General features: G+C 48.4%; 3 protein-coding genes and 1 long non-coding RNA gene across 11 annotated transcripts in view; 2 read left to right on the plus strand and 2 right to left on the minus strand.

The window, feature by feature from the left end:
- Positions 1 to 21357: 21357 nt before the first annotated feature.
- On the plus strand, positions 21358 to 124878 carry Map3k4 (mitogen-activated protein kinase kinase kinase 4). Of its 2 annotated transcripts, XM_015996740.2 has the most exons (27): positions 21358 to 21688; positions 60293 to 60483; positions 73004 to 74370; positions 83303 to 83545; positions 85929 to 86075; positions 91785 to 91942; positions 95918 to 96034; positions 97253 to 97352; positions 97440 to 97523; positions 98865 to 99131; positions 100278 to 100427; positions 102673 to 102834; positions 103336 to 103469; positions 104162 to 104240; positions 104897 to 104963; positions 108278 to 108374; positions 109094 to 109258; positions 111994 to 112094; positions 112582 to 112662; positions 113893 to 114084; positions 115031 to 115101; positions 116040 to 116156; positions 116951 to 117110; positions 119028 to 119150; positions 119550 to 119656; positions 122857 to 123036; positions 124347 to 124878. In XM_015996740.2, exons 1-27 carry the CDS (start codon positions 21522 to 21524, stop codon positions 124365 to 124367), a joined length of 4848 nt encoding a protein of 1615 aa, XP_015852226.2. In that variant the 5' UTR covers positions 21358 to 21521; the 3' UTR covers positions 124368 to 124878. The 2 variants fall into 2 exon arrangements, with proteins under 2 accessions (XP_015852226.2, XP_042118332.2); XM_042262398.2 differs by lacking the exon at positions 109094 to 109258 and having other exon boundaries at positions 21394 to 21688.
- A 4743-nt stretch (positions 124879 to 129621) lies between these two features.
- On the minus strand, positions 129622 to 236874 carry Agpat4 (1-acylglycerol-3-phosphate O-acyltransferase 4). 3 transcript variants are annotated; one of them, XM_042262399.2, is made up of 9 exons: positions 236742 to 236874; positions 200843 to 201105; positions 150758 to 150927; positions 139134 to 139295; positions 138763 to 138916; positions 136535 to 136637; positions 133753 to 133828; positions 132140 to 132338; positions 129622 to 130268 (listed from the first exon to the last, which is right to left on the minus strand). In XM_042262399.2, the coding sequence occupies exons 2-9, from the start codon at positions 201018 to 201020 to the stop codon at positions 130174 to 130176; spliced, it is 1137 nt and encodes a 378-aa protein (XP_042118333.1). In that variant the 5' UTR covers positions 201021 to 201105; positions 236742 to 236874; the 3' UTR covers positions 129622 to 130173. The 3 variants fall into 3 exon arrangements, with proteins under 3 accessions (XP_042118333.1, XP_006978083.1, XP_042118335.1); XM_006978021.4 differs by lacking the exon at positions 236742 to 236874 and adding an exon at positions 236200 to 236437; XM_042262401.2 differs by lacking the exons at positions 200843 to 201105; positions 236742 to 236874 and adding an exon at positions 236200 to 236379.
- LOC121823276 (uncharacterized) lies at positions 143894 to 147698 on the plus strand. The gene is made up of 4 exons (XR_006064688.2): positions 143894 to 143980; positions 144772 to 144808; positions 145762 to 145839; positions 147587 to 147698. It is a non-coding gene; the product is annotated as an uncharacterized LOC121823276 (long non-coding RNA).
- A 48314-nt stretch (positions 236875 to 285188) lies between the features above and the next one.
- The window catches only part of Prkn (parkin RBR E3 ubiquitin protein ligase), a 1203648-nt gene continuing 1200478 nt past the window's right edge, over positions 285189 to 288358 (minus strand). For all 5 annotated transcript variants that reach the window (XM_042262404.2, XM_042262405.2, XM_076552881.1 and 2 more), the window contains one exon: positions 285189 to 287575. In XM_042262404.2, the coding sequence (XP_042118338.1) occupies positions 287463 to 287575 (113 nt within the window). In that variant the 3' untranslated portion in view covers positions 285189 to 287462. The remainder of the gene's footprint in view (positions 287576 to 288358) is intronic.

Consider the following 288358-nt stretch of genomic DNA (forward strand, 5'->3'; position numbering starts at 1 on the left):
AAGCCAAGACAGACAAGAAGTTCCCAAGGAGACACGGTGACGAGATGTAGCATGAATCTGGGATGGGATCCCAGAATAGAAAAAAAAGAATGTTAGGAATCTGAACAAGGTATGTGCTTCAGTTACTAATGAGGCATCCATGGTGGCTGACTGAACCGAGACATTTTCAGGAGAGGAGAGGCTGACCGAGGGGTAGGGGACTCTCTCCATCAGTTTTACAACGGTTCTGTGAATCCAAACTTATGCTACATTTGCATGGGGTGTGGTTGCAATGGACCATTCTCATGGTCCAGTACGACTTCCTCCACTACGCTGCGTGCCTGTCAGCAGTCAGCAGCTCCCCTTTGCTGCTGTGTGCTCTGACTCAGACCCAGTCACTGTCTCTAGACCATTTCAAAGACAAATACTTATCGGGTAGCATCTTCTGAGTTACTCTGCACACCTAGAACTAGGTATAAGTTCACAAGAGTCAGATGAATGAGATCCCAGCCCCATAGTTGTGGTGGAAGACATTTGCCCTTGGCTAGCCTGACCTTCTATGTTCTATGTCTCCACGTAGTTTCCTAATATAGGAATCAAAAATGCAGGACACCAGCCCAAAGGCTAGCTACACAGTTGTGCAAACCTGTGTCAGAATTAGAATCGGTGGGTGATGCTGTGTTGAGGATGGAGGCAGTGTGTATGAGAGTGAAATGGACCTGTGAGCTCCGGTGACTATTGATGGATAGCAGACTCCTCACAGGAGAGTCTTGGGGGTGTTGCTCTATTTAGAAACCCTCAGTCTTGCTTTTACACAAAAACACAGTACTTGTTTTCAAAAGAATCTTTTTGAGAATTCCATATATAAATGTTATATTTACAGCATTCCCTCCAACTTCTCCTATGCACCCCACTTTCTCAAATTCGTAGTCTCTTTTTCTTTGTTATTGTTACACACATCTGTACACATCTGTAACAACCTGCTGAATCTATTTAGTGTTGCTTGTATTATATATTTTTAGGGCTGACTGTTGAGTATTGAATGAGACTGGGTGTGTTCAGGATAGTATGGTCATATACATAGGGTCCATTTGATACTGGATAATCTGTTATGGGCTCATCTCTGGAGAAGACTAATTTTCCCATTCTCATGCATCATTAATTGCCGATAGCTCTTCATCTGGGGTTGGGCTTTGTGAGATTTCCTTATTTATGTGGACATGTTGGCTGTTGTTGTCCTTGTCCAGGTCTTATCTAGTCAGCCACATTGTTGAGATTTCATGGGTGTAGCTTCCCTGACCAGCCAGTACTCTTTCTATGAAATGTAACATACATTCATGATACTGCACAGATAGTAAGCATGTAGCTTGACAAGTTTTCACAAAAATAACAAGAAACCAGACCCTGGAAACTCTCTTCATGCCCAGCATCATTCAGTACCGTCCCAAAGTAAGGCCTGCTCTGGCTTCCTCGGAAGCTGAGTTTTGCCTGCGTCATGAGGTTTAAACCATGGGATGATGAGGCAGGTGCCTTGATTGCTGAGGTCCTTTGGCTGAACATTGGCAGGAAGGAGCATCCTTGTGCATGTTGTTCTGCGAGCTCCATTCTCCTTGAGATACAGTCATGCGCAGATGATCATCCCTACCAGGATGATCATCCCTACTACAGGAATCATATGTCCCACTCCCACTCTCATGCTCATTTGGCTTGGGGTTGGGTGTGGCTCTTCTGCATACTGATGCCATCAACACTCTTGTGCATATCTGGTACACACACACACACACACACACACACACTCCATTTAAACTAAGTCAGTCAGATTAGCTTTTGTGATTTTAACTAAGAACTCTGTCTGCAACCCAAGTCATTAGCACCTGGAACACCTCCAGCTTGCAGACTGAAACAGCTGAAGTCCAAAGATGCTTTGAACAATGGAGGTGGACTCCTAGGAAGGAGTGACGACCCTCGTCAGGGTGACAGCTCTGTTCCTGGACCTAGCCTCTGAGACGGATAATTATTTTTCAAGTTGCCTCTGTGTGTGCAGTTTCCTTCTGAATTTTGCAAAGGTACTTGGCTGACAGTAATATGTTTCCACCTCAATCTGATAATGTTTGTTTTTAATGGGATGAAAAAAAATGATAAGCAGTTATGTCTCTTCCTATTGCTACTCAAGAAGTAGGACTTCCTCCTATTACAGTGAGCATCAGCAGGTAGACACTGGGCTTATTACATTTTTTTACCTGCTCTTGTGAATCTTTTTTCTTTATAATAAAAAAGTAATTATTATTTTTAATTATTGTTTGGTCATGTCATATACCCACTGTGCCTTATTCCAGGTTTTACAGAAACAATTTCTTTCAAGTATTTAATGTACTTTGGCTATGTCCATCCCTCTACACACACTTTCTCTTTCCCTCCTCTCTCTGGTCTCCCTCTCTCCTCCAGCTTCCTCCTTTTCTCTCATATCATATATAAAAATGTTTTTTTTTGTTTTTTGTTTTTCAAGACAGGGTTTCTCTGTGTAGTTTTGGTGCCTGTCCTGGATCTCGCTCTGTAGACCAGGCTGGCCTTGAACTCAGAGATCCATCTGCCTCTGCCTCCCAAGTGCTGGGATTAAAGGCGTGTGCTAAAATGGTTTTATGTATCTAAAATCTAAGACTCACAAGTGAGTGAAAATGTGGTATTTGTCTTTCTGAGTATGGCTTATTTCACTTGACATGATGATCTCTTGTACCCGTTCCACCAAAATGACAGGTTCATTTTTCTCCATGACTGAAGAAAAATGCCATGGTGCATTTATGCCACATTTTCTTTGTCCCTTCAGGTGTTGATGGGCATTGAGATAATCCCATAGTTTGGCTACATCTTCTGAGCTCTTTAAAGGTTAAGTCAGAGTGTTCCTTCCTGTAGTGCTTAATACAGTGTTTAATAATGTGATCCATTAAATATTATGATGATATAAACTTCTGAGAGTGCTTTCGAAAGAAAGTGTAATGAGGTCAGCACTTCCATTTCCTTAAGCTCAGCGTGAAAGACACCAGCGACGGGAGTTACAGTGACAAGCTGGTTCGGTTGGTTGCTGAGTGAACTTGTATTTGTGCTAAAAGAATCATCTCTATGACAAGTCAGGATGAGTTGACTTTAAGAGCTTGGTCCTTCTCCAAGGTGCAGGTATGCACATTGTTATACTCCAGTGACTTGTGTTAATGATTTTATAACAGTCCCAAAGTCACCTCTTGGGCTTTATTCATGCTTGTGACTCTGGGCGAAGTCCAGCTATAGCCAGGGGTGTGCGGGGAACTAGATCTATGTTATCATTTCCCAGCAGGCAGATTAGAGGGATGTCAATATTTGTCCTTCTGATTTTTCATGGTTTATAGTGGAAAAGCGCATAGAGTCAAGTGCTTGTGGGTTCAGATCTTGACTCCACCATTCCTTGGCTATGTGACTCTGGGCCATACAGCAATGTAGGAAATATCCCAAAACGTTAGAGGCTATAAATAAAACAGCAGCAATGGCACTTGCAGGAATTTGGAATTGGAAGACTTAGATAAAAACTGTTCATATAAAATGCTAACGTGGGCTGGGTGGCAGTGGCACACGCCTTATATCTCAGCACTCGGGAGGCAGAACCAGGCAGATCTCTGTGAGTTCGAGGCCAGCCTGGTCTACAGAGCGAGATCCAGGACAGGCACCAAAACTACACAGAGAAACCCTGTCTCAAAGAACCAAAAAAAAAAAAAAAAAAAAAAAAAAAAAAAAAAGCTACCATGGTAGTTGGTGCATATGTATCACATATATGTGAATTTTTTCCTTCTGAATTTATTTTCTTTATCATGTCTTTATTCCAGATATGACATCTGGTTTCTAGATGTGTCTTTGTTGATTTTCATGCCATGGGGTTTTACTTCTGTCCCTGTGTAGTGCAAGGCAGGCCTCCAAGTATCCGCAATAGCAAGACTTCAAGAATAATTTCCCTCTCAGCCTCTCCTTTGGGTAGGAAGACATGTATGGTACATCACTTCCCCCAGCCCTCAAGCCATCCACAGTTGTTCAGAGTTGTGCATCTGCCTCCAGGGACACAGATACAAAGTATGACTGGGGCATAGGATGCTAAAAGTGCAGTTGGGCCCACTGAGTGAACTTTGTTGGGAATGGGGATTAGTAAATGCTGGGGTGGCAGCTAAGTAGATGTCACAAGTTAGAGTCAAGGGCATTTAATTCGACTGACTGTGGGGCAGAGGCTGGAGACCTGCTTTCTAGCTCAGGTTGCTTTTCCATCTGAACTGGGTCCTATGAGGAGCCCCACTTTTCCTGACTTGTAGGAGCATGTCTCCACTCTTTGCAACCAAAGAGCATGCCTAGAAAATCATCACTACTGAGCACACAGAGAACACATACTCCTCCAGGAAAACTGACTCTCCTGTCCAAATCTCTTGGAAATGCACACTTTCCAGATCATCCTAAGGAGGATGATTAGGAACACACTTGCATGACAAATGAGATGTTATTCAAAGGTTAGGCTGCAGACTGTGATATTTATAGAGTTAGAGCTGATACTGGTGTGGCGCATAGAGAACTGGGGGACCAACAACACTCTGCCGAGTTCAGATGGATGGTCCTTTGTAAATCATTTCTCTATCTTCCTGCTTGTTTCTCCTGTGTACGTAGGAAGATAGCATTACCAGCCTGGCGTAAAAGATGTCGGATGAGTACAAGTGCAATGATTATGTGGGCAACATTTAATTTGCTATCAAAGTCAGCCACGCTCAGATGTTGGGGAGTAAAACCAAGATTACAGCACTGGTCAAAACAAGACGAACTTTTGCTTGTGCATAGGAACGCAAGCATGTCAAATTTGATGGCATGCATTTGTAAGCCTCCGGCAGGCATTGAAGCGGTCACCTGCAGATTCTCTTCCATGAACTGTATAAGCCACTGGGACAATTTAGCCATTGGAACTGAGGCTCAGTTTGTACCGAGACAGTGAGGCTGTCTTCTCTCCAGGCATTTTGTGCAGCGAATGGGAGTGCACACAGACATTGTAGAGACAGTTGCTCCCATTTGAGGATGAACCATCCCAGTGGCAGCGGGTGGCAGCCCATGTGGCTGCACACTCAGAGTTCTAATTGCTCTGCTCTATTTCTCCTAGTTTATATTATGAGATACGTTTATTTGAAATTATTTGTTTAGCACCTGCAACACACAATCTCATAATTTCCAAGTTACACGAGTAGTTTTTTTTTTCTTTTTCTTTTTCTCTTTCTTCCACTGCGAGCTCCTAGAGCTCAGAAGTTCTGTCTTTTTCTACCTGCCCCTCCTCAGCATTGAAGGCAGGGGCTAGCTCACAAAGAGAGCTTAGAGGATAGTGAATGAATTCGTAACATTGTAACGTGTTAATCTCCAAGGAGGATTTCATCTTTTAAAACTGAGTGAAACACAGTGTACAGAGTTGAAATTGGGCTTAGCAGCTGAGTCCACAGGCCAGCTCTGATGTTATTATCTATACCTTGATTAAGCAACATGCCCTCTGACCTGAGCAGTGGGAGTGATATCTCTGCATTGCAGGTGTCCTCTGAGGCTGACCGGATGGAGAGGAAGATCCTGGGATAAAGTGATACCCAGAGTCTTCAGAAGTCTTAGGAGGCAGGAGTGGCTGCAAACCAGGGCTGTGGAATCTGACCTGGGCTCTAGTTTAAGTTCTGGTCTTTATGTGGGATACACAGAAATCACACGGCACTGTGCCTGGCACAAAGGGAGTGATGGACAGCTCACTATGGCCAACTGAAGGCAATTGTTGGAATTATCATTCAAAGGGAGCAAAGAAGTTCAAGTCCACTTAGGAGGGAGAGCAAGCAATTTTTAAAGAAACTCAGGATAGAAAATTTCTGTAATTGAACACCAAATCCAGCTGTGGGTTTCGGGGTAACCAGGGCAATAGAAATAACCGCAATGTTTTACATAATTGTCAATTTCAGTCATAATTAGTCAACTTCAGCTGTGTTGTACAATATGGGAATCAGTAGCTAGTACACATTTGAAATGGAGCAGACCAGAACCAAAATGTTCTTACAAGAAGACCAGGCGTACACCTTTAATCCCAGCACTCGGGAGGCAGAGCCAGGTGGATCACTGTGAGTTTGAGGCCAGCCTGGTCTACAAAGCGAGTTCCAGAACAGACTCCAAAGCTACACAGAGGAAACCCTGTCTCCAAAAACAAAAACAAACAACAACAACAACATCCTGCTTTTAAAAGACAATATGTCATGAATAACTTTGTATATTGATTCCACATTGAACTTGTGTTATTTTTTAGTTACTTTGACTAACTAAAAGATAAAATAATTTAAAAAAGTAATTTAACCTATTTTTACCTACTTATTATGGTTCCTAGGGGAAAAATGTAATTCTAGAAAAATATTTTTTTAAATTATTATTTTATGCTGGGTGTAGTGGTACATACCTTTAATCCCAGAACTTTGGAGGCAGAGGTAGGCTGATCTCTGTGAGTTTAAGGACAGCCTCTACAGAGTGAGTTCCAGGACAGCCAACATTACAAAAGTGTTCTTTTACTATGTAAAAATTTAAATGTACTTATTTATTTATCTAGCGTGTATATGCATGTGGGTATGTATAAACGTGGGTATGTATATATGAGTGTATGTGTGTGGGTGTGAGTATGTGTATGTATGTGAATGTGGACAGTTGTGTGCCGCTGCTTACTTTTGGAGTTCAGAGGACAACTGGAAGTCAGTTCTGTCCTTCCACCTTGCTGAGGGAGGGAGGGTCTCTTAGTTCTCCTGTGCTTTATAATAAGAGCCAGCTGGTCCATGAGCTTCCAGCTGGTCCTCTTGTCTCCAGCTCCCACCCTTCTGGAAGAGTGCTGGGATTACAGATGCATGCAGCTTGTTCATGTGGGCTCGGTGAGGGGACTCAGATCGCCAGGCCCTTGAGGCAGGCACTTGCCCCCATTGCACCGGTTAACTGCTCCTAATAGTTTTTAATTGTCTGTGTGGGGGCCGGAGAGAGGGCTCAGCCTTAAGAGCAGGGGCTGCTCTTCCAGAGAACTTGGGTTCTGTTCTCAGCACCCATGTGGCGGCTCACAACCATCTGTAATTCCAGGGGCTCCAACACCTCTTTTAGCATCCTTGAACACCAGGAACACACATGGTATGCTTAGATACATTCAGGCAAAACACTCATACACATAAAATAAATAGATCTGATTTTAATGTCCTTGTAGCTCACGTTTTTAGCTTACATCAGGTGTTTATTAGATAACACTAAAAAAAGGCTTTTTTCCTCATTAAATGGATTTAGATTATTTATTTGTGTTTTTGTAGCAAATTATATATGACATAATCATAATTATACAATAATATAACAAATTATTTAGCTGGAATAAATAACAGAACCGCATTGAAGTATAATAAAATGTTAGTGTAAAGATCAGGTGTTATAGATAAATATACTATTCTATATGTTATTTACAAAAGTGGCATTGGATGAACAAGATCTTCACCAAACTACCCCGGGGATTGTGATAAGCGTCTGGGTGAGAGAGACGCAGTAAAAACAGCAGGTCCCATTGCTTGGACGTGTGCTGTAGTCATCATCATAACTGCCAACCCTGAATGCTGTCCGGTGTGCCAGGTATAATACTGATTTCCTTACACATATCCTGCCTTGGAGCATTGCTCCTGCACCGAACCAGAAACTCCAACTACCAGATGCTAAGATCTACCAACATCTGTCTTCTCTTCCCCACATCGTTGGTGGTACCCGCAACTTCTAGTGAGGGGCCAGCCAACGAGATGGGAGATCTAGGACGTGCTGATTTAGAATGTGTCTGTGTCTTCACTCTCTTGTTGCTCGGCTGTCCCATGCCTCTCTTCAGTCTCGACAGTGCCCAAGCATTTCAAAGTCTGGGCACACTGAAGATAACTTGCAGCTGCAGGCAGGCAGGACACAGCATGAGTGCTGCAGGGAGCCGCATGCAACCCTTGTCTCTCCTGGATTTCCTGTGACATGCTGGGCCAAGGTAAACTGAGCTCGAGTAACTAAAGATACAGCTTTTGCTGTGGCTAAAAATGGCCTTGAAATGCTCAAGAAATTTGTAGAAACACATTACATCTTGTCTTGGACCTGATTATATTTTTTTAAAAAGGTTTATAAAGAATAAACGTTTTGTATAAGCTATACATGTGCAAAATGGAGTAAGAAAAACTGATCCTCTTGCTCCCGGCCCTTTATTCCCATCTGAGATGGGGGGGGGGGGGGAAAGAAACTGGAATTTAGGGAAAGGTTTAATACTTAGCCACAAGTTTAAAAGACAAATGGCCATGTGTCTTGTTCTAAATGCAAGTTACTAGAGGGGCCGGGCACATCCCAATTTGATTTTAGGGTTCAAGGGCAGAGAGCAGAAGTGGGGGTGATAACTGTTGAGGGGCGATGTAATGGTTTGAATCTGAGCTGTCACCCGGGCTCATGCTTCCTGGCTGATGGCACTATTTTAGTGGGACGTTGGGATCTTCAGGAGATGGGGTCTGACTACTGGAAGTAGGTTATTGGGAGGTGGCCTTAGATAATTAGGACCCTCCCCGGTTCTAGCCTGTCTCTCTCTCTATCCTGGTCCACTGCCCTGTAAGGAGTCTACACACCACACACTCCCTCTGACACAAACTCTTCCATATCCCCCTTGATAGGATAGATTATACTACCTGAAATCCTGAACCAAATTCATCTTGAGCTATTTCTGCTACAGTGGTGTAAAAGTAAACAACAACAACAACAACAACAAAAAAAAAGATGGAGGAAGTGAGCATGGATTTAAATACATGTGTGCTATGGTACACAGGATACCAGTGCACAATGGGATTCCATCTCCACCAAGACTGGGCAGAATTAATGGTCCTAACAACTTGAAAGTAGCCTTCAATCCTAGGCTGAAGGCAATTCCTCTCAGCCCAAGGTGTCACACACTGGGATGCAGCAGGGAGGCCCCATCTCTGCAAGCCATTCATTAGGCTATGCTTGTAGAAGCCTGGAATAGTCTGAGGTTGTTCCAGTTAAGGGAAACTGAGTCCCTAAGGATGCTGATTGAATAGCAGTGTGTTAAACATGGCTCTGTTCCTGGAAATAGTGGTCAGCACAGGGCATTTAGATACCAGATTTCTAGAATTCAATCCATTCCTTCCACGTCTTACTCAACTCAAAACATGTACAAAGCCAAGCAAGGCTGCACACACTTGTAATCCTAGCACTCAGGAGACTGAGGCAGGAGGATTTCTATGAGTTTGAAGCAAGCTTGGGTTTTATATACTATAGCTTAGCAAGCTATAGTATGAAAGCCTGTCTCAAAATACTAAACTAAACTACATGTAAGAGGCAAGGGAGGCAGAGTTGCTCGTCTTTCTGTAGGATTTGGTTTGGGAAATGGAGCTCGTGGGTCCAAGTCTTGCTCTTGGCTGCTCAAACAGGCCCAGGACCACAAAGCAAATGGTTCCAGTAGAGCTAAGTCCTTCCCCAGGCACTGATGACACTTGCAGGAATAAGAGTTTTGAATGTTAAGCTTTTGGATAGCACTGGTTATCTTCTAATTCAACACGGCTGTCTTGGATTTCCAAAAGACCTCCCCAGTAGTTAATGGAGGCACAGAAATATGGTATGTTATTAGTAAACTCTGGAGACCTGGGGGACGTGGGACCCTCCACAATGACGGTTCTCTGATCTTGTTGGCGAGAATCTGAAGCTTGAAAGATAATTGCAGTTGATTCATTTAGACAAACCACAAACATCTCAGTAAAAATTACGGATGCTCAGAACCTAAACCCTGGGAGGAGTGAAGGTTCTCACCACACTGACGTGGTGGTTTCTCACAGTTGCCTATGTGAAGACACTTGGGACAATTTACAGATCCATTTCCATCAGCCCTTAAAGGATGCCACTCACACCTACCTACGTAATTGTGTCTCATTTTGATACATAAATGTGGATGTGGTTTTTAGGTGCCTCAGACTGAGATGGGCATTGATTTGTAAAAGAATACTTACGTAGGATTATAGAAAGGATGTTGATAACATCAGAGCTGGCTGGCTTGTATAGAGCCTCCTTCTGGAAAGTGAAGAAGTAGCCTCTGCTTCTGTCTGAACTCCTGGAGGGCTAAACAGGTACTGTGTATAAGGTTCGAAGCAAATGCAAATCTCGTGGTCTAAGCCCTGGGCATTATCCGTGGACTGTTGAATCCTTTCCATGTGCTACTTGTACAAGAGAATGCAAAGGCATGAGGCTGCCTTCCTACCCCCAATGGCTTCAGAAAAAAAAAACAAAAAACAAAAACAACACAACCAAGCTGAAGGGATGAATATAATACTGACCGGACCATTAAGTCATCAGCGAAGGCTGTGCACAAGGAAGTGGATTCCTGGGATGTTGAAACTGGTGTTTAGAAAAAGGACAAGCTACCTGGAGAGGCTAAGACCTTTGTCATAGAGCAGGGGACTGGATCTAGATCATCATGGGTGGAGAGTTTGGTGGCACAGAGTAGAAGACACGGACTGACTGAGGCCATCGCTGAACATGTAAGTATGTCTGCTTATCTCCAGCTAGACTGCAAACTGCCTGGTGACCTTTCCCTCCATGACCAGCACACAGCCATGCATACAGCAAATGAACAACAAACATCTGACAAATGAGGTTGTGAAATGTTCAGAAATAAAGAGGGGAGGTGCACTCACTGCAATTGGTAATATTAGTGAAAACATATTTAAATCCACTGTTAGCGTCACCTAAATATCCCCGTGCATATACTTAAGGTGAAGGAAGAGAATCCTAACGGCTCCTTATCCTATGCTCTTACCTTGACAACGGGTTTGTTTCTTGGATACTGGGAATCAAGCCAGGACCTTACATACACTAAACGCCACTCTACCCTGGGCCAAAACCCTGACCCAGACAGTGTTCTTTCTTACACCCAGCATGGTTTTTGTTTTGTTTTGTTTTGTTTTGTTTTGTTTTGTTTTGTTTTGTTTCTTTGTTTTGTTTTTCGAGACAGGGTTTCTCTTGTGTAGCTTTGCGCCTTTCCTGGAACTCACTTGGTAGCCCAGGCTGGCCTCGAACTCACAGAGATCCGCCTGGCTCTGCCTCCCGAGTGCTTGGATTAAAGGCGTGCACCACCACCGCCCGGCTCCCAGCATGGTTTTTTAAACAACAACTTTGATCCTATTTAAAAAGGCACTTCCAAAAAGGGAGAGAGGCCTGATTTGCAAGGTGCATTCTAGAGGGGTTGGCTATTGGGGGTGAGGTCACTGATTTGGAGGCCTGATGGCAATAGGGGGCTGACTCGGTGCCCAGGGGGGGATTTATCTCTGTGAACATGTGCACTGGGAAAAAAGGATGGGTGGCAGGGCTCCCTTTTGGACTCAAACTAAGGAAGGAAACAGAGTGGGGGGCACTGAATTAGAAACCAGGGACTGTCCTCACACAGATATGTCATTTCTATTTTCATAATCAACAGCAACTATTGCTTCATGTTAAGAGTCTTCGTTTCTTGTTTTCCAAGAGGAAAAGGGAGAAGAGCCAGAACCCAGGCTGAGGAATCTTCTTGGTCTCTCACACAGCTGCACTCCTGTGGCCCAGGCAGTTTGCCAGCTCATAAACACCTTGATGGCTTACTCTGATAGACTTGCAAGCCTCGCAGGCAATAGGGGACCTGGGGAAGTTTGGTCTGAAATACTGATAATACCCCACACCCCTGGGGCTCACATGACCCTGAGCACCTAGAGAGGACGTGGGGATATTTTTGTCCGGATGAATGAGTGGGGGTGAAATGGCTGAGGGAGAGAAAAAAAAAATCGCCTCTAGCCTGAGATCTTACGGCCTTCAGATGTGCAAGGGGCTGGGACTCTCTGGGCATCAGCTTCGGTGGACAGCCTCATTCTGGGGAACCCTTGTAACTTTGGAATCACCCAAATCTGCCCTCTAGTTATGACAGTTTGCCTTTTACGGAACATCTACCACTAGGGCTCTAAACAGAGTATAACTTGAGGGTGGTTGGGGATCAAAGTGCAGACAGGCTATGAGGAATCTTCGCTGTCCAACCTTCACCCTGATCTCCACCCTCTCCTCCAGAGAATCTGAGTTTCCATCCTCTGAATTTTTGCTTTCTGTTCCTCCCCCTCTCTCTCAGTTCACTTCTACCCTCTCAGTTTAGTGACACATTTTTGTCCTGCCCAAATGGCACCTGGAGCCAGCCCCCCACCCCCACCCCGAGTGGTCTTTCCTTCTCTATTTCTTTTGAACAGATGTGGTAGTCCACTGGTTGTTGTGATGTATTGTGCCCACCTTCCCGCACCAGGTACAGAATTAAACACTGTGAGCAAGGCTACAGAGAGAGAGGCTAAGTTAACATGACACTGGGCTCTGCTTTGCACATGGATGTGGAGATTTCTACAAGCACATCATGGGTAGTATCTATGTAGCAGGCTTCTAGCTGATGTTTGTAAATAATTGTTTGCTTTTGTATAGAAATGTATTGTGTATGTTTACTAAGTACGTCTGCACTAGATACACTTAGGAAATTATTATGTGTACACTAATAATTTCTAAATATAACAGAAGGAATTGATTTGTTACACAGAAGCCCCAGTTATACCCAGATTTACTGATTTCTGATGGGGTCTGATGATCTGTGTCTCCATGGAAACCTCCAAGGCTGGTGTCTAGGGCCAGACTCCCAACTTTATGAAAGTCAAAGAAGGGTTTCATCTCTCCTGCCTCTTGCTCTCCTCAAACTGGGTCTCTTCCAGCGCCAGATTTTGTGAGTTCACATGATGGGTGATTTGGTGTGTGAGTGTGGCTGGGTCATGGTATCCAGATACGTGGTCAAACACTATTCAGGATGCTTCTGGAATGTTTTTGCATGAGATTGACATTAGCACTGGTAGGTTTTGAGTAAAGCAAATTGATGTCTTCCATTGTGTATGCGTGTGTGTTGGGGGGCTGGGGGTCATCTTGGTAGTTGAAGCCCAGACTAGAACAGGAGGCAGATCTCCGCCCCCACCCCTGAGGATCAGAGCAGTCTCTGGATAGTCTGCCTTCCACCTGCGGCTGTAGCCTGGAGTCTTCCCTGGACTCTAGCCTGCCAGCCCACTTTGAAGATTTTGAATTTTTCAACCTCTCTGTCATTACTTCAACCAGTTCCATCAAGTAAATCTTTTTCTGGTCTTCTTACATGTGATTAGCTCTGTTTCTTTGGAGAGCTCTGACTTACTGTCTCCCTTAAGGACTGAATTCAGCTCCTCACGGCAAAATACCGGAGACTCTTGTGCAATGCGGTGCCCCAGGTGGACGTTCACTGGGACAGTCCGAAGAGCCCTCAACAATTCAGGTTCCTAGTCTGCAGCTTCCGAGGCTATGTCCTCTCAGGGTTTGTGTGGGGCCTGGAACCTGCACTTACAGGATACTGGGCTATTTTTTTGTTTTTACTATATGATCCTAATTCATCTAAAACTGTTAAATTGCTCTGGTTTAGAGTACTGTGAGAAAGAAAAAAAAAAAAAAAGCTCTCAAAATAAATAAAAAAACCAACCCTCTGGCCTGGAGTGTGCAGTTCAAGTGAAAACTCTATTTTGGAGTAACAGCATCATAGTGACCCACTGTTCTGAGTGCAATGTCACCCTAGAACCCTAAAACACATGTCTTTCCTGGAAACCCAGAATGTGACCATATTTAGAAGTAAGGTTGTTGCAGATGCACTTAGCTTAGATGAGGTCATTCTGGAAGAGGGTGGGCCCTTAATCCAGTCTGACTGGTGTCCCTTGATGAAGAGGAAAAGAGACACAGGGACAGATCCAGAGGGAAGGTGACCATGTCACAGCAGAGGCAGAGCTCGGAGTTATGATGTTGGAATGCCAAGGAGCTACTACCAGAACACCCAGGGGAGAGGTGTGGACTCAGGCTGTGCCTCAGAACCCTCGGGAAGGAACCCCTTCCTCATGTCTTGACTTTGTGCTCTGGCCTTTAGAACTGTGAGAGAAAGAATGTCCGTTGCCCTAAGCCACCGCATTTGTGTTACTTTGGACTGTCCTAGCAAACTTGTCCCCCTGCTGTAAGCAGGTCGATGGTTGGATACCATAAACACAGCTGTTTTCAGGCATTGGACAATTGGCAGCACACGTCTATGAACCTTAAAGCGGGCAGACAAATGGATGGGGCTGCATCCATGTGAACCACCGCCACTATCAAAACTAACTATGGAAACTCTGCCCTTACAGGGTCGGGGTCCCTATTGGGGGGAACTGTCCATAGGGGTTGGTACTAGCAATCTAGACATCAGAACGTCCAACCTCAACCTGCACGATGCTGCTTACTTCAGGCACTAAGCACATGATTAAGGATGATGGCTCCTGGGCTGACCCTGCCTCTGAAGGTTTAGATCTTTAGCAGTGATTCTCAACCCCAGCTGGACACTGGATCACCTGAGGAATGCTGACAGCCTGTGGAGGCTTGCTGCATTTCAGACCAGCTAAATGCAGATGTGGGGGGGGGGGGAGTGAGAGGCAAGCATCCATGTTTGTTCAGATCTTTGCCTGGGATCCTGAAGATTCTGAAGGAGGTATTGCTTGGTCCTTTGGTTACTTGATAAACCACTCATCAGCCTCTATTACTAATTCCTGTGCAAACTTAACGTGAATAGATTTTTGTAGTGAGGTGTGGACATCTTCTAAACTACCCCCCCACCCCCACCCCCACCCCCGCACTGTTGTGTGAGTGCATTTGCACATACAACCTCCCAGACAAGAAGTCATTCTGTGTCATGTGACATGGCTGGCCTGATGTCCTCCCCATTTCTAGGGATGTTTTTCTTAGAGGGCCATTCACAGCTCCCTGCTGCTCATGCTCCATATCCCAGGCAGCTGGTGCTATTCCTGTCTTCTGTGTGAACCCCAAGACTTGTATAAGAAAAAGCCACAGACCAAGGAAGCAGCCGAGGATAGCAGTGTCTACTGTCTCGGTTCTGGAAGCGAGACTGGGAAGCGAGGGCACCTGAGGAGGCAGCTGCCTGTGAAGGTTCTGCAGGACCCTCCTCCTTGGTCTCTTCCTTAGCTTCTAGTGTCTGCCACTGACGCTTGTGCACGCGTCACTTCCGCCTGTGTCTCATGGTCACATGTTGTCTTCCCCCCTGTGCTGTGTCTTTCTGCACCCCCAGTCTCTTCTGAGAAGAACGCCACTTTCCGAATTCAGTCCTGAGGAGTACAGTAAAGGATGTAGAACTAAGACGTATCACAAGTAGAAGCATGAGAACAAACCATATTGTGGCTCATTCAAAACAACAAAATAACCAAGACATCAACAATAAAAAAATGGTGCCAATAAGGTTGCGAGAAGGGCCCATCCTACTCCAGGATGACCTTAGCTTAACTTAGTTACGTCTCCAGAGGCCAGGTTTCCAAATGAGGTCCCATTCACAGGTACTAGGGTGGTAGCTTTATTATGACTTGAATGTTTGTGTCCCCTCTGAAATCCATGTGACGTATTAAGAGGTAAAGTCTCTAAGTGGTAAACTCTGAGGCTGGAGCCTTCACAATGATGCTAGTGACCTAATGAAGGGGCCGAGAGAGCAGCTGAGGACGTAGCTCTGCCTAGTGTGTATGAAGTCTTAGACTCTATCCCTAGCACCCCAGAAAGCTGGCATGGTGGCAGATGCCTGTCATCCTTGCATTTGGGAAGTGGAGGCAGGAGGATTGTACGTTCAAGGACATCCTCCCTATACTAGAGTCTATCTCAAAACCAAATGGGGGTGGCACTTAGGGACCTATCCAGGCCCCTTTTCTTTCTTCCTTCTCTTCTGCCATGCACAGGGTCACTGTCCCTTTCCTACTGAGACATCATGTTGGAAACAAACACCAGACCCTTTGCTGCCTCTGAACCAGCCAGAACCTTGCTCTTAGACTCCCTGGCCTCCATAGCATGTGCAGTGACTTTACACTCTTTACACATCACCCTATTTCAGAGCAGCACAGACAGACCCAGATGGACTTCAGCATCTCTCTTTGAGGGACACATCTTCAATGTCAACTTGAGCGGATCTGGAATCACTAGGAGACACATTCCTGGGCACGTCTATAAGGGTGTTTCCAGAGCAATTTAACTGGGGAGGAAGATCCACCCCGAGCGTGGGCAGCAGCACCCCTGTGGGCTGAGGACCCAGACTGCATAAAAATGGACAAAGGAGGAAGCGAGCTGAGCACCAGTGTTCGTCTTTCCTCTTCCTGACTGTTGATGCCATGTGACCGTCTGCTGCATGCCCACTGTCTCCCCTGCCATGAGGACCCCCAATAAGCCCTTCTTCCTGCGTTTTCCAGGCCTTCTGTCACAAGAAAAAGTATGTCTTTGCTGGTTTTACTCAATTGCAGGGGGTGCTTAGTTAGCTTGGTTATCCTTGGCTAACAGGGCCACCTCTTCTTCTGGCTTTTTAGAGCAAAGGCCTGTGGTCTGCCCAAGGAGAGTTCTGTACCCTTGCTTTGCAAAGCATAATGAGTCCTCCTGCTTCATCTACACCACCCACATCACCTAGGAGCATATCAGACATGCACACTCTGGTCCCACCCAAGCCTATTAAACTGGTCTCCTGCGGTTCACCAGGCTCTCCAGGCAATCCAGGTACACTTCAGGTTTTGAAAAGCAGTGGTCCCAATAACAAAGAGGCATTTTCCTTTTGGATACACATAATACACTTTGTTTAAATGGGAAAAAGTAACCACTGATCATTCCTTTCTCAAATATTCTCCAAATAGCCCTCTAATTATCAAGGTAAGTGTAAGGAGAGGAGTTTTGAAGTCTATGCATGGTGGAATAGGTTTGTAATCCCAACACTCAGGAGGAGACAAGGCAAGAGGGTTGCAAATTCAAAGCTATCCTGGGATACATAGTGAGTCCCCCACTCCAGTTAACAATCTCAAATCCTTCTTGTTTAACTGGAATGACTCCAGTGTTGAGTACACCATGTTAAGAGAAAACTTGACAGAATTATCAAGTTTATCAAGTAGTTCAAGTCTGAAGGGAAGCTGGATGGTTGTTGGTGATGGGGCTCCGAGAGTCTTCCCAGTGGGGACCACTCAAACGGTATTTGGAAGGACAAATGCTTCAAGTGGAGAAGCCAGGGGTGGATGGTCCTGACAAGGGCATGGACCTCTTCGCTGTGTAGTCTTCTGGACTCTGCACCTGGCTTCCATACGCACAGACGCTGTTGATTTCCAGGGATCTGAAGGGTAACTGAGGTACTGCAATCTGAAGCTTCTCAGTCTTCTAGACCTCTGACCTGAGCATCAAGGGGGGTGGGCAATTCAATGAGAGAAGCAGGCCAAAATCTCTTAGTGTTTGGTGGGATGCGTAGGAGACTCTTGGCTCACAAGGAGCGGGCCACTTAGAGTGTTCGGTTTTTAAAGCTGCTTTTCACCATGGCCGGATCTTGGAGATGTGGATGAAGCAGTCACTCCAGAAGTGGAGAACTGTGGGCTGGCCGTCTCGGCTCGCACTGCCCACCCTTTCAGAAGGAAAAAGGACTGCGCTTCACACTGGGGCTGACTGCCCCCGCCCCCTCTGCCTGCTGTGTTCTCACTCTGGCCACTTTCTGTCTCTTTACGTTTTATTTCCTTGAAGAAGACATACTGTTCCAATTTTTAAAACAAGATTTGTTTGTTTATTTGGTAATTTTATGTGTATGTGTGTACACCTGCATGAGTTTATGTGCACTACATACATGTAGGAGAGAGCCAGAAGAGAGCTCTGGATCATGCAGAACTGGAGTCACTCCAGCTCCCTAAGCTTTTTTTTTTTTTTTTTTAAGTATGCAACTTTTAATCTTACATTCAATGAGGATAGAAACTCGGCTTATACTTTGTGCAGAGACTAATGTCTGAAATGTGTTCTGGTGGAGAAATAACAAAAATAAACAAATCTCCTCTCAGGTAAACAACAACAAATAAACAAACAAGAAAACCACCACCACAACCCCCCCCCCCCCTCGGAAAAAAAAAACCCAAACAAAAATTGAAGAGGTTCCATCTAGTTTTTCACTGTTCAGAAGTATGAGACTTAGTGTTATAAGAGACTACTTAAAGCCAAGTAAATATATTTTACATGTACCCAGTGCTTGAGTGTTGAGTAGCAGGTAGAGATATAAATGTCCTTGTCTCAATCAAGAGGGGAAAAATCACTCTGCATATGTAAGGTTCAGCTTACCTTGACCCTACCACCCGGCATGAGCCTTCTCTCTCTCTCTCTCTCTCTCTCTCTCTGAATCTGCCTTTTTCTGTGAGCACTGAAGTGACCATGAATGAGCCTCCTCAGACCAGGAGCAGTCTGGACTGTTCCTGCCTGGGCAGAGCTGGGCAGAGCTGGGCAGAGCTGGGCAGAGCTGTAAGGAGCCACTGAGAATAGAGATGGCTATGGCTGCTGAGGTCTCTGAAAGGTCACACAGGAAGTTGGCTGGCAGAGCTCACAAATACTACCAGGAAGGGAGAAAGTTATTTTAAGTAAAATGCATCACCACACTAACAATGATGTTAAAACCTGCAGCTTTGCAGCTTGGTTCTTTGAAACAGTAAGTTAGCATATATTTTGACACAAACTTCTTTTTGGATCATTTTGAAAACTTTTGGCTAGTATAGTACTGTAAAAGGGATTCTAAGGTGCTACCATAATACCCCCTGCTCCATTTTTCTCGCGTGTGTGTGTGTGTGTGTGTGTGTGTGTGTGTGTGTGTGTGTAATACACAGAGACACAACAGTTTGAAGTTCATAAGCATGCTGACATGTCCATAGTTTGTTAACTTTATATGGAAAGCAGAAATCTTTGCACATGAATGCACTGGTTTGTGTGTGCATCATAACTGGGATTGAAATTACTGGTAAATAAAGCTGTGAGTGTTGTGTACCTTAGCCTAAGAGAAGTTTAACTTTTCTTTTTAGATTTATTTCTAGATTGGATTACTTGGAGCCAGAGTTCCAGGTGTTTGTGAGCAGTCCAATATGGGTGATGGGAACAAAATTCAGGTCTTCTCAAGAGCAGTATGCACTCTTAACCCCTGAGCCATCAACTTCCCAGCCCTGAATTTTAACTTTTGAAATAATAATAATAATAATAATAACAATAATAATAATAATAATAATAGCAACCGACACTAACATGAATTCAATCTTTGAGACATAGACTATTTCCCATAGATTTTGATGTCAATATTTTTAAGAACATGATTAAAGGCAATGCAATCAGTCATGTGCTAAACAGTAACTTTAATCTATAAGTGAAAAAGCTCAGTGATAATAGGAGTTATTAATAACATCCAACCCAGTGAATGCCAGTTATCTTTTCTGTGGGCTTTCAGGTGGATGCAGTAACCTAATGAATGCAAGAGCTGATTCACAAGAAAAATTTATGAAATTTTTACTAATTTCCTAGGATCTTCACAAAAAAGCAGAATTCAGAATGACCACACCATGATATTTTTATACATTTTTAGACAAAGAACACTAAATTTGTGAAGAAATGGCAGAAGCAGTCTCTATCTGAGAGAGCATTACGTTCTAGGGGTGTTATTAGGAAAGAGAAGGCAGTGGATGGAGGGGACTACAGTAAGATAAGGATTACTTTGGAGTTTGTCTTTCCAGGCTTACAGAATTCTCAATTACCAGTCTCCAAAGAGTAAGGACATCTCCCAGCACTGCTCTGTGAAGTAGGTCCTCCCCCAAAGAACCTTGTCTTGCTGCAGGAAGGTAGGCTCCTTCTGAAGGGATTTCAGAGTGAAATTAGCAAGGTGATGATCTGGCATGTTCTGAGGTGGCTTGTCTTCAAACGCCTTCATAACATTATTTACTAGGTTCCTACCACGGGTCAGCACTGGACTCGGGACACTTGGTGGCTGGGTGGAACACAGGACCCAGAATGGTGCCTGCTCTGAAGGAGCCCACACTCTAGAGGTAAAGAAGCACCTCTGGGAGACAGAGAGGAGGGTGCCGTGGGCTCTCTCCTGGAACCCTGGGGGCACAGGAGGTGCTACAGAGAGAGGCAATCAGAGAAACAGTGAGTCTGCACAGGATGGCAAAAAGTCCCTGCACACACACACACCGAGAATTAGGTAGCAAGTAATTTAGGTTTCTATGCACACTGCTTGGTATGATGAGTTGAATGTAAATGTGTTTGGCTCCTTCTAGAATACACAGTACCCAGCAGAAAATGAAGAAAACATAGCCTTGGCTCTCCCTCAGGATGAGTTATGTTTGACAAGTGTTTTGTGATTGGGAGGCACAAAATGTACCCGTTCCCTCATTTCCAGGCAGTCGGAGGGAAGGCTTCAAGATCAACTTTCTTCAGTCTGCATTCTAAGGAGGGCTCAGGCTCGGCAACGTGTAGGGAGAAAAGACATAGGTGATTAGAATTACAGAGAAGTGGGCAATACTCTGCTGAGCTTTCTCTACACAATGGAAACAAATGAGTCATTTAAAAATTATGTAGTTTTTTTATTACGATAGAGTCAGTTCATTTCCTTTGAATGCTTGTATTGGCTTTGCTTTCTCTCTCCCTTTATTAAGCTCCGAGCTCCATGCAGGAAAGAGCCGTTCACTTTTGCTCACCGCAGCATCCTCAGTGGCTCCGAAAGTCCTAATATGTACACCGAATACTTGTTGATGGCACGTTGTTGACTAGAGAAAGTAATGTCAACTCAGAAACTCAGCACTAGCCGGCCATAAGGTCCATAATGTCGTCTATTGTAACAACGACAAGGGAATGCGGCAACTCTTTAATTACGGAGACGTTTCTGTAACACAGCTAACTTCACGGGCTGTCCTCTCTCCTTAGCTAGCTTAGCTCTGAAATCTTACCTTAAATTTCTTTCTCGTTTGGTTAAGTTAAAAAAAAAAAAAACCTTCAGTATAGGAACTGTGCAGTCCAAGTTTTTGGAAAAGCGCTTTCTTAACCTTGGGCATCCCGGGCGAGGACGGTGTCCTTTGCGGCCGGCCTGGTGTGTCACTCTGATGATCTGAGCCTGCAGAAGGCCCGTGCTTCCATGTCAGCGCTGTGGGCGTCTGGGTGACATCATCCTTATTCCGAAAGGCAGGACCCAGCGCTGCATCGACCTTGGGCTCCAGTGTACGAAGCATCCCTGCTCGCCCAGCTAGCCCTGCCTCTCCCGGTGTCTCCTGCGCCCTTGGCCTCGGGACCTCCGGCGGCTACCCGCGGCTCCTCGGTGACACCTGACGCACCGCGGGCCGGGGCGCCCCTCCCTCCTTCCCTCCCTCTCTCCCTCCTCGCCCCGCCCCGGCAGCCTCCGCCGCCCGCCTAGGCGTGTCCCTCGCTGCCCGCCGTAGCCCGGCGCTCGGCCGGCCGCCGTTCCCCAAGATGGCCGCGGCGCGCACGGCTCCCGCGGCGGGCTAGAGGCGGAGGCGGAGTCGAGGCGTCACTCCCGCACCCCGCGGCTCCGGGTCTCCCGCGCCAGGCTGCAGCTGACGACCCGCCGCGGCCATGCGGGGCTCGGTGCACGGATGAGAGACGCCGTCGCCGAACCGGTGCCCCCTCCCGCCCTCGCCGTCACCCCTGCAGCCGCCATGGAGGAGCCGCGGCCGCCGCCACCGCCGCCGCCGCCGCCGCCGCCGCCGCCACCGCTGGCGGCGGAACCCGAGCCCGAGCCCGAGCGCTGCCCGGCGGCGAGGTGAGTGCATGGTTGCAGCGCCTGCTCGGAGGGAGCCGGGCTGCGCGCGAAGGGGGCGTGGGGTCCTCTGCTGCGTGCCTGGTGGGCGCGGAGCATCCAGACCTCCGGCGGCGGCGGCGGCGGCGGCGGGAGGGGCGCGGTTGCAGCCCGGGACCCTGCGCTTGGCTTCCGCGCGACCCCTGCCCGGGCACCGAGGCCAAGCTCCCGAGCAAACCCCGGCTCTTGCACTCCTGCTCCCGGGGGCCCTTGCTGCAGACTTCCCCCGCTTGCCTCCAGCCGCTGCCGCCGCCGCCGCCGCCGCAGCGCGGGCTGGGCTCTGTGATCTGACTGAAGGGAGGTGGTCCCTCTTTTTTCCTTCTTCCAGGAAAGGAGAGGCGTCGTGCCCCTCCGCTCTTTCGCCCCTTCGCACTCCGCCTCCCAGCCTGCTGTCCCTAGGGAGAAGCTGCGCTTAAACTGCGGACAGGGTTCCTTGCTAAGATCTTTTTACCGTCCTTTGGCGACAGCCTGGTGAGGGTTAGTGTGTGAAACTTTGCTACCGCAGGAACCTCCAGGGTGGAACTTTGGTGCCCAGAGTATCTGTTGCATTCTCTTTCATTGAAGCTCTGTTAACTACTTATAAACGCCTTTAATTTTTAATTGGGAGGCACACTCACCGTGCCCTGTTTTTTGTGTTTGAATGCTCCCTCACTGCCGGTCCTTTGCATCCCAGGAAAAGCTTTGGCTGCCCCCTAGCCCCTATAGTGAACACAGTCCCACAGCTCCTCCCGGTTACGGTCCTGCCCTATAATCCCAGGAAGAAGGCAGTTAAATAGCTTTGCTTTTTCCTGCTTGAAGAAATAGCAAATTTATAGCTTAGTGAGATCTGGACACAGGAGCCATTCACATCCTTACTTGTCACCACTGGGTTGACAGAGAGGAATTTTGTTTTTTTCCCCGAAGCTGTGAAAGCCGCTGCTTTATGTTTTTTAATTCCAAGATAGTTCTGTGACATCTTAAGGGGCAGTCTCTTTAAAAACTTAAGACAAAGTGCTATGAGAATTCTTCCAACATTTTTTAGAAGTTTTGTATCAGAAAGTTCGTAATTTTCCTAATATATTGAGTGGTTGAGCAGTTTGGACTCCTGGACACGTTATTTTTAGAAATAATAAACGCGAGCTCTTAATGCCTGAGTGTGTTGCCGCTTTACAACAGTCTTATGAGTTAATTCTGCTATCCATCTCCTTTACATAAGGGGAAACTGAGGCCAAAGGTAAATAGCATATATAAAGATTAACAGCTGGTAATAAACAAAGGTCTGGCCGCATAGTTTGTGCTTTAATTATCACGAGGAAGAGATGATTTCATATCCACAGACCCGACGTTGTAATTCTGTGTAACTGTACTCTGGGGGGTGGGGTTGGGGGGGATGGACGTGAATGTTGTTAGGTAGAGGTTGAGAAGGGCAGAGGGATTTAAAAAAAAAAAAAAACTGCTGTGAAAATGCTACTTTTCTATTGATAAAGCAGACTTGCTTTCCGGCCAGGATTCTGTCTCTTTGTTATAATAAAAATAGGTCAGGATAATGGGTCCCATCCAACTTGAAGTGAACAGCAGTGTACAGAACAAGAAGATCTTTGAAATATCTTTCTTAGCAACGTTGCAGTTAATTTTACAATAGCAAAATCTGTGAAGCAGATTCCCGGGTAAAGCTGTTGCTTTGCCTTTTTGCTGCAGTCATCGACACTACCCCCTCTTCCATAGGCAGGGGTGACCTCTGGCACGATTGGCCATCGAGCTGTGGTAAGCGGTGTTGCAGGGGAGCCCCAGTTTCTCTGTGCGGTCCACATTCTTAACTATTTCCAAGAGGCTCACTGCGTACGTTCAGAATATGCCCAGCGCCGCCTCCTAACGCAATGGAGACCACGACTATGTTCTTCGGTGTTACCAGGTTAGCTGGCTTTCTGACAGGCCAGAATAAAGCTTCTGGCATTGTTCATCGGCTGTACGTGTGTGTCATTGATCAGGAAGGCCGTATTAGCGCACAGGTCTTTTGTGGGAGTCAGGCCTGTACATGTTGGCCTCCGAAGCTGTATGGCAAGCACAGCACGGGCAGATGCCAGCGCCCAGGACGTCTGCTGTGGGTGCGCTCTGCTCCTGCTCCTGCCTCGTGAGTTATGCAATGATGGGAGAACAGAAAACAGGTTGCCAGCTGACAGTGCCTTGTCATAGTTTTAGTAGTGCTGATTGTCCACTGTGGGTACTTCTGATCCCTCTTTTTGGTAAAGAATTCTCGAAGAGGATTCCACTTGTTCTTAGAGAGTAAACTTTGGAATAAATAAATATTCCTATTTGTTTTTCAAGCATCTGGGTCAGTTTTAAGAGGATCCTGAAACTGCTTAGGAGAACTATTAGAATTAATTTGAAGCAACTTACTTTTGTGATTTTTTTAAAAAAAATTTTTATATTTGTGCATTTACAAGACAGAATACATTTGCTATTAAGTCTGATACAGTGTTCCTGGCTATTGCAACCTTTGCGTTAAAATAGTTACGTTGAATATGGCCTCATTGTTCTTATCCACTAGCTTTCTAAGTGCATGTCAGTAAATCTCTTTATACCCTTTTCTAGCCAGTGGTTTTCTTATTTTCTCCGTGTAGTGTGGCTCTCTCCTAAGTTCATTTGTGAAAGTAGGATGTACTTCTTAAACAGTATTTGAGTATCCTCACTCCTCGGCAGTCTGGTCTAGCTGTCTGTCATCTCGAATCCCCACCTCGGGCTCGTTGGTGTCTGTCTTGATTCAGGATGTCACCTGTTACTAATCTTGTGGAGCTCCGGACTGTCTCTGCATCAGGTGTGTCTCTTACCTAAACCACTTTGGGTGGCAGTAGGTGCCTTTGCAGGGGCCACTTGAGACAGCAAGGGGCAGCCAGCTGACAGCAGTGACCTAGGGCTCAAGCAGTGGCAGAAGCTGTATGCTGGCGTGGGTATGACTTGACTGTCCCTGGTTCCTCACTTCTCCAGGTCTCTTTGTTTCCCTCCTGTGTATCCTCTTGGTGCCTTGAAAATCCTGTTCTGAACTCTACTGAAAGATGGGGATACACGGGTCTTTCCTACTCAATGGATAGATGGCCTTAACTTCCTGCCAGTCAGTTCCTCATTCCTCACAGGTTATCTGTCCATAGCATTCTCCTGTCTCCATCTTCCCATTAGATCAGGTGACATGGGTTCTGCTTAAGGACTGTGTAATGTTGTTTACAAGTCGGCAGGCTGCTGGAAATAGTTTCTCAAAGGGACAATGGAAGCAATGTTAGGCCACGAGATTGGCTGACAGTTGTAGGTCTTCCTAGGCTTGTGCCACATTGGCAATGAGCAAGTCCAGGTGCTGGGCCTCAGCTTGTTGGGCATAGTGTATCAAAGTGACTCTGGCCTGTAGAGAATCAATCTATCTATCTATCTATCTATCTATCTATCTATCTATCTATCATAATCTATCTATCTATCTATCTATCTATCTGTCTATCTATCCACACACATACACACACACACATACACACACACACACACACACACACACACACACACACATACATATATATGGTCCTTGACCCCATAATTAGCGCTAACAGGCTGGGGAGGTAGGCTTGCCCATCTTGGTCACAGCCATTGCTTCCTGTCTGAGGGACAAGGGTCTTTCTCTTAGGTGTTCCTCTTTCTTGACTTGACGTGGGTAACTTTCCCCACCCCTTGTCACAGATTTCCCTTGGTTGGGTTACATAGTTTGTTTTTAATCTTTAGTCTTACTCTAATTAGATCATGGCAGCCTTTGTTTCTTTTGATTTAATTTGGGCTATAGGAAGTCCTTATCCATAATTGTTAGGAAACCCTCGGTGGTAGAGTAGATATTTTTTCTCTCTTCATAATTCCCCCGTCTCCCACAGAGAGTCCTTTGGAATAGTTTCTGACAAGGTGTGGTGAGGAAGTCAGTGCTTGGTAAGTTCCTAGCTGCTTTTGAGTATTCTGTTCATAAAGGACCATGATAGTGTGTGGTTTTTCTGGATTTAAGTCCACTTTTTAAAAGTTAATTAGAATTCTGTCACTGTTAAAAACCATGTTGTTAAAGAATGTGTAGTGACATGGGAAATGTCACAGAGGAAGTCTTTTTGGTGGGTCTTGACTACCTATTTTTAGAAAGATCTCCAAATACCTCTACCGTCTGATGTGCCCTCCTTTGAACTCAGTGTAGGGAGCGGATTACCAACAGGATTTGGAAAGGACAGTTCTGAGCTGAGGAGCTGCTCAGTTCCCAGTTGTCTCCTCCTGCCTCCCACTGGAAGCACCCGTCTCCCCTGCAGGAATAGACTCCGTACCCACCTGTGGCCTTCGGCTTATCTTCTAAGGCTGCTCACGTCAGAGCTGGGTCAGGAAATTCCCATTGGATGATTGAAGTGCATCCTATGAAGTCGAGCTGAGAGCTAACTCCCCAAAGCTGTGGCCAGCCTCAGAGAGGTTTGGTTTCAGGTGGTGATGTGAACCCCCAGAGAAGGGGAGAGATTGGAAGAGTCCTTGGCAAGTTATTCCCCTGTATGCCCAGTTGGTCTTCCCTTTGCTCTTGATTTGACCTGTAAACTAGTAAGTCCTCCCTCCCTCCTCCCTTCTGTATGCGTGTGTGCGCGTGCACCTGTGTGTGCACGTGTGGCCGCTAGGGGTCGGTGTTGAGTATCTTCTGTTGCTTTCCACTGTAGATTTTGGGACAGTTTCTCACAGAACCTGAAGTTCTCCATTTCAGCTAGATTGGCTGGCTACTGAACTCCTTGTATCTTCCTGTCCCCCCACGACCCTAGCACTGGGGGTGCAGATATCCATTGTGCCTGGCCTTTATGTGGGTGCCAGGAATCTGAACTCAACTCCTCATGGTCACATAGCAGACACTTTACTCACTGAACCATCTTCTCAGCTCCTTAATTCTCTATTCTTTTTTTTTTTTTTTTTTTTTTTTGGTTTTTCAAGACAGGGTTTCCCTGTGTAGCTTTGCGCCTTTTCCTAGAACTCACTTGGTAGTCCAGGCTGGCCTTGAACTCACAGAGATCAGCCTGCCTCTGCCTCCCGAGTGCTGGGATTAAAGGCGTGCGCCACCACCGCCCGGCTAATTCTCTATTCTTAAAGCTATAAATTTGATTAGGTGTCTTAAAATCCTAACACGTAGTCTGATCTCAATTTAAAAACCACACACAAGCCGGGCAGTGGTGGCGCACGCCTTTAATCCTAGCACTCGGGAGGCAGAGCCAGGTGGATCTCTGTGAGTTCGAGGCCAGCCTGGTCTACAAAGTGAGCTCCAGGAAGGCGCAAAGCTACACAGAGAAACCCTGTCTCAAAAAACCAAAAAGAAAAAGAAAAAAAAAAAAAAAAAACAAAACAAAACACCTCACACACACAGAGAAAAAAAAAAATCAGAAACATACTTTTTTCTAAAGCTTTTCATAATGAGCAAGTTGTGTTTATTTTAAAATATAATTATAGGACTTAAGGTGTGTGTGTGTGTGTGTGTGTGTGTGTGTGTGTGTGTATGTGTGTGTGTATGTATGTATGTATGTATGTATGTATGTATGTATAGGTGCATGTGCCCATACTTTCTCCTGCAGAGGCTAGAGGAAAATATCAGATAGCTCCCTATATTGCTTTCCATCTTACTTTTTTGTCTTTCTTTTTTTTTGAGACAGAGTCTCTTACTAAATCTGAAGCGAAGCCGTTCAACCAGGATCTGCCTGTTTTCTGCCCCATCCCCAGATGCTAGGGTTACAGGCATGTGCAGCCATACCTGACTTACATGGGAGCTAGGGAATCTGAACTCAGGTCCTCTGGGTTTCACAGCAAACACTTTTAATCTCTGAGCTATCTCTCTAGCCCCCATATTCTTTAAAAAAATGGTTATTTTTATTCATATGTGTGTGTCTAAGAGGTATGCCGCTTGTGTGCACTTTCCTGTGGGGACCAAGAGGCCGTGTTGGATCTTGCTGGTGCTGGAGTTACAGTTGGTTCTGAATCATCTGATATGTAGCCCCCAAATTCTTAACTACTGCATTTATTATTTTAATTCTCTCTATTTTTGAATTGTTACTAAAAATCAAAATTTATGAGCTTTCATATATACCATATGAAGAGAATTATTGTTACTAAATTTTAAATGAACTTAAATTTGATTTTATTAATTTTTGGTGTGTGTGAATTACCAGAGTTGATTAGAGCAAGCTGGTTTTCTTTAACCATTTAGTTCATCTTCTATTAGAGGGTACTTGAGTGGAAACAGAAGGGCGCACTGGTGTTCTGATGGTCTTTCATATTTGTAGAGGGCTTGTTGAAAGCCTTTAACTGCGTTCCCCACACGTGTGCCTTGTTAAAGAGCGTCTTCTGTTTTCAGAGGCGTGTTTGATTCGGCCTCATTTGAGAGGGACAGCCGTCAGGCAGTGGGTGTGGTCGGGGAGTTCTCAGATCTCCGGACCTCGGCCTCCCCTGGCTAACACTGTTTGCTTTTCTTTGTGTGCACACGGACAGCCAAGCGAAGGCTGCCTTTTCAACCTGCAAGCGCATTCCCTTGTCCTGTTTTGCAGACCTCAGTGAATGTGTTAATCTCCTTGATCTTACAGAAGGCACACGTCGTCGATAAAGCAGCAGCGAGTGCCATCAGGAATGTATTAGGCATTCTGTCAAAGTGTTTCATAAATGGATTTCATGTCAGCACTGTTTCAGAAGGACGAAGCCTCCTGTAGAGAAATGTGAACCCTGAGCTAGGAAGCTGCTAGGTTGCCGCTTTGGGGAGCTCTTTGCTTGTGAGCTGTTGGAAGATGCTGTACTCTTGTTGTTGACAGGGTTGTTGACAGGGTTGCTAGAGGGCAGCTAGCTTAGAGAACTTAGTAGAAATTGTTAACCTCTTTAGTCTTTTGGTGGGGGAAATTTTGAAAAAAAAAACTTTAATACAATTATTTAAAATCTGAAGTCTTTTTTTTTTTTTTTTTTTTTTTTTTTTTTTAAATGAAATTGTGTTCTTGTGTAGCTCAGGGTGGCTTCAAGCTTCCTAGGTAGCCTAGCATGAGCTTAGAAATTCCGATCTTTCTGCCTCTCTTTTGGGGTGCTGGGCCTACAGGTATGTGCCACCATGTCTGGTTTATACGGTCTAGGGACTGAACCTAAGGCTCCGTGCATGCTAGGCAAGAACTCTACTAACTGAAGTCTAAATTCTTCTTCATGATACAGAAGAATGTATTTCACAATGACTGTGTTTCCCATGTTCTCTGATGATATTCATCTCTTCCATTGCTCTCTCATACTGTCTTCTTACTGATCTCTTCCTCTTTCCATGTGATTATCCCGATAAACACGTAGATAAGTGTAACTTAACTTCATTTTTTCTCATTAAAATTTTGAAATAATTTGTTCTACACATATTTAGTTTTTACTTAAATGAAGAATTATACATTTACTAAGGCAAGTCTTAGGGATGGTAGGTCCTCTAATGTTTGTTTCATATAGCTTCCCAGCCATGAAGAGTTTAGAGTATGAGGAACTTGGAAAGACACATGCTGTGCTTCTCAGTGTAGAAAAGAGAAAAAAATAAAACATCTCCAGAGGCTGCAGTTACACCAGGTTAACTTAGGACCAGGTCCATGAAATTGCTTCTCGCTCCCTTTATCACCCTGAGCCCAAGGTGTCCTTTAGCCACCTGACTCACATAGCAGGGCTTCAGCTCAACCCACAGGAGCAGTGCCTTGGCCAATATGGCCATTATGTGTTCTAGGTAGATGAGTTAGGCAGTCATTATGTGTTCTAGGTAGATCAGTTAGGTGGCCATTGTGTGTTCTAGGTAGATCAGCTAGGTGGCCATTATGTGTTCTAGGTAGATCAGTTAGACAACCATTATGTGTTCTAGATAGATCAGTGTAGGCAGCCATTATGTGTTCTAGATAGATCAGTTAGGTGGCTATTATGTGTTCTAGGTACATCAGTTAGGTGGCCATTATGTGTTCTAGGTAGATCAGATAGGCTTTTTAGGATCAATTAAAGGGAAGATTCTTTTCAGAAAAAATGAGAGAGAGAGAGAGAGAGAGAGAGAGAGAGAGAGAGAGAGAGAGAGAGAAAAGACAAGACAAGAAAACCCCTCTCAACTCATTTTACACCACTTTTCCCCCCATGACAATGTTGGGCCCAGGATATAGACATACTAGAGCTCAAAAGATTTTGCATGAGCGGTTGATCTTTTCCAGGCTGTCTTCAGAACAAGCAGACAGTAGCTCAGGAACTACAGTAGGAATGTGACCTACAGTAATAAATTTTACAGAAGTTTGAATGTACTATATAGGAGAAATAATTTGTGAAACATTTGATCTTGTAATAATAATCTGTAGTAATTATTCTGCTGTACTAAACATTGTTCATTGTGACCTGCTAAATTTATTTTAAAACTTACAAATGGATCATGACTTTGATTTTGAAATACATGGTTGTGCTAAAACCAAAAAGGATGCTGTTGTACTTTTTACTTTGTCCCTTGAGACTGTGAGTCAGGAGAACAAGTGACAGTATTTATCCCCTAAAAGACTGTCATGGTTTGCATGTGAAATGTCTCCAACAGGCTTATATGTTTGAATACTTGATCCTGATACAGGTGGTATTGGGGAGGTTGTGGGACCCCCATAGGGCTGTGGGGTCAAGGTTTGCAAGTCCTAGGTGATTGAACTTCCATCTAGAGCTCTCTGCTTCATGGTGTGACAAGATGTAAACAAGCTGTGCCTCAAGCTTCCCCTTACCACAGATGTACTTCCCCACCTTGATGGACCGTGTTCCCTGAAGCATGAGTCAAAACCATGAGTCTCCTCCCTTGTATTGCTTGTCAGGTGTTTGCCACAGTGGCAAGAAAAGCAATAGCAAAACTTGTACTCAGAAGTAAGGCCATTGCTATAACTATGTGGTCTCTTAGGCCATTGCTATGACCGCATGCTCTGTAAGGCCATTACTATGACCATGTGACCTCTAAGGCCATTACTATGACCATGTGTTCTATAAGGCCATTGCTATGACCATGTGATCTGTAAGGTCATTACTATGGCCATGTGATCTATAAGGCGGTTACAATGACCATGTGATCTGTAAGGTCATTACTATGACCATGTGATCTATAAGGCCATTGTTATGACCATGTGATCTCTAAGGCCATTACTATGACCGTGTGGTCTGTAAAGCTGTTACTATGACCATAGTCTGTAAGGCCATTACTGTGACTTTGGGGTTTGTAGGCCATTACTGTGACTGGGTGGTCTATAAGGCCATAGGTTCGTAGGTCTTTGGAACTGGTTTGTGGGAGGAGTTGTAGGCTAGAAAGCTCTCTTACAAGCAGAGCTTCATAGGACATTCTGCTTAGAATTTGGAAGACCAGAATATCAGTGTACGTGTGGACAGTAAGAGTAGACGCCTATTCCTGGAGGATAGGAATCTGTTGGGGGCTGGGCTGGTGGCCGTTCATGTGACATTCTGGAAAGAATTTGGCTGTTTTCTGCACCGGAGACTCTAGTGTGTTCAAGATGTCAGGGACCTGGGTCTCCTAGAAGCAAACTAGAGATATACTGAAGTCAGAGAAGGTGGGTGAATTTATGTGGTAGAGATGAGTTGCGTGCAGCCTGGCCTCGAGGGTGCTGCGTGCGCTGTTGTTGCTTGCTGCTTTGGGTCAGGTTGATCATGCGTTGACAGAGCAGGAAGGTCTGAAGAGTGTGCATTTGGGAGTAAAAGAGTGTGAGTGAGTTGAAAGTTTGGACCAGACTGCTGGAGATAAAGCTGGGGTACTGTGACACAGTTTCTGTAACGGAAAAGAAAGTGCGCTCCATACGGGGACCACAGGAAAGGGTCTCCAGGGCGCTGTGCTCCAACAGGATGATCACCTGTAGAAATGTTCCTGGCTTCAGCTGTCCAGGGACTAAGAGACCACTGCAGCTGTGGTGAAAACGAATGTCAGTGTGCAGGCAGACCTTGGTGCGGGCATCCATGTAGTACTGGTTTTGTGTGTGTGGATCAGCAGATGTAAGAGTTAGGAGGTCATGGAGGCTTGCACCAAGGTCCCTGGCTGAGCTAGGCAGTGTGTAGCAGCCAGTGTGTAGCAGCCGTGGCTTCCCTCTGCGGAGCTCCTGAGTGGGCTGTCTGTGGAGCTGTGAAGGGGAGGTCTAAGCTGCACCGGCGACTCCAGTGTGTTAGAGATGTCAGGAACACGGGACTCCCGTGGGAGAAAGCTAAGGTGAGCGACCACATGTGCCACAGTCACCGAGGAAGGCGGGGTGAGGCCACACAGCCCTTTTGAGTCCGGGCTATGTCACCAGGATCCCCAGGTTATAAACATGGTGCTCCAGGCTTTCCGTTTGCCCTGCCCTGCGCCTGAGTGGTTTTGGCCAGCCTTTTGCCGCTGCCCGCCTGTTCCTCTCGTTTGAAACGGGGATTTTTACTGCGTGCCGTTTTATATTGGAAGTATGCATTTTGATTTTTTTACAGGGGTCAGAGTTACAAAATTGCCTCAACTCTCAGAAGACACTGACTGGCAGTGTAGGATGGTGAGACTTTTGAAGTATGGACTAGATTCCTTTTGCATCATCGATGGATGGCCATGTGTCTGTAGGGTCTGTGGCAGACTTTTAGGGCCTCAGTAGGAATTACCCTCTGCAGGCGCACAGCTGGTGTGTGGACAGCGGGGCTCCAGCTGGTGGCGCTGTTTGGGGAGGATGTGAAAACTTTGGGGCCCAGGGCAAACCCCACCGCAAGCCGCTGCCGCCAGGATGGACTGTAGTCCTTGAACTGGGAGCCAAAGCAAACTCCCCGGTAAGCTGCTTCCTGTCAGGTATATGGTCACCTTAACAGAAATGGGATCCAAAGAGATTTTGGGGAAAATAGGCAACATCTCACACTTCCTGTGCCATGCAGCGTTCTTCCGCAGGCCAGGCCTTATGGAACAGGTGGATCTCATGCTGTTTGTCCCTGAAGCAGGACGACCTTGAGATTGGTTTAAAATTTAGGATTCATTTCAAAGAGTAGCATTGGGTGGGAGTGTGGTTAATTCACTTTTCTCTAGAACACTGGTCTGTGTTTTAAGATTTTTTTTTCAAATAGTGTAATCCTTAAAGATGAAAATTGGAACTAATTTTTCATCAGTGTGTGTGTGTGTGTGTGTGTGTGTGTGTGTGTGTGTGTGTGAGAGAGAGAGAGAGAGAGAGAGAGAGAGAGAGAGAGAGAGAGAGAGAGAGAGAGAGAAGGATACAGCAATGTTGCCTTCCTCCTTTCTCAAGCACTACCTATTTGAGGGTCACCCTTGACATCTCTTTGTTGCCATAGACGAGGGTCCCTCTGTTTGTGTCCTTGGAGCTGGGGTTTTCTGTGACAGTGAGTTACCATCTGCACCACGTACCCGCATTCTCACGTGTTAATTGTTGCTTGCTGTAAATAAACATAAAACTCCTCGAGGGCGGGACAGGAAGTGCTGTCGCCTCCTTATCTCATTTACTAGCTGGGTGCCGACATGCTACTGAGACCTTCTGGCCGAGGGACGCACTGTCCTTGTTGCTGAGAGTGTAGGATTTGGTACTCGATGGACTTTGAATCTGACCCTTTGATTACTCACTATGATTTGGGGAAGGTTATTTAACCCCTTTCTTTATTTCTTTTGAAAAGCAAAGGCAGTAGTGACATGTACTTGATGGGTTGTTACTAACGGTTCTGTGGTAAATGCTCAGCGTTAGTGCCATGATTCTGTTTCTGTTGTGTTTCCTCGTGGCTTAGGGTGAAGGGAGCGGGAAAGCCCACTGCAGTTGCCTTTAAAAGCCTTCTATCACGTGCCCCGTGACACTAGAGATTCCCCCTCCCCTGCCTGCAGAGAGCTTTGGAGACCCAGCTTTTCCACATCCCCAGCTCTTACTTCTTGTGCATCCCCCCCCCCCTTGCCCTGCTTGGGAATTTGGAAGGGGCTCGGCAGGTCCTAAGTCACCTTGCTAAGCTCTGCTGTGACTGCTGCTGAAGGGTCTGATTGCAGTCAGGGGAACAGCCAGCCTTTTCTTTGGCCGTTCTCAGTTGTTCATTTAACTGGACGTTTTTGTGGAGCTTCGATTAATGTGCTTTTCAATTTTAAGTGTTATACGCTATATTTAAGAGTAATTTTTTTCCTTTAAATTGATGTAGTCCTTTCCCAGAAAAGCACATTAAAGTAATTAATTAAAGTAGTAAATTCCTCACTAGTTAAAGTAACCAGTTAGAAAGGCAAGCACAGGTCCACTGTAGAAAAATAGGAAAAGCATGAAGACCCAGCAGCCACCACTCCAGGCCACCTCACCGCTTATCCGTGGTGTTGTGAAAACGGTGAGTAAGCATCGTGTTTGTCACTGACGTGGGGTGTTTCTGTAGGTCTGTTCGCTGCCTGGTCTGTACAGTTTGTAACTCATCACACTATTCCCTGTAGCATAGCAAGCAGGCATGTTCCTAGTTATGTGATATAACCTCGTGGATTACATTACAGCAGGTTTATATTATCAATGGTTTGTAACTTTTATGACTTATACAAATATTAATGTACACTTTTTAGTATTCTGTATTTTAAGGATAAATTTCTAGTTCCTAAGGGAGAATTTCAAAGCTCTTGAAACATGTTGCTGCTTTTTTTTTTTTTAAATAGAAATGCACCTTTACTTTTATTCATTCTGGTGTGAAAGACTCTGCACCAGTTTAAGTACAGAATCAGTCCTCTAAGTTTTTAGGGGTAGATAGTGTATTAGTCCATTTTTATTACTGTAAATGACATACCTGGGGCAAACCAATTTTATAAAGTTAACTTGGCCCAGACTTCTGCAAGCCAAAAGTTCACAGCATCCCGGCACAAGCTCTGGGCACAGCCCAGGCTGGCTTCATCACTTCATGGCAGATAGCAGTGGCTGGGACCTGGAACGTGTGTGAGCAGGAGGTTCCATTGCCAAACAGGCAGCCAGAGTGACAGGCACGGAGAGAACTGCCTTAACCCCTGTTGAGGGCACACCTGCCGTCGACTCTGGGACTTCCCCCAGGCCTGCTGCTCCGAGGTCTCAGAATGTTATCTATCGCCACATTAGGGACAAGCTCCCACCACATGAACCCGGGGGCCCGAGCATATCCACAGCACAGTATAAGGGACTCGGGACCGGGCTTTATTCAGCGAGAGTTCAGACAACGCAGCCTTCTGTCCCTTTTTTGTTTTCAGTAATTCTTGCTCTACCTGATTTTAGTCAGTAGTCTTATGGACCCATCTGGGAGTTCCAGAAATCCCAACTAAGCCCGCTGGTATTTTCTCAGAGTTGTTCAAACATGCCTTCAGAAACCTGTACCCAAAAGCACCTGGCAGGGTCCCTGGCTGGCCTGCCCTTGTGGAAGACAAGTACTCTCAGGTGCCAGCAGGAAGCAGCAGAGGAAAACAGAGTCGGTCTGTGGCTGCAGAGACTTAGAGCCGCTCACAAATTGCTGCTGAGAGCTGAAAGTGCCAGAGCCCAGTGGGGGTCACTCGGCTGCTACAGTGTTTGCTGGCTGCTACCACACGCCAACAAGATCAAAGTCGACCAGAGAGCTCTGGACACAACGATTATAAGGATGAACTCGGTGATGAAGGAAGGATGGCGCGTGCGCGCACACACACACACACACACACACACACACACACACACACACACGGTGCACATACACACACGGTACACATACACACACGGTGCACATACACACATGGTACACATACACACACGGTGCACATACACACACGGTGCACATACACACACATACACACATGGTGCACACACACGGTACACATACACACATGGTGCACACACACGGTGCACGCGCGCACACACACACACACGGTGCACACACACACACATACATACACGGTGCCCATACACACATGGTGCACATACACACATGGTACACATACGGTACACATACACACACGGTATACACACACACACGCACACACACACATACACACACATGCACGGTACACACACACACGCACGCACAGTACACACACACACACACACACACGGTGCACATACACACATGGTGCACATACACACACATACACACATGGTGCACACACACGGTACATGCGCACACACACACACACACACACACACACACACGGTGCACACACACACATACATACACGGTGCCCATACACACATGGTGCACATACACACACGGTACACATACACATACGGTACACATACACACACGGTATACACACACACACACACACACACACACATACACACACATGCACGGTACACACACACACACACACACACGGTACACACACACACACGGTGCACATACACACATGGTGCACACACACATACACACATGGTACACATACACACACGGTACACACACACACACACACACACACACACACACACGGTGCCCATACACATACAGTGCCTGTACACACACGGTGCCCATACACACACGGTACACACACACGGTGCACATACACACATGGTGCACACACACACACATACACACATGGTACACATACACACATGGTACACACACACACACACACACACACACACGGTGCCCATACACACACGGTGCACACACACAGTGCACACACACGGTGTATATACACACACATACACACATGGTGCACACACATACACAGTGCACACACACAAATGGTGCGCGCACACACACGGTACACATACATGGTACACACATGGTGCACACACAGTGCACACACACAAACGGTGCACACACACGGTACACATACATGGTACACACACGGTGCACACACATACACACACGGTGCACATACACACACATGCAAGCAAAACACAGACATAACATTTCAAGAGCTTTAGGTTGTCTAAAGATCTAGCAATACAGTTATTAGGATAGAGTTTGTCAGGACTGCAATTCACCTTGATTAAGTGTGAATTTATATTCTCTGTTAGCTTGTTTAGTTAGTAAAATTGCAGAAGTTCAGGAAGGATGCGTGGTAGAGCAAGAAACCTCTACATAATTTAATTGGGAAAGTCAAGAGCAAATATTTTCACTAGCCAATAATATAAATTCCCTTCCTTTCCCAGAGGGTTGCCTGAGATTATGAGCTTGAATTCTGACTTCGTTTCTGGAAGACACTTCCTTAGTCCCCTCACGGTGAACTAAAGATTTATTTTCCTTAATTTTTGGCAGTTTTAGTAATGTAGGACACATCATAATCTACTTTGGTGTAGCTGTTTCGAGGTGGGAAATGTAGTGAGAGGCAAAGGCTCTGAGTTTCAGACGTGGAAGTAAAAACTTACAGAGGCAGTTAAAACATTTTAGCCGTGATTAAGAATGAGCACAGGAGTACAAAGTCTTCTGCTCCATAGATCTGTGCCCAGTGGACATGAGTCTTAGTGATTTGAGCTCAGAATCCCAATGAGTAAGTAGACAACGCAGAAAAATGAGCAAACCGTATGCCTTGTCATCTTTCTCTCAGCAGAGACATGATCCCTGTTACCCACTAATCTGTTTATGGAGATTCGCAGATGATCAGACATGAAACCCGCAGAATCTCACAGAGAACCGACATCCATCCATTCCTTATGTTAGGTCAGTGATGAGGGCCAGAACATAGGAGGAGGCGAGTTCACCCCTGGTCCCCGACTGACTGCAGGCCCCACGCCGAGAGGTTGAAGATGGGGTCTTCATCCTGTCAGTCCTATCCACAGCCATCAGAGTGAACTGCATGCCGAGGTGACTTCATTCACCTTGTGCAGGGAGGAAGTCCTCATTCATGAGTGTGTGTAGAAGGAAGGGGGACATGGCTTGATGAAACATGGGAATCACTGGGGAAGGAAGGATAAAGGTGAGTTTTCTCTCAGGATGTGGCCAGCCTTTGAGATTAGTCTTTGGAACACAAAGGCATTTCTTGCCTGTCATGTTCAGAGCTCAGATGCCGTTCAACATGCATCACAAAGGATATGACGTACATGACAGATATGTGTCCAATTCCCTGAGCTCTTTGTAATGCTGAGTATCTTCGTCTGGATCAAATAGTTGATTTTTATTTTATGTGTGTAGTTGTTTTGCCTGTATATATGCATGTGCGCCACATGTGTTCAGTGTCCAAATAGGCCAGAAGAGGGGGTTGGGTCCCCTGGAGCTGGAGTTACAGATGGTTGTGAGCCGTCATGCGGGTGCTGGGAATCAAACCTTGGTCCTTTGCAAGAGCAGTCATTGCTCTTAACCGCTGAGCTGTCTCATCTCTTCCTGAAGGATCCCCTTATCTGAGTCTAAGATTGTAGACATACATCTCTATAGCGCTTGAAACTGTACAGAAAGTCTTGGCTTCCTTTACATGATCCCGATGAAGTCACAGAGTAGAAGGTGGGGCAGGGCAGAAGAAAGTGTGATACGGTGGTTGTTAGTTGTGTGCTGTTTGGTCCAGCCTTTATCTGCCAGGAGAACTTGTGTGGCCACCGAACAGCATCCTCACTGCGCCTCCTCCTTCCTCTTTCAGGAAGCAGTTTGTGATGTGTTTAGTTGACTGGTTGGTTAGTTTGAGGCAGAGCTCTTGCTGTGTTCCTAGGGTGGCCTGGAACTCACTATCTTCCTGCCTCACCCTCCCAGGGCTGGGATTATAGGTACAGTTTTTCTTCATACGTCTTGTTCCACTTTCTGCCTGTTTCTGGTTCTTTTGCCATTATAAACTTTGTTAAATGCATCTTTTCAACTCATTCTATATGTATAATCCAGTTTTTTTTTTTTTTTTTGTTTGTTTTCGGTTTTTCGAGACAGGGTTTCTCTGTGTAGCTTTGCGCCTTTCCTGGAACTCACTTGGTAGCCCAGGCTGGCCTTGAACTCACAGAGATCCGCCTGGCTCTGCCTCCTGAGTGCTGGGATTAAAGGCGTGCGCCACCACCGCCCGGCTTCCAGTTGTTTTAATAGAGTAAAATCCTGGAAATCTAACTGCTATCTCAGAGAGCATTTGTATATGATCTGTCTTAATTACAGGATTTTTCCGTTGAGTTGTATGTAGTAGGGGCCCACTTTTAAAGATCTGTAACACGAATCTTAAAAGGTCTTATAATAAAAACCCAGAGCCAGATATTGGGGTGAAAGTTGAAAGATCCGAGAGGCAGAGTAGCCAGCCACTAGTTCTTACATCTACCAAATCTTCTACCAAAAGAGCGAGTTCCTGTTTCCTCACGCCTTATACACCTTTCTGTGTCCTGCCATGTCACTTCCTGGGGTTAAAGGTGTGTGTCACCACTGCCTGGCTCTGTTTCTCTCATGTAGCCCAGTGTGGCCTTGAACTCACAGAGATCCAGATGGACCTCTGCCTTCTGAGTGACAGGATTAAGGGTGTTTGCCACCACTGCCTGACCTCTATGTCTAATGTAGTGGCTGGCTCTGTCCTCTGGTCCCCAAGTACACAATATATCACCACAAAGATCTTTAATTTATATGTTGCCAAGTGCTCGGAATACTTGTGCTAGTTTCTGCCAGAAACCCCTGAGGTTATTCTTGCATTATTTTGAGATGTTTCAGGCTTGGGAGATGGGTCGGGGGTGAAGGCACGTAAGCACACAAGCCTGATACGCTGAGTTTGATGCCCAGAACGCGCATAATGGCAGCAGGAGAGAATTCACTATGTGTATCCCCAACACTCTCCCCCTTCTCTCTTTTCTCTTACACACACACACACACACACACACACACACACGCACGCACGCACGCACGCACGCACGCACGCACGCACGCACGCGCGCGCGCACGCACGCACGCACGCTACTCTTGCACAGGATTGGAGTTTAGTTCCTAGCACCCACCTTGGATGGCCCACAACTGCCTGTCACTCCAGCTCCTGAGAATCTGACGCCCTCTTCTGACCTCTGTGGGCACTACATTCACTCTGCATAAACCTATACCCAGACACATACACATTATTCAAAATAAAAATGAAATATAAACATGGTGAAATAAGTTGACACATCATTTGTAACACTGTTTTATGCTAGTATTTACATTTCTTCCCGTTACGTTTTGAAATTCTTTACCTGTCTTTCTCACTGAACTTGGGGTAGTGCCGGTCAGTCAGACATTCCCAGCATCCCTGTACCCCATTGCTGTCCCTACCACACGAGGTTCTCAGGGCATTTGTAAGTGAGCGAGTGACTTGTTTGTGGGTGCTGTGGCTGCCCACCGGGGATTCCTACAGTATTTCAGATTTTTATGACCTGTTTAAAATATTTACACAAATGAAGTAGAAGGGAGAGTATGAAGGGGAAGGAAGAGGGGAAAGGAGGATAATGGGGGAAAGAAGGACAGAATGACTCATGTTTCTCCCAGGGCTAGAAGCTAGATTTTATATATATACACACACATACATATATGTACACACACATACACACACATATATGTACACACATACACACATGCACACACATATATGTACACACACACATATATGTACACACACGCACACACGCACACATATTTGTATATGGCATAACAGGAGGGGTTCTGTTTGAGTTGGAGAATGGTATGGATGCACATGTAGGCAAAAAGATGGGTATATGTAAATATCATAATGTAACTACAAGCAAAAGAGAAATTATAGATACTTTGGAAAGAGTAGGTAGCTGTGGTACTTGATGAGAAAGTATCCCATTCCAGCCTCTGACCCCAGCGTGCTTCAGCTGTGCGGGTTTCTCCCACTGCAAGGCGGCCGCTGACAGGAAGACTCCGGTGTTCGTGCTGTGGCCCATCGCCATGTAACATTCTGGATGTACTTTTTGTGAGAGTGACAGAACGAAGCCTGAGTGAGGGCTTGGCTGTAGCTAGAGTTTTCCTGCCTGGCCCACAGTCAGGACAAATCTTTGTCACCCGCCAGTCCCACAGCCTCTCAGACCCAACCAAGTAAACACAGAGACTTACATTGCTTACAAACTGTATGGCCATGGCAGGCTTCTTGCTAACTGTTCTTATATCTTAAATTAACCCATTTCCACAAATCTATACCCTGCCACGTGGCTCGTGGCTTACCGGCATCTTCACATGCTGCTTGTCATGGCGGTGGCTGGCAGTGACTCCTTCTGCCTTCCTGTTCTTTCTTTTCTCCTCTCTGTTAGTCCCACCTATACTTCCTGCCTAGCCACGGGCCAATCAGTGTTTTATTTATTGACCAATCAGAGCAACACATTTGCCATACAGAACATCCCACAGCGCTTGGCCTTGGGTTTCTGTTGCCGTGATAAAACACCGTGGCCCAGGTTAACCGAGGAAGGGAAGGCTGGAGGAGAAGGTGGCGGCTGCTGGGCATGGTGGGAGGCGTGGCGGTGGGTGTGGCGGTGGGTGTGGTGGTGGGCGTGGTGGGGGGCGTGGTGGGAGAGAGATGTGGTGGGAAGTGCTCACCTGCTGTCCGAAGCCCTCACGACGTGAGTTGCTCTTGTTTTGTGCTCCATCACTTAGTCGTGTAGCAGCTGTACGCAGTTTCTCTTGGTGGAGCAGTGAAGTTCTGCTTAGTTATCATGACACGACCTCTCATGTGGCCCACCTTCCTGACTCTTGGAGCACACTGCCTTTTGCTTTCTCAACATGTCCGTGTTTTCTGAGAATGAAATATAAATGAATGAATAGAACTAGTGAAAGACTAAGGAACACTTCCCTCTTAGGCTCCTCATGCAAGACTTGTTTTTGCACAGTTGAGTTACACATCTTAGGTACTTGATTAGAGCCTTCTGCGTGTAACTGGAATGAGAGACAATGCAGAGCCTGTCATACGGTCCCTATTTCCTCTGCTCTTAGTATAATAGAATTGCCTTCCTTTAAAATACAGCTCTCCTGTTAGTGGCTTTTGAATTCATTTTTCAGCATCTGAATAGTAGGTGATTAAAATGGTTGGCTGGCAGATGTTCTTCCCGAGACCCTGACTTGCCAAACTTACTGCTGTTTTGTTTTCTCAAAAGAACAGGCGAGGCACTCTTCTGTGTTGGGGTGCTGACAACTTGTACCTGTTCTCAGGTATGTATTGGAATTCTGTACCACTGAAAGCCCTCATCCGCAGGACCTCACTACTCTAAGCTGAATGGGAGGTTACTTAGCGAACAGGAGAGCTCTAGGGGTACAGATCTTGTCTACATTATTGTGTTGTTTCACATGTTAATATCTACTCTTCTAGTGTATCCGGATCAGTGTTTGGTGAACACACACAGCTGTATAACCATTATCATGAATAGAAACCTGTGCCTCCCCTCTGTTCCCCCCCACTCTAGTCCCCCCCATCCCCACCCCTCTGGTCCCCCCCTCTGGTCCCCACCCCTCTGGTCCCCCTCTCTCCCAGCCCCCAGCCAGCACCAGTCTGCCTCTGATAGCATGTGAAGTTTACTGGGTCTGGACACTTTATATCTATCCAATCATATGTGATCTGAACTAGCTCTTTTCACTAGCATAGTGTTCTCAAGTTTCATACATGGCATAAGTGTGTGCTGTTGTCCATCCCTTTGTGTGCTGAGAAGTGCTCCACCCTTTCAGCAGTGGGGTTTGGGGTGTTTCCACGTCTTTGCAGCTGGGAGTAATGCTGCTATGGCCATCTGTGTACTAGTTTTGTCTGGCTATGTCTTGATTTTCTAGTCTGTATCCACCTAGGAGTAGCCTCGCTCACCACTTGTTCTGCATGTACATACGTGCATACGCGTGTGTGTACATACAGTGTTTGGCCTTCTCACCAGAGGTGTCGAGGTTCTGATTCTCCCCATCCTTATCCACACGTACTACCCGCCTCATAGACCGTCCCCCCGGGCGTAGACGGCTTCGCGTTGGGCTTTGGCTAGCATCTCTCTAATGGGGCCATCCTCTTTTCCTGCCTGTTGGTCCTTATGTATCTTGTGTCACTGTGTGCCTTTTGGACAGGTCTCTTATCAGATCTATGGCTTGCAAATGCTTCCTGCCACTATGGGAGCTCTGTTCCCTTCTCATAACTGCACTGAAGTTTTACATTTTGATGATTACAGTTTATTGGTTTCTTGGCCTTTGTTTCTTTCTTTGGCAAGGGGTTTTGTAGTCGTAAGATTGCATTGCTGCATCTGAGGTCCTGTAGAGACCATTTGCTGCTAAAATGTTTTAGCTCTGACTCTCCATCGGTCCCATTCAAATCCATTTTCTTTGCCTCGAGCTCCAGTTCATCCCTTGCCCTGCGGCTGGCTTTTGCTGCACTGTCTCTTGAGGACTCTTCCCTCTGAATGATGTTGACACCGCACCGAAGCTGGTTGGCCATTAGCACAGGGGTTTATTTCCGCACCCCACTTGTGTCCTTTGATAGATACATTGGCTTTCCTGGCTAACCATGTCTTCCGGTCCCTCACGACGCTTCGCAGTAGGCTGTGGAAGTGGGGAGGGAATGCTTCCTTTCTGTTGCTTCCACGATGGCATTGGTCTCCTTTCTTCACAGCTCTGCGTGAACGTGTGCAGATGTCTGTCTCCCTCGTTCTGTCCATGTTAATAGAGTCCGCTCACAATGTGTATCAGTGTATGCGTTGCCTCAGTAAAGGTCCTGTGTGCATCGGGGGAGAGAAAAAAGCGCTAGAGGTCTTGGCGATTAACCAGCCTGATATTAAGCCACAAAGAAATGGTTAGACTCAGTAAGAGTCTAAAATTATCCTAGTAAGAGGGATTTATTACTATAACAGAAAGTAAAATTTCAGATGGGTGTTAGAATTACATAATGATTTTGTGACAAGTACGCGAACTGTTCAAGGATTGTTTGTCTTTGGAAACCATCTGTATTTGAGAAATATGTCTTTCTTATGGTTGGGTATTTTAAATGATGTCAGTTTCCCCAGTTAAATTCTAACTTTCAGATATTTTAAAATCTTCCTAAAGAACTAATCTTCAAAGAATCTCTGTGCCCTCATGAATAATCTGAAACTGGGGCCAGGGCCAGATGAGGTTAATTGATAACAACAAATACGTTCAGTTTGACTAGCTGTGAATATTTTCACTTCCAAAACGGAGTGTTTTTTTTTCTTTGTATCGATTTTTTTTTAATAAAATTTCCCATATGTTTTGTTCCCTAAAGGAATCCATATGTGGTCCCTGTTATGAATGAAGTCTTTAGATTTGTTAAGTATTGCTTTTCCTACATGTGTAGTGAAATTGCTTCACTTTAACACAGAAAAAAGAAAATCCAAAGAACAGCTTTGTTGTCTTAAAAATAGGGATGTACTGCTTTTTAGTGATATACAATAAACAAATCCCAGGATCTGAGTCTAGAGTGCCTGCTTATGATACCGAGTGTCAGCCGACGTGGTCCTGAGTCCCGAGACAAGAAGCACACGTGATGAGTCTTTTGTTGTGGAATATTAGTTTAAGGTGTGTTACATTTGTTTATGCTGTGGAACCTTTGTTTAATGATGTAAAGATGTGTTGCATTCTTTTATGTTGCATTTGTTTAACTCTGTGAAGCTGTGTTACTGTGCTTGTCTAAAACACCTGATGGTCTAATAAAGAGCTGAACAGCCAATAGTGAGGCAGGAGAAAGGATAGGTGGGGCTGGCAGGCAGAGAGAATAAATAGAAGGAGAAAAAGAGAGGCAGCAAGAGGTTTGAGGAACAGGAGAACAAGGAGAGGAGGACGCTAGGGGCCAGCCACCCAGCCACCCAGCCACCCAGCCACCCAAGGAGTAAGAGTGAAAGTAAGATATACAGAAGAAAAGAAAAAAGCCCAGAGGCTAAAGGTAGATGGGATAATTTAAGTTAAGGAAAGCTGGCTAGAAATAAGCCAAGCTAAGGCTGGGCATTCAAAAGTAATAAGCCCCCGTGTGTGATTTTATTTGGGAACTGGGTGGCAGGCCCCCAAAAGAGCCAAGAGTAAAAACCGATAACAGTCTCTTTCCTCCCGGGTGCCTGTGTGAGGCCGAGGTGCAGGGAAGGCAACCCCAGGCCATGCAGGTGAAGAGTGGATTGAACTTTGGGGCGGAGGGCAAGTACCTGAGAGGGAGGAAGAGTGCAGAAAGGGCCCCAGGCCTCTGTCAGGCCCTGGCTTCTGTGATGACAGACACCCTTCTTGTTTAGGGTGGAAACTGCTCAGGCTGGGCCAGGGCCCGCCACTGAGGCGCTGTGCATGGGACGTTCCCAGAGGCACACAGGAGCCCCGGCCGCCCCGGCCGCCCCAGGCCAGTGTGGTGAGGATGGAGAGGTCTGTTGTGCTCATCTTGGAGCACACAGCGGGCTTGGAACTCTAGCCTAGCTGTGGGCCAGAATGCCTGACTTGAAAGGAGGCATGAAGGGAGTTAGAGACCATTTAAAACAGCCAGCCTTCACCCCAAATTCTAAAATACAGCGACAAAATCCAAACAACATTAACTTTGTGACCTCGGCAGCCACTAAAAAGTGAGCAGTCACAGTGAGTGTGGCAGCACATGGCTGTAACACCAGCGTTAAGGAGGCTGAGGCAGGAGGCTACCAAATAAGACCCAGTGTCCAAAACAAAACAGAAACATAAAACTAGTCATTCCAGTAAGCAGGAAGATATGACTCACAGCCAGGGGAAATCTGTACCCAGCAATGACAGTCCCAGAAATGCGAAAAATAGTGGGAGAAACCGGAAGTGCTAAGATAATCATCTCCAGATATCTAAAGAAAAGCATGGACGTTGAAGAATTTAAGAAGTACAAAAGGTTCTTGCAGAGCTGCCTGAGATGAAAGGGTTGCCGTCTGCAGTGACGGCCAGAGACGGGTGGTCAGCACAGTGGCCACCAAGTAATGACCGCTCTGTGGACTGGTGGTCATAGCCGTAGACACTGCAAATGTGCTGCAGAGACGGCGGCCAGAGGAAAGGCACGGGCACCCGGCTCAGGTGGCCTGGGCAACCGAGTTCTAGAGATGGACAGCGGGAGGAAACCGGGCCAGGGAAGGGTTTTGATCAATGGCTTCCCACAACGTAGGACCCCCAGGAAGCCCACAAGCACTACCCAGGTGCTCTGAAGTCACCGTAGGGGTGTGTTCTAAGTGTCTGTCAGTCCTGTGAATGAGGCTAGAGGCTGTCCTCCTACAGTTAGCCACAGAGCTCTGACAGAACCAGTTCCCCTTTGATCCTTCACCAGATCAGCTGTTCTTATGTTTCCTTAAAAAGCTTGGTCTTTGTTCTGTTTGGTCGTGGTCTTGGGAGGATTGTTGTAATTGTTCTTAACTTAGTGGTTACTTAGCCCAGTGCTGGCTTGCTTGGCCTACTTAGTTTGCCCTGTTTTTGGAGTGTGGGGAGGACTATCCCGTCCTAGACAGCGTCATAAAATATTGAAAATTATCTTACTGAGGGGATGTCGTAACTTGTTTGTGATTTTTCAGGGATGAAGATTGTGCGTGTGAGTGTGTGTGTGTGTGTGTGTGTGTGTGTGTGTGTGTGTGTTGTGGCCGCAGCTGTAGGGTGGGCATCCGGTTTGAGTTCATTTTGCATCACGTCTGTGTCATCGTGGTGTCCCCTTGTATTTGTCAGGATGAGACACTTTGAGAAGAAAACCTAAATATTACTTGTGTCGTGCTTCTTGGCCTTTTGGGGGCCGCAGACTGTTTGGTAGTGTGATGAGAACTGTGGACTGGAGTCAGAAACACGGCACAGGTCCTGGTGCAGTGTGCACTCGGTTTTAGGAGTTTCCAGACACCATGGATGTGCTAGGAAGTCAAGTGCTTTTCAGGCATGACCGTCATCTGGTACGTGTCGATTACATGCTGAAAAGCAGTTCAGGAACCGTCTGTGATTTTTATGTCTGGGATGCACAGGGCCTCAAGATCTGCATTGCTAGTACCTTCTATGTTGGTCTCTGGCATTCCATTGCACTTAGGGGTTCTGTTCCTACACATGGGGAGAACAAGTGAAATTAGCTTCTTGTGTTTGTATCTGGAAACCTTGAGCCTCTGTGTAAACTTTCCTCAGTCGACATAGTTTTTATTTCTAAAAGTTGTTTCCATGAGTTAAACTTTACAGCTGTATCTCCATTTCTTTTGTGTTGGGCGATTTTTACTTCTTAGGGGCCAGCTTGCCGTCTTTAAGTGTTTCTCAGTTCCTTAGGGTGTCGCTCTCTCAAGTAGACCATGGTGTTTCCTGTGTTGTCCCAGCAGGTGAACTGGTGGAGCAGCATGGACAGAAGAGGCACTTGGGCTGGCTTTGAGTGCCGCCATTCATACGTGATGATGCTCCGAACCATCGAGGTCCCACTGGAGTATAAGGGAGCCGCAAACCTCCTGTCGCATAATGACGTCATCGCTGACCTGTTGCTGTGGTGTTTGTGATGCACTTTTGTACTGCCAGCTGTTAGAAGGTGTAGTGATACAATTATGCACGGTGTATTCTATGTGAAAATGTTAGTTTCTGGTTAGTGTATTTGCTGTGCTTTTACTGAGTGCGTGTGTGTGTGTGTGTGTGTGTGTGTGTGTGTGTGTGTGTATATGTGTGTGTGTTAAAACAGTGTGCTGTTGCACCAAGGCTGTACTGTACAGTAGCTGTAGCCCCCGCCTGTGTGAGGAGATTACTGAGCTCAGGCCATGTCTGTGCCATGGCTGATTTGCATGCTCTATAACATTTGCACAGTGATTAAAAACAACTAGTGATGGACCTGCTGGGGTGTACCCCCAGTATTGGAGAAATGCGTGACTAGAGACGGGAAACCTCATAAGGGTATTAGAAAATCAAGGTAGTGTTAGACAACTGCGTATTTGTTTGCCTGTGTGCTGGAGCAAAGTGCTAGGCTGCTGAATCCTTTGGAGACAGGCTCGCAAGCTTCTCTTTCCTGTGCATGCCCTCATTTTATGTTGGGATGAAACATGGAGTGTCTGCCCCTGGGACTGACTGCCTTGAGTGCCCTCTGCCCATCTTGCTGTAGGGTTTCCTGGCCCCTTTCAGCTCCTCACAGGAGGAGCCGCGCTTTCTTCGGCCTCAGGTCCTTTGCACATGCTGTTCTTGGTCTCAGCACTCCCCAGACCCTTAGCTCCTTCTGGTCAGAGCTTTGAAGTCTCCATCGAAATATTCTTTGGCGAAGCATTCATTTTCTGCCCAGTTCTCTGGGTCTTCTCTGGCAGCATTTTGTCCTGGCAGTCTGTTCCCTATGTTCTGCCTTGGTTGCATAAGCCCCAACTACATTCTAAACCCTTGGGTGTGTAGTTCCATGCTGAGTGGGTGGATATTTGTTGTTGTTTTGGAGACAGGGTCTCACTATGTAACCTTGCCTGGCCTGGAACTCACTATATGGACCAGGCTGGCCTCAAACTAGCAGAGATCCACTTGCTTCCCCCCCCCCCCCCAAACTGCTTAAAGGCGTGTGCACGCCTCTCTACTGGCTTTGTCCTGAGGTCCAAGAAAACAAGAAGAGCAGCTCCTCTCTTTGGAACTGTATTTTCCCAACTCAGGTTCTGTCCAGTCAGAGCAGTGCTGAACTCGGTGAGTCCAGGATTGCCCCAAAGAGCCGACCCGCAAGTGGACACTGTGCACATGCCGGGGCTGTGCGACAGTCAGCGTGGACTTCGAATGGCAGGCAGGTTAAACAGAGCCCAAGTAACAGAACAGAAACGGCTCACAGAGAATGAATCACCTCTGTCTTGTCTCACAAAAACCCCAACTTCACCGGAAGCAAGGTTAACGTTCGTTCGGATTTGGGAGGGCCTGCTTTCCCGTTCCTCTCAGGGCTCGTTTTTCTTCTTAGGTCTAAACCCACAAGCTGGCATGGCCTGAGCTGCCCCACTCACTGCACCGGTCAAGGTGCTGTGCGTTTGCGTGGGCGGAATTCTGGGTGGGAGAGGTCCGTTCTAGCTGAGGGTGAGAGGTTAGCCTTAGGCCAGGCAACATCTGTTTTCCTCTCACTCACAGGATAGTCAGTGTGGGTCTCCTCTGTCTGGATTTAGTCTGGTGCCCTATCCCTGTTGATGAGGGAGTCAGTGTGAGCAGACGCTGGTCAGCGGTTAGCTCTGTGAGCTTCGGGCACTCCGCCCTTCCCTCCCATCCCTGTGGTGTTCTCTAGCCAGTGGCCCTCAAACCACAGTCTGTGGTGGAAGTGACCTTGCATGCCTGCCCCGGGGAGAACAGAAGCACCTAGTGACTTAGTGCAGGCCGCCATGGGAGAGGCCTTGGCATTTGGAGTAGTCCAGGACTCCAGTTCTGGCCGAGATACAAAATTAAGCAGCCAGGTTATGTCAGCAGCCCATCCTGGTGCCCTAGGAATTCTTCTAAAACTGTCGGGGTTCTTGGGGTTACCCAGCAGGGGGAGCTTCAGCCAGGGGCTTGCATGCCCGTCTGGAAAAGGTGCTGGTGTGAGCACATCAGATAATCACCTTGAATTGGCTGTCTGAGCAGAGGGGCTTTCCTTACAGTGGCCCTGAAGGTTCTGGTAAAGATTAAACTCAGTTATGTGTGGCATTTGGCAGACTGCCTAGCAGAGGGCCAGTACTCAATGTTTAATGACAGCAATTACACTGGCCTAATAAAAATCATTCTTTTTGTGCAACCAATTACAGAACTGATTAAAAACATAGATACAGAGTCTGTTTATTGGTTTTAACCATTGACTTAATTTTGGGTCTTCCTAGGTCTGCCTCTTCCACCGGGATGAATGATGCCAGGTTTCTCGGTCTCTGCCCTGTTAGTACCACTGTGCAGTTTTTGCTGTGGCCCTCTTTACTGTTATTTATGCCTGAAGATAATTTTTGCTACAGGAATTACATTTGTTTATAAAGGGAATTGAACTTTATTGTGATGCGAAGTTGAAAGCTGTAACAGTTAAGTAGCCCAGACACTTTGTAACAGCTCCCTAATGTTGTGGGCATCATGAAGGGCTGTGCACTGGTCTCTAAGACTGCCTCTGGAGGAGGAGTGAGAACCCCCGGGGATGGAAGAGTGGAGCTTGGCATTTAGATAGGCATTCGCCACACCCCTGTGATAGCTGTCTGGACTCTGCAGAGTGCTGGCCCGTGGACCAGAAGCTCTGATCAATGCTGTTCTCCACATTAGACACAGCACGTCACAACCCACACTTCCTAGTTCTAATTTCCAGCGGGACACACTGAAATCTGTGTCCAACATGGAAGTTGGGATTCTGATGCCTAGCTCAGCTTGGGAGTCACTTCAGAACATCTCCTTACCTACTATTAGACGTATTCGCACAACTATAATTATCAGTCCGTTTCACTTAAATGAGTTGCTTAATTTTATAACGTTTCTTTTTTGAGACAGAGCCCCACTGTATAGTCTAGACTGGCCTCCGACTCTGCGGAGTTCCTGCTAGCCTTGAACTTGGGGTGTGACTGATAGACCCAGGGGCTCTCCATTGGAGGAAATGGTTTGACCTTTTCCAGAGGGTTTCAGTTGGAAATGCTTTCGTGGTTAGGGCTGGTGCTTATGTCCACGTCCCCTCTCTGTGTGGGGTTTTGTCTGGTTTGAACTGGTGCCAGTTCAAAGGGTCTGGATGCTGCTGCAGACCCCTGGATTCCTATGTGCACCAGTTCCATTGTGTCTGGAAAACAGTTTCCTTGGAGTCAGCCACTGCCTTGGCTCTTCCAGTCTTTCCGTCTTCTCTTCCTCACAGATCCCTGACTCCTGAGGGGAGGGGAGGGTGGGATGAAGCTGTCCCATTTAGGGCCAAGTGCTCCCAAGTCTCTCAGTCTGCACATTGTCCAGTTGTGGGTCCCATGTTAATTTCCATCTACTACCAGAAGCTTCTCCGATGAGGGCTGACTGAGGTGCTGATGTGTGGGGACAGCAGGATCATTTTATTGCTGTGTCCCTTTACCATAATCACTGTAGTAGGATTTCCCCTGTGGCCCACGGCCATCTAGGTTCTGGTTCTTGGCCACTCCAGCGGTGTCCGGCAGGCGTTCCATCTCACAGAGTGGGCTTTAACGCTAACCAGAGTGGTCTCCTCCTCCCGTCACAGTGTGCCAAAGCCGTTGCACCCGTATGTCTTGCAAGCGGGTCGCTGCTGTAGGTGGCGGGGTTTGTAGCTGGGTGATATTGATGATTTGGTGATTACTTTTCTCCTCTGGTAGCATGCAGAGTAACTTCCAGCACCATGAATGTTATTAATAGGGGTGAAGCTTCTTGTTGGGCAACAGCTCCATGTTTCCCTGTCCAATGACTAAGTAAGTGGTGTTTCCAGCAAGAGGGCCTTACCATCAAGTTGTGGAGAGAAACCAATAGCCTTGGCAATAGCCTGTGTTTTGGGTGGCAGCGGCAGGGGCATTTTCCGCGGGATCCCTGTGGCCAACCACTCCACAAACTGTAACTCACTGCTGGCACCGGAGCTTTTCCTTGTGGCACACGTTCTTGAGTTGGGGCGTTGTCTCCTCCATTACGGTGATCCCATTTTAATTCCTTCCATATATGTTTCCGTTTCGGAGAATTTCTACAGTAATAGGTTTTAGTTGTGGTTTTGTTTTGTTTTTGGTGTTTCGAGACAGGCTGTCTCTGTGTAGCCCTGGCTGTCCTGGAACTCACTCTGTAGACCAGGCTGGCCTTGAACTCAGAGATAGCTTTCTTCTGCCTCACTAGTGCTGGCACTAAAGGCGTGCACCTCCATCACCACCTGGCCGTACTCTAGTGGCTTTTCAAAGGCCTCTAGTGTTAGTTATCCCTTCCCATAGTCCCTCCTTTATCCCGCCCTTCCATCCCCCTCCCCCAAAATGGTGTTTGCAAATGGACGAAAAACTCTTTAAGAAAGAAAGAAAAGAAAAAGAAATGACCACTCCCTCCGGTTTCCCCCAATAGCAGGAATCTGTTTTGCTGCTAAGTCCTACAGACTAGGCAGATGGGAGGTGGAGGGGAGAACTTCGCACAGGTGAGCTACTGTGGTTGCTAGTGAATCGGAGGCCACTTAATTTTGAAGGACATGCTGCAGAGCTTTGAGTGACGATAAACCCCATGGGCTTTTGCAGAGCCCCAGATGTTTTTGGACCCGCCCAGTTGTGCTTCACTCAGGTGTCACTGCAGTTTGCATTGTGTGTCACAGCAGAACTATTTAATCCCAAGGTCTTTGAGGCTGTGTCTTGTTTTCTTTCTCCACGTTTTTTCATTAAAAGACTACAAATCCCTGGGCCGAGTTTCAGATGTACTTTTCGGTACTAGATTCTAGTGTCCAGTGCATGGCATTTAACAGGGTTTTATGTTAGAGAGAAATGTTGATTTACGTGGCCGTCAGACGTCAGTACCGGAAAGATACCTCACGTTTGTAGGGTTTTAGGCACAAATAAGGCAAACATTTCAGGAGGATTCCTGTGGGCCTCGTGTGGCTCTCCAACCCCAAACGCCTGGTATCCATGTAAACACTGCACCAGTCAGCTGCCACATTAGCTCATCTCACGTGTGCCGCTGCAGAGGGAGGGCTGGGATGCTTGTGGTTACTTCACTGAAGTGATTGCAAGTTCTTTTGAACACAGCACTAGTATTTATTTTCCTAGCTTTTTGTGTACATGTTTTTAAAGAGAACAGTAAGCTTGCTTTTGAGATCTCTCCTCTGTTAAATATCACTTCTAAGCAAAGGCTCCTAAAATGAATTGTTTCTCATTGGCTGCCTTAATTCAATAAAAACTTCCAGCAAATTGTTTATGATATGCATATTAAATTATGCCCACTAAAACAGTTTTCTTCATAGCTTTCTTTTCCTGAGTGTAGTTCTTGAAGTTTATTGACTCTAGAAAAATTTCAGCTCTCATTCCTTTGTGGATTTTCCTGTGCCCACTTCTCTAACGTTGGACTCGAAACACAGGTGTTAGACGTCTTGATGTGGTCCTGCTGGTTGCTAAGCTCCTGCTCCTCTTCCCTCCGATCTTCTCCAGCTCAGATGGTTTCTGTTGCTGCATCTTCCGTCTGCTGTTATTTCCAGAGTATTTATGGCCCAGGGTTAGTGTCCGTCTTTACATGCTCCCTGTCACTCACTCTGATTCCCCCCTTGGCTCTTCTCTTCATGACATTTTCCATTTCATGAACTTTGATAGGATCGCAGAAATCATGGGTTTTGTTTTTGGGGTGTTAGACGTTTTTACTCCTTTAAATAGCATCGGACTCTGTTCTGACAGGTAGTTAAGTTGCTGAGTTACTCGGATGAAGTGTAAACTAGTAACATTTCCAAACAGGGTGAATACATTTGAAGAAGGGGCAGCGGTGTGGCTTCACTGTTATGGCGTGTTCCTCCAGCCTTCCTGTTAGTTATGTGCTATGAGCAGTGGCTGGCTGCCTCGTCCTTTCCTAATGCCTTTTCTGTGCCGTGTACTGATGAGGAAGGGTGTTTCATCTTCTTAAGATGTGCTGTTTATGACAGTGTTCACCTACACTTCAGCGTGGTTCTTGAATGTTTGCTATTAGAGTAATTAAGTGAATTAAGTTCTTCGATTTTTGCAGTTGTTTATTGTGACCATGTGAGGTACCAACTAAAATCAATGGATTCTGTTTTTTAATTGATGGCAGAATTGAAAATGAGATTATCAACTTCTATAGAGTTATCCTAAAAGTTTATTCTTTATTTGGCGAATGCAAGTGAATTTTTCCATGTTTAGAGAGCATACCACAAATAATTTGTTTCCTCAAGTCAAAGTATCTGCAAGAGTTCTTCACACGTGCTTGCTTAGATTCCTTCCATCTGTTTATAGCACAAGGCTCAAAGCCACGATGTATAGATCGAATGAGGACACTGTGTGTGTGTGTGTGTGTGTGTGTGTGTGTGTGTGTGTGTGTGTGTGAGTGAAATGACCTCTTCATGTCAAGACTGCCAGTAGTAGGTCAGGGCGGGGGTGGGGCTGGATCAGCACAAGTGGGATTTGATAGCATAGTCCCGTTTCAAAATCCCTCTTCGACTTTCACGTCACGTACCTGAAATCTTTCGCCTGCACAGGACTGCTGTGGAGAAAAGTGATCTGCTTTTTTCTACAGAGCCCTTCATTACATCATCGTGTTTGATTAAAGTCACAATTTCCTGAACGATCTCAAAGTGAAGACCTCACACGTTATACATTGTCTGCTTCCAGCTTCAGAAAGAGATGCTCACTGCTTCACCTCTCTTGGGGCTGTGATCTGACTGTGCTCTAGACATTCAGTCTGTCAACCCCAGAGGGCAAGCTCTGAAGAGATTTTGTTGATTATTTCACTACATTTTCCTCTTCACCCTGCCCTTCCTGCTATCTGGATTCGATACCTCATTCATTGATCAAAGTTTGTGCTTTGACTTTCTGGTGACTTTCATCCTAGTGTTTGGAATGAAGCATTGTGGAAAAGTACTGGTTGGGAGCACTGTGGTTGGGAGCACTGTGCTTGGTCACACTGGTGATGTGACAGTCATGAAATGCAGTGTCTCCTTAGTGCTCAAAGTGTGTCAGCAGGGAACTTAAGTAGGATCAACCCTGTAAGGCCCTATACCCTGCTGCGGGATTCACTTGTAGTGTGTAAAAAGTGTGCCTGAACTCACCCTCCGCAGATGGTGGATGAGCCCAAAGAAGCCTGAGGCCTGTGGTCACCATTCAGTGACATTCACGCCATCCAACACATTGACTTCATTCCTCAGAGGGACAGAGTCTGAGGATCATCTTTGTTTTATCAAGGTACAAGAGAGGTTTTTAATCGCCCATCTAAGTTCCACACAGCTTTGTAGCAGCACAACCGGCATTTGGCTGTAAGTTCATCCATAGGTCCGCAAATGCCACACTGGCAGTGATTCTAGAACCACTTAAAAATGTTTTCATTGCTTCTTCAGGAGAACATTTTCGTCCTCTCCCTCACCTTCGACGTCCACCTCCCATTTCATACACACCCAGCTTGGTGTCCTCATTTCTGGAGCACCCACCAAGCCTCGTTCGTGCTACTTGTATATTTTTAGGTGTGGAACCATCTACTGGAGTATGTTAGATGTACCAGAGTCACACCCTTCGAGAAAACTGTTTCTTCCTCTCCCAGCAGATCTCCGTTGCCAACAGCTCCTCAGCTAGGGCTAGGACTTGATGCGCACCTCCCCTCTCCATGCCGGGGTTTTGTCTGGCGGAAGTCTGTACAGGTCTTTCTGCATGCTGTTCCGTGTTTAGGAAACAGTTTCCTTGAAAGCGCCCACCGCCTTTGGCTCTTATTTTCTGCTCCCTCTTTCACCAAGATCCTTGAGCCTGGGGAGGAGGAAGGGTGTGATATCGATGTCTCATTTAGGGTCGAGCACTCTACGGCCTCGTAACACTTGCATCTTGGCCAGTTGTCCGTCTCAGTGTTAATCTACTGCACATAGGATCTTCTTCGTGAGGGTTGACAGATGCACTCATAGACGTGTGTAATGAGACGTCATGTCCTGTGAGCAGGGCAGTTGTAGTAGATTCTCTCCCTAAGGCTGTGACCTGTCTCAGTCACTGTGCCAGGTCTGGGTTCCAGCTTGTGGATCAGGCCTTCAATCCAGTCAGAACGTGGTTGGTTACGCCCGTGACACTTGTGGCACTGTTGTGCATCCTGCCAGACTGGTCATTATTGTCGGTCACAGAGTCCACAGCAGGATAAGACTGATGACTCTCTTCTCCAGTAGGGTATAGCCCCATTCAGTACTGTGAAAACCTAGCCAGTAGGGATGAAGCTTCTCAGTCAATAACAGCTTGATAGCTCATGTTCTATGACTCAAGGATTTGGTGATTTCAGCAATAGAGTCTTACTATCAAGTTTTGGAAGGTAACCAAGAGTACTGGCAGTAGTCTCTGATGTTTGGGGGTCTGTGGGACCTCACTGGCCAACAGCCCCAGTAGTGGTAGCCCATTCTTGACATTGGCCTTTCTGTCTGTTAGCCTGTAGTGTGCTGCTGTCTAGTAGGGCATTGTTGCTCCATACAGGGCGACTGCATCTAAGTTCTTTTGAGGTTGTAACTGTTGATATTTTAGGAAGCTTCTGCAGTCGTGGTTTTCGTAGGACCGTTCAGAAGGGCTCTGGTGTTAGTTTTCCCTAGTGTCCCTTCTGCTTTTGCCTCCTGTCTTCACCCTAACACTCCCTGTTCCATTATTCTCTCTCCTCCTTATGGCGCTGTGATCTGTCTTCCCTTCTGTGATTCCCTCCTCTCTCCGTGATTGCTAATTCCTGACCTCTGTGGGTATTGCAGATGAGATACATAGATCTAAATATTCAAAACTAACACCTGTTAATGGATGAAAACATTTTTTTTTCTGGGTCTGGATTACCTCACTCAGTGGTGTTTTCGTAGTTGGGATTGAACCCAGAACCTTGTGCATACTGGGTGGCCACCTCCGTACCATTGAGCTGCTGTGACATCCCAGAACCGTTGCTATTAACCACTGAAGTGTGGACAAGAAAGAAATTACCTTGGGCTATGTAGCCGTGACCTTTAACCACCCAAATCAGCTATTTTACAGTGAACACAAGAGTGGAAGTAAAAGTTTTCAAGTTAATACATAAGTGAAACTATTTGTTTTATTACTTTAGGAGACTTAAGTGATAGCCTAGTGACTAGGTAGGTACCTTAGAAACTTATTGCTAAATTTGACTATAGTCCGGGGCACTATTGTGTTTGGGACTCTGTAGGCATTTTCATGAAAGACCTAGAGTGGTCTGGTAAAAGTACAGTGACTTCAGAAATCAATTTTTACTTGCTGATGGAATTTATTAATCTTTTAAAAAGTTTATACTAGCATATATTAATTACAATGTTGACATTTTCGTACACATTGCTGTATCTTGATCCCATGCACATCCCGTTCCCCAGCCCCTGGCCTCCTGATAGTTTCCTTTTTCCCACAGCCCCTCCTTGGCTTTCATGTCTTTTGTGTGACCCAGGGAGTTTCATTCATAGGGTTACCTATGGGAGTGTGGCATCCCACCGGTGGATACAACCTATGGGAGCGTGGCATCCCACTGGTGACTACAACCTATGTGAGCGTGGCATCCCACCAGTGGGTACAACCTATGGGAGCGTGGCATCCCACCAGTGGGTACAACCTATGGGAGCGTGGCATCCCACCGGTGGGTACAACCTATGGGAGCGTGGGCATCCCACCGGTGGGTACAACCTATGGGAGCGTGGCATCCCACCGGTGGATACAACCTATGTGAGCGTGGGCATCCCACCGGTGGATACAACCTATGTGAGCGTGGGCATCCCACCGGTGGATACAACCTATGTGAGCGTGGGCATCCCACCGGTGGGTACAACCTATGGGAGCGTGGCATCCACCGGTGGATACAGCCTATGGGAGCGTGGCATCCCACCGGTGGCCACACCACTGAAGATGTCTCTTTTAGCCTCATCAGTCGTCGTCACACGGAGCCTCAGGGAATGAAGGCCCTCATGGTCCTACCCCTTCCGTGACAGTGTGCGAACATCTTAGAGTGTACGTGAGCAAAGGCAGATGTTACAGATTCTTGATGTATCCTCCTGAGTCAGCTAAGAGTCTTAAATATGAAATATCAGGCTCCTTCGGCTAGCATAAGACAGACAGATCCCACTCTGTAGTTTCAGGCTTGCCTTCTGCCTCAGCCTCCAGTACTAAGTTAGTATTACAAGTATGTACCACTGTGTCCATGGCAACAGCTGGTTTTCATTGAGCACTGTGTGCTAAGCACATTGTCTATTACATTAGACCTTCTGTTTAAGTGCTTACGGTTTATTTTCTTCCCCATTAGATACCAAAATGACATGAAACGTTGATTGGTTTAGTTTAACAGAAACCCATGTAAGGGACACAGACATGGAGGGCTGGACTAGTCTTCACCAGTGAGAGCTCTGCTGGCCTGTCCACATCTTCTGCTTTGGCCCAGTGTCTGACTCTGTTGTCTTAAAGTACTGATGTCTTCTTCAGTTGATGAATGCTTACCTTAAGAAATTTTCTTCTATGAGATAATGAGGATTTTCTATCTAATGAGACAAGGGGGTTCTGTTTAGAAGCTTTCTATTTTCACATTTGACATGTACATCTTTATACCACCTGGGATTAATTTCCATAGGATAGCATTCAATTTCATTTTTTTTTTTTTTTCTGCAGTGGGGTAACAGTTTGTTTGGGTCAGATGTATTCTTTAATTCATTTAGTCCTCTCCATGGCTGTGGTTACTGTTTCTAATCCCTTGCTGCTTCAGTTTCTTGGTTAGATTGATCAGGAGTCATTTCCTTCAGAATTCTCACCAGTGAGTTTAATTGAGTATGCATGAACTTTATCTTCTCTTTCAGCTCTGCAATCGTTTTTTTTTGGTAGAAGTACATCATGAGCATCCATCTCAGTCACATTTATTCTGGCCTTTGTTGTTAAGAGACAGCACACCATTTTATCACAGGAAAGGCATAAGTGTGACCCCTTACGGCAGCCAGCAGCATGGGTGGAGTATGGATGGGAACTGATGTGACCCCCACAGAAATTACAGAAGCAGAGGTTGTATGTGATGCCTTTGAGAGACCCTTCCGTGTGACAACCAGAAAGGGCCCTTCCAAAATGACATGGTGACTCTGGAGAAGGCCACAGCTAGAGGGACCTAGACAGGTCCCAGGCGAGGAGCGCTGTGTCTGAGTGCTGTGTGGCAGTGCAGGAACAACATGAACCTCTCCTGTTGCAGCCATGCTGGCCGCCGGAAGGGGATGGATCATGCCGTCACCCCGGCTCCAAGGGCCCAAGAGGGGAGGAGGACCCTTCCACTACCTGAGTGTCCCACTCCATGGAAAGTAAAAGAAAAAGAAGGCATGTCACAAGTCACTCAGGAAGCATCCAAGCTGGCCACTCATGGAATTAAAAAATAAATTTCATTACTGGAAATTTGTGTAGTTTTTTAAAAAAAATTATGTGTATGAATGTTTTGCCTGCATGGATGTATATATACCATGTGAGTGTCTAGTGCCTGAGAGGTCAGAGGAAGGCATCAGATCCCCTGGAACCGGAGTTAGGGATGCTTGTAAGTCACCATGTGGGTTTTGGAAATTGAATCTAGATCCTTGGCCAGAACAAGTGCTCTTAACTGCCGAGCCATCTCAGCCCACCACCCCTTTGATTTGACATGAGCTCTCTGTGAAACCTGGGCTGGCCTTGAACTTAGATCTGTGTGCCTCTGCCTCCCAGAGCTGGGACTCCAGATGATAACCACCATCTGGCACACTGTGTAGTTCTGTAGAACTTCTGTGGGGTGTGTGTGTGTGTGTGTGTGTGTGTGTGTGTGTGTGTGCGCGCGCGCATACATGTACACACCTGCTAGCACATGAGCATGTTTACAGAGACAAGTTGACATGATATCTTCTTCCTTGGTTGCTTTTTACTTTAGTTTTTGAGACAGGCTCTCTCACTGACCCTGGGGCTCATCATTTCTGCCAGCCCACCTGCCCAGTGACTCCCCCCCATCCACCGGCTTCTCCCATGCTGGGACTACAGGCATGTGCCACCGTGCCAGACTTTCCTCGTGGGTGCTGGGGCTCTGAACCGGGGTCCTCTTGTTTGTGCAGCAGGCACTTTACCTGCTGAGCCATCCCCCGAACCCCAAATTCCTACTTTTCAGAAGATAGCTTTTGTTTTGATTTTGCTACTTTAATAATGATGAGGCCACACATCTTGAGTGTTTCGTTTTGTTTTTCTCATTTCCTTGTGAGTTTGGATTAGCATTGATTGTATATTGTGACAAAAGGTGCCAGAAAGAGCACTGCATTGGATACAGTTTTGGAGTTGTGTTTTAGGTATATATAAAATTTATTTTATAAACAGTGTTCAGAATAAGATGGGCTGTTGTGATGTATATATGGGAAACGTTAGTTGCTGTTACTCCTGTTTTAAGGTTTTAGAATTAGATTTTCTCTCGCTTGATGTAACTGGATTTTACTGTGTGAGTCTCACAGAAAAAGGAAATTTATCAAGATAGTGATATTGTTTGAGAATTGTCTGGCTAGAGGATGGCAGGCAATATTTTCAGAAAACAAGTCGTGGAAGCATTGCATCCTTCAGGGAAGAGAAAGGAATTCCTCCTTTCTGCTGAGATTTGTCCTTTACCCCATCCCTCCCTTTTATTTCTTTTTGTCTGAGACTTTTTAACTGTATTTTTATCCTTTGGGAATTTCATACAACATTTTTGACAAATTACAACATGGATCGTGGATAACAAGGTTTACTGTCGTAACTCTCTAGGCGGTTCAGTGCGGTAGGTGGGTATGCAGTGTTTTCTGGATGCTGCCCTGTGCCACGGGAAATGCTGCCTGTCCCTTCGGGAAGAGTCGGCTGCGGCCCTGGAGTCCAGGGCGGGACGGTGCTCGCCCCTCATTGTCTGCGTGCCAGAGTTGGTGCCCAGGTCTATTTTTAGCTCGGTCTGATTTGTAACTTCTAGTCTTCTGCTGTTTTCTCTTTAATTTGTAGTTTTTAGTTTGAAGCCCAGTCAGCTAGAAAGAGCCCCAGAGGCTTCAGAAACGGCACACTGATGATTGTGATGATTGTGCCCGCGCTGCACCTGAGAGTGCATGGTTAGGTGTGGCCACACCCGCTGTCTCTGCTTCCTTGGAGTGGGCAGTGCAGTTTCCACCGTGGAAACTGAAGGATTGCGATGCTGAGGAAATGCAGGTGGGGGCGTCTGCAGCGTTCTCAGAGGAAGCAGTGATTGCAGTTCCCATGTTACTAACCAGCGCACTTGCTCTTTATCTTCTCGTAGGCCGGAGTGCATGTTGGGAGAGTCGGCTTGCAAGAGTCCGGAATCTGACCCAGAGGACTTTTCCGATGAAGCGAACGCAGAAAACCTCTACAGCACCTCGCCCCCAAGCACGCCACGGCAGATGAAACGCCTGTCGACCAAGCACCAGAGGAACAGCGTAGGGAGGCCGGCCAGCCGGGCAAATTTGAAAGGTGAAGCCTGGGACTTAGAGGTGCTTGTGAGAGGGCGTGTGAGGGGCAGGGCATCACCTTTATGTGACGGCATCGATTGACCAGTCTGTTCGGCAGTGTTAACGACTCCTTTGTTTGACATTTTACCCCAGTGTTGGCTGTGGGGTTTGTTGGTTTGAACTGTTACCAGTGGAGGGACGGGTGAGGAGCCAGTCGAGGAAGCTCTGTCCTGGGTTGTGGTGGCAGCCAGTGACACGGGCCTTCTGAGGCTGTGAAGGAGGCTAGGTGTTTTCCAGCCTGCAAACCCAGCGTGGCTGGAGTCTGCACCGATGGCCTGCACTCACTCCTTTATCTCCTGTTTGGGGTTTTCAAGTTCTTCTCTCCAGCAGTGGTATACGGGGCGTTTGGGAGGAGACAGCGAGCCTGTGGTTCCCTGAATTCTGGGACTAGCCAAAGCCTCTGTCTTCTGCCAGTGACAGCATGTAGGGCTCTTGCTTGCTGTCTTAGTTAGGGTTTCTATGGCTGTGAGAAGACAACACTTACAGAGGAAAACCTTTAATTGGGGTGGCTTACAGTTTCAGAGGTTCAGTCCATTATCGCGGTGGGACATGGTGGCATGCAGGCAGACATGGTGCTACTGGAGAAGGAGCTGAGAGTGCTACATCCCGATCCGCAGGCAGCAGGAAGTGAACTGAGATACTGGGTACAGCTTGAACATGAGACCTCAAAGCCCACCCCCACAGTGACACACTTCCTCCAGGAAGACCACACCCACTCCAGCAGCACCTCACCTTCTAGTAGTGCCACTCTCTATGGGAGTCATTTTCCTTCAGACCACAGCGCTTGCTAAGCAGCTGCTGGATGGGACCCTCAAATCCAGAAGCCACAGAGGCAACCCAGATGGCACCCCAGATTCGGGAACCACACAGGAAACTGAATGTTACCCTGTGAGACAAATCCTAAAAGGTCTTATTAATAAAAAACCAGAGCCAGGTACTGGGGTGAACGCTGAGAGATCAGAGAAGCAGAACAAGCCACAGCCAGCCTCGCCTCGCCAATTCCTCAGCTGAACCTGTTTCCATGAATCCTCAGACTGAAAGCCTCTGAGTCCTCATCTGGAAGGGATCTCAGCTGAACTGCCTAAAAGTTTAAAAGACTAGTTCCTGGTCCTCATGCCTTATAATATACCTTTCTGCTTCCTACCATCACTTCCTGAGATTAAAGGCGTGTGTCCTTCCCAAGCAAAGGCATGAGATTAAAGGCGTGTGCCACCATGCCTGGCTGTGTTCCTAGTGTGGCCTTGAACTCACAGATCTGAATGGATCTCTGCCTCCAGAATGCTAGGATTAAGGGTGTGTGCCACCACTGTCTGGTCTCTATGTCTAATCTAGTGGCTGTTCTGTTCTCTGACCCCAGATAACTCTTATTAAGGTACACAGTATGTTAAGAGACACAATATATCGCCACAGTATCCCATATCTGAGACCATGGAGGAAACCTAGATGGAACCCCAGATCTGGGATCCACTGAAGGAACCTATTCTTTCCCTTCCTCTTTATGTAGGATCTCAGGGCCCAGTTATGTCCTGTTCCTAGAAGCTGACAACATGGCTCTTTGTCCTCTTCCTTCCTCAGCTCATCCTAACTGCCCTTTCTCAAAGTGGGTGAGCAGAACTACGCCAAGACGCGGTCTTATTGTGTTCTGCATACGGCCTACCAGCTCAGCCACTGAAGCCTTGGGGCTGTAGAGTTTTCTGTTCGGTTCAGCAAACCACTTTTCTCAAGTTGGATCCTACAACCTGTAGTGTTGCCTAGGATGTGGGTCCCTTTTCACCTTGGCCGAGGGTTTCACCCCGTTGACCTCTAGGTAATTTCTTCTCTCCCTGTCCTTAGCCAGCTTTTTCTTTTCCTCACTCAGCTCTCCTCTCTGCCTCCAAGGGCTGGGATTAAATATGTGCCACTCCCCGCTCAATGATTTCCTTACCAATAGTTAATTTTAAACTTTCTTTTAAGATGTTTTATTACAGTGGAACGTTTGCTGTAGCTACAGTTTAGAAACCGATGCGTTAGAGTTTGTGTTAAAGTTTAAACTTCATGTCTTAAGGTTAAAACTTGGTGTTCAGATTCGTGACCTGGAGTGTGTCCGTCTCTGTCCATTGTCTCGGAGAAATCTCTCCCATGCCATTGAGGTTTCTGACCTCAAACAGGGTCAGAGAAGGGGCAGCCGCCGCTGAGTCCGCGTTTGCGTGCTGGTGGCACAGCTGTCCGTAGTCTGTCCTCGTTCATTGCGTGTTGGGCCCTGCTCCTCAGCACAGGCGTGGGGAGCATCAGCTCCCCATTTTACACACTAGGAAACTGAGACTTGGGGATTCCCAGCAGAAGGCCCGATTTTGCCACTAATTCCCATGGAATCAGTTTGGACCTCCTTATCTCCAGACGTGAGACAGAGAGTGAGTGTAACCAAAGGCACCCGTTGGGTTTATGTGACTGCTCCCCGCTCCTGTCCTGCTGGGTAGAAAATGCTGGAAAAGAGAGCCTGCCACTTTTCCTCCTCAGCTGCCTAGAATTACGTTTCATAGAATCGCCAAGTTTCAGGGATGGAAGGGGTCCTGGTCTCCTACGTGTCTTCTGTAGCTGCTTCAAATGAAGCAGCTGATCCTCTTGGGCCTTTGGAGTCGCAGCTGCCCCATCCCTGCCCAGGAACCTGGGAATCCTTCGCAACTTCTCTCCTGCTGCAGAGGATTAATATTGGTTGTGACGCTTAGGAACACAAACGGAAGAGTCACTGACACTGTAGGAGCACGAGCTCTTCGGAGCGCATCGCCTGTTGTCTGCTTGTGTCTTTGCACTGTCCACTCTTGACAGCTGGCTTCTGTGCTCAGTGCTCTGTGAGCTGCTTGCGCCTCAGAGTGACCCGTGCTCTGGCTTCTGGACCTGCTGTGTCACCTGGAGTCTGTGTGGCCTCTGGGTTTCTGCTTCAGATGCTCTTGTGGGTGTGTTAGAAAGCAGCTTCACATGTGTGACCCTGTGAATTATTGTTGTCAGAAACTTTGGTCACAGATGCCAAGAACAGAGGTAACGGCATCCATCCGGGGCACGTGGGCCGTCTTCGTAATTGTGGCCTTTGTATCGGAGCAGCGCAGTAGCTCCGCAGAACTCATTTGCACTCAAAACTTAGTTGTGCAGGGTGATGCACAAGATTCCAAACACTGGTGCTGTGTAGTGTGGTGCACAAGAGTCCACACACGGGTGCTGTGTGGTGTGTGGTGTGGTGCACGAGAGTCCACACACGGGTGCTGTGTGGTGTGTGGTGTGGTGCACTAGAGTCCACACACGGGTGCTGTGTGGTGTGTGGTGTGGTGCACTAGAGTCCACACAAACACTGGTGCTGTGTGGTGTGTGGTGTGGTGCACTAGAGTCCACACACTGGTGCTGTGTGGTGTGTGGTGTGGTGCACTAGAGTCCACACACGGGTGCTGTGTGGTGTGGTGTGGTACATGAGTCCACACACAGGTGCTGTGTGGTGTGTGGTGTGGTGCACTAGAGTCCACACACGGGTGCTGTGTGCTGTGTGGTGTGGTGCACTAGAGTCCACACACGGGTGCTGTGTGGTGTGTGGTGTGGTGCACGAGAGTCCACACACGGGTGCTGTGTGGTGTGTAGTGTGGTGCACAAGAGTCCACACACGGGTGCTGTGTGGTGTGTGGTGTGGTGCACTAGAGTCCACACAAACACTGGTGCTGTGTGGTGTGTGGTGTGATGCACTAGAGTCCACACACAGGTGCTGTGTGGTGTGTGGTGTGGTGCACTAGAGTCCACACACTGGTGCCAGGTTGCCTGGATCCCCGTCTGCTCAGGGACCTTCTGGGTGTGCGGCCACTGCCTGTCGTTCTCTGTACCATTAGTTTTTACAGGGTGTCGAGGGTCGTGTGGTACCTGTCACTGTTACTACTTCAAACTAAAACATTGCTCCGTAACACTTCCTTTTCTCTTTGCCTTACTTAAGTCTTCAAGTAAAATGCAGTCCTCCATTGGTCATGTTTTCGAATTAACCGGCAGCCCCAGTTTCAGGGTCGGCAGACTGGGACTGGCTGTGTGGTCACGTGGCTCCCCTGCCTGCGTCTCTCTTCCTGAACGGTGTGTCCCCCCCCCCCACTGCCGCTGCTGCGGCTGTCTCGTCTTCCTTCCTTCCTTCCCCTCCCTTTCCTCCTGTCCGTCCGTGTTTCTCCTTCATCCTTCCATCCACTCCACAGACACGTTCTCTTTCAGAAGATGGATAAGACATGTTCCACCTTCTGCAGGGAGCCCACAGCCCAGAGGCGGCATGCTGGTGTGGTCGGGTGCACGAGGTCACCCAGGGTTCAGGGAGGGGCATCGAGAAGGCCACTGGAAGACTTCTGAACAAGTGATATTTGTACTGTGACCTGGCTGAGTCAGGGAGACCACGATTGCAGACTCACGCGTGAGTCATAATAATCTGCCGGTCCCTCAGTGTTTTGAAGAGCTTCTTAGAATTAATCAGATTGCTCAGATTTCTTTTCAGAGCTCCCCAAGGTCCGTGAACTGGAGCATTATTCCTGCTTGGCAGCGGCTCCGTGAGTCACACTGTTAACTTTAGGACTGTGGTCAGAGTTGGACTCACCTTTTGGACACACAGGTCCCTGATGAGATTTCCGTCATTCTGGTTCTCCACTGCCCTTTATAAACCACCTGGAGACTCTGGATGACTGTGTGTGTGTTCATTGCTCACGATTCTGTCCTGCAGATATTTAGACAACGTAGAAGGTCATCTGCCCGTGGTGTCTGGAGCCTTAGCTGGGGCAGTTCCATTGGCTGGAAATACGGCTTGGCTGGGCCCGGCCCTAAGCCCTTGGCCCTTCTCCACGTGGCATCTGCCGCGTCCTGTGTCTCAGGTGGTTCCCTTGCTTTCATGTCTGGATCTAAGCGAGATGGCAAGACCAGGCGATGACCGGCAGACCCCGTTTTCCTTCTGTGTGGTAGTTTACATGTCTGTGTAGTTTCCACTGTCTGGCCGTGTGCAGTGTGTCCTCTCCCATGGCATGTGGCTTCTCTCAGAGCAAGGGTTTTGAGAGTCTAGTGCATCGGTCCTGAGGCTTCCTGAGATGCCGCCTGGAAGTCTTGGAGCATCTTTTCTGTTGCATTTCCCCTTGTGCGGTGCCAGCCACGTGCTGTGGGAGGGACCGCACGGGGCCTGGTACCCAGAGGCTTGGTTCCTTAGCTGTCTTTGGGGAATTGGCATGCCGTCTTGCCGTCTTTTGTTTCCTCTGGCACCTCTTCCTCATAAATGCCTGTGGGTAAAGCCCTAGAGGGTCACCGAGAGCAGAGTTCAGGAGCGGGCTTGTCACCACAAGGACTGTATCTTTTGCAATGAAGTCATTGTTATAGATGTGATTTTTGAAGTATTATCTTGGGCTCAGAGTGAGGCAACTTATGCTGTAGGCTTGATTTTTAGGAATTCTAAGTTCAGGATCTGGAGTTCTTTAGCGCTGTGGTACGTATGTGGGATTAGAAGGCTGTCTCTTACTGAAATTATTTGGTGGAATCACAATAGTGCTGAGTCCCTATGGATTTCTATCAGTAATGTGTTGGAATGGTAAACTCAAACAGGAGACATCAGAGGGGAGACACTGGTACTGAGAAGAGCACTGCATCCTAGGGGGCGAGCACTGCATCCTAGGGGGCGAGCACTGCATCCTAGCGGGTGAGCACTGCATCCTAGGGGGCGAGCACTGCATCCTAGTTGGCGAGCACTGCATCCTAGGGGGCGAGCACTGCATCCTAGTTGGCGAGCACTGCATCCTAGGGGGCGAGCACTGCATCCTAGTTGGCGAGCACTGCATCCTAGTTGGCGAGCACTGCATCCTAGTTGGCGAGCACTGCATCCTAGGGGGCGAGCACTGCATCCTAGTTGGCGAGCACTGCATCCTAGTTGGCGAGCACTGCATCCTAGTTGGCGAGCACTGCATCCTAGGGGGCGAGCACTGCATCCTAGTTGGCGAGCACTGCATCCTAGTTGGCGAGCACTGCATCCTAGTTGGCGAGCACTGCATCCTAGGGGGCGAGCACTGCATCCTAGGGGGCGAGCACTGCATCCTAGTTGGCGAGCACTGCATCCTAGGGGGCGAGCACTGCATCCTAGTTGGCGAGCACTGCATCCTAGTTGGCGAGCACTGCATCCTAGTTGGCGAGCACTGCATCCTAGTTGGCGAGCACTGCATTCTAGGGGGTGAGCACTGCATTCTAGTTGGCGAGCACTGCATCCTAGGGGGCGAGCACTGCGTCCTAGTGGGCGAGCACTGCATCCTAGTGGGCGAGCACTGCATCCTAGCGGGCGAGCACTGCATCCTAAGGGGTGAGCACTGCATCCTAGTTGGCGAGCACTGCATCCTAGGGGGTGAGCACTGCATCCTAGTTGGCGAGCACTGCATCCTAGGGGGTGAGCACTGCATCCTAGTGGGCGAGCACTGCATCCTAGTGGGCGAGCACTGCATCCTAGGGGGCGAGCACTGCATCCTAGGGGGCGAGCACTGCATCCTAGGGGGCAAGCAGGCGCTCTGCTTTGTAAAGCTGCACCGTCAGGAGGGTTTCAAAACTTAGTGGTTAGAGCAGCATGCAGGGTGGGCGAAGGCTGCTGTTTCCTGCTGTGTGGTGGGTGCCTGCCATTCTTGTCAGCACATTTAAACTCATGCTTTCTTTGGAACCATTTTCCTTATGGGCTTTCTCCCATATTTTCAAATAAGCACTGCTGTTGTGAGAAACATCTCATCTGTGTCCTTGTACACATGTGGAGTTATTTTTGGAGGTCAGCTACTTCGTAGTGGGTCTGCTGTATTGGAAAGTGTGTGTGTTGAAAAGGTGGTAAGTGGTGCCCAGGCTGTTTATTGCTCAGTAGAACTCTTCTTGCTTTTCCTCTGAGCAGTGTGTGTGCAAGCCTTGTTAGTGTGTATTCTCTACATTATTAATGTCTTGAGTTTCTGCTGGCCTGCTTTAGCTTTTAAATTTGCTTGTTTTTGGTAGTATGTGTTTCCTGCAGGAACTGATGATTGCAGTTAAATATATAAAGGTAGGGTGAAATTTCTTGGGTAAGGGAGGTCAAATGTAAATACCATGTGTAGACACAGTGTGTGTCTAAACACACGAAAGTGTGCACACCAGCAGCTTGAAGCACAGTGTTTAAGGAAATACAGCTTTGAGCGAAACGCAAGGGACAGAAGAAGGAATCAGCCGACTGCATTGTCCTCTGTGTCACTGTCATGGCGACCCTGCAGCCCTGGACGGTGAATGGACCTTTCACGGTAATCGTGGACACTGTTTGAACCAGTCTGTAGTCTCCGTCAGACTCTCCAAGGCAGTCCGTCACCCAGAAAAGGCTAAGCAGCACTGACCTGGGCTGGAGGGATGGCTCACTGGATAAGAAAGAGTACTGGCTGCTCTTCCAAAGACGGGAGTTCAGTTCCCAGCACCATGTCAGACAAGCTCCCTTTAACCCTGTTCTGGGGATCTGACACCCTCTTCTACACTCTTCAGGCACCTGCGCACATGTGCATACACATGTATAGCACATAAATAAAAGAATAATAAACCTTTTAGAAAATGAAGTACCAACCTAGAATTTGTCACACACCTGAGAAGTTTCTTCTCAGAATGGCTCATCCCGAGATGTGTTACACCCATGTATAAAGGATAGGCAGCTAACTCAAACCCATTGCTGGAGCTACAGTCTCTTCATGTGGGCTAGGAACAGACGCCTGACTTATAAAGCCCACAGCAAGGGTATTAGTGTGATTCCTACTGTGAGGGACATACCGCCTATGACATCGTGGTTGCTGCCTCATCTGGTTGAAATTCCTATTTAGTGTACTTAAACTATAAAATGAATTTGCTTCCTTCCTTCTGTTAATTCTAAAGGAGACAAATTTAAGGATAGTTTGACTTTTTCTTAAACCAGCCCTAAGAAGTAACATACATTTGGCTGATCATTGTTCAAACCTTATCAGAATCATAACTGCTAAAGTAAGTCAAGATTACCACTATCCAAAATGTGATTACTTAATTTGTTTATTGGAGGCAGAGTCTCATCATACAGCCTTGGCTGGATTGGAACTCACTAAATAGACCAGGCTGGCCTTGAACTCATAGAACTCTTGGAGATATCCATCATTTCTGCTTATGAAGTACTGCTGAGCAGCTGCACAGAAATGGGTGGTTGGGTGGTGTGTGTGTGTGTGTGTGTGTGTGTGTGTGTGTGTGTGTGTGTGTGTGTGTGTATGCGCGCTCGCGTGCGCTTTCTTAATGAAGAACCTGGAGTAAACAACCAGAAGGCAAGGTGATTTAGACACTCAGATATGTGCATTTGAGTGAGGGTCGGGAAGCACTGACGGCTGGAAAGAGGAAGGGTGAGAAGACATTTATTTGAGTGGATTGTATAACATTTTAATGCAGGTAGGTTGCAAGCCACAGAAATAAGAAGTAGGAATTCAGCTGACTATGACAAAGCTGAAGAGTTAAGGATTTTTTTCCAGAGGAAGCCAAGGCTCAAGGAGTATTGGTGGTGTTTGGCTTTTGAATAGATCAGCTGTTTCCTGCAGTGAACTTCGTGTGTGAGTCTTTTTCCTAAGAACTTCTTACAGTGTGTTTGATCATTCATTGGGCACAATTTTTCCCCATACAGTTACGGTATTTGGATACTTCCCCCAACTGTATTGATAACAGTCACACAGGCAAGACTTCCTTTTTCCAGGCCTTTGTCTTCCCTTCTTAGCATTAGACTCAGGTATCTGCCTTCTGTAATTATCTCCATTAGCAAATACCCAGGGCCAGGACCATTTGTGGACAAAAGCATTTTATCTGAGACACCTCTCAAACATCCAAGGACAGACTGCAGAAAGACAAACATTCCAGACCACCCACTAGTCCCCTGAAATAAGGTATATGTCCATATGGAGACAGCTGCCAGGGTCAGGCACATGTTAGGTACTTAGCTTTGTTTCTTGGGCAAATGAAGCTTTAACCCACCTTTCTCCGATAGCCCTGATGATATCTCTAGACTTCCCCTTTGACAGTTTCTCAGAACAAAGGGCTTTTACATCCCAGGTGCATCAAGCTGTGACACGGGCTGCCTAGCTACTCTGCCCTGCCAGAAAACGATACAGAGGTGGTTATGGCTTCTAAAGAAAAACAGGCAGTTTTCTTTTACTCATGATTTATACTAATATTGTAGGCTCCTAACATTTTATCTAACCACTTCTAGGAAGGTAGTTTGAGCACATAAATTCCATTTTTTGATATATTAACCAATTTTAGCTCTTAGTTGACTCAACTGCCTTTAACCACACCCACTTTGGATTGTAAAAGAAAGCCTGCCTGAGGTAAACTCTTATGTGCCTTTACGACCCTGAAAGACTTCAAGCCTGGGTAACCTCGCCTTGGCCAGAGAATTGCTGCTTTGTATAGGTATATAACCAAGAACCTCAGAGACTTAAGACTAGAGGAACGAAGTAGAGGATGGGGAAGAACTAGATGGGAAAGAATAGATGGGAGAATGAAGGTAGAATTTAGAGGGAACAGCAGAAAAATGTAAAGAAATATATCAGGCAAGAAAGGAGCTAAGTATGAGAACAAAATTGAAGCTGTGCAGATAGACTTTGACTCAGAAGAATGAAGCATATGGACTAAAGAGTATCATGTACGTAGATTCATTTGGTATCATTAAGACTAGATTCCTCAGCTGGTTGTAGATTTCTCCCACGGATCCTGGGAAAAGGCTATTAAGGGCTGGACCCCAATAGTCTTTGATACAGGTAGAATAAATAATAGTATAAATAACATTTCCATCAGTCTTCAGTTGTCACTAATTTAAAAAAGTACTAGGGACTGGCTCAGCAGTCAGGAGCACCGGCTGCTCTTGCAGAGGACCCGGGTTCTATTCCCAGCAAAGATGTGGAATCATCTGCAGTTCCATTTCTGGGTAATCCAAGGCTTTCTGGCCTCAGTGGGCCCCAGGCACACAGATAGGCATGCAGGCAAAACACCCATGCACACAACAGACAAATAAATAAAACAGTTTTATGCTTAAAAATGTAGTAAACTTCTGTAGCCAAACTGTTAGCAAGGTGGCTCAGCCCTATCACCCAGTGAAGACAGGCCAATGAGTGAATCTCTTTGGGTCTTAGTTAACAGTAAGTACTCCGTGGTTGTAAGTGCTCCGTGGTTGTAAGTGCTCCGTGGTTGTAGGTGCTCCGTGGTTGTAGGTGCTCCGTGGTTGTAGGTGCTCCGTGGTTGTAGGTGCTCCGTGGTTCTAAGTACTCTGTGGTTCTAAGTACTCCATGGTTGTAAGTACTCCATGGTTGTTGCACAGGTTTAAAATGTAAGGCCTTTGCAGCAGCATCTGGTAGAGACTTGGGCTGCCTGGGACCCACATGGTGGAAGGAAAGGACCTGTTCCCACAGTTCTCCTCTGCCCGCACTGTGCACACTCCGGCACATACGTGTGTGCTGGCATAAACAAATGATTTAGAAAGCATTTTTGATGGGTTATAGCATCAGTATAAGGTGTATAAGCTATAAATATACTGGAAATTTGTTTAACCCTTATTTTAAAATAATTTAATTAGAAAGCAAATTGATCTTGTTCAAATTTTCCTTAGTGCATTGATTTTTAGATGTATTGCTCTGTAACTCATGTGAACACACCTCATTCCGTCAAATCTGAAGACATAACTGGGATCAAATGCTTGCCCTTGACATAGTGTGTTCTTCTAACTTAGACTCTTGCCTATTTAGAGACTCTTATACTTTGCATACTTACAAATGATAAAGAAAAACATCGTTTCTTACCTACACATGTGTAAAGAAACCTATACCTGGAGTATCTTGGTGACTGTGTGCCTGAATCTTACATGTCACCACTGACCATGCCCCATTCTGACCCCAGAGATGTTCAGAGAGGGGGTCTGCATCCAGGACTCCGAACAAGGTGTGTGGGGTCCGGGTGATGGGGCTCGAGTGGTGGCGCAGGTTATCAAGGAAGTTGGGATGAGGATGGGAAAAGCCAGGACAGACCAGGGGAGAGTCAGCTTCAAGATCTAAGCTTTGGAAACATTAGCATTCACATAGTGAGTGGGCCACAAAGGCCGCTCACTGTCTGTGTTCAGGAGGCTCTGGGATGAGAGGCTTAGGCATGGCTGGTGAATGGTGGTAAAATGTAAACACAAAGGCAGATGTGTGTGTTCACTCTGAAGTTTGATATCAACTCATTGGAGCCTTTACATTGGTCTGGAGGAACTGTGTGAGATTTACTTTGCTTTTGCATTGCTTTGGAATGACTCTCTATGCTAATATGGCAGACAAGGTGAGTTAAAATGGATGGGTCTAGCCAGGCGGTGGTGGCACACGCCTTTAATCCCAGCACTCGGGAGGCAGAGGCAGGCGGATCTCTGTGAGTTCGAGGCCAGCCTGGTCTCCAAAGCATAAAGCTAAAGCTACACAGAGAAACCCTGTCTCGGAGAAAAAAAAAATGGATAGTTCTATGTGTCTTCAGTTCTGTTCACCTTCAGGTCGTTCGTTTGTGACAGAGAAGGAAGCAGGAGATGAAATCAGCGCTCAGCAGTTTTGTTCATCAGTTGTCTTTCTGCTCTTTCTGGAAGTAATCTTGAGGGGCTTTAAGCATTTCTGGTATTTTTGCGTATGTCTGTGGTGTTGTTGCTTGCGTGTGTATGGGCACATTCGTGTGTTCAGGTGTGTGTTCATGTTCGTGTGTGTGTGTGTGTGTGTGTGTGTGTGTGTGTGTGTGTGCATGGGGAGGGCAGAGGTCAGCACTGGGCTTTGCCCTGATTCCTCTGCAGTGTCTTTACTGTGGCAGGGTCTCTTGGTGAACCTGGAGCTCACGGATTCAGCAGCACTCACTGGCCAGCAGGTTCTCAGAGATCCTCTGCCACCACCCAGCAGCACCGGCTATAGATGCTCCTCATGCCCGCCTGACTGATGTGGGTGTTAGGGATCCAGTCTGCTTGAGTGGCCAGAACCTTACCCACTGAGCGTCTTCTCAGCCCAGTGCCTCTCGTTCTGATGGCACGTCACCTCATTCCACCAGGAAGAAGAGGGAAGGACCCAGGAGATTTAAATTATTGGCTTCTAAATGAAACGAAGTTTGTTAGGACTAAGGCAGGGATTGGCTGTTCTCTTGAACCCAGTCTCTGTCACGTTTCCCTTGCCATTCCCCCTTCTTAAAGTTGAAGGTGGTTGCATCAAATTGAGGGGTTCAGTACATCTTGTAGTGTTGAATGTGACAGTTTGATCAGTAGTTGTGAGTATAAAAAAAACACAAGTATATAGTAAGAAAAAGGAAGACAGTCATTAAAAAATTACAGTGTGTGTGTTGATTACTTTCCAGTTTCAGCTTATGGAACTTGTATTCCTCACAGTGATAGCCTGAGTGTAAACGCATGTGAGTATCAGTTTGGTTTAAAACAGTGACCAGCTTCAGATCTTAGAGCTTTATACTGTTGATTTTGTTTTCAATAGAAAAAATGAACACACCAAATCAGTCTCCACATAAAGATGCGGGGAAGGGGGTGGAGCCCGTGGAAGAATACAGCTACAAGCAGGAGAAGAAGATCCGAGCCACTCTGCGGACAACAGAGCGAGACCATAAGAAGAACGCACAGTGCTCCTTCATGTTGGACTCGGTGGCCGGGTCTTTGCCAAAAAAATCGATTCCCGATGTGGATCTCAATAAGCCTTACCTCAGCCTCGGCTGCAGCAACGCCAAGCTGCCGGTCTCCATGCCCATGCCTATAGCCAGAACTGCCCGGCAGACTTCCCGGAGTGACTGCCCAGCGGATCGCTTGAAGTTCTTTGAAACACTGCGCCTTTTGCTAAAGCTTACCTCAGTCTCGAAGAAGAAGGACAGGGAGCAGAGGGGACAGGAAAACACAGCTGCTTTCTGGTTCAACCGATCGAACGAACTGATCTGGTTAGAGCTCCAGGCCTGGCACGCAGGCCGCACCATCAACGACCAGGACCTCTTTTTATACACGGCTCGCCAAGCCATCCCGGACATTATCAATGAAATCCTCACGTTCAAAGTTAATTATGGGAGCATCGCCTTCCCTAGAAATGGAGCTGGTTTCAACGGCACCTCCCGAGAAGGGCCGTGCAGAACCCCTCACGGGGGGAACAGTGCGGGCTGTTCCACGTACCACGAGCACCTCCAGCGCCAAAGGGTCTCGTTTGAGCAGGTGAAGCGGATAATGGAGCTGCTGGAGTACATGGAAGCACTTTATCCGTCGCTGCAGGCCCTGCAGAAGGACTATGAACGATACGCCGCGAAGGACTTTGAGGACAGGGTGCAGGCGCTCTGTCTGTGGCTGAACATCACGAAAGACCTAAATCAGAAGTTGAGGATTATGGGCACTGTTCTGGGAATCAAGAACTTGTCAGACATTGGCTGGCCAGTGTTTGAAATCCCTTCCCCTCGGACATCCAAGGGCCACGAGCCGGAAGACGAGGGTGAGGACACGGAGGGAGAGCTGAGAGAGCTGGAGAGCGGAGCAGAGGAGAGCGATGGGGAGCGAACCCCCAGTCCGCCGAGGGTTCCAGAGCTCCGGCCGTCCACGGACAGCTTCTGGGACGCCCACTCACAGGACCGCACCGCCAGGAGACTGGAGAGGCTCGAGTCCGAGGAGGACTCTGTGGGCTGGGGAGCCGCGGACTGTGGCCCCGAAGCCGGCTCTCGTCGGCATTGCCTGACTTCTATTTATAGACCGTTCGTGGACAAAGCGCTGAAGCAGATGGGGCTCAGGAAGCTGATCGCACGGCTTCACAAGCTGATGCACGGCTCGCTGCAGAGGGCTCGCGTAGCCCTGCTCAGGAGCGACCACCCAGTGGAGGTAGGTTTCGGCGGGTGCTGTGCCGTGACGGCACGGCTTTAACCGCACTCATTGTGTAGATTGATCACATGGACTTGATAGTCTTGCCATGACAAGGCACAAACGGTAGATATACGTTGCCTATGTAAATGTTGCCATAAAGTACTATGGTAAGGGGGATCTATGAACAGCTCATCCAGGTTTAATGAAGGAAGTACGAGGAGGTGGTACGTGGATGGAAGACACAGCCATATAAATCGCATCTGGAGAACGATGGACTAGCTGTAAAGTGTGGAGCTGGTCCTGGGTGACCACAAGCTGCAGCTGAGTCAGTAATAAAGTTGGCGTCATAGACAGGTATTTCAAAATGGACATGGCCTCCAGAGTCACAGATCAGCCATTCATTCACTCACTCATTCATTCACTCACTCATTCATCCTAGTCCTGAAGGGCCTTGTGCATATTAGGCAGGAGCTCCACCACTGGGCTGGATCTCTTCACTCATTCATTCACTTGCTCACTCATTCATTCATTCACTCACTCATTCATTCATCCATCCTAGTCCTGAGGCGCCTTGTGCATGTTAGCAGGAGCTCCACCACTGGGCTGGATCTCTAGCTCTTTGGATTCTTGGAGAAAGCTCGTTCTGGGCTGGGAGACAGCTGAATGCTAAGCCCTGGGTCTGGTCTTGGTCTCTAGCATGGCAAAACAACAACCACCGAACAGCAGAGATCTCCAAACCAGAAATGGAAGCAGCCTGCCACCGTACTGTGTAGAAAGCCCCGCTTGGGTTACTGGAATTTAAAAAGATGCAAGTTAGAGAGAAATGTAAAGATTCCCCAAAGAGGAAAGCCTGTCTATACCACTTGTCAGGGCTAACGTGCTCAGTGCAGCTGGACAGACCTGGTCGTTAATGTCCATCCTTCACCTTGTTGGGAGTTCTTGAGAGGAGAATGTCCACTGGCGGAAGCAGGCTATAATTGGATTTTGAAAGCTTGACACTTTAGAAGTTCCTTACTGTTCAAGGTGGTAAAATTAAGAAGGGCATGTTGTGGGGCCCTGACCTAGAGAGTCCAAAGCAGAAAGAATAGTTTTTTTCTCTGGAGTCTGCGTGTACACATGGCTGACAGCAAGAGTTCTCCGTCCTCTGAGATCCCAAATTCCTGGGTTAGTTGGTGGGTCCACTTTTAGAAGCCATATGTGTATATACGTACCACTTTAATTTTTTTAAGATTCAGTTGATTGTATAATCTGGCTCGGAGTCAGAAATGAAGTAAGGCATTTCCATAAGGCAGAAGACACCTGAGGAGAAGCCAGGTTTTGCACGCTCTGTGTCTGCATCCTCACGGTCAGGCCAAGCACTCACATGCGCAGCAATCCAAGTTTCTTTCCTTTTCAGACACAAATCGCTGTGATAAGATTTCATCGTGCAGATTTCACAGAGCCAAGCTGTAGATGTAAAATAAGGATTTTCTGCTGATTTCATGTGGTGAATTCTGTACTTTAGGAATTTGTCCACAGAGGCATCGGGATACGTGTGGCGAGGCAGGGTCGATTTTTTCTTAAATTATTATTTTTAATGAAAAAGTGATAGTTTTGAGGTGATACTCTGGCAAAGGCTGTATTGAGAGCTACCTGCAGACAGCTGAAGTAGGAAGCTTCCCTGTTTGAGTCAGGTTCCTACAGTGTCCGTCAGTCAGAGTCGCAGGTATGACTGGAGCCCTGCGCCAGAGGCTAGCCACACTGACAGGCAAGGCCGTGAAGTTACGGTTAACTTGGTGTGAGAGGAAGAGTTTATATTCATCCCCACTTCAGGAACACAATGCCTGTAAGTGGAGGTCTGCATGCACGTGTGCTGTGTACATGTGTGACATGTGTGCTGTGCACACTTGCGCTTATGTGTGTGTACACACTCTCATCCTGAGTTTATTCTGTCTTAGTCACGTTACTACGTCTTTCTGGGAAAGAGCCAGAATTGTTTTCAAGGCTGGAGAACAATTTCATTAAAGTTTCAAAGAAAAACCCCAGGGTAGGCCAGCCGTGAGTCTCAGCAGCTGCCTAGAGAAGGAAGACGGAGCAGAGCAAAGGGAGGGCCGCACCACACCACACCACCCACCGGAGTCAAGCTGGCATGGAGGTCGGCAGCCTGGGGGGAGAGGGGCCCAGAGTGTGAGGGAAGCAGGCTGAGAAGAGAGAGCAAAAGAACAGGAAGGTTGCACTCTGCTGAGCTACCAGAAGTGGGCGGCCTGTGGGGCTGCCTGCTGCCCCTGGGCAAGCAGCTCCCAGAGCCCAGTTTTAAACTCCAGTAGCCAGGCCCCGTCTCCAGAGTGACTCCTCACCACTGACTCAGTCTTTTTGATCCTCAGACTTCTGTCTGGGAAATGCATGTAATGATGCCTTCCTGTCTACCCACAGAGTAGTTGAGGCCTCAAAAGACAGTTGTATATATAGTAACACCTGTATGTGTCGATTACAAACCCCTTTATTTTTAGGATTATTGTTACATTACTATTTTTTTCCTCTATCAAAGCAAAGTCTAAATCAGTGTGGACTTCTCTTTATTTTAACAATGTTATTTTCCTTTTAATCTCTTCCAATAATGGTCCCTTTGGAGGCATTTGAGGCCTGGGGTGAAATGCTGTTGGGGCAGTGAGGCCAAGCCCTGCTACAGTGAGGCCGAGCCCTGCTGCAGTGAGGCCGAGCCCTGCTACAGTGAGCCTGAGCCCTGTTATAGTGAGGCCGAGCCCTGTTACAGTGAGGCCGAGCCCTGCTACAGTGAGGCCGAGCCCTGCTACAGTGAGGCCGAGCCCTGCTGCAGTGAGGCCGAGCCCTGCTACAGTGTTACAGTGAGGCCGAGCCCTGCTGCAGTGAGGCCGAGCCCTGCTACAGTGAGGCCGAGCCCTGCTACAGTGAGGCCGAGCCCTGCTACAGTGTTACAGTGAGGCCGAGCCCTGCTACAGTGTTACAGTGAGGCCGAGCCCTGTTACAGTGTTACAGTGAGGCCGAGCCCTGCTACAGTGTTACAGTGAGGCTGAGCCCTGCTACAGTGTTACAGTGAGGCTGAGCCCTGCTACAGTGTTACAGTGAGGCTGAGTCCTGTTACAGTGTTACAGTGAGGCTGAGCCCTGCTACAGTGTTACAGTGAGGCCGAGCCCTGTTACAGTGAGGTCGAGCCCTGTTACAGTGAGGCCGAGCCCTGTTACAGTGAGGCCGAGCCCTGTTACAGTGAGGCTGAGCCCTGCTACAGTGTTACAGTGAGGCTGAGCCCTGCTACAGTGTTACAGTGAGGCCGAGCCCTGCTGCAGTGAGGCTGAGCCCTGCTACAGTGAGGCCGAGCCCTGTTACAGTGTTACAGTGAGGCTGAGCCCTGCTGCAGTGAGGCCGAGCCCTGCTGCAGTGAGGCCGAGCCCTGTTACAGTGTTACAGTGAGGCTGAGCCCTGCTACAGTGAGGCCGAGCCCTGCTACAGTGTTACAGTGAGGCTGAGCCCTGCTACAGTGAGGCCGAGCCCTGTTACAGTGTTACAGTGAGGCTGAGCCCTGCTGCAGTGAGGCCGAGCCCTGCTGCAGTGAGGCCGAGCCCTGTTACAGTGAGGCCGAGCCCTGCTGCAGTGAGGCCGAGCCCTGGTACAGTGAGGCCGAGCCCTGCTGCAGTGAGGCCGAGCCCTGCTGCAGTGAGGCCGAGCCCTGCTGCAGTGAGGCCGAGCCCTGCTGCAGTGAGGCCGAGCCCTGCTGCAGTGAGGCCGAGCCCTGGTACTCGCAGCAGCGGCGTGCGAGCCTGGGTGGCCCTGCGTCAGTGTTGGCCCCTCCAGATTGGCCCCTGCTGCAGACAGGGCAGAGCGTGCCTGGGATTGCGTTCGGTCTTTGTGGTTTCTGGACTGATCCCATTGAAGGATTTTAGAGGAAAGAAAGAACATTTATTTGTGATATTTGTGTTTTTCTTGTGTATGACTTTATATCTTTATTCCTTTTGATTAAGTTACTTGTAACCAGTTTTGTAAATAACATTTAATAACCCTCTGGAAGCATGTTCTGAAAAAACACTTTTCCTCTAAAGCTTTATTGCATTTATTGTTTAAAAGAATGGCAAACTAGGAATGTTCCGAGCCTGCTTGCATTTGTTTAGTAACATGAGCAGCACCCATGTTAATGGCCTGCGTGAACTCTGTGATTGTTGCTCCCGGTGGCTGCAGACTGACTCCCCAGGACACATCCTGACCTTGCAGACCCGCTCCAGTTAGTGGATGGGTTGCTTGTCAGAGCTCACATGTAAGGCACTTGTTTGCGATCTCAAAGAGTGTTCTCTGAGAGGCTCTCGGTTATCACACGAAACGCATGGAAGCCTGTATGATAGACTCGTGATGCCGGCAGCATCTCCCCGAAGCCAGGACAGGCTCTTGGAAGAGGGAGAACCCGGATGAAGCTCTAGTCTTCCCTCCTGGGCACCTCGAGCTGGCCTGAGGTCCTGGCTGCGTCCTTGTTTGTCCCCGGTTCTCTTGCTCCTTTGTGGTGGAGCCTGCTTGGCTCTCAGGGGCCTCCACTTCCTCTCACCTTGCCGTGACCCAAATTTCTGAGTATCTGGTGGCCATTTCCAAATAGCAGGCCGGGCTCCCTGAGTGTGTGTGTGCATGCGTGTGTTTGTGTGTGTGCGTGCGTGCGTGTGCGTGTGTGTGCATGCTTCCAGTCTCGATGCCTGCCTCCTTTTCTGTAGACACTGCCTGTGAGTACAGTGACCCTGGCCCTTCCCAGCAGTGACTGCGCATGGCTGCTGGCTGTCTTCCCTGTGCACACAGGTCTGTGGTTACGTGTCCGTCTGCCTGAGGCAGAGACCAGGCCTTTGCTGTAGTGCTAGCGTGACACCACCTCTTTGCTCCGTATTTTAGCTTTTCCCCCGCTGGTGACAGCATGTCTGGTATACTGTGCTCCTTTACCCTGTGGGGACTAAACCCAGAGTCACCATTAGAGTTCAAGTATTTCCCTTTGCTATTGTCTTTTTGTAGTGCACTTTCCTAGCGCTCCTCAGGGAGGTTTTATTTCTTTTCCTATAGTATATTAGGTATTAACACTACTTGGCGGCATTTGGTATCTTACCACAGATACTGAGAAAGTGCTCGGTTACTGTCTTAATTACTTTCTTAGGTTAGAAATTATCGTGTAATTATATGTTTAATGGCTAATAAACATATAATAATAAATACTGTTTGTCTTTGGCGGTTAAACGCTATGCCAGTCTGTCCTGTAACACAGGACCCCGAGGAGGCTGCCTTTTCTTTGTGTGTAGAGTGGACACAGCATGGAGGCTAGGCTGCCACTTAGTCCTCCCAGGTGCCAGGCAATGTCCTTTCTCTGCTCTACCCCGAGGAAACTGGGTTAGAGGGGAGGCGACCTTCTCCAGATCACAGCCTTGTGGATTGTTAGAAGGACCTTAGCTCTCGGACTTTAGAACCTGCCTGGTTTCCAAGCCTGGCTACACATGAGCATTACCCAAAGAGCCGCCTCTGCCTGTCCTGGATAGCAGGTTAGAATCTTCTAGTGTAGAACGCAGGGCTGACATGAACAAATCTGTGGACCTTACAAGTAGCCAGGCTAGCCCGGTGCAGTTCTGTGCCAGCTACTCACGTACCCGGGAGGTCCTCTCGCTGCCTTTCAGTGCCGCAGGCACATGCTGCGGGGAAGCTGCCCTGGGTAACTTGTTTGCTCCAGTTCTTGCCTGTCCGATTTCCTAAGTAAAGTTACAAGAGGTCTGAGTGACAGCCTGGAAGCACATACTCGCTCATTTGCCTAGAGGTTTTCTGTTTTAAAACAGAATGGGAGAGGCTGTGCCGCATGGCTTCACAGCTGTGAGCCAGCAGGGTCAGACCTCCCAGTAAGATTGGAGGGACGGAAGTCTAGGGGAGAGCTGGATCCCATGGTAACAGCATAGCAACAGAGAGGAGAGAGCCAGAAGCAGCCTGCACCTGAGGAGGAGGAGGGTCAAGGAACTGGGTCAAGGGCACACGCTGTATGCAACAGCACCCGGATAGGAACCCAGAAGTCTGGCTAGGCCATGCCTGCCCTTGGCAGTACTGTACTGACTCCTAGAGTTAACGTTTTGTCTCACACGTTTTTAAAGGTAATATACCTATCATATACACATATAATACTACTTTTTAACTTAGTGGCTAATATTTTAAATGGGAGGAGTTCATCTGCAACTCTGGTTGAGAGTTTCCCATGGAATAACCAGGGTTGGTGATTCTGGGCCTCGTTCCCACTCAGACTGCTGGCTGGAGCTGACCAGTGGCATAAGAGTGAGTTCACCCAGCCCCGCCCACATCCAGTGCACCCTTGTCTGCTTACCTGCTTGGCTCCATAGAAGTTTCAGTTTGTGATGGCATCCTTAAGTAGCACAGGAACAGATCTGAGAACCGGGTCTTACTGGTAATAGGTCTGGGGGTCAGATGTTTCGTGGTGCTGGTGGGGGAGCTAGAGAAGAATCGTGGTGGGTCTTGTAGGAGTGATCACCATTAACTTACTGGTCAAACAGTTGGCCCGGCATCCCTGGAATTAACTGGAGATAAGCAGCCTTTTCCTCAGAACCAGTGAGTGCTCTGCCAGGGAACTCCTGCAGATAACTGAGCCATGGTGGATATGGCTGAGTAACTAAGCATGCATTTGAAAGACATGCAGATTGTGAGAAACATGCTCCCTGAGGCAGCCACAGATAGCCTCCAGGGTTGGGCATTCAGGCCTCCTCTTGAGAGACTGAGTCTTTTGTCAGGGATTGACCTGTGCAGAATCCCAGCACATAATTGCTACAGTCAACACAGTGTAAGACCTTACACGACCTTCCGGGTTGGTACAGTGAGGAGGGCGTGGTCTTCACGGGTACTAGTGCACACACTGAGTTTCAACTAGAAGGACAAGCCAAGCCTGGGAACAGAGCTATGCGGGAGGTGACTCAAAGAGGTCAGTGGGTTAAGATGTCAGGATGCGGAGAAGCTATGGAAACCCAGCTAGGAAGTGCAGAAGGTGGACAGAAAGAGCCCAGGAAGTAGAGTGCACAGAACTCAAGTATGCCCAAGGTGGCTGAGAGCCATCCTGGAGAGGGTAATTGACACCAGTCGTCTAGTCAGCATCCAGGGCTTACTGTAAGTCAGCTCGTGAGCCGGGGAAAGTTGTAGCGGATGTACAGCATAGATCGGACTTACGATGCCTTTGCCTGCATTCGCTCCAAAGCAACGGGGTGGGAGACATAGCAAATGTTTTTTCTAAGTCCCTTTTCAGTTTGTTCTACTTAATCTGTAGAAGGTGGACAGTGAATTGGGGGGGGGGATGTATGCATGTGTTGAGGCTAGACAAATAATTTATACTAAGCTATAATCCCCAGCCAGGTTTGGTTTTTTTTTTTTTTTTAAGATAAACAGCCTGAAGGACTCCTCAATGCTTCTAGAACCATAGAGCCAATTAAATGACCCAAAGCCAGCCTTTTTGACTTTTGAGCCCTGATTTTCACCCCCTCATTGAACTATGATATTTCTATGATGACAGTCAAAATGATCTCAAGGGACAGTGTGGTTGGCATGCTTCAGGGTGCAACAAATCCTTAGGAAGGTGTCATAGGTGAATCTTGGAAATTAGGATGAGGTAGGGAAATTCCTAGAGGAGCAAGGGGCCCGGGCCAGCGTCAGCATGATGGGCACATGCGTGAGGGCCAGAGAGCACTGCAGAGATGAGGCCATCCAGGAGGGTGGGAGCTGGGCCAAGGCTTTAGTTGATAGATGGAAGGAGGCCTTGAAAGGCCAGGGGAGTCGGTGCCTATAGCAAACACTGGTCCCCGTAGACCCTGGCTAAGGCTACAGTCTAGATGCCATCAGGTGAGTCCCCGAGTGTGTCTTGAGCTTGGCATCTGTGTAAGGAATAATGAAAGATCAAGATGTGAGTGGAGAACAGTGAAGGGTTCCCTAAGTGACAAGGAGGACAGGCACCGATGACAGTCATGCAGAGTGAGCTACAGTTGGAGATGCAGGAAGGTGAGACTGTCAGACTCCAATGACCTCACTTAATAAAAGGGTCAAGGTTTTTTAATACTGGTGATAGATAGAGGTGGTGGTGATGATGGTGGTGGAGGTGGTGATGGAGGTGGAGGTGATGGTGGAGGTGATGGAGGTGGTGATGGAAGTGGTGGTGGTGGAGGTAATGGTAGGGGTGATGGAGGTGGTGATGGTGGTGGAGGTGATGGAGGTGGTGATGGTGGAGGTGATGGAGGTGGTGATGGAGGTGGTGATGGTGGAGGTGATGGAGGTAGTGATGGAAGTGGTGGTGGTGGAGGTGATGGAGGTGATGGAGGTGATAAAAGTGGTGGAGGTGGTGGTGGACGTGGTGGTGGACATGGTGGTGGTAGTGGTGATAACAGAGGCTTCCTAATGATGGGAGGAAGTTTCAGGCCCTCTGCTTTCTGAGGGAAAGCTTAAGAATTTGAGAGGGGACAACTGTGGGAGAGGGAGGACACCCAGACACACAGCAGGACCTCCTGGCACATGAGGTGACAGGTGACCGGGGCTGCAGTGCAGGAGCTGTCTGCAGCATCAGGAAGCGTGACTCCAAATGAATGCAGGCTTGGCCGAGCTGGCTTTTATTTTCACAAAACAGCTGTGGAAGAGTTTTGTGATCTTGTTTTCTTGTAATTTAGCAAGTCCTTGATTTCCCAGTCTAGACACGATTGTAGATAGCGCTGCGTGTATTGTGTCCAGCGGGTTTGTTTTGAAAAGAGACTTCCCCGCCCTGCCCTTGATGACAGTAAGTTGGCTAGCACACTGGGACCTGGGGTCGGTGCAGATGCTGAATTGTTGGAGATTCTTATCATTTAGAACGAGAACCGTGTAGCTACCTCAGCAGGTTGTAGCAAAGCCTGTGACCACAGCTTCAGGCGGTGTCCCGCGCACAGTTTTAATCTGTCTTGAACTTTTGCTGCAGTTCTCTGACTTTCCAGGTCCCATGTGGGGCTCGGATTACGTGCAGTTGTCGGGGACACCTCCCTCCTCAGGGCAGAAGTGCAGCCCTGTGTCCTGGGAAGAGCTGAGGGCCATGGACCTGCCTTCCTTCGAACCCGCCTTCCTTGTGCTCTGCCGAGTCCTGCTGAACGTGATCCACGAGTGTCTGAAGCTGCGGCTGGAGCAGAGGCCTGCTGGCGAGCCTTCCCTCCTGAGCATCAAACAGGTTTGTTTCAGATTCTTGTTTATCACACAGTGCTCGTTGCCCGACGGCGCCTTCCTCTTTCCTCTCCCAGTTACTACAGACAGCGAAAAGAACACGTCTTAGCGTTTGTTTTGACTAGTTCAGGGGCAATCTAGAATGTTCTTTACCTGTAGCCCCCAAAGATAAGAGTGCATTTCGGCTCTTTGACCATTCACTTCTTTCTGGAAAGTCTAAGAACAGGATGTGCTGTGACTGTCGGTCCCTCTGTCAGTCTTGTTGACTGGTGATACTTGAGATCAGACCCGGGGCCTTCCACGCCAGGTGACGTGTCCCTGAGCTGTATCTCCGATTTATCCCTGCAAGACAGTTTAAGTCCACCTGGGTTCTCTCTTCTTGTATTGGAGGCATGTGTAGATAGGAAAACGTCTGGGGATAGCCTGGACTGGGTGCTTGCTTAAGCAGCCGTGGAGCGTCAACGGTAGGGCCAGCTTTTTCCTTCCGAGCTGTGGGTTTTCACTTCGTGGGGCTGTTTCAGGAGCAGCAGCCGCGGGATGACTGGAAGGAGTTTGATTGGACAGAGTGAAGGCTGAGGAGCATCTCTTAGGCTTTGTGCTGTTAGCACGTTGACATGAACTGTAAAGTAAAGTCTTTCAGGTCCTCACAGCCACCTGCTAGAGGCTGAAGGGCTACGTGGCTCTGGGACTCACAAGACAGTGCCACTGAAGACAGACAGGGGACTCGGGTCCCACAGCAGGTCCAGAGGGGGTATGTGTCTGTTTGGTCAAGGGTAGACCAGGGTGACTCGTGGGTCATTTGGGAGTGGCCCCATGCACGTGCACTCCGGTCGACACTGATGCACCAGCCAGAGCTGTTTCCACATTAGCCCCGCCTCCTTCACACTGTCTGCCTGGCCAGGGTTTATCCTGTTCTATGTACTGCAGTAGGCAACCGTGATAGTCAGATACTTCAGCTACAACCCTGTAAGACCGGGTGGAATCTCCTTCGCTAATGGGCTCTTGTGGTGTTAAATAACAATTTATGTGAAAACACTTCAGTGACCAACAGAACTAGGACTGATGTAGTATTTCAGAGAAAAAAGAGAAAAGGCATTTTTGTTACGAAGATTCAAGGATCAGTAGTAAATACCTGCCTGGATTTGATACAGACGCAGACACTGTTAGGAGATTTGGCTTGCAGGTCTAGTTCTTGCACCATGATAATTTAAAAAAAAAAACGTTTAAGGGCTTCTGTCTGTAAAAGCAGTCAAGGTCTTGTTTTAGACAAATTGAAAAAGGCGTAGGAAATAACACAAATTAAAAATAGTCCCTGTTCTCCTGGCACCCAAGAGATGGCCACAGAGCATGTGTGTTTCCATTCAGCTCTCTGCCTTGCACACGTACACTCCCTACACATAGCAGTACGAGAGTGAGTTGGTGTGTGTGTTGTACATGTATGTGTTTATGCACACACATGTAAGTCTTCCCACTTATCTCTCAGTACTCTATCAAAAAAAGACTTTCCGTGGCCACAGTGCTCCCCAGGTACGCACACACGCTTGTGGGTAAGTCTTCGCTGCAGCTCTGATGAGTTCCTGGGCACAAGTGTAGATGCACGTAGTGAAGTGCCCATTTCAGTCTGGAAAGCGGCAGCCTTTGCTTCCTAGCCACTGCCCTGGACCCCTGTGGCTGCTGCCTCCGAAGGTCAGTGTGACTGTGTGGTTCTGTCCTTAGTCCTGGGACTATATGGAGGGCCTCGTGTCCCAGCTCTGATAATGGAAGGGGCCTTCTAGGTTGCCTCACCTCTGTCTTCTTCCACACATCACCTACTATGCCAGTATACTGCTGTTTTCACCATCCTTTCCCCCTTTCCGTGAGTTCTGATTTTATCAGCGTTGGCTTGGTCTGCAGCTTTTGGCAGTAGATGAAGTCACACCCCGAAGAAGGTAATCTAAGCTGCAGTATTTGGTAGTAGGTGAATCACACCCCACAGAGGGTAAACTATAATACATTACTCAGAAGCCACCATTTTCTGTGGTTTGTTATTTAAATCTTGGTTTTGGTTAAAATATCTATTTCATAAGATTTTCTTTTCCTCTTCTACCTCTTGTCTTACCATATACATGGGTAAAAGTGGCCTTACTAAGTGAGATTTGTTTTCAATATGAATTTATTTGTAGGTTATATTCTAGCAAACAGTGGCTGCTGTGGGATTCTTCACTGTGTGCTCATGTGTGACAGATGGCTGAACTGCCACACACAACAAGCTTCTCGGGAATCAGACTATTTTAGGTTCCTCAGAGCAAGGTCCCTCTGGGGCTTTTGTGGGGGGATTTGTGAGGACTGGCAGTCTGTGTGGCCAGGGTGTGCGGGTGACAGCTGTGTCTTCCTTGTGTGCTCTCTTGCAGCTAGTGCGGGAGTGTAAAGAGGTCCTGAAGGGGGGGCTGCTGATGAAGCAGTACTACCAGTTCATGCTGCAGGAGGTGCTGGACGGCCTGGAGAAGACCGACTGCAACATGGACGCTTTTGAGGAGGACCTGCAGAAGATGCTCCTGGTAAGTAAGGAGGGCGTCCCGGGCTGTGTGCAGGGAGTTGGTGTGGTGGTCCCACCTGCTTCCGTCTGTGTGGCAGTCGATGACAGTTTGTTTTTTTTTCCCCCTAAAACCATATTTTAAAAAGTTCACAATGATTTTTAAATTGACATTTTGGACTAGCCTTAACCCAGTCCGTTGTTTATTTGTAGAATAGTTCATCTTACATTAGAAAAAGGATTAAAATTGGATCTTAGTCCATCTGACACATACCCCCCCAACAGTGGCCCTTATGTAATTCCTGAGATGGGTGCTGGGCGCCTTGCACAGCTCAGGAAATACTGGAGTAAAGGAGACCACCGCTGGTGGGGGCTGGCCACGAGAGCTGCTTCCTTTCTTGCGTGGCCAGGGCTGTGGAAGTCTGCTGAGCCCGGGACCCCTCAGCTACAGACATGTCCACAGAGTACTTCATCTCAGAGATGGGTCAAGGCCTCTCTGCAGAACCAGCCCTTTCAAGGACTTACCAGTGGCTTGATTGGTCAGAGCAGGCTGGGTTTTATTTCTTCACAGATCCCATCTCAAACTTGCTGTCTTAGGTAAGATTTTTGTTGCTGTGAAGAGACACCATGACCACGGCAACTCTTATAAGGAAAACATTTCATCGGGGGTGGCTGACTTACCCTTTCAGAGGTTCAGTTCATCATCATGAACAGGGCATGCTGGAGCTGAGAGCCCTACATCTTGCAGGCAACAGGAAGTCAACTCACAGTCACACTGAGGGAAGCTTGAGCAAAAGAGACCTCCACGCCCGCCCCCACAGTGACACACTTCCTCCAGCAAGGCCACAGTGCTGTCCCTTTGGGTGTCGTTTCCTTTCAGACCACCACACTTGTCCTACGCTTCTAATCTCGGGGCTGTCCATACGATTCTTTCCTGCCAGCACTGACCTCCTCGGCTGCCCGCTCAGACTTACTTTCGGGTTGTATTTTTCTCCAGTTATTGATGGTCTGGCCTTTGCGCCTGCCTTTGTCCTTACCTTCTTGGAATTCTCTCAGCAGCTGCAGTTAGACAGGTGCTATAGCATAACATTCACACAGACTGGTAGGCCAGAGCATCGTGAACAGGGGCTGTAACTTGAAATTCCTCTGCGTCGCATGTGGTGTGGTAGAGTTCCTATATAGGGAGAGCAAGTTAGATCTGTAGGGATCCTTAGGTTGCATCTGATAACTTCAGGCGAAGGGGCTTGCTGTGTCCTGCCTTGCAGACTGGAGCATCCCGGGGAGCACCCCACTTTCTGGGCTGCCAGAGGGGGAAACGCCTTGCCAGCCAAGTGCAAGTCTGCATGAGAGAGAGCCCGGGAGGTTGCACTCGGTCTGTTTTGCCCCGACTGTCGTAGGGCTTTCGAGGTATCCGCACAGGGTGGGAGTTCATACACTGAGTGGCCTCCCATCCTCGGGAGACAGTAAGGCGGTGGACAGGGGGCTTACAGCAGCTAGAGTCCTGTGAGAAACAGTTCGTTTGAAAAGGCTTGGAGAGAGCACATGAAAGGCCAGAGTGTGTAAACTGGCGGCTGCATCCGAAATGGCGTAGACTGTCCCTGTCAGAGTTTTCATGACTGAGAAGCTCTCCTAGGAAGCGGCACACAAAGTAGTTCTTCTCTTCGCGTTGTGAACTGAACGAGTTTGGAAAGACACAATGTTCTTTGCTTCTGAGACGCTCTTTGATGGCTTCCAGAGGCGGCGCATTTAGTGCCCTTTGCCTTGGAATGGTGGGGACATAGAGTGGTAAGCCACACTCCCCTTTCCTGTCCTTGGGGTATCTGTGCCCCGGGCTGAGATGAGAACCTTGAAACAGTTGTAGGAAAGTAAGTTGTAGGACCCACCCCCACTTTTCCCCCCAGGGTACTCTTGAGCAGGGAGAAGTGAGAAATATTTAGGTAGAAATATAGAGGAGAGAGACAGATAGAAACACAGGATAGCCTCGGGAGGGCCTGGGTCAAAACCTGCCAGCCCCTTCTGTCTCTTCTAAAGGCCTTTTAAAGGAATGCCAAGGGGTGGAGCAAAAGACCTCCCCCTTGCTAGATCAAAGCATGCCACATGGCACAGCCAAGTGCAGACCCTTCCCAACACCAGGTAACCACGCACGTGGTCAGTCCATCCCCTTATGCAGCCCTGCTGTGTAAAGCGAGCCCAGATCTCACTAGGACACCTCTGTGGACCCCAACAGAAAAGCACAGCGTTCTGTTTTGCTTCGCTGCCCGTGGCTTGTGTGAGTCAGAATGTAGCATCTTGTCGTGCCTCGCTGTGTGTTGGAAGGATGGGGCAAGGGGCGTGCTTTGAGGACTGAGGGGCCCAGACAGCATCAGCGTTTCTGTTGAGAGGAAGAGGTAGATTGGGTCCTGGCAGGCGCTCAGATCATGCTTGCCACACAACACTCCCTTCACTTGAGACTCACTGCAGAGAGGAAAGAAAGAAAAGTCCACGCTCAGACAGGAGGAAACGGGCCTCAGTGGTGTTCTCCCCCTCCATAACAGAGCAGCTGTCGTTTGTCTTCTCATGTAGACGGCGGCATTGTAGGCAGGGCTGTGGTGCTTCCTGGCGTGGACTGACGGGGGCTGTGATGTCTGGTGGGGCAGCACTGAAGATCCTCCTCACAGGCCAAAGCTGCCGCAGTGGACTGTCTCGGTCAGCCTGCCCCCAGAGCTTGGCTGCAGTGGAGGGTTGGGAATCAGCTGGTTACCGTGTCCAAAGTCAGACTCAGGGTGTCACTGGGCATTACAGCGTCTACTTAAAAAGAAACAGGGTGCATGCTCACCTCCAACTCCACTGATAGGTCTTGGTGAGATTTGGAGGTAGCACCTATCTATACAGACGCAGTTGAAGTCAGAGGACAACTTGCCAGAGTTAGGTTCGTCCCACCTCGCTGGCCCACCGTTCCCTTTTAACTTTCTCTAATTAAAAAATTAACATACAAAGTAATGGATTTCATCATGACATTTTACCCATACTATGTGTGTGTGTTGTTTTCTGAGACTAGATTTCTTAAAACCCAGACTGGCCTCAGACTTGATATCCTGTGATAATCTTGAGCTTCTGATCCTCCTGCCGCCACCTCCTGAGTGTTAGGATTTTTGAGACCAGGTCCAGTTTTGTGTGGTTCTAGGGAACCAGCCCAGAGCTCCGAGCATGGTAGGGGCGTCATAGCATCTAATTGCTGATTCTTAGACCTCACTCCCCTCCTCTCTTCCCTTGCTGCTGCCTTGTGTGCAGAGTTCTCACACGGACCCGAAGACAGCCATGTAGCTGGAGTATTCCTGTGTCCACCTGGCTCCCACAGCTGCTCAGACCCAAGTAAACACACAGAGACTTATTTTACTTATAAACTGTATGGCTGTGGCAGGCTTCTTGCTAACTGTTCTTATATCTTAAATCAACCCATTTCTGTTCATCTGTATGTCGCCACGTGTTCCATGACTTTACCTGTGCTGCCTTTACATGTTGCTCCTTGGATGGCAGGCCGGCGTCTCCTGACTCAGCCTTCCACTTCCCAGCATTCTCTTCTCTGCTTGTCCCGCCTATCCTATACTCCCTGCCTGGCTACTGGCCAGTCAGCGTTTTATTTATCAATCAGAGCAAAATATTCACAGCATCCCCAGCACAGCCAAGGTCTGAATTCAGTAGGTGACAGTGTAAAGGACCTCGTCCCGGGGAGGTGGTGACACAAATCCTAAAGGAGGAGTGAAGCCCCTGCTGTGTGCTCAGGGCTTGAGTTCTGCGTTCGTGAGTAAGGCTATGGAGGAGTGGTTGTTCTGAAGAACTGTGGAGACAGGAGGACACCAACTCTTTGCTGACCCTGAGCAGACTGAGGGGGTGGAGCCAGCTTGCAGGGAAGCCTCTAGAAGCGAAAGGGCAGTCTTCGGCCTGGCCTGGGTAAGACCGTGTGGGATCCATGAAGGCTGGGTTCTTGTGCACAGCTCCAGTCATGGTGACCCTGAGCCTGCAGGGTCCTGGGACACAGGCTGGAGAGTGCAGGATGCAAATCGTTCAAAGACAGAACAGGAAACTGCCTGGAAATAAATAATCGTCTCACAGTCTGCTGCCTAGAGGGTATTCCTGAATCTTGGGGAGGGGGGGAAATAACAGTGAGCTCTTAAGATGTATCCTGGTTTAAAAACAAAACAAACAGCACCCCCCTCCCCCATGGAACTCAAGGTTAAAGCATCCTGTAAACTTTAGAGTTGGGCAGTAAGTTGTTCAGGTGTGGTGTGCACCCTGGTGACCTCAGTGAGAGGCTGAGGCGGGAGGAGCATGAGTTCAAATCTAGCCTGGGCTACATAGCAAAGCTGTCTCAGGGAAAGGAAGAAATGGAGGAAACAGGGAGGGAGAAGGGAAGAGAGAAGTCACCTTAGGGAGTGACGACGGTGTGGGGAGTGCTTGGCAGTTGGGCAGCGAGGCTGGTGTCGATTTCTCCATGGCAACACCACACTGAGTGTTGGAAGGTGGAGTTGCGTCTTCACAGTTCTCACGCAGAGAACGTACGGTGGGATCTCTTCTGCTTGGTCAGCTCATCCACTAGGTCAGAAAATGCACCAGTGGTGTGCTCTGTGGCAGCCTTCCTCCCAGAGCCTGTTTAGAGGAAGACCGCCGTCCGAGCTGCCCCTCTTGCCCCTGCAGTGAAATACTACCGGCAGAGCAACTTCAGAGAGGAAAGGCTTTCTGTGGCTCCCAGGCCACAGGTCCAGTCCCCGTGGCTGGGATGCCCAGGTGGCAGGGACTTGAAGCATCTGCTTACATCCGGTTCACAGCAAGAGAGCAGAGAGCAGTGAATGTGCCGCTCAGCTCTCTCTGCCTTTACAGAGTCAGGACCCCAGCCGGGGAATGGCGCCCCCCATCGTGTCCTGGTCATCCTACTTCAGTTAGCACAAACAAGGCAGTCCTCCACAGGCGTGCCAGAGGCCCGTCTCCTGGGTGTTTCTAGAGATTCTGTCAAGTAGACGGTTAACACTGACCATCACACGCCAACAGAGAAATCACGGTGGGAATTTAGGAGTGATAGAGCCGTTGAGGCACGTGTAGTGGGTGTAGTCTCAACCTCAGATCACCTGGACATTTTGACTGTGTATCACAGTTTGGATGTTATAAGCCTTGGAAAGTTCATGTCACAGATTTGGGCATCAAGAAGGGTTGATGGGATGTGTACTAATAACTCTCTCCAGCTAAAAATAAGCAATGAAACAAAATAAAACACTAACCTCTCCAAGGAACCGTGTCCATGTTCATGATAAAAGTTTTTAAGCATTTTTTTTTTAAACATTATTGTACTTTCCTGTATTTTGTGGCTATTTAAGTTACTTTGCGGGCCGGGCAGTGGTGGCACACGCCTTTAATCCCAGCACTTGGGAGGCAGAGACAGGCGGATCTCTGTGAGTTTGAGCCTGGTCTACAGAGTGAGATCCAGGACAGGCACCAAAACTACACAGAAAAACCCTGTCTCAAAAAATCAAAAAAAAAAAAAAAAGTTATTTGCAGGAGTCTGAAAGGTTGTGAATGTGTTGTTGCCGAAGACTCATACAGCTGGAGAAGAGTCCTTGTTTAGACATCAGTTGGCTGTGGTGTAGTCTTGTTCCATGGCTCCTGCTCTTTCTCATCCTTCTGGTTTATGCTGTGTTGATATAGGTCATGTTACAAGTTGCTGGGTTCTCTGAAACATGTCCTTTTATATTTTTGTTTTAAGGTGTACTTTGATTACATGAGAAGCTGGATCCAAATGCTACAGCAGTTACCTCAGGCTTCCCATAGCTTAAAGAATCTGTTAGAAGAAGAATGGAATTTCACCAAAGAAATAACTCATTACATCCGAGGAGGAGAAGCACAGGCCGGAAAGCTTTTCTGGTAGGAACCTTGTGCTCGGGGATACCTTCCTTCCCCCTTTCCTTCCTCCTCCCTCCTCTGATAGGCCTGCCTGCCTGTCTGTGTGCGTGCGCAGTGGTTCTCCCCTGGGTGGGTGTGACCTCTTCAGGGCACTCATGGTGTTTGGAGACGGGTTTCATCAGCTTGGTGGGGAGGGCGCTGCTAGCATGTGGGCCGTAGAGGGCCGACTGCTTCGGCTCCACTGCAGGCACGGGGCAGCAACAGAATGCTCTGCTCCAAACGAGTCGGCCTCTGGCTCTCGTCTTGTTGTCGTTAATAAAAGGGTGGAGACTTTGGGTCCCGGAAGGAGAGAATAGAGCCGCGTGTTTGAGCTTGGTGGGGACACCCGGAACCCAAGTCTTTAGTTTTCATTGAGCATGGTTTGGAAATGGAATGGAATTGTATCTCTTTATAAACTCCTTCCAGACAGTGGAGACATAGGAGTGGGACTCGGGCCACTTGTCTGCTTATTCCGGGAAATGAGCATCTCCTGGTCAGGCCCTCTATAGCCTCTGGCATGCTCCCTGAACTCTGACACTTGGATGGAGGATGAGGCCATGTGCTCTGTAGACCCACCGCCTACGTGCCGCTGTGCCGAGTCTCCACTTCTTCCTCTTTTACTGCTTTTGCCTCTTTCTGTGAGGTCTGTGTGCTGGCTGAGGTGTGCATCCCTCCCTGTGAGGCGTGTGCACTGGCTCAGGTGTGCATCCCTCCCTGTGGGGCGTGTGCACTGGCTCAGGTGTGCATCCCTCCCTGTGGGGCGTGTGCACTGGCTCAGGTGTGCATCCCTCCATGTGGGGCGTGTGCACTGGCTCAGGTGTGCATCCCTCCATGTGGGGCGTGTGCACTGGCTCAGGTGTGCATCCCTCCCTGTGGGGCGTGTGCACAGGTTCAGGTGTGCATCCCTCTCTGTGGGGCGTGTGCACTGGCTCAGGTGTGCATCCCTCCCTGTGGTACCTGTGTACTGGCTCAGGTGTGCATCCCTCCCTGTGGGGCGTGTGCACTGGCTCAGGTGTGCATCCCTCCCTCTGGGGCGTGTGTACAGGCTCAGGTGTGCATCCCTCCCTGTGGGGCGTGTGCACTGGCTCAGGTGTGCATCCCTCCCTGTGAGGTGTGTGCACTGGCTCAGGTGTGCATCCCTCCCTGTGGGACCTGTGTGCTGGCTCAGGTGTGCATCCCTCCCTGTGGGGCGTGTGCACTGGTTCAGGTGTGCATCACTAACTGTTGTGCTCCAGGACTTCTGCGATCTCTGTGCTCTCTCGGTGTCAGAATTTTGTGTCTCTTTAAACATTTTTTGGTGTCTCAGAAGTATGTGCCACTTTCCCATGTGGATCTCATTCCTACACTGCGTCTTCATCTTGAGTGAGCAGTGAGCTTGCTGGCTTCCCAGTCCTTGGGCTGCTGTGGTATCCCTTGTATTTTTTGTCTCCAGGCTTAGAGAGTCCCACTTAGTGTCGGTCTGTCCTGCTGTTCAGGGTCACTGTGCTCCTGTCACTGCTGTGTCTTCGTCTCTGCTTGCCCTTCATGTTCCCAGAAGCCACCTCTGGACGGTGTTGGTAATTTCTTTGCTCTTTGTTCTTTGGCTGTTTTAGGGGGCCCACCACCTAGCTCCCAAATAAATCACACATGGAGGCTTATTTTTCTTTATAAGTGCCTAGCCAGGTGGTGGTGGTAGCAGCTGTGGCGGCGGCACACGCCTTTAATTCCAGCACTCGGGAGACAGAGGCAGGTGAATCTCTGTGAGTTCAAGGCCAGCCTGGTCTACAGAGTGAGTTCTAGGACAGCCAGGGCTATTAAACAGAGAAACCCTGTCTTGAAAAACCAAAAAGAAAACACACACACACACACACACACACACACACACATATGTGCACCCAGCCTTAGCTTGGCTTGTTTCTAGCCAGTTTTTTTTTTTTTTTTTTAATTAGCCCAGCTACCTTTTGCCTCTGGGCTTTTACCCTTTTCTATTTCTGTATACCTTTTATTACGTCTTACTCCATGATTTGCTGTGTAGCTGGGTGGCTGGCCCCTAGCATCCTCCTCCTTATCTTGCTCCTCCATCTTCCCAGATATCTCCTTCTATTTATTCTCTCTGCCTGCCAGCCTCTCCCATCCTTTCTCCTGCCTTACTATTGGCTGTTCAGCTCTTTATTTGACCAGTCAGGTGTTTTAAACAGGCAAAGTATCACAGCTTCACAGAGTTAAACAAATGCAACATAAAAGAATAAAGACTTTGCCTTTGTGCCCCTTGTTCTGAGAACAGCTCCCAGGGCTCTGTGGCTGCCCTCCCTACACTGGTCTAGCTCGGCGCTCTTCCCGTCCCCTGCATTGGAGCAATCATTTCCACTCCAGGTTCAGGCAGCGTGGAACCACCCCAGCTCCTCCTCAGCCGGTCCAGGCACTCCTCGGTTTTGCTTTTGGATGCCCCTGAGGATGGGGCCTGGACTGGATTTCCTTTCCCCATCCCACTTCCTCTGTGTCCTTCATCATTCCTCCTGGACACAGCTCTGTCTCCCTGCCTGCCCAGATCCCCACGCTGACTCTCAGCACCAGCTGCTCCTGTGAAGTCTGTCAGTCAGACTGTCTCCTGGGGACACTCAGCAGCTCCCCGTCAGGGAGAACGCCTGAGCAGTGGGTTATGGGGCCGCATGCAGTCGGCCTTCTCATCCAGCGTGTGTCCTCATCCAGCGTGTGTCCTCACCCCCTGGACTCCGCACTGTGCAGCCCCAGCAGCCCCTTCCGAGCTCACAGGCTGTGCAGGTGGAGCTGCCGCCCCACGTGGACCGCTGTCCCTGTTGTTTTCACGACTGACTCATTTCCCCACCTCTGCAGATCTTTACCTTCCCATCATATTTAGAAGTCCTTACCCACAAGTACTTAGCATTTCATTTTTTGTTTATTTTTTTCTCCATCAGTAGAGGGCTTTTTGTCTCTGTATAACAGGAGCTCAGTAGCTTTTAAATAAATGCATCCTGATGCTTCGTATGATACTCTTAAAATCCTTTTCTGATCCAAACTCCCTCCCACTCCGGAATTTTAAAGCCCACCTGCTTTGATGGCCATGTGATTAAACTAGTTAGCACGATAGCCAGGCTCTCCAGAGCACAGCCCGACCCCATTTGCTTCTGGGGTCTTGCCAGGCTTTGCGGCATGAACAACCCTGCTCCTTTCAGGTCAGATGCTGTCCTTTCCCACGTGTGCCTCATGCTTGACACACCTTCATACCTGATCCAGCTCGTTCGTTGTCTTCCTAGAGTCCCGTCCCCCTCAGTCTTTCCCCTGAAGATCCATCCGTGCCCCCTCGGATGACCCTGCTGACATTCAGCCTTGCCTGGATTCCGGCTTTCTGCCCAGGAGAGGCTTTGCTGTCAGCTAGGTTTGGTCTCCTCCTCTGATACCCCGTGTTCCCCATCATTTGATGGTTGCCAGTTTTGGTCTCCTTCTCTGATACCCTGTGTCCCCCATCGTGGGATGGTCGCCAGGTTTGGTCTCCTTGTCTGGGGCCCTGAGTTCCTATCGTTGGATGGTTGCATACTTACCACTCTCTTTCCCTAGGTCATCTGCTTGTCCTTGATAGTGTGAAGGCTTACCACATAATTTGCCTTGTTCTGTGTGTCTGTTCATGGACAAGGTTCAGGTGTGGAGTGTTTGTGTTCAACAGCTGGGAGAGCTAACCTCCAGGGAAGTTTAACGCCAGCTGTGTTTCAGGAGTTTGCTCTCCAGCTTATCTGCCATCTTGAACACTGAAGCAGTAACATTGTGTAATCCCATGGCTACTGCGTACAGTTTACCGCTCTGGTTTACACTCCGGGCTCTGCAGTAGACCCGAGATGGGCTGTGCCGTCGTCTAGGTTTCCGTGTTTCTCATCAGTCATGTGCTGCGTGAAAACTCCTGTTGATTTGTAACTGTTGCAGTGACAGATGACCTTTCTTCTGCTCTGCCGTTTGTCCCCCCAGTGACATTGCAGGGATGCTGTTGAAGTCCACGGGGAGCTTCCTGGAGTCCGGCCTGCAGGAGAGCTGTGCAGAGCTGTGGACCAGCGCCGACGACAACGGAGCTGCCGACGAGCTGAGGTTGGCGTCACACTGGCCTCTGTCTGCTTCTTAACTGCAGGAGTCTTGCTTCCCCAGTGGGCTGCCTTTGTTCTGTGTTCAGGCTGGACTGTGATGGACGGGTGTGTGTGTGTGTGTGTGTGTGTGTGTGTGTGTGTGTGTGTGTGTGTCTTCTAGACAAACTTTAACATGATAAACGTATAGTGTATATTAACTGCAAATGGCTAGCAACACTCTGTACTCATGTTTTTCTAGACTATCTTTAAATGTTACATTTTTGTCCTGTGAATCCCTGTAGCAGTCCACGCTACCTTCTGATGCCATTTGGCAGATTTCTGTTGTTTATACTTGGCTCGTCCCTTCTGTCGAACGTTAGAGTAAATACATGAGCCTTGGCTTCCCCGTTGAATTCCCCTCAGTGTCATGCAGATGCCACTGAACCGTTCAGATTGCACCCACTCTGGGTGTGTGTGTGTGTGTCAAGATGTTGCACGTAAAGCCATTTTGTGGCCGCCTGTCTATCGGGTGCATCGTTGGTCAGTCTGTACAGGTGCATGTTCAGAGCTAGACGTTTTACTCACTGACAAAGTCTGGTGAAGAGCAGCTGGGTTTCAGAACATCTGGATAGAGATGTTCCCACCGAGGGCCTGAGCTGGTAAAACACTGATGCCGAGAAACAGGGTGGGCCTTTGTGTGGGCCTGTAGCTTTACGTTACGAGTGTAAAGTCTGGCGTGAGGATTAAAGAATCGAGGCAGTGAACTCCCCTCATCTGCCGGAGACGTGGAAGGGCGTTGGCGTGCCACCGGGCCAGTTCCGTGGTGTCCTGCCCCTGTGATCCGCGGTGGTGTCAGTACTGTGCCCCACAAGTCAGGATGAGCTGCCAGACAGTCCTAGGGGGACCAGGAGTCACCACGCTGGGTGTGTATTTCTTTCCAATTAGTATGAGCTCTGCAGCTCTAAGACCTTGTCACAGCAATGTCTAGAAAATTAAACATATTGCTACTTGAGGGGTATCTGATGTCCCCTGTGTACATGGAATACTCAGGTGCTTTGTGCAGAACTCTGAGGATCAAGCTCTCCTCTGGTATTTTGGCCACAGTCTCAGTAACTGCTCGTTCCCATTGATGAAATCTGTGGGTGTTGTTTGTCGCTGTGCTTTGAAACTGGCTGCGTGTTTGTTACGAGCTGCACTTGTTCTTGGGTGTCCCCAGTGTGAACTAACTGAACTCTCCCGGCAGGAGATCTGTCATAGAGATCAGCCGAGCACTCAAGGAGCTCTTCCACGAAGCCCGGGAGAGGGCCTCCAAGGCGCTGGGCTTTGCTAAGATGCTGAGGAAGGTGAGTCCACCAGTCTGGTTGCTGCTGCCCTTTGCTCAGGTGGATCTTAAAGCTGATCCTAAAGAGACTTCTCTTCTGTGATCCTAGGACCTGGAAATAGCAGCAGAGTTTGTCCTGTCTGCCTCGGTCCAAGAGCTCCTGGGTGTTCTGAAGGCAAAGCAGTATGTTAAGGTGAGTCCCCACAGTGTTCTCGGAGCCCGTGGCCCCTGCATCTAAAGAGGCCATTTGTTCATAACGTCCGGAGCTAATACTCTGGGCTTTGGAGGCTGCACACTGACTGAACATGTTCCCAGAAGAACACACTTCTTCAATGCTTAACCTTTTTATAAATGCAGACAAAGAATCAACCACTGTGTATACTGTTGACTAGCTTAGTTATGCATATTTAAAGTAGTGACTGCAATAATGAATGTAATATGATATTACTGACTCTCATAGTGATTTTAGTGTTTGCCCGCAGGTCTCTGCGGTCCAGGGTCTCTGCGGTCCAGGGTCTCTGTGTGATGTTCTTTGGGTCCTTGGCAATGCATCCTAGTCATCATTGTAGTTATTTCTTGGGCCCATCTTTACATCTCTTTAAGTTTGAGATTTATCATTTTGGGACCGGCATATGACATATCATTGGCCACCCTGTGCCAAGTCCAGGTGTCTTAGTTAGGGTTTCTGTCATTGTGATAAAACACAATGATTGAAACAATTTGGGGAGGAAAGGGTTGATTTGGCTTACACTTCCACATCATTGTTCATCACAAGTCAGGGCAGAAACAGGGCAGGAACCTGGAGGCAGGAGCTGATGCAGAGGCCATGGAGGGGTGCTGCTTACTGGCTTGCTCCCCATGGCTTTCTCATCCTGCTTTCTTATAGAATCCAGGACCATGAGCCTAGGGATGGCACCACCCACCATGGGCTGGGCCCTTCCCATCAATCACTAATGAAGAAAATGCCTACGGTCTTACCTGCAGCCTGATCTTATGGAGGCATTTTCTCAGTTGAGGTTCCCTCCTCTCCAGTGACTCTCGCTTGTGTCAGGTTGGCCCACTGGGGATGTGTGATGGAGGGCTGTTCTTGCGCAGCTGGCACCCCGGTCACGGCATTGTATTCCGTGTTAAGGGACCCTCGCCTCCTGGACTCTGGCAGTGACAGGTTGTTCCAGGCACCCTCGTGAACAAGTCTTGGATGGGGACAGTGACGCGGTGCCCTAGGTCTGGAGAAACTTCAGTACTGTCCCCCGGTTCCCTCCCAGCCCCTCTCCCTTCCTCCTTCCCCTCACTCAGCGGAGTCCCTTGCAGCTCAGCTTGCTCTTGGGACTGATGCCTCCCTCCACACATCCTCCTTCTTGGACCTGCTTGTCTTTCCACTCCCACCCCGAAACCCACAGGCTGGCCCTGAATTCACTATATAGCCCAGGTTGGGCTCAAACCCGTGTCTTCTGAGTGCGAGGAATGCAGACATGTTCTATGCCGGGCTGCTTTTAGTCTCATGTATGTTAAGACTGGGCTATTTCCTTTCCAGGTACAGATTCCCGGGTTAGAGAATTTGCACGTCTTTGTCCCCGACAGCCTTGCTGAGGAGAAAAGAATTATTCTGCAGTTACTCAATGCTGCCACAGGAAAGGACTGCTCAAAAGATCCAGATGAAGTCTTCATTGATGCCTTTCTGCTTCTGACTAAGCATGAGGACCGAGCCCGGGACCCAGAAGATGGCTGGGGCACCTGGGAATCACGAACTGTCAAAATCATGCCTCAGGTGGAGACTGTCGATACCCTGAGAAGCATGCAGGTGGGTGGGCCTCCCTTGCCTGTTGTGAGGGTTAGCATGCTTTTATGAAACACACTGTGGCAGCTTACAAATATCACCCCTAATGATCTGAAGTGTATGCTCCCCCAAAATGGGCCTATGTGAATTGTTAGCTGATTGTACTAGAAGTATCCCTGTGAGTTTAAGTGTGTCACGTTATATTGGGATGTTTGAAATAACCTGTATGCTTGAGGTCTTCTAGTGTTCAGGTAGCTTTAAAAGGCGCCATGTCATTGATGAGTCATAATTCCAGACAGTCCAGTCCCAGAGTACCCCAGAAGGACAGAAACAGTGCTGACCTTGTTACATAGTTCTCACTGGTAGAGTGAAGGGCACCTCATGGGGCCTGGGCGGGTTCTGAGACTCACTGATGACTGCTGTCGGGAGCCTCCTCACCCGTGTGTCCCGCTCAGGGCCAGGGAAAGCAGGTGTTCACAGGCCTGGAGAGCTCGGCTGCGCCCGCCATCGTCTCCTCCACCCCACCCGCCTGTTCGTTCTCTTGCGCTCTCAGGCAGGCCTGCCCACTCACTTGTGTAAGTCACAAGTGTGACAGTGAGTGTCAACGTGTCCTCCCACTTCTCCAGCTACTCACCAGCTCGGCAGCCAGACGTGTGCTCAGCAAATGAGCCAGCCGTCTGGCGTTCGCCGGGCCACTGCCGCAGCTCATGTGCTGTTGCCTTTCCGGAACAATTGTCTTTCCTATTTGTGGTTTTCCTGCTTCCGGCCCCTCCCCCTCCCCTGGTTCTCCAGGTGGTTTGTGGTGGTTTGGAGAGTGGTCATGGCAACATGCAGATCTGTCCTAAATACTGCAAGGGCTCTCAGTCTCTTAAAGGTTAAAAATTATAATGCCCTATCTCTTGTCTCCTTGGGCTGCTCCAACATCCACAATCCCTGCGTGCCCACGCCCTTTCCCAGTGGAGAGTGGGCTTTTTCTCCCCTTTGATGAAGAGCCAGGTCACCAGAGCTTGCTGCTCTGGCCTGCAGGAGCTGTGCCTGCGGGTGATCCTGGTCAGGTGGCTAGCTGCTACACGGTGGTCTTGAGGGTGCTGCTGTTTGAGGGTGGGGCCGCAGCGGACTGGGGAAGCGGTCACTGGTCTGTTCTCAGGTCCTGTTTGGTTTTCCTTCCAGGTGGACAATCTTCTACTGGTTGTCATGGAGTCTGCTCATCTCATAATTCAGAGAAAAGCCTTCCAGCAGTCCATTGAGGGGCTGATGACCCTTCGCCATGAGCAGACGTCCAGTCAGCCGGTCATCGCCAAAGCTTTGCAGCAGCTCAAGGTACTGACCATGCCATCCTGGCCTCTGGGTGTAATAGACATCGGAGAGGTCACATGGTGTGAGGTGATGTCACTTGAGGGATGTGAGTGGCTGCCCATCCTCCTGGTGCGCTCTTGTGTGCGTGCGTATATGAAGCACTTCTTAGGCGTTTCCCCGAACTGTAGAATGGGGAAGGATGGAAACCAGCGGTTCCCTCCCTCACCTGGTGTAGGTCTCAGGCAGGGCTGGTTGTTTAGCAGAGTTACAACTGGGATCTAGGTGTCTTCCTTCTGTGAGTTTCTCTCACCTTTGGCAGTTTCCAGTATTTGCTGCAGGCGTTCTTATTGATAATGCATGGTCAAAAAGTCTTTATCATGTTCTTTAACACGTGGTTCAGCCAAGTTGTGGGCGGGCAGGAAAGCCTCACAGCTGGGCAGCTTCCTTTTCTGTCCTCAGCAGTGTGTTTGATGCTGCGTTCTGGGGTCCCGCTTTCTCCGTAAGCTAAGTCTCGGTAGTCACAGAACTGTGGCTTCTGGGAGGCTCCCAAGTCAGTCAGTGAACGTCTGCTTTTCTTCTACCAATCCAGTTTATTTTATTTATTGATAAACCTCTTCCAAACTGTTGTCCCAGCCTAATACCAGGGCAAGGGACTGGTGTCTTTTCTTTAGTTCAAGCCAAGGTACTCTGGAAAGCATAAGCTGTGAAATGTTGATTCTGGCTCTGGGGCACGAACTGTCACACTGAGAGGTCAGAGGTCAGCACCTCCTCATAGTATCTGGGAACCGCATTATGGTACCACCTACAGAAGAGCCGAGAGCTTAAATTAAGACTGGGTTTCTCGAGTCACGTGAGGTGCCAAGATGACGGTGTCACAGACCCTAACTGGGTCTCCATTGAGAGGTGCTGGTATGGTGCAGATGGAAGATAGAGAAGCTCCCCAGAACATCAAGATGGCAATTTATACACATAGTTGGCTGATTCTTCTCTAGGAGATGCAAAATTCAGAAAACCAATGATCACTGAAACCATTGACGAAAAGTTTGAATATTATACAAAAGAGTAAGAGACTCACTAATAACTGAGTCACCAACTTGACTTGCCCGTCCATCCTTTCTATTACCATAGTCTCCAAGGATTGTGTAGGAAACTGCTTGCTTTTTCCTCCTTCTGTTTGTCTCTTCCAAAGTTTCGTTTTTGGGTAGTGTCACCACTGTAACATTTTGCCAAAATGTTTCTCCTATAGGCTTTCACCGTTTCTCTTGCCTGAATTGCTATCTTAAACAGTTGTCTAAGAAGAGAATCTTCTAGATATTCACGTATTTGGCGAAGGGTTTTAGGAAAACTGGCAACATTGAAGTTCCAAAAGATGCCTTTACAAAATTTCTGAAAACACAGCTAATAAATAATTCATGGAGAAAAAGAAAACAAACAAACAAACAAAAACCAAAAACTACCTACTGAGTTGGTTATGAAGATTGCCTTTTTTTTTTAAGAACTGGACAGAAATTGCAATGGATTGAGCAATGGATTGAAGTAGTGATTTGTTAGATTGGATAATTTCTTTTGCTTTTTTAAAAATCTATATTGTTTTTATTTAGGTGTCTGTTTGTGTAACTGTATGCTATGTATGTGAGCATATACTGGGGGAAGTGAGAAAGGAGCTTTGGAGCCCCCGAAACTCAAGTTAGAGGCTGTTGTAAGCCCCTTCTTTTGCTTCTGAAAAAAAAAAATTGCCCAAACTTACTGCTGAAATATTATTCGTACAAATATTCTTTGAATTAAAAGTAATTAGCATGAAGAAAAAAGACTGGGTTTCTCAGCCTTTGCCAACTTGACATTGGGGCCAGTGATTTTTTTTTCTGTGGAGTGGTAGTGGGGTATCTCCTGTTGTATGGGGTGGTACGGGGGTGTCTTGTGTGTTGTGGGATATCTGGCAGCATCCACCAGGTGGCAGTAGACCTTAGCTCCTTGTCCAGTTTTGATGCTCTCTCGTGGTTAATGCACAAAAGTGCCAGTGACACCATTGCCTGTTCAAAGACCAGAATGCAGTTAGGTACAACCACTTACGTGGGTTGTTCTCACTGGGTGTTCTGTCGGCTGTTAAAGATCGCCAAGAATACCTCAGACAAATAATGGTGAAGGTAGGATTTCTCGGTCGCATTTTTGATGAAGTCCCTCAGTGGTCTGTGTGGTGAGCATGGTGTCTTCCTGTGGGCGGTGCTGGGTTTGCTTCTCCTTGGACTAATCGTGGTTTGGGACCCCTCAGAATGATGCACTTGAGCTCTGCAACCGAGTGAGCGATGCCATTGACCGGGTGGACCACATGTTCACGCTGGAGTTGGATGCTGAGGTGGAGGAGTCGGAGTCTGTCACGCTGCAGCAGTACTACCGAGAAGCCATGATCCAGGGCTACAACTTTGGGTTCGAGGTAGGTACCGAACACGAGGGGGCGCTGCACAGTCTAGAAACTGGTTTGTGGACTACAAGAGGCGTTATGGACTCTCTGTGACAAGTCTGACTTTATTATAATCACTGCCTTGTCAGGAATGCCACCTCACAGTGCTGTGAAGTGTCCAAAATGTCAGTTTCCTTCTAAATGGTCAGATATCGCCAGGTTCTCTTTTCTATTCACAGCTATCTACTCTAATATATCTATAATATATCTACTAAAATATCTACTGTATTTTAAAACTTTCTCTAAGACATATTTAATATCCTAAACGTATATTCTTAATTTAAATATGAATAAAGCATTTACCAAACTCTATTTTGTGACTGTATTCTGTAGTTCTATGGGTTATTCAAAGTATATAATTAGATTTTGCTATTCATTTTTAGAAAAGACATTTTAGGCAGATACAACATTATTGTGTGTAGGTGTTGCTAGAATGGTTTTGTTAATCTTGATATACATGAAATCTTTTAACAGTATCATAAAGAAGTTGTTCGTTTGATGTCTGGAGAGTTCAGACAGAAGATAGGAGATAAATATATAAGCTTTGCCCGGAAATGGATGAATTATGTCCTGACCAAATGTGAGAGCGGCCGAGGCACGAGGCCCAGGTAACAGCGAGAAGCACACTCATTCTCACGGGAGGCACGAGGGGCTGGTAATATTTCTTCTGTGCACCATGTGAAATTCATAAGCAGATGATACAACAAGAGCATTCTTTCTAACTCACTGCAGTCAGTACTTTTTATATGGCAGTGTGTGTATGTGAAGCTTATAATTCATCATAGAGGAAAGAAAATCTTTAATGAGTCCTAAACAGCATGCCTCCTGGAAGGGATCTGCAGGAAAGTGTGGAAGCATCCCTGTCTGTAACGCTCTACAGTTGTTCCACTAGCATAAAGTGGTCACGAAAGCATGTGAGTGAAACCTGGCCAGGCAGCCTGTAATCCATCTGCGCAGACAGGGACCCTTGGAAGCCACTTCCAGGTCAGAACAGTGCACACGGTCTGCGTGTGAAATGCAGAGTTAGAATCTGGTGTTACCAGCTCACCAGTGATTCGGTGTGCCTGCTGGCCCAAGGGCCTTCATGTTCCTTTTGGCGTGAGAATGGAGTTTAAAAAGCCATCCTGCCCGTCAGTGTAAGCTTGCTCTGTCCAGGTGGTAATCTCCATCCCCCGCCCCGGAATACCAAGCATTTTGTCCTATGGTAAATTTCCAGTTACTTTTATGCTAATTTTAGTGTTGTGTAGTCTGCAGCGTTTCCCCAGCCGTTATGTGATTGTTGAATATTTTCACGTGACAGGTGGGCCACTCAAGGATTTGATTTCCTACAAGCCATTGAACCTGCCTTTATTTCAGCTTTACCGGAAGATGACTTCCTGGTAGGACATACTTTAAATACTTTTTCTGTAAAGAAGAACCAAGTCGGTCCCTTTCTTCTGGGTGGTGTGTTTTCTGTGGAGTCCTGGTTCCTCATTATACTTTCTGTCACTGCCATGAGGATGCTGAGCCGTTAAAGCCCCCTTTAAAATGTGCCAGGGTTTCCAGTGTTCATCAGCTATTATAGCTGTGCGCAGCTGCCTGTCTGGTGGATCCTCTACCCTCACACTTCTGAAATAGATGCTAGTGTCTAGATGTTATGAAGAACAGGCTTGACTGTCCCGTCCGTGCCCGTCAGCAGAGTGCCGCGTCAGTGCCGTATGTAGGCTGCTGATGTTGTGATCAGTTGCACCGGATGGTGATGTTGCACAGGCGTGAACCCCTCCCATTGCCCTCTGGTTGTGGGGACCCTTGATCTTCGCTTATGGATGTTGTTGTTTCACCGGGGGTGGTCTGCACAGTTGCTTTTATTCATGAGAACGGAAAGTATAAAATAGTATTTAAATGGTGTTTAACTTGCAGCCATTTGATACTTATATCTTTTGTCTTTTAAACGAACTGAAAGTACTTAAGGTCAAGTAGACCGAGCCTCGATGCGATGCTGCTTACAGGATTAAGACTTTCTTTTTTCTCCTTCCAATTTTTCTTTGGTTTCTAGAGTTTGCAAGCCTTGATGAACGAGTGCATTGGCCACGTCATAGGAAAGCCACACAGCCCCGTCACAGGTTCGTACCTTGTGAGAACAGCAAATTGTCTTAGGATTGATGTAATTTATAATAATAAAAGATGTATTTTAAAAATTCTCAGAAGGTGACAGAGAAGAGGTTATACAGGAACTCCACAGTCATCATCCTAAACCCTGCAGGAAGATTAAAATGCAGCCATACATTTGGACTGGTTCTTGTTTGTCTGGTGTTAATGCTGCAGTCTGTTCTCCTTGTTAAAATCTTTGTGTATAGGACAAATGGGGAGGGGTCCTCTGGTCCTCCCTTATCTCATGAAGGAGGGGTGTTGTTTTTTCTATGCTTTCCCACTTACTTGGGTAAATTTTGATTTGGCTTCAACCTTTTTTTTTTTTTTTTTTTTTTTTCCAAGACAGGGTTCTCTGTGTAACAGCCCTAGTTGTCCTGAAACTCACTTTGTAGACCAGGCTGGCCTCGAATTTAGAGAGATCCACCTGCCTCTGCCTCCAGAGCGCCCAGGGTAAAGGTGTGAGCCACTGCCGCCCCACTGGTTTCAATTTTTAAAAATGAAGTTCTTAGCTGGTCAGTGCTGGCATACACCTTTAATCCCAGCACTTGAGAGACAGAGACAGAGTTCAAGGCCAGCCTGGTCTGCAGAGTCAGTTCCAGAGCAGGCTGGGCTACACAGAGAAAAACCCTGTCTGGCGGGGAGCAAAAGAAAAAAAAAGTGAGGAGGAGGAGGAAGAAGAAATTTGTTAAGAATGATTACCATTTTTGACATAGTCTATGAATAAAACAAAGTCATAATCATTCCATAAGCACTCAAAATAGAAACTTTAAATTATATAAAATTGTTAAGAAATGGTAAATTTGCCAAACGTCAGCTATGCTGGTTAAAAAGTACTTGCCAGCCACGGAAAAACTTAGTATATGAACAGGCCTTAATCACTGCTTTTGTTTTAGAATATAAAATTCAGTAGGTTTATCAAACACCCTTTCTTCCCAAGGCTCTCATGAAAGTGACAGTTACTATTGTAAAACTACTCATGTTCATTTATCGCGAAGAGCACGTCTTTGCAGAGAACTGTATTCTCCTCGTACTCTTGACTGGGTCAAGTAACATCAGTGGAATTCAATTTCTACATCAGTAACCTGGTCAAATCACTTTTTAAAAATATTTTATTACCTAAGGCATACATTTCTTTTTAAATTATTATTACATATTCATTTATTATTTATTTATTTATTGTGTATGTGTACATGCCTGAGCACACACATATGCATGTAAGTCAGAGTGCATGTGGAGAGGTCAGAGGGCAACTTGGAGGAGTTGGTCTGCTCTTCTCTTGTGCCTGTCTTGGGAATTTAACTCAGGCGTCAAGCACCCTTACCCACTGAACCATCTTGGTGGCTCAGGCAGAAATTTCTTTGTAGAAAAATTATAACATAGAAAGATGTAGAAGGTGGACATTTCTGGAAATTTTCCGTGTAAAAAGTTACAGACTATAAAAGCTGTCACACCCTATGCGGTGATAGCCGCCAGGGACATCTGGAGCAGGCCTCTGACATGCCTGCTCCTTCCTCCAGACTGCTGTAGACAGTTAAGTTCCTTCTGAGATGTTGTCCTTTGTCCCCTCAACCACCAGGGGGCGTGCTGGGGGGCACTGAATCAGGAGCAGATTACTTGGCAGGGAGGGGCCTGGAGCTGCTCGTTTAAACCATTGAGGTTCTTCTTGTGTTGCCGGAAATGGGCTGCCAGCTGGACTCGGACAGTTAGAATAATGTTTTATGAACTCTGGGGTCCCCTTTTGGTTTTGTGTTCTTTTTTTTTTTTTCATCCGAAATTAATGTAGGTAACAACAAATGAGCTGCATTCCTTGGTTAAGCGTGCGACCAGTGGTAGCAGCCTGGCATGTGACCTTCTTCTGTATGTGCTTGAAACCCTCGAGCACAGAGCAACTTGACTGTGTGTGGCTGGGTCCCTTTGAATGTGACAGAACTCCTCCATGTCAGTGGTGCAGATCCAGCTCTAGCCCTCACTGTGGCCTCCCTGGCCGGACGGACCTGCCTCTTTCCACCACTTTTTATGGGGCTTTTGCTTAGCCGTGAAGCCGCTTCGCACCTTCGTGGGGAATCCCTGTAGCCATGTTTGAGCAGTTCCCCGGTCTGCTGGCTCAGGACATCAGCTCCATCAGTTGTTTTTGCTGCTTTCCTGTGTTGTTGCTGCGCTTCTTCCATTTGGCATTGTGAGGCCTGAGCTGATGGACAGCCCACGCGGCCCGGCTCCTCTGGCGGGAGCTCAGTCTCTATTTGCAGGGGGCTGCAGAGCTCACCTGGTGGGTCTCACTGAGTGTGTCACGTTACTAAGAAGAAACAAATCCAACCCTGATGTGAGGGTTTCCATTTAGTGTGAACTCTATGCGGACTAAAGCTGTGAACACATGAAGAGAAAGTGTGCCATAGCCTGAGGAACGTAGAGACTTGAGGAACGTAGGGACTTGAGGAATGTAGGGGCTCTTGAAAGCAGCTGTTGGAGACACGTTAGAGGAGACAGAATGGTGGCTTGTCAGTCACTGCCTCTGCCTGGTTCCTGGGGAGGTAAAACCGTGTCCATTTTTTCCTACCAGTAGTAGGAAAATCACTGGTTTTACATTTTCCTTTTGAGTTTCATCTGACTTTAGGACTGGGACGTAGAATACATTCCTAGCCTGTACCGGGCCTGGGCTTCAGTCCCTAACACCATGAAGTTTGTCAGTAACAATGACATCTAATTTTAAATGTCATGCAGTTTTTCGATTTTAGTTTTATCTTAAATTGCATCTGCATTAGTCTCGCATTAGCCCATTTAGAAGGAGAAGAGAAGTCATCTCCTCTAAGGGAGAAGCCAGGGAAATTGTGCCCATCCCTGGCCTGGGTTGGTGTTAAGTAATGGAGTGTTAATGTGTATGTTGAGTCGGAGAGATCTCCACCCAGAACCTTCACAGACGTCTGCATGCAGAATCGTCACGTGTGGGTGGCAGAAAGAGTGCCTTGTTATTGGCGAGCTGCCAAATATGCCTCAGTGGTTCGCTGCGTCCAGATGGAGGCAGTCATTTGTTCAGCAGATGTTACGTAATGTTCACACTGGGGTTAACAGAAGCATGGTTTTGCTGGAGAAACAGTTGAGAGTGTAATATAACTTTGCTAACTTTTATGAAGGGGACGTATATGGTAATAGTTTTATTTTTTCACCCTGCGAGTGACTTGGTCTTGGTCTCTGGCCAAGCTGATTGCTACTCCATTTACACTTAAGTGGCCTGGCTTGGCGGTGATCCGGTGTCCGCTTTAACAAGGTCCCTCTCTTGCCCTGCCGGCAGCTATCCATCGGAACAGCCCTCGTCCTGTGAAGGTGCCCCGATGCCACAGTGACCCTCCCAACCCACACCTCATCATCCCAACCCCAGAGGGTTTCAGGTATGTGGCGCGCCTCCATCACGGACTTGTCTGCTCTGCATGCTCCTGCTCTGGATCAGCTGGGTGCTTGCTCTGGGGTGCGGGGGTTTTTCCTTCTAACCTGCCAGACGCTTCCTAGAGCACTTCTCATGTTGTTTTGAGGACCCACCGCAGCGCCTTAGTTGCCAAAGAAAGACAGCCTGAGTCTTTCGAGATGACTTAGCTCTCGGCTTCCTTGTAACCCCAGCTTCAGGGTGCTCTCTGGCTTTGGAGTAGTTCCTTTTCTGTCTTGGAACAATGACCTTAGGAAAACAGATTTAAGCATGCAAAGCATAGGGCACATGTGAGGGCAGTGCTCAGTGTCTCCTTAGGAGTGGAGAGCGCTGGAGTGAACACTCCACCGTTGACATGCGTGAGTGACAGTTGTGAGTGGAGTGGACAGTGCGGAAGCACACCCACGTTCACGGGGATGCTCTTCTCTGCACCCGTGCTAGTGAAAGTCCCCCTCCTCCTCCTCTCACTTCACCCCCTTGGGCCAGCCGATTTCATGTGGTGAGGTTCTCTAGGTATGACCCTTGACGCTCCTTTCTTTTTTTTTTTCTTTCCCCCTCACACAGACCAGAACTCTCAAGTAGCGATGTGCACTTTGTTTTTAAAGACTCTTTTCACTCCTACCCATGTATTATGTGCCTCCCCCCCCTTTCCTGCCTGTGTTCCTGAAGCCTCTCTTCTCGTCTTAGCACTCGGAGCGTGCCTTCCGACGCTCGGAACCACGGCAACTCTGTGGCTGCTGCTGTTGCTGCCGCCGCCGCCGCTGCCGCCACCACCACCGCCCCTGGCCGCCCTGGCCCAGGTGGTGGTGACTCTGCGCCGGCCAAACCCGCCAACACTGCCCCTGAAACCAGGTAGTCCCACTGCACCGGCCACGTGTCTCCCGCCCCGTGGCCCCCTGCACCCCTTTCAGGTTCTTAGCGTTGAGTCGCCGAGTGGCAGCTGTGGGGTGGTGCTCCTCGGGGTCCCCTCTGGGTGGTCACGGCCCCCAGGCCCCCCGGAAGCAGAAGTAAGCCCTTTCCTGAGGGTGACATGTCTCCTCTGGAGCCGAGCAGTCCTTCCTGGGTAGGAGCAAGGCGGTTCTGCCTTCATTTCACCCAGTGTCCGAGCAGAAGGGACACTCGCTGCCAGCATTCTTCCTGTAAGGAAGCGGGTGTCCTGGAGTAGTGATCCTGGGGAGACAGATGTAACCAAAACTGGAGGCATGCTGGATGGTGCCATGTGTAGTGCCTAGGATGAAGCAGTATGGAAGCAGGAAGACAAGGCTTTGCGACTCAAAAGACTAAACGATGTTAGACTGACCTTAACACCACCAGTCTAAAAGTCCTACAAATATTTCTAGTGTTGCTACTCATTAAAATAATTAATATTCCTAATTTTTAGTCATAAATGTCTAGAGCCTTAAAAGTTAAATGTTTTCCAACTTAATCCATTAACAATAAAATAAGTATTAAAGGCAACTCCCTTTACTGCTGGTTTTTAATTTTGGAGGATTTCATGGCATGTATCTCCACATTGCTTCCATCTCACCGCAGGAGCTACCTAGACTTTGTTACAGTGATGTGTGCAGAATCAAGGGAAGCGGGGGACCGTTAACTGCCTCGGAGCCCAGCTCCCCGGCTGCTGAGTCTGCATCCCACATGCTCCTCTGGAGCCGCCTCCAGAAGGCTGCCAAGCTGCCATTGGACCCCTGGTGTGCCACAGCCAGCTTTTCCCTGCACCCACCTTCTGCCCATCAGCAGTTTTTGAGCATCTTTCTGTAGCGTTCATTGTGTAGGTCAGGGTCTTAATTCAGATCCACTTGACCACTGGTGGCTTTAGTAGCAGCATAGTTTTGAAGTTTTTATATTCTTCTTATTTTTTAATGCGAAGTCACAAAGTTTGCTTTGAGATAATATGTCTGTGAACATCGATAGAACAAGCAATGTCCCACAGAGGCAGGTAGGAGCCCAAGCCCGCCCTGGTCCCTTTTGTGGCAATCCTGGGAGCGTCCCAAGGGGCCTGCCGGGTTGGCACACTCCTGCTCAGTGTATACTTGAGAACCCAAGTCGCAGGCCAGCACGGGCCTGAAAATGGCAGACCCAGAAACACTTACATCAGCCCATAGTGTTCAGGGACATTTTCATTTTATTTTGTGGGCCTTGGGAGTAGCTATTCTAGGCTTCAATTCTGTCGTTGTTTATTTGAAAACAAGATATTTCTCAGTGCTAGCCTCGCCCGAGCCAGCTTCCAGTGATGCTTAAGAACTGGCTGTTCATTTTCGCCAGTGCTCCAGGCTGGTTGTCACCCCACAAACTCGGCAAACTTTGTCATTCCCCCCTCCTCCCTTCCCCCTCCCCCCTACCTCCCACTCACAAACACCACCTCTTCCAGGACACTTCTTGCCGTTTACCTTCCCAAGATCTCTGAAAGTCAGGGAATTGACTCATTTCACCTTCAGGGAAGCAAGGAGGTAGAGACACCAGGTGACCCCCATGGCCTCCCAGATACGGCCCCACTTAGGAGTGGACTGTGTGGCCTCCCTTTTGCCAGTGGCCTGGCCCTCAGGTGCCACGAGAGCTGATCCAGGAGCCACCGGCAGCAGCGATGCTGCCCACGTCAGATGTACACAGGCCGGCTACCCACATCAGATGTACACAGGCCGGCCCACGCTGAGGCCGTGGCCAGTGACCATGCTGCCCACATCAGATGTACACAGACTGGCCCACGCTGAGGCCGTGGCCAGTGACCGTGCTGCCCACATCAGGTGTACACAGACCGGCCCACGCTGAGGCCGTGGCCAGTGACCGTGCTGCCCGGGCCTGCTCAGAGGCACCGCACTTCTGGACACTTGCACATGCTCAGCAGCAACTTCTTAAGCTGCAGATCCCATTTTCATGTGGTCTTGGGTTCCGTGGACTCCAGTTTAACACTTCCTGATTTAATCAGAGCCTTACCCTGTGAGCTCATTCTTCTGTGAACATCTCACCTGGCTGTAGGAAAGCAGCTGACTCACCTCTCTAACACGTTGGTCTCTTGCTCTCCAGCTGCTTGCCACTGCTTGAGAAATCATTGGCGCTCCTTTCTTAACTGCTAGACATTTGCAATCTTTTCAACCATGTAATGATTTCAGTGCTCGTGGTATAGTTAATTGAAATATGATTTGTTGGCAACCTTAACTGTCACTGGATTTGGTTACTGCCCCTCTCCATGCTAGGCTTAAACTGTGGAGCTTTCCACAAAGCACTGCTGTTTAAATAGACGAGCTTTATCCGTGTGTCCGTTATTAACGTAGAATGAACACGTTTTGGGGCCGGGACCCTACAGGCAGTCAGTCCCTGGGGAGACCCTGTCTCAGTGGCTGCTCTGTTTATTTGGGGGATAGATTTCCTGGGGCTGGCCTGTGTGTTGTCCTCTGCCCACTAGATGCCAGTTGCACCCTCCCAGTCAGCAGTCACGAGTGTCTACGGACACCGCCATGATCCCCCAGGCAGTGCTGTCCTGTTGGGCGTCGGGATTCTAGAAGAATCTCCTAGACGTTTGCATTTTACGCCCCACTGACTTGCCAGCTCAGTTGTTGTTGTTGTTGTTTGTGTCAATGTTGGAACAGGGGCTCCAGCGTCCCTGAGAACGACCGCTTGGTGTCCATAGCCGCAGAGCTTCAGTTCAGGTCTCTGAGTCGGCACTCGAGCCCCACGGAAGAGCGGGACGGTGAGTGTCCACCAGCTCCCTGTTTTTGTCTCACTTCACCAGTTGTGACGTCCTTGAACAGGACGTGTGGGGGACCAGCAAGCCTCAGGAGAGGCTTAGCCTGCCCACCTTGGCCTTACAGTACCACTTTGCACATTGTAAGTCGTCTTCATTGTGTTTTCCAAACGACATCCCTCTTGATGGTTTCATTCTCCAGTACTCTTCCTCGCTTTAGATGTTATGTGTTTGCTGTAGTACGGTGGCAGTCCCCCAAAACTGCCTCTCAGACGGGGTCCCCAGAACGGTGTCCTCATGTGATCTGTTGTCTGTTGCTTACGGAACGTTCAAAACGCGGCAACAGTTTCTTCATTAAGTGCCGTTTTCTAGAAGCGAGTGGAGACGTCAGACTCACTAGGAATGAGTAGGAGCAGATTGGCAGTGATTGCTTCCATTCAGCAGAGTGTAGTTTCTTCATAAATCTTACTTTGTATGCACACCTCTCCTACAGAGCCAGCGTATCCCCGCAGTGACCTGAGTGGGTCAACACGGAGAAGCTGGGAACTTCGCACACTCATCAGCCAGACCAAAGGTATGAGAGAAGAGCCGCTGTTGATGGGCGCTGTTCAGGCCCTGAGTCGTTAGGTCTCCCCTGTTAACACCTGTGACCTCCCTGGTCCCTCTGACCTCACTAGTCGCTGCCGTGGCCTTTCTGGACAGCTTCTGTTTTTCACAATGAATTCCAAGAGCCTTGGGCGTGCTCGTCCTTTCCGCAGCACAGTCCCTGGATGTTGTGTTTGTGAGTGTAAGCATTCGTCTTGAGGCTGAGAACCTGGGGAAGGAGCGGTGGCTGGTGGGAGTTACCGTGGGGAAATTGTTCTGCCCGCTGCATTAGGGGAGAAATGGGCCTTGGTTAGAGTTCCAGGACAGTGACTGGGGCACATGGAGGTGTTAGATGAACTGGGGTTTCAGAGTCGGGCGGCAGCAAGAAACGGCTTTGGCTCAAACGCTGTCAGGCCCTGTGCAGATTCCTGTGTGCTGAGGGAGAGACTCAGGACCTGAGCCCAGAAACTGGGAACAGTCTCTGCCTCAGCCCACCCACAACGGTGGTGCCCCTGGACACGGTGGTGGCCGGGACTCTGCCCTGCGTTTGAAAACAAGTACTCGGTGGTCAGGTAAAATGGGGAACTGCTAGGACTATGGCATTCTCTGAGAAGCTGCAATTCCCAGGGACATACTGAAGTCCAAGTCTCTGGAGAGAGGCTCATTGGTGTTTAAGAAATCTTTACACAGTGGGGTCTACAGCCTCAGGGTTGTGAAAAACGTCCATGCGAACCTGGTGTGTAGTATATTTGGGTAAAAGAAACAATTAGATTTCCAGGGTTTTTTTTTTTTTTTTTTTTTATGTAGTAGAAAGGAAGAGAACAAAATAAACTAATTAAAACATAAATTTTTGGGAATGCCACTTTTCAAATTAACCTTACAGCCATCCAGATCTTCAAAGATCCCTTTGTCTGCTGGACAGAGCTGAAGCTCTCGATCACTATTAAGCCACAGCTGTAGCCCACTGATAGTTGGAAAATCTTGAGTGTTATCAGCTCTGGTGTCCATCAACAGAGGATATGACAGAAAATATAACACGTGTGTGCGTGCATGCGTGCATACACACATAGCGTGGAATACCATGCACCGGCTAAGAAGGAAACGGTGTCATGTGAGGAAAATGGATGGCGTTGGAGATCATGTGTGCTGTTTTCTTTGTGTCCGCTTGGAAACCAGCTTTCTCACATCCTGGGACTGATGAGTTCACGTCTCTCCGCAGACTCCACCTCTAAGCAGGGGCCCATAGAAGCGATCCAGAAGTCAGTCCGGCTGTTTGAAGAGAGGCGGTATCGAGAAATGAGGAGAAAGAATATCATTGGTCAAGTTTGCGATACCCCGAAGTCCTACGACAACGTCATGCATGTCGGCTTGAGGAAGGTGACGTTCAAGTGGCAGAGAGGAAACAAAATCGGTGAGGAGGCCGAGGGCTGCCCCGCGGGAAGCAGCTCTCCTCCCAGTGTTTTGTAGATCACTCTTTTTGATGTTTCATTTCTAAATTGTGTTTAGCGAGCAATAGAAAATGAACATTGAAAAAGACTAGTTCAGTAAATTGACTAGTTTTGCTCAATAATTCTGTAAGTTTCCATTTGAGAATTACTGAAATTTTGCCCTCTTGTTTGTCTGTGTTCTTTTATTCTCACCAGAGTATTTGAGAAGAGACTAGAAATAAATCAGGACAGGGCAGTCCCTTTTTTTTATCCCCCTAAAATATTGCCCTGTCAATTGATTTCTAGGTGGAATTAACTCAGACTCTTGAGCCACTTAAATGCACTTATCTCTCAAACTTTAAGTCTGAGAGGCAAACCCAGTCGTAAGAATTTGGGGGAGCCCAGGAAACTAGATGTGTACTATCAAGGACCAAACAGTCAAATAATTTGTAAAACATCTTCACTATAGCTCTCGATCTCCTTCAGTAATTGGTTCCGTGGTTTAGTGTCCCAGAGCAGTGTGGGAAGATCGCCCTCACACTTGAGGTCCTGTGGCAGCGTGGCCAGAGGGTCTAGACATGCTCCTGGCCACTCCTTTTTGCCCCAGTCCCAGCCCAGCCCTCTTGAGGGGAACAAGGCCTCAGAAGGATCTGGAAGAGCGGGCCGCTTACTTACCTTTCATAGCTGTCCTGTGGTTCCCCAGAGCTCGTCTCTGTCACAGTGACATCTTCAGGTAGGCTGTGTGCAGTGACATGCTTGCCCCAGGACTTTGGGTGCCAGGGAACACTGAGACTGCTGTGGTCTTAGGTGGCGAACTAGAGTGAGCATAACAGTAGCTCTGTCCATGCGTCTGAAGTTAGAGCTTGCTGTAGGCTGCATTGACAACTGCCTGTAGTGACTGGAAGACTGCTCTGTTGGTGTTGTTGGCAGGAGAGGGACAGTACGGCAAAGTGTACACCTGCATCAGCGTCGACACAGGGGAGCTCATGGCCATGAAGGAGGTGAGTCATGCTTCCCTGGGCCTTTGGGTCAGATAAATCTGGGTGATTCAGGTTCAGGAAAGCCACTGCGTTTATGGCCCCTGTGCATACGGCTGGCCCCAGGACTCTTGAGTCGTGAGTTCCTCGGCCTGGGTCCCGAGTTTTAGCATTTGACATTTGGGACCGGGTGGCAGCCACCCTGAGATGACTTTAGTGGAAGATTGACGGCTCTAGGAAGGACTTCCAGAGAGTGGGGTCTCGAGTAATTGAAATGCAAAGCGGGTAGGCTTGCCCTGTGGAGGCGGCTTGGGAACCCTGAGGGAAGCTTGGGGGATGGAGCCGCCTCTAGCACCCGGTGGATGCTTGTGAGGAAAAGACAGTAAGCTTAAGAATTGAGGATGGGCAAGAGCTGGGGGAAACTGAGGAATGACCACTAGAGGGCTACAGACTGGGAACCAGGGGTGACCGGGTGGGGTGGGGGTGGGGGTGGGGGGCGTTGGTGACGGGCCGAGCTGCAGAGCCGTCGTCCGTCACCTCCAAACTTCGGTGGTTTGTTCCTTGCTCCAAATTGACCAAATACATCATCATCCCCTTGTGTTTTGACATTTATAAATTTTAATTGCTATCATCATGTACATATAGTTATGGTTTATAAACTGTACTGAGTATGCAGATAATGGGAAGTGATTGAATCACACACGTTCATCACTTGGCTCTTTGCAACCTTGAAGACAGGTGCCGCCTGGTCTCGCTCTTGTGGAGTCTGGGGGAGTCTGGGCGGATCCCTGTGTGTAGTCGGGGCTCCCAGGCTAATCAAAGCCAGCAGATAATCAAAAGACCAAGTCACAGACATGCTGGCCCTGGTCCTGGAGGCTAGGAACTGACATGTCGGGAGACGGCTTCCCACCCTCGGTGGGAGTATCACGGAGTATCCATAGCCATCAGTTTTCTTTCCCCAGATTCGATTTCAGCCGAATGACCATAAGACTATCAAGGAGACCGCGGACGAACTGAAGATATTCGAAGGCATCAAGCACCCCAACCTCGTTCGGTACTTCGGCGTGGAGCTTCACAGAGTAAGCGGGCCGCAGTCACACTGTGTGGGGAGTCAGCGTCCGCAGTCAGTCACACTGTGTGGGGAGTCAGCGGCCGCAGTCACACTGTGTGGGGAGTCAGCGGCCGCAGTCACACTGTGTGGGGGGTCAGCGGGCCGCAGTCACACTGTGTGGGGAGTCAGCGGGTGCAGCGCGGCGCCGTTCCTCAGCACACCTCTCCTCACTGCAAAGCACAGTGACTCTGCCTGATGGTCAGGAAACCTCCATGGCTACGTCACTTCTGCCTTCTCTCTGAATCCCAGGAAGTTGCAGACTGTGTCATTAGCCCGATGTCGTGAGCACTTACAGCTGCTGTGCTAATTGTCACAGCTATTAGACACTCACTCTTCTCTCTGTTTAATAAGCCTGCATGGGGTAGGAACAACCTGAGACCTAAGATTACCCATGTTGAGTGAGGAGACAGAGGAGGACAGCTTGCAGCGTGCTGGTGAGGAGCCAGAGCTGCCGGGGGCCGATCATCGTACGTTTTCAGGAATGGGTTTGTGATTGACAGGGATGTGATTGACAGGGATGTGATTGACAGGGATGTTTCAGTACTTGATGATACCTGTAGGCATGGCTGTTACTCCATCCCAGACAAGAGGCAGGCCGCCCCCTGTAGGGGAGTCAGGCACAGCTACACCACTCCCTCAGCACTCAGGGTGGGGTCCACACCCCACCAGGAGGAACACGGATTTCTCAGAGTAGGCCCTGGCGTTCCCAGTGTTCATGAAAGGAAATTCAAAGTGTTAAGTCTTGTTCTGTCCCCTCCCCAGGAAGAGATGTACATCTTCATGGAGTACTGTGACGAGGGCACCTTAGAGGAAGTGTCGAGGCTCGGGCTTCAGGAGCATGTCATCAGGCTGTATTCCAAGCAGATCACAGTCGCCATCAACGTCCTCCACGAGCATGGCATCGTTCACCGAGACATCAAAGGTACACCTTACCCGGCTTCCACGGGCGGTCAGTCTCCTGGGGTCCAGCCCCGAGTAGGTTCAGCGGTGGTTGCTCCCGTGCCCACCTGTCACTTCTTCCGGTGGATGGAGGCACCCTTGCTCTAAGTGCTTCTCAGGTGGGCCTTGTGCCTGGAAATGGCAGCAAGCCGGGTGTCCACGCATGAGTAGAAAGTCCTCGCTGTCACCTGTGCAGCGACGCTAGAGACGTCCGTTTCCTGGAACTGAAGCGTGCTGCTGCTTCAGGTGTAGTTCAGTCTGCTTGGTACACACCTGTGACAAGGCTCCCTTGCCTAACCCATGCCAAGGTCTTTGGACATTTGTGTCCAAATGCATGGTTTTTTTTTTTTTTTTTTTTGAGGTGGGGTTTCTCTGTGTAGCCCTGTAGCCCTGGCTGTCCTAGAACTCAATTTGTAGACCAGGCTGGCCTCGAACTCACAGAGATCCTCCTGTCTCTGCCTCCCGAGTGCTGGGATAAAAGGCGTGCGCCGCCGCCGCCACCACCACCCCACCCAAATGCATGTTGTAAGTACCTGAAGTGAGTGTGAATCCAAACTGCCTGTGGAACCGTGCACACAGCTGTGGCTTTGGAAGTAAAGAAGTTGTCCACGCCATACTTTTCTGTCTCAGGAGAGGAGCTGTGCTCCCATTTCAGGACTCACACTGTAAGTGTCGAAGCCACACCATGACTCTGACCTTTTTGAGGAGTCTGAGAGACAGTTAGAGCAGGACACTGCTTTCACCCCCGATTGGCTCAGAGTTCCATCCTGTCCTGTACTCTGAGGTTAGCCCCAACACAGTTAATCAAGAGAGACGTGTCTTCTGGTCAAGGACTAGACTCCCTTTCTGGGAAGTCATCGGTTACCCTGGAAGCCGCCTTGGCCTGGGCCTGAGGATTGTTCATGTTCTGCTGGGTGTCTCACCCTGAATCCCCCAGCCTGTGCCAACCTGATGGCTGCCTTGTCCGTCTGCCACACGGCTTTGCCGGGTCAGCCTGGGCATTTGCTTGGCTGTCATTGCCCGTAACCAGTTGGTCCTGCCTCCCACACCACACTCCATTTCTGTGCATCATCCTGGCAGAATCTCTGAGCCCTAAAATCAGTTTAGCTCATGGGTGTCCTCATCAAATGCTTTGTAGTTGAGCATGGCTAAGAACAGAGAACAGTTTCAAAATGGCCACTGTGCGGTCCGTCGTTAGGACCGCCTCTGGGAGGCTCTAGCTGTCACAACGGATAGAGTGGCAGGAGCTCACTGCATAGCTGAGTGTCCAGCAGGTTACGGTGGTACTTTGTAAAGTGTATTAGATGACTTAATTACAGCAGTACTGTCTCTGTCTACAGCAGCCTGTAATGATCTAGGCTACCCTGAGATATGAGCTATAACCCTGGGTTCCAGTGGGAGTTGATACAGTTGTATGTTGCTTATAGGAATGTTGGAATGGAAAGTATACAGTACTGTTTTTCAGTTACTGTTAAAATGGGCTCCGAAGTGGCATTAGTGTGTATGTCTTAAAGTCCTCAGTGTGTGCAGGTTCTCTTTTATGCATCCTTCCTGTTAGAGAAACTGCCCACAGCAAACAGTCCCAAAGTTCATTTGCTGCCACACACATCTGGACTTTGTATTAAATTTCTCTATAAGTATGTCTGAGTTTTTAATGAATTATGTCTCTCAATTCAGAATGTGTCTGCTTTGATGTCAGTTTGTGTTGATTTGCAATAGTTTGCAGTTGTGGTCCATAAATCTTCCTGTGGTTGCACATGGTAAATGAAATTTCAAAACTTCCTGTTATTTAGTTAATTTGTGAATGAAGATTTTTAGGTGTTTGGATAATCGTGGAAACATCGTGAGGCACCCACATTGTGTTTCAGAGCCTGCTCAGCAACTGACTGTTTCTGTTTAGGTGCCAATATCTTCCTTACGTCATCCGGACTCATCAAACTGGGAGATTTTGGATGCTCAGTAAAGCTTAAAAACAACACGCAGACCATGCCTGGAGAGGTGAACAGCACCTTGGGGACAGCAGGTAAGGACCAGCCCAGCTGGCCGCTGAGCTCTGACTTGAGGAAGGCCTCTTTCCCTCTCGGGACACCTGGTGGTTTACACTGGGGACTGGAACTGTGCTGGTTTAAGTAACCACAGCTGCATGGTAACCACTTGCTGGTATTGATTGTTTTGGTGTCAGGTTCAGTTTCCTGTTTTCAGTGAGAATACAGTGTATTGGAAATGTTGACATTCAGAGTTGCTTTTGAAAAGAGAACTTTGTCCTAAGATGTCAATCAAGTTGACTTGGGAGTGCAGGTTTTCAGCATTGGCTGCTTGTAACTGGGGGAAGGACATTGCTGAGGATTAATGGACTGCTTGGTGCTGTTAATACGACCTGCTGTGCGGTTAACCCTTGCTATCTCCGTGTTTGACTGCAAAGCTTACATGGCACCTGAAGTTATTACCCGGGCAAAAGGAGAAGGCCATGGACGTGCAGCAGATATCTGGAGTCTGGGGTGTGTCGTCATAGAGATGGTGACTGGCAAGGTAAGCATGCTGTGCACGTGGAGGAAGACACCTTGTAGGTCAAGTGCAAAACTGAGGTTTTATCATTAGTGCTGTGGATACCTTCCTCCTCGAGCTCGTTAGAGATTAATGAGGCCAATCAAAAGCACAGTGAGGTTTAGGGAAATGACAGACTGAGAAACGCCTGTCTGTAAAGCACACGTCATAGAGAGCTCTTAGGGAACATTTAAGTTTCAGCTTTGAAGTAAAGCATAAACCCACGCATCGATAGCCGCCTGATGTTTGACAACGGTGCCGACAGACGGAGAGGAGACAGTCCGAGTGACTGATGACCATGTGTGATAACCACTGCTTTATTCACAGTGTCAACAGACGGAATCAGCTTAGGTGGCCCCTAACCGATGAGGAGGGTAATGAAAATGTGAAATATTATTATTCAGCCAGGGAGAGAAAGGAAACCATGCAGTTTGCAGGAAAATGGATGGAACCAGAAAATACTGAGGCAGCCTGGGCTCAGAATGATACATATCACTTGTTCTGTCTCCTATGCAAACCCTAGCTTCTCATTTTAATATCTACGTATTGATGTGGGAGTGGCTGGGTATAGGTGCCAGGAAACTAGAGAGGGTCCTGTGAGGATGCAGATAAGACTTGAAGGATAAGCAGTAGAGAAGGCAGGAAACAAATCTAATAGGAGAGTGAAAAGGAAATGCTGGGCTGGGGGTGAGAGAGGGAGACAGGGAGTATGCAGTTGCAAAGGGACACGTGACGTCCGAAGCGTGCATACACACCAAACCTGCGCGTGAATGCTGACGGCAGCTTTGCTCAGTACCCAAACCTGGAACAGCTCAGGTGCCTGCAGTAGATACGGCTCAGCAAAGAACACTTCCCCAGTGGTCTGCCGGCCAAACGTCTCACATCCGTGCAGGTGACTATTACTCACAGAGAGAAACGGCTCTGGTCCTCGGAAAGACAGAGGGGTAAATGGCGAGAGGTGCCACAGGACAAAGGCTGCTCACTGTGTGAGCTCCTCACAACACTGGGAGGCAGACTACAGGACAGTAAAAAGGCTCCGTGACTGCAGGCTTGCTGTACACACCTCTGTAATCCCAGCACTTGGGAGGATGAGGTAGATGGGCCATGAGCTTGAGGCCAGCCTGGGCTACATGGCAAGACCCTATTTCAGAACAGACCCAAGTTCATGGTTGCAAGAGTGGGAAGCGAAGGGTGATAAAGAGAGGAAAGGATTCTTGGGCTGGTGAAACTCTTCCTTAGTGCATCAGTGGCTTTCTCACGGTGGTCACAAAGACCTTCAACCTTCAGCTGAGGGGAGACATCATACCCGCAGTCAGGAAGGAGGGGGCAGGAAGTGGAACCAGGCTATAAAACCTGGAGACCAGCCCCCATCCCACTCGCACCCCACTCCACTCGCACCCCACTCCACTCGCACCCCACCCCACTCCCACCCCACCCCACTCGCACCCCACCCCACTCGCATCCCACCCCACTCGCACCCCACCCCACTCGCATCCCACCCCACTCGCATCCCACCCCACTCGCATCCCACCCCACTCGCATCCCACCCCACTCGCATCCCACCCCACTCGCACCCCACCCCACTCGCACCCCACCCCACTCGCACCCCACTCCACTCGCACTCCACTCGCACCCCACCCCACTCGCATCCCACCCCACTCGCATCCCACCCCACTCGCACCCCACCCCACTCGCATCCCACCCCCTGTGACCTACTTCCTCCCTGAATGCTCCACCTGCTAAAGATTCCACAGTCTTCCAAAACAGCGCCACTTGCTGGGGGCCAAGCGTTCAAACCTAGTTGCCCATGGGGGCAGTTCACATTCAAACCACTGCAGGTCATGGCTTCTCATCACACTTTTAAACCCACAGAATGTACGAGACAGAAAGCGAACCCTGATGATGGATGCTCATTAGCAACACCAGATGTAAAAAATTATGGGGAGACAGAGGCAAGTTGGGGTGTGTGGGGTCCTACCACTCTACGGTCAAGTTTCCTATTACCTTAAACTGCACTAAGAAAGCAAGCCTGATTGTTATAAAGAAACCCATGATCATCTCCATTATCACCAGAACAGTACATTCAAAAGTGAAATTAATTTTTTTAGCATGTGAATAACATAAGATTTATGATATTCACTCTGAGAGAGGTGCGAGAAAACAGACATACGCTTCAGACAAAATTCAAAACGGAAGAATACTCTGGAGAACTACTTTTGTACTGATGAAACTTAAATGTACTTCACCCTGAAACCAAGGGAATTTTGCTTCTGATGGAGACCCTGCCGACGAGTAGCTGCACAAATGTGTGATACATTTGATAGTAATCACACAGACGTGTGCGTAGCATGTGGCTGCTGTCTGGTGTCGTCTGTGCAGCCCAAGACCTGAAGCCCGAGTCTTAGGAGACAGTGGCTCCTTCCCAGCCTGCCTTGCAGCTGCTGAGGAGTGGGCAGTGGGAACTTGGTGAGGGCGAACGCTGCCTCTTCTCTCAGCATCGAGTGGAAGGATGGTGGTGATGGCTTCAAGTCAGGTGGCCTGAAGAGTACAGTTCAGCAAGAACTGAAGACTGACATGTAAATTAGGGTGCACATCGACCTAGTTCAGTCCTCGGAATCTCCTTTTTCCTGTAGTCACAATTCAATAAGGTTTGCGATGATGGAATTTTCGTAATTCAACAAAGTGGTCAAGAACCATCTTTGCGTTGTGTGGTGGCAGCCGCCTCTAGGCTACACTAAACTAATGGCATGTCCCGGTGCAGCAGGCAGAGTGCAGCTGGCCGCCTGTGTTTAACACACAGTCTCACTGGAGCACAGGCATGCATACCCGGGGTGTGTGTGTGTGTGTGTGTGTGTGTGTGTGTGTGTGTGTGTGAGAGAGAGAGAGAGAGAGAGAGAGAGTGTGTGTGTGTGTGTGTGTGTGTGTGTGTGTGTGTGTGTGTGTGTATGTGTGTATGTATGTATGTATGTATTGACTAGCTCTCAACTGTAGCTGGCCGCCTGTGTCCAGTCTCACTGGAGCAGGGCCACACTTGTTCATGTGTGTCGACCGACTCTCTGACAGATACCCTGTGGCCTCTCGCTGCTCCCGACAGCTGCAGTCATGATGCACCTGAGAAAGGACTGAGAGCATCTGTCACTGTGAGCATCTGTCATGCTGAACCTGGTTCTTTCCTGTCTTTACAGCGGCCTTGGCATGAGTATGAACACAACTTTCAGATTATGTACAAAGTGGGAATGGGACACAAACCACCGATCCCTGAAAGGCTAAGCCCTGAAGGAAAGGACTTCCTCTCGCACTGCCTGGAAAGTGACCCAAAGATGAGATGGACAGCCAGCCAGCTCCTCGACCACGCTTTTGTCAAGGTTTGGCCGATTGCTGAAGTTACCCTCTTCAGGGTTAAACACTTCAGTTCAGTTTTGCATCTGGCACAAGAAATCTGGAAACCTAAACATAAAATACTTATATCTAAAATAGACAAGAAGTAAATGTCCTAAAGTGGACAGGAACTAAGTGTCTTAATGTATCAGAGATTTGATTTCAGCTAGTCAATGTTCACTGAGGCCCTTCTACACGATCCGTTGGGACATTGGAAGCACACTTGAGGAGATGGTTGAGTGGATTTTAAAGAGATGAGCGTAGTTCTTGCCCTTGAGATGTGTGGTCAGCCTGGACCTGGCATTGTGTTAAGAGCCGTGATGAAGGTGTATGTGACTTGTAGGGGACTGAAGATTTGTAACTGGAAACCTGGAGTCTCTGAGACAGGGTGTGGCTAGGCAGGAAGGGCAGACAAGGTGTCAGGCGTGGAGAGGCTGGTGGGGGTAGAGCCACTGAGGAGCTCCGTGTGAGTGAGGTAGGAGGAGGGGCCCAGGGTGCTGGAAGTGGTGGGAGACAGGCAGGCTGGGAAAGATGCAGGAGCGGCACAGAGGGATCAGTTAACCAGCAGAATGTGGCTGATGGCCCCTCAGCCAGGCTTCTTCAAGGACGCCACACTGCAGGCTGAGGATTGGCCAGCAGAGTGTGGCTCTCGGCGATATTGAGGAGTTGGAATGACCCTGGCTGAGGAGCAGGTTAGAGGTGTCTAGGGTGGCCCCACCCTCCAGCTTGTTGAGTCATGAAGATTGCCTCGACCACAGTAGAGCCAAAGGGCAGCAGGTTGAGGGCCAGTCTGGGCATTGACGGCCTCTTTGGGAAGGTCAGTTCCAAGTTTGTTTGGAACACTCGCTTGGGCTTTCGGTGGGTGCTTGCTCGCTTGGGGCTGGCGGTCAAGGGATTGCCACAGTAAGTGGACTGTAGCAGAGGATGGGAAATGTGTTGCTGGGGATGTGTCAGGAGTGTGGGGATGGTGATGAGAAGAACATGCCGCTGAGCGGGACCCTGCCCAGGAGCCCCTGGTGGAAGGCCCGAGGGTGGGGCCTGGGCTTCTGCACGTGGACTGGTAACGAAGGAACAGGGGTTCTCAGCTGTAAACTAGATGAACGGTGTTGCCCCGGGATTATACATATGAGGAGGGAAGCCTGAGAGCAGACCTGCCATCTGTCTGTTTCCCAAGGCTTCCTCACATGTCGCGGCTGGTGCCTCGCCTGTGGGCCGGAGCCGAGCATAGGCACACGGGCACACACATGAACGTGCTTGCACCAGCAGAGGCCCAGCTGTCTCTCTTGCTTCCTCACAGGTTTGCACCGACGAAGAGTGACGCTCACCAGCCCGTGGCCTGGCAATGTGCGGACAGAGTCCCCCGGTCACGACCGTATGTAATATTTACATGAAGACTGCCGAGCGAGCTAGCGAGCGAGCGAGCGCAGCCTCCTTAGCCTCCGAGAGAGACCGAAGCCCGCCCAGGTGACCGACCGCCTCACTGCTGCTGCTCCTGTCTGTCGTCCGGGACACAGGACCCTCGAGGGACAGTGCCGAGGAGACTAACGAAGCTGCGTGTCAAGTGCCATTACTACTGTACACGGACCGTCGCCCCCGTCCCTCACGGGACCGAGAACCACGACATCGGTGTCGTGTCTTGGAGCTTCTGGGGTTCAGGAGAACATGTGGTGTTGTCAGGTGTCCAGGACCTCGTTTGAATCTCCCGTTTGTTGAGTGCTCTCTCTGACTGTGAAACCTCCTTGTCGACAAGCTGCAGCTTTGGTATTCAAAGGCTCGTGAGTGAGACTGAAGAAAAGGCTCTTTTTCAATAAATGGTTTATTTTAGGAAAGCTAAGTCAGTGTCTCTTACTGGCTCCAAGTTAAGAGCTAGCAGGATGGGGAGTGGGGGGTCTGTCACTCGCCTCTGTGTTCCTCAGTAGAAACGGCAGCGGCGCAGGCAAGCTTACCCAGCGGGACACCAAGCCAGGTGTGTCCCGCCTGCAGCGTGTGAGCCTGTGCGTCTCGGGGCTCTGAGCGTGGCTCCGCGTTTGCAGGTGGCGGCGTATCACCGTGTTTAAGACTGGACACACCGTGTTTAAGATCGCCAGGTTGCCGACAAGCGAAGGGATGCTGATGATGCCGGTGGCCCTGCTCGGCTCTTAGAACAGTCAGCAATCCATAGCGGGGGCTTGGACCTTGTCCCGTGCTGGAGCCCGGGTGTTGCTGGGTGTGTAGAAGCTGGGGCAGGGGACAGTGGGGCAGGGGGCAGCTTCCCCAAGTCTCTTTAGATCCCAGACTTCCTCCCTGCACATAGCAGCCAACCCCAGCTGGGTTCTCAAGGGTTTCTGGTCTCTTCCGCCAAGAGATGAATGCCGACGAGGATATACAGGTGTTAGGATTTGAAAGTGTTCTTGTGTAGTCTTTTAAGTTATAATTTACATTACGTAAAGGGTTCACTTTGTATCCTAGTTGCAGAGCTGTAGACCTGTTTCACAGTCTAGTTCTAGAACCTTCCCATGTCCCTCCTGTCTGTGTGCAGCTATTAAGCTACTTCCTGCCTGGAATTTGCCCACCGTGGGCATTCTGTCTAAGTAAGATCTTACAGCGTGGTGGTCTCTGTGCCCTCTCACCTGGTGTTTTCCCAAAGTTGTCACGACGGAGCATGTGCCAGCACGTCTTTGTTTTCAGTGCAAGGCCCTGTCCCACTGTACGCACATACGTACGTACATATATACGTACGTGCCGCCTGCTTTCTCTATCGGTGCGCGTGTGGATGGGCAGTGGACTGCACCTCTGTTGGGATGTTTGCTTGAACACACAGGTATTTGCGTGGGCGTGCATGTCTCAGGAGACGGGAGTGCTGAGCTGTGTGGTCAGTCTGCGTTCATTTTCAGAAACTTCTGAGCTTTTCCAAAGGAACTATATCATCTCATTGCCTCCAGCCGCTGTGAGGCTTTTGGTCCCTGTCCCCTCCCTGCTGACATACCCTTCGGCAGTGGCCTTGCCAGTGATGGTGAAGCGGGCTTCCCTGTGGTGTTGGTGTGTGTTCCTCTAGTAATGGTGAGAGTTTTGATCCCAGTGCCTGTTGGCCATTCGTGAAACTCTTGTCTCTCGAGATATGTAGATAGAGCCACTTACTGTTTGTGTGCGTATGTGCTTGTGTGTGTGTGTCTGTCTGTCTGTCTCTCAAGATATGTAGATAGATTCACTTATTGTTTGCGTATGTGCTTATGTGTGTGTGTGTCTGTCTGTCTCTCGAGATATGTAGATAGAGCCACTTACTGTTTGTGTGCATATGTGCTGGCATCTCTGTGTGTTTGTATGTGTCTGTCTGTCGCAGCACATGTGTGGACAACATGTGTGGACAACAGGACAGATTGCCGGAGTCAGTCAGTACTCTCCTCCCACCATATGGGTCCCGGGGCACTGTCCTCAGGTCCTAAGACTTGGTGGCAGGCCCCTTTGCCCACGGAGCCATCTTGCTGGCCCACTCATGCCTCCTCCTTAGGGAAATGCCTATTCGGATATTTTGCCAGTTTTAGAATTAGCTTCTTTGCCATCTTGCTGAGTTGTGTTTAGTTGTTTTTTTTTTTTTTTTTAACATGCTCTTGAGTAAACCTCCTTTACCTAATCTGTGGTGGAAAGGTGTCTTTTCCCCTGTCTGTGGTTTATCTTGTCTTTTATTTTCTTTGTAGTGTCTGTGAGAACCAAAAAGTTTATTTTTTTAGAGTGGTGACCGGCAGCGCCTCCACCACAGCCCAGCCTCTTCTGTGCTGTGCACTGAGCCCTGAGGAGGCCTGAGGTGCCAGAGAGGGAGCCAATGCCAACTCATCCCAAGCCCCACCTGTTTACATCTGCCTGCCTTTGCTCTTCAGATGCTGCACTTCCAACTACTTGATGATGAACTCGGGGAGAAAGAACAGGTGCCTCACCGGCAGCCTCAGACCCCAGAGGTCCGTCTTCCCCCTTTCAACCTCCAATTCAGATGCGAATCATTCCATTCAGATGCAGCGCACAGCTCTCCTCCAGACAGCTGCAGCCCCATGATCTGCTTTTCTTCTTAACCGTTCTTCTGGTAGGCCTGGGAACCTGCATGGTGCTTTGGTGAAGACGGGCCCATCCCAGAGAACCCAGCAGCCGCCTCGGTCCACTGCTTTCATCTCTATGGACAAGCTGGGAAGCCAGTGTTGAGCCTGCTCTGCCCTGCTCTGCCCGGACCAGACAGTACCACTGGAGTTTATATTTTGATCACTCTTTCAGACCCCAGTGAGCATAAAGGAAGATGTTGATGTGGCAATGTTTTGAACATCCTGTTCCCTTTCCAAGGTTTTTAATTTAGAAATGAAGCAGTCAAGATATATGCCAGGTCCATGTTAGCACACGGAAAAAGCTGACTGAAAACCTAATGGGACAGACTCCCAGTGAACCTTGATACTCCTGTGGCCATTGTGTTAGGATTCTTTCAGAGGACCCCCGCACATTCCCCCCTCTGCATCAAGGGAACAGGGTCAGGCACACCATCACACAGCACTGTTCTTCAGGGAGGTCAAGTAGCTGAGGTACCGGCTGCTGGGGGGTCCCTGCTACATACCTTCTTTGCTTTTGTGTTCTGAGGCCATCCAGAACACCATCACCCACCCAGTGTTCCTAAAATGTCTCTGACCTGGCACCAAAGGCCAGATCAAAAAGACGAGTTGTAGCACCGTCCAGTTCTTTCCGAGTACTTTGAGAAGTTGCAGAATGGAGGCCGCCTTTCATTCCTTCACCTGATTGGTTAATGACCCTACCTCCTCAAAGCAAGCCTCTCTCGGTACCCTTGCAGCAACGCAAGAGGAGCATCTCTCCCAATGACTGATGGTCAGCTGGGCTCATGAAGGTCTGTACGCTGGATGGACGGATGGCTTAACCAAGCTCCGCAAGCACCACAGCTCGTACCTAGCTCAGGTCCCAGCCGGTGGCCTTAGGATCCAGGGGAGGCCTTCCGGGATATTCACAAACAGCCTCTGCAACCCCGGGTTCCCCTGAAGAGTAGTGTCCAGCCTTCTCCACGCATCTCTGGGCCTCATGGCTGGGCAGATGCACTGTGGGAACTCAGCCTCCAGGCTCGCTCTGCCCCACAGAAAGCCAGAATGCGGTGGTCTGTTTTCTGCTAACTCAGACTCATTTGTATCGATAATACATTGCTGTCCCTTAAACAGAAAGGGTTCTAGAACTCTGGTCACTCCTTGGCTCTTGAAGGTAAGTCATGTGGACGACATTTAGTGACTGGGTGCGCAAGCATCTGTCTGCAGTGACTTTGGAGAGGATGTGCCTTTGGTGGGCCATACGGCCATCTTCTCTAGTGGGGGCTTGTACCAGGGGGTGTGTGGCTACACACAGGTGTCAGTCCAGGCATTGCTGGCCTCTCCATCTAAGGCACTGGTTTTCAGCCTTCCTAATGCTGTGACCCTTTGATACACTTCCTCATGTTGTGGGCATCCCCCCCCCATAAAATTATTGTCCTTGCTGCTTCATAACTGTAATTTTGCTGTTATGAATTGTAACGTAAATATCTGTGTTTTCCGATGGTCTTCAGTGACCCCAAAGGGGTCGAGACCCACAGGTTGAGAACCACTGCTCTAAGAGGCCACTGTCTAGTGTTGCACTGATCCCTTCCGGAGCACGGCCACCTTTCCCTCTTGCTGTGTTTGCATCTGGCCTCTGTTGACTGCTCTCAGACTGCAGACGTGCCAATCCCTTTCATGTTACAACAGGAGCCAACCAAAAGCCCAGTGGGGTAAGCAGAGCCCCCCGGGTTGGGCTCCCCTGTGGGGTGTGGCTCCTTAGTAAGTACCCACACACAAGCTGAAAAGGAAGGTAGTATCATTTTGTAAATGACCCTGCCTTTGTTTCTAGGGCTTCCCAACTCCTGTGACTGTTTTTGATATTTTGGTAACATTCAGTTTCAAAATCAGCTTAAGTCCTTCAAGACTAGTGGGTGCCATTTCAGCAAGACTGGGAAACCAATGCTCTTCTCCACTGGCCCCTCTCTGTGTCTCGGGGAAGCCCTCCGCTGGTCTCCAAGCGCCTTGGTCTTTACCCTTGCTCAGAGGGGCTTCCACATCCCCATCTCTTACAGGCAACATCCCTGCACTGGCATACTGTGGTGATTAATGCTGCTTGCCAACTTGACAGGATCTAGGATCGCCTGGGAGGCCAGCCTCTGGCTGTGCCTGTGCAGGTAACCTAGATCAGAACAGCCACGGTGGGCAGGCAGGCCCACCTAGCCATGGGCTGGGGTCCTGAACGAGAGAATGCGCCAGCATTCATCTCTGCCACTTTCTGACGTTGAGCAGGCTCCCTGTGCTCCCCACCGTGACAGATTGTGTCCTTGAACTGCGAGCCAGAACCAACCCTTCCTTACACGGATGTTCAGTATTCTGTTACACTGACAGGTCGTTTGGGGGGGGGGGGTCCTCATTAACATGTCTTGTATGAATCTTTACTCAAGACCCTAGCAGTCCCCGACCAGGATCACAGTTGTTGAGTAGCCGCTGTCTGGAATACCAAATCGAGGGCAGAGGAGAGAGAGGAACATCTGTGTAAACACGTGCCACAGACAACCCAGACAAACACTTTAATTTTTTTTTCCTTATTTGGAGGCATAATTTAGTCATCTTACCTAAAGCACTGTTCAGTCTGTCTCTGGCAATCGAGGGTTAGAGAAGACGCAGCACCACGGGATGGGGATGACAGGGACACCTTCCCTTCCACCCCAGCCCCACCCTTCCCTGCAGCCTCATAGACCCTGCTGCCACAGGGTCGCAAGTGTACAGGCGGCCATCCTCCTTTCCGCATCTCTCTCTCTCTCTCTCACACACACACACACTCACACACACACACACACACATGTACGGAGACACACACACAAACACGTGTGCAACTGAAAAGAAAGATGAACAAACCCAATAATTCACACAGGGGAAAAGGCTGAAGAACGTCTTCCTTTCCCATCCAGCGCTGAGACAAACTCTGTGACTGGAGAGGCTGTGGTGTCTGCTCGTTCCCAGCAAGGGCTCCCCAGTCTCCACCACTGAACCCTACGAAGAAGGCTAGGCAGAGGCCAACAGTTCCCCAAGGTTCCCTTTGGAGGTGACATCCCCAAGTCAGTCTGTCTGTTTCTGTTTGTTGTCGATATTGCCGTAGGCAGAACCCTTGTCAATTTCTGTCACGCCAATCATCCATCGAACTCCCATGGAGGCTGCAGAGACACAGAAAAGCAGTTAAGAGTCTGAACGCTCTCCGGGGGCGCTGTGCCGACAGGGAGCCATGAGGAGGCCGTTGGCTGCAAAATGCAAGCGAATCTGGGGTACCATTTGACCCCAGCTTCTGGGCATTCCCCTGCACATTGAAATGGCATAAAAAGGACAGTGATAGGGCTGCTCTAGGGGGAGGGACGGAAGGAGGGGCGCATCCTTGCACAGTGGAGATAAACGGAATTGGGCAAGCAGCATGCAGCTGTTCACAGAATTCTCTGCTTTCCAGGCCACTTTCTAAGGCAAACAAAGGTGGTTCTTTGGAGATGGTGGTAGAGGAGGGCCACTCTGTGAGGATGCAGGCAGAGCCTAGGACATGCAGGCGCTGCATGTCCACAAACTCCACCATGGTTCGGGCTGATGGCGGAGAGCAAAATCACTGCCTCCCTCGGTGGGAGCCCTTGCCCTCTGAAGCTCTGGCTGTCCAGGTGCTGGACCCATCGAGGAACTCGCTCAGAAACTGCCATATAAGCTAAGCAGTCACCTCTGGAGAAGGGGTGACTCCTATGTGCCAGGCCACATCTTAGCCACTGAACACACAGTTTATGGTACAGTGGGTACCATTATGGGAACGAGCAGATGCAGCCCCCAAATTAGGGAGTATATGTCACAAATCTTTAGCATCGTGTTCTTCATGGAGGCTGCTGTGGACAGGGAAGCCAGCCTGTGCAAATGAAGAGTTGTCTGCTCAGACACCTGTTTGAGACATTGAGATACAAGCTCTGTCCCAATTCTGGCATTTGGGTGGATCGCCTCATCAGCAGGAGGGACAGTGATATAGGAAATGGTAAGAGGTGTGGACTCTGGTCCAAAGACCTCAGGAAGGGGAGGAATACAGGACTCAGGGTGTGTCAACAAGGACATAGTGATCAGTTCTGGGGACGTTTCTAAATGATCACAGCACCCCAGGCTGAGTGCTCAGGCCCCTGGGCACTGCTTTCCCCATCCCTCTTCATCTTGAAGGAGTGTAGCTCTTCCCCTGGAGGGCATGGCCTCTGCTGGCCAGCCACCTTCCCAGCACCCTGGTGCAGACAGACGTGCCAGGGTGCTCACTAGCTACTAAGTGAGAGAATTGTTCAGAAGATGCACCCAGTGGGTGTGCCCTCGCGCTTGAGACTGCAGCAGTCACCAAGAGATGGCTGTCAGCCCGAGGCTCCAAGTGGGAGTCCCTCCCGAGAGGCTTCCTGCTTAAGCCCCGTGTGTCGCCCAGAGACCACAGTATGTTGTGTTTCACAGAAATACCAGTCTGTTTGCTCGGGACACACATAGACCAATCTCCTGGCCTTGGCCCTGGGCCATTTTTCCTCAGTAGTGGAAAAGTCAAAGCTGCCTACGCTCACATAAGCCTCAGAAGCAGAGCTGGCCTTCAGATGGCAGGGGACTGTCACACACAGCACGCACACAGGCCTGGTGTAAGAGGAACTGCTGCAGTTGGAGAATACTGGGTAAGCAAACCCTTGGGAAGAATGAGGAAGGCACTTTCTGAGCGTCCTCACTCAAGCCCAGACACCTGGTTAGAGGAGGAGTCCCAGAGGGAGGGCCCCATGTCTGCTTCCAAGGCAGAGAGCTTACAGCTAGGTTCCTCAAGCCCCACGCCATGCTTCCCTTTTGAGGAGGGAGGGAGGAATCTCGGGGATGAGGAATTCCAGCTCTACGTCACACCATCTGGGCTGGGGGATTGCTCCGTGGGCACCTCTGGACCCCGGACAGCCCTGTGAGCCCTTGGGGGCGCCACACAGCCTGCAGGGAACACCGCACACAGCCGGCGCCCACCAAGCACGCTGGCTCCACTTTGCGCCTCCAGTTCGGGACTCACCCATGCAGAAGATGAGGACCAAGCTCGCCAGCGTCACCGAGGAGCCGCTGCTGACCATGCTCACGAGGAACTGGAAGAACGGGTAGAGCAGCAAGGACGCCCAGAACAACCAGTTGACCAGAGCCCAGGGCCGTCGTGGGGGAACCCAGGGCGTCTCTGGGAAGACCCCTGTCCTGTAGTACTCCTCCTGAAAGGCATCCTGGGGGACAGAAAGAGTGCCTCAGAAACTGCTGCATTCCAGGGGCACCTGCTGGGCCTCTGGTAAAACCTTACAGCAAGGGCTTTGTGGGCAGCTACTGGGGATTTTCAGTGCTGTCCAGCATCCTCTTCCTCCAGTGTCACATCAAATGGCTGCCTGCCACTATCTTTCCTGTGTGGGAGGGAGGAGCTCAAATTTGGGGCTGCCCAGCCTCACCATATCCCAGGCGCTGAGGAAGCACAGCTGGACAGAGGTGACAGGTGGAAGAGACCATAAATGCAAGGCCTCGAGCTCCGCCCACACGCAATCAAGGGTCTGCTCTCCGGCCTCCCAACATCCCCGGTCCCATCAGCCTGTCTGCCGCCCTTGAGCTTGGGTTGGGCTGTGGGTCCACAAGGTCCCGCTCACAGGCACTGTCAGCACTTCTGGGGACAATGTCCATGAGATCAAGTTAGGGCGATGATAATTGGGTTTTCCTTGCTCTACTTAGATTTTTGGACGAGAGAAGCCTGTGAAAGCTTGCTCGGAGGAAGAACAAGCCGGGCGAGCTGGATCAGGGACCCTTCGGGGACGTGTTCTTACTTGGGTCACACTTTAAAGTGACACAGGCACCAGACAGTTTGCTCGGGTAGTCAAGACCACACCGATCACTAAAGAGAGCTCTCCCATAGGGAACTGTGCCTGGGCGAGAGACAGGAAAAGACGCCAGGGCTGCGAGACCACGGCTATGCATTACTGTGGTAAACTGCCCTGTGCCCTTCAAGCTTGTTGAAAGGGGACTCTGGGAACAAGGAGGCGCTCTTTCTCTCTCCCCTGTCTCACTGAGCTCATTTATTTCAAGTGTCTCCCACGACTCTGTGACAAGGAGAATGGAAGACAGCAAGCAGCTAAGACCAGGAAGAGCACTGAGCCCTGGAGAACAGCTGGAAGGCGGACCATTTCCAGTGGAAAGAAGTCACCATCGTTTACCCCGTGGTTTAAATGCCTGGACGGGAAGAGGAAGCCAGAGCTCACCCAAGGACAGAGGGCCCAGCTGAGAACTCCAGCATGACTCTGTCACCCCGGTGATTCCTCCTGGATGGGCCAAGTCCCCGATGTCTGCCATCTCCTACCTCTCGCTCTTTATTCCCTTCCTTTTGCTTGCCGCATGTTAACAAACTCACTCACTTGAAAGTTCAGCCCTTGTCGCTTACTGTCTGGACCATACAGAACAGCCACGGCCTCGTGCACCATCCTCCTTCTGCACCCACACCTTCGGTTCACTGTCTGTGAGGACACCTGCTGGGTTCTTTAGCTGCTTGACATGTAGGTCGTTCGGGGCACACAGTAACTGGCTCCCTGTGCCCACCCATCCGAATGGTGTCTTCCACCCTAAACCCCACAGGTTCATCCACCTCCACCTCATCGCACCCACCTTCTCCTGGTAGAGCTTGTGTAACCAGGCCGAGCACTTGTCCTCATCCTCTGGGATATCCTCCATGGGGATCCTCCTGTAAAAGCAGAGGCTGGCTAGCAAGGGGAGCACCACGCTGAGCACCCAGCCCACAGTTCTGAGTCACAGTTCTGGGTCTGTGTGGGGCGGGGTAGTCCATGGGTGGTGTGAAGGTAATTGGCCCCTTCAAGATCATCAAGAGTGGCACTATTAGGAGGTGTGGCCTTGTGGGAGGAAGTGGGTCACTGTGGAGGCGGGCTTGGAGGTCTCCTATGCTCAAGCTACACCATCTCAGTTCACTTCCTGTTGCCTTCAGATCAAGATGTCTCAGCTCCTCCTCCATGTCTGCCTGTGCACTGCCATGTCCCACCAAGATGATAGTGGACTAAACCTCTGAAACTGTAAGCCACCCCAATTACATATTTTCCTTTATAAGAGTTGCTGTAGCTGGGCAGTGGTGGTGCACGCCTTTAATCCCAGCACTCAGGAGGCAGAGTCAGGCAGATCTCACTGAGTTCAAGGCCAGCCTGGTCTACAATGCAAGTTCCAGGTCAGCCAGGACTGTTATACAGAGAAACCCTGTCTCGTAAAAAACAACAACAAAAAAAAAAAAAAAAAAAATGCTGCTGTAGTCATGGTGTCTCTTCACAGCGATAGAAATCCTAACTAAGACAGGAGGAAATCCCAAAATGCAGTCATAGCCAAACAGAACCAAGCAAGAGTCAAGTCATTGGCACAGAGATGGTGTCAGGAGTGGGGACCTGCCTTTGCCATCTTCTACCTCCCCAAATCTAACACTTGCTTCCCCCAAAGAGGACAACGCTGCCTCATTTTCCGTCTGACGCAGTCCAGTAGGTGCACAATCCATGCATGCGGGGCAGCACCCTAGTACTTCCTTCAGCCAAGGACCAACCGGAATGGCAATGGCGGGCTATCTCACCGAGTGGCTCCTTCGGCCTCCACTGACTGAGGTACGCCCATACTGCAGCAGATGCTGGAGCTCAGGCGCCCCTGGCATGTGAGAAGGTAGGGCATCTGGTCTGGGCAGAATAGAGACCCTAAGGTGCTCTGCCCCTGAGTGGCCGTTCATTTCCTGGGTGACTCTCAGGCTGGGGCTGGCACGGGGCAGGGAGGCTGATCGGTTAGCGAAGAGCCCACCTCAACAGGGAGAAGTAGCTTCCAGGTTTGCTGCTCTATGCCCTCGGGGTACTGGCTCTTGAAATTTCAAGGATGTCTGCTTTGGTCCATGGGAAAGTGCATTTGTCATGATTCTCCATGGGACGTTTCATACCCCAGTGTGCCCAGAAATATCTCTGTGAGGAGACTTCAAAGATTAACCCAGCACATCATAGGGGTTCGGAAGAGAATGTGGGGTTGCATCTTGTCTGCAGTCAGCCACCACGGTTAGGCTTCCTTGTGGGGCAGGGTTCTCCACTGGCACATTTGTCCTGTTATTAAGATCCCTACCAGCTCCTCAGGAAACACATCCCTTGACCTTTTTGGTCCCTGCCTGTGTTTCCATGAAATCGACACTTCTCGCTCTTTGTGATCCGTGACTGCAAAGAAGATCATTACGAGTCTCAGGAAAGAGGCGAGCAATGCCGTGCAAAGCATTTCTCAGCTCAGATGGTGGGAGCTTATGCGTTTTACTCTTTTTAATAACGTTTCGGACGGCAGTGCCCTAGACGTGGTAATACTTTATATGGATTGTAGCATATACTGAGGAATGTCCCAGTCGCCTTAAGAGGGTTATTACACGTTACAGGTAGGCTGGATAACATAAGGCCTCTTCCTCAGTGGCCATGAACACTCGCTGGCTTTGCTGAGTGAACGTGAGAGGATCACAGGAGCCTGTCTACTCTACTCCAGTTCCCATACATGCTCCAAGGAACTGCAGATACTAAGAAAATCCCCCTGTGGAGGTCAGCCTTGCACCCTGCCAGGGTCCAGCTGAGTGGGGCTCTTGCCGAATGTCAGAGGAAGAGCCCGCTCTGTCTCTTGGGGGGAGGTCGTTGGGGGTCTTCCCAGGTGACAATGGTGCCTTTGTGTCTGCCTTGGCAGCCTGTGCGAGTGTTGTTAGAAAAGGATGGCGCCTCTCCGTATTGTGGGAGAGCCGGAAGCATTTCCAGGGGACTGACACAGGCTGTCAGTCAGTCCACAAAAGCGTTGGTGCACTCCAGTGACTTGAGTGACGTGGCAAGGTGCTTAGCCACTGGGTTTTCATCATGTGCTGGGAGCTGGCATCCGAAGGGTCTTTACCCAGAAAGCTCCGTACCATTTGTCTACTTGTGTGTGGACATTTCAGGGGCTCTTGGATGGCCTTCAAGGATGGCCACAGTATCAGAAACCAGTGCTACCTAACCCAACTCAGACTGGATTTTAGTGCGTAAGTCACTGGTTTACTGAACAAGCTGCCCTGTGGCTTCCTGTCTGCTACATCTTCCCTTTGGGGTTCCACTGATCTTGGTGACATGCTGGAGATCAGGAGTTAGGTGCTTTGTGTGACACTGGTCTTCTGTCTGTCTACCTTGAGCTCTGAGAGGAGTGAGCACGTGAGCAGATCAGAAAGGCATGCTTCCCACAGTGGTCTTAGCAGACAATGTGCCTCCTGAGTTCATATATACATCAAAGACTGGATGGAAGCTGAATGGGAAGGTGACTTCCTGCGAGATGCTAGCCAGGTGCTTCTGGAAAGCGGCATGTAGTGATTTAGTACTAAGAGACAAGCTCCCCCTTTTCTGGGAGGGAAACAGGGCCAACTTACCTAACGTAGCAGTCGGCATGATATTTCTTTCCATTTAAGACTCCCAGCAGGGTTGGGTTTTCATTGTTTCTGAAATTGAGTGTACAGTCATATACAGCTGGGACTATAAGACAAGACAAACACAAGGCAGTACATAGCGGGTGAGGCCGGTTCTGCTCGGTAGTCACACACACTGGAAGACATAAGCACACCGTAACCCATCCACCGACGACTCAGGGGACTAGAGCTCTCGGCCTGGGGTTTTCCTAGATTGTTCACGTGCTCTCCATTGGGTATGTGTCATCTTTTGTCACCAGAAAGCCAACTGTAAACTAGTCATACAAACAGTCACTCCTGCGGTCACGTGGGCTTTAAAGCAGCAATGTCTATCAGATCTAGATTTGACAGTAATGACTTTCTAGTAGGCAGAGCCTCTCGTGGTCAGCAAATGTAGATATTTGAACAAATACGGGTGGTAGGACACGAATTAGCCTCATCTAAGGCTGTGTCTGTTACAGAACGTTACATCCTTTATTTTATAAATGTTGAATTTATTAAAAATTTACTTAACTATGTGGATGCATACATGTGGTTCTGTGTGCCCATGAGGCCAGAAGAGGGCGACAGATCCCCTGCTGCTGGGTTTACAGGCAGTTGTGAGTCACCAGAAGACAGTGATGGGAACTGAATTCCAGTCCTCTGCAATTCCAGTCCCTGCTGAGCCATCTCTCCAGCCCCAGTGTGGCCTTTTCTGTGAACATGTTTGTGTCTCCCCCCCACCTCCCATGAAGCAAGCGCAAAGCCAGGATATGACGTCTACATCCTGGACAGTAAGCTATCCTGTCAGCATATTCCATCCACGCTTGTTGTGCGATGCCCTGGGACCCGGCTCAGGCTCAAGAAATGCTTATTGGGTCAATGAATGACAAAGAAGCAAGTGACTAAGATGGAAAGTCATGGCCGAAACAGATGGCCGCCGCTTCATGCACAAGGCAGCGGAGAAAGTAGAGGAGTCCCAGAGTGTGGCTGGGTGTGGCTGGCGCCCATGACCACTTCTTCCCAGCAGTGGGTGGTTGGCTTAGACACCTCACTCAGTCTTCCAACCAACCTAGGTGTTCTCCTGGAGAGTGGCCTCACGTAGCTGCCATCACACACACAGCAGCGGAGGTCATAACTACAGACCCAACACGCTATACCCACGCTATGATCTTGACCCTGAGCCGAGAGCTTTCCATATATACAGTGACTGTTAGTAAAAGTTGTGTGGGGGATCACAGGGACCCTCAACGGTACCTGGACCACTTGGGAATATGAAGAACAAGGATTCAAAGGTGATCAAAATCACCATCCATTTTCTGATGTCTGACCCAGGTCTGTAGGTCCACTGTCTTTGCTGATGGGAGAAGTCCCCCTGTTGACTTGCAGGGATGCCTAGAGGCAGTGCCCTGAAGGACCGAAGGACCTAACCACTCTCCTTGTCATAGGTGGGCATTGTTGGCTAAGGTGGGCACTAGGCCAGAAGATATTTAACCTGTTTACGTCCTTGGTGACCTGGCTAACTCCTTGACATGGGGCTAAGGAAGTCTCCCTCACAAGAAGAGGTAAGTAAAGACCAGGCTATGGAAGTGTGGTGCGTATGGGACCAGAATCCACCTCCAACCCGGCTCTGGTAACAGCTTTGCCCACCACTGCCTGCAGGGCAAAGCCTGGCACATGAAGTTGGAGGAAGGCCTGCCCAAGGCTGTGGTGCCCTCACACTTAAAGCTGTGTTAAGTCCTATCTGGCCCAAGTACGCCGTCTAGCCTCTCTGGAGCCCTGGGACCAGGGAGTACAGATGGGAGAGAAAGGCGTTATCTAGCAGAACAACATGTTCTGTATTGAAGATGAGGGTTTAAAAAGAAATGGACTCCAGGGACAAGTGACCACTGCTTGCTTCTGTGTTTATCTACAGTGGCCTGAGGCTCAGGACTCACAGGTCAGCTGCCATAGTGTACAGGTCAGATCATCTGCAGGTGGTTGATAGTAATGGACAAGCAAGAAATGCCACCCTATAGCTCCGTGATCAGGCCATCACAGGGGCCCTCCAGAGACCCAGTGCTTGCTTCATTTACCATGCAGTAACACCACTGACCAGTAGAGGGAAGCACTCACTGGATACAGAAACCTAAGGGGCCCAGCCAGACTTGCACCTGCCCCTTGTCCCAGGGTCCACCTAGCCTCGAAGACCCCCATTTCTCTATCATCCTTACCTACATCTCGCAGGCACTTCACAGTGATTGCAAAGCCCTTGGTGCGTGGCAGGAGATGGTGCTTGAGGCTGGGCAGCCCCTTGGCTTGGGCCACCTGCATGCTGATTTGGTGTTTCTTCTCTGTGAACCGTGTGCCCTCACAGTGAATCAGGAACTGGAAAGCAAAGGATATGGTCACACAGCCCCGAGGTCAACCACAGTCCCAAAGAGGTTCATAATCACACTTGAACCAGGTCAGTTCTAAAGCCCTCATGTTCGTTATACATAATTTCAGGTCACACTCAGTTCTGTGTTCACTCATGTTCCTGAAGTGACACCTAAGTGTGGTGGCCCTAGGAGCCAGATGGCACACTGCTCCTGTGCCTACATACCAGATAGTTCTCTGGGTAGTCCCGGAGGTGCAGTAGGCTCTTGGCGACCGTCTGCCGATCCTTTTCCCAGTTGCGTGTGCAGAAGATCATTTCCACGAAGTACCACATCCAGCCAATGATTGGGACATAAGCCAGTTCCTTCTTGGCCAAGACTTTGGAGTTCTGAAATAGAGGAAGAACGTCAGGGTGTCTGTGAAGGAGACAGAAGTTACTTCATGGCTGTTGGAGATCTTAGGGTAAGTTAGGACCAGTTATACCAAAGGCTATAAACCAAAGACTTGGCACTTGGAATCCTTCCCACTGCACTGACCTAAGGTCAAGATCATACTCATCCCTCAGGGGTGGACCGCTCCACGGTCAGGGGTCTGTGAAAGTGCCACCTATCAGCTGAGGGTATCGAGGCTTGAGGATGCGCTCATGGACCAGAGCCCGCCTAGGTTATTGACGTCTATTGTGCTCACCAAGCCCATCCTGAAGCTCGGTCTGGCGAGTCCGTATTACACCATCCCACAGCTCAACCCATCGGCAAAGCCACTGAGTTCTTTAGGCAAGACCGGCAAGATCCCCTCGGCAGTGGAAGTTACCAGAGTTTGAGGGGCCCCATCTCTGGCACGAGGGGCCGGGGAAGCTGAGAAGTCAATCTGGATCACATCTGTCTGCCTGCCTGTTTCCCCCTCCCCATGTGTGTGTGCGTGCAGTCACATTCATGTGCATGAATGCAGGTACATGTGCCATGATACATATGTGGAGGCCAGAGGACAACTTCAGACATCAGCCCTTGTCTTATACCTTGTTTGAGGCAGAGTTTCCTTGTTATTTGCTGGCCCTCGAGTGTCTGGGGATTCTCTTGTCTCCACCGCTCACCTCCATGTGGGAGCTGTGGGACTGCACTCAACTGGGTGTCTGACTTTTAGGGAAGTTCCGGGGAATCCAAACCCAGGTCCTCAATGCTTACATGGCAAACACTTGGCCCACTCAGCCGCCTCCCAGGACCCCCTGCCGCCATCCTCCTCCTTGTACTCTTACCCTTCAGTGTGGAATTGACTAAGATGCTCCCTGGCTCTCGAGACGATGCCCGAGTTGGCAGTGTGGACAGTGGAGGCAGCTGTCTAGTCATGGTCCTGAGCCTTAGCTGCCTGGAGGGAGAGCAGATGCTTCACCCTGCCCCTCCCCTCCGTCTCCTCGTCTTCTCCTCAGCGTCTTCATACTGCCAGCATTTCTACCCTGCTTTGGGACCCTGAGGCAGGCTTCTGAGGAGGACTCGCCTACACATCACACAGCTTTTCTTCTCAGCACAGACTGACTTGGCAGTCTCAGAAGGGGAGCAGACTGCTGGACTCCTGAGGAGATCCTACTCCCGTGTCCGTCACACTGGAATCCAAACTGTCTTTGGGGGTCACAGTTCTCCCTGGGAGCCCACTGCCCTGTGTCCACACTGCAGACTTCAGACCCCAGAGTTCCCTCTAGCTCCTGCCTGTGACGGGGAGGGGCATTGCCCCTGGCCCTCATCTTCTGTTTCCTTCCCCTCCCAACTTAAAGGTTCTGTGATGTAAACCAACGGCACCAAAGCAAAAGCCTCCACGATGAATTAAGCTCATCTCTCTGGAACTTAAAACTATTTTTAAGATTCTATGCAACGTATCTTGCAAAAATTACACGTGGCAGTGATCAGGAATGACGGAATGACCCACGCTGCCACCCAGAGAGACGCTACTGGCAGCTACTGGGCTGGCTGGGTGGTCGGTCTCACCTGGCCAATCACGGCTGCGCTCGTGGGTGCACTTCCTGTGTGTGGGTCAGCATTGGGCCTTTGGTAGCCAGTGGAGAAGGCTGCCCTGGCGGGTTGTGGGATCTAGGAGCGGGGGCGACTCAAGGGTCTGTCTTCCCAGCACTGTCGTACATCACCCAGAGCCGCTTTACTGTCCCACGAACAGTAGGGGTCAGTCCGCACACCGAGGCCCCTCTTCCTGCCGCCGGCCGCAGTCCATGCAGCTTTACCGGCCCAAGGGCTTACAGTCACCCGAATAGGGAGCAGCGATACAGCGGCCACACTGGGGCTGCGTAGACGTCTCATAGACGTCGTCGTCGTGGAGACTACGCCGCAGCCGCCGCCAAGGTCCGTGGAGCTGAACACGCTCACTCTCTGGCTGGCCAGTTACAAATCAAATTGGTCAGCCCCTTAATTTACAGCCGCTAATATTCACTCCAGATAAAATCCTCGTGTTACACTAAGGAGGGGGATGGGTAGATGAGGGGGGGGAGGAGCTACGCTCACATCTTTCACGGGGTAATTTATGACTGGAAACTATTATGAAAGTAAGACGTGAACATGAGGAGGAAAACCTAACGTGTATGTAGGGTAATCTACGACCAAAAGTGTCTGCCTTGGCCAGTTTTTAGGTCACACAGTACATCCTACAATTGAAAATTTCTGAAAATTTTCTGGTGGGGGGGAGGGGGGAGATGTGAAAATTAAGGGTGTTCCTGAGTCATAAGGGAGGAAAATTTCATTACCATGGGGGCCCCACCCCGCCAGGGAGGACATCACCCATCTCTCAGAGAAAACAGCCGTTCTGTGAGCCAGGATTTAGCATCTCCAACTAAGATGGAACAGCCTGTGACCGGATGGATGGCCAGAGCAGGAGCTGCTTTTAATAGCACTGGAACTCGGGGCATCTTAACCCTCAAATGTGTTGGCTTTTAACTCACTTCACTACAAGACTTCAAACGAGACCCTTTCTAGGTCCAAGACGGCAGCCTGCCCAGTGGAAGGTGCCAACTAGTACCTGGCCTGCAGGTTAGGACTTGTGCCCAGCACTGTCCCCTGTCCCCCTAACCGCAAACCCCCAGGGTCTGGCAGAAACCAGTTCAGGACCGAGGTCATTATTCTGCAGGGTGGCGCCTGGTCAAGGCGATATTTACATTGATACCTTACAAGCTTCCAAACACGAAACCATTCCTGAAGGTTAAATCCGTTAGTTCTTTGGGCCTAACCATGGTTGGTCATTTCTACTAAATAAGTAAAAATTAGAGCTGGCAAGATGTTGGCTCAGGGGGAAAGGGTGTTTGGTGGCCTGAGTTGGAGCTCCCAGACCCACGGGAAAGGAGAGGGCAGAACCCAGTACTGCCCTCTGCAAATACCTACACATTTTTACACACACACACACACACACACACACACACACACACACACACGATAAATAGATGCAATTAAAACTTTTTAGTTACTGAAGTTGAGTGATGCCACTGATCACGAGCCTGTCACTCATCACTTTGTTCTTGAAGTTTCTATTGAAAAACAATTTTTAAAAAAATGAAAAACGAATAAATGAGGTCACTTCGGTGACATTTTGAAATCGGCGAGATGGTTGTTGAAAGTAAGCAGGTCAGCAGGCCATACTTCTAGCACGTTCCTTGAGACAAGTAGCACACACCCAAGTCTGGTGGGGGCCTGCCCCTGGGTCAGGCCTCGCCTGATCACGGCAGAGGACAAGCAAGCCAGGCAACAGCTCAGGCTTGGCGCCCACTGGTGACAGGAGAGTTTATCTCCCGGAATCGTTGACCTCAAACTGACCAGTCCATGCAAATGTTATCTAGCAAGGACCCCCTTTGGGCCAGGCACAAAGGGGGATGGATGGGACGGACTGTCTGTGACCTCGAGGTAGGCAAACAGTAGCTACACAGTGGAGATTGGCTTAGTCACCCCCCACCCCCACCCCGTGCACGGGCCGAGGGGCTGCCCATGTGTGAGAGCAAGATGCACAAGGAAACTCGGGTGTGATGAAGGAGATGAGGGCGGGGCTCAAAATGATGACCTGGGCGTGGCAGTGGGTATCGAAAGTGAGAGACCCTGTGATGTGGTACAGCTTGCTTACGTGCTGGCCCTGCTCTGGCTTCCCAAGGCCTCACACACAGGAAAATGCTGTGGAGAGTTTCCTACCAGAAAGTCCCAGGAGAGTCTGCAGACAAAATGAACCCTGTTCCACGATTAGTCACAGCCAGGGCGGGAAACGCACTGGCCAAATGCGAAACAAAAGCACTCTCTAAGAACTCGTCTCTCTCCGGCTGGAAAATAACCATGTATCATTTATCAAGCCCAGGGTGCAAGGTCCTTCGGCTCTGAATAGAATTTCCCTCAACCCAGCCGCTTCCCTCCCCTTGGCAAGCCCCAGACTTTTCTAGATTTGACAGGTGTGCAGAGGGCAGTGGGGGGGGGGAGGGGTCTGGTGGCTAAGAAGTATGCTGAGACCTTCTGAGGAGCCAGCATGGCCAGAACAAAAAAAAAAAAAAAAAAAAAAAAGGAGTTCCTGTGCAAGGATCTCACCACCCCACCGCCCCCACCCCTCATCACCCCACCCCCTCACTGTTCTGAAAGGCTGACCTGGATGCTTCCGGGATGGCCTTAGGCTAGACTATCTGGGAAAATGAACATGGGACGCCTTGCTCTGACCGGTGTGGGGTGGTATGGCCAGTTGAAAGAGTTCCAGGGGCAGGCAGGTGTGCAGGGCCCTGGGCAGGAACAGATGGGTGTGTGTGTGGAGGGGGGGGTAATTAGTGAGGAGCAGAGCTGTGAGGAGCAGGTGTCGCTGGCTGGGGGTGTTTGCAGGAGAGGGAGGCGGCTATGGCCAGCCCTGCAGTTGGGCAGCCGAGCTCTGCTTGGTTCCCTCCTGGCCAGCACAGGCTAACTTAACTGGCTTGCCAGAAAAGTCGGTTCTGGTCAGGGAAGGGGCCCTGCCATGCCTAGCTTAGAACTACCCTTTAGGGCCGGCTCAGGAGAGCATTCAAGAAGGCTGTGCTTCTGGGAGCTGCCAGGGACCTTCTCTACCCAGGATTCACTTGGTCACCTTGTAAGCACCATTTACTTGGGTTCCTCATCTGCACACACCAGGTTCCTCCCACCCCCTTCCCCAACTCCTGGCTCAGTAAATGAAGGGCTAAAGTGGCGCATCTGTCCACTCAGCCTGCCAAAATCTGCAGTAGGGTGCCATTTCATCTTGGCTGAGATGTAAAAAAAAAAAGAATCATTAGGGCCCATTTTCAATATGAGGTGCCCTCAGAGCCCTTCAGAGAGTCCAAGACAAGCAGGAGGTGCTAGGCCCCTCTCCCCTAGCTGGCGGCTGGCGGCTGGCATGCAGTCTCAGAGATCTGAGAGCTGGGAAGCTGTGGGCCGTCTGCTTCATGACTGAGGCCACCATCAAAAGAGGGGACAATCTCAAGCCCAGGATGGTAATTAACTAAGAGGGAGAATCCTGAACCAACAGAGGAGCGGGTGGGAGGGACTGAGTGGAAGAGCACAGACTGTAGCCCTCTGGAGTACCAGCCTGTAGGAGAAAGGAGCTGGTTTGGGTGCTCACTCCATGCCATCCCTCTACTCGGCTCGAACAGCATCACTAACATCCAGACCCAGGTCACCCACCCCATGATGACTTGAGTGCTGGAGCTGGAGGATGGGGGTAGGGCTAATGTATACACTTAGCCCTGCTCTGGTGAGGAAGCCTCAGATGTCACACCCAGGCTACCATGGTCCCTGGACATCACTCACCAAGCGGGTATACCATTTATAATTTCTCTTTTCAAGCACCCACACTTGTGGCTTCCCTTGTGGGTCCCTTCACCTAGACCTCTCTTCCTTCCCTAGAGTGAAGACGCCAGTAAGCCACGAGCCACGTGGCAAGGTATAGATTTATGGAAATGGATTAATTTAAGCTATAAGAACAGTTAGCAAGAAGCCTGCCACAACCATACAGTCTGTAAGCAATATAAGTCTCTGTGTTTACTTGGTTGGGTCTGAGCTGCTGCGGGACTGGCGGGTGACAAAGATTTGTCCTGACTGTGGGCCAGGCAGGATCAGAAAAACTCTAGCTACACCTAGAGTCATACCTGTCCTTCCAGGCTCCCTCTGAAAGTCCTTAGGAGGCTCCTAACCATCCAAGTGCAGGATCCCTTAAAATGGTTTAGTTTATCCCCACAGGTGGGTTTAGGAGCTGACCTGCCACTCCCCTCGGCACGCGAAGGGTTAACAGCCACAGCCCACAGTGGCTTATACCTGTTCAAGCCAGACAGGGTCCCAGAACTGAGAGGGGAAGAGGATCTGAGGTCCCACCCCCTAACCGGAAGCTATGTGCAATTGATCCCTACTGAAAAGGGGAAGTCAGTTTTCAACCATGGAGTGTCACAGGGTACACACCCACCATGCTCCAGGGCAGGCCCCACGCCCAGGAGGAGTGGGCCAACACAAAATGAACTTCATGTTGGTTTGGGGGGGCTTTTTGTTCCCTTTTGTTTTTGTCTTGCTAGTTCTTTGTCTTGGGGTGTGTGTGTGTGTGTGTGTGTGTGTGTGTGTGTGTGTGTAAGAAAACATAAAACTGTGTGAGTAGGGAGGTGGGAAGGAGTTGGGAGAGGGGGAAAACCTGATCAAAATATATTGTATGAAAATTAAAAAAAAAATAACAAGTTGGGCAGTGGTGGCTCACACCTTTAATCTCAGCACTTTGGAGGCAGAGTCAGGCAAGATCTATGGGGAGTTCAAGGCCAGCCTGGGCTACAGATGGAGTTCTAGGACAATCTACACGGGAGGGAGGGAGGGAGGGAGGGAGGGAAAACCAATTCTCTTTTGTTCTCTGCACAGAGAAATCCAACATATTCTCACCTGTGTTCAGACCAGGCTGCCTTGCATCACCTGACTGATATTTACCAAGAGGAGGAAGTGAGTGAGGGTCTCAAAGAAAACATCAGGGTGTGGCGGGCGGCCTCTGAGATGGTCCCCCCACCTGGAGGTTTCCCTGGGTGTGGGCTGGGCTCTGGGTTCACTCCTAACACGTGGAATCTGATACAAGGTTCCATCACACAACGCTGTGACTTCTGCCCTGGGGGCTTGCTCCTGCTCTCTTTGGCATTGCATACCCTATGAGAAGGGGCTACCCTGTGCGGGGGAAACCCTCCATCCGGCCCATGCGTTAGGGATTGAGGCATGGACAATAAGCCTGTGACTGAGCTTGGAGGCTAGCCAGTGCATGCCAAACTTTCAGATGAGACCATCACTCTTGCAGTCACATGACCACAGCCTTGTTAGCTCTCTTCTGGAAGGCCAGCTGGCTGGTGCCTGCCCTTCCAACAATGCAGGCGAGTCAATGGTCTCCATGCCTGGGCGTTCATCTGCTCACTTTGGAGACCACACGCTGCCGCAGATGACTAAGACATATCACTTCATTAAGGAGCTGAGGCAAAATCTCCCAGCTAGCCTCAGAGTGAGCCGGCATGCCACAGCCTGGGTGGCAGATGAGCGCTGGTAACAGCAGCAGGGTAGCACATCACTAATGGAGTTCCAAGCCTGGCACTTCCCTGAGACTTTACAATCTTGACCTTGACACATCAAAAGATAAGCAAATAGGACCAGCAGCTTTAGTTCACTGAGCGAATGGTGGCACCCTCCCTAGCCATCCCCAGGTCACGATTGGCCCCAAGAAGAAAAAGTCAGCCTGTGTCTGAGAGACATCATCATGGCCTTTAGGGATGACCCCATCAAGCAATGATGGACCAGCCCTAACCTGAGTCTCCAGGGCAGGGTGCTGGGGTGGCCTTGGCCACCCAGGTCCGGGCTCAGTGTTTTTACAAGGTCAAACCTGTTTTTAAAGAAAATCCTATCACTTGTCCTTCGTATTCAATGTCAAGAATATCTGTAAATTACATTACTTTAAACTCATTTCCTCTTGGGCTATTCCAGATGATGATTTTTTAAAAAAATGCCAGTCAGGATTGATATGATCACCTTCTCTCTCTCTCTCTCTCTCTCTCTCTCTCTCTCTCTCTCTCTCTCTCTCTCCCTCCCTCCCTCCCTCCCTCCCTCCCCTCCCTCCATCACACTATCCCTCAATCCCTCCTCTTAAAATAAACAGACCCAAACTCCAGAAGGTTCTCAATATCATGTTATACAAGGGGAGGCAGAAAGATGGATAAGGTGGTGGTGGTGTTTTAAAGGTCATTGAAGACGAAGGGGTTTGGTGGGTCAATCAATTTAACCAGACACTTCCCCTGTCCTTTCTAAGCAGCAGGAATTATGGGTCGCTCTGGGAAGAGGGCAGGCACCTCATGCAGCGCCTCTGAGGGACGGCAAAGTTGCCTCCGCTCACGGCAGGTCACAGTCCAGCAGCAACTACCCGTGAAAGTGCCCCCATCTTCCTTCCACTCTCCCCCCCATCTTCCTTCCACTCCTCTCCCCCCTCCTCCTCTTTCCTTCTCCCCCCCCCCATCTTCCCTCTCCCTCCTCTCCCCCCCAAAGCCTTGCAATCCAGAAGCAGTGGCCCTGCCTGCCTCTTGGTGACTGGAGAAAATTGAAAAGTGATTCCCCTCCTCTCCCTCAGCTCTTTAGGGGACATTAGACCTGGGGAGGCAGCACAGGGGAAACCTGGCTCCCAGGCTGCAGAATATGGTGTGTCACCCTGCTCTGGTTTCAGGTTTGGGACCTGCTTGCTGAACCTCGTGCTGGGGTCGCCCCAGTTCCTAATCTCCAGCCAGCCCCACCAATGGGAATGTTCACACCCATTATGTCCAGCTCCGGTGGTTCGGATTTAAAGATAATAATAAAAATGAAAACTCTCCGAATCTACTGTTCCTTTAACATATCAATGTAGACCTAAAATCCTGGGCCGGCAGGAAGGGCGGATGTTCTGCTTTGGGTACATCTGTATCTTTCACAGTGCTCAGAGGTGGAAAGCCTTCCCAGGGTTCAAAGCCTTTGGGGAAAACCCTAGATTGCTGAGATGCGTCTCTGCTCCATAAAGGTCTGGCCCTAGTACGCCTTCCATTTCCAGCTCCTCCTCTGGAGCGGAGGCCCTTCTCCAGCCCTGGGTGTCCTCTCTAGTTACAGCTCCACGCTCTCCTCACGGGTCCCCCGATTGACCTAGGGTCACCCCTCCGTCCCCAAGCCCCTCTCTGTGTCACTATCCCATGTGCATTTGCCTGCTTCCCCCTGGCTGTGGACTCTTGGCCACATTCCTCTCCCTGGATCCTGGGCCGTGTGCGAGCTTCTCTGAACTTCAGTGTCCCTCTCCTGGGGTCCCAACCCCGACCCCTTAAAGCTACCAATGACTCCTGCTCCTCCTAAGGAGTGCTCTGTGTATCCATGAAGCTGGCCTGCCAGCAGTCGGCCTGTGGTGTCGAGTCTCCAAAGCTCTGGAATCAGACTCGCGGGTTGCTTCCTCACACACTGAGGAGCCAGTGGGACTCCGGGGCTTACTCGGAAGTGAGGAGAACTGAGTGTCTTAGTCATCGTTGCTGTGAAGAGACACCGTGACCATGACAACTCTTATGAAGGAACACATTTCAGTGGGGCTGGCTTACATTCAGAGGTTTGGGGTCATTGTCGTCATGGCAGGAAGCATGGCGGTGCACAGACAGACGTGGTGCTGGAGAGGTAGGTGAGAGTCCTCTATCCACATCAGCAGGCAGCAGAGAGTATGACAGACACTGGGTCTGGCTTGAGCATTTGAAACCCCAAAGCCTACCCCCAATGACTCACTTCCTCCAACAGGGCCACACCTACTAACTCCACTCCCTGGTGGCCAAGCATTCAAGTCTCTGAGCCTGTGGTGGGGGTGGGGGTGGGGGATTCTTATTCAAACCACCACAGTGTGTAAGGATGAGAAATGGCACAAATGGCCGGCATAAGGCCACGGGGATCAGGGTCACATTGCTCCCTGGGTAGAGCAGGAAGCTGATTGGGCCTCAGAGCCCCTACCACAGAGACTCTTGACTTATGGGAAATCCATCACATTCAGAACAGAAGGGCCACCAAAGCCACCTGGAACATCCAGGAGATCACTAACTGCCTTCCAAGCACAAGATGTCAGGGACATGGCAGCTTCCTACCTCACCCATGGTTTGAGTCACCCAGGGGCAATGTGGTCTGGAGACGTTAAATGGAGCATTCCAAAGCAACATAGAAAGTTTAAATACTTAAACAGATTACTATAGGTCATGACTATAACTCCTCTCTTTTAGTTACTATTCACCTCTCGCTGTTCTTATTTACAAGCTAGACTCTTAGGTCGGAACACAAATCCAGCACACAGCACATACGTGATCTGATATTACCCACCGAGTCAGGTACTCTTGGGATGCCTTGGAACATGTCTCCTGTGGACCAAGGGGGAACCTCTATACTAGAATTTTCATTTTCGTTTGGAAAACATATTTGAACACAAATGCAAATGTGCTTTGCACACTTAGGCCCCTGCCATTCTCCGTGGTCACAGCACAGTAGTCTAAACATAACGGAGTGTGTGCGTGTGCCACTAAAACCAACTGTGCCATGAGCAGACCCCCCGTCTACCTGTGGGCCACCATTACAAATGCAAAACTTCACCTCCGAGTTCTCATGCAAACTTGGGGGGCCTTTTCCACCCTGGGGCCCAAACGCATTTGTTTCCATTGCACTGCCTGGAGGCTGTTGGTGACTCGGAGTCACGAATGCGGTACAGGCTCTGTGTGTTAAAGACGACAAAAGCCAACCGACGAGACCCAGTTAGGAAAGCGAGGAGGCTGCATGCAAGAAGTAATTTGAGGGAAACAGAACTTAGGAATAATTCCAAATTCTACTCTTGAAACTTTGCCACTCAGAGACTCAACATTCTTGAGCCTGGAGCGATTCAAAATCTGCCTGTGAGCTAAGCAATTAAGAGTAGGAATTGGGGCCAAACTAGACAAGTTCCAGTCCAAATCCCATTACAGCTGGGTGGCCCGGAGCAGACTGCAGACACTCTCTCTAATTATTATTATTTTTTGGAACAGTGCTGTATATCCACTCATAAATGCTTCTATAAGGGTTAAAAAATAAATTAACAGTAAAACTTAAGTGGCTTGCGGTGCAGTTGGGTACATCCTGCTATGCCTCATGAGATGTTAATCCCGATTCTAAGCAAGAAGTCCATGCATCATGATGGTTAACACTGTCGAGTTAGCTGGTTCTAGATGAACCAGCACCGATGAGACACGCTTCCGGGCACCCCTGTGAGTCATTACCCAGATTAGAGTAACTGAGGTGGAATGACCCACCGTGACTGTGGATAGTAACGTTCCAAGGCCCAGGGCCCCAGGATGAGTTAGAGGTGGAAACTGATCAAACAAGCTAAGCTCAAGCATTCATCATTTTCGGCTTCTTGACTGCAGAGGAAACGCAACCGACCAGATGCCTTTAGCTCTTGCTGCCAGCCTTCCCACCAGAGTGGACTCCGCCTGCAGACCAGCCCAAACCAGTCTTTATCTCCTCCGGTTGCTCTAGCCTGGCAGTTTGTCACAGCAAGGAGAAAAATAACCAAGATGAGCAGCTATTGAGATCATCTCATAGTACAAAAACCAATAGTCATAATCTCAATAAAACAAAAAGTAAAAACACCTTTGCCAAAGCTGGGCATGGTAGCTCACACATCTAATCCTGACTCTTTGGGATTCTAGAACAGCCTGGGCTCCATGGCAAGATCCTATCTCACTTCTGCCCCCTAAATAAAAACAACAACAACAACAACAAAGCCTGCGGATTCTAGAAGTTCTGAGTGGCTGAGAGCAAACGGCAAGTTGCATGGCAGACGTGGAGAAAAGCATGATGGGAAAAGGCCCAGCCCACTTACCCCCAGGATCCCAAGGCGCTCAGCCAGGCTCCAGCCGCAGAGAAAGTCAATCTCAAACTTGTGGTTGAGAACCACGATGGCGTTTTCTTTCCCATAGTGGGGGGAGGACCTCGGGTCGGTGTAGATGGTGCACTCGGTGCCTGACCACCACTCCAGAAGCATCACCAATTCTGCAACAAACCAGAGGACACACACGTATTTACTCCACCGTCCTGGGGGTCTGGGTCTGCTTTCCTTGGGTCATGCAAGACAAAGCTGTAGCTAAGGCTAATTTTGCAGTGCATTTCAGCCGGGACCCCAGGAGTTGAAAGGGTTCAGAGCGGAAGGGTTATAAATAAGCAAGATGCGGCAACAGTCTTCAGGGAAGGAGAGGAAACTTCCGGGTGGCCAGTCCTTTATACCTCTTGATGAAGTGACTTGGGAGAAATAATATTAGAGTCTGGATCCACCCACATCCATGTCCTGGTGCTAACAGCATGAGATGATGTATGTTCTAGAAAATGACTGGCGGATAGGCTTCTAAACCCCATCAAAGAACACTATGGACCCAACTCCTCCTCTCCCACTGATGACACATGTTGGCATCAAGAATGACCAGCAACCATGATGGAGGAAAACACAAGTTTCTCCATTTCAGTGACTCAGAGTTGTCATGCTGTAGGTGTGACAAAATTATTACCATATTCTTTGGAGGGGCTTATGAAAATTGAGACTTGCTTCCAGGTGACAATCTGTGTTCTTGGGTGATGCCTTTATTCTAGGCGGCCAGTTTTCTGAGGCTGGTGGTCTCAGGAAAAGACTGGGTGGTGGACACTCTAGACACGGAGTTGAACTTAAATGACAACACAACCCCTTGAAGTGAACCTTTAGAGTGAGTGGTGTTGGCAGGGGGTGTGTGCTATATGAATACTCTATGAAGGCTGCACCCTTGTTTATACTGCTTAGTGGGGTACATTGTGTAGAGGGCTCCCACACCCTGCATGCACACAAAGACAAGTGGGTCTGGCTTCGATTGCCCTGGAAACTCCTTTCTCTTCCCGATTGGAGGCTGAATATGGCACACTAGAACCATCTAGAAGGCCCCATATTCTAGTTTCTAAGTAGTGACACTGTGGGCTTTCCATAAGCCAGCCCCATGGTGCTGTGGGATGTCCTTCTGTATGCTGTGAATGTGTGTTGCTCTCAGGGGTTGATAATAAAGCTTTTTGGCTTATGGCAAGGCAGGATAAGGTTAGGCAGTACAATCAAACTGAGAACTGAGATGAAGAAGGATGGAGTCAGGGAGCTGCCCAAGGAACAAGATACCAGAGGACCAGTAAGCCACAGACCACAGGGCAATAAGTAGATTAATAGAAATGGGCTGATTTAAATGTAAGCACTAGTTAGTAATTGGCCAAGCATTTATAATTAATGTAATCCTCTGTGTGGTAATTTGGGAAGCGGCTGCTGGGTATTTGGAATCGGAGCGGATGGGACAAAAAGCTCTGCCTCTGCCTCTGCTTACACCATGCCTTAGTCATGTCTTTGTCTTTGGTGTGTGCATGCTTCAGGGGATCTTGTAAAAATTGCTGGTAGTCAGAACCACTCCAGTTCCCTCTTAGGAAGGCCACCTGGGATGTGTCAGGGGCTGTCAGGTAAAGAGAATGTCACCGATCCTGCTGACCTCCATGATATACCTTTGATCATTGCCAAGGCATGCCCCCGTTCCCTAAGGCTGAGTCACCTGAGTGGGGACTTGCTAGCCTCAAGTCCACTAACAGAAAAGGTAGAGAGAAGACTAAACAGACATACTGTGCCATAGAGAACCCCCTTGTCACCTCAGATCATCCCCAGGGACTGACTCTACTGAAATGACTCAGACATTTCTCCCCTGCTCAGTCTGTGAGTCTGGCATTTCAAATGACACCAACAGCTGCCAAGTCCCCTGGACTGTAGATATTTGGTCTCTCTGGGCCTTTGTCCTATTTATGCAGGTCAAAAGCCTGACTCTACCATAACTGTAGACACGGGAGCCTGTGGTGATATTGTATTCCTCAAAATATTGTGCACCCTAATAAACTTGTCTGGGGTCAGAGAACAGAACAGCCACTAGATATAGAGGCCAGAAAATGGTGGCACACACATCTTTAATCCTAGCATTCTGAAGGCAGAGATCCGCCTGGATCTCTGTGAGTTCAAAGCCACACTGGAAACAGCCAGGCATGGTGACTCACACCATTAATCCCAGGAAGTGATGACAGAAAGATATATAAGGTGTGGGGACCAGGAACTAGAGCGGTTAAGCTTTTAAGCTTTTAGCAGCAGTTCAGCTGAGATCCATTTGGATGAGGACTCAGAGGCTTCCAGTCTAAGGAAACAGGATCATCTGAGGAATTGGCGAGGTGAGGTAGCTGTAGCTTGTTCTGCTTCTCTGATCTTCCAGCGTTCACCCCAATACCTGGCTCCAGGTTTGTTTTTATGAATGAGACCCTCTCATAATTCGTGCAACAGCAGCCATCTGACATGTTCCCATGGGCTTGTGGGTAGGTTGGAGCCCTACATGTGGGTGAGGCTCGTGGCTCATTGTAGCCAGTTAGTCCATTCTAGAAACAGGAGTCAGGCATGGGACAATGTCAGGTGGGTCACACACAGGTGAGTGTGACCATCTCACTTCACCTTCTTCAAATCCTCAGGGCTGGCTTTTCTGAGACTTTCTGGCTAGACACTTTGTGTGGGTCATCCGCTGTCCTTCCAATAAATCCCATTTGAGGCAGCTAGAGGCAGAATTTCTTGATACTTCCAGCACTTAGAAACTGCTTTTGCTGGAAAATTCTGTCTCAGATGGCAACTAAAAGTGGGATAAAAGCCTGGCGCTGGAGCCTTCATTCTGTGTCTGCTTTGTCTTAAATTGCTGGGACAGACCCGCCTGACTGCAGGTGGGCCTGCCCGTCACTGAAGGGGTACCTGTCTAAATACAACGGGGCATCAGCTATCTCATCCCTTCAAGCATGAGGAGATGGATAAGACTGATACGTCACTGTCACGGGTCACAGTATCCTGCACAGCACCCGATTCCAAAGTGCCTGAAAGTCTCTAGCTAGTGTCTAACCCTGCAGCCACCTTAGATTCCAGGAGCACAGAACCTTATAGATCACTCCCTGACCCCAAGCAGGAGCACTCATTTCATGGGAATGGGATTGTCCCATGCAATGGGGCCTCCCTCTCCAGGTCCACCTGAGATGCAGAACCAACTGAGATACTGAGCCAAGACCACAGTCTGATCGAGGTTGCTTAATTTATTGACACAGACCTCAGGCTCCTGCCCCAGTTCTTCCGGTTTAATCCCTATGGCTCACGCTGGTACCCCAGATGGGCTGAAATGATGACGACAAGCCTCTCCCATCCTTTCCACATCTAAACTTGAGATAGTGGGGCTCCCAGGGTTCTGCCTCCTGACTAGGACTTGGATTATTGAACAAGGAAAGAACTCTTCCATCACCCATGCAGGAACCTGGGTTCCATCTCCCTCTTCGTTCCTCCTCTTGGATACTGTCCTTCCTTGTCCAGTCCCGAGAACCCTCTGGATTCTGTGGCCTGGATCACTCCACTCCATCACAACATCGCCCCAGGACAAGAATGTACTGTGCTCTGCAGCAGCCCAGTGGATGACGTGACCAAAGCTGCAGCCCGGTGATCGCTATCAAGTGCCTCCAGACAGCCTGAGCCTCCCTGGCCAAAAGCATAAGCTTTGGCGGGGACCGAAGCATCTGGACACACATGTAGCCCAGTTGGCCACCTGTAACAGTGCCTCCATCCTTGGGGGTTCTCCCAGATTACCAAGAAACAAGGCGCAGGCCTTGTTTTGAGGCCCCCACTTCTATCCACAAGCCACTTTCTCCTCAATTTGGAATAATCAACACAGAAAGGTCGGCACTTGTGAACTCAGAGAGTGGGGGACAGTGAAGAGTCTGGGGGTCTCTTAGCATCAGCTGCAGTTCTCAGAGTCTTTCCTTTCTCCTGTTTCAGTCTGCCCAATGCTGCCCACATCAGCTTTCTCTGGGCTGTTCCCTGGAACAGAGAGTGACAGCTGTCCCTCCTCAGAACAGCTGCACCTGGTGTCCAGCCCTGGCCCTGATTCCCGGCGCTATGTATTCTCCAAACTCCTGGAGTGGTCCTTGGGTACTTTATGCCGGGAAGGAAGTGACGTCACTGGGAAAAATCCTAAACTACTGCTTTTAAGGGTTAGTTGAAAGATGAAACCTTTCAACTCTGGCTGCAGATGTCTTGCCTGCCTTATGGGTTTGGTTTTATGTTTGCTCTTGTGCCATTCAGCTTAAAGAAATTATGGGGAGGGGAAAGAAGACCCAAGGAAAAGCGGACGTGGGTAAGGGAGGCACGCATGACATCCTAGAAGAGTAATTTTGTAAAAGAGGATGTTGAGTGGCGGAGAGGGGAGACGATGGCCTAGAAGACTCGATGCATAGAAGACGTGGGTATACCAAGGCTGAACCCAGGAGGTGCCCTGTGTGAACCTGAGATGCTGAACACCTAAATGCCATGACTGTGTAGAAGAGGAGTCAAGGAGAGGCGGGGTAAGAGGAGGAACAGCAGGGAGGGGACGCACCTTGACCTTGAGCAAACCTGTGCTCAACTTCTCTACAACATCTTGAGATGTTGGGGAACATGGAAAATGACTCAACAGAGAAGTTGAGGGGGAATTTCAGAGTGGGAAACCCCATCACACACTGCGCCAGGGCCCACTTCCTCACGGGCCTCCTCCCAACAGCCACCTTTTTAGTCACCAGGCATCATGCCTCAGTTCCACCTGATGGTCCAGGCACCTGAGTGGGAAAAGTAGATACTCCAGAGATCTCAGGACGGGGCTGGAAATGTCACAGACACAACTACTCTGCTCCCAGTTTGGTGACATAGTGATATAGAAAAAAAGTCATGACAAAAAAAAATTATGCATTGCTGAATTAACTAAAAATATTAAAAAAATACAATAAGAGGAAGTGCCCAGTACATAAAGCCACTCACTTGTCAGGAGGACCTGTTGTCCCTGAGGCCTGAGATTCAAATGAAGTTCCTTGGAAATATGGGCCTCTGGGGATCCTGAGAGAAGGGGCGTCGCGTTTGGCTGAGAAGGTGGAAGTGAGAAATGAAAAGATGAGGGGCAGGGTACTGGGGTACAGCAGATGGGGGGAGTCGCTACTTCAGTCCTCTGGAGTTGTCTGGGGCCGGCAAAGAGCGAGTGTGAGCGACTTGTGATTCCACATAACGCCTGCGGGTGGCGCTCCCTCTTGGAGGAGAGATCTCAGACTCTCCATTGCAGCACCAAGACACACACGCATCAGATGCACCGCTCCGGCCCCACGGTCAGGCGCCACCCAGGACAGCCTTTCTGGGTGCACAGCCAGGCCTCAGTCAGAAGCCTTTCTGTGTGCTCAGGTCCCACTAACTGAATTTGTGTTTTGATTTCAGGTTTGGGCAGGGCTTGGAGCCGGTGTGGGATTTGTGGACCTGCCCCGGGGTGGTGGTGTGGCCGTGTGTAAAATAGAGCTGCTGTTCGGGCTGGGGGACACCCGTGTGTCTTTAACACTGGGAGTCAACGTCACAGTCCTGCACCAGGATCTTTCCAGGTGTGCTTTGTATTTTGGAGGCTTTTGAGGAGGAGAGATTTCATTTCTGACCTAAATTATCATCAGTTACAAGTTAAATTATAAAAGGACCTTATAAAATATAATTAGACATACTTACTGTGTCATCAATGACACATAATCACCTATGTAATTATGTACGTATTAAAAATTAGCTGAAACGAATGATTAAAACACCGTTCTCTCTGGGGTTGGGCCTGTGTCTACAGATGTGCGTAGTTCTGCTGGGGCTGTGTCTTTGAGCGATGACCCCAGTGCCTGGCAGGGCTGGTCAACGGCTACGTGGTATGCACAGAAGAAGGGCGAGACCTCGTGCTTCACGCTCGGGGGCATCCAGACCCTGAGTGCTCACCACCTCCCCTTCCAGTCACACCCTAGCTTTCTATGTGGCCACAGGATCCTTCTCTGTCACTCTCGAGATGCCATGGTCAGGAGGTCCCCACCAGCATCAAACTGATACCAGCACTATGATCTTGAAGCTTTAGAAATGTGGGCTCAATAAACCTTTTCTTTATGAGTTTCTAACTTCAGGTATTTCATTATAGCTGCAGAAAAAAAATGGGCACACGAGATGGACAAATGGTCTTATCAAAGTTAACAGGAAATAGCAAGGAATAGCATGGGTGTGGGGGTGGTGGACGGATAGACAGGTGCAAGGGGTGGGGAAGGTGGACAGACACAGATGGTTCCCTCACAAGGCTCAGATACTGACTTAAGAAGCAGGCACATCTGTGGGAAGACGGAGAGCCGCAGCCCTGCTCACTGCTAGGGATGGAGGCCTAAGCAACACTAAATGCTCCATTCACACAGGGCCCCACCTCGGCCACTCTTGTCCCCCATCTCCCGAGTCACAAGTAAGGCTAAGTGCACCCGGCTCCCATGGCCAGGATTCCAAGCTTCCTGTGGTTGGAGTTTAACTGTGGACTGGCCCCCAGGACAAACACATTCCAATCAGCCAGAGTGAAGACTCCACCCATCTCAGTATTCCTGCTGAGAAATGCCTTCACTGCCCTACAGGCTCCAAACCTTAGTATCTCATAAGATTGCTCAACAGAAGCCAGTCAAGGTTAAAATGGCACCGGATTCTAAGTCTGTCAGCTGTGTAAGTAACACAGTTATTCTTTGCCTAAGGCACAATGAAAGAAGTCCTGGGTTTAGTCCCCAGGACCATGAAAAATGTGTGGGGAGGCAGGAGGATCAGAAACTCAAGGTCAGTCCAGGCCCTACGAGGCCCTTTGTCCAAAAAGAAAGCAATTCTTAGTCTAAAACACTGAGAAGCAGACTCTGGGAGGGACTTACTTCCCGAACCCCGCCATACCCAGGAAACTTCATCCACCATACCGTTCTCCCCTGCACTGTTCTACTAGTAGTCATGTGACTTCTCTCTGCACTAGTTAACTTATGGCCAACTCTGGAGTCATCTGCTCACATACCCATGGCTCTTGCGACCCACTGCTCATCATCCTGGCCCTGCCCACACCTCTCTGGTATTTACTGCCCTCTTCCCATTCTGTGGTGGTTTGAATGTAACTGGGCCCCATAAGCTCATAGGGAGCAGCACTATTAGGAGGTGTGGCTTGTTGGAGTGGGTGTGGCCTTTTTGGAGGAAGTGTGTCACTGTGGGGGTGGGCTCTGAAGTCTTCTGTGCTGAAGTTATGCCCAGTCGCAGTTCACTTCCTGTTGCCTTCGGATCAAGATGTAGAACTCTCAATTCCTTCTCTAGCACCATGTCTGCCTCCATGCTACCATGTCCCATCATGATCATGGAATAAACCTCTGCAACTGTAATCCACCCCAATTAAATGTTTTCCTAATAAGAGTTGCTGTGGTCATGGTGTCTCTTCACAGCAACAGAAACCCTAACCAAGACATCCTCCATCCTCAATGTGGCTCTCACGGTCTCTTGATGGCTTTCTATACAGTCTCTCTGTCTCCAACATCCCTGGGTTCTCACAACCTGCTGCTACTCAAATCCCATCACACAATTCCACGGGCTCCTTACAGCACAGGCTAGGCAGAGTACAAACTCCTCAGCCACCGTGTGTCCTTGGCTAAGACTGTTCCTGGGAACACACTGAATTCCTTTGCCCTGAAAGCCAACAACCTGGCTGTAGCTAAGTCATTTGGAAAGAGATGTGACCAAGGTCCAGGGTCACACCAAAGTTAACTAAGGAGCCATACATAGTGTGTGCTTGTAATCTCAGAAATTGGGAGATGGAGACAGAAAGCTAAAAAGTTCAAAGTTTCCCCTTGCTATATAGTAAGTTCAGGGTAAGCCTAGACTACAAGATATCCTTTAAATTTTTTTAAAACCAACTAAGGAACCAGGCATGATAGTGTACACCTGAACCTCAGGTCTCAGGCATGGGGATAACAAGTTTGAAGGCAATGGGGCTAAAGAGCGAGATCTTGCATTAGGTAAAACAAAACAATAAAAACTAAAAATGGTTCAGTCCTAAAGCCTTTAAAAAATATTCTAAAAACAACATCAGAAATTACCAGTTTTTCTGGGTATGGTGGCACACACCTGTAATCCCAGTACTTAGAAGGCTGAGGCAGGAGGATTGCCATGAATTTGAAGTGAGCCTGGACTACAGACTGAGACTGTGTCCCCAAAGTAACAAAAATAATCATCTTTGAATTTTAAAAAAATTATGTGTATGAGTGTTTTGTCTGCCTGTATGTTGTGTACCATGTGCAGGCCTGGAGCCTGTGGAGGCCGGAAGAGGGCACCAGATCCCCCGGAACTGCAATTCCAGAGGCTTGTGAACCACCAGGTGGGTTCTGGGACTCACACCCCGATCCTCTGAAAGACAGTAAATACTCCTAACCTCTGAGCCATCTCTCCCATTTCATTAAGTATTGTTTAGGCGATGTTTAAACTAAATTTTAAATCTATACAAGAAATACCTGCTTTAAAGTTTCATTATTTTTTTTTCACTTTCTCCACATTGGAATAAAATAAGTCTTATTTTCAAAATACAAACTCATTACTCACAGAGAAATAGGAATGTACACACACGCACACAGACAATCCCCTCCCAGGTTTATCAGAATTTTGAAAGGAATAAAAAGATACTAAAATGCACACAACTACCAAACTGCCTAGGAGAGAAACACGAAGAGTGTGTGGCTTCCTTACATAGTTCTGAAATTGTACTGAAGCAGTTTTTTAAAAACAGTTCTTCCCAAGAGACATCTTTCCTTAGGCTGGATCTCTGGATCTCTAATTCTGTCTCTTGTGGGACACAGAACCTTTAATAAATAAGCTTAATTACATAGGGAGGACCAGCCAAATGGTCCTTGTCACCAAGGAGGTGCTTGTCACCAAGCCTGACATGAGTTTCATCCCTGAGACTCACAGGGTGCAAGGAGTGAACTTCTACAAATTGTCCTCTGACCTTCACACATATGTAGGACATGAGCACACCCAAAAACATACGCAGAAAAACACACAAATACACATGCAAATATATATGTGCATGTATGTATAAAACAAAAATTTTAACTATGGAGAAAAAGGTATAAATTGTATGTTTTTCTGTCAGACTGGGGACCAATGAAGTCTCCACATAGTTCTGCAGTCTTCCCCTCACATAGCTGGGGTCTTCCCTCCCCACATCTCTGGGTCCTCTCCCCCTCCCCCCCAGCTCTAGGTCTTCCCCTAACACAGCTCTGATATCCTCCCCAACCATCTCTGAGTACTCCCCTAACACAGCTCTCAGGTCCTCCCCCCACAGCTCTGAGTCCTCCCCTAACTCAGCTCTGAGGTCCTCCCCCCACAGCTCTGAGTCCTCCCCTAACTCAACTCTGAGGTCCTCCCCTAACTCAGCTCTGAGTCCTCCCCTAACTCAGCTCTGAGTCCTCCCATAACTCAGCTCTGAGTCCTCCCATAACTCAGCTCTGAGTCCTCCCCAACCAGCTCTGAGTCCTCCCATAACTCAGCTCTGAGTCCTCCCCAACCAGCTCTGAGTCCTCCCCAACCAGCTCTGAGCTCCTCCCCTAACTCAGCTCTGAGTCCCTCCCCAACCAGCTCTGAGTCCTCCCCTAACTCAGCTCTGAGTCCTCCCCTAACTCAGCTCTGAGTCCTCCCCTAACTCAGCTCTGAGTCCTCCCCTAACTCAGCTGAGTCCTCCCCAACCATCTCTGAGTCCTCCCCTAACACAGCTCTCAGGTCCTCCCCCAACAGCTCTGAGTCCTCCCCTAACTCAGCTCTGAGTCCTCCCCTAACTCAGCTCTGAGCTCCTCCCCAACCAGCTGAGTCCTCCCTAACTCAGCTCTCAGGGTCCCCCCTCCCCCGCCCCGCCCAGCTCTGGGTCCTCCCCTAATACCGCTTGTTGCCAGTGAAATCTTCAACTCTGGTAAAAAAAAAAAAAAAAGTGATTTTCTGTCCCTACTGAGGTCACCAGGTAAAACACAAGGTATACAGCTAAATATTAATTTCTCATAAACTGCCCATCTTTTGCTCACATAAACATGACCATGTGCCATCAAATGGAAGACATATTTGTTATAAATTATGAGCCATTACCACTGGAGCCAAACACTAAGACATTATTCATTGTCTGCCTGAAATTCAAATGTGGCTGGGCCCTGAGTTTCTATTTGTTAAAGTCTGGCAGTCTGAGTCCTCATCAGCCCAGCAGTAGCCATGGCAACAAGCTCTGATGCAACTCATGGACACAGCTCAGGAGGATGGGGAAGTAACCTCTCAGGGGTGAACAGCCTCCAACAGGGAGGAGGGCCTTCACTGGCCAACAGCACCTGGCCAGAGGGATGTCCACACCTCAAGTTAGAGAGGAGGCTTTCCCAAAGTCACAAGGGTTCAAGGAAGCACACTGGCTGTCCCGAGTCACCAAGACCCCAGAGCACCGGCCCACTGAGGGTCCAGGCCTCTGACTGTTGGCTTCATGCAAAGGCAGGATACACGTTTCACAGAACATTAATAAGTCAGAACAGCAAATCCCGACTTTAGTTGCACCTCACCTTTTCAGAAGCCCCTGAGAGAGGATGTCCCCAATATTTAGTCTGAGCTTGCCAATAAAGTTTGAGTGACTGTCCAGGTCCTTATGGCCTGGCAGCCCTGAGGACACCAGGAGTCAGGGTGCGGACTTTCCTGCCCTTTGGTGGAAAGAACCATCAAGGCTAATCTAAGGTTGTAGAAGCTTGGACATACAGGGCTAGCACCGCAGTGACATTGGAGGAGGGGACCAGAGAGCTCAGGGTGACAACCAGGACTACAGACGGAAGTTTTCCTGTGTCCCACCCGGTTCTGCAGCCACTGGATCCCAAGTAAACCCACAGAGGCTTATATTAATTACAAACTGGATGGCCTATGGCTCAGGCTTCTCACTAGCTAGCTCTTATAACTTAACTCAACCCATCCCTATTAATCTATGTGTTACTGTGTGACTGTGGTGTTACCAGTCTGCTGGCATCTTGTTGCTCCTTGGGTGGCAGGCTGGTGTCTCCCCCTACTCTGCTCTTCTTCTCTCTGTATCTCTGCTTGGATTTCCTGCCTGCCTCTAAGCTGCCTCGCCATAGGCCAAAGTAGCTTATTTATTAACCAATGAGAGCAACATATAGTCACAGCGTACAGAAAGACATCCTGCAGCACAGGACCCAGGGAAAGGCACTGATGGGCACAAGAAAGGTGATGAGGAGTCAAGGGGCCGGGACAAGGTTGATGGCTCACACACCACAGACAGTAGACAGGGCTTAGGTCACTCAGGGACTGTTTCTTCAACTGCACAGATGCCTGTCAGGGTTCGTGAAGAAACAGGGTCACAGTTTGAACGGCTTGCCACAGACCACGGAAAGCCAAGACTTCCCACACAGTGGATCCGGGTGGCTCGGGGCCACGCTCTCCGCACTCTGTGCCCAATTCTGTGCCCTCACCAACTCTCTCTCGCCACCTGCTCTGCTTCCTCCCACCCACGGTGGGAACGGGAAGAACGGACACGCCCCTTTCCTCACGGAGTCCCTCTGCATCCTTTAAAGACCTCCTCACCACAGAGCCTCGTTTCTCTAGGTTCTCTTACCTCCCAACAGTGCTAAAATTAAAACAGTTTAATTGTGATATAAACACCACCCCAGAAGCGACTCTGAATGCCAGGTTAGGCCAACCAGACCAACGCCGCAGGCTTCTTTAAATAGGATCAAAAAGGATCCAACATATTAGATGCTCCCGGAAGCTCTGGAGGTAGGAGAAAACAGACTCAGATATGAGGTGAATGGAGATTTGCCTCAAAGCTCACGGGCCAACCAGGCTGCAGTACAAAGCATAGTAGGAAGACGAGAGACCCTGTCTCAACAGGTGGAAGGAGATAACTGACTCCTAAAGGTTGTCCTCTGACCTCTAGGGGTGTGTGCGTGCACGTACACACACTTTTATGTGATGTTATAGCTACTCAGGGTCTTGTTTTGTATATCAAGTATTTCCCATTTGACCTTTGGCAGGCTCTAGCTCCCATATCTGTGCTGAATGGCACTGAAACCCAGTATGTTAAATCTCCAGGTTCCCAAGTCTCCTGGATTTTACCTGAATGTCCTTTCTATCTTGACAGCTCTGATTCTTTTAAAAAGAATTTTAAATGTATGTTACCCAGTGTTTCAAGTTGTTTATAGATGAAGGACAAAATACCCTAACATTTCGCACTTTTGGAAATGTGAGTCTGGACTACTTTAAGGTAGGTGAGGCTTCGGAGCCTCGACTCTCCATGGAAAATGATTTGCGGCCATGTGGCCACCAAGCATTTGAAATGTGGTCAGTCCAAACAGAGAAGACACAAAAACAGGGGCTGGAGAGATGGCTCAGGGGTTAAGAGCACGGGCTGCTCTTCCAGAGACCAGAGTTTGGTTCCCAGCAACCACATGGGGGCGCAAAACCATCCCCAACTCCAGTTCCAGGAGATCTGACCTCCACAGGCACCAGGCCCACGCGTGGTACACATACATACATAAGTATAAACATGGTAAATAAATCTCATAAAAAGATACAGTTATAAAGTTCACAGAGACTTTGTGAGCTGTCCTTGGACCCTTTGTCAGCCTGGTTGCCAGAGGCCATTTCTTTCTTTCTCTCTCTCTCTCTCTCTCTCTCTCTCTCTCTCTCTCTCTCTCTCTCTCTCTCCCCCCTCCCCCACCCCTGCACCATGTGTGTGAGCACACATCCATGCACACCTGAGGTCCTCTTGTTTACGTGCACACTTCCTCCGTAGAACAGTACTTGAAGGGAAAAAACTTGCTTTACTTGTTTTTGTCACCAGACTTGGACCTAGACATTTGTGATGTGAATGGACGCCACGTTTCCTTAGATCAATACCCGTGACCTTTAGAGAGAGAACAGCCTCTCCTTAGCCAGGGCTTCTCGTGGCAGGTCCTTTCTCCAGTAAACCCCGGCATGCATTCTGGACTCTTCCTTAGGAGTGTTTGGTGTCCCTGGCAAGAGAAGATGGACACTCTGGATTTGGTTACGTCATTCTTCACATGTGCATCCTGCTGCCTCTGTGGTCCTCCCTCCTTGACCTCTGAGGGCTTCCCTGGGCAGCATGACAGTGTCTGGCTCCGTCTGCCTAGCGTGGGGTCTGGCCAACAGGACACTTGGCTTTCACACAGAACTGTGACCTCTTAGGCTCTATTAGCAGCAAAGGGGATATTTAGTCTATTCCCTTCTGTGCCTTTGCTCAGTTTCTCAAATTCCCTAACAAAGGGAGCTACCTCTGGGACCCTCTGAGAGCCTTTACCATCACCGAGGTCAACGCCAATCACGTTATTTGTCTAGATGGATATTATCTAACTTGGTTTAACCCTACCAGAAGCTTTCAAGGTAAGAAAGTGGTGTCCATCTTCAGGACGAGTCTAACTTCCCCTTTGCAAGCCAGAAGCAAGCATTGGGAAAGAGCTAACACACAGACAACTGGACAGGAATGCACGCTGCACCCCGAACACCTGGGCAAACATTCGCGGATGCTGAGCTATGTGGCGAATTTAGGTCATTCAAACCATCTGCAAACACAGCGACCCGTGATTGACAGCAGCCATGTTCTGTGCAGTACTGTAAAGAGCTGAAAGGATTTCCCGAAGTGCACTTGATGGGACCCTTGACCAGGCATGTTTGTGATGTGTGCAGTGAAAGCCGACGCAAAACTCACCAAGTGGCCCAGGTGAGAAAGCTGAGGGCATGGACTGTACAGGCTGAGCAGGCCCCTGGCAGCCGCAGCTGCTCTAGGAGGAAGAATTCCAGGAGGGAACCTTGCAGGAACGCCTCCGCTCTCAGATCCCAAACTATTCATGCCTAGAAACTTGAGACAGGAAAGGATCCACAAACACTAGTGTCCTGTCTCGACTGGCCCTTGGATGGCAGGTCAAGCCTCCAACCTCAAAGGATCAAGCAAGACTCTGGCTTTCAGGCTTATCTCTTCCCTAAGGATCATGACATTGCTGGCACTTGCCTCGCCCTTCTGCGTGGTCACCTGGCAGCTTCTCACAAAGCTGTACCAGTGACAGCTGCTGCACCTGGCATTCAAGAACCTTCCAAGGCTTAGACTTTGAGAACACACAACTTAATGAGCTTTGGTATCACAGCTGAAAATGGAAAGCTGACTTCAATGCCTCCCCTGAATGGTTTGGCCTGTTCTTACAGAATTCTAGCCAAGAGGAAGAGATGGAGGTAGGGGACCACCCGGGAAGACAGGAGGTGCCAAGTGTCAGGTCCTTGCTTGGAGAGCAACATTATGAATATTAATGTGTGGTGATATTTTATCTGTGTACCCCAATAAAGTTTATCTGAGGATCAGAGGAAAAAAGCCAGCCACTATAGTAAACATAGAGGTTTACTAACCAGGCAATGGCAGCACACGCCTTTAATACTACCACTTGGAAGGCAGAGAGCTATCTGGACCTCTGTGAGTTCAAGGCCACACAGCCAGGCATGGTGGTACATACCTTTAATCCCAGCACTAACCATAAAGGTCTGGAGGTCTGTACAGACAGGAAGCGACAGAGCTGGGCAGGAAGAGGAAGTGATGTAGCTGGGCAGAGAGAGAAAATGAGATGGCAGGGACAGAAAGGCACATAGGCATGGGTATACAGGAAGTAGATCTCTTTGGAGGCTGAGGTGTCGGTGAGGTGAGGTTGGCTGTGGCTTGTCCTATTCCTCTGATCTCTCAGGTTTTCACCCCTATATCTGGCTCCAGGTTTTTTATTAATAAGACTGTTTAGCAATTCGTCTTACAATAATGTAAAGCTGGGTGTGGTGCCGTTACCTGTCTCCCCAACACAGGAGGTGGAGGCAGAAGGGTTGTGAGTTTGAAGCCAGCCTTGGGCTACATTTTAAGTTCCAGGACAACCTGGATAAAAAAGGAAGACCCATCTCAAAAGTCAATCCATCAATTACAAAATTTCATAAAGATGGGAGAAAAAAGGAAGGAAAGTACTGAAGAGGGTGGAAGCAGTGGAGGGGGGGATGCGGGGGTGGGGTGGAGGGCGGAGGGGATGGAGGGGAGGTGGGTGGTAGTGGTGGGGTGTGGAAGGAGGGGCAGGTGGTGGTGGTGGTGGAGGGGTGTGGTGGGTGGGGAGTGGGTCAGAAAGAACCTAGTGAAGAGACTGAGAAGTAAGGAGGAGGAAATTGTATCAAACGGCACAGAGAAGTGATATCAAAGATGAAAGGGGGATTTGGATGAGGCAGTTAAGACAGAGAAGGGTTGGGGCGAGTGGGAACCTGGGGTTCCAAAGAGGTCAGAAGCAGCATGAGGTCATGTTCAGTTCACTGTGTGAGCCCCCAGAAGTGTGGAGAGGCCATCCCAGGGAACCAGCAGCCGCCTGATGTCTGGGGGAGTAAACCCTGACTCCTGTTCATATGGAGTCCTGTTCTAGAAGCCTGATGAGGTGCCTGAACTGCCCCGGACAAAGTCCATGTTCTCAGAGTCTCAGGAAAGAGATATGATTGTAGGGAAAGAGTTAGCAAATGCCTTAGAGAAAAACATCACAGGAAAAGAAGATACGCCGGGGAGGTGGGCTGTGAGAATCACCAAGCAAGCATCTAGAGGAAGCGTCCATACTGGGGACACAGAGGCAGCTCACTTCAGCGCAGACACAAAGCCGAGAGGAGACAGGAAGGCAAGGGGTGAGAGACAAAATACTTCCTCCGGCGACCTGCTTTCTCAAACAAGGCACCACCTCCCAATAATGCCACAGTAGGAGTCCACCAAGGGGATGACGCCCATCACCAGGGCAACCCACTCCCAGTACTGGAGCCAGCAGGGGACATTTCTCAATCAAAACATAGTATGGTTCTTTGGCTTTGTATTTTAAAATATTTCTCTTAACTCTTCTATTTAAAAATAAAGGAGATGGAATAGGCGTTTCTATCAAAGAGTTTTATGTTTCTTGTTCCTCAGTTTTAAAGGTGCGTAAGAAAAACAATTTATATATTGTTTCCTAAACATGAAAAAACACTCTCAACTGTGTGGCTTCCTGTTCTAAGAAGCAAATGGCTTCTCAACGGCTGGGAAACATCTCTCAGCCAAGAGCTATCCCATGCCTGATGACATCCCCTCCCCGGGGACATTCTGGCAATGTCTGGAGATACTTCAGTCTGTCACACTGGGAAGGGGTGCTGCTGGCACTGGGAGGTGGAGGTCAGGAATGCAGCCCAGCATCCTACGATGTTCCTATGTCAATCACACAGCATCAAACGTCTGCCACGCTGCCACAGTGAACCTGCTTTATGGCCGCTCACCATCACAAGGGTGAGACGCGGACGTGATCCTCCTGCTAGGGTTCCGTCAGCTGCACAATTACTCCCACTCTGCACTTGTGCGCTGGCACCACCAGGTCTACTACTTGTGAAACCTCTCAGGAGTCACTTAACCTCATGCTGCCTCAGTTTCCCCATCTGTCATGGGAGCAGTGCCGAAGGCTTTTTCTGCTTTATGGCCTTTTATAAGCCACATGTGTAAATGTTAAGCTGGGGACTGGCCTTGTAGATTCTTTCTAAAATGGAAGAGAAGAGTATAGCTTGAAAGGAAAAATAACTTGCTTCTATGAGCTAGGATCCTGTATTTGAACTCTCTCTCTAGAAAACCCTTAAAGAAACATACACCAGACTTGCCGCTGATGTAGACTCCTCCTCTGACACCCTAAGAGAAACCCATGCCACAGCGTGCCTTTGAGAAAGACGATCTCCATTAATGCTAAGCACTTGTCACTTGCATGGAACAGGCTTGGATAACGACACAGGTTTTCAAAGGATTCCAGTCCGCTAATTACAGAGAGATGACTGGCCCTTGGTCTTTCCTCTATAAGCGACACAAGGCAACCCCGCGTCCGGCTTCCGGAGCCACAGAAGAGCTGCCTCCCGACACCACGAGCATATTCAAGCAATCACGCGCCCTCACCTTGCCAGCATCCCTCTGAGTGCCCCCCTCCCCTCCTTTGTACGAACCACACTTCTTCCTCTCTGGCCAAAACACACGCCAGTGTGGCCAACAGTCAGGGTAAAAACCACCAGAGGGTACCTTGCCATGGCTGGTGCGATGGCAGCTGGACTGCCCACTTGGCCGGGTTATTGTACCCAGTGATTTAACCAATCGCGAATGTGGGTGCTGCTACATAGGGGTCAGTTTGTGGTTATATCCTCACATACACCAGTAAACGCACAACATCGATCCTTTTAAAAGCCTGGCTGACAGAGCAGCCCACACTGGTAGCAGCCTGAGAGGTAGGGATTGGGGGCCATGCCCATCATACCAGCTGGAGAAATGGTCCCAGTTGCATCCCTACCCCCTTACTTTCCTCACCCCAGGCCACCAGAGTGCTAACTCTGTAGAAAGACCCTATATTCTTCGGACTCCTGGAACAATGCTGTCCGGCACTTTAAAAGTCTCGTCTCAAAACAACGGGAAGATGGAGAACGGGGGACAGAAAAAGACGCTGAAGTGTATTTCTGGAGAAACAAACTTGGCATGCGTGTGGATGGGTCTGGTGGGGATGGAAGGAGAGAAGGACGGACAGAAGCCAATGGGAAAACTGAAAGTCCACTCCAGCCCTTCCAGGCAGGCAAGCGCTCCTTCGATGGGAAGCCCAGACATATCTACATTGAACGCCTACACTGAATGTGTTCAATGGGTATTATTAATATTTTAAGTTCTGTGTGCCAAACAACCCCACAGGAAGGGGTCTACAAGCCAAAAAATAATGGAGTGGGTTGTCTAGACTCCAAGTTTTCTCTTAGCTAATATACCACTCCATCTTTAGATATCTGTGCTAAGACCCTAGCTATCAGCGAGAAGTGTGGCCCTGTGTCTAACAGATCTGGCCAGGACCCAGGAGAACACAAGCGTGTAGATGGTGTGGACCACAGGTATGGGCCCTTCCCTTGCTCCAGGTAATGGGCCAGGTACAGATTCCATGTACAGATTCCAGATCCAATGAGGATCCAAGTGTTCCTGAAGCAATCTGGCACACGGCTCATTTGGTACATGACCATCGGGCAGCACTAGCCTCTGGGGTTGATTTCCCCGCTCCCCCGGCCTTGATGATGCTAAGGATTGAACCTATGGCTTTGTGTATGCTAGACAGGTGCCCTACCACTATGCCATATCCCTAGATCCCACAATTTCTGACTGTCCAAACTCATCAGCATAAAACAGCTACTCCCTGTCACAGTACAGGTTACAAAAGGCACCGAAACAACATGTCTATGCCCAGGAGGCTGGTGACCGCACAGCCAGTAGGGGTGAGCCAAGAGATTTCTCTATCAGCAGCTGCTGGACGCTCCAAGCTTCCGGCCACCCAGGCAGCAGTCAGCCAAGAAGTCATCATAATTGAGCGGTGTGACAAGGAAATCTCACCCCATTGATCTGCTCTGGCTCCCCTGCAGTATTGATGGGTCAGGTCCTTTCTGGAGAAAATGTGCTGGGGGAGGGAGCGGGGGCTGATGCTTGTCCAGGCAGACTCAATTCTGTACCTAATCAGATAAGGTGAAGGTTAAGAAGTCATTAATGACAAATGACAATTTTCCCTGGGACTGGATTAATGAGCGCTATGGTCCCCAGGGAGATGTTACTGTATCTGAAGGAAAGGAAATTACAGGGGCCGACTGACTTTTTTTTGAGTCTTATTTTTATTCAAAGAGCACTGCGGGTTAAAAATAGAATGCAGAAGCAAGCAAGCCATTTATAAAAACCAGGAGAAATGTTGGTTTTCTGCCTCTTTTATTAGTCATTTCTGGCTTCAAGGCTGTCATCTCAATTCCCCAGCAGGAGCTTCCTGGGAGGTCCCTGAAACGCTGCCCATGCTAGTGTGCCGAGCCTTGGGTCAGGGACAATGGCCCAAGACTCTGCATTTTGTATTTGCGTGTATGCGTACAGATGTACCTGCATGTGTGTACGCAGGTGCATGTGTATGCGCACGGATGTGGAGGTCAGGGGTCACCCACACAGGTATCATTCCCCGTGGCACCAACCTCCTTACTTTTTGAGACAGGACCTCTCACTGGAACTTGGGGGTAGCTGAGAAAGTTATGCTAGCTGCCCAGCAAGCCTTGAGGACCCACCTGTCTCTACCTCCCCAGGGATGCATTGATGCTTTTCAATCACGTGCCAACACCCAGCTTTATCATGGGGGTTCTAGGGATCAAACTTAGGTCCACGCAGTTCACCAACTAAGCCATCCTCCCCAGCTGACTGCATTTTTTAAAAAGCAGTTGCAGGGTGATGCCCAGGCTGACTTAAGGGCAGGAGTGTGTGTGTGTGTTGGGGGAGGGGTCACTGCATCCCAAAGGCCAGAATGACACCTCATCTTTTTAATGACTCCAATCAAGCTCCAACCTGGCCAGAGGAGGCCCCATTGAATGGACAATGATCTAGGTTTGGGCCATCATTTCCTCTTCATTCTTTTCCTGTTTCTGATGTTCTCATGTTCTGGTGCTCTAATGTGTACACCTCGAACGGACACACTCCTCCTCCACGCTATGTTGCCAAGCTGGACCCATCAGCTGCCTGCCATTGAGCACAATGGCTCAGAGCAACAGTGAACGCGGATTATCTCTGACGGTCAAGAATCCAGACTGGCATGGCTCAGCACTGGGTTTCTGTCAAGGACATGGTCAAAGCCAGGGTTGACTAAGACCAACAAGCCATGTCCAGCAACGGATTATAGATCTTACTGCCTGCTCTCTCAAGGCCTCTCTGAAGGCTGCTTGGATGTGCAGGGTCTTGGTAGGTGGCTTCCTCAAGAATGAAAGAGAAAGGGGCTGGAAAGATGGCTCAGAGGCACTGGCTGCTCTTCCAGAGGACCCAGGTTCAGGTTCCAGCCCCCACATGGTGGCTCACAATGTCTGTAACTCCAGTTCCAGGGGACATAATGTCCCCCTCCTGCCTGCTGTGGGCAATAGGCACACACGGTAAACATATATACATGCAGGCAATCATACACATAAAATAAATGAGAGAGAGACAGTGAGGAGGAGGGGAGGGGAGGGGAGGGGAGGGGAGGGGAGGAGGGGAGGGGAGGGGAGGAGGGGAGGGGAGGGGAGGGGAGGGGAGGGGAGGGGAGGGGAGGGGAGGGGAGGGGAGGGGAGGGGAGGGGAGAGGAGGGGAGGGGAGAGGAGAGAAAACAGAAGCTATGATTTAATGGCTCTCCCTTGGAACTTACCATCCATACCACTTAATTTACTAGAAGACATGAAGTCCTTCCTACAGCCAATAGGGAGTTAGGTTTCATTAGTTACAAGAAAAAACATCAACGATATCTTTTAAATGACCATCCTCAATAGATTATACTTTCTAAACATGGTGGTAGTGGTATTGTGGATTTCCTGTGCTCTTCTAGAACACAGCCATCCCCCCATCAAGAGACAGACCTGACCTGGGAGGACAACTAATTGGCCTGTAACCAGGAGGAAGTGGTGGAAGTGATGTGTGTGTGTGTGTGTGTGTGTGTGTGTGTGTGTGTGTGTGTGTGTGTTGGGGGCGGGGGACGGGACTCATGTGCAATGAGCATGGAAGCCAGAGGTGGGCATCTGGGTCTTCAGCTATCCTATGCTCTTATTTTTTGAACAGTGTCTCTCCATGAACCTAGACTGGTGGTCGTGAGCCCTGGGATGCACTTGTCTCAGCAGTGCTGGTCTAACAGACTCTCGCTGCCATGCCTGCATCTAACATGGGAATCGGGACGCAGGTCCTCATGCGTGGGTGGCCAGCACGTGACCAGCTGAGCTAGCCTCCTAACCCCTGATGGTCGACTTTAAGGACAGGCCGTAAAAGGTAGCAGTCCTGTCCTCTCAGCACAGACACCTACTTTCAGAGCCTGGGACAACCAGATTGAGAGGCTCACCACACTGATGATGCTTCCCTGATAAATAGCTCCTTTAAGAGCTCGGGTGTGGCCACGGAAGGCAGCCGACATCAACTACCAGGCATGTGAATAAGGACAGCACCTAATTCCTGCTCCACAGCGCTAGAATCCCCCAGTGAAAACCAGGCGACCCGGAGCAGACTCCAGCTGTGTCCAGTGGGCCCCGCTCCGATTCCAGGCTCAGAGAACCCAAGGGCGGAATGAATGCTTGCTTTCGGCCACTCAGATGCAGGGACGATTTGTTACACAGCAGTTAGTAACCGCAACACGTTCTCCATTGTCTATTCATGCCCTTGCTTGCTCTGACCCCAACACACGTTAGACTCTTAGATAATGAGTCTTCGGGACATTCTGTGGCACTTTACTCAATGTATCAAAGCCAGTACACAGTACAGGGCCTTGAATGTGATACACGTTCAACATGTTTATTGAACGAAGAATGAATGCATCGGGGTTGGTGGGATTTGGCTGGGTGAGGTCTCTGTGGCTGAAGCTCCCGGGGTCCACTAGTTTGAAGCCCTGTAGTAGAATTACTGCTGACACCTGGTGGCACCACCCATCTCCCACCCTCTGAAGAGCTGTTCTGTTTCACTCCCTTCGGAATTCAAAAGGAAAACATTTACCAGGGACTCTGCCATAATAGAAGCACTTACATAGCATTAGCATAATCAAATAGTCACAGGGATTCTAAGAGTGGCTGTGACCTCCAGCCAAAGACACTTAGGATTAATGCCAATGCTAGATTGTTACAATAGTGGCCTCTTGAGTGGACTTGACCTTCTCAAGTCTAAACGCATAGGCAAGAATGTGTTTAAAAATCTTAACTTACATTCAGATGAGTGGGATACATTGAAACTTCACGTTAATAAATGCTTAGGAGCTTATGTGTCCACTCATCACTTTGGCTTATCTTTCCAAACAAATGTAGTGTGTACGTCCAACATATCTGCCTGATTTGAAGACATGGCCCTGGAGTGGGTCTGGATAAATATTCTTCAGTGAATTTTCAAAATGCCTTTACTCTCCACCAGTGAGCTTTTAAAATGCTTCTCCATTGAATCAGTGACTTGTTATTTTGTTGGGTTTAATAATACTCCAATTAATATTCATAGCACAAACTGTATAACCAGTTCCTCCTTTGAAGGTAAATAAATAATTCAGTTCCTACTTAACCCCCACATGAAGCCTGACATCTGTCCTTCAGCTGAAGACAATTATCTAAAAAAAGCTCCCTTTCTCATTATCCCATTATCTCATGATTAAGCTCAACTCCCTGAAACTTTACAGATGCTAATTAAATCTTAAAAGGAAAAAACAAAGTGCCAATCAAGACTGATCTACAGCTGTTTGTTATCAGAAGCAGTACAGAATTTCAATGCACTGGTGCCACGTGTGGAGGAACCACACACTCCGGGGAGTGGACTCGAGACAGGAAGCGGGTCCCAAGCGTGAACATTCGTGATGGCCATCATGGATGACCAGCCTGACAGGAGACAGAACTCCCTGGGAGGCAAACCTCTGGGCATGCCTGGGAGGCAGTCTCTGGGTTAGGCTGACTGCAGGGCAAAGACTCAACCTGAATGTGGGCAGCGCCGCCACTGTGTGGGCTGGCATCCTCCACGGAACAGCCAAGAGGAAGTGAGCAGCGCTCTAGCGTTCATCCCTCCGATTGCTGACTGTGGATGCCATGTAACCGGCTGCCATGACTTCTCCACCATGACGCGCCGCTGCACCCGCGAACTGAGCGCCGACAGAGACCTTCCGTTCTCAAGTTGCATTTGTTCTTCCGACAGCAAGAAGTTAAAAGGAGTTAATGCAACAAGTGCTGGGGAGGGCAAGGCTCGGACAGTTCTCATCCCTTTCACCCGCCGACTGCTCTGAATTATTTCTAGGTTAGCTTTAGCGTAATTCCTGTTGTGATTTTAAAAAGCTCTATTGGTTAAACAGCCTTCAAACCACACACACACACACACACACAGGGTCTCAAGGTCACCACTAGTGACAGAGCAAAGGAAGGAGACTGCTCCTCTGTGCCGCTCCCTGAGGGAGACATAGCGGTGCTGGCTTGGCCAGAATCACAGGACCCAGAACCCAGTGGGCAAAACCGGCTCCAAACCCAGGCTTGGCTCCTTTGTCTCTCCCGGTTACTCCATAGCAGGTGCTAGGTTGTGTGTCCTGCGGACATGGGCCCCATGCCGAGCCTGACAGAGAAGTCAGCCGCGGGGTCCTGGGTGAGAATGCTCCCAGACCGTGGCAGGGGCAGCCACAAGGCTCCCCCCGGGCCTGTGTTGACACTGAGCTTAGACTATCCTCTCCTGCACCGGACCTGAGCAGGACCGCAGCTCAGCCAGTATCCCATGGAGATGTCCAGTGACCTCAGTTCCAGCCCTGGAAGTCACATGGCAGAAAGAGAAGGAACTCCAAGTTGTCCTCTGACCTCCATGTGTACACCACAGCATGAAAACACACACTCTCTAAATATAATTAAAAATTAAATAAAAAGTTGAAAATCATAACAATAGCAGCAGCCTAGGTGCTAACATAAGCTACTCCTTTATCTTCAGTCATTTCTTGTTAACTATGACACTAAAGAAGCTGGTGGACTACACACAGACACTAGACAACATCTGCGGCCTTAAACTTGAGACAAAATACCATGAATCACATGACTACCCCGTCTCCCTGGGTCCAATAAAAATTCACTTAACAACACACAAAAAAATGTTTGCAATGAGCGCCTTAGTTAAAAAATAGCTATCATTCACCACTTAGTTTTCAAGGCCTAATTATCAGTCTAGACACAGATGTTCATTACCATAGATGCAGAAAAATAAAATTAAGAAAAAAAATGGAAAAGTAGATGTAGTCAAGAGGAAGCCAAATAAATAAGTAAACAATACTTTTAGAGAATACTTTTCCAAATATTTACATAAGGCACAATAAAGTGTAGTTTATGCTTCATTCATTCATAATTTGTAACTGCTGAAGCAGAAGACAGGCTGAAATGTGTGGCCAGCCAACAGGAAAGAATTGTTCATGATAGCATGGAATGACGCTGTCAGCACCACCCCTGGGGAACCTGGGTACAGGATGGGCCCGCCCTTGAAGGAATCCCCAGACCATCTATGACCTCCCGGGGATTAGGAGGAAATGATTCACATCCAGCAGAAAATAACGTAACCCAAATAGGGAAAGCTGGACTTGCACCCAGTGTAAGAGAGATGCCTCCCTAGTCCTTGGATGAGCCATATTCTTCATGAAAGTAGAACCACGTGGAAGCTGCTCCCTCCTGCCAGGACCCTCTGAGGAAGAGCAGAGCAAGCTCAGAGACTCAGCCAGGCCTGGGCACACACACCTCTAATCTCAGCCCTCTTTTGAGTTGTACTGGTCCTAAAGGGGGGGGGGAGGGGAGGAAAAGAAACCCAAAGACTGCCCCCAAGATCTGCTTCGACCTCTGCTGGCATTATGTCACGTTCTCTGATGGCTCGGGATGCAATGTGGACCACAGGCCTAGAGAAGAGGGTTTAGGTACCACTCATTAAAGAGGACCGATCCCTGCCCCAGGGAAAGAAAGGCTTCGCCAAGGCAGCTACAAATGCATCCACAGTTCTGACACAGGGCACTGGGGTGGGGAGGGAAGCTGAGGATATTAGTTTCCTCTCATAGTCATCTCCATCTGCAGCACAGCTCGGGCACATGGGGGGGCTTGAAACCCGCAAAGCCAAGACCGAAAGCTCAGGGCTAGAAGGAGTTAGAGCCAGGCAAGGCAGGCCACAGCCAGGGAGCGCAGCCAAGTTTATTCTGGCCGCTTATATCAGTGAGACTCCTTATCTGAGCCTCCAGAGCTAGGAGTTGCTCAACCTATAGGGCAGCGGTTCTCAACCTATGGGTCGCGGCCCCTGGTGGGTCACATATCAAATATTGACATTATGATTCATAAGAGTAGCAACGCTGCAGTTATGAAGCAGCAACAAAAATAATTTTATGGTGGGGGGGCCACCACAACATGAGGAATTATATGAAAGGGTCACAGAATTAGGAAGGTTGAGAACCGCTGAGCTACATACAGGAAGATCTGAAGTCACATCCTGGGGTTTTTCCCAACAGGGATACAAGCCCCAAGTACGTCCTCATTTGACTGTCCTTCTCCAAGAACAGAGTGTGGCTTGAGAAGATCGTGAACAAATGTTTCCTAAATGAAGTAAATCAAGAGGCATAGACAGATGGCGGGTCAGTGACAGGAATCAGGCAGGAGCCTGTAGAAGGCAAGAACTGAGGGAGACTCATCTGGCTAACTGAGCCTCAGCTCCTGCGTGGTTCTGTGGAAGTGAGAACCAGACCCAGCCTGGCTGGCCTGGGCCCTTCGGGTCATCAGTTACATCTACCTGCAGTAAGCTGAATTCAAAAGTCGCTTCCTTGGTGTCTTAGGGTTTCTGTTGCTGTGAAGAGACACCATGACCACGGCAACTCTTATAGAGGAAAACATTTAATTGAGGCTCGCTTAGAGTTTCAGAGGTTCAGTCCATCATCATCATAGCAGGGAGCGGGACCGTGTGCAGGCAGATGTGGTGCTGGAGAAGGAGCTGAGAGTGCTACATCTTGCAGGCAACAGGACATCGACTCTCACACTGAGCGAAGCAAGAGGGACCTCAAACCCTGCCTCCACAGTGACACACTTCCTCCAACAAGGCCATACCCAACTTCGACAAAGTCATATCTCCCAATAGTGCCACTCCCTTTGGGGGCCATTTTCTTTCAAATCACCACACTTGGTCTCACATGCCTCCCTCGGCATCACTTGGGAACTGCCCGCCTGCAACATGTCTGCCTAGAGAAGCCTCAGAGGATATGGAAGACTTAATTCATTATCAGGCTAGCAGGAATGTGCTGTGCCAAACTTGGCTGTCAGAACTCACTCCCCCCAGTGCCTAAAAGGAGTGCTTCAGAGCACAGGGTGGCCTCCCCAATGCTGTACCTGAGGGACTGAGATAGGGCAGTATGGTCCCTCGTCTCCAACAATGAGACAAGTTCACGTCCAGCTTGACACTGTTTCCTGTCTGCCCCTGTGATATTTAAATACTGATTTAAACCCTCCAAAGGGACTAGCTCGCCACTTCTCATTCCTCCAGGCTGGAGCACAATTCTAACGCTTGCTACGTGAGTCTCCCCCAATTTGGCAAGAGACACTAATTATCCTATTTAACTGATGACCCCACTCCCACATAGGACTGCTTGCCAAGTTTCCCGTGTGTTGATTCGTTTGCAAACGGCTTCTGCCCTTCTGTGGGTTGGAGAGTTTGCCAAACCCCAGTGAGCAACTGACTTCTGCTGGACCTCGAGCTCCCTGACTCTCAGCCTGCTCCATCTCCACCACCTTCCCTCCTGAGCTGGCTCGGTGGCACATGTTCACACCGGCGAGGGGAGGACACCGGCGAGGGGAGGACACCGGCGAGGGGAGGACACCGGCGAGGGGAGGACACCGGCGGCTTGTAATGGTCCAGCGCGGTCATCCCACCTAAGAGTCTGGATGCTCAATGTGAGCGCTGCCTGGGGGGGGGGGGGGGGCTGATCTCTCTGACTCCTGTGATCAGCAAAGACTGTGTGTTTTAAACTTGCAGACATTCGTTTCTGCATCCAAGAATAGTGAGATCCTTTGACAGCTAAGGGTCTGGTTGCTTGAACTACCTGACACCATGGTCTCTTCTAGTACTCAAAACAGCCTGGAGCGGGGGAGCGGGGAGCGGGTGGCACACACCTGTAAACCCAGCAGTAGGAGACTGAGATAGGAGAATGGCATGTTTGAGGCCATCATCCTTGTAAGGCCTCAAATGTATTAAATATATCAAAGGCCTCTTATGTATTAAAAGTCTAGCTCCCAAAATTCAAACACAATAAACCATGACTCAAGTTGGCAGCTGAGTTCAAAAGGCCCAGCATAGCCCCCGGGCTACAATTGTTTCTCCTTTCCAGGTAGGAATGCCCACCCAAGCAGAGCTATGGAGGCACACTCCACACCAGGGAGAGGGAGGTCTTCTCAGTCCATGCCCACAAGCAATGCTTTTTTCCACACCCTCCCCCTTGAAGGGCCGCTCGCTGCTCTCTGCCCAGGAGCTGGAGGCCGTCTGGGCTCACACACACTCGCCTCTTTCTGCGGCCCTGCCGCTGGTTGACAGGGATTAAAGAAAACAAATAAAAATTGCCATTCAACGCGAGCCAAACCCCAGAGGCTGCCAAGGGCTCCCTCCCCTCCTGACTTGACAAGGCGGCTCCTTCACGGCCTAACAAAGAGGCTTGTGCCATGTTTTGACACTAATACAAGTTGGCGATGTCTCTTTTTCAGAGTTCCGAATTCACCGTGGGCTGGGTGAGAGGAGATGAACAGATGACCGATTCAAGGGGCCGAGGCTCGGGAGGCAGCGTCTCTAGGATCTTCAGGAGGGCAGACAGCTGCAGCATCACCGCCTTCTCCAGTTCCGAGCTTCATCCGTGGAAGGAGTGGCGCGCGTGCATGCGCGCGCGCGCGCGCGCGCACACACACACACACACACACACACACACACACACACACACACACACACACAACCATCCCTGCCCTCCTCCTCCTTACGCTGCGGGTGTGGAAGTCAACGATACACGTGCATCATACCTCCCGGCCCCAAGGCTGTCCACGACCCAGCGCTCTGACTATCCAGTGCAGTCTTCCTTCCTTCACGAGGTTTTGCTTCACGTCTTCCTTCCCTCCTGCTGATGCTATACCCACGCTATTCTTCTTCTTCACCTCCTGCATTACTTCTTTTAAGGCATGTCCTCATGCTGGCCTGCCTCTGCCATATCTCAGAGAGCAGAGAAAATGAAGAACAGTGTCAGGAGATACGGACGAGGCATAAGTGTGGGACATGGAAAGACAAGATGGCCACCCTGCTTGTAAGCCAAAGCCTAATGCTGAGGCTGGAAACTATAGCCTCAAGACAGAAAAATGGCCCCAGTTATCTCCAGGTCCAGCACTTAAACACGATGCCTGTATGTGTCAACAGTGGGTGCTCACTAAATGTCACTAAAGGTCATTCCATTGTTTGAGCATGCTTGGACATTAGATGAAGATTCTAATGCAAGACTGTTCAAGCCAATTGCCACATTGTAAATTCCCTTTCCTGCACACTGAGACCCAGTTCTGCTTATGGTAACCCAGAACAAAGGTGTGGGTCTTGTTCTGTCGGTCTGTTTCAGTTGGAGACATGGGTATATAACGTTCGCCTTCTGTTTAAGGAGCCTGGGTGTTGAGGTAGAAGTTACACAGAATGTCACATATTCAGGACCATCATAAGCATCCCAGTGAAGGCATATTCAGAAGCACAGCGGCTTAAACACCTGAGACATAGCCCTGGAATAGTAGTAAGATGGCCCTTTCCACACCTGCTCTGTGAAAACGCACAGGGAAGAGCCTCTGTGGTCAGCTCTGCCACTCTTCAGATGCTGGAGTGATCTCACCACCCTCAGCCAGGGGACTGCTCTCCCACAAGGCCACAGTTGGGTTGAGGGCAGGGTCCCTGGATCATCTTGGTTTCCTCTGCACCCAGCCCACTTCTTGTACAGAGCACCGTCTTCCAATGAGACCCTAAAAGACACCTGTGTGTCTCTTCTCTCACCTCGGCTATGAACTGTGATGCCTGGGGTCTCGGACCAGTGCGATACCCTTTGCTTTTTGTAAGAGGACCACATGCCCAGATTGGTGTAGAGCTGTGGCTGTCCACAGGGCCGGCACACAGCACTGTCCTGGGGGACAGTCAACCCCTGGCTGGGGAGACTCAGGAAAAGGGTAAAGGGGCCTGATTTCTAACTATATTGGCTGATTTTCCTGTCATATGATAACTATCTAACAAACATGACTTAAGGACAAGTTTATTTCTGCTCAGAGTTTGAGGGTACTGTCCGTTGTATCCACACTGATAAATGGTGATGCCAAGCTTGCTTTTTCCTTTCTACCCAGTCTAAGACCCTAGCCTGGATAAATGGTGCTGCCCACATTCAGGAAGAGGGGTCCTTCCCATCTTAGTGAGCCCAGTTTAGAAACTCCCTCACATACGTGCTTAAAGGTCTCCTGGGCAGTTCTAGATCCTGTCAAATTGACAATTGATATTTGCCATCAAAATAGCTTTGCCAGTTTCCATATTTCCACCATGGTAGATGGCAGCTAGCAAAAGGAAATTAATGAATGGGAATGGGGGGTGGTGGTTACTGAATGGGAAGGTGAGGGGAAAAGAAATGGAAATTACTGAATGGGAAGTTGGCGGGGGGGGGGGGGCGAGGAAATTACTGAATGGGAAGTTGGAGAGAAAAGAAATGGAAATTGCTGAATGGGAAGTTGGGGAAAGGCCTAACATCTGGCACGCAGACAATAGTACAATGCAGTCAGCTACCTGGGTAGTGACGGGTCTGGAACATCGACTTGGTTATATGACATACCTTAACACTTATCTGTAGCGTTTGTTCGACAATGACTTGGAAAATCCCTGACATTTAGCAGCCAGCCTGTAGCACACTACTGGATGTGGACTGGGCTGCTACAGACCAGGCTAGGCGCATGAGTCCCGGCCTTGACCTTGTGGGTAGCAGAAGAGTCATGGAGAGCTGGCAGCTGCTGGCAGCCAGGCTTCCAGAAGAGAAGACATCTTTAGAGGACCGAACCCGGAGCACCTCCCTAGCACAGAACATGCAGTATGCGGCATCTGCCACACCTGAGAATGCTAACGCTTGCCTGTCTGCCTGCAGTGAGGTCTGTGAGTCAGTCCATCCCTGACTTTGGTTGGAGTTAGCTGGTTTTCAGGCCCCACCACTAACATCCTGAGCAACCGACCTTCCCTCCGTTTCTCAAGGCTGGGCAAGGATATGACGCCCCTCTTGAAGCCTTCTATGCCTTGTCTAACCCGGTCACTTGTTTTTTCCTTTTAAGACTGGGTCTTAGGTAGCCTAGGCTAGCCTCAAACTTACAATGTAGCAAGGAGGACCTTGAATTTCACCTTCCTGCCTCTATCTCCCTAGTGCAGAGAGGCCATGTGTGGGCTACCACACTTGGTCATGCGGTATTCGGGATCAAACCCAGGGTTTGGGCGTGTTTGGCAAGCACTCCGTCAGCAGAGACACAGTTCCAGTCCTGGTCATTTTTCTCTCCCTGGGACATCCCGATACTCACGTCTCTGACATGAAGGAATGAGCAATGCAGCTGTGTGCTCTTCTTATGTATTACAGTTGCTTTCATGGCTACAGCTGGATGAGTCCTCGCTGCTCGGCCTTGAGTTCATGAACTCATGACGACTTGCAAGGAATGGGATTCAGTACAATTATCCTGGTCTTCCCATACTCCAAAGGTTAAATAAAAGTACCCTCAGGGTCAAAGTTAGTAGTCTGTACAGTCTAGAGGCACTCGGCCCAGTATGGGGCGCTCACCAGGCTCCAGGAGTGGTAGGTAGCCTTGTTCATTCACTCAACCACACAGGAAAGGGGACCCCATGCAGGGCCAGGATAACAGGAGCTGCCGCTCTGGGTGTCTCCCCTAACCTAACCCACTGACCCTGGAGTGTGCAGTGTTCAGCTGGAGATGAGCATTGTTAGAGGTGAACAGGAAAGGGCGGGGAAATGCATCATCCACCAGTGGGCTGAGGGGCGGCAGCTGGGTTTCAGAAGTCTCAGAGGCAGTGGTTTAACACGTCAGAGAGAGACCTCAGGAGATAAGGAACCAACCAGGTCCCGCAGTGAGACAGTAACCAGACAACCATGTTACACACCTGTGGAAGAACATGTTACATGCCTGTGGGAGAACATGCTACACACTGTGGAAGGAACTGCCTTTGGTGGAAGACTACTTAATTCTCTGAATGCCTCAAAACTTCCATTCATTGCAGGAAAAGAATCCCCAGTGTGACACACACACACATTATTCTCATGCAAATTACGTGAAAGTGATCTTCCACCTTCACAGGACCGCCACTAACTCTCCAGGATGATGTGCACAGTACAGTGACCTTCAATATACCACCCAGCCATAGGGAGCTGGAAACAGAAACCTCAGTTTTATTAATTGCTGTGGATTTGTGTGACTCGTTGCTGCCAGTCCTAGCTGCTGGCTGATGCAACACACATGAAGGTCGTATTCATAAAAGCACAGTGTGATCAGTCGCGTTATTTACCCCGAGCATTCACTCCAACACATCACCTGAGAATTCTTCCAAAAACACTTTCTAGAAAATGGACAGTGGCAGAGTCTCGAGATAAAAGGAATAGGAGTCAGTGGTTAAAACTGGAGAGTCTATGTTACCACAGTGTCGACTCTCTTTGCCTTAAGGTCACCCGCCAAGGATGAACAGGAGCTTGGCCCAGTTGTGGGCATTGGTTAAAGTCTAGGGATCCGCACTTTGAACAAAGTTAAGGGGACCAACCTTTCCTGGTCTGACTGGGTATTGCCCTCTTTTAGAAAAGAAGGTTCTGCATGCAAAGCAAGAGACAGATGAGTAAGGTGGAGTAACCCAAAGTCCCCCGGGGCAACAGGACACAGATGGGGGAAGAGGTGCATTGGGCTCAACGGTCCTTCATCCCCCACCTCCCTCACCTTGCCCATCCCCCTGGAGCTAAGCCCAGCATCATGGCCACAGCCACGGGCTTTCCCCACGGTGTTGGCAGACCTTCTGGTCACTTCAAAAAACAACTGTTCTTGCCCACAGTTTTAACCTCATTCTCATGGCTTATTGCGTCCATCCCTCTGTCCACCCACTTGAGCACAAGCTAAGCATCTTCCCATCTTGGGTCTCTCCTACCCTAACCTCTTTTCTCTCTACACATCTGAACTAAGCCGGATTCTTTGGTTGAGCACTAAGGGTTAACCTCATGAGGATGCCTTTAAGGAGTCCAGGGGAAACTTTGAACCCAGCAGCAGCAGTTAACCACCTGCAATTCTGTAAGCCTGCCTAGGCTGATTTCTATGGCTTAAGGGCCTAGGGAGCAAGGCCTCCATGTTGAGAAACCCCTCATGTTCATGCCAGGCTACATAGAATGGCTGGAAAAGGGAACTCCCCGAGTCTGTGGCTCTGCGTCATCCTGGGTGGACCCCATGCTGAGGCCGAGGCCTCTGCATTCATCTCTTGGGAACCTTCTCCAGGTGCCTTCTCAGGCTAGGAGAATGCTGCCAGGGAGTACTTCTTCCATAAGATGTCCTTCAACACGAGAGGGCAGCTGACATCGCCCAGGGCTCCCTAGCATCTACCTCCTTCCACATTCCTCTGCCCCTCACCCCCACCCTCATCCCACCCGAAAGCTTTCTCTGCACACAGTCCTGGTTGTCAGCTCCCTGAAGAGCATGCATGCTCTGTCCCATCTGATAGTGTGATTCTCTGACCAGGTGGGAAATCCCCCGAGACCACCCTCATCTTCCTTTTCGGTTTTGGAGCACATTGAAATGCATTTTCCTGTTTCCACAATGAAAGACAAAACAAAGCCTCAGGTGAAGTGACTGAGTTCACAACGTTAGAACAGGGCTCCCTGAATTCCATAGTAAGCAGCCCTCCTCCTAGGGAGCCCAGGGCTGGTCTCCCCCTAAACAGCTGCAGGCAGCCTCCCAAGGGACTTTCAACACTGGGGATGCTTGCTCTGCTCAGGGCTTCCCACACCACGAGCTCTGTCTGGGGATGGGGAGTGGCGCAGGACACATCTTAAGTCAGTGGGATGAGAGGCATCCCTAGGATTTGAGGGAGGTGGGTAACGCTTCTTCCCGGCAACCTGGCATCAGTCCAGAGAGCAAAGCCTCCTATCCCATCAGGACCCAAGATAAAGTGACCAGAAGGGAAACAGGAAATGGGCTTTGCTATGAGGAATAACGGCCTGATGAGAACTCTACCCTGACTCTACTTAATTTCTAATTAAGTCATTTTATTTTCATCTCTGGTATATTAAAACAAAATGTGCCAGGCTACCCACAATGCTTTTCAAATATTTTTCATTCTTTAAAAAAATTAAATATGTATCCCTAGCATCTGCAAATTTTATAAATGCAAAATGTACATAATTTATAGAATGTATTAAACTATTTGCTCCTCCTCAGAAGATTGACAGGACAAAAGAAAAGAGGTAGAGATCCCAAGGTCTCTTTCCTGGCAACATCAGTCTCCCAAGACCACACCCAAGACACCAAACTCACACGCCAAGCCAAACTGAAAGTTGTAAGCCAAGCCACCAGGGAAACTTAACACCACCCAAAACATGAGCACAAAGACACCCTGTTTCTTCCTAACCCATAGCAACGGCTAAGCCAACCCGGCACCAGCTCACACTGCTCAGGATGGCAGCTGAATCCCCAAATTTGCTGGCTTTTTTCAGTGTAAACTATAAACTTTATATTGTAAACTTCCCTCCATTCTAAGGATGTAAAGTCATTTCTTTTTACTGAGGGTCAGAGATCATACGAGAAATAAAAGCACGCACGCGCATGAGGCACTGGTTGGGGGCGGGGAGCAGGAGCAAGTGGATCGTTATTCAAAATAAACAGAGTAGTATAATTATATTACTCTTTTTAAGGACTTAAAAACCCCAGTGTTTGTTGTACAAACAGAGGACCTGAATTAGATACCCAACACCCATGTATAAAAGTCTGGGCGGGGCAGCAAGCACCTGTAATCCCAGCAGTGGAGGGAGGGGTGTCTGATGGGAGGGCAGAGACTAAAGGATCCCAGGACTGGCTAGCTAGACCACGGAGCCAAATCGGCAAGCTCCAGGTTCAGTGAGACTCGGCCTCCAAAAGAACTAAGACAGAGCGTGATTGAGGGAAGACACTCTGTTTTGACATTCACCCTCCACATACATGCACACACACAACTACACACAAGCATGAACGCATAAAAGAATAACGTAAGAATTCAAGACCCTTTTTTTTTTCACTCCTCTGTTAGTTTGTATCCAAGTATGAAGCTACAGACATTTCAATTTGTTGCCAATAGCCGGACCTATTGCCACACAGCATGCAATGTTACTTGATAGACTAGGCTAGCCAGCCATTCGTGGACTGTGTCACCAGAAATCAACCGCAGTCCATCCTCCTTTCCCCAAAACCGACAGGAGGGTGTTAGCACCAAGGGGCACTTTTCTAATGAGCTCAATGTTAAAATCACGTCACTAGTGGCGGCACCACAGCGACTAGGGAGCAACAGCCCAGCTGAAGAAGGGCTGGGGCAGGTCTCTCTTGAGAGTCAGAATACAGAATTCAGGATTTGGGGCCACAGAGCACGTGGCCTCGCTGAGAGGACCTCATCTCCCAGGCCTTTTTAATGCAAAAACATGAAAAATGAGAAAGGTTTGCTTCCCTCCGGCTGTCATTAAGGCTGGACAGGACTCTGCACCATCCGAGAGCAATGCCCTCATTTGATCATCAGGGTGCCCTCTCTGGTCACCTGGGAGAGCTCTCTCCAGGTCTGGGGGGCAGTTTCATCCTGTTTTGTCAGGGCAGACTCCTTTGGGGGTTAGCTGAAGCAGATTTGAGGGCCTGAGTGGCGTACTTGAAGAGGTGGAATAAAAAGCCTGTTGACGAGACACTGGAGACATGATGAATTATGTTCAGTTCCTTACCCACTACCCCCACCCCAGAACTGCCTTCCTGCAAGCCATCCCTGGCTGGACCAGAGCAGGGCTGGGACCATACACAGTCCTTTACAGCTGCTCTTCTTCATGCCCCAGCCGGGTTCACTCTTTCAAGTTCCTGACTTTAAAAGAAAGCTCTGGACTCCTTGGTTGGGTCCAAGAAGAAAAGCAAGACATTTTATTATAATCTCTTGCTTCCTGTACAACCAGGAAGATAAACCAGGAGGTGGGGCATCAGCAGAGAAGAGATAAGCAGATGAGAAGGGACTTAGGAATCACCTCTTCACCAGGGGCTGCTCTGTAGAAGGCCATAGGCTAGGGGACTAACAATAAAAAGTGACTGCCTCCCAGCTCTGGAGTCCTGAAGTTGAAGGTCTGAGGTCCTGAGATGAATCTGTTCCATGTCCCTGCCCAGGTTCCTGGTGGTCTCGGTCTCGTATGTTCCTTTGCTCATAATGACATTCCCCTTGTTCCTCACACCATCTTCTCTATGCACATCTTTCTGTGTCCAGATTTCTTTTCTAAAAGAACACCAGCCACATGGGATTAGGGCCCATCCTAACTTCATCATCTGTGAAGACGCTGTTTCCAAAGAAGGTCAGGTGCATGGACATTCGCCACCCTCCTGGCCCGTGCCAAACATCCCACGCTGGTAGCCTTTCTCTCTGCCTAGTTCCTTTCCACTATCTACACTCTACTCAGGCTCTGTGAACAAAGATTTGAAGCGCCCCTACCATCCCTAGCCCCAGGGCCCTAGCCTGTCACCCAGCATGGAAGATGCAGTTGACCAATTAAGCGATGGGTCAACCAGTCATCCATTTTCCTATATCTCCTATATCGACCTTTTCTAAGCCCTTCACCAGGCTGTTTCCCACTTAGTTCTTGTTTGGTGTTTGGACTTTTTTCTCCCAGCTTATAAAAATGTATACTTGCAAAAAAAAAAAAAAAAAAAAAAAAAAAAGATATCCAGACACTTATAAAGACAGATTTTAAATATTATCTCTAATTATAGCTTCTAAAAATAGCGCTTTGACAGAATTATCTCCAGAATACATTTATGAAATTGGTGCTAGATGATGTCCACAGTTTTGCATTATGCTATCTTTACTTCATAGTGCACTTAAGTGACAGTGCCAACAGCTTAGAGCCACTATTGAGCACCAGTGTATACTATACTCTCCTACAGGCCTCTTGGACTGCTTCTTAGGAGCCCATTCATTCCCACTGCAGCCTCATGGCAAAGAGAGGACGCCATGGAACCCCTGCGTGCACCCCGAATCCATGCACTAGAAAGCAACCCCCGTATTCCTACGTTAATGGTATCTGGCAGTGGAGCATTTGGGAAATAGCTGGGATTAGTTGGGATCTTAGGGAGGGCAGAGTTCCCATGCAGCTTTGGAAGAAGAGAAAGAGTTGAGAAATATTCTTCTGAATCACCAAGGAATGCGCTTTGTCATAAGGTGCAGCAAAACATCATCTCCAGATGCCCTTGAACGTCCCACCTCCAGGACTGGGGGGCTCCATGAACTTCTTTATAAGTACCCAGCCTGTGGCATTCAGTCACAGCAACGGAAGATGGTCTTAGACAAAGCTATGACAAAGAGGCTATGACAACATTGTGGGTTCTCACCAACAGACACTCAAGCCCATTCATTAACACCTGGCTTTCGATCAGCTTCAGAGGCACAGGGGCCTAGTCAGGGGAACTGGGCTGTTCTTACTCCGCATCATTCTTTGTGTACCTATAATCCAACTATGCCTCAGTTTACTGTGGTTTGGGTCTAGAAGTCTCCATGAGATTGGATTCCCAGCAGAGGCAATATCCCGCCCCTGGCCCCATCTCTGTTTAGCAAGTGCCCTCCAGGTGCGCCTTTGAATTAAACTCAAAGGCCTGGCTGTGAACACCTGCTGAGAGGCTCAGGGTGCGGCTGTTAGTGGTCTGCCAGGCATGAAGCCCTGGGTTCCATCCCTACCAATACTGTAAGCTCATGCCTGGGATCCTAGCACTTGAGAGATGGAGCCAAGAGGATCAGGCGTTCATCTTGGGCTACACATGAAAAAGAGAAACACAAAGGATGGCCTGGGATACACGAAACCCTGTCTAAAACCAGCAGCAGCAGCCAAAACAAACACACAAGAACCGAGACACCTGCTGAGCAGGGCCAGGCACCTTGTGGTTGCCTGGGGCCTGAGTCAGGGATTAGCGGCTTTAAAAAGCTACAGGTGCTAACAAAAGCCCCATAAAGCATGGCATTTGGATATCTCAAGAAGTAGACACAGATTACCTTGAAATCTCTGCCCTCTTACAGCATGGCCTTAAAGTCACTCTGGCTCTCACGCCTTAAGAACCGATTCACAAAATAAAGAACTACCTATTAAAAGGCAGCTAGCTGTGTGACTGGACAGCAACAGATTCACAGGCTCAGAGCCAAGGCTGACCAACATTCGAAAACCCACAGAAACTGTAATGATGGGAACTGCACCAAGCTAACCCCTGGTTACCTCTCTCTTTCTACAGACCTGTGGAGAGTCATCTCAAAAGTTCCACTTCAAAAGCATCACCAGCCATGCAAGTGGAGCATCATCTCAAAAGTTCTACTTCAAGGGCATTGCCAGTCATGCCAAGAGCCGAATGTGCCTAGCTCATGTGTAATCAATCCTGTTTCTCGTAGCCACCCTGTCCCAGGCCTCCTACAACTCTCTGCTCAGGGCCTTAGGGACTAGCAGTGAGTGGATGCAGGTTAAATGCATGCTTTAGGAAAGGGCTTTGTCTTAATGCCTGTATCAGTCTGGGTTCTCTAGAGGGACGGGACTAATAGAGTGGATATATATGTATAAAAAGGGAATTTACTGAAGTGGCTTACAGGCTGTGGTCCAGCTAATCCACTGTCTCCCAACAGTAAGTCCAAGAATCCAGTAGTTCAGTCCACGAGGCTGGATGTCTCAGTGAGTCTTCAGTGTACACTGGAGTCCCAAAGAAGTAGGCTCTACAGCCTCTGAAGGAATGGACTTGCCAGTCAGGGCAAGCAGGCAGAAAGAGAAAAGCTGCTGCCTTCCATGTCCTTATAGAGGCTTCCAGGAGAAGGTGTGGCCTAGATTTAGGGTGGGTCTTTCTACCTCAAATGATCCAATTAGCTAAAAATCCCTCACAGGTGTGCCCAGAAGTTTTCAGTCTTTAGTTAATTCTAGATGTAGTCAAGTTGACAACCAAGAATAGCCGTCACAATGCCTGTCAACACAACCTGTCCCAGAACCAGCCTGCGATCCAGCAACTTGTAATCAGTGGGTTAGGGGTGGGTGGGGTGCCCCAGGGGTACTTTACAAGTATTCCTCAGCATCAGGCAGGAATCTCTGGTAATGTCTGGGTCCCTGATGAGATTTCTGGGAAGAGTGCCTGTCTTCCAGTGTCTGTCCACCCACTGTCCATCTGTCACCTGGTGACAAATATCCCTTTGGTGGGACCAGAGTAGGATGATGCCGTTAGCCATCTGGCCTCAGAGGCCCTGACAGTGAGAACACTCCCTGGCACAGGAGAGCCTTGTCCTGGGGCCGAGTGTGAGTCCACGTGTCCAGGTGGCCTCAGTGCTTCAGATGGTAGTCCAGGCAACATCCAGGGAAGGGAGCTAGACTTGAAGGCCTAAACAAATCTTGACTGGGACTGGCTGAATCCTGCAGTCCTTGGCAAGGCTGTGACACACAGAACAAGGGTGCCATTCATTCCTGGTGGTGTCTGCCAATGTGGCTCCCCCCCTAGCTCCTTCTCTTGGGAGTTCCAGACAGCCTCCTTCCTTTCTTCAGTTCCTCACAGGCCTCTCCAGAGCTTCCCTCTCACAGACAGACAGTCCTCTCTGGGACCCAGGTGAGCCCACTTCCACCCTCTGTAGATGCTGCTGAGGACTCCATCACCTATGGGGTCTCCAGCTGGGTCTCTGGAGAGCAAGCCTAGAATCCAGAGTTTTGGGGGGTATGTCTGGTCCTCCTCTCCTCCCCCATGCAGCCCCTCCCTTTCTGCCACACTGGCCAGGGCTGCTCCCCCCCCCCCCCCCCCCCCCCCGGGCTCCTTTGCTTCTAACTAGGTTGGTGTCCAGACGATCTTTGTCACTAACCCTACAGACCACCAGCTCATGAGCCTTCTCTCAGCCACACTCGATAGTGTCTGCTTGTGCAAGGCCTGGGCCTGGCCTCATAGGGCGACTGTTTTTCTGGTGTCTGTTAATAAGCTTGAGGAAGCTACCGCCTTTAGTTGATTTCCACTTCCTCAGATCGGAAAAGTGGGAGCTGTATTAGTTTTGAAAGCACTAGCCACGCCCCGAATCCACACAGCAGCAACATGACCAAGTGCAGGTCCTTCAGCCACGGTATCACCCTGGTCCTGTCTCTGCCTCAGTGGCCCTGGGTACACAGGCCCTGAGCCCACCTCCTAAGAGTTCCCCAGATGAAGCAGGAAGTGAAATCCTTACTGAAAAAAAAAGAAAAAGAAAAAAATGTTTTGTGTTGCAATTTGCTGCATTCAATATAATGCACAAGGGGCTGTTAGTCAGTGAGGAAGAGGAAGTTCAGACTCAGGTCGACCCCACAGCAGGGCCTCAGCAGCCACACCCAGACATGCTTTTCAACATGGCAGAACACCGAGGGCCTGCTGGTCTCAGGGTGGGGAAGGTCTACAGTCCTGCGTTGGGGGAGGAGGAGGGAACAGACAGACAGAACAACAGACAGAAACAGCGGCCACCCGAGCTGTCTCCGAGGAGTACAGGAACTGAGCTCCTCTCATCCAGAATTTTAATCCGTGGGCCACAGGCTGCTTCTCTTCCAAAACCCTCATCTTGCGCTGTCTGCAGAATTTCCCAGTGAATCCCACCGTGACGAGTAAGATGACCCAGGTCACCAGTCCTCCACTCAGCCTGAAGATGGGATTGCTTTAAAAAATGCACCGAGGGCCCGGACTGGGTGAAAAAATCTACTTCCCTCGGGAGGGCAAGAACTGACTGCTGTGGTCATCTATCTTGGACCCCCTGCATCAGTACCGCCACCCCAATGTCTTCAGACACCACAGGAGCTTTCCTTCATGGACAGCCCTTCCTGAGGCTGTGATTGACAGGGCACCAAGCCCAGACCGCCCCCTTCACACAGGGGCAGGACAGCTTCTCCCAGGCCTACTACACCTCCCTGAGACACAACGTACTTGTGAGGCAAGTGAATCGGCCTGTCCCAAGAGGAACCCAGGCAAGCCCTTGAGTGATATCTCGAGCTTGCTCCTCCTGTGTTCAGCCACTGCCAATCAGCCGACTGCCAACACTGGGCAAGTGACCTCCGGGGGGAGCTTGGGTTGGGGTACAGAAAGGGGATATAAATACCTTCCTGTGACCAAACACAACAACGGCAAATCAAAACACTATCCCAGAAGCATGGGACTCTTGGTCAATTCTATCCATCCTCTGTATAGCAAACATGGAGAGTTTTGAAAGTTGCCCAAGTAACAAGCCATCACGGGAAGAAAAAGACACACATGCTTACCCAGCCTCCTGCATTTGCAAAAAGTTTTAAACTTCATCTTAAAATTCACTTATTTACCTATCGGTTTATTTTTGAGACAAGATCTCACATATCCTAGTGTACCAGGCTTTTCCTTTTGGGCCACCAACCAGCTCCCAAATCATGACACAGAGACTTATTATTATTAGTTTTGAATGCTCGGCCTTAGCTTAGCTCTTATTTTAATCTGTTCTCTTTATCTATGTTTTGCCTCCTCAGGGCTTTTTATCTTTCTTTCTGTATGTCCTCCTCTTTTGTGTCTGGCTAGCTGGTGGCTTGTCTCTTCTTCTCTCTTTCTCTCAAACACAGATTTCTCCCCGACTTATTCTCTCTCCCCACCAGCCCCACCTATCTCTCTCCTGCCTAGCTATTGGCTGTTCAGCTTTTTATTGAACCAATCAGGTGCCTTAGGCAAGCAAGGTGAAACAAACGCAACACATCTAAATTATGTAAACATAATTCAACAAATACAGCATAAACAAATGTAACACATCTTTATACAGTTAAAGTAATAGTCCACAACATAAACAAATGTAACACATCTTTGCCTAGTTAAAGTAATATTCCACAACACCCTAGGCTAATTTCAAACCAGCTTTGTAGCTGAAGATGACCTTGAACTCAAGCATCACCACATCTGATTTACATGAGTACCCAGGGTCTAACCCATGCTAGGCAAGCGCTCTACCCACTGAACTATATCTCCAGTCTGACTATAAGCAATTTAGGAAGCATTTTGTACAGGGCACCTCATTCTGCACCTTCCAGCAGCAACTGGGGTCTTATCATTTGGACTGAGGGTTTGTGGCACTAGTCAATGGTTGGCCTGCAGGTAGGCAGAATGTTTTATTTGGAGGCTATAGAAATGGCTTGGTGGTTAAGAGCATGTACTGCTCTTGCAGAGGACCTAGATACAATTCCCAGCAACCACATGATGCAGCTCACAGCCACCTGTAACCCCAGTTCCAGGGGGAATCTAATGCCTCTGGCCTCCATGGGCATGTGAACTCAGGCGCACAAACTAACATTCACACACACACACACACACTAAAAAATCTTTAGACTACTTTATTTGGCCTCCTAGCACAGCAAGTTGCTTCTCTCCTTCCCCCATGTGGACCTGCACAGAGGAGGGTCTCTGGGTGATGTGGCCAGCAGTGTGGGGTGATGTGGCCAGCAGTGTGGGGTGATGTGGCCAGCAGTGTGGGGTGATGTGGCCAGCAGTGTGGGGTGATGTGGCCAGCAGTGTGGGGTGATGTGGCCAGCAGTGTGGGGTGATGTGGCCAGCAGTGTGGGGTGATGTGGCCAGCAGCTCTTGGAAACCAGGAGCAGCACAGCTCGTGGACTCTCCTGCGCAGGCTCAGGCTTCCCGAACCTGTGTGCAGGAACAGTGAACCCGGCAGCCAGGCCCCAGAGCTGGGGCTGGGGCTGAGGAGAGAAGCGTGTTCATTTCCTCCTCCTTTCTAAAATAGCAGCTCCATTTTAGCCCTGCTTAGGAAAAAAAAAATCTTTTACCCCTGACATTACTAGACATGAAATTTTCTGATTTTGTTTTGGTTTTGTTTGTTTGTTTGTTGGAATAAAAAAAAAAAACAACAACTCAGACTAGCCTGCCTCAGCCTCCTTTCCCTAGAGATTGAAAAGCACAGATCCCCTAGAGCAGGGGTTCTCAACCTTCCTAACGCTGAGACCCTTTAATTCGGCTCCTCATGTTGTAGTGAGCCCCAACTATACAATTATTTTTGTTGCTATTTCATAACTGTAATTTTTGCTACTGTTATGAATTGTAATGTAAATATCGGCTATACAGGATATCTGATATTACACACACACACACACACACACACACACACACACACACACACCCCAGGGGTGGTTCTCACAAGTTGAGAACCGCTGTCCTGGAGCTTAATGTGCACAGTGCAAAGGCGGTGAGATCCACCCTCCATCCTGCTTCTTACAACCAGCTTCCTTTTCCACCCTACAGGAGCCAGCTCAGGCGGCTCCCTCCTGTCCCAGCACCCAGGGCGGGGGTGACTTAGCACTTTCTGTCTGTATAGTGAGGCAATGTAAGAGCAGTCAGGCAAAGCATCACCTACCAGCCAGCCAGACACACCCACACCCACTGCCTCCCCCCCCCCCCCAGGCCAGTCCGCTAAATCAACATTCTCTGCTCCCTGTGCCCTGCTGATGACTGGCGTGTCCATACTGTGCTTTATCTGTCCCTGAGGCCATTGTGCTCAGGGCTGGATGCTGCCCTGGACTCACTGGTGACAATAAGGAACTCGAATATTTGACAGAAGAAAGGAAGACGACAGTTTGTTAGTGAAATGTGACCAGGGTCCAAGTCCAGGAAACAGTTCATTCTGCCTTCTCTTAGAGGATCGGCTGGCAATGATAGACGCTGCAGATTTTCTGCTCTGAGTGATTCATATGCCAGAAGAAGCCATTACCACCCCCAAGAACAGGTTTTAATCTTAACTTGGAGAGAATATGGCAAGGCGAGCCAAGTCAACATGGCCCAGCTCTCGACTGGTCAAGCTGCTGCCCAGACTGTCGCCCGTAGGCTGCAGAATCAAGGCCCAGGAGAGCGCCTCACAGAGTCTGGCCTTTTGCAGTTTTTCAATCAGAGAAAGCTGGGAAAACAAGGTGGGTTAAAAACTGACTCTGCTCTTTAACACTGGGACACCAGCTAAGGGGTGCCGAGGAGATGGGGGCACAGTTCCTCATCAGATGCATCAGGTGGAACCCATGAGCCATGCCCTACATGGATCACACCCTGCGGACCACGTTCTCTGTCCCCAGGAACCACGCTGGCTCCTCACAGAGAGCTCACCCCCTTTCTATTCACACCACTGCAGAAATGACTGTACTGCTAATGACCTAAAGCCCAGGAGCAGTGGGGAAACAGGGACAGAGCATGTGAGACAGACCAAGACAGCAGGTCTTTCGGTATATTTAGACCGCTTACCCTAACTTCACTCATCCCTGAAATGCCAATTGTCTCAAATAGTTAATTCTGGAGTTTCATCTGGAATTTATCCTGAATATTTTGGTTTATTTGTAATGAGAAAAAAAAACATCTTTCTTACTAAATTGTGACTTATTTTAATTTCCATTAGAAACGAGTATGTGAAAGGCCCCTCCAAATATCTCCACGAGTAATCCCGCTCTTAGACGTGAGCCTGAGCCTCGCTGCTGACTTCTAACTCCAACTGAAAAGCCCGACTCTTAGCCATCTGTTTGAAATTTGGACAGGGCTTATGACAGTGCAAACAGATATGGTCTCAAATTTCAAACTGACAGATTTTGGAATCACCTGAAGTATATGCAAGACCTCTAAATGTTATTTTTTTATATAAAAAAATACAACCAGCATTGCTTTGATAAGCCTGATTTTATATAGATAGCCCCTCCTGCTGCAGTGTGGTAAAATATTTTTAAAAACGTAATATTCATCTCAGTGAGCTAACTTCTCTCCCTTAATGGTGCAAATCCTTCCCTCTTCATACAGCCACAGTTCCACCTACTTTTTTCTTTGCTGGGCTCTGACAAAGATTTCCTTTTTCTACACCACTATAGATGCCTTAATACCAGAACCGAATGAAGGTGGCCTAGGAAGGCACACCACGTGGTACGGGCTGAATGGGTGTTTGCATCCAATAAACCACAGACGATGGATTAAAGACTCCTAGTCGTCCGATTCCGTGAACATTCCTGACGTATATGTAAAACCCTCCAATACAAGCATCAGAAGCAGTATCAGATGTATGTGGGAACTCCGAGCTGGTAAAGGGATCCTGAGGAAAGAAAGATGTGGATGTCACGTTTTTCCCTCATAAGTATTTTTGAAATTTACAAAATATGGCACATAAGGGATGATGGGATTGCAAGATGGCTGACTCAAGTGCTGGAAGTGTTTCTCTCCACAACCAAGCAGGGAAACAAATATCAAACAGCTGTTCTCACTGTGTCAGGCAGAACCCCACAGTCCTGGGGGGGAATGCAGGGGTGCACAGAACAGGGCCACTCATTGGCTTATAAAGGGACTGAGTTACATAACGCCTTTCTTCCATACATCCCAGAGGTTATCCCTAAAGCAAGAGGGATTGCTCAGTAAGCAGACAGATACCGAGAGCGTGCCTGCTGGCGGGGAGGGGCATGCAGCCTTTGCTATACTGCTACATGGCTCTATGGGATAGCCTGCCATATACTACGCCTGACCCGGATCCATGCTACAAAACTCCATCTTGAGACATGCCCAGCAGGGCTTCTGTGAAGCAACCTGGCAGCTGTCTCCAACTACTTCATCTCGGCTCTTAAACCAGCCAGGTGGCCCTGTTACACTCCCACACCACAGGAAGCAACAGGCTGCCATCCTAAGTAGCTCAGTCCATGGGGCCCCCCTGGGAAAGCAGGCAGGTGGTTGTGTCTACCCACACTTTCCCCCCAGGAAGCAACTGAGATGCCTCCTAAGCAGCTCAGCCCACAGAGACACCTGGGGAGTAGACAGATGGTCCCGCTTACCCATCTTTGAACCTGGGGAACAGCTAGTCAGCTTGCCAGGAAAAGCTTAATCTATCATGTGTCCTGGGAGGTAGTCAAGCTGGGCCACTCACCATCCATGGCCTGGAAGGTATCTAGCCTTCCTTGAGCTTCTTGGCCGACCCAGACACCAGGAAGCAGCTAGGATGCCCTCCCTGAGCAGGCTGCCAGTCCCCTTCCCCCACACCCTTAGCCTTACAGAAAGGTTCTGCAAAGACACCTTCCCAGCTCAGACACAGAGACAGGAAACTACCCTGGCCATCAGTGTGGTCCTCACACTCTACAATGTACACACCCTCCCCACTTGGACACAACACCGACATGTGTTTACTGACCCCAAAGGCAATCAACACTACAGTCAGGGCAGTCAGAGAACTGTTCCACTTTCCAGAAATTTCCGACAGACAGACAGACAGACAGACAGACAGACAGACAGACAGACACACACACACACACACACACACACACACACACACACGTTGCCAACGTTTATTACAGCTCATGACGCTGCTCAGGCAACTACTGTGCCAACTTCAGAACAAGGCCAACATGGCGTACTCAAGCCACGCCCCACACGGAGCTGGAAGAGCGTCTTTTACCACGGGAGTCACCCTACAAAACCAGGGGAGCTAACTGACCCACTGCATGTGCAAATGGCAATGTAGAGGCACAAGATAAAGAAACGACGATACACGAGAGGCGACCACACTTCTCAGGAAACATGGTAACTCTCCTTCCAGTAGACTAGAAAATGAAAGTGATGGATTACCTAAAAAGAATTCAAAATAGGAGTTATAAAGACAATTCAAAATTGCTTGAAACAAATAAAAATGGAAATGCAATATACTAAATCCTTGGGGATAAATCCAAAGCTGAACTAAGAGGGAGAGCTTGCAGAAACAATCACCTATATCAAATATAGAGAAAAGATTCAGGTAATCAACCCAAGGATACAAATCCAGGAGCTAAAAAAAAATGAGCATAAAAAACAAACCTAAACTTGGTGGAAGAAAAGTAACAGAGACCAGAGAAGAAACAAACAGAATGGAGATAATAGGAAAGATAAATGAAACAAACCTGGCCTTGTTTACGAAGTTTTACAAAAACAAAATGAATGTTTCGCTGCACTAACCGAGCAAAACAGAGAAGTCCACAACAACTAAAGCAGGGAGGAGAAAGGAGACTCGAACCTGTGCCACAGAAACAAAGGTCATCAGGGACTGTTCCGAAGAGCTAGCCGCCAACAACTTGGATGATCTAGAAGAACGGCTACATTTCTGGAACGTACAAGCTGCCAAAAGTGAACCAGAAAACCTGAAAGGAAAACAGTGAACTGCAGGAGAGAACCGGTGAGTCAGAGTCTCCCGAGGAAGAAAAGCCGGCCCAACGCTTCAATTTTACCAAGCTCTTTACCAAGAACTGACGCTGTATTTTCTCAAATTACAAAGGAAAAAACAAACAAAAACAGAAACAGAAGAAACCTTTCCATGCTTATTCTATCAGGCCAACATTATTGTAATACCAAAATTGAAACTACAAAAAAAGAAAAAGAAAGGAAGGAGAGAAGGAAGGAGAGAAAGAAAGAAGAAACTACAGACCAATGTCCCCTATGAAAACATACAAAAATTCTTGATAAAATAGCCAACAACAACCAATATATATATATATATATGATCCAAAAGATTATATACCATGATTTACCTCAGGAATGCAAGAATAGTTTAACAAAATAAAATCAATGAACATAGTAATCCATTACATCATAGGATGAAGGCCAAAAACCTGTAGTTATCTCAAATAGGTACAAAAAAAAGCATTTTATAAAATCCAGTATCGCTTCCTGATTAAACTGTCCCCACCCTAATTACATACAGAAGGAATGTGCTTCAGTGAACACAGAACCTTAGCCAACAACTTCCATGAGGCTGCGCTTCTTTCCTCTAGGTCAAGAACGGGCAATCTACTTTCACCACTCTACCTTAGCATTGGAAGTCTCACCTAGGGCAGTAACATAAAGACTAATGGCATCTAAGAAAAAGGAGGGGCTAATTATCCCTGTTCACAGATGACATGATTTTAGATATAGAGAAAAACTAAAGGCTCCACCAAAAGCAAACAAAACACCCCAGTAGACGGACAAACAATCAGGTTGTGAGACACAAAACTGACACATAAAAATCAGCAGCAGCACTGTACAACCACAGTGAAGCAGCTCGGGGAGAAATCAGAAAGCCATCTCACACACAAGGGCCGAGAAAAAAATAAAACACGGAGGGAAAAACCTAGCCCAGGAGTCACGTGATCTCTACAATGAAAACCACAAAACCCGGGCTAAAGGAATGGAGGAGGGGGCGGAGGGGGCAGCTGAGTGGCGCAGTGCTTATGTGTCAGGCCTGAGGCCTTCATCAGCACCACCAAAGAGGAAAGAAAAGTTAGAGGGGGCACACACACGTGTGTGCACACACAGAGAAGGACATTCCGTGTGCATGAGAGAATATTGTTAAAATATCCATACGACCCAAATGGAATACACAGATGTAATATAACAAATACCACTGGCATTCTTCTCAGAAATAGAAAACAAACAAAATACTCACTCATAAAATGTGTATGGAACAAGAGACTCTCCATAGCCAAAGCATTTGTGAGCCAAGGGGCAAAGGGACAATTGTGAGCAGAGGAGTATAGCCCAACTTCAAACATTCCACAAAGTCACGGCACTAAAGCAGCCGAGTGCTGGCCTAGGATAGATCCCTACCCCAAGAGAACAGAACAGAACCTGAGAAGAAAACCGTGTTTACAGCACTGACTGGCAACCAAGGCATACATCAGAGAAAGCGGTCTCCTAGATACTTGGTATCGGGAAAACTGGGTGTCCAAAGGCAGGAGAATGAAACCAACACATCTTTCGCCATGTACGGAATCAACTCAGAGTGGAGGCTTAAATGTGAGACCAGAAACTGCAAAATTACTAGAAGAAAGCGGAGAGGAAACGTCTTGTGACGTGGGTCTCCAGACAAGGGACACACACATCAAAAGCAGAATTTGGAAATGGCAATTGTAACAAGCTTAAAAGCTTCTCCATGTGGGTGTACTTGTAGAGGCGGCGTAATGGCATGGGAGGAGAAGCACGAAGACTAATTGTGTATTGTGTGGTTGCAGAGTGTGCAGAGAGGACCTGAAATGTTCCCAACACAAAGAAGTAAAAAGTGCGTGAGATGATGGATGTACCCGCTACCCCGCTTTGGGTATGTGTAACAAGGCACTGCATAGACCGTACAAACATATATGATCATTGTGTCAATTAAAAGTATATGGGGCTGGATAGATGGTGCAGTTATCCACAGGGTACACTCCAGCTCTTGCAGAGGACTGGAGTCCAGTTCCCAGCACCTAAGTCAGAAGACTCACAACCACCTGTAACTCCAGTTCCAGGGAATCTGATGGAGTCTCCTGGCCTCGATGGGCATCATCTACACTCACATGCACAAATGTGCACACAGGTACACACACACTGGAAGATAATAAAGCTGGGCACGGTAACACATTCAGGAGTTGGGGAAGTCAGATTACCAAGCTCGAAGCTAGATTGAATTATATAGTGGCACCCTGTCTCAAAAACAAAAGCAAAATAAAAACCACCAGTAGAGGACTTCCTGTTGTAAGAAGCAGGTTTAGGCTTAACTTCATTGTTCTTTGTTTCGGAAAGATAATAGTTCTGTCTCTTGGCCATAATCTAAGGTTACGCGGATATTCTCATGGCTTAGTTGAATGAAAGAGGCCATATTTTGAATATATTTTCAGTCATATATATATATATATATATATATATATATATATACATATATATAATTGATAATGAAACAGTATTTTCTAGGTTAGGGAATAATTATCAGCTTAACATTCATCAGTACAGAACTCACCACTAGATGTTGCAATATACTGATACCTTGCTTTCATTGTGGAAGCTCTGGCCAAGTGAGTTATGTGTCAACGGCTTAGCACAAACACACACACACATACACACACACAAGCATGCACAGACACACATACATATGTGCATATACGTGTGTATACACACAACATGAAGAAAGCTAAGCATGTTTGGTGGGTTATATGAACATGAATTTCCTGGCTACAATATTGTACTCCAATGATCTACTACGACAGGGCTAATCTTAGTTCTTAACTTGACTAAGTCTGGAATCAACTAAAAACCCAAGTGGCTAGACACACCTGTGGGGGATTTTTAGTTATGTGAATCTTTTGAGATAGAATGACCGACCTTAACTCCAGGTCTTTTGAGGTGGGAAGACCCATCCTAAATCCAGGCCACCCTTCTCATGGCAGCCTATATAAAGGACATGGAAGAAGGAAGCTTTTGCTCTTTGCCTGCTTGCCTCGTTCTCACTGGTGAGTTTATCTGTCCTGCTGCTGAGCATTCCTTCCCTGGCATCAGAGCCTAGAGCCTACTTCTTGGGGAGTCCGACACACACTGAAGACCAGTTGAGACATCCAGCCTCATGGACTGGACAACTATTGGAATCTTGAAACTTCCACTGAGAAACAGCCATTATTGGACTAGCTGACCCACAGCCATAAACCACTCAAGTCGTGTGTGTGTGTGTGTGTGTGTGTGTGTGTGTGTGTGTGTGTGCCATATATAGGCATATATGTGACTTGTTAGAGTGAATAAGTTATTAGACTTATTAGAATATATATATCCTCTAGAGATCCCTGACTAATACAGCTACCTGCGGTTAATGGGAACCAGTGCAAGGTGCTTGGGTGTAGAGTCAAGTTCATCCCTTTTTTCCCTTACATCACCCTGTAGGGAATTTGGGACTTCACTGTTTTGTCTCTTACAACTCCGCATTCGTCTATGATGCTCACAAAATAAGAAGGAAAAAACAAAGTCAGGGAGAGAACGATGGCATGTATGTCGCCATTTAGTTTTTAAAGACGCATATATTCTTGACTTCCAGCAAACCAAACCACACCGAAGGTGCGTGTGAACTGTGTATCTACCCACAGACCCAGAGAGATCCCCCTGCTCTCGGGTATACACCAGCCATACACGACTACCATCAGGACAACGAAGCAAAAACGGACTACTCACTTCTGAGAAGGAAGGTGGGAGAAGCGGCTACAGAAGCTATATTTACTGTCCCCAGTTCGCCCTTCCTGGCTGAACAGCTTTGTGCTACTGGCATTTCTCACTGGCAGGATAATTTTTTTTTTGGTAGCGTGGGGGAAAAAATGGGCATTTCAGATCTAAAGCAACCAAGAGCGAGACACAGCAGCCCAGCCCAGCGAATGCGTGTGATGAGCCTCCCATCTCAGGGAAGAAGCAAGCACGCACGAACAAAGGAAGGAGGGGCGCGGGTCTTACGGCTGGAGACGCAGTAGCACAGTCGGCCATTGATCTTGCGGAACAGCTGCTTGTCGATGGGCCAGAGGACCAGTGTGCACAGCTGGATGGCGTTGACGATGAGCCCCGAGGCGATGAACACGTAGCAGAAGACCAGGTGACATAGAAACTGGGATTTCAGCAGCCCGATGAGGTCCATGACGTGGGAGGGGTTCTCAAAATAGAGAAATGGGTATGGTGGGATAGCTCCAGGAGGGAGAGAGATCCGGGGCTCAGGACAGTGTCTGAAACACATGAACGGCAGACATTAGCAAAAGCGTGGTGTGCTTTAGATTCCAGCTAACACACTTGCAGGAAGAGGATAGGCTGGAAGGTAAAAGTTGACTGACTCTTCTTTATACGGTCTTGCTTCTTTTTTTTTTTTTTTTTTTTTTTTTTTTTTTTTTTTTTTTTTTTTTTGGTTTTTCGAGACAGGGTTTCTCTGTGTAGCTTTGCGCCTTTCCTGGAGCTCACTTGGTAGCCCAGGCTGGCCTCGAACTCACAGAGATCCACCTGCCTCTGCCTCCCGAGTGCTGGGATTAAAGGCGTGCGCCACCAACGCCCGGCCACGGTCTTGCTTCTTATCTGGCACAGTCTGGGCCCTAGTCGGGCAATCTTCCCTTGAATCCTCCCAGCAGCCTTTGGGGTTGGTACCTTTATAATAGGTAAGGAACCAGGCCTGGAAAAGGGAAGCGACTAGACCAAGGTCATTCAAGTCGCCATTCAAACAGCAGCCATGGTGGCACAGATTCCCAGACTCACGGAGTGGCCCCTCCTCGGGGCCTTCCTCAGGCGACACAGCACTACCCAACCCTTCCCCATCTCCCTCTGCTTGCTTTCCTACGGACCTGACCTCACCTCTCCCTGCTGGCAGGACTTCCCTGAACTCAAGATTATCGTTGACATTGGAGGGTCACCAGGGACCTCCAGCTGCGCTTGGCTCTACCCTCAAGCGCCTTAGACTAGTTCCCATCTACTCCAGTGGACAATTCAATCTGCCATTAAGTTGCCTGCTGTCCTAATTGGGACTGTGGAGCTCATCTTCTCTCCCAGTACCTTATGCCAATCCTCAGTGTATGGTTGTAATGCCATTCATATATACACATATATATACATATACATACATGCATATACATATAAAAATTTGTGCAGATATGTGTGTACCCACTCCATAAGAGTTGTTAAGTCAGAAAGAAACTCAGCCTGCCCAGAGAGGCCAGACTCATCATGGGGCCATTAACCAGCCTCTAGATCTGGAACAAAAAAATTAAGTGACCTCACAGTTCAGCAGAAAGGGCCTTGGAAGGAAGGGTGGAGGCAGACTCGCTTCTCCTAGGAGCCAAGATGACTGCAGACTACCTAGAAAAGCCTCAAGCTTTAGGAGAAAATTCCTCACAGCTGGCAAAGGGTAAAATCGTTCATTTGCTATCATGCCAAAGATGACCAATCTGAGGACGTTCACATCTATTAGTTTATCCTAGACTCCCAGGAGGCTTTTGTTTTCGGACTGGGTCTCATGTACCCCAGGCTGACCTCAAGCTCACTGAGTAGCCAAGAATGGTGACCTTGAACTCCTGACCCTCCTGCTCCCACCTCCTGAATGCTGGGATTATGGGTGTGTGCCAACTCACCAGATTTATGCGGTTCTGGGGGTGAATCCCAGAGCTTCAGGCATGCAAGGCAAGGACTCTACCAACTGAACCATTTTTCAGAGCAAGGAATGGGGTAGTTCCCAGGCTGGGTGATGATTTAAGGTCACGGCAATTGATAGCTGATTTTAGGGCTTCAGTCTCTCTGCCCTGCACCTGTCTGGGCTGTGCTGCCCCTAGACTGTGAGCATGGCATTGTTCCCCCAGTCTCAGAACTCTTCTCCGTGAAGCGGCTCACACATTTCCCAAAGGGCAAAAGACAGGGTGGCCTGCAATGAAGTTCAGTCACAAAGGACACTGGGGGGTGGGGGAATGGAAACAGGGACTCAATTTTAGGTCACCTGTGCGGACTTTAAGGTGGTCTTGACAGTGAGGAAGGGCACAGGAGGAATCCTGATACTTGCTAAGGATTTCAGGGAGGTACCTGCAAGCCTGTGCAATTCCCAGACCTTTCTGGAAGGAGAGAAATGTATGGGGAGAGCAGGCCCAATACCTTAGCAGTCAGCTTGGCACAGCAGACATGGCCCATCCTCTGGGTCACAGGTGCTCCACTCTGGCTTTCGGGTTGCAATCTCCAACCCTGCACTTTGGTCCTTCCCACATTTACTCCCAGACATTCCCAGCCTGTGAAACTTCCTCCGTGGTTTCAACACACCCCATCCCATTCTCTTTGGAACTATAGCATGAAACTAGCAGCTTGCTCTGCTCTAACTGGACGTCAGTGACCACATACTGTGGTGAGATTTTGTTTGTGATCTAACAAATAAAGCTTACCTGAAGATCAGATTTTAGAGCCCAGCCACTAGTTAGCCATTGAGGCCAGGCAGTGATGGTGTATACTTTTAATCCCAGCACTTGAGAGGCAGAAGCAGACGGATCTCTGAGTTCTACACAAGATTGATCCAGTCTAAAAGGGAAACAGAGCCAGGCAGTGGTGGCACACACCTTTGATCCCAGCCCTTGGGATCTCACGCCTTTAATCCCAGCACTAGGGAGGTAGAGACAGGAAGTGACATGGCTGGGCAGAGAGAGGACTGTAAGGCAGGAGGAGACAGGAGCTCAGGTTCCTTTTGGCTGGGGAGTTGGTGGGGTGAGAGGTGGCTGTGCCTTGTTCCTTTGTCTCTCTGATCTTTCAGCATTTACCCCGAAATCTGGCTCCAGGTTTTTACTGCGACCAATTAGGATTCATGCTACAACATACCCAGAGGTACCTCACACAGGCTACGGCCTGGCGACATTAGCAGTTAAATGTTGAACAGCCCCGGAACTTATTCACTGTTCCTGCCTTAACCACAAATAGCGTCAAAACAATCTGGGCACAAGTAAGTTTAAGTCTTCATTGGGTTTCGGGGGTCTAACATTGTGAGAATTTGACAAATCCCTTGCCTTGAGGACTGGACACTCAGAAAAAGAAGTCGCTGGTAAGTGATGTATAGGGATTAAATGTTGGCTTCCTCACTGTTCTGCTCAATGTCAGGAATCAAGTTTCCTCTCTCCACTGTTAAATTCCAAGAACTATCACACCCTCTGGTAAACCTTCTCTGCTGGCACACTAGCCAGCGTCTAACATGGTGCCAGTGATGTTAAGGGACGTCATACATATTGACATGTCATAAGAGGAATCAGAGAGGCCTTAGCTTCTCTGGGTTGGCTTGTTAATGGCCACATATGTTTTCACGTGTGTTAAGGTATAGGTAAAGACTTGGGGGTTCCCTGGGTAGCTTGGATTTGAAGCTGTGATCTAGTGGTTACTCCATTTTAATCAAAATTCTAAAGGAGATAATGTTTCTTGGCTCTGTGGAACTTAATTTGACTTCCACAGTCTGGATGAGGTTTGTCCACCAGAGATTCATGTTCTAGATGCTTGGTCCTCAGCGTGTTGATGTTCAGGTGGTAGAAGCTTTGATGGGGGGGGGCGTCTAGAGGAAGGTGGCTAGGTCATGGGGGGAATTGCCCTTGGAAGAGATTACCGTAAGTCTCATGGGATACGCTAGTTCTCTGGAGAGTTCTCAGTTTCTGGTTTCCTGTCTTGACAGGTGAACTTTGACTCTCACATGTGTCCACCATCGTGAGGGCACCCGCCATAATGCCAGCACCATGTGCCGGCTAGTCTTATGTCAACTTGACACACAGACTAGAGTTGTCTGAAAGGACAGCGCCTCAAACAAGAAAATGCCTCCATGAGATCCAGCTGTAAGGCATTTTCTTAATTAGTGATTGATGGGCGAGAGCCCAACCGATGGTGGGTGGGGCCATCCCTGGGGCAGGTGGTCCTGGGTTCTATAAGAAAGTAGGCTGAGCAAGCCATAGGAAGCAAGTCAGTAAGCAGCACCCTCCACGGCCTCTGCATCAGCTCCTGCCTCCAGGTTCCTGCCCTGTTTGGGTTCCTGTCCTGACTTCCTTTGATGATGAACAACAATATGGAAGTGTAAGCCAAATCAACCCTTTCCTCCCCAACTTACATTTTGGTCATGATGTTTCACCACTGCAATAGAAACCCTGACTAAGACAACCAAAAGCCAAGGAGAAGCAGAACCCCCAGAACTGAAAATTAGGGAAATCTTTTTTCTTGATACATCATTCAGGTTCTAGTATTTGTTATAGAGATAGAAAATAACCTAATACAGAGTTTATCAAACTTATATGTAAAACAAAATAAGTCAGATAATCACCTGAAGAATAATGTGAAAGAGAGGGAAAGAGGGAGGGAGAGGAGGGGGAGAGAGAGAGTGAGAGAGAGCACTATATCATTAGAGAGGCAATCAGGTGCGTCTAATGTGGAAAAGATGATATGAATGTTAATTCCAGAAAGAAGCTTGGGGGACTTGCCATTCTGAATTAAAAAGAACTTTCTCTTCTAAATGTGGCAATTAGCCAATTTCACATCAGGCTGAGAAAAGATGGTATAAATATCTAAACCGAGATGAAAATAGCGAGAGAGAAAACATTGTAAGATACTTTGCCTATTTTTTTTCACCTTCGAAGTCCTTAGAATATGTGGGAAATCATCGCAGTAAAACCACTCGTGTGGTCTATTATCTTATGAGGCAAGAGTATGACAGAATTGCACACTACTTCTGAGAACATCCAAGCAATAACTTACGGGATTCAGAGATCAACACATAACTACGAAGCTGTTTCTAAGTTATAACTTTGTAAATAAAGATGCAAGTGATAAACAAAGTGACAGTGACTTAACCTCCTCAGCCATAAGTTTCCCCATAGATGAATCAGCATGAGGCAGGTGTAAGGAGAGAGGTGGTAGATGATAGATAGATAGGCAGACAGACAGATAGATAGACAGACATAGATAGATAGATAGATAGATAGATAGATAGATAGATAGATAGATAGATGAATGACAGATCCATAGTAATTACAGATGATAGATCAAGGGTAGGTAGATATAGATTGGTGATAAAGAGGTGATTGGTCAATAATAGATTTACAAATAGATGATAGATGCATAGGTTGTAGTAGATAAATGATAGATGGGTGATAGATGGTAAATAAAGAGATAAATAGATATATATAGAGAGATGATAGGTAATAGACATAGATGACACATAATAAGTGACAGATGATGATAGATGATAGAAGATAGATGATAGAGAGATAGATGATAGATAGATAGATAGATAGATAGATAGATAGATAGATAGATAGATAATAGACAGGTAGATAGATGATAAATAGAAGTGAGATGATAGATGATAGAGAGATAGACAGAAAGATAGATAGATAGATAGATAGATAGATAGATAGATAGATAGATAGATAGATAGATAGATAGATAGATGATAGATAGATAGATAATAGACAGGTAGATAGATGATAAATAGAAGTGAGATGATAGATGATAGAGAGATAGATAGACAGAAAGATAGATGGCAGATGATAGAAGATAAGATTATTGATGATAGAGAAATAGATAGATAGATAGATAGATAGATAGATAGATAGATAGATAGATAGACAGACAGACAGATAGAGACAAAGAGATCGAACTCACCTCTCCTCTATGTTCCATCCACAGCCCTCTACTAACTGTGCCCTGACTAGTAGAGGAGTTATGGCTTAGTTCTGTGATTTACTGTTTTTGCAGAATGAGACCTGAACCTGGCAGCTCAGACCCAAATCCAAGCTCGGCCACTTCCCAGTCTGTCAGTTTCTCTCTGTGAAATCAGAGTGGCTCCATCCTCCCAGGCGGTTGTGAGGGTGAAGAGAATGGCATGTCTGAGATACGAGGGCGATACTACAGCAAGGAAGTTCTCTCGCTTCCAATAAAGCGAGCGAGCAAGGAGGAAGTGGCTAAGACAGAGTAGTGTGGTGTTTCTGAGGAAGTTGTGGGCTGGGGCGGACTGTCTTCCTCCTCTTAGTTAGATCCTCCATCCATCTTACTTAGACGATGGTGTCTCCTCGGTGTATCTCGAAGCAGGTCACATTGCCCATTCTCCATGCTTTCACTCTCATCTATGCTTCCTGGCAGGGACTTGGGATGGGAGATGATGCTCCTCAAACACTCTAAGGACCAGGCAGGTAAGACGGCTCCAGGGTTAAGAGCACTAGCTGTTCCTACAGAGGACCTGGGTTCAAGTCCCAGCACACACATAGGGGCTCTCAAGCATCTGCCACTCCCATTCTAGAGATTCTGATGCCCTCGCCTGACCTCTGCAGGCACTGTATGCACATGGCACACACACACACACACACACACACACACACACACACACACAGAGGGAGGGGGAGGAAGGGAGGGAGGGAGGACGTCTAACATGGAGCTTATGGACACTAAGCTACACAAGTGCGCACACACACAGACACACGGTCTTTCTATTCTTGACATGCTATGGATGCTAAAGCAGACAGGTCCATTTGCTGCCTAGCTGTATCGATGGAGACACAGGCATACTCCACCCAGGAGAGTTCGAACTGTACTCTTCTCTAAACAGAGACACAGCTTAAACAAATAGGAGGCCTACTCACTCTGCCTCATCCTGGGATCTGCGGCTATGAAGAAAGCAGGAGAACAACCACACTCAGGAGGAGAGGCCGAGTCCAAACCAGAACTAGGACTCAACAGTTTCATTTTAAAATCATCTACCCACCCACCCACCATTTCTATCTATCTATCTATCTATCTGTCTGTCTGTCTGTCTGTCTGTCCGTCCGTCCGTCCGTCCATCCATCCATCCATCCATCCATCCATCCATCCATCCATCCATCCATCCATCCATCCATCCATCTATCTATCTATCTATCTATCTATCTATCTATCTATCTATCTATCTATCTATCTACAATCATCTATGTATCTATCGCTCATGTTATAGCACCCAACCAGACCAGATTTGTAGAGAGGCCAAATCTCTTCCTGTGTTCTTAAGTAAATCAACCTAAGTAATGCCGAACTTGGTTGGGCAATAACGGGCCAAGCCTTTAATCCCAGCACTTGGGAGGTAAAAGCCAGCTTGGTCTCCAGAGAGATAGATTTCAGGATAGCCAGAGCTACACAGAGAAACCCTGTTTCAAAAAACAAACAAACAAACAAACAAACAAACAAACAAACAAACAAACAAAAAAAGAGTTGCTGAAAGTAAGTTCCATGCCAACTGAGCACCAGCATCACAACCATCTGAGAACCTTAGCATCTCCAAATCCAGAGCACTGTACAAAACACAAAGAGAGAACAAAGAAGCTGAAGGCTCCATTCGAACAAAGCTTGTTTGTTTGTAGCTATAATGCCCCATTCTGAAGGAACTGAGGCCCAGTGGGACTCATAGCTTCCATGGGATACAAACGCACTTGTCTTCTTTGTGCAATCAAACACATTCAGGGCCCTAAACATCTTCACACGACTTGATCGATCAGACCGGCCCCTGGTGATCCATCTCAAGGAGAAAATTAACTGTCCTACAGCAGATTTATAGTGAAAAGGATAAATTTTCACTATGATATTGAATGACAAAGGGTACAAAATTATACAGAATTACAATTCTGAAATTAAATATAGAAAGAACAACCTAAGGCTAGCCAGAATGTTAACAGCAGATATCTTAGTATATAAACACAATGCATCCCATATATACATGTACTCACATACTACAGGAATGTACATATCAAACACACATGCACATACACACTTGTCCACATACACCTCACATCCCACATAGGTGTGTACACTCACCTCACACATACATGCACACCATGCTTGTGCAAGCCAGTTTGCCTGGAGCCTGGCCCAAGGTAACCACCTCAGGAAGAATGGGCAAAGGTAAGTAACCAGGTCCTTCCCAAACGCTTCCACAACACCCACCTGCAGGAAAGGTCCCCGAGGAGACCCGAGTGACCAGATATATGATGAGCGCAAGTACCGCTTTGGCGGCTGGCAATTGGAGTGGGAGCTACAGTGGGCACCGTTGGCAACTTCAGTTTCTAGGCCAGTGTTTGTGCTCTGTGGGGCAGAGATCAGCCAGGGGCAATGGGAAGGGGACTGGTGCCATCCTGGGAGGGATGGGTGAAGTCATCTCGGGGTATAGAGCATTCTGATTACGGGGTGCACTTCCGCTGGATGAGTTTAGCCATTCTCCGCAAAGATGGCGAGGAATCTGTGCAACCCCAAGCAAGCCGCTTCATCCTGACAAACAGGTTAAATTTAGGTTTCAGAATCTCTGCAACGATGTTGGCCTAAGTCCCAAAAACAATACAGAGAGAAAGTGTTCCAGACTGGATTTAACTGTCCACAGGACCATCTTGAACCAAAATATTCCTCAATTAAAATCTCATCATGGTCTAATGGTTTGGCAGACGCTTATATAAAATTAGCTTATTTTAAAATTTCATAGAACAAGGCTCTGTCCAAGTTGTCTGTGTGGTACTCGGTGTCCATTAAAGAATGCCAAACCATGGAGCCCATAAATCACTCTGGACTTCATTATGTCCTCTAATGAACAGCCCTTCATCCCTCTCCAGGATCTAAGGACAGGACGGTAAATACAGAAGACACAGAAAATATACATCTTTGTTTATATTTAATAGTTCTGAGACGCTTACAGGAGAAAAGCAAATATAAAGAGCTTCATATCCAAGGAAACGAAAAACTCAGAAGAACAGATGGATAACACGAGAAAAAATAGAGGCAGAAAGATGACCTTTCTCTTCATCATGAGGACATGGGGAGAGGGGAGGAGAGAGAGAGAGAGAGAGAGAGAGAGAGAGAGAGAGAGAGAGAGAGAGAGAGAGAAAGAGGGGAGAGAGAGAGAGACAGAGGCGGGGTGGGGGGGAGAATATAACTATGCATGTGGAGGTCAGAGGATACGTTTGTGAGATGATTCTCCGACTTGTACATGGGTCTGGGCTGGTAGGGTTGGTCAGACTTAGATGTGACAGTCACCTCTATTTGCTTAACTGTCCCCTGGACCCCTTCTTCCTCCCTCCCTCCCTCTCTCCCTCCCTCCCTCCCTCCCTCCCTCCCTCTTTGAGCAGGGTCTTCCACTGTAGCTCAAGGGCTCACTAAGTAGTCTGACGGACTTCAGGTACAGAACAGTCTTCCTGTCTCAGCCTCCCCAGTGCGGTGATTACAGCCATGAGCAGGGCCAAATTTGGACCAGGCCTCATGCCTTTAAGCACCATAACACTCCCTGAAGACAAGAGGTCCTAGCTGGGCAACTTCACCACGACCTCACAGGACCACTCCGGATTCCCATCACTGGTCCCATGTCTGAGGTAGAGTGATGATGAGTTGTTGAGCTACCACCCTTGATGCTCAGCCCCAGAGCACCCCAGACATGCCCTCCTTCCAGGCAGGATGTTCATGGTCAGCCTTGCTCTCCCCACCTCACTGAGGGCTTGACCCTCAAAGCGTGCCGACTACAGTGTTTACACACAGCCTGTGGAATCCAGTTGGCTGGTCTCATTGCCAAGAGCTATTTAAAAAGATGCTCAAAAGAAAGTATATACCATGTGGTGTATGGGTGTGAGTACCTGCAGAGGCCAGAGGTCTATGTCAGATGTCTCCCCCAGAAAGTCTCTGTATAGATAGGGTCTTGTACTGAACCAGAAACCCCTGCTTAAGTGGACAGTCTGCCAGTGAGACCCTGGGATTCTCCCTTCCCCGCCCTCCCTGAGCTGGGGTTACAGGCGCATGCTGTTTGCCCACCTTTTGAGACAGGTGCCAACCATAAGGTCCTTATGTTTGAGCAGCGAACATCTTACCCACTGAACGACCTCCCAAGCCTGGACTGCATATTTTTAAAATATGTTGAGTCCATGAAAAATTGGAGAAAAAAAAATTTAATAAGTTCCCACAACATAAAACCCAAACCTGAAATGCAGAAAGGAAAATTCATCTTCTAAGTGGGTGACCGTCTCTGTGTTCCTGCTTAGCATGAGACAATGTCAGTTAATAAAGGAAACATTTCAAACCCTGGAGGGGAACCGTGCGGATGCTGAACTGGAACTGAAGGTTGCTGTGATCTTTGTCATCATGACAACCACCATATGATAGGGGCCTTAGTTGACAGGTCATAAGCCTATGATGGTGGGTCCATGAAGGAGGCTGAGGAACATGAAAGGTAGTCATAGCCTCCCCTGGAGCCATCAAAGTGGGGGAAATGGCTGACCACCCCACCTCTGGGCCTAGAGAGGTAGGCATGAGGAGAGGGCATTGTCATCTGAAACTGGAAATACCAGCTACCTCCTGGTCTACCCTTGCTGTCAACGGCCAGGGCCAGCAGCCTTGCTGGGGGCCACTGCTGTCCTTCCCACATGGTCCTCAACAGAGCTGCAGATAGACACATTCGTGGAGTGCCCCATCTGCTAACTGTGTGACCTTGAACATGTAGCCGGTCATCAGTGAGCCTTGGGTTTCTGCATTAATTAATGGAGCTACAATCTACAGCCTCCTCGACAGAGAGGGCAGAGTGCAGCCACAAAGGACAAACTCTACCCTCTGCCTCTGTCTTCACCCCTGCTATAGGCCTCCCTCTCTTACTCCACCTCTACTTCCCTACAGTTCCCCCAAGTGGCTTAACTATAGGATAAGCATTCCTCTGGAAAGCTAAACACAAAATGCACCAATGCCCCAAAGTCTCTCCAGGAAACTGTTTCATGCACAAAGTTATTAAAAATATTATTTAAGATCCACCTTCAGGCTATATGTGTAAAGAACATGAAACACATGAATGTCAAGTTTAGACTTGGGTCCAGTGCCTGAGACACTTTATGATGTATACACAAATATTTCTAAAATCTAAAAAAACAAAACATAAATTCAGAACTCTTGAGGTCTCAACCATTTCAGCCACAGGATTCTCAACTCAGAAGATCTTTTTCTTACTAGCTTTTCCTCTGTGCCTCTGGTCATCAATTCGAATTAGTCAGATTTTTCCTCATCTTGTCTTAAAATTAGGATTTAGGGAAAATTTCAAAACTTTGTTGGGAATTTCCTTGAAGTTATTTTATCATCTAGTATTTTCTTTTTTAAAATTAATTTTTTTTTATATGTATGGCTGTTTTGCCTGCATGTATAACTATACATCATGTGAACCTGGTATCTGGAGGCCAGAAGAGGGTGCGGGATGCCTTGGAACTGGAGTTCCAGACAAGTCATGAGCAGCTATGTGGGTGCTGGAAATCGAACCGGGTTCTTCTGCAAGAGCAACCAGTGCTCTTAAATGCTGAGTCACGTCTCTAGCTCTGTACTCCCATTTTTAATGACTATGGGGAAAGGCATTAACCATAATCATTTTGGTTCTATGTGATCCTTAACTTGACTGCTGCAAGACCAAATACAGCCATATCCTGCTGCTCTGTGATGGATAGGCAGGCTGGACACTATGTGGGAGACAATCCCAGTCACCAGAGGTGGCCAAACCAGTCCTCTCCCTCCCTTGTAAGCTGGCAGGATTGCACATTGTTTCCATCTGTTCCGGTCCCACCCACCCAGTCTGTCCAGGCCAACGGCTCCCTTGGGACTGGCATTTCACACAGGATAAAATGTTATCTCTGGCCACACGGCATGGCTGGAAACCAACAGAGATGGTGAACCATATGGACCAGGGTCCAACTTCCAGCCCCGTGGGGGCTCCTGGGTTGGGAATAAATTCTCAGACCTGAAGTGAGAGGAGCCACGGCTCAGAGGCCAATAGCAAAGCCGCTCAGGCAGGAGACACTCTACATACCAACGTGCTTTGTGAAAAGTCCTAGAAAGCACTGAGAAAGAGATGTGCTTTGTGGTGCCATGTGCTGCCGGGAAACCTAGAAACATGGTGGGATGGAGTGCAGAGAGGAAGAGGTAAATCCCTACAGTCAGGGCATGGCATTTTGACTCTTGAGCATCTGTGCCAAATCTCAGCTTCCTCATCTGTCATCCAAAAACACTGACCTCCCCATGTCCCGATTCTCCCCGATGGTCTATGTCCACGGGTCCAGGCTGGGTAGAAGCCCTGTGGGCAGACTGTACACCCTGTTACCAGCGCCAGTTTCATGGCCCAGAACATGAGGTAGGGGCCACTTGTCCACATGCCCTGCACCCAGATGTTTGGGTTTGTGGAAATGAGCATGCGTCTGTACGTAAGGTGGCAGATACCCACACGAAGAGTCCAAGGAGAGTGTTGTCATAGCTCCACAGTGTCCCAGGAACTTGTCTTCAGTGGCTGACCCAGGGGAGTTCGGCCCAAAAAAGGTTAGCTGGGGGAAATAGGCCGTTCTTTCCCTTCTGCCTCTCAGATACCAGCCACTGGGCTCTTCTTTCTCCTTGTCCCTTCTTGTGAGGCGCCCTTGACCCCTGAGTTCTCGGAGAGACTGCCTGTGCCAATCTTTCTTTTTTGGTAAGGACAGTGGAATCGGTGAGAGATCAATATAACAACCTTTAAAAAAAATATCTTTGCTTTGATTTTCATACAGGGATGTCAAAGGAACCCAGGCCATTTCCTCAAGTAGACTCAAGCATAATGGAGCTGAAGAGTCTCCCTAGGACACAAATGCACTTAGGTGCTTCTCTGGCATGAATCATTTATTGCAGACAGAACTGCTGGCTGTGAGTGCCCGAAATAAGTTGACTTCCAGTACCCTTGTTTCTAGACAGCTCTGAAACAAAGCCACAAGCCCAAAGCACTCAGGCCTGAATGACGCTTTCGGGGTCACTGCGGACTGCCTGTTCCTCGAAAAGCTTCATCAATATTAATAGCGATGACGAAGCATGAACCAGGCAGGGCCTTCACATTCCCTGTCTTTTCTTCAGTTCTACAGTTCAGGAGCCATACAGACATTTCATGAAATGGTGATGTTGTACCAGTTTCTATGTGGAGCCCAGGATGGGATTCTTAAGTCACACACTCATTCACTTATTCATTGGTAAGCTTATTCATTCACTAGATTGTCTGTCTTAGGAGTTTCATTCATTACGTTGAAAAATCCATTGATACAGATGTATGAAGCAACCTGATAAAAAGTCATTATTTGGAATGCTAACTTAAAAAAAATCAGTAAAACCAAATCAAACAAAATCCATTGCTTTGGGCCCCCGAGATAGAGCAGCTGGTAAAGGAACTTGCCACTAAGCCAGACGACCTGAGTTTGATCCTGGAGACCCCCATGGCGGGAGGAGGGAACCACCTCTGCAAGTTGTGCTCTGACCTCTCCATATGCCATATGGTGTTCCTCTGTGTAGTGTACACACACTAAATGTAATTTAAGGTTTTTTTTTAAATCGATTGTCTCACATTTGGGCGGTTGCTTTATACACATATTACATTAGATTTGGGGTCCTAATGGGCCCTTCTCTAGGTTTACAGAGAGGCATTGCATCTAACAATGTAAAACACTTAATGGGTCATACATCAGACCCAACAGACTCCCCCCCACCCCCATCACAGAATAAACAGATCCTCAATAAACGTTGATTGGATCTCAAGTTCTAGATGATGTGACGTAATTAATTTCCGTGCTGACCACTCTGAATTCCCGAAGAACCTGAAATCAACAACAGGAACAGATGGACCCTCCGTCCGTCCGTCCTTCGCTACTGCAGTGAGCACAGGGCAGAGGCCTGATCACGTGGCCCACTTCCAAAGGCCAGCAGACGAACCTGCAGGATTGCCATCCAAACCGTCACACCTCCCTCCCGGGCGGGCGGCACAAAGAGCCTCTTCATGGCAATGCTGTAAAGGTACCAAGCCATATACCAAGCCGACTCAAGCGTCACATGAAGGCAGATGAGCTACCTAAACCCCAGACACTAGATGGAGGAACTCACAGGTGACATACTCATCCTTTTAAAAAGGAGCTTTCCGTTAAAATACAAATCCATCTGGTAAAAACAGAGGATTCTGTACTACTGAATGAGTCATTTACTGAGTCACAGAGTCACTAACGCTTTGAAATTATCCCTATTATTATGGTAATTCACACACACTAGGAAAGCTTGTAAAGCTCTAAAATGGAGAGCCAACCTGCCTGGAACACTCTAACCTCGTTTGGGCTTCTTCTAGTTTTTAGTACATCATAGAAGGCTTTGTTTTGTTCTTTGCTAGCTAACCCACCGCCGAGGAGACTTGTTTTTAAACAGGGTTACAATCTTGTGTGTTAGTGATTTCAAGTGTTTTCTTTGACCCTAACATCTAACTGTCCACGTAGCAGTCACGCTGGGCTATGGGGATCCCTACCTCATGGCTTTGTTGTGGTACGGTTATACTTTTCTTCTCTATTCTTGTCTTTTATGAGACAGAGTTTTGCCTTATAGCCCAGGGTGACCTGAAACTCACTATGTAGCCCAGGCTGGCCCTGAACTTTGGGGGATCCTCCTTCTTCAGTTCTGAAATGACAAGACTACACTTCCCATGCCTAGCTTTGTTTTTGTTTTGTTTTTCTTTTCAAGAATAAATAATGAAGTGGTCCACATTGTGGAGACAAAGCTGTTCTTCTCCCTGATTATTGGGGCTATTTCTTCAGTGCCTGTAGGTGTAAGAAACAATCACTTGAAGGTACCCAGTGAACACTGTCCAGTTACTTTTTATGACAGTGTAACTGTTCACCTCCTCACCAGCACATCATCAACACCCTAATTCGTCATGCCTTAAAACTTGTGTCTTGTTTTTAAATTACTTTTTGTTCTGCTCTGTTCTTTGAGACAGGTCTCTAAATGTAGCCCAGGCTGGCCCTGAACTCTGGCTCCTCATGCTCATTTATCTCTTGCCTCCTCAGGCTGAAGTAGAAGGATCTCTGTGAGTTCGAGGCCAGCCTGGTCTACATAGTGAGCTCCCGGACAGCCAGAGCTACAAAGAGAGACGCTGCCTCAAAAAACAAAAATCAAGCTCTTTGTATGTTAAACAACCTCTGACCTACAACATTTAAAGTGAGCATTTTTTTTTTTTTTTTTTTTTTTTGGTTGTGAGCCTAGCCTTTAATGGCTGAGCTATCCCTCCAGCCCCTTTTTTTTTTCTTTAATCAGTTTGTTAGCTTTTGTTTTGGGCTTTGGGAGGTTTTAACTTACTATGAAGGAAGAATGGTGATGTTTTTCACCATGTTTAAGCAGATTTCTCAGCCTGCAGAAAATGAGTAAATATTCACTTTTCTGACCTGCTTTTTCCACAGTTAACACTGTTTTCTGTTCTTTTTCACATATTCAGTTCCAGTTGTTTTAATGTTTATTTTCTGTGTGTGTGTGTGTGTGTGTGTGTGTGTGTGTGTGTGTTACACTTATGTGGGGGTGCATGTGAGATCCGAGGTTGACACTGGGGATATTCATGATTGTTCCTCCTCTGTACTCAATGAGGAAGGGTTTCTTAATCAAACCCAGGGCTCCTCCTTAGCCAGCAGGCTCTGGGGAGTTCCCTGTCTCCTTCTGAGACTGGAATTCCACGTGGGTCACCACATGTGCATGGATTCCAAGGATCCAAACTGAGGTCCTCGCACTCTCCCAGAAAGTTATGTAACTACTGAACCATCTCCAGCGCCCATTCTGGCCATTTTAGCAACAACAGACTATTCTTTAGAAGGATTTCAGCAGACTGACTCTCTTCCCATATTGGTGGATATTTCATTTTATTTTATTTTTCACGGTCATGGGCAATGCAGTAACAAATGCTGGGCCTGCAATCACTATGGCATTCTGATGTGTACAGCTCCAACTTCACCATGTATTAACAGTTTACTTTCTCTCTTCTTTGTTTTTTTTTTTTTTTTTTTTTTTTGTGTGTGTGTGTGTGTGTGTGTGTGTGTGTACATTTTCTCTTTTGTTTTTAGAGACAGTGTTTCTTTGTGCAGTCCTGGCTGTCCCAGAACTCCCTCTGTAGACCAGGCTGGCCTCAAACTCACGTAGATCTGCCTGCCTCCACCTCCCCAGTGCTGAGACTGAAGGTGTGCGCCACCACCGCCCGGCCAGTTTACTCTTAAGAAGCCACACTCCATGGACATTCTATGTTAGTGAGCTTACGAGAGGTATTCATTCCCGTCTTCATGCTTCTCTGGGCTTCCCAATTATTTTTCCAAGATTATCTACCATTCGGTTAGTATATTTATTTTTTATTTTTTATTTTTATTTGTTTGTTTGTTTATTTATTTATTTATTTATTTATTGGTTTTTCAAGACAGGGTTTCTCTGTGTAGCTTTGTGCCTTTCCTGGAACTCGCTTTGGAGACCAGGCTGGCCTCGAACTCACAGAGATTCACCTGCCTCTGCCTCCCAAGTGCTGGGATTAAAGGCGTGCGCCACCACTGCCCTGCTGTATGTTTATTTTTTAAAGTGCAAAGCTTTACAGTGAGTTTAAAAAATATTTACTTAATTGTGTGTGTGCATGCATGCGTGTGTGCGTGTGGGCATGTACATATGTGTGCCATGTGTGCACAGTCCCTGCAGGACTAAGAAGAGGGCATTGCGTCCCCTAGGAATGAAGTCTCAGGGGGGTGTAAGCTGCCATCTGAGCGCTGGGAACTGAACCTGGATCCTTTGCAAGAGCGGCCAGCGCTCTTACTGATGATGGCCAACCTCTCCCACCCGTCATCATGCATTTTAAAATCCATGAGCCAGTCTGTAGTCATCACTTGATGACGACTGTGGGATCTGTCGTTCGTGGTTTATTCATACATTTTACAGGTAAAGAAGGAAGACCCGGGGAAGTTTCTCCGACTTGCTTTCTTCAGCCACTCCCCTGCTGTCTGTCCCCAAACCTCTCAGAGTCCGGGTTCCTCTTTCACAGTTCCTCCCGACCTGACTCACAAAACCGCTGCAAACATATATAATAGGAAGACTGAGGGTGGAGGGGGTGGGGGGCCTGAGGGGGTGTGGACACTGTGAACGGCTAAAAGTGTGCATGTCTGCACCCACAGGCAGTCCTAACCAACACGGAGAAGCACCTACTGTGTGCTTGGCAGTGCTCCCCTTCAGCTCACAGTAGGCATGACAGAGAGGCAGAGCGCAGGGGAGAAAAGGATTCTTCCAGAACCTCGGGGCACTGTTTCACTTGACCCTTCTCAGAAGCATGATTTAGCAAATCCTGAGGTTTACTAAGAGGACTTAGAACTTCTTCTCTTAAGCCTTGGCCCTAAGCCTTAGGCTAATAGTAATTTAATTAAAGATCATTGCCCACTGGCCAGAATGAGAGCCGCCCTGGGCTTTGTGCTGAAAGCCAAGTGTCTTTGGAGGCAGTTTCCTCTCTTCTCAGAACTCTGTTTCTAAGAAAGCGAATCCTGGCAACTTGGAGGCTCTGGAAACACAGAGGGCCATAGCTCACACCATTTAGCAGATTCCTTGAATGGTAGAACATACCACAGGCCAGTTTTGCTGCCCTGAGGGTGGTGCTAAAACAGCTGATATTACATGTGATTCCAAGATGCTCCAGAGCTGTGCCGGGAAGATGGCTCAGTGAGAGATGCCTAGGCAGGAGAACCCAAGGGGCAGAAACAGCGGTGTGTACATGCAATCCCAGTACCGGGGAGGAGAAGAAAGATGGGCCCCCATAGCTTGCTAGCCAACTGGTCTGCTGGGATGAATGTTCCCTAGGTTCACTCAGAGACCTGTCTCAAAAATTAAGGTTGAGCAACAAGCAAGGAAACGGCTGATGTCAACCTCTGGAACACACACCCCCCCCCCCACAACATTGGTCCTATAGAAGACAAGCCCTAATCACAAGCAGCTGAGGTCCAGATATGGCTTACTGTATTATTTTAACCAAGGAAATGAGTGGAGTCTTGAGCAGAAAGGACCCAGGGAATTCCAATCACCAGAAGAAGGCAGTCCGTCCTCAGCCATGGCACAGCAGGGCCCTGGCTGGGTCAGAACTGTCAAAGCACCTTTGGGAAGTACCACGGGCTTCCTACACTGACACTGCATCTGTGAATCTGGAGCACCCAACATCACACTGGCCCTGAGCACAGCCCGCAGGTGGGAAAGGCCGTGGGGACATCGCAGTGGCTCTCACACGTCTGTCCCAAAGCGTGCCGCGCAGAGGCTGGTGTGCCAAGCGGTGATTGGCTCCATGGAGAAAAACCAGGCTCGGCATGAAGTCTCAAAGGAAAAACTGAGTGGGTCACAGGACTGCTTCCTTCACGTAAGGCTGCTCCGAAAACCCGAGGCTCAGTTTTCTGCTGACGCCCATGGTAAGAGCAGTGCTCACTAATGGATGCAATGGGTGACTGTATTCGCCGGACTCACCAGGTCGCAACTCCCAAGAAACTTCATGACTCAAACATGTGAGAGAAAAGACAGGGAGGAAGCTGACTTCTGGTAGCCGGTGTCTCTGGAGTCAGCTCCCTGAGGCCAGTGATGGTGGCACTCAGCGGATGCTGGGGAAGACCGTCAGAAGATGAGGTACAGGGAGTTACCGAAGCTTCGCTTGGTGGAGTCAGGGAGGGGGGTAAATAATGGAGAAGAAATACGTTCAAACATATTGGCTAGGAACTAAGTTCACCCCCAGGTAGGAATCGAACACTGACGTCCCCTTTTTTCAATTTCATATCTGGGAGACTTCCCACTTCCCCAGAAGTCTACCCTACAGTGTCAAACCCAAAACATGCTGTTATATATTTGGACATGGTGCCATACTGCTGTAATCTCGGCCCCAGGAAGTACAAGCAGGGAGAACAGTTCAAGGTCATCTTTAGCGACATAAAAACTCCGAGACCAGCCTGGACTACATGAGGCCCCAACTCACAAACAAACAAGGAACAGCAACATGTTCGAAGCTCCCCATGTCTGATGACCTCCGCCATGGCTTTGTAGAGGAAGCTGCTCTAACCGTCCCTCTCAGCCCTCATGACAGAAATGCTCGTCTTCTGCACAGAGTGCTGAGGTGGAGGTCAAGTGTCAAGATGAATGTAACTTGCTTCTAGTAGAACTTTGAATGAGAGATAAGGACTGTAAAGCTAAAGTGAGGTGAACATACAACAATCCCAGCTATATACTACCTACTGAATGAGTGAATGAGATACGAAGCGTCCCCACTGTGGTAACGCTCGCCACAGCAAAGGCAGCAAGCGCCATTCCGTGTGAAATAGGGTGGACCCCCAAGATACCCGCTACATGAGCTGAACCAGAACCAGAATAGGATGGAGTTGGCTCACAGACATGCAATACTATACAGTTGGAGCCCTGGACCACTGGTGGTTCAGACCCAAGGCTCTAAGGAAGGATTGACTGATGGGGTACAAGGGATTTAGGGAGCATCAGAAGGTTCTAAGCCAGGTTTGGGTGATGGTTACATAGTAAGTACATGATTCACCCAAACCTACTAAACTGTGCACTTTCAAGAGCTGTGTTTTATGCCCCCCCAAATTCTATCTCAATACTGCCATAAAACCTTTTAAATGAGGGCCAGTGACATGATTTAGATCAGTGGTTCTCAACATGTAGGTCGTGACCCCTCTGGGTCAAGTGACCCTTTCACAGGGGGGGGTCACCTAAGACCATCAGAAAATGTAGATATTTACATTATGATTCATAATAGTAGCAAAATTACAGTTATGAAGTAGAGACAAAAATATTTTTATGGTTGGGGGTCACCACACCATCAGGAATGGTAGGTATGAAAGGGTGGGTTCCAGCGTTAGGAAGGCTGAGAACCGCCAACTTAGAGGGTCAGGGCACTTGCAGCTAGGCTGACAACCTGAGTTTGATCCCGGGAACCACTATGGTGGAAGGGGAGAATCAATTCTTGTAAGTTCTCCTCTGTCTGCATGTGTGCCATGGCATGTACACACACACACACACACACACACACACACACACACACACACACACACAGAGTAAAATAAAACAAATGTAACAAAGAACGTAAATGAACCAATGCAAGGAAGGAGGAAAACATTTAAATGACTGGAATTTCAGTATCAAGAAGAAATCTTTGACTGTGAGATTAAATTAAATTTCTTCACATAGATGTAAAAGGAATGAACAGAAAGAGTGAGAAAACTGGGAACTAGAAAACAGACCAAGACAACTTTGGCCCATGGTTTTTCAGGGAAGCCCACGGAAGCCGAGTTCTCGATGCGCCTGGCCTCCCAAGCTCTGCTTTTCCGTCATACACACAAGCCGTTGAGAGGTGACTCAGTCTGTCAAATGCTGCCACAAAAACAACACCCTGGCTATGGCGTCTTCCCAAATGACTCACCAGTACCAGTCGCAATGGCAGAGTCAAGCTTTACTCAGTGGGGTTCAGTTCCAGTGTATGCAGTGGTGGCCCAGAATGGTCTAGGACACCTGAACAATAGTTCTGGCCTTTATACTCCTGAGGTTTTGAAACTGTTTATTTTGAGACAGGGTTTCTCTGTGTAACAACCCTGGCTCTCCTGGAACTTGCTCTGTAGACCAGGCTGGCTTCGAACTCACAGAGATCCTCCTGTCTCTGCCTCCCGAGTGCTGGGATTAAAGGCGTGCGTCACCACTGCCTGGCCTCCCCAGAGGTTTTGAGATCAGGCATTTTACTCATCCCTGGGTTTGTGGCACTTTGCCTGTCTCCCTAAGACATCCCAAAGACTAAGAATCAGTGGGTGGCTCCAGGTGAAAATCTTAGGTCCTCCTGCTCCTTAAACAGTGATGTGTCTTCGTAGGGACACCAGAAACAACTCAAGATGGCAGGAATTCACCTTCGCCCTGGCCCATCATTTCCTATCTGAAAACAAACTTTCTGCAAATGGGATTGCCAGGCTCTCCAAGCGGACAGCACACAGTGTTACCATCCATCGTGGCAGTGAAGCTGGGTGTCTCGTGGTCTAACAGCACAGGATCATCTGAGACGACACCATATGACCTGGATGTCCATAGTGGCAGATTTGAGTCTAAGCCATATATTGGAATAAAGGTGCTACCTATTACTCTCCTAGTGTGTGAGACCAGGGAATTGTACTTATATTCAAGCAAAACTCCCCACAAAATCTCCAAGATGGAGAATGGTGGTTCAAGAGAGAAACTTGTTTCTGTTCCTTAAAATATGCTCTGGCTGCAGAGCGGGTTCAAGGTTAGCCTTAGCTACACCGGGAGCCCTTGTCTCCAAAACGAGCCACACCACAATTACCTCCTAGGTAACCAGTTGCCTCAGGGTCATGAGCATGCAAGGCCACACAGAATTCCAGGAGGCCTGTGGGCACCCTCCACAAACTGGCACACAGGAAACCCAGTAAACTCCAGACTTGGTGCAGGATGAGCTGTGAGGATTCTGGGCCTGGCCAAGTAAGAAGGTGGGGCTTCTTTTCCAAGGACCATGAAGACTGGGGGTGTAGAGCTTTACTCACAGGGCAGGGTCCTACATGGTAATGGAATCGCTGATAAGTCTATGAAGCCAGCCTGACCCTAACTGACCCATTATTCCTGCAAGCTGACCAACCAGGATGACATCTATAACTCTCAGGAAGTCCACATGCATCATCTGAAAAGGGACTTTTCAAAAGTCAGAAACTAGCTCAACTGAACATGTGTGACCTCCGCCCCAGGAATAAGCATATGACTAGATTGCATCTGCCTCTGGTCTCTGCTCACAGACCGTCTAGGAACTTGCCTTGTGGAGGGAACTCTGTTGCAAGGATTTGGGATGGTGACTGGAACTGATGTTCATACCACTTTGAAATACAGCAAAACATAGGAGTCCACCCACCACCCGGAATCAAAGCATCAACTGGTCCAGCAGCGGGGGGCTGAGATGCAATGTGGGCTTCAGATGAGTGGCTGGGATGGGGGGCTCTCCTTAGAGGATGCCCTTCGCCCCCCCAACAAACGCTCTGGGAGCACCTTGCAGGAGAGCAGGACACAGAACCTCCGAAGGAGCTTGCTATACTGTAAGAAAGAACTGTGAGAAATCCAAGTAACGAAGTCAATGCTAACCGCCTCCCTCCTGGAGGGAAAGGTGTAGCATGTGTTGAAAAGTGGAGACAGGGACCAGGGCAGGGGATTCTTCCCACTTATATCATTCCTGAGCGGCCTTCACTCCCACACTTCTGGACCGCTGTGTTCTCTGTTGCCTCCGCCTGTGCCTCCCCGCTCACTATACTGTGGACTGTCAAGTACATGAATACCCACCCTTCAAAATCCTACACAGCCTACACCACCTTCCTCCCCACTCAGGTAGGGCCTCTTGGCCTGTCTTTTCGGGGTAGCTTCTATACTGTGACGTTCACTGCCACAGAAGCCGAGCAGAGCACTTTCTACAAGGCCAATGACATGAAGGGCAGCCTAGGACCTCGGATATGAGGATGAAACGTTACTTCCCACCTCACATCCCTCTGCCTTCCCACCAAGATGGAGTCCTTGGGAGAGGACAGTTTTCCAACCTTGTACACACAGTGTCTCGGGCAGGCCTGGCCAGGGCTGATAACAGAGAAATACTCAGAAGAGGAACTGGGTGGTGGTCGGTCCCTTCTCCCCGCTGTTCTTGAGGGATGCCCAGCTGCAGCTCCCAGGTGGTCTGGTCATAGTAGAACACAGCACCTGTGCTCACCCATCTGATGGAGGCAGTTTCAGCAACAAACCTGGGCTCAGGAGGATGCTCCACTCCCACCAACCTAGCCAACATTGAAATGTGGAGAAGCTGCATTTCACATGGGAAACCTCAGCAATATCGCTGTCTGGGAATGAATATTGATCAGAGAAATACATCTAGACTACAGGGACTTGTCCCCTTATTAAAAAACTCCAGGAAAAAAGGAAGCAAACAAAACCAGGGCAAGAGGGGTGTTCTTGTAGCGAGCCTGGTCTGTTGTTTTATTTTCCTTTTCTCTTTACTTATGAGTGAACCCTTGGCTGTTCCGAATTCTTACAACCTGAAACCCTGAGCTCCCAGCACCTGAAGGGGCTGTAGTGTGAAGGTACTGACCTTGACCCCAGAGCAGGGATTCTAGAGCCAAGGAGTAACTTGCCGTTATGACTTAAGCAATTTCTGCCCACGGTGATAGGCTTATCAGAGCTCAGAAAGAACAAGGTATGTCCCACAAAAACCCAGAAGCGTTCATTCTAGCAGAAGGGAGGAAGATCCTAAAAGGTAGGTAACCAGAGACAAGATGAGAAAGAACAAGCCTCCACTAAAAGTACCATTGGCAGGAAAGAGACCGGGAATGGAAAGCAGCCATGGTAAGAACAGTCTTGGGAGGACTGTGTCTCATGCAACCACACTGCTCCTTCCAGAGCTCAGACTCACATCTGGAGATAGATGGTAGAGAGACAGGCACTGGAGGACTCGGGGCCAGCAAGCATCCCTTCCTTCCCACGGTTACTAAGAGACCATCCGACTTGGTTTTCTCCTCAAAAATGTTCCAGAAATATTCCCTTAGCAAGGGAGCTCATAGCTAAGAACCAAGGGCCTTCTGCTGGCTCTTGTTTTAATTTGTTGTTGTTGTTGCTTTTCCCCCAGCATTTATTTATTTATTTGTTTGTTTGTTTGTTTATTGGGGCGGGGCCATGTGTGCTCCAGCATGCCTATGGATGTCAGAGGAAAACCTAGAGCAGGTAGTTCTTCCCCTCAACCGTGTGGAACTCAGGTCATCGGGCTTGACAGGAAGTAGCAACTTCTGAGCCATCCCACCAGCCTGCTTTAGGTTTTAGGACCAGGATCTCACACAGCCCAAGCTTGGTCTCAAAAGCTGTATGTGCCTGGAGCTGGCCTCGAACTTCTGATCCTCCTGTTTCTACCTCCAGAATGCTGGGAACACAGCCTCTTCTGACTTTTTTCACATTACGAAGTCTCTTCCTTAGACCTTTCAGCACCACTGAGGCCATAGAGGGGACCGGGTTTGGTCGGCACACCACAGATGGCCCCAGAGCTGGCGCCTTGGTTACAAAGTTTGCCTCCGCCCTGGACTCCTTGCTGACGGCAAAGGTAACAAAAGGAACACTCACAGGGACATCCGATGAGTCGACCCCTCGTGCCAGTGGCAGCCTGTGCCGGGAAGCGGCTCTGGGTCAGTGTCCAAGGTCTCCTGGACAGACGGTGAGTTAAAGGCTATTCAAGGGGCCCAAACCCAGACCCTGTGCCCTGACCCTGCTTCTCTCTACACCCTGCTGCCTCTCATGGTCCCTAAAAGGCTCCCCGTGTGTGTGCACGCTGCCCCTCCTCCTCCTCCGAGTGACCAAATTAAAAAGCAGGGGGCATTCTTGGTTCTCACCAATGGGATGCCTGTGTCACATCAGCATTGACCGTTCTAGGGCGCTGTTGACTGGCAGGTGGGAGCCGGGTGACAAACACAAGTTAGGGAGCAACAGCTCAGCTGGAAGCTGGCTCAGCACTCCCGGGACACAGATGGACACAGCTGGATCTGACCTTAGAGTCAGGCTAAGGAAAGAAATGAAGCAAGGTGGGAGAGGTCAAGGACCAGAGACCATAGTTCAGACAGCAAGGATAAGGAAGGGGGAGGGAAGGGAGGCTCAACGATGCCAAAATTGGAACTAATAAATAATCAAACAAGTGGGCATATTCAAAACCTTCCATTGTCTCTCGCAACCTCACTAAAATGCGAACCGTGTCAATCAGTCCTCTACAGCAAGAGGCCAAACTGGGGTTTACGTGACATCACAAAATGTTCATTATATAATTTGATCTGTGTGATTTTTTTTTCCTTCCATCTTTCCCCTGAGTCACTGGGGTGAGACTAGAAAAAAAAAAGTCTGTACATTTCATTTTGAATCTAAGAAAAGTCTTTTTCACAGCAAAAGAAAATCGACATCGATTTGGAGCAAGGTGAGGCTGTGCAGTGTGTGTGTGCAAGCGTTTTGTAATTCTTCACAGAGCCAACTTGGGGTGCTTGAGACTTCTTAGCACTGAGACTTCAGAGCGTTAACCTTTCCGGGGCCTCAGCTTCCAGTCAGACCAGGGAAAGAATCCATACCCTTCACGGCTGCAGGAAGGATAAGTTGGAATGCACTGTGAAAAATGTTCGACATCTAGTGACTGCTGACCAGGGAGACATTATTTAGTAAAGTGACTAATCGATAGGACACAAGTGACAGCCGGAAAGAACAGCACAGAAAACCTTCCCTTCCCTTCAGAGTACCAAAGAGGCGCAACACAACCAGCCACCAAGTCCTAGTCTCTGACCTGTGCCCTCCCTCCTCCACAGATCTGGTGAGGACTCACTGCGGTCTCTACCTCCCACAGGACAGCCCACATGTTCCTTCCTCAGCCACAGCACCCTAGGCTTGTCTGTTGACCAGTCCCTGGACCACCCAACTGCATCCTCTCCTGTGTCGTGTCTGAATTCACTTCTAAGATGGTTCACGTTAACTGTGAGCTTGACAGAATCTAGAGTCATCTCGGACATGGGCATGCCTGTGTGGGATTATCTTGATTGCACTGAGTTGGAAAGACCTGCCCCGCTGTGCTCGGAGGCATTTTCTGGCTGGGATAGTGGACTGTATGAATGGAGAAGGGGGGCTGTATGAATGGAGGAGAGCTGAGCAGCAGTGTGCATTCATAGCTCTCTTCTTCCTGGTTGGGCTAGGGACTGTATGAATGGAGAAGGAGGGCTGTATGAATGGAGAAGGGGGCTGTATGAATGGAGAAGGGGGACGGTATGAATGGAGAGCTGAGCAGCAGTGTGCATTCATTGCTCTCTTCTGACTGCAGATGTACTGCGACCGTTTACTTCAAGCTCCTGGGGCTGTGACTTCCTTGCCATGAAGGGACAACACTTTCAACTGTGAGCTAAAGTTAACCATTTCTCCTTTAAGTTGCTTTTGTCAGGGTGTTTTTTTATCACAGTGACAGGAAAGCAACTAAAACTAGTTACCCCTGTCCAGGAAAAGCAAGCATGCTGGGATGAGCTAGAGTGGGGGTCTCCAGGAAGCTTTCCTAGGCAGGAAACTGGGCAGGGATGGGCAGGCAGGCCTCTTTGTTGGCCCTCACAGAGCTCTGGGCATGATTCTTATCTCACAGTACTAGAATGATCTATGTAGGCTATTGCCCTCCTCCAGGGCACTGGAGATGTCTGGTTCCTTCCTGGACCTCCTGTGGTAGGTATAGGGCAGCCTGAGTACAAGGACTTCCCCGGAAATGTCGTGAGAGGATTGATGTATGGGACGGTAGATTAAAAGACTTGAGCTATTCACATAAATCTTCAAGGCTGGATGGATTTCCTGGGGAAGGGGAAGTAGATAAGATCTCCTGAGTAAACTGGGGGTGAGGAGCTGAGGGGAGAGGATGGGGAGATGGGAACATGAGGGATCAGGTTGGTTGAGTTGGGGGCAGGATGGAAGGGGAGAGTAATGAAAGAGAGATCATTGGGGTAGGGAGAAACCTGGTGCCAGGGAAACTCCCAGGAATCCACAAGGATGACCCCAGCTAAGACTCCTAGCAATAGTGGAGAGGGTGCTTGAACTGGCCTTCCCCTGTACTCTGATTGGTGACTACCCTAATTGTCATCAGAGAACTTCATCCAGTCACTGATGGAAGCAGATGCAGAGATCCACAGCTAAGCACTGGGCCGAGCTCCGGGAGTCCAGTTGATGAGAGGGAGGAGGGATTGTAGGAGCAAGAGGGGTCAAGATCATGGCAGGGGAACCCACAGAGACAGCTGGCATGAGCTAACAGCTAGCGAGCCTGCATGGGACCGACCTCGGCCCTCTGCCTGTGGGTGACAGTTATGTAGCTTGGTCTGTTTGTGGGGCCCCTAGCAGTGGGATCAGGACCTGTCCCTGGCACAAGAGTTTACCTTTTGGAACCTATTCCCCATGCCGAGATGCCTTGCCCAGCCTTGATGCAGGGGGAGGAGCTTGGTCCTGCCTCAACCTGATGTGCCATGCATTGTTGACTCCCATGGGAGGCCTGCCCCTTTCTGAATGGAGGAGGAGTGGATGGGGGCGGGGAGGAATATATAGGAGGTGAGGTGAGGGAACAGGAAGAGAGGAGGGAGGAGAAACTGGTTGGTATGTAAAATAAATGAAAAAATTTCGTAAGAAAAAAAGTCTTGAAGGCTGGAACGAAGGATGGGGAGGTGAGAAGACACAAACCCTGGATCCTGCCAGGGCTAGTCAGAGAAGCTCAGTGTCTCCCAGTGACTGGAAGTTGAGGCGGGACGGGACGGCTGGCCTTAGCAGGCAGTCAGGGAGGCCCTGGTGTGGGAAGCACAGGGTCGGAGCTGGGGAGAAAGGCCTGTGGTCGGGGTGGGCACTGCAATGGGACTTGGCAGCTAATTGGTGCGTTAAAGGAGACCTGAGACCCGCTCGGCAGAAGGGAGCAGAGACAAGTTTGCAAAGTGGCTCCCCGAGTTCTCTGACATGTTGGTCTGTTTCGCCAGAGGGAGGTGGGTCCTGATCCAGCAGGGGCAGATCTACCTGAACAGTTCTAGGTCGCTGGCAGGGTCTCTCCCCACCCAGCCTCCAGCCGCTCATCTAGGGTGAGTGACACTATGCAAGCAGGCTTACCAGGACAGAAGGCGTGAACTGTTCCAATCTGGGCTTGTTGACTACATGTCTGCCTTTTACTCAGCTCGATAATTTTCAATTCTTCTCTCTCTTATTTTTAATTTTAAGATTTATTTACTTATTGTGTATACAGTGTTCTGCTTGCAGGTATGCCTGCATGCCAGAAGAGGGCACCAGATCTCATTACAGATGGTTGTGAGCCACCATGTGGTTGCTGGGAATTGAACTCAGGACCTCTGGAAGAATAGTCAGATGGAGTGCCATCTCTCCAGCCCTACTTTTCAATTCTTAAGCAAAGTATCTAGGAATTTAAATTAAGCAGTTGCCACTTCGGTTGGGCAAAATCTAGGTAGGCTGGGCTTATGCAAATTAACCCTGAAAGATCGTTTCCTTTGAGCCAGATGAATTTCTGAGTACAGGAGTCACAGGTGAAAATTCTCTTACAGAGTGGCTCTCAACTTTGGGGGAGGGGGATTTTATCCCTTAAGGATGTATCTGACAATTACTGGAACATTCTAGGTTGTTATGATCACGGTGGGAGGATTTACTCCTGGCATCTCGTGGCAAAGGCCAAGGATGCTGTCATCGGCCTACCTTGTGGCACAGGACAGCCCCACAAACAAGAGTTATTTGGCCCCAAATGTCAACAGTGATGTGACAGAGCAGTCTTGCCTTTAAGGAAGGCCACGTGGGAAGCCAGAATGGGAGGCACACAGATGCGCAAGTTGGACAGCCTGGTGCCCATCTTTCCTCCAGCCAGGGAGACCCTTTTCATGCTTGTTGCTCTGTTCTGTGCTAAACATGGTTTGAGAAGCCCCCACTGTCCGTAAGAACCCAGCATGGTAATTAAGGTAGGTCGTAAAGAAATACATGACGCGTGGCATAATTATGCAGCCGTCAACTCCTTCTAGAAGGGTGGGTGATGAACATTAGGAAAAGAGAGAGAGATGGCATCAGGGTTACTAAGAAAGCTGTGAGAGTTCAGATCGATGGCCAACTTGCCAGGACCTAGAATTGCCTTGGAGACAGATCGCTGACAGCGTTTGTGGCTGGGGTAAACTGAGGCATGAAGACCCATCTTAAATGTGGCCAGCTTATTTCCACGTGCATAAAGGCTGAGGAGAAAGTGAGGAGGGCACCAAGCCTCCCCCCCTCTCTTTCTCTCTCTGTTTTCTCAACGCAAATGCAGCATGGCCAGATGCCTCCTGGGCCTGTTGCTGTGTGTCCCCTTGAAGTGTGAGCCGAAATAAACCTTCCCATCCTTAACTTGCTTTCCTCGGGCATTTGATCACAGCACCAAGAAAAGTAACCAACAGGTAAGCGGCCTCACCTTTATCCTCACCCTCCCACCCACCATTCCCCATAGCTGGAGAGGGTAGGGAAGGAAGGAGCAAGGGTGATTTACAGCCAACCGGGGTCCAGGATGAAAGTTTTGACAGTTGCCTTGATTGTGTGTGTTGAGCTTCTGTGTCCTGGGAAAAAGATGCTGCGCTGGGTTCTTTAAAATTTCATCAGCCTGGGTTAGCCTCCCGCCCACGGGGAATTGACTGCTCACACGGAGCCCAGTGATGGGAAGCAGAGCAGATTTCACTCCTGGGTCCATTCACTTCTCCCACCCTTGTCTCAAAGTTTGTCTAAGATAAAGCCCCGCAGCATCTTCACAGATGATAATACGCCTTTTAAACTGGGTTTTGAACCTAAACAAAAAGGAGGAACGGGGTGGGGCGGGGCGGGGGGGGGGGGGGGGGCTCCAGGGCTCCACCCACCGGTGGCCTGCAGGGCTCAGGCAGCAGCAGGGATCCTTAATTAAAAGTGACTCCTCGGTGAGGCTTGCTCCTTGGGTAAACACGGGTCTTGACAGCAGTTCACATTGCCTTTACCATATTCACTGCGGTGTCTTTCAGCTGCGTTTTCATCATGGGCTCCTTTCCCTGCCCCCACTGTCTCCCAGAATACTACACCGCCACTCTGGAAATGACAGCTACTTGTCTTACATGCACCGTTTCTCCAACTTCTAAAACACTTCGCTGTCGTACAGGGTTTCTGCAGACTTAAAAGTATGAAAAGCATGTGAGGGAAGATCTATAGAGATTTGCTCACCTAAAAAACATTTTTTTTTCTTTCCTTCGGCTGGGGATGCACTTCAGGTGGCTGAGCGCTTCCTAGATGCACAGATCAGAGGTGGGGAGTCCATCTCTAGCACTGTGTAAAAAGGGTATCATCAGAGCACACACTTGCAATGTGGAGACAGGAAGATCAGGAGTTCAAGGCTATTCTCAGCTACATAAGGAGTTTAAAGCCAGCTTGGATATTGAATCCTGTCTCCCCCAACCCCTGCTTTGACCCCAGAGGGGGAAAAAAGTCCCCATATGTCCACTGTCTTCTAGGCCAGTGCTTCTCAACCTGTGGGTCTTGACCCCTATTGGCAAACCTGTATCTCTGAAAATATTTACATTACGACTCATAATGGTAGCACAATTACAGTTATGAAGCAGCAATTAAAATAATCGTATGGTTGGGGGTCACCACAACATGAGGAGCTGTGTTAAAGGGTCACAGCGTTAGGAAGGCTGAGAACCACTGCTCCAGGCTCTGTGCTTCGGCCTGGGGCAGAGATGAAAGTCACCATACCAGGCTAGGAGGTGTCATCTGTCACTTTAAGGTAAGGCTCTGGAAAGCAAGAGCTCAGATGCCAATGCTGCCTGTCACCATCCCAGATGAGGAGTCCCTTACTAATCTTTGTTTGTGCAATGGACGGTGGCAACAGCTTTTACACGCAAATCTACTAGGAGCACAAAACCAGTTGATACTTGTGAAGTTTGAACAATCAACTGACGCATAGGAAGTCCCCCCCCCCTCCACAACGGTGGGCCCCTGGAATTCTCATGGATCCTACGAGATGGCCAGTCACATCAGTGTCTCTGTGGGTCACTCGTCACCCCCAAACTGAGGGAGGAATCATCTCCTGCAAGACTCAGTACCAGTTCAAACCACCATGACGCCCAAAGGTACTTCTTCCCTTCCAGGGCCCACAGCAGAAGTTTCAGGATGGGGTTGCAGCCTCAGGAGGCCTACCCCAGCAGAGGGACAGAAGATTAGTTTGAGGCTAACTAATCTCAACAGAGATTAAAGTAACAAAGACAACGCAAGACTTGCTAAGTGTGTTCTCCCGAGGTCAGGCGAGCAGAAGAGGGTGTTTTTCCTGTTGACCTTTGTCACCCTGCCCCACCCCTTCCAGCTGAAGGTAGAGACAAGGAACTGAAGGGTAAGATCAGTCTACAGAGAAAACCTTCTCACCCCAGGAAATACACTGAGGTAGTGCATAGGTGACTGGATGCTCCACCATCCAGAGGTGAACTGCAGCTGCTGCTGCAGACTGCCTGAGGTCTGCGAGGGGTCTAGACTCTTGTTTCTATTCACATGGGCTAGCATTGCCTTATGGAAAGAAAGCTCCAAAGAACACGAGAAGATTCAGTGAACCGATGGACATAGAACTTTGAAGCAAGTAGCCTTTAAAAACAAAGCAAAGCAAAAAAAACGATATTCTGTGTCTGCTGGGAAGAGCCACAGAAAGGGCAGGGTAGCCCACACTAGCTCACTCTGCAGTCTTTATTCTCCTATGGATCCAGCACTCCTATTCCCTCCCGTTTTGGTTAATTAACAGGTGTTTCTCAGCCTTATGCTCAATCAATATAAAAAAAACACAAGAAAACTTTAAGCAGGGCAAGAGTCAACAGCTAACCACTTCCTTCCCACTGCCCAGTGCAATCTCTCTCTCTCTCTCTCTCTCTCTCTCTCTATATATATATATATATATATATATATATATATATATATATAGATAGATAGATATAGATATAGATATAGATATAGATATAGATATAGATATAGATGTATGTATGTAGTGGGTAGCCATTCCAGCTTTGATCTGGAAGTTCCAACCCCCATTGAGGCTTCAGTAATGGTCACTTCTACAAGGCAGGGCCAAGAGAGGATGCTGAAGACCCGGATGCGTGGGCTCTCTTAGTTCCTGGACCCTGGACGCTGGAGGTAGACAGAGCAGAGTTCTTCAGAGAACACCGCCGGACTGTGCTACACGTTTCCCAGACCCTGTAAACTATCCCTTCACTCGTAAGTTACCCCACAAAATAAACCTCCCTTTTAACTACGTGGGGTAGCCATAATAATTTCATATATATATAAAATTTGTCGAAACAACATTCAGGGTCACCAGCTAATGACTGTTTCCATCAGTATTCTCAGGGGTGAGGATGCTTTCCAGGTGCTAGCTCCTGAGCACAAATCCACAACATACAGCGCTGCAACATGGTACTCGATGCTGTTCTGTGAATGAATGACTATATGAAGGGCCGCTGGACAACAGGGAGGCATGCATAAACTGAGTGAGTAATGGACTAACAATCCTTAGGGGCTAGGAAAACACTAGAACAAATGAAAAGGAAAACGAGGAAACGGACAAGAAATCTTTGTGATACACGAGTGTATTCTGGGCGTAGAAAAGCAGGCCCAACATAAATCATTCTCAGTTTATGGCATTCCCTCTTATTTGGCCATTAGAAGAATAAAACAGATTGGTCAGTCTTTGAACTCTCTTAACACCCCCTCACATGGCTTAAAACTATAACTGCTTAACTTGGTATGTCCTCAGCACCTGACACATAGTAGACACACAATAGTTACAAGTCTCAAGAGAGGCCTGCAGGAACCCTTTTCCCACAGCCCTGGCCTGCCGACCCCAGAACTCCCTGGAAACAGAATTTCAGAGCCTAATGCTAGCTTTCCAGAGTGACTCTGCATAGATTAAAACTGCCGAAGTAGATTTACACAGGTTTCTCCTCATGCCAGAGGATTACCAAGCCAGGCTTGACCATGTATTCATCTCTTAATCAAGAGCCACTCAGAAATGTGCATGACTCTGTTCCTGCCCACCAGATCTTCCTCCTTCAGAACACAGCAGGTGCTACTAAAAGTGTTGCCTTAACCAATTCCTCTCCTGAGCATCCATGGTTTAAGGCAATGCCCGGAAGATGAAGATGAAACCTCTCCCCTCCCCCACAGCTTCCAAGCTCCAGCCCAGGTCATGCCACAGGCTGGCCTTCTAGGAGTCCCTTTGGGGGACTTTGTTTCCACACAGCTCCCTCCAGCTGTCTTCCCCAGGCCCAACATGTCACTCTATGTCTGGACAGCAGAGAGTGGTTTTGTCTCTTTGGGTGTTTGCTGCTGCCGCTGCTCTGGACTGGGCGAAGTGCCTGGGTCTGGAAACTCAGGAGTGACAGGCTGTGACTAACAGACTTCTGATACGCTTTGATGCCACTGCCAGGCCGTACGACAATGCGTGCTTGGCAAAATCAAAGTCGAGTCCTTCTTTTGCATAGTTTTTTTTTTTTTTTGTGCTCTGCCCTCTTCCCCCAGGTCTCTAGTCTTTCCCAGTTTTCTCCGGTTGGATCTGTTGGTCTTGAGGGTTTCTAGGATGCCAGGCCAGTTCTCCACCACTGAGAAACAAAAGCATTCATGACTCGAGTGTGGTGCTGGGCCCCTGAGCTCCCATTACAGCTAACTTTTGTATCTGAAATGCTTAAGACCTCTGGCGTCATGGCCAATTTTTAAGACAGAAATAACAGCAGTTAGATAAGGAACATTCTAGAAACTACTGGTCCTTCTTGACTGTACATAGTCAGGGGACGAGGGTTCAAAGCCATGGTTTGGGCTTTAATAGCCGAAGGTACCCTGAGGCCTTTGCAGTTCTTACTACAGATGATCTCAGTAGACTCTTATCAGCACCATTAAAGAGATAATTCTGGTATTGGCAGTGCACATTACAAGAAGAGGGTCCATTATCAAGGCTTTCTTCAGATGTACTGAATAAAGACAGCAACTAAGCCACACCTGCTAATGAGCCTGCCTGGGTTCAGTGGATTGTTTGGCATCACTATCTACCTGTGGTTAGCACTAGGCAGGTGGTAATTTCCTCTCACATCTTAGTTTTCTTCTAAAGGTTTGTCGTCACACACACACACACACACACACACACACACACACACACACACACGAGCCCCCCCCCCCCAGATCATACTTTTAACTTGGGACTCCTGATATTTTTTTCTTAAACAGGAACCCCACCCCACCCCCACCCCACGCCCGTACACAGAGACACACATGCACAGGAGCCTGCCTCCTCTACACACACACATGCACAGGAGCCTGCCTCCTCTACACACACACATGCACAGGAGCCTGCCTCCTCTACACAGACACATGCACAGGAGCCTGCCTCCTCTACACACACACATGCACAGGAGCCTGCCTCCTATACACAGACACATGCACAGGAGCCTGCCTCCTATACACACACACACACACACACACACACACACACACACATGCACAGGAGCATGTCTCCTCTACACACACACACACACACACACACACACACACACACGCACAGGAGCCTACCTCCTCTACACAGACACATGCACAGGAGCCTACTTCCTCTTCACAGATACACACATGCACAGGAGCCTGCCTCCTACACACACACACACACACACACACACACACACACACACACACAGGAGCCTGCCTCCTCTACACAGACACACATGCACAGGAGCATGCCTTCTCTACACAGACACATGCACAGGAGCCTGCCTCCTATACACACAGACACATGCACAGGAGCCTGCCTCCTATACACAGACACACATGCGCAGGAGCCTCCTCTACACAGACACACATGCACGCTTTCCCTTCTCTAACTTTTTCCGTAACTGAGGATGCTGACGGATAACTCTTCAGATGAGCAGGGCCTCGCAGGTTTAGGAAGACTTGGAGGGTGGACACTGGCTGACGCAGGTGAGAGCACACAGCAGAAGGACACCCTGGGGACCCTGCGAGGTAGTTAGCATTTCTTACACTAACCCAACTTTGATTTGTGGCTAAATGAAGTTCAGACTAGAGCCAAGACTCACCTCCTACATGTTTAGACTTGTGGGCAAGCCTGAGCAGCTGATAACATATTTACCAGTGTGAATTCTCAGGTACTTCCCAAAACTTTATTTCAAAGCCTTCCCGTCCCGGAAAGAGTTAAACCCTCTTTCCCCTCTTAGCTTGCTCACTATCGTGCCTTAAGAGATATTTAAGTTTTTAAAAACTACCCCAAAACACTCGAGAGCTTCATAAACATCACAACACTCCCTTTAAAAATCCCGACGTCTGATGGAGAACCCAGAAGCTTAAAAATTAAGTAAATACGGCGGTGATTACAAATGCCTGTTTCCTTGACAACTCCCCTCCCCCACCCTTGTGCGATAGGGAAAAACCAACATGAAAACGAGGAGGGGGTATCTACAGAGTCATGCCGCGTTCCGGCGAGGCCCAGCTAGGCCAAGCCCAGGAAGGAAACACAAATAAATCCATTTAAGATCCCGACTGTATTTTTGTAGAGTATATTTTTTGTGGTTGCCATAGAAACACCAGAGGCAGAAGAACGTGTTGCACGAACACAAAAGAGAACCGGTATATGTAACCAGAGGATTCTCTACAGCTTCACTGGTGGCCCAAGAAAACGCTTCCATCCTGGGAGAGAGGCTCGCAGAGCCCCCAAAAGGCACCTCACAGCCCGGCACAAAGCAGGGGTCCTCGGCCGAGCCCCTGTGCCCTCCCTCCCTCCCCGCTACATCAATCTCCGCCACCCCAGCAGCCTCCCAGCCAGTCCCTTTCAAAGTCTCAGGAAAACCAGCCGAGCAGAGGAAACCCTGCTCGAGAAGGGCATCTGATCATCGCACGCCCCACCCCAGGAGAAGGTGCCTGGAAACCGCACGAATACCACCTACCTCGTTCCCGGCAGCCGTGTGCATTGGCGCTCACCAGCCACAACTGCGAGGCAGCTGCCTAGGGTTCCGAAACTGCCTCTACTTTAGAGAAGCTGTAAGTCAGCCAACACTGGAAAGAAAAAGCGAGACTCCACCCAAAGGGGTGGACCCTTCGGAAAGGGAAAAAAAAAGGTGGTCCTCGGCTGACGTCTCTCCCCACCCATGTCACTTCCTTTTAAAGCTTCGACTTAGCAGCTACGGGGAGGGAAGCTCGGACCCGTGTAACATGAGTCACCCTCCTGTCCTTCCAATGAGTGTGAGGAAGTGTCCGGCTCGGCCTCCTGTAGGATTCGGACGGGATCTGGAAGTCGCCCGCGTGGACAACAAAGCCCAGCCCAGTAGCCTGGCCGCGCTCGCCCAGCTCACGAACCCTGTTGCGTCCCCGCGCAGAAAAGGCCTGAGCAACCTCGGCCTTCTGCCCTGGAAATCACCCTCTCTCTTGCTTTGTTCAGCAAGAAGAGAGGATGAGGGCTGAAGCCCGCGCACCCTAGTGCCCTCCTCACCTCTTCTGGATCCCCGCGCTTGGAAGGAGGCTGTCCCTTTCACTCCTCCAGCCCGGAAGCCCCTTCCAAGATCACACCCAGCGCTCCGGAGACCAAGATGTGCAGACCCTGGATGCCAGGAGCTCGTGTGGATAGATGCTTTCCTCCAAAGTCAGGCACCAGGGCCGCCGAAGGGCCGCCGACAACCGCTGCAAGTGCGCACACGCAGGCAACACGCGCATGCATGTGGCGTTGGCGCGCGGGTGTTAGCGAGGGTTTGAGCAGACCTTTTTAACAGAACAGAGTCGTGAAACATCCAAGGAGGGTGGAGGGTTGGAAGCGCACGGAGTCCAGGTGCGTGACACTCCTGGAATGGTGATTTCTATCACAGGGTGGTGCTTACAGTGCCCTTCAAATGCACGCTGTTCCAGCTACTGTCACCGATGTTGATGTGTTTACAGAAAGAAAGCCCCGGTGGTCATTCTGCTCTGGGGATGCGCTCACAGTATTGCGGAATTCCTAAGTGTAAAAGCACGCGGCAAACAGCGTGGTACAGACCCGGGGGCCAAGACGCAGAAGGCACTCAAGAAACAGGAAACAGGGTTTGGACTTTGACATCCAGGAGATCATCAGGAATGTGAAAAGAACAAAGCAGAATGGGGTGGAGGTGGAAGGCATAAGGATGCAAACCAGCAGAAGTCCATTTGTGACGTTTAAAAATTAACTTGATCCGATAGTAAGGGCTGTTAAAAATGTTAGTGAAAAGTTTCCTGTCAGTACTAGAAATGAGATAACTCAGTGGTTAAGAGTGCTTACTGCTCTTATAAAGGATGGGGGTTCAGTTTTCAGCATCCACATCTGACAGCTCACAACCACCTTGAACTCCAGGGAATCCAATGCCCCCTACTGACATCCAGGGGCATCTGCATGAATGTGGTGCACATAAGCAAACACATGCACATAAATAATATTAATTAGTCTATAAATTTGTTTTCTGCATCCAATGCAATCTTTAAGAGTTCTTTGTAAACTCCAGTTCCTAGAAGGTTGTAAGGTGACGTAGAAAAATGATCTCAACATCTCCTCTCCCCCAAATAATTCTCTTTTTATCACTTTTCAAGTTATTATTTTATGCTTTCATTGCTGGTGGGAATCAGCAAGTTTTCCAAAATACTTTCCAGATAGTTAAGAGTTTTTTCATAATTACATTTGAATGGAAATTTAATTTTAGAACTTGAAAATTATTGCCAGGAGTGATGGCACACACCTTTAGTCCCAGCACTTGGGAGTCAGAGAAAATTGCGTATCTGAGTTTGAGACCAGTCTGGTCTACAGAGCTATTTCCAGGATACCCAGGGCTATACAGTAAAACTCTATCTGGAAAAACCATAATAATAATAATAATAATAATAATAATAATAACAACAACAATAATATCTGAGACTTACATAAACTTATGCCATATTGATTACAGGTACAGTAAATTATTTTGGTGGAAGCAACAGGAAATTAAAAATTTGACAATTGCAACTCTTGTCCTAAGCTTAATATTTAATGTGTTTATTGCATTATCATAATTCAGTTATGACCCTTGCTATCACTACAGCTTTGCCTTATTAGCCAATGTTGCTAAGAACTCATGATCTTAGAAACATACACAAGGAAGGAAGGAAAACCACCACTTCTGACTTTTTAAAGTGGAATCAACATCAGTGGATTGAATTCTAGGCATTTTATTGAGTTCCATTTAGAATCTGCTTTCTATGTCCACATTCACAAGGGATTATGAACATTTCTGTCATAATCTAACAATCCAGTTCAGCAAATATCCCTTGGGAATCTATGCCACAAAAACAAGCCAGGAGTGCCCTTTCTTAAAGCGGAAAGAGACATGTAAACAATTAGGATGCAGACGGACACAGTGACTCCAGTGTGTAGGAGAATGGGAAAAGCGAACAGGGTGGGGTTGGGTTGGCAAAGTTTCTCAGTTCATTTCAAACTCTAAGGGCAGGGAAGGACACCATCTCTATCATTATGACAGTAAGAAATGATTTCTCTATGACAGTAAGAAATGATTATGGCAAAGAAGTCAGCTCAGGCTGAGAATCCCTAACCTAAAACTCCAAAACCTTCCAAAATCCAGACCTTCTAGAGTTTATGTGTGACACCTACCTCTTGTCCTGTGCCGCAGTCAAAGTACAGAATGCTGATTATTTAATATTGTATAAAATTAACTTTAGGCTACCTTATAAGGTATATATAAATAAAACAAAAGTTTGTTGTTGTTTTTTTTAATTTCATACCTAGGACCTGGAGAGATGTCTCAGCAGTTAAGACCACCAGTTGCTCTTCAAGAGGACCTGGGTTTGATTCCTAGCACCCATAAGACAGTTCAAACTGTCTGTAACCTCTGTTCCAGGGGATCTAAAGCCCTCCTCTGGCTTCTGAGGGCACCAGGCACATTCATATGTGAGGGCAAAACACCCACATGCACAAGAAAATAAATAAATGAAACTTTCACGCTTAGATTTGGGTTTTGCCTCCAAGATACATCAATCACAATGTATAGTCAAATATTCCCAAATCTGGAAAAAAATATCTAAAACACTTCTGATCATAAACATTTCGGGTAAGCAATAGTCAGCCTGTCTAATGGAGGAAGAAGCAGCAAATTTAGAATGAGATACAAGGCAAAAAGCAGTAACTCAGAAAAGGCATAAACAAGAAGATAAAAACCGAAGTTACACCAAAATACGAGTCCAGGGGAAGACATGCTTCTCTCCCTGGGCTTTCCAAACCCTGCAGACACCACATGCTCAGTGTGAAGAGAACAGACTGCCATGGACCTCTCCTCTGACATTTGACACATGCTCTGGGATTGATTTAAACAAGGCTTTTCATGAGCCTCTAAAATACTTGTACACCCTAATACAGTCATGTCCCTCACTACAGCTATACCTAGTAAGTGGGCAGGGAAACCCTGAAGGCGTAGGCAATGCCCACCCATTAGGAGCAGCTCAGTGGCAGTCCAGGAGTGTATTCATGCTGGAAGCTGCAGGCCAGCTCTGTAAACCATGGCTTGGCCACCAGGTGAGCCTTTTCCAAAAATGGAAACTCCTATTTTGGAAAACCAGGGAGATTTTCATGCTATAGAAAATAAGTGGAAAGGGAGACAGGCTATGTAAAAATGTAACCTTCTGTATTAGTTACTTCTCATGTTACTGTGTTAAAATACCCAGCAAATGCCACTTAGAGGAGGAGTTGATTTCCACTCACAGTCAAGGAAGGCGGCAGGTGTATGAGGCAGCTGGTCACATTGAATCCACAGTCAGCAAAAAAAATGATAAGTTCTAGTGCTCAGCTAGCTTCCCCCTTCTTAAGCAGTTTGGGACCTCAGCCCATAGCATGGTGTTGCCTACACTTAGGGTAGGTCTTCCCACCTTGTGAGGGTTGGTGTTGTCAATTTGACAGAATCTAGAATCACCTGAGAGATGGCCTTCCTTGAGACGTTATCTTGACTGCATTAATGGATGTGGAAAGACCCAACCACCGTGGGTGGAGTTGTTCCCTAGATTGGATCCTGGACTGTGTAAATGGTGAAATGGAGCTATAAGCAGCAGCATAGATCCATCGCTCTCTGCTTCCTGATTGTGGATGTGATGCCGCCAGCAGCTTCAAGCACCTGCTGTCTTGGCTTCCTGTCATGATGGACAGAATCTTGAACTGTTAAAGGAAACCCTTCTATCTTAAGTAGCTTTTGTCAGGGTGTTTAAAAAAATGTGTGTGTGTGTGTGTGTGTGTGTGTGTGTGTGTGTGTATGTGTGTGTGTGTGAGTGTGTGTGTGTATGTGTGTGTGTGTGTGTGAGTGTGTGTGTGTGTGTGTGTGTGTGTGTGTGTGTGTGTGTGTACCACATATGGTAGGTGACCATGACAGCACAGGAGCTGGAGTTACAGCCTGTCATGGATGCTGGGAACTGAACTCAAGTCCTCCACAAGAGCAACAGGTGCTTCTAACCACTAAGCAAATTGTCTTAGTGTTCTGCTGCTGTGAAGAGACCATGGCCAAGGCAACTATAATAAGAGAAAACATTGAACTGAAGCTGGCTTATGGCAGTAGAGGTTTAGTCACTACCATCATAGCAGGAAGCATGGCGGCACACAGGAGGGATGCTGGAGCAGTAGCTGAGAGCTACATCCTGTCCTATTCCTATACGGAATTCCCAGCCCACTTCCTAGGTAGAGAGAGAGAGAGAGAGAGAGAGAGAGAGAGAGAGAGAGAGAGAGAGACTGGGCCTGGATGGGTTTTTGAAACCTCAAAGCCCACCCCCAGTGACACCTTTCTTCCAATGAAGCCACACCTCCTCCTCCTCCTCCTCAAGTAGTGCCGCTCCCTAATGCCTCAGCATTCAAACACTGGAGCCCACGGGGCGTTCCTATTCAGACCACCACACCACCTCTCCAACCCCTTATCATGGTAATCTATCAGAGCAAGAGGAGCATCTCAGTTATCTAGAGAATCCCTGACAGACATGTCCAGGGGCCCGCCTCTTCCTGGACTCCAGCTCTGTCAACCTGACAATCACTCACTCTCACGCCTTCTTTATAACAATTACACAAATATAAACTGTATTGTGTGTAGTGATTCAGTAAGTGTCCCCCAACATTCATGTTCACCCAGAACCCCAAAATATGACCTTACTTAGAAACAGGGTCTCTGTAGATGTGATTAACTATGATGGGGCTGGAGGTGTAGCTCAGAAGCATAGCCCTTGACCAGAGCCTTGGCCAGAGGTATGCAGTGTTGGGTCTTCATCTGTACCCTGGGGGAGGTGGGAGAGAGAGTCCTAAGGATTAGGGTGGCCCTTAGACCCGATGAGTTTATGAGACTAGGAGAGACCTAGCGCAAGTACAGACAGGCAGACTGGACTGCTGACGTCATCAGTCAAGGGACACCACCAAAGGCTGGGGGACAACAGAACAGGCTCTTCTTTGAGCCTCCAGGAGGATCAGCCCGGTTGACTCCTCAGGCACAGTCTACTGGCCGCCAAGAGCACATACTGTTCATGTTTTAAAGCCCATGATATGCAGCCATTCGCCATGGGACCCCAGGGAAGCCAGCACGGCACACATACAGGCTGCTCCACCACTCAAGGTGATCTCTCCTGGAGAAGGAAACTCAGCCTTTCGTTGGCTGTTTATTGCCTCATGTGCACTTTCTGAAATTTACATATATGACTTTGATCGGAAGAACATTGTGGCTAATAAAACAATCCTAGGGCTGGAATGGACGGTTGAGTAGTTAATCTTACGTTTTGTTTGTATATAGGACCCAAGTTCATTCCCAGTACTCACGTGGGGGTACTCACAACCGATGCCTGTAACTTCAGTTCCAGGGTCTACAACACCCTCTTCTGGACTCTGTGGGCACCTGCACTCACACATGCACAGATCCAAACATACACACAAGTTAAAAATTAAAATGAATCTTTTTTTAAAAAATGGTCTAAAATTCCTAAAAGCATTCTAGCGAAAGTTAGGGCAGACGCAAAGACTCAGAGGATTACAGAGTTTTCCATCGCAGAGGAAAGTGTGTTCCTAGGCTCCTGTGCAGGGGGAGGTCTGTGTGTCTGAAATGCTTTTCTGCACTAGGTTCTGGTATGTATGATGCTCATTGCTCATGTGAAATGTGAACTTACATACTATATAATTAACTGCTGCACTAGGTGCTATTTCAAACTACTCTTTGTCTAGCATGGTGTTAGCCCTACATGGGCAATGTTTTGCTTGCTGTTGGAAACATTAATATAGATATCCATATAGATATATTCACAGCTTGCAATTTCCCTTGTTATAAAGTTTAAAGAGCTCACAAGTTTGCAGTTGTAATAATCTTACTGTAGATGCAGTCAGAAACTGTGGCTGCCTAGAGGGGGCAAAGGGAAAGTGCATATTAATGAGGTTAATTTGACATTGGGAATGTATAATCTTATATTAATAACTAAATTTTAACTAATTCTATTTAGAATTATACACACACACACACACACACACACACACACACACACACACACACATATATATATATACAGTAAGGGTTGGGGATTTAGCTCAGTGGTAGAGCGCTTGCTTAACAAGCGCAAGGCCCTGAGTTCAATCCTCAGCTCAATATATATATATATATTCAGATCAAATTCAGGGCCTTCTTTATGCTAGACAAATGCTCTACCATTCAGCTTCATCCCAAGTCTGCCTGCCTATCTGTCTATGTATCTATGTATCTATCTATCTATGTATCTATCTATCTATCTATCTATCTATCTATCTATCTATCTATCTATCTATCTATCTATCTACCTATCTATCTAGTATAACTTTTACAAACATAAACGTAAGGCTATTTTCTACAATAAACATGTATTGTCATGAACTGACATGTTGGTTTGACAGACTTTGAGCTTCCATCATGATGGGTGACCTCCTTAGTGTGTGATCATTTTACCTGGAAGCTTGTTAGAAATACAGAATGCCAGGCGCAGCCCAGACCAGGGAAGATGAAGCCAGATTCAAATAGCATCTTTAGGGGCTAGAGAGATGGCTCAATGGTTAAGAGTGTGTACGTCTCTTGTAGAGAATTTGTTCTTAGTTCCTAGCACCCAGATCACCACTCACCTCCCAGTTTTGGCTGACGGCATGCTGTGGCAGGAAGAGCTGATGCTGTTCTCTTGAATTGCCGTCTCTGGGTGCTATAAGAGTCCCCTGTGTCCTCAGGCAAGTTCTACCACTCACCCGGCTTTGTTGCCTGCAACAGAGTACCGATTCCTTCCTAAAGCTTCAGGCAGGCACCTTGCTTTGCTTGTCCACATAGCTCTGGGGGCTGGGGCACCTAATGGGACACTGTTCATGGAGCCCCAGCGGCACCGTGGAGGTACAGAGAAGCTTGCTTCCCCCTCCCCATCCCAATCCTCCATGGGCAGATGTGTCCATGTGGCTGACACAGCTCTTGAGTATCCCAGAGTTGTTTGTTCAATAGCATGATGCTCTCATGCAGGTAGTCTAAAGGCCTCGAGCTGAGCAGGTTCAAAACAAGACCTCTGAGCCCCACGTCGGTTCCTGAGCTGGAGGGTTGTCTCTGGAGTATACCGTCTTTTATGGTGGCACTCACTGCTGTCCCGAGTCTCTCGATTCTTCTCTATTGCTTTTCTTTTGCCTGACCATCCCGCCACGAAGACGTTCATGACCAATCCTCTCCTCACTCCACTGCTCTCGTACCAGCCCAGGCCTCTGTCATTCTGAGGTCACTGCAAAATCCCGCAATATTTCAATTCTGTGTAGAACTCAGACTCCTCAGGTCACATGCAAGACCCTTTATGTTCTGGCCGCATCTCTCAAGTCTTTTTCCCACCATCCTCTTCGGTGGCTTCCTTGTCCCCCAGCCTTCACCAGCGGGCTGTCTGCTTCCAGCCCATGCTTAGCCTCCAGAAGGCAGAGTTACCTTAGGCCGATCTCTGCTCGTGCAAATATTGCGGTGAAATCTGCTTGGTTGTTTCACATGTTTACTCCATGCTAGCCTGTGAGAGCAGGATTCACACTTTCAGAGGCCTGGCACCGTGGGCTCTGTAAATGCTGATGAGTGAAAAAGTCTTTCTTTTGACCACTGGCAGCTGGGACTCTTGGCTGCTACTCCTGCAACTCAGTTGAACCTCACGCTTCTCTTTTATTTTCCTCCCTCCCTCCCTTCCTCCCTCCCTCCCTTCCTTCCTGATACTGGGGATGAGAACACACAGGGCTTCATACATGCTAGGCAAATGCTCTACTACTGAGCTACAGCATAGCCCCATTTTCTATTCACATTCTTGTTTTCAGAGAGAGAGAGAGAGGTAAATCATTACCAGCTGCCACCATTGTGGCATGACACAGAAAGACTCTTCTGTCTGCAGCCATACAGCCTACATGCGCACTGTCTTGTCAGAATGAATCTTTCACTAACACTCTTTTCCCCGTGGGCACAGGTGGTCGAGCCCGGGACCTCACACATGCTGGAGAATTGCTCTACCACTAAAAGTATAGGCCTTTAAAGAAACAGTTTTTAGGGTCCTGGCTGTGGAGGCTCACCTGTACAGTTCCCACGCTTCTCTGACTCCCCACTGGGGCTTAGGAATACAGGACAGAGAGAAATGGCAGACTTCTCCTTCCCCTGCATCACTCACACTCCAATGGAGCCAGTCTGGAGAACAGAAGCATGACTGCAGGTTGAAGCTTCAGGCCAAGAATGCAGCCAAGTGTCTTCTAATGACTCGAGCAGCCCAGAGCAATGGGAAGAGCCGAGGCAGCCGAGCAGGAACATTCTAAAGGAGAAAGCAGGGAGATGGCTCTGTGTGGAGAGGGACCTGCCAGTGAGCATGTTCATCCTCTGGGTGCATACCGTGGAAGGAGAAAGCTGACTCCCAGGAGCGGTCCTCTGGCCCCCCTCCCCCCCATGCACATACAAAGACAACGTGAGTGTGAGACTGTTGTCATGGGCACAGATGGCAGCACCTGACTGTTCAGCCTGCTCTACCCTGTCTCCCTAGGCAGAGCTGGCAAGGACCTCACCAGCTCAGCATTCCCTGACCTCTCCCATGGGGTAGGGACCCTTGGGTGCTTTCTTTGTTTCCTGTGCTTTGTCTGGTACATTGGCAAACCCTAAGAGCAAGGACAATGCTGAGCTGGGGAACACTGTCCCTTGGCTGCTCCATCCGTTTAGACTCTGTGGGTACCCTGGTGTCTCCGTGTTCTGTGGGCACCCTGGTGTCTCACATTCTGTGGGCACCCTGGTGTCTCTCCGCATTCTGTGGGCACCCTGGTGTCTCTGCATTCTGTGGGCACCCTGGTGTCTCCGCATTCTGTGGATATCCTGGTGTCTCCATGTTCTAGGAGCTGCAGGCTGCAGTCCCAGAGCTATAGCATTTGGCTTAGAGGTGTGTTCCCTTCTTGCTAGGTCTCCAGACTGCAGGTCCTCATCAGATAGCTCTCTGATGGCTCTACCTTGAGTGGCCTAGCAAAGACTAGGTGTCTCCTAAAGGCAATTTTTACTAAAATAAAGGGAGGTTTGAGTCATTTATTTCTCAGAGAAACTCCTTGGTGCTTTTCTTTTCTTTTTTATTTATTCTTCTCTCATAGATTATATCTGGGCCGGTTTCCCTCCCCCTCTCATCCCTTCTCTCCCAGATCCACTCCTCCTTTTTCCTTCAGAAAAGAGTGGGCCTCCCAGGGACAGCAACCAAACATGGCATAACAAGTTGCAATAAGACTAGGCCCATCCCCTCATATCAAAGCTGCTGGACGAGGCAACCCAGTAGGAGGAAAAGGGTCCCAAAAGCAGGCAAAAGAGTCAGACACAGCCCCAGTTCCCCCTGTTAGAAAACCCTAACATAGGATTGTCTAAATTATGAAATAAACTGTTCCAAAATAATTATTTAGTTTTGACTACTAGGGAAAATTCAACTGATAGTTTTGAACACTCAATTTAGGAAGAAAACATGTCCTCCATTTTCCCTCTCCTCTCCCTTCCTAACACCTCCTACTTCCAGCCTTCCTGCCCTTTCCCCACCCCTTCAATACCCACCACCCTCTCCCTCCATCCTTTCTTTGAATGCTTTCTTTGGTTTTTCACCTTCAATAGAGTATTTTCCAGAGGATTACATCCTGAGAAGAGAGGACAAGGAACCTTGATAGTCTAGTTGAGTCACTGGCCAACGAGAAAAACATGTACTGCAGAGTGTAAGAATTAAAAAAAAAAAAAAAAAAAAAAAAAGTACTAAAATTACAACCATTTCCAGGAGACACATTTGTATCCCTAAAACCCTGGATGAATCTACAGCAGTTTATGAGAATCAGTAAATGATCTCAGCAAAGTCGACATGCTAAGTCAATGAGCTGTATGCATCCCAGAGAAACCCATCTTTCCAAAGATGCTCTGGCTGTACTTACTATCCTCCATGTCCTCAGGACACACCATTCCCCCTGAGATGGGGTTTCCTTCAATTCTGAAACTCAGGGTTACAGCATGGCCTGTCCATAGCCCAGATGGTGGGACAAATGTCACTGTGTAACTACGAGGGTAGAGTTTGGAAAGGCTGGTAGCCTTCCTGGAGCTCCTGAAGTTCTTGGGTCTCCAAAGTCACTCTGTGTTGTCCCTTTCAGAGCCCACACGCAGGAGTGGTCCTGTGGAGGGGCCTTAAGGACAGTCCCCATAGAATCTAGCTTATGTATCAGACTAGTCCAAGTATGCAACACATGACCTGAGAAGCTTTCAGAGGGATCCAGGCCTGGCCACGGGAGTCAGTTCATCTGTTCACTTTCTCAGCTGCAGATATCTGGAGCAGAGAGAACCCCTCTCTGTGTGTGTGATCTGAACTGCTCGTCTGACCTCTATGACCTTCAAACCCCAAAGTTTAGAATGGTTTACCATATAGTTTTGAATAAGCAAAACATGTACTAATAAAGTCAAAAAAATGAAATAAAAAATGTTTATAATAGCACCAAAAACCCCTGTGCCAAAGAATAAATCCAAGGGAAGTATGTCTGGTCACTGAGAAAAGGACAGTAAAATAAGAGAAATTAAAGACAACATGCATAAGTAGGGGAATATTACAGAAAAACACAGATTCAAATACTTATGTGGAGCTGCACATCTTCATGAAACTGGTCTATAGTTTTCAAGTATTAAACTTATAAAAATTATGAAATGTGCAGGTGGATTCTAATACTTACATGGAAATGCAAAGAGCCAAAACACCACTAGGAACTAGATGGGTATTCCACCTGCTTCAGACTCCAAGAGAGAGAGAGAGAGAGAGAGAGAGAGAGAGAGAGTGTGTGTGTGTGTGTGTGTGTGTGTGTGTGTGTGTGTGTTGTAAAGCTACAGTGACGTTAGCATTTAGGAGGCTGAGGGAGGAGGATTATCATGAGTTTGTTGTAGCATGAATTTTAAATGGTCTTATTAATAAAATCAAACCTGAGGGCCTGGTATTGGGGTGAACGCTGGGAAATCAAAGTAGCAGAACAAGCCACAGCTACCTCACCTCACAAGTTCCTCAGCTGATTCTGTTTCCTCAGACTGGAAGCCTCTGAGACCTCATCTAAATGAATCTCAGCTGAACTGCTTCTCAAAAGCCTGAATGCTTAACCAGCTAAAATCTTCTAGTTTCTAGTCTCCACGCCTTATATACCTTTCTGCTTTCTGCCATCACTCCCTGGGATTAAAGGCTCACTTTCTGGAATTAAAGGGATGAGTCACCATGCTTGGCTGTATCCTTGAACACACAGAGATCCAGGTAGATCTCTGCCTCTGGAATGCTAGGATTAAAGGCGTGTGCTACCACTGCCTATCCTCTATGTTTAATATTGTGGCTGTTCTGTTCTCTGACCCCAGATAAGTTTATTAGCATGCACAATATTTTGGGGAACACAATACCACCACAGTTTGAGACCAACCTGGATTGCAGAATGAGGCTAGCCCAGGCTACAGAGATAGACCCATATCATTATAACTATGATTATATAATATGCAACACTGTATTAAATATTACAATTAATTTATAGTATATTTGATACCATAACATAGTATATTATCTTCTTATGTTACGCATATCATTAGGATACAGAATGAAAATCAAGTACTTACAGGGACTTATTTATCATGCAAGTGGCACTGTAGAGAAGTGGAGAACATTGAGTAAAAAATGAAAAGAAATGAACAGTACCGAGTGAGTGAGCTGGATCACCACCCAGCAAAAACAAAACGTGACTCCTTCCTCACACTACCCACTGAAGTCCCGCCCAGGAAGTCAGAGTTCAAGGGTAAGACATCTTCAGTACAAAGTGGGAAATTACCTTCAACACCTTCAGGGAGAGCTTTCCTGAGCATGACTCAAGAAGCTTCCTCATAGAGGAAAGAAACTGAGCTACTTTAGAATGAAGAGGTTCTGATTTCTAGACGCTACCATGAATAGTCCCAAGGCAAACTGCAGAGCTCAGGGACAAACTTGTCACACGTGGTGCTGACAAAAAGCCCTTATCCAGAAGATATTTAGATGTCCTTCAAATAAGCAAGAAAAGGCCAACTCCGTAGATAATGTGAGATACTTGGAAAGGCATGTTACAGAAGGAAATATCGAACTCACTAGCAAACATTCAAGATGGTCAACTTCAATGGAACACATCCATCAGAATGGCAGCTAAACAAAAGATGGGATGTACCTGCCAAGACCATAGAACAGTTGATAGAGACACTGCACAGGAAGACAAAGTGGCCAGGCACGATGGCCTGCGCCATTAATCTCAGTACTCAGGAGTCAGGCAGATGGATCTGAGTTCGAGAACAGCCTGGTCTACACGGTGAGTTCCAGGACAGCCATAGCTACACAATAGAGAGACCCAGTCTCATAAAAAAAACAAGAGAGAGAGAGAGACAGAGAGAGACAGAGACACAGAGAGACAGAGACACAGAGAGAGAGACAGAGAGAGGCACAGAGACAAAGAGATAGACACCAAAGGATGTCTCTCATCCTTTGAGAGTCTCTCATCCTTCTAAGTGTCCCAGTCAATTTGGATACTCATGGAATAGTTCCAATGACATTGAAGACATGCAGAGCCTGTGGTCCAGCATTTACATCATTTAGGCATCTACCCAGAGGAAACACATGCCCGGGAGAATCAGAACATGCATGGTAATCTGAGGGTGAGCTGAGATAGCAAACAGTTGGATGCTCATGCACAGCATAAGAAGTAAACACATTCATTTTGATATGTTTATGCTGTATTATTCAGCCATGGAAATGAATGGAGCTCAGCTATATGTCATGACAGGAAAGACTATCACACCTGTAATTTTTAACTCCCAAAGGCTAGGCACTGAAGATCACCTACTACATCTGGGTTTAGTAATAGAGCACGCCTTTAGTCCCAGCATTTGGGAGGCAGAGGCAGGAGGATCTCTGTTAAGTTTCAAGCCAGCCTGGTCTACATAGTGAGTACCAGGACAGTAGGAGCTATATAAAAAGACCCTGCTTTAAATAAAATAAAATAAAATAAAATAAAATAAAATAAAATAAAATAAAATAAAATAAAATAAAATAAAATAAAATAAAAGATCACCTACTCTGCAGTTCCACTGATTAGGTTAAAATTGTGTTGTCAGAACACAGGCAAGTGCCCTGACTTTGGAGATCCAGAAGACAGAGTAGGAGGGGACAGGAATCTCAGGAGGTGCCATTACATTCATTCTGCTACTCATTTTCAATCAACTACTATATGGATTTATTCCCTTTGGGGAAATAAACTGATTTATGTACCCTTAAGATTTGTGCCCTTCATATTCACGTTGTTTTAGAAAAAAAAATCTCAAAAGGGGACTTGTGGGATGCAACTTGGTGGTAGAGTGCTTGTTTAGGATGTATGAGGCTCTAGAATTGATGCAAAATACTCAAAAACAAATGGCTAAAGAGAAAACTACATATCCCAATGTGGTGGTTTGAGGAAAATGGCCCCCAAAGGGAGTGGCACTATTAGGAGGTGTGGCCTTGTTGGAGTAGGTGTGGTCTTGTTGGAGGAAGTGTGTCACTGTGGGGGTGGGCACTGAGGTCTCATATATGCTCAAGCCACACCCAGTGAGACAGTCTACTTCCTGTTGCTGCATATTAACACGCAGCAGCTCCTTCTCTAGCACCATGTCTGCCTGCATGCTGCCATGCTTCCCACAATGATGATAATGGACCGATCCTCTGAAACTGTAAGCCACCACCTCAGTTAAATGTTTTCCTTTTTAAGAGTTGCCATGGTCATGGTGTCTCTTCACAGTAATAGAAACCCTGACTAAGACATTCACCTTCTCCACTTGCTGTTCAAAGGAAGACTCTCGACCTCACCTCCAACTCAGCCAACTTTAGTCTCTCAAAGCCCAGCACTGATTTGAAAGTAAGTTTCTATTTGTTCAGGGTACACTGGAGCAGAATTAATTTTAGCTTTGACTTATAAAAAGGGCTTCCAGGAAGCATATTTTAGGAAGTGTGGCTGGATATGATTGGCATACATTGTAACGCAGCTATTGAGAGAGACTTTTTGTGGTAATTCTGTGGGTTTATTTGATCCCACAGGCATTTGTTTTGACACCTTTCTGTAACATGAGGACACATCCCATCCCATAGCTTAGTAGTTTTAATTATTATTTTTTTTATAGTGCTGGCAAGCTTCTAATAAATAGTGGCCTATTAAAGATGGGTTTGATGGATATTGGCAAGAGCTGACCAAAATGATCCAGCCAAGGAAGACAGCCTGCTGGTTCAGGTTAGGATGGACCAAAGGACTGGCTGACACTGGACTTGTGGCATGGGAAAGACAAACAAAACAATAAAACCAGGTAATAAAGAAAAGTCTGAGGTTTTAGGTGGCATACTTGGAGGACATTTTCTGCAAAGATCTGGGCTGTGCTAGGTTGTTTTATGGCAGCTTGACACAAGCTATCGTTTTCTCAGAGGAGGGATCCTCAATTGAGAAAGTGCTTCTAGAAGATCAGGCTGTAGGCAAGCTCGTAGGACATTTTCTTAATTAGTGATCAGGCTGGGAGCGGCCAACACATTGTGGGTGGTGCCATCCCTGGGCTGGTGGTTTTGGATTCTATAAGAAAGCAGGCTGAGCAAGCCATGACGAGCAAGCCAGTAAGCAGCACCCTTCCATGGCTTCTGCATCAGCTCCTGCCTCCAAGATCCTGCCCCGTTTGAGTTCCTGCCTTAACATTCCTCAATGGACTGGGATTCTGATATGTAAGCCAAATAAACCCTTTCTTGCCCAACTTGCTTTGGTCGTGGTATTTCTTCACAGCGATAGAAACCCAAACTAAGACCATCACTGAAAGTTAATACTGGTTATTGTAGAGTCCAAAGGAAACTCCATTTCCCCCAAATGCTGGCAGTTAGGCAAAATGGAGCATTCTTCAGAAACTTGTGAAGCCAGTTTCCTTCTACCAAAAGGAGTCATTTTCCTTATTGGTGTCAGAAGGGACCGATGGTTATCTCTGGTGCCTATTAGCATACCAAGTGCCTGCTGGCCTCCAGGCTTTCTCAGTATCACAAGTACCTCCTCCCCACCCTAAACTTGTCCGCTCGGCTACTCATTCTCCTTAAAGCCTGCTATTTTGGTTATGCTTCCTCTTTTGCCCTGTGGGTCTTCCTCTCTTGGTCTCCCCTCACCACCTGTCTCCCCCATCTCTTCTCCCTCTCTCCTTCTCCCTATGCTCGCCTGCTTCTCTCATGGCCAGGTCCAATCTGTTGGCTGTAGTAGGACCTTTTTTTGTCCCACCAGTCAGCTCCCAAATACCCACATGGAGACTTCTTTTTAACTATGAAAGCTCAGCCAATAGCTTAGGCTTGTTTCTAACTAGCTCTTATAACTTAAATTAACCCATATTTTTATTAATCTATGTTCTACCATGTAGCTTTTACCTGTATCCCATTTTGTGTGTCCAACTCGTTCTGTATCTTGGCTTCTCCATTTTTCTTCTTTCCAGTATCCTCTGTGTCTGGCTGTCCCGCCTATACCTCCTGCCTAGCTAATGGCCATTTAGCTTTGTATTAAACCAATAAGAAGGCACTTTGGCAAAGACACATCTTCACAGTGTACAAAAAGATTATTCCACAACAGCAGGCCATGTTCAGTCTACTTCTTTCTCTCTCTGTTCTGGACTCTTCCAGATGCCCACTGCTGTTCTCTCTCTCTCTCTCTCTCTCTCTCTCTCTCTCTCTCTCTCTCTCTCTCTCTCTCTCTCACACACACACACACACACACACACACACACACCGACAATAAGAACCTTCCCTTTGACCACACCATGGAGCAGTCATGGGGACAGTTTATACAGTTTTGATATCTCAAGATTAAGCACCCATTCATTACCTGGGTGGTGACAGGTCCTGCACAGCAGGAGTCTGAGATGCAAGAGAGACCTAAACTGGAGATAAGCATCTTGGTGTTGTCAGCAGAATACTGGCAGCTGCGACCTTAGGGTTGACAGGTGAAGCACAGCACACTAATTACATTTCAATCAGATAAGCAGGGAACAATTGCCAGCCTGTTTGATGCAATATTTACTTCTCCATGAAGCTCACGTGTACCTGGCTGACAGGTAAATGTTGGGAGCCACGTGATAGTGGAGACATGCTTGCACTATAAAATGAGACACGCATCTGAAATTTAAATTTAACCTGGAGTTGTGCCCTTTTATTGAGCACATGTGTCCAAGCAACACTGACGGTGAGAGGGGGGCTAAGGCTGAAATCTGGGTCCTGTAGTAATAGCAGTTTCAGATGGAAGGCTGGAGAGATGGCTCAGTGGTTGAGAGACCTGGCTGCTCTTCCAGAGGACCTGGGTTCGGGTCCCCAAACCCACACCATGGCTCACAATATCTGTAACTCCAGTCCCAGGACATCTAATGCTCTCTTCTCGCCTCTGTGAGCACTGCATGCACCTGGCGCACAGACCTATATGCAGAAAAAAATGCATATATTTAAAAATACAATTGAAAACATTTAAAAAGAGTTTAGGAAAGAGAGAGAGAATAAAGGAAGAAGGATGGATGGTGACTGAGACAGGAAGGAAGTGTCCTGTGTGCAGTGGCCTGGGACACCTGGGGGCAAAGGTCATCAGAGAAGAGGACATGATCCTCAGGTCTCCAGGGGTTTGACAAAGATGTCAGTTAACCTGTGCCTGCCACTGGGGCAGCCACTGGGGACTTTAATGGCAGGGTCTTCCCAGACCAGGAACATTTGGCAAAGCTGTGACTGTTAGATTTTGGTCTGCTCATTCACACTCAGTGGAGAACAGTGTTGAAGAGGGGGGTCGGCAAAAGGGTTCAGCAAATAAAGGCACTTGCTGCTTAGCCTGATGCCCCGAGTTCGAGCCCCATCGTGACCAACAAGGTGGAAGGAAAGACCTGACTTCTGCAAGGGTCCTCTGTGGTCTCCCCTCCCCCCATCACTTACACACAGAAGCACACGTACACAACACGAGCAATTCAATAGTTTTTAAAAACGTGGATGACGAATTTCATTTTGTGGTTCACACCTGCCTTCTGCCTCCTGGACGTTGCCCCCAGAGAATACAAACAATCCGGTTTTCTATGTGTTCCGCTGCTAGTCTTCCTCAGGAAAGAGCAGCCTTGAGCACATCAAGCCACAGAGACAAGGGGCAGCATGCACAGGGAAGACAGATGAGCTGACCTACAAGAAGAGGATGGGGGTTACCATCCTGGGCATCATGGAGGTGGCTGAGCCTTACTCCTGAGACCAAGGGGAACGGGAAGGTAAGACTGGCTGGGGACCATGCTGCTCAAGAGCTGCGCACTCTTGGAACTGTCCTGCTACAATGCACACAGAGACCTGGATTTCAAGTCTATTTTTCTGGAAAAGGAGACTCATTGGTGCCATGTGAATCCTTTACATCTTTTTAAATGTAGCTATTAGCATTAAGTTCCTTAACTGAAGGGGAAACAGCATTCCGTGTTCGTTTGAAAAGCACTGTATTACAGCAAATAGGATTTCATTTTAGAGCTAAAAGAGATACAGACAATACACATCTCACATCTCAGCCTTCAGCTGTTGAAAACAGTGGTGAATGTGGGGGAAGAGGCGACTGTCACACAGTATAACGTCAGCCTAGATTAAGGCATTTTGTCACGTTGAGAACAAACTAAGGCTGCAACTCAGACCACTCCCATTCATACTTGATTACACAGAACTCATCTTTTGGTCCAATTAAATTATGTCATGGCCAGAAAGCTCCCACTTCTGCACTCATGACAAGCTGGAAATTGGTAGGGGTGCTCTATGTGACTTAAAAGAATAACGTTCACTCTCACAACCTTGTGACTAGGCACACACAGCCTTACACCTTATTCATCCTGTTCTTCCCAGTTATCCACATGAAAGTGTCAATGGTGTGGCTTGAAAGACAATTTCTGGGATCTCCACAAACTAGTTAAAACAAGACCTTATTTATGTGTGACATAATCAATGGGGATAACTGGTCAACCATGCTGCTGGATTTTCTATAGGAAATATAAAGTATTCTATTGCATTACAATAAATGGGAGAATACATATTTATAAATTATTTGTGAGAACATAATCAGTGCAGCCTGGTACAGAAGCTGTGTGTTGTGACTTTTTTTTCAACATGTAACAAATTTTGCACACATGCCATTCCCATTTTATTATTTTCCCAGAGGTAAAGTGGTGAGGCTGAATTCCACCACCCTGCAAACTCAGCCTTTTCATTTCCATCAAAGCAGTAGTTCTCACACTGTAGAGCACACTAGAACCACCTCGGGGGCTTGTCAGCTCACAGAGCCCAGGGCCCCACCCCCAGAGTTTATGATTCAGTATGTGGGTGGAACCTGAGAATTTATCTCTCTGGAAGGTTCCCAGGTCTTGGTTGTGTCTCGAGATGTAAACTGTCAGCTACGATGCTTCTTTCTCTCCATGATGGTTGTAGACTAACCCTGCTCCATCACCATGCCTGCCTGTTAGCTGCCTTTCTTCCCTTCATGATGGTTGTAGACTAACCCTCTAAAACTGTAAGCCCCAAATAAACTTCTGCTTCTATAGGTTATGTTGGTCATTGTGTATAACACGGCAATGGAGAAGTAACTAAGACAATTGTAGGCTGTCACAGTGGACTGTCCTGGTCCAGGGGGTCAAGGTGTGAGGTGGCTGTTGTTGACATAGTCTCTGATCAGGAAGCAGGAAGAGTGGGCCTCCCCTTAGGCTCCATGACTTTTATTGGTCAGGCCCCACCCTCTAAGGCTCCATGGCCTTCAAAACACACTGCAAGCAGGGGACCAAGTGCTTAAAATGCAAGCCTGTGGAGAACGTTCTAGATTCAAACCTTTACAGGAACATACACACAATGCAATATGACTTTGACACATAAACAGACTAAATACTGATTCACAATGTGGCATAGATGAATCATGGATGCATGCTTAACAGAAAAAAGCCAGAGGCAAAAAGATAAATATTGTGTAATTCCACTATATGTGATATTATAATATGCTGACAGAGACTGAGCAATGGAAGCTGCCAGGGGCTGGGCATGGGGAGGAAGGGGGAGTTTTGAGTTAATGGAGCACTAGTTTGTTAGGACTTCCATAACAAAATACCCACAACCAGGAGGTTTGAACAAAATAAATCCATTTTCTCTCAGGTGTAGAGGACAGAAGTCTGAGTTCAGTGTGTCGCGGGTGGGTTTTTTCTTGGACCTCCCTCCAGGGCTCACAGATGGCTCCACTCTCTACGTGTTCTCACATGATCTGGCCTCTATGTGAGACTCTGTCCAGACCTCCACTTCTTACAAGAGCACATTCACAGTGATTAGGACCCACCTGAATGACCTCATCCCAACCAGTTACCTCTTTAAAGATCCCCTCTCCAAATGTAAAGACACTTGAGGTAGTGGGGAATGGAATTTCAACATAAATCACTGGGGCGGACACAACCTAGCACATTGCAAATGGGGACAGAGTGAGTGATGTGATGACAAGTTCTGGAAATGAACAATAGCAATGCTGTGCACTGATGTGAATGCAGTTAAAATGCCACTCACTGAACACTAACAGTGAAAATGGAACATGGTACGTTCTACCAAAGATTAGGGGGGCAGGCAGGAAAGACGGTTTAGTAAGTAGGAGCGCTTGCTGCGAAGCATGAAGACCTGAGTTCAAATCCCCATCACCCATGTGAAAAGCTGGCTGTTGCTATGCACATACCTATAACTACAGCACCGCGGGAGTTTAGAGAAAGGATTGCTGGGACTTGATGGCTCCTAACAAAAAACATGAACTCTACTTGAAGGTGAGACCCTGTCTCAGGGCAATAAAGTGGAAAGTGATACATCAAGATACTTGATGTCCTGCTCTGGTCTCACCGTCCTATACACAAGTGTACACACATCACACACACTCATATATATAACACTCAGAAAAACAGATAGGTAGATAGATAGATAGATAGATAGATAGATAGATAGATAGATAGATAGATAGATAAATGATAGATAGATAGACAGATAGATAGGCAGACAGAAAGACAGATAGATAGAAAGAAAGAAAATGCAATGAGTCTTAGGGTATTTTATTCAGAAATGCTCTCGTCCATCATCAGTGTGTGCTGACACCTGCAAATTAGGCCATGGATGTTTCCACAAGGAGCTTCTCCATGGGTGCTGGGCAGGGAGAGGGTGTACATTCTTTCCTGGGAACAATGTCTTCATGGGCGTGGGGCTGACACCCCTTTCCTCACCCTTCTTGATGCTACAGCCTGCAAAAAATGATGCCAACCCCAACAGGCTCAGGCTGAGACTTAGGCAACTGGATTCCAGTCCTGTTCTGTCAACGCTGAGTTTCACAATCTTCAGTTCTCAGGGACCTTTAGTTTTCTCACTCCAGCAGGAAAGTGGTAGACCATGTTAGGGCTTCAATACCTTGCAGCTCCAGCATTCTTCAGTCTACCTGAAGATGTTAGGCTTGTTTATTGAATGAGTAAAGTAAGCATAAGCATTTGTTTGTCCCAAGAGTGAACTGGGGGAGGGTTCTCTAGAGGGATGGAAGAAGCAGGGTAGGGCTGAGCACTTGTTACCTCTGCCTATACAAATTCAAAGAAGGTATTTTCCATTGCTTAATCTCAGGGCAAGAAGGAAATTCTGGTGTTCCTAATGATGGGCACAGAGATAATGACCCATGTCCTTAGGGTAATGGATGCTTTTCTGAGGGGTCAAGGGTGAGGGAAGGATGGGGACATCACAACTTGACAGAAGGACCCAGATAGGAAGGTCAGAACTGGGTCTCCCCAGGCAAAATGATCCTCCTGGGGTTGAGCCATGTTCTGCAGCTGGAGATGCTGCAGGTGGAGGGAGAGAGGAAAGTGTTCTGTCTACTTTGAAGGGTTTGTTTGGGAAAAAATATTTATTTCCAGCCAAGAACAAAGAGGCAGAAATGTGATTTTCAAAGACTTTCTATATTAGTTCCTTTTCTCTTTGTGGGACAAAATACCCAAGAAAAGGGGCTAGAGAGATGGCTCAGCAGATAAGAGCACTAGCTGCTCCTCCAGAGGACTTGGGTTTGATTCCTAGAACCTACAGCATAGTTCACAACCATCTATAACTCTAGTCACAGAGGATCCAACGTTGTCTTCTGCTCTACCCAGGCACCAGGCATACATGTGGTACACAGACATACATACAGGTAACACACTCATACACATAAAAACTAAATAACTAGTTAATTAGTTTCCAACAGAAGCAACTAAAGAGGAAGGATGATTCTGGCTATGTTTCAGGGATTGTAGTACATTATGGTGCAGAGGGCACGGTGGGTACACGTTCCATGGATGCTACCGTAGCCTCGGGCTGCTACTTTTCACATCATGGCAGATTCAAAAACAGAAAGCTTGGGTACCAGCAGAGGCAGGGATCACATTCAAGGCCTTCCTCTAGAGACTCACGGTTCCACAGCCTTCCAAAAACACTCCCACCAGCTGGGGATCAAGCGTTCAAATACGTGAATCCCGTGCAGGGCATTTCACATTCAAACCATGATGCTGTTCTTCTAATTTTGAAACAATTTTTTAAGACAAGATTCTTGATATTTGGAAACCACCAAGTTCTCAAGAAAGGCAATGCCAGCTGCATTATAGATTCACAACTTGTTTTCACGGATAACCCTATTTCTGAAGGAAAGCTGGAGTTACATATGAGTGTGGTGATGGTTAACACTGTGTCAACTTGACAAGAGCTAGATTCACATAGGGGACTGTAAAGCAGATCTAAAAAGGTCTCATTAATAGAAAACCTGGAGCCAGATATTGGGGTGAAAGCTGAAAGAAGGGAAGCAGAACATCCAGCCACTAGCTTACCTCTATGAAATCCTCAGCCTCAACAGACAGTTCCTGTTTCCTCACGGCTTATATACATACCTTTCTCTGCCCAGACATCACTTCCTGGGATTAAAGGCATGTGTACTTCCCAGTACTGGGATTAAAGGTGAGTGCCACCACTGTCTGGCCTCTAGTCTAATCTAGTGACTTTATTGGGATATACAATTATATCACCACAGGGGACAAATCACCAATGTCTGGAGGGATGCTTCTAGATTGAGTTGACTGAGGTGGGAGGGCTGTCTTAGTTAGGGTTTCTATTGCTGTGAAGAGATACCATGGCCACAACAACTCTTATAAATAAAAACATTTAATGGGGTACCTTACAGTTTCAGAGGTTTAGTCCATTACCACCATGTCACACCATGGTGATGTGCAGGCCAGCATAGTGCCTGAGCAGGAGCTGAGAGTCCTTACATCTTGATTGGCAGGCAACAGGAAGTGAACTGAGACACTGGGTGCGGCTTGAGCATATATGAGCTCTCAAAGCTTACCTCCACAGTGACACACTTCCTCCAACAAGGCCACACCTCCTAATAGTGCCATTCCCTTTGGGGGCCATTTTCTTTTCAACCACCGCCTTGACTGTGGGCAGCTCTGTTCCATGAGCTGGGGGCCCAGACTGAATGAAAATGAGAAAGGAAGCCGAGCATCAGCATCCATCTTTCTCTGCTTCCTGACTGTGGACGCAATGTGACCGGCTGCCTCACGTTCCTGTCACTTCGCCTTCCACACCTTGATGGACACTACCACTAGGCTGTGAGCCAAAGTAAAGCATTCCTTCATGAAGCTGCATTTTTTTTTCAGGTATTTTTGAGAAAAACTGACTGGTGCAGATGCCAAGCTTTAATGATATCACACACACTGACGTCACCTGCTCTTTCACACCAATTGCATTCTCTGACTGTGTGGCCCACAGTACACAGTCTCATGCCCGGACAGAGGGCTCGGCAGAGGCAGCTGGGCCTGCAGACAGTCCATCTGTTAGCACCGCACACTGAACCGCTCCGCTGAAGTCCGTCCTCCCGGCATCGGAGCGTTCTATGGTTCAACAACAAAGTGGTTTTCAGCTCTGAAGCCTTTGTACAATGGAGTGCATGATTGCCTGTTCTCTTCAGCAGGGTTTTCAGAACACACTCTAACCTTTTCCGTGTTGACTCATCATGAATCATCATTATGAATCCAAAACACAGAATTTTAGTACAAAAAGGCACCTCGGAGACCAGTTATCTTTGGCTGTCCATATTCCCGAAGCCTGGCTGGAGGTGTAGGGGTGCTGAGAAGGTGCAGGATGGGCTGTGCATTTGGAGGGGGCTGGTCTGGAGCTCCCACTTCACCTTTCGGTCATGGTTCTGATTCCCACATCCGAAGCCTGGCCACCCACATGTGCTGTGGGTGCTGCCGGACCAGACACCACTTGGCAGGGTAGGCCACCACCCTGTGCTCTGCCCCCTGCAGCTCTGCCTCTGCAGTTTCCTGCAGGGAGGACTAGAGGAAGAGTGCTCCTCTGCTGGGGCTTCCACGGCTATGAGATACCGCAGTGGGGCTCACAGGAGCCTTTCCGCGTGAACCCCAGCTCTGTTCTCTGCCTGCTGTCTCGGGTCCCTGGGGCAGCCTTGGCACCCTTCTTTGTGAGAATCCCAACTTCTTTCCCCTACTCTCACTCTTAGCACTGGCCACCAAACTGCGGCCATTTGTCACGGGCCTGAAGGAAGGTGTTTAAGAGCAAGGTGTCTGCAGGGTGGACATTGTCCTGGATTACAAATGGCTCTCCTTGGGTCACAGGCGTCCCCTCCTTTGTGTCTGTCAGCACTCTAACCTCCTTATTGGGACACCAGTCATGATGTTTAGGGATCACCCTAATGGCGCCCCTTTAATTGTTCTCTTCAAAGGCTGTTTATTTTCCCAAATGCTGGTAACTTCTGATGGTCGGGACACCACTCGGTCCATAATTATCCCTTTCGTGGCTCAGGTTACAGTGAATGAGGCAGGGAAGACAGACATGGTAATGGTTCCAGGACTTTTTTTTTTTTAATGCATAAATAACCCTTGAGCAGACAACTGACCTCTTTAAAATTTTCTTCTTACTAGCATACAAATATTAGGTCTGTCATGGCACTTTCCAAACCAATTTCTGTTTGTTTCTTCCCCCTCCCTCTCCTCCTTCCTCCTGGTAACTTCCTGTTCTTCCCAAGTGACCTCTTGCCCTCCCCCCTCCTCCTCAATACCTCCTGTTTCTCTCTGGTGGGCTCCTGGCTAGTCCCACGGTCTACATGCACTGTCTCACCCCTTTATTACATACGCAGAACAATAAAAGTTAGGATCCACATATGAGAGACAATATGGGATTCTTACCTTCCCGAGCCTGAGACACCTCACTTAACAGATCTGTCCATTTTCCTGCAAATTTCATAATTTTCTTTTTCTCTTCCATTGAGCAAAACTTCATTGTGTATGCACGTGTGTGTGTGTGTGTGTGTGTGTGTGTGTGTGTGTGTGTATGTATGTATGTATGTATGTATGTAGGACACATTTTCAAAAAGTTATCATAGGATCTCTGCATAGTTCTCAAGACCAGCACTGGATAAGGACTGCTTGGAGGGTCCTCACCCTTCCCACATCACTGCAGGGAAGGAAGCCAGTGAAGGACTCCGCCCTGAGCCCTGGGGACTGCCTGCCAGGCCTTCTGGGGCAGAAGGAGTAGAAGCCTGGAGGCGGTCCCCAGGCTACAGAGCAGGGAGCGCAGGGCAGTAGAAGGTCCACTCAGGGGACCTCCTGGGGCTGGCCGACCATCTGGGCTCACACTTGCCTCTAGTCCCAGGCTTCTCAACTGGGTATCAAGTTGTGACTAAAGTGCAGTAGAGCAAGGCACTCACTCTGTGCCTGAGGAGGACAGGGGACACCAAATGTGTCACCATAAGGTCCCTGGATGCTTGGCTTTGCCATTGCTTCCCCTGACCCAGAACTGGGGTGCTTACCTGCCTTGTCCTTCCTGACTCGGTGACGACGTCTCCTCTTCTTTCCCAGTTGCCTGCCCATGCTGGCTGTGGAGGGAGAGCCGCCTCTCCGTACCCCTGGCCCCCAACCCTGCAGGCCCTCCCTTCCTCTTGCTCACTTCCGCCCCCTGCTGCTGTCTTGTCTATCTTACCAGGATCCCTGTCACACCTCTGGGCCAATGAGCTCCCAGCAACAATGTTGCCTGAACTTTAGGGCAAGTCTGGGGAAGCATCAATTCTACTCTGTGATTCCTTTTTCCCTGGAGTTCTGCTTAAAAAAAAAAAAAAACAAAAAAAAAAAACAGAGTGTAAGAGCCAGAATACCCAGATGTCTGCTCTGAAACAGTCTCTCCTAGAAATGGCCGAATAGACAAGATCGGAACAATGGTGCTATCAAGTGATATATTAACAGGGAAGGGGGAATAGCTCATGGGGTCCCAACCCCTAGACAAAGAACTACTGGCGGCTGGAAGGAGAATTAGCCTCCCCCAGGGATGAAGCCCCTTACTGGTTGTCCATTACAGAGTGGTCAGCCTTGAAACTATACGCATACATCAACAAAACCAGACTCAGCAGGTTCTGCTCATGTATATTTATACACAGGTATATTTGACAGATCAACCCAAGTGGGAAAGGCTCTTGACTTGAGAGTGGGGGACCTGAGAGTGTATCCGGCAGGGCCAGGAGGGGCAGATGGATGGGAGGGGGGAAACAATGTAATTCTACTTCAATTAAAAACATTTTTAAGAGATACTACTTTTAAAAAAATGTAGGCCGGATGTCACTGGTCACCTTTGTAGAAATACAGAGAGAAAAAGTCGCTTTGGAATCTAAATGTCCTCTTATGTGTGTTTGATCTTGGAGATCAGAGCTAAGTCACTCACCCCAGAGGGTCGGGACGCTCTAGAATTCTAGGATGGTCTCTTAGCCCATCTGCCCATGCCGTGAATGAGGACCAGGGTCTTGGATTTGTGCTTCGACCATTTCCTAGGACACTGACTCTCTCGATCTAGAACAATGCTTCCTTTAGGACCTAGACCCTGAGAGCTCCCAGGGGAGAGGACTGGGGAGCCTACAGTAATATAAATATATTTCTATTTACCTCAGGAACGTAACTTGCACGACTGGTTCCTGTTCCTCTTTAGGCCTGCCTCTGGCCCTAGTCGGAAGAAACATGACATGGATGGACAGTGCCCGAGGCTGTCATTGTCAAGAACCTCAGGAGAGATTTCCTGGCACACCAGCTCTTGTCTCTGTCTCTTTTCTCTTCCAGTCTTCCACACTCATCTCTCCAACTCCCAAGTTCGACTGCTCTCTCACCCTAGCTTCCTTTACCTCCTCCCCGGCCCCAACCACACTCCTGGATCTCTCTCTCTTTCCTTTCTGTGAGAAGTGGCTTATTCTGATGTCACTCCAGGATGGTGTTCTTCCAGCCCTGCAGGGCTTTTATTTCCTCACGCCCCTTGGACCCAACTGCTTCATCCAAGGACATCTAGCCTTGTATATAGGACCTGTCTACTGAGAGGAGAGCGCACCCACACATGATGCCAGGCCTGAGAGAAGGATCGGAGAAAATCCAAAATCCTCTTTGAAATAATTCAATAGCTTTGAGTGATCCTTTTGAGAAAACCATGGTTGGGTTTATGTGTGGCACATGTCTAAATCATAAAGGGGATTTGATTGTCTTAATGCCTTTGTATAAAGAAAAGAAAAAAATAAATCAATTTAGCCATCACTTAGTATAGTTGCTGATACACCAGACTTCTGTGCTGGCCAATACAGCTATGCCCTTGTATTGGTGTGCATTTGTGGGTGTGTGTTTTCAAAGGCATCCATGCCCAAGAGATCACCCCTAACAGAACACACAAGAGGTGAATGGTGCTGAGAGATGCAGAGTCTGGATTCCAGGGACCAGGCCTGGGCCGGCTCCTGGGATCTGTTCTTAGACACATAGCTGGTTCATTTAATCTCTTTGAGCCTGCTCTGGTATGAGGATATTCCCCAGAGCTTTCCTGCAATAACAGTGGTTATGTGTGCCAGGAGCCCGAGTCTCCATGTGGCTGCACAGGACACAGCAGGTGGTTTTCTGGGATAGACTATGAACAGCTCTGGTCCTTATGGCTCTGGCTGCTTGCTAACCAGATGGTCAAACTGTTCCATTCTCAGTGTCGTTCTGTACACAGGGGGAGATGAACTTCAGAAGGAGTGCTGATGATATAAATTGTAGAGCTGGTCAACATTAAGAAATTTTAGCAGTTCTTAACAATGCTTAACATCTGCTCAGTGCTCTCCCTGGGGTCCCCTCATCTGTCTCACTGCTAGTTGCTGATATTAAAAAGACAGCCTTTTAAGAGATGACAAGGCCACCAGAGTTCCCTAACTGAGAATGGGGCTAATGTCCTTGTCAACGGGAGGGGCTTGTCCCTGCTGCCTCCCCACCTTCTGTCACTCAAGGATTCGGCAACATGACCCCACTAGATGCCCTACACTGGCACTTGGGTCTCATACCTCCCTGCCTCCAGAATTGTAAGAAACGAATGTTTGTTCTTTGTAAATTCCCTAGTCTCTGGAATTCTGATACAGTGGCACAAAGATACTGTCTCTCGGGTAGAGGTGTGCTGGGCAGCTCCATGCACAAGTGTGATGATGAACGAGGCAGACAGGAAGATAGAGAATGAGGAAAGAAAAGTATGTGTAGCAGGAATCTTAAAAGTTCTTATTAATAAAATCAAACCCAAGGCGAGTTATTGGGGTCCATGCTGGTAGATCAGACAGACAGAACAAGCCACAGCTAACCTCACCTGGCCAGATCCTCAGCTGGTCTTGTCTCCTCAGACTGGAAGCCTCTGAGTCCTCATCCAGAATGAATCTCAGCTGAACTGTGTTGCTCCAAAGCCTGAAAGCTTAACCAGCCACATGCTTAACCAGCCAAAATCTTCTAGTTTCTGGTCCTCACGCCTTATATATCTTTCTGCTTTCTACCACCACTCCCTGGGATTAAAGGCATGTGTCACCATGCTTGGCTATTTCCAATGTGGCCTTGAACTCACAGAGATCCAGAGGGATTTCTGTCTCTGGAATGCTAGGATTAAAGGCGTGTGCTATCACTGCCTAACTAGTGGCTTGTCTGTTCTCTGACCCCAGATAAATTTATTAGAGTACACAATATTTTGGGGAACACAATACCACCACAAGTATGTGTCCATGTCATAAGGAAACAGAGATCTTGGGTATCTCCAGCAGTGAAGGTACTGCCAGGCCACCTGATGACCTGAAAAGGCAATGTGAGCCATTCAGGTCCAACATGAGGACAGAGAGATGACCCAGCGCTGCACTGATAAAGAGCTGCAAGAGTGACCCATCTCAGTTCAGCTTTCAAAAGGACCCTTCTCTTTTCATGCACCCTTAAGGCACAGCTTTGAGATACGATATGATTGGCATACTTCTCCATCACAGTGTGGGTCCTGGGGCCCACCTCCTGGATGCCTGAGGGGTTGGCTTTCCCAAAGCCATCCTCTGCACAACGAAGAGTTGCCCAAGAGTCAGCCCAGGTGTCAGGAAACCATGGGCCTCCATATAGACACTGGGTTCATCAGGACTTGTTGATCTGCTCGGGGTTTCCTTCTTGATACTGGAAGTTTGTGGGTATGGTGGTTATATGTCAACCAAGGCTCTCCTTGTGAAAGACTGTAGAGCCTTGGGCTCAGTCCTCCTTTTCCGTATTATTAGGGACACATACCTCATCAATAATGTGTGAATTTCTTGAGTTTAGAGATGATAGATTTTTTTGTGATATGAAAAAATTCAAATCTACAGATGACATATTTGATGAAGACAAGGAATATTCCTCTGCATACTATATATGGATATCTATGAGTACATTCTACATATATACATATCTGTGAGTGAACACTATATATGTATATTATGAGTGTATTGGTGAAATTATTAAGGCCACTCCACATAGTTAAAAGGGAGGTTTATTTTGTGGGGTAACTCACAAATGAAGGGATAGGCTACAGGGTCTGGGGAAGATGTAGCGCAGTCCGGCGGTGTTCTCTGGAGAACTCTGTTTGGTCTTCCTCTAGCGTCCAGGGTCCGGGAACCAAGAGAAGGAGGTGCACCCGGATCTCGGGTCTTCAGGGCCCCTCTCTTGGCCCTGCCTTGTAGGCGTGACAGTTACCGAAGCCTCAATTGGGGTTGGAACTTCCAGACCAAAGCTGGAATGGCTACCCACTACATGAGTGCGTACTGATATATGCATATCTATGTGGATTTTTTTTAAAAAAAAACTGTTTGATAGTTATAGACATCACGACATGTTACCCTTAGATACACACACCTCGAGAACAATAGTCTTCTACACTACACACTCACAGTCACTGCCAGAACTCAGTGCTGCTGCAGTGTTATGATAATACAACATGCCCTGTGACTTCAAGCCTGCTCTTTTACTTTTCCCTGAGTAAACATCTGGTACAGGATGATGCAGCTAGAAATCCTGAAATTAATGTCACTTGACTAATAAAGGACAGAAGGGTGGGTCTTCAACCTGGAAAAGATGAGTGACCTCCTTGGGCCAGGGTGGTGGCTCAGCAAAGTGCTTACCTTTCAAGCATGAGGACCCAAGTTCAACCCCCAGAATGCAAAAAAGAAGAAGCTGGGTGTGGTAGTAGCACATGCCAGCCTCAGGGAGGTGGATGCAGATGGATCCCTGGGGTTATTGGCTACCGAGAGACCCTGTCTCAAAAAACACCGTAGACAGCGGCTAGAGCAGCGGTTCTCAACCTGCGGGGGCTGTGACCCTGCGGGGGTTGCATATCAGATATACATTATGACTCATAACAGTAACAAAATTACAGTTATGGAGTAGCAATGGAATAATCTTGTGATTGAGGGTCACCACAACATAAAGAACTGTATTAAAAGGTCTTGGCATTAGGAAGGCTGAGAATCACTGGGCTAGAAAGAGACTCAGTGGTTAAGAGCACTGGTTACTCTTGCATAGGTCCTGGATTTGACTCCCAGCATCCACATGGTGGTTCTCAACCATTTGTAACTCCAGGTTGAGGGGATCCAATGCCCTCTCCTGACATCCAGAAGCACCAAGTATACACACAGTGCATATGTATACATACAGGCAAAGCATTCACACATACAGTAAAATCAACAAATCTTTAAAAACAAAGATAAAACAGGTAGACAGTATCCTGAGAAACACCACCAAAGGTTGACTTCTGCCTCCCCCCACCACTTACATTTACACACACATACACACACACACACACAAATACACACACATAAGTGCACATACACCCAGACTTAAAATAAAACAAACAAGCCACCCTCAAGCTGTTCTCATTGGTTGGAACAGACACTTTACACCCGACATGAACAGTTTGAGGCCGCGGCTTCATGTGTCGTCGTTAAGTGATGGAAATTTTAGTTCCTTGTGGTATGAAAACAGGAGTGGGGGAGTGTGGCAACTCCTGCTGCCATGCATCCCGGAGCTTCGAGACGCCCACCATCCCTCAGCACAGTCCAGGACCGAGAATGCTCACCACTTGTCACAGCAGTGCAGAAGGAGGGACGCGGCAGGGAGGGCCCCATATTCAGACACAGGGAAGGCTGCGCCCTGCAACGGTCACCTTCAAAGAGGCTTTTTTCGTGCAGACTGGAGAACATCCCTATTGCCACGGGTCACACAGCCACACACAAACTGATGCTGCTGCTGCCCTGTACACCGGGGAAGCCTCCTCTCATCTTTCCTGGAGAGTAAAAAGCTTTAGCACGCATCCCACTTGGAGCCCGAGAGTGGCTCTGTAGACACCACGCTCACATTTCTGCTGCCTTTTCTTTCCCACACCTCAGTGTCTTGGGACAGTTAGGCCACTGGAGAGACCAATAATCATGACTAGTCAGTACTAGAACTTAGAAGAAATAACCGAATTCTAATCTCTGTCTTCATTCTGACAGTTATCATCCTTTTTTATTAATCGCTTTCTTTCTTTTTTGAGAAAGGTTTCTTTGTACAGCCTTGGCTGTCCTGGAACTCACTCTGTAGACCAGGCTGGCCTCGAATTCACAGCAATCTACCTACCCCTGCCTCCTGAGTGCTGGGATTAAAGGCGTGTGCCACCACTGCTTGGCTCCTTTTCTATTTCTAATCACTATTTTTCATTTGTTGGAAACAGGGTCTCCTGTAGCCTAGGCTGGCCTTGAACCCAACATGTAGGGGAGGAAAACTTCGAACTTCTGACCCTTTCACTTTCTGAGTATTGGGCCAGCACCACCATGTCTGGCTGTGTTTGGCACCAGGGACGGAGCTCAGGGCTCCAGGCATGCTGGACAAGCCCTCTACCAACCAAGCCCCAGCCCCAGCTCAAGTCCCCTGTGAGCCAACGTTTCCTAGGTGTCCCTTTAAGACTCTGCCTTTCGAGTTTTATACAAACAGATCCGTGGGAGCTATTGTTAAGTACATTCTTAGGGCCAGCAAAGCAATCATCCCAGAATGTTCTAGAAACAGCACATCTTGTGCTGATTGCACCATGGATATGAAAAGAGGAAAGCTCCACTTCAGAAGGCCCAAGTTCTGAGAACATTTCTTTCTTTTTTTTCCACTTTTACCTCCTCTTTTTAATCAAGCCATTAAAAAAAAATTAAAGTAAAAACTAAAAAAGCTGGGCAATGGTGGTGCACACCTTTAATCCCAGCACTTGGGAGGCAGGGGCAGGCGGATCTCTGTGAGTTCGAGGCCAGACTGGTCTACAGAGTGAGGTGGGCTCTGAAATCCTAGGCTGAAGAATCCAAAGGGTCCTGGTAAAGCACCAGGCCTTTATCTTAAATTCTAAAGTTCTTTTCTCAGGTTTTTGAAAAGGCCGTGAGAAATCATATTACTTTTTATTGACCTAGAACTACACATAATACATATAAGTGTATATGTATACACAGACATACATAGTTTAAATGAAGTTAGGTCAGCTGGGTTGACGATGCTTTCCTCAAGTACCAAATAAAAACCCAATACCCAAGCATGAGAATCCCCTTTTTGAGTTGTTGGTCAGGGCAATCCAAGAGACTCCTAAAACAATATGGGATGTTGCTGTTGGCTTTGGTTGCTTTCCAGAGGTTAAAGGTAAAAATCTCTATTGCTGAAGATACCACACACCTCAGATACAGGACTGGGGAGATTCAAGCAAGATCTGACCTGAGAGCCTCCTGCATGAAGGTGCTATGCAAGCTGCCAATCTAGGGAAGCAACCAATACTCCCGCCCAGCTGGAACACCTATGAACACTAACAACGATCGGCATGGCAAGACATCCCTAGAGGTACGACAGTGGCGCTGTCTTGGCGGTACCCAACAGCTGTCTAATTGGACTTAAGGACCTGCTCAACAGGAGCAAAATCATGCCTCGTACAGGAAACCCACCAACCGCTCAGGACTAGTGAGGTCATGGATCTTAGAGGAGAGCCTGCTACTGTGACTTCATTGAACCAGCACGTTCTCAACTGCCTTCTAAATACTCACCCTTATACTCGCAGAGACATGCGTGCAGCGCCAACTCTCACCAAAGGACAAACCCATTGGAGAAAGCCACAACTGGTCCAGATACAGAGTTCAGTGGGTCATGGGGTTCCCCAGCCCCAGTGGATACATCTACATCGTTAACCCTGTACTTGCGGCTCAGGGACACCGTGGAAGAGGGAACCAAATATTGTAAGAGCCAGTGGACCAGAAAGTCTGCGTGAGCTCGTGTCTCCTAGAAATAAGGAGGGTCCACCTATGATATTTCAACAATACGGTTACCTAAACAAGACCTGAACAAGGACAATGCCATATAGATACACTAACGTGGAAGAGGAAATCTCATATGACCTTATCCATAGACAACAAACTATAGGCAACTAAGGGGTGCAAAGAACAGAAATAGTGTCCCCCTCAAGGATGAGCCCTCTGATCTGTTATCCAGAACCAGTGGGAAATACAAGCAACACTGAATGGACTCGATGGGAGGAAAGTGAATGGAGGGAAATGATGTAATTATTGTTTTTTTAATAAAAACAAAAGTCATCTTCTCAAGCACTTGGACAGACTTTGATTCATTAAAATAGTCCCACTGAAGCCAGGCATGGTGCTCGTAATCTAGTACTCTGCGTCCGAGGGGAGCCATAGCTGTGTGCAGAGACTGTGTCCCCAAACAATACAGATTGAGTGTGTCCTGTGTGCAGAGCATTTTTAAGCACTAGACATTGATCAGAAGCACAGTACGCTAAGATTGCTGTTTTGAAGGACTCCTATTCATTGTCAGAGTGGGGGCAGGCTTGGTACACCAGCCCCCAATTCTTACCCTCTTGCTGTGGGACACAGTGACCATGTTACCAGTCACACACCCACAGTTTCGGCTTCAATGTGCACAATGAGAGTGTTGTCCAGACGTACCCCTCATTGTCCCTCTGAGTATTGTTTTCTTTTCCATTCTTCTAGAGTGCACCTCCTATGAATTGATCAACATCCACACATTTGGGAAGGTAGCCTGCCAGCCCTGGGCTGAGAATCAGTTTTCATCTTTGCTCAGCGAACTTCCCATTTGCTCCAGTGCGTTTCCTTGGTTCTACTTAGTTTTTGCAGAGCTTCTTGGTCTAAATTTGTAAGAATTCCTCTTGCACAACAGTCCTTCAAATACTCTCTAAAATGACGGGGGCATAATAAATCCCATGGCTCTATCTTACCATACTTGTGAATAATGTCCTATAGGACAAGACACTCTTCTAATTGGACCATTAGGATCTATTATTTGAATAATCACTGTCTTTTTGTTTGTTTGTTTGTATGGTTTTTGAGACAGGGTTTCTCTGTGTAGTCCTAGCTGTCCTGGAAGTCGCTTTATAGACCAGGCTGGCCTCGAACTCACAGAGATCCTCCTGCCTCTGCCTCCCTAGTTCTGGGATTAAAGGCATGACCCACCACCACACCAGATGAATAATCACTGTTTTTGATAAATTAATCCTCAAGGCAAAATTGTCAACTTGGGTAGAGTCTTACATTAGTCCCACTGAGCGGAGGATGTGAACTTCAGACAAAAATCAGGATATGAAGCGGTTGCCAAAATCCACCCACGCTCTAATCATTTCCTCTTAGTCACTGGTGTTCTAAGATGATGAGGCAGCAGGACCACAAGTTCGAGGCCACTCTGTGCAACTCCGTAAGACCCTGTCTCAAAAAAGCAGACCAACGACGTAAATAGAGGGCTGAGTATACAGCTTATTGACAGCGTGCTTACCTAGAAAATGCAAGGCCTGAGGTTCAGTCCTGAATATCGCTGAGGACAGAGACAGACGGACAGACAGAGACAGAAAGGAGGGAGGGAAAGAGGAAGGAAAGCAAAGAGGGGGTGGGTAACATGAAGAGAAGACAAAGAATGGAGACAAGCCATCACCAGAGTAGGTGAGAAAGAGGAGGGTTTGTATGAGCGAGAATTGTTGAGACCAAGGTTGGATAAAGCACAGGGACAAATAGCCAAACGAATGGAAACACATGAACTATGAACCAAAGGCTGAGGGGCCCCCAACTGGATCAGGCCCTCTGAATAGGTGAGACAGTTGATTGGCTTGATCTGTTTGGGAGGCAACTAGGCAGTGGTACCAGGTCCTGGGCTCATTGCATGTGTTAGCTGTTTGAAACCTGGGACTTCTGCATGGTCGCTTGGCTCAATCTGGGAGGAGGGGACTGGACCTGCCTGGACTGAGTCTATCAAGTCGATCTCAGTCCTCGGGGGAGGCCTTGCTCTGGAGGTGATGGGAATGGGGGGAGGGCTGGGGGGAAGGGGAGGGGGCAGGAAGGGGGAGAACAAGGAAATCTGTGGCTGTTATGTAGAACTGAATAGTATTGTAAAATAAAATAAAAAAAATAAAACAAAACAAAAAACAAAAAAAGAACGGAGAAAGGATTTCCATATGCACTTGGCTGTAACATTCCTTTGATAAAACACAGCATTAGCTCGCGATCTTTCTCTCTCATGATTTGAGGGAGGTGTGGAAAAGAACAGCATGGGGCCGAAGAGTGAGTCTTCCGTAGAGTGCTTGTCCAGCATGCTCAAGGGTATGGGTTTGATCCCCAGCAACAGAAAAAAGCAGAAGGGAGCCTGGGCACAGGGAGATGCAGGAATCATGACTGAGGGGGCTTTTATAGGACATTCTAAGTGACAAGAAAGCTGCCACAGGGACCCAGCGTGTGAATGACAGGGTGGCTCACAGTCAGTGGGGAGGTCAATGGAGGTGAGAGGGCAGGGCAGCCACTGAAGTGCATAGAGCTTCCTAGATGGGGGAGGGGCAGACAGACCGTGGCCTCTGTTGGTGTTTGCTCGCATTTCCCAGCCGATCCTAAAGTATTGACTTAGTATCAGTTACAAACACAAAGGGGAGGAGTCTGGACTTGGGTGCCCATCTCCTGATCACCAATCCAAAGACCTGGGGCAGGGGTGGGGGAGCCCAAGTCTGACTCACATCTGGAGAAAATCCCTCGTTAACTTCAGCGGAGAGAGGTTTTGCATCAACCAACACTCAAGTGGACTGGAAGACACAGGGTCGGTCGTTAAGCAGAGCTGTGACACCAGGATGCTGGTGGATGCCTGCCAAGTATGTAAAGTGAGAGGCACTCCTAAATAATAGAAAAGGCACTTTGGCATTGCGAGACTAACGTGGGTGAAAGGACCTGGGCAGGACGCAGGGCGCTAGGGACATCGCTTTGTGCGGAGAAAGGAGGTTTAACATATAGAATGTTCACGGATACGACAGCACACTAGAGTTCTACAGAAAAAAATTTTTTGGTCATTTTCTAACTTGCAGAAAATCACAGTGAAAATTAGAAATATCTGTCTGAGTGAGGAAATGGGAAACTTCTCCTGAAAAATCACATGTTCATTGTGAGCGACTTTAGCCACTGATAATAATGGAGTACTGGGTCTCTGGTCCAGGGCATGTTCAGCCCTAGGGAAGCACAGCTTGGGTCGGGGGAGGCTGGGGTCGGTGCAGGATTTCACTGACTGAACTTACAAGCTTTACTCTCCTGCTAACAGGGCAGCTGGAAGGCGCCACCAGACTCACAGGGGGTGGGGTGGGGGGCTTTGTCCGAAGATCGTCACACCCAGGTTCATCTTCCCATATACCCACCGAGGCCCCTTTGAAAGTTCATGCAGTGTTTCCAGGCTTGTGATGAGGGAAGTCCAATAAACATAATGAAGAGTTTTTAATTTCATGGGAGTAAATACCTATATCCCAGACATTTTATAATCTCCATATTTTAAATATATGTTATTAAATATATTATTAATAATATTTAAATAATATAAATAAATATATAAATTATACATTGTTCAATATATTTTATTAATGTATTTTACTTAACATTGTTTTTTAGATTGATTTTATTTTATGGGTATGGGTGTCTTGCCTGCCTGTGTGTCTCTGTGTGCCACATGCAGAGAGGGTGTCATATTTCCCAGAGTTACAGATGCTGGTAATCAAATCTAGGTCCCCCGGAAGAGAAGCCAGTGCTCTTAACTCTGAAACTATCTCTCCAGCCCCAAAACATACTTTCTTATCCCCCTTTTTTAATGATACTCTATAGACCTAACGGCTACTAGAACATTATTAGTTCCTCAGTTTAGAAATTCTCAGAGTGTGCACCACCTGCTCTGTGCCAGGCTCTACAGTCGGGTTCCATGTGTAGACATGGGGGGAGGGGTGGGCACAATTCAGATCTGACATTGTCTTTAGCATGCTTACAGTCTAACTGGGGAGGCAAAGAGCCTTCTTGTAGGCTGGACTACGGAATGAGTCAGAGTAGAGGGAAGTTCTGGGGTTGTTCAAAGATAAGGAGAGAAGAAGCTTGGTTGGGAAGGGTGGAGGAGACCTGCTTGGTTGAAGACTCATGAACTGGCAAGGATGGAAAGGTCTCTCCATAGAAGGTATTCTGCAGACCATGCATTCCCAAGGCCCTGCACAGGTCTGAGGGAGAGCCATTGGCATTGACTTGCCTAGAAACTAGAATGTGCGGGTAGAGATCCAGGTAACCTGCCTGGGGAGGAAGCTGCAGGCAGATCTCATGGAACCATGAAATACCAACCGTGGTAGAGTTTGGCTTGAGTTAACTAACGGATGAGGTGCTGTCTTGCACCCTTACCCATCATGTTTTTGTCAGTGATATCTATACTTATAACCCAGACTCTTTCTTTGTCACCCATGTTTCTGGTTACCAAGGTTGTCTTTTTTTCCCCATATAGGGAGGTGTGTTCAGTCAATACCTAGGAGAGGGGATTTTAGTTTGCTTCAGCTCATGGGTTCCGTCCAACATTGGCTAGATCCACTACTTTGGGTCTGAAGTGAGGCTGAATATCATGACAGGCCAGAAGAAGCTATTCATTTCATAGTGGACAGTAAGGAAGGAGGGAGGGAGGGAGGGTGGGAGGGAGGGAGGGAGAGAGGGAGGGAAAGAGGGAGAGAGGGAGCAAACACAAAGATATGCCCCCGGGTTCTATTTCCTTCACCTTGTTACCTACTTTCCATTTCCCCCCAAATAGTGCCGCCATCCGGGGACCAAGTGGTCTGCAGGAATCTGTGGCGGATATTTCACGTTCCAAGCATAATGAATGGACTTGGAGTCAGTGTTACACCTCTCCACTCCTTCCTGTCTGTACACGTACGTGATGCTTAGGGTTGCTGTAAGAATCAAATGGGAACACGCACACACAAAAACCAGGACGTGCGCGGTGTAGAGATGCCTGCTCTTACTCTGTCCGCAGCACACATGCTCTGCCAGGCAGCATCCGCACCCATCTGCTTTGTTCTCCATTGTCTAGTCTTCACTCCACCTACAGGTTCCCCCCACCACTCTGCCACGACTCGTGACTCTGCTCCTTATCCAGGGCATTGAAGCAAGCCCTGGAAACAGAGTACAACTCATTCACAGAGATTTTAGGGTTTTGTTTTCTAGAGGTTAAGATTGTGAATGGAGTTCCTCCTGGATGTGGGGAGAGTCTTCTGCCATTTACATCCACCAGTTCACTAATTTGTAGAGAGGTGTGTGGCCATGATGGTGCCTGACCAAAGTGAGGGATCAGTTAGCTGTATGAGCTCTAGAAAGTTCAAAATATCCCCAGATTATGAAGTTCCTTCTCAAACATAATTAATGTAAGTCAGGGTTTATTTCCTGAATGCTCAGTCAATACAGTTAAGTTGTTCAGAATTGGGCAGAATGGACGTTCCCATTCTTCACCTTGAATTTCCTGATTACAGGAAAGACAGCTGAGATCCCTGGTTCTTTCAAATGTTTATGTTATTAGGATGTGTTATCAGAAAACAATTTTATAGGTAGGTGTTTAAGTGAAAAAAATGAAACCTTCTATGAACATAACAGAAACCACCTAATTTCTGTTTAATGAAGGCAAAAACTTTCATTTAGAGAGCTATGATGACATGTGAAGAAAATGCACAGAAATATACACACATCCCTGTACATCTTGTTAGAGGCTACATATTTTGACCAGAAATCTGTATCAAGTTGGCTTGCTAACTGTGCTCCTCAGTGAGCATTGCTTTAGTGTTGACTGTCTACCTCTGCTGTCCTAGAGAACAGAAAGAAAACCTGGGTCCCCGATGCTTGGCTTTCACATTTCTGTCTCAGATCTGGAGGGAGATGAGAGTGCCCTAGGTCAGGTCAGCAGCTGCCAACCCAACACAGCCTGGGGTGTGTGGCCCGAGTGAGTTGTATCAGCTTCTTTTTTAGTGGCTTCTTTTCTGTGCCAAGACCCAGGAAGGCATTGATTCAAGGCCAAAGCACACACTGTCTCTTGCTCCTTAGGTCACTCCCCACCTTGACATCTGAGTTCCTCTCTCCCAGAGCTCTAGAGGAAGTTGTTACAATGCTACTACCCCCCTGCCCCCACACACACCTTACTCTTCTTCCTTGGCTCTATCCTCAGAGTCTTACCATAACTGTCAAGAGGAGAACATTCTAGAACACCAGATTTAGATCTATTCCTCATCTGGCATGTGTCCCAGCGCTGGCCCTCATAGACAGTAGGCTGTGCTGGCACTCTGGAGTGCAGGGTGTTTCCCCTCATGCAGGCCACTTGGCACGCTCTTCCCAGTTCTTGTTCAACATACCCCTGGCACACGTCCCTGGATACTTCCCCATACTGACATTGCGCTGGTACAACTTCTGCTGGAACACTCATCCAACTGCTTTGCATTGATGCATTTATCTCACATCTGTTAGTAGAAGAGACCCCTGAGCGGTAGACCCCTGTCTTTGCTCTCACCGCTCTGCACGTGCCCTGTACGGTGCCTAGTAATTATTTGTCCCGTCGAAAGCACAAGTCAGAAAATCCTTGGCATCTCCCCTTCATGTAACTTCATATCTGAATCTGTTAAGTTTTGTAGTTACTATCTACTTTTTAATTCTCCCAGGGCTAGTAGAAGAATTTGGTGCCTTATGTTTGTTAGGCAAGGGCTCTACCACTAAGTTCCATACTCAGCCCATTTCCAGTTGCTGGAAGGAGTATGGGTTGGCTGACTTTGACTAGTGGGCCTCCTTGGCTATCACCCACACTTGTTAAACCTTCAGTAGAACACAGTCAGGAATATTCACCTTGTGTGTCAGCTCTGACTGATTTGTTTTGTAAAGCCAGTGTGAAGTGTCATCCTAGTTAGTCTTACCATAAAAACCAGGAGTCAAATACTGGGGTAATAACCTGAAAGATCAGAGAAGCAGAGCAGCAGCACTGGACACTTCTTACCTCTACAAATCCTCAGACTGAACAAGGGGGCCGAGATCCTGTCCCCACCCACCTCATATTCCTGTCTCCACCTCCCTAGCGCTGGGATTAAAGGCGTGCACCACTACTGCCAGGCTCTGTTTCTCTTTTAGACTGATTCAATCTCATGTAGCCCAGGGTAGCCTTGAATTCCTGATCTTCCTGCTTCCTCCTCCCAAGTGTTGGGATTAAAGGTGTGAGCCACCACTGCCTGGCCTCTATGGTTAACTAGTGGTTAACTAGTTCCACCCTCTGATCTCCAGGCAAGCTTTATTTGTCAGAACACAAACAAAATATCACACAACACCAGTGCTCAGGGGGCCTGGGGAGAGGGCTCAGTCAACAAAACTCTTGCCTCACAAACATCGGGACCCGAGTTGACTCTCCAGAATGCACAGGAGCAAAGCAGAGCCTGAGGACAAGCCCTCGTGGTCCCAGCACTGGACCCGCAAAGGCAGGTGAACCTGTGCATCTCTGCAGCCATCCAACTTAGTCTACTTGGTGAGTTTCAGGCCAGTGAGAGAGCCTGTCTCAAAAGAGGTAGTACGAAGGCAATACAGACCCCATGTTAGGGTAGGGCCATCATCTTAGACCACCTGCCGTACTCAGTTCCAGGAAGGACCTCAGGAATGAGCCATGACAACTTGAACAGATACAGGGCAGTATGCTCCTGTAGACATTGTGTCTGCGGTTTATGGCCCTTGAAGATATCCAGATAATCCTGGTGAGCAGCCCAGACAATCCAGCTCAGCGAGTTATGGTTCCCCACCAAAAGTCCAACCCAATAGCTTCAAATGTGGCTTTGCACTAAAAGTCCAGACCAATAGTTTCAAAAAAATCACCTTGCCCCATATCCCTTCTACCTAGTCCCAAGATGCCAAAGCATGTAATTCCCGGCTTGTGGTTTTTCCCTATAAAAACTCCCTACTCCTGGGCCTGCCCCAGCCACCAAATTTCCCTCCATCTGCCGGTGGTGGCCCAGGTTCGAACCTGACAATAAAAGGACCCTTAAGTGCTTACATCGGAAACTGGCTCCTTGGTGGTCTCTGGGGGTTTCGAAAAAATGGGTACAACAGCAGTCAGTGCCTTAGGTGTGGTTGTTCTCTTGCTTCCACAAGTGCATGCACACAGGCACGTATGCACATGTCACACACACACACACACACACACACACACACACACACACACACACACCCCACAGCTAGAGCATAGCAGTTTAATAGAGATTTATGGCCTTACGAAGCCTATATCATTTGTTCTCTGGACCTTTCCAGGAAAAGTGTGCTGACCTGGCTCCAAATCTTCATTACCCACCAAAGCTCCAGGCTTCTTGACTTGCTAACACTCTTTCTGGAGGTTCTCCAGACCAGTTCCCCTGCATGACCTTCCTCCAAATCTTCATTACCCACCAGAGCCCCAGGCTTCTTGACTTGCTAACACTCTTTCTGGAGGTTCTCCAGACCAGCACGGTTCCCCTGCATGGCCACAGGCAGCTCTGTGAGCATCGTTTTCATAATAGCCTCCCCCACTGGTGTATAACAATCAGGGGCAATAAACATAGGTGGGCCATCAACACACTGTGCTGGCCGAGCCCAGACAACAGGCTGGGAACTCTTAGAACCTTCCTGAACCTGCAAATGGTGCCCACGTTGGCTTCTGCTATTGTTGACATTATGCTGCACTCAGAAGGGGGGCGCATACCTGTTGAAAGGCTTTCTGCTGCTTGCTTCTTTGTGAGGGTTGTCGCTGGAGCTAGACTAGCTAGGAGACCCATGGTGACTAAAAGTGTGTGGGCTGCAGGATAAAGGGAAAGAACAAACATGTCACCTAGGACATTGGGTGGGAAGAGGGACAAGGAGAATGTTTCTAAGGGTTGGTACATGGGGGCAGCTGGAAGTCATGGCTCCATTTACATAGGGTGGCTGTGTGTGTGTGTGTGTGTGTGTGTGTGTGTGTGTGTGTGTGTGTGAGAGAGAGAGAGAGAGAGAGAGAGAGAGAGAGAGAGAGAGAGAGAGAGAGAGATATTTAGGGTCCTAGGGTCCTAGCTGTCCTCTAGACACCTGCCCAACCCACAAGCACAGCCTACCCTGTCCCCCTGTCCTCACAGGCCCAGAAAAATTGGCCAAGCAAATGTGGGGCTTGCTTAGATACAAAGGGATGGTGAGAATCGTGAAGGAGCACAGAAGGCTGCTTAAGTGAGAAGACAGTGGCCGAGTGAAGGCCTCCAGGATGGCAGGAGGCAGGGCCAGCAAGCGGGGGACAGAGAGTGTGCCACACCTGGGGCAGACAGGCTGGAGCAGATGGGGACAGGATGGAAATGAGCCATTGGGACCTCCGTGCCACCAGAACAGCGTAATGCCCGTGTGAGGTGTGACCCCGAAGGCAAAGTCAGGTGCTGGTGGAGAAAAGCATGCTGGGATTCAGGGATTCCCCGATACCACGTGGCAGGTCCCTGGGGCTTGCCAGGGCTGCTGCTGCTGCTGTTTTCTGAGGGGTGAACTCCTCCTGCAGGATGCGCCAGTGTTGGGGCCATGGTCCTCTTGGTTGCCAGGGGATGAGGCGTACACCACAGGGGCAGGGCGCAGTCTTGCCGAGGGTTGATGAACGGAAACACCTAGTTGGGACCTGGATCATCTGGGGCAGTTAACTCTTCCTGCCTTGCTACAAACAATCCTGGGTGTAGCTAGGGTTTTTTTGCCTGGCCCTCAGTCAGGACAAATCTCTGTCACCCGCCAGTCCCACAGCCGCTCAGACCCAACCAAGTAAACACAGAGACTTATATTGCTTACAAACTGTATGGCCGTGGCAGGCTTCTTGCTAACTGTTCTTATAGCTTAAATTAACCCATTTCCATAAATCTATACCTTGCCACGTGGCTTGTGGCTTACCGGCGTCTTCACATGCTGCTTGTCAGGGTGGTGGCTGGCAGTGACTCCTTCTGTCTTTCTGTTTTCTCTGTTCTCCTCTCTATTAGTCCCGCCTATACTTCATGCCTGGCCACTGGCCAATCAGTGTTTTACTTATTGACCAATCAGAGCAATTTGACATACAGACCATCCCACAGCACCTGGGCAAACCAGGAAGGCTGGTGACCGGACTGCAGACCAAACAGGGTCTCTTGGTGAGACGTTTGAGAAACGTCAAGTTTCCGCCAGTACTGGGGGCCTGGCCGAGTACCCCAGAAATAGTTCAGTTCACTTTCTCCTGCCCCAGGTTGTCCAAAGTCACTTGGTAAAATCCTCTGGGTGCTGTGGAAAGCCATCAGACACACCCATGACTGCTCTAATGAAGTGCAGCTGATCGAACAAGGGAACGAGGGACTAGGAAATCTTTGCTCTTTAGTTGCACACAATACAGGAACCTTGAAGTGTTATGGGATATTACATCAGAACAGGAAATGACGGGAAAATTTAAAAAAATCCCAAACAAACAAGAACCAACTGTTTTTAATTATAAAGCCACATTTCCTTAATAATAATGATGATGATGATGATGATGATGATACAAAGTGAAGCCATGTGTGGTGGTACATGCCTTTAATCTCAGTACTTGGGAGGCAGAAGCAGGGGGATCTCTGATGTTGAGGCCAGCCTGGTCTACAGAACCAGTTCCAGGACAGCTAGGGCTACAAAAAAAAAAAAAAAAAATCTGTCTCAAGAAACAAGAGTGAAACTGAATAAGAACAATCTCATATAACTGTTAACAGAGCAAGTTGTATTTTAGTGTAGCAAAACACCATCAAGAGGGCTGCTTACGTACAGTAGGGGGTTATCTCTCACAGTGCTGGAGGCTGGATGTCTAAGATGGAGGTGCCGCAGACTCCATGTCTGGTGCAAGTCCACTTCCGGTTTCACGTGGTGGAAGGAGTGACGGCCTCTCTTCCAGCTTGCTCCAGACAACATCAGTCATCAGGGTTCTACCCCCATGATCTAATCTTGATCATCCCCGTAATCCATACCTCCCAATAGGATCACCTTGGGAGTTTCAAATAGGGTAGCAGGGCCGGGCGGTGGTGGCGCACGCCTTTAATCTCAGCACTCGAGAGGCAGAGCCAGGCGGAGCTCTGTGAGTTCGAGGCCAGCCTGGGCTACAGAGTGAGATCCAGGATAGGCACCAAAACTATAGAGAGAAACCCTGTCTTGAAAACTCTCCCCACAAAAAATAGGGTAGGAGGGTACAACCAACCAGACTGTGGGAGTCTTTCCATCTCGCTTCCACTGCGTTTCCACGACAGCGATCATAGTGACTCATGTTTGTAAACGCCTTTCCTGGTAAGTTACACTGTAAACATGTTCGGCCTTTTGTTTGCTTTTGTGGGTGTGTGGTGCTGGGAAGGGACCTCAGGTCCTGTCCCGTGTCTGCTAGGCAAGTGCTCTAACATTGAGTTACACCCCAGCTCTACTGTAAACCAATTCCTTTGTTACACAACAGTTTCTATATCCAAACTTTCAAATGATTGTCTCATGTTTAGATGGTTACATTAGATCTAGAAGCTTAAAAGAAACACTGATTAATTGGCACATGTGATATAGGCCATGATGAAGCCTGGGGGCATGCTCATTGAATAAGTTGACATTACATGCATGTTTTTAAAATTAATTTTGTGTCTGTGTGGGTGCATCTGCCCCCTGGTACATGTGTGGGGGTCAGAGGACACCTATTTGGAGACAGTTGTCCCCTTCCACCATGTGGGTTCTTGGGATTGAGCTCAGGTCGTCAGGGTTGGTGGCTCGTTCCTTTACTCACTGGACTATCTCACTGGCTTGACACTATGCAAAAATAAGATGAAAAATTTATTTTTTTTCTTTTTGTTTCTATAATGAGCACAAATAACGCAATAATTATTTTTTATAAAAAACAATGTGGGTAAAAACTTTCATGGAAATACACTGAGTCATCTGATGCTAAAAAGCATCTCTCCAAAAATGCCATCTGAGTCACTCTTGAGTTCGAAATTCAGAACCAAGAATTGTGGGGGCACACCATCTGCTGGGAGAAAATGGCAGAGCTGCGTGTGCAGGCTTTGTAGAGTGGAGGTGACATGGGTCCTCATGCATTACAGGGTGGGGTGGAGGAGAAACCACTGACCAAATGTCCCGGGGACCCTCTTAGAATAAACTCACACCAATCTGCAACAGGCCCTCCAGCCTGAACCAGCCTTGCCTTTGTGGTGGGATGCTTCTGGCCAGATGGCCACAGTCAACAGCGTCAGGCAGGCTCCGTGGCTAGCTTTGCGCTACAGTGGGGCTTGTGATATGGAGCTGTTCAGAACTCAAAGGCGGAATTCCACAGTTCCAGTGCTTGGGATCTGACAGCTACAGAGCCGGGTGTCTGATGTGTGCACACAGCTCTGTTCTCCTTACCTGTCCGTCAGAGGCTGAGGTCACACATACAGGCTGGTCAGTTACTGCTGGGAACAGGAAGCAGATGCAGGCCCAGAGTGATCGTCAACACTTGTGGGAGGGACCTATGGAAGGAGAATTCAAGGTTGGCCAGCCAAGGCCGGGCCTGAAGCGCTTCTAAAGAAAGGCTTCCAGGCAGTTGGAAAAGCATGCATGGAGACCAGGAGTAAGCTGTTGATATGGACGTTTCAGCTAGATCTCTTATGATTCATGTGAGTTGGTCTTCCAGGTTCCAGTTACCCTTTCATAAAGTGACAACTGATTTTTTCAGCCTAACAGCTGAGAACAAGATGGGAACACTGTGCATTCCTCAGGATAGTGCTACTGATCTGTATGGTCCAGTAGTCCTTTCCACACAGCACTCCCTGACAACTTTACATGGTCATTCAAGGCCAGCAACAGTTCTCAAATGCCATGGCTGGACAGTTTATCCACAGAAAATAGCAGAATTCACCCAAAGAAAGTTCAGTGTTACAGTGTGTGATGGCTGTTCTTGTCAGCTTGACAACATCTGAAATTAACCAAAACTCAAATGGCTGGGCACACCTGTGAGAGATTTTTTTAAAAGAATTAAGTCATTTGAAGTGGGAAGACCCACTTCTATCTATATCTTTGAGGTGGGAAGATCCACCTCTCATTTGAACCAGACCTTCTGCTGGCAGCCTACAGAAAGGACAGGAAGGAGGAAACTTGCTCTCTCGTTGCCTGCTTCTTCTTGCCCTCAATAGTGAGTAGAGCCTACTTCTTCAGGATTCCAGTGTACACTGAAGCCTGGCTGAGCCGTCCAGACTGAACAACTACTGGAGTCTTCTGTTTGTAGATAGCCATTGTTGGATTAGCTGGATTCTAAAAATTCCCCGTTACATACACACACACACACACACACACACACACACACACACACACTGTAAGTTCTGTTCCTCTAGAGAAACCTGACTAATACATGCTGAGAGATTACCTTCAAAACACAAATCATTCATCACGCTGTCTGAGATGATATAGAGTATGCGGGTTGGGCAAAGGGGTAGTTAGCTTTCCCCATATTTTCCATGTATGTTTACAACCTGTACTCAATGATTTCCATTCCTAATCTGAATTCCTTAACTCACCTTGGATGCCACCTGCACACACAACCCCCCCCCCCACACACACACAGCGAGAAAGAACAACTGGCAACTTACCCTTACAGAGAAACTTCTAGAAGTATGAAGAAGGCAGTCCAACACATTCAAATTGAACACGCACCACCACCTGCCATCCACATGAAGTCTTGATTCTATGATGGTAACGTGCACACACCTGGTGGTTGTGATTACTATACATTCACTCTGCAGTTTTTTGTTTTTTTCTGTAGCCTCCATTGACTTGTTCATGTATTACTACTAGCGATCACTTGTGGCTGGCTGGCTGGGAATTTGATGAATCACGACAACAGTCCACTGAGGAACTTTTGTCTCCAGAGCTCACGTCCATGTGGGTGGTAGAACCCGGGCTCCTGCTCTGATACCCAGAGCTCACACACGCACATGCTTTCGCCTTGGTTCTGCAGGATGCCCTGGGTGGGCAATGGGTCTCACCTTCGCATTTTATCAGAGCTTCTCTTGGGCTTCTGGCTTCAATGGGATCCTCAGCATGCTGCTGGCCTGAAGGCTGGGCAAGATTATCCAGAGATGGCCTCTTCAGGTTGCTCCAGATAGACAGACACATTGAGACAAGCCAGGCACAACCACTGGAATGTTCCTGAGAAGACAGTCCACAATCTAGCTCGGGAGACTCACCTCCATTGACAACTTGATTGGGTTTAGATCGTATAGGAAGCTTACCTTAGGGCATGAGGTTGTTTCCAGAGATGTGTTACCAAGGAAAAAGACCCACCCTGAATGTGGGCAACACCATCCCATGAACTGGAGTTCCAGACTAGACATAAAGGAGGAAGCCGGCTGAACATCAGCATGCCCTGCTGTCTGCCCCGACCTGGTGAGATGTGAGGGGACCAAGTTGAGTGTTGGTCACTTCCTTATTGTTGTGACAAAATGCCCAACAAAAGCCACTTAAGGAAGACGAGGGCGCTTGTCCTGGCTCACAGTGTGAGTATGCATCTATCGTGGTGGAAAAGGCTTGGGCCGGAGGAACCTGAGGCAGCTGGTCCCATAGTATCTTCAGTCAGGGGCAGAGAGAGATGAAAGCTGGTGTGTCCGGCTCACTTTCTCCAGCCTCAGAATGTTCCACCCACGGTTAGGTGTGTCTTGTCACTCTAAGTGCCCCAAACCAACCCCGCCCCCTCGACAGTTTCTAAGTCCCGTGGAGTGGATGGTCAACACTGGCCATCACATTCCTCGAACTATGAGCCAAAACAAACCCTTCTTTAAGTGTCTCCTGCCAAGTGTTCCACCATGGCGACGAGGAAGGCACCCGATAAACACACTGACAGCAGCGAAAGCCACCACCACACGGTCTTGACATTTTGGTTTTGATGTGTGAGATGTACAGATGCACAGGCATGGGCATGGGGAGGCTTGGTTTTCTCTTATTCTCTACATTTTTTTTTTTTTGAGACAAGGTCTGGAGCTCACCAGTTCTGTGAGACTGGCCAGTGAGCCCCAGGGGTCGTCCTGTCTCCGCCTCTCAGTGCTAGCGTTACAGATGTGTGTTGCTGCTGCACCTGGCTTTTTTTATGTGGTTTCTGGAGGATTGGACTCGGGTCCTCATGCTCTTGTAGCCACCACTTAGACCTGGCCATCCCCCTGGACCTGCACTTCTTCCTCTCTCTCTTCAAAACATTATTTGTGTGTGTGTGTGTGTGTGTGTGTGTGTGTGTGTGTGTGTGTGTGTGTGTACCTGCCTGAATGCATGTATGTGCACCACATGCCTGAAGGAGCCCGTGGAAATCAGAAGAGGTCATCGGATCCCCTGGAAGTGGAGGTACAGACAGTGGTGAGCCACCACATGGGTGCTGGGAGCTGAACTCGGGTCCCATACAAAAGCAGCAAGTGCTCTTAACCTCTGGGCCATCTCTCCAGGCTCTCCAGCCCCAATTTCTCTTGTAAACACGTATTTGGATAAATCTGTGAGCAAGGCAAGAGATTAGCCATCACATTTCAGAATGAGGTCTTGTTTTGAAATTTCGATAATTAAAAAAGCAGAACCCTCAAGGTAAATCATGGAGAGAAAAGGGGCCACTTTTCCCAGTGGGCGATGCTTCCAAGCAGTATGAGAGACCACAAAGAAATGTGTCCCACCTTCTCCCCCATATCTCTGACATTTATCAAAGGCTTCTGCAAGGACAAGCTCAAACACTCTTTTGATTCTTTTATTGACAATCTGGGTGCCACCACAGACACAGTCTTCAGATATTTCTTAATGCACTTCACAGAAAAAGAAAGATTGCCCTACGAAGGTTTGATTTCCATTCTCTTGACATCCACTTTTTAATCCCACTATTCATGCTCACACAACACAGGCTGTGATTCATGCTCACACACTGTGGATGTTTTTTCCTTTAAGTTATTTTAAGAATCACTATTCTATTCTGAGGGAAACATAGGCAATCACCAGAAAGACAAAATGAGCATACTGGAGAGCCACCGAGCTCCAGGGGGTCCTGGTACCCAAAGCCGAAGAGCAAACATTGTCCTGGCTTCCTAAACCCATGACCGCACACACGTGTGGAAGGAGGCAGTGTCACAAATGAAATAATGATGGGTGACATTGATGCCCTGAGTGTTGAAGGACAGGTGGCTTTGCTATTTTGGGTCAGCATATGACATTCATTCAGGACCTGGCTGGGGTGGAGACTTGGGCCAATGGGATACAAGCCAGGGCTTAGGTCTGTTGACCTTTCCTCATGCTACAAGATGCCAATACCATCGTTTCTATAAGATTTTTGGCTTCTGGACTCGGGTCTCAAAGCCCTGGGGCATGTAGGAGTGGATGGATTTTAACAGTTGATGCTAAATGGGGCTGTTCATGTTGTCGTGGCCCCCCTCTCACGCCACTGTCTTGTTTCAGCATTCTGTCTTTGAGGAAGGGGAGGGCAGAATGCTCCCAGAGAGCATTCTGGGTGAGGTTGGGTGAGGCTGCTTGGGGTGGGGGAGCAGATGTTCTTGGGATGTGACCTGGAAAATTCTGAGGTCACTGCCTCCTCTCCCACCATTGAGGGTTTCTATTGATCTTCTACACCTGCTAATTGATTTTTAGAAGACCCAGGTCTCTGAAGTCTCAAGGGACCTCATGTGCCAGTGAGACCCTCAGCTACCAGCTCAGCCTCCTGAGAGGTCAGAAAATCAAATGAAAGGGAAAGGCAGAGACCACGCCTCACCCCTGCACCCACAGTGTGGTTTAGAAAATGTGGCTCACAGTACCTAGTGGACACGTTTTTATGTGTTTTGAGTGCCTCAAAAACAAAACAAAACAGGAAAAAATAAATTCTTGAAAAATTAACATTCAAATGTGATGTATATGAACCTGAAGAATATTCTAGCATGTGTTTATTGTCCTGCACAAAAGTCCCTGCCTGGAGGACCACTGAGTGCGTGGGGTTCCCTGGGACTTCACAGCCGGGGAGGGGGTAGGTATACAGAGGTGTCTCCCCCTCTGATGGACGGGTCAGGCATGTTTTCATTTAGATGATCTAGAAATGCTCCTTCTATAAATATTCCATAAATATAAACCTGACCTGCACTGCTGTTAGCGTTGGAAGAGCATCATGGGATTGCTTCTAAAAACATCCCCTTTATAGGCACTTTCTCTACTAAGTTTACAGTGAAGCCAAGGGCCTGGGCCAAACTTCCAGGCTGCAACAGGAATACTTCAAACCACACTGCCGACTTTGTAATATTTTCAGGGAAAAAACATTTCTTTCTAAAGTTGCAGGTAATCAAATGAATGGAAATACATTCAGCTTCGATGCCCTCCCAGTAATTTAAAGAGGCGGAATTCCAATTAGCTTTCCCAGTCTCTCACTTGGTTGATAAGCTGATGTGTGTGCGGTGAGGCTGTCATCTCATCAGCACCATTTGTAAAGATAGGATTCTCGGGGATAAACAAACATGTTTGACTATTGCTGGGGAGGGCCCTCTGGGAACAGGTGATTGCTGAATGAGAACACTGTTTCTCAAATCTTGAGCACGCTCCGGCAGCCTAACTTACACAGAGCGCGGCAACGGCCTTGGAAAGCCGTTGGCTTCGCCCATGGCTTCTACATGGATTGAGCAAAGGTGAAGGCAGGAAGTTGAACCTGGAAAGCCTCCGCCCATGTGATGAGCCAGCTGGATTTGTGCTGGGATGAGGAGAATCCAAAACGAGGGGCTGCACTCTGTTCCCAGCGCTGATATTTGCACAAGCCAGAAGCCTGAAAGTGCCTTTGGATGGGTACCCAGTGGGCGCTGCTGGTTTCCGTGGGTGCCGTGGAAAGGATATGGTGGCCACATCTGTAATCTGCAGCCTGGGTTTGTGCGTGTGCAGGTATGTGCTTATATGCACAGAGAAGAAGAAATAGCTAAGAAGGTAGGAGCCGAGGTGTTCCCCATGAGGAGGTGCGGCCCAGGGTCATGCCTGAATGACATCCCTCTACACGTCGAACCAGTGATCACCCATGCAGGCTCGGTTCCACTCGCAGCCACAGTTCCAGCACCACTCCAGCCTGCAGTGAGGCTGCGGACACTTCATGTGCATACATCCTCCTGTGGGGACAAAGGATACAGGGGCTGTGGGTGTGCAGCCAACACCTCCAGAGCCTTGCCCGGATGCCAGCATGCCATCCCAGAAATTACTCTTGAGGCAGACAATCCTAAGCGACAAGGACAGGAGACTCCGAACCAGGGGGACAGTCAGACACCACAGGAGGAGCTCCCGAGTGAGAAATGGGTGAGAGAATGACATGGAGGCGGGGCTCTTTGTCCTCAGAACAAAGCCCATTTGCACATCTGAATTTCTCCGCTCTCCCTCATGTGCTTAGACACAAATGGTTCCTGTTTCATAGACTGCTGATTCTTCATTTAAAAAATATAGCCATATTAAACTCATGATTTTAAAATACATGTTAAATATGTCATAATTTAATATATGATATGCTGGGGTCTGTATTTTTCATATTTATTCAGTGTTACTTGGTTCAGCAAAATGTATAAGCAGGAGTTGCAACAGCGTATTACTTTTAATAGAGAATATGTTCCTGAATGGTAGTTAAGTTTTTATCTAAGGTGAGAAGGAAAGAAAGGAAGTTGTTATGCTAGGACTGTAGCTCAGCTGGTAAAGTGCTTGCTTGCCTCGCATACACGGAGCCCTGGGTTCGATCCCCAGCACTGCGTACACCAGGCATGGTGGTGTACACATGTGGTCCCCAAGCCCAGGAGGTGGAGGCAGGAGGATCAGGAATTCATGGTCATACTCAACTACACAGTGTGTTCCAGGTCATCCTGGCTTCCATGAAAACTTGTCTTAAAAAGTAAAAACAATTAAATGAA

This window comes from Peromyscus maniculatus, chromosome 16 (genome assembly GCF_049852395.1).
Source record: "Peromyscus maniculatus bairdii isolate BWxNUB_F1_BW_parent chromosome 16, HU_Pman_BW_mat_3.1, whole genome shotgun sequence".
NCBI lineage: Eukaryota > Metazoa > Chordata > Mammalia > Rodentia > Cricetidae > Peromyscus > Peromyscus maniculatus.

Coding starts and splice junctions, on each gene's coding strand:
- Agpat4 (XM_042262399.2), bottom strand. CDS start 201,020: ATGGACCTCATCGGGCTGCTGAAATCCCAGTTTCTATGTCACCTGGTC. Junction 138,917..139,133: donor ACTACCCAGAGAACTATCTG/GTATGTAGGCAC, acceptor TTTGCTTTCCAG/TTCCTGATTCACTGTGAGGG. Junction 132,339..133,752: donor ACAAGCTCTACCAGGAGAAG/GTGGGTGCGATG, acceptor TCTGTCCCCCAG/GATGCCTTTCAGGAGGAGTA.
- Map3k4 (XM_015996740.2), top strand. CDS start 21,522: ATGAGAGACGCCGTCGCCGAACCGGTGCCCCCTCCCGCCCTCGCCGTC. Junction 103,470..104,161: donor GGCCGAGGCACGAGGCCCAG/GTAACAGCGAGA, acceptor TTCACGTGACAG/GTGGGCCACTCAAGGATTTG. Junction 112,095..112,581: donor CCCCACGGAAGAGCGGGACG/GTGAGTGTCCAC, acceptor CCTCTCCTACAG/AGCCAGCGTATCCCCGCAGT.